Source organism: Gadus macrocephalus, chromosome 15 (assembly GCF_031168955.1).
Source record: "Gadus macrocephalus chromosome 15, ASM3116895v1".
Lineage (NCBI taxonomy): Eukaryota > Metazoa > Chordata > Actinopteri > Gadiformes > Gadidae > Gadus > Gadus macrocephalus.
The window spans coordinates 10,728,610-10,931,109 of record NC_082396.1 but is presented as its reverse complement, the minus strand read 5'-3'; the positions used below and the strand labels follow the sequence as shown (position 1 = coordinate 10,931,109).

Here is a 202,500-nt window from a genome sequence, read left to right as displayed (position 1 = left end):
AGCATCTGTCTGCGTCACACAAATACCCGGCGCATTTACTGACGCAAATGACGTTTAGAAATGTTCAGCATAGAGTCCGAATTCTCGTTTGTTCGTTCCCTATGTAGTGCACTATATCATGAACACTATAGGGAATAGTGAGTGAGTGAATAGGGAACGATTTCGAACACAGCTCATGTACCACAGCTGTGACCCGAAAATGGTGCAGCCGGGTGTGATGTGTGATGTAATTTCGCCGTGCGAGCAGACCGGTAGGTTTCGAGCCCCTCCCCTCTCCTCTCGCAGCAGTGAGTGAATACGGCAGGTCAGCGCTACATCATATGTTTTCCACCTGTGGCAGTTAATTTCAATTTGCGGGGCTTTTTAAGTTGTAAAAATAGCTACCACAGCTTTTCAAAAAATAAAATTAAATAAAATAATTATTATTAAAAAGAAATTATCGCCTTTTTATCGGCAACTTCAGACGATGGAATCCATCTATCGGCAATAGTCGATAGAATCGACTATCGGCCCATCCCTAGGGCAAGTATTATACTAAAGAAGACATGAATCACAAAATAACAGTTGCGGTGTCTCCTTTTGATAAGGTATATGGCCCTGGCTATGACCCAGAAGGCCAAACAAATGGAGGATTGTTTGAAATAACACCTTGTATCAGTTGGAAAGGCACTGGCCTTTCCAACTGCATTAAGGTCGTGTTATGCATTCATAACACTATGAATGTGAACACAGAGAGACACTAGAATACACCAACATTCTACATTAGTTATACTAGTATTTAGTACTTCTTACAAGACCCTTTGTTTGATAAACTGTTGCATTGCAGAATAAATGTTAAACTTTATTATCATGTCTACCATGATTCTTTGCAGTAGAGCGAGATCAAATGTGTAACTTCTACAAACAGAGAGGCATGGAGGTGCCAAAACCAGGTAATACAAACTTTGCACTTTTATGACCTGACAAACCTTACTAAGTGTTTATGCAGACTAACTTTTACTTTGTCCATCCTGTTTCATGTCTTCTGTTTCTTTCCCTCTCCCTCCTCCTCTGCTTTTTATCCCCTCCTTCTCCTTCATTTTCTTCTTTCTCCTTCTTCCGTCTCCTTCTGCTCCTCCTCATCTTTATTTTCTTCTCTTCTCCTTTCTCTTCCTCCTACTCCTCATCTTTATCTCCTCTTCTTGATCTTCCTCTACTCCTTTCTCCTCCACCTCATCTTCTTCAGTGGTGCTGTCCCCCCCGACTCCCACTGTTGCACGTAAGCCCAAGAAGGACACGTCCACCCACTCCGTGTTCACCATCCCCCCAGAGTTGGACGTGTCTCTGCTGCTGCAGTTTGTAGGGTGAGCCTCTGCTAGACTGAAGGGGTCTCAACCTGGAGGACAGCATCCATTAGTGGGTCACAGCAGGGGACAAGTTGACTGTGGGATTTGAATTTTTCCTACATATATATACTAGGGCTGTAACGAAACGCGTATCGAAACCGCGACACTCAAAGCCACGAACCTGTCTCGCGGTGTGAGAAGGCAGAAGCGCGATACGTCCGGTCAAATTGTCTAAATAATAGTCTGCTGACACCGCCCCCTCTTATCGATGCCGTAAGTATGCGACGAGATGCCCTCTCTGTGATGACAGCTCTCCGTGGCTACGGAGGATTGCATTTCTCCACAGCCGCATCTGCGATATGAGCAACATTTCACGCATGCCAAGCGTGAAAAAAATTGCCTGTGTGATCCCTGTCTCTATTGTTTTGTATGATTTGACCGGCAGTTTGTCTGCTTATAGGTCGGAATGAAGCGGCCACCGATTATTGACAGGATGGATACTTTATTCTACCGGACTCGTTCGCTTCTTCACTAGACACACACGCTACCGCTCGCTCTCCTCGCTTGTCCACTCACTCGCTGACGTCACTCACGCACACACGTACGTACACTGCCTTTCTCGCGCACACGCATACGCTAATCGTGACACATGCCTCGTTATTGCGACGTTCATGACGTTCATGTTTTTTTCCATCTATTGAAAGTTAGGCTATTAAACATGTTGCACTCTATACGGCCTGATGATGTCATTATTTAAGCTATAGCCTAATAAGAAGCACTAATAGGATATTTGACTAAACCAACCAAACTAGTTGAGGGTTTTTGCCTACCTGCAAGCATCCTCTAACTGCAATCTTTGGTTATTTATTTATTAATTTAGCTATACTTTAATAGTATTCTTTCTTTTCAAATCTGTTCAGTGTTCCAAATAATTTTATTAAATGTTACATTAAGTTAATTGTTAGATAAGTGTTGTTTAAATAAAATGCTTTTTAAATTGTTAAAAATCGTGGGATGTATTGAACCGTGGGTCAAAAATCGTGATACAAACCGGATCGTGAGTTGGTGTATCGTTACAGCCCTAATATATACGGTATATACAATTTATTTTGAAGAATGTTTGCATCTTTTACTGCACAAAACAATGTATTTGGCTTGTCATTCCATTTGTTGCCAGATAGTGTCTCTCTTGTGTTGCTGCTCCATGCAAAAAAGCAACTAGACTTAACTTTAGCTATAACGTGGCCATTGCCCTATATGAATGACTGCGTTATTACCGAGATCGAGATGTAACGAGAATCTAATTATTTCATTGTTTTGCCTAAAAAGAACATGCATAGTTATTTTTGTAGCTTATGCTGAAACAGCCACTTTCACGCATCACAATTTTATTATAGGAAATACAACTTTACTACATGAAATAAGCATTGACACATTGAATCATCAAATAAACATAAAAATATAAATATAAATAACTAAAAAGTACAACTGACTTAAATTGGGGTCAAGACAAGCACTGCATTATATTGGAGGTGTGCTATCAATGCGTATTATTGTGAAGGTAAAGTGTAATACTAAACATTTTATTTTGTTTTTTCCCCCAGTGCTGAGGATGGTATCAAAAACTACAAGGTAATAATTAATTTAAGGTCTTGTATTTATGTGGAACAATTAAACCTGATCCTATCCTGTCAAAACAAAGTGGTAAGACAGAGATACCAGAGTTAACCTGATGATGACAAAGTATACCGCTACAATGAAATGCGACCGAATTAGTAGGAATCAAAGCAGGTTGATAATTTCTGATAACTTCATAATTAGTTCAGTTGAACTGCAAAAGGGTCCAGAGGCAAAAAAATATATAAATTTTGAGCGATCCCATTGGTAAAAAAAAAACTATTTATTTCGCTTCTTATTCCCTTATCCTTATTTCGAAAATTGAAAATGCTGTCTTGATATCAGACTAAAGCTTAACTCAACCGAATCATAACGTTTAAATCGATGCATCAACCGATTCTCGGTCATTTTAAATCGATTCAGGGGCCCACGTATCAATGTAGTCGCATCTGTGTTAATCCAACCGGTTACCGTTTTGTATCGGTGAACCGTTACACCCCTAATAAATATAAGATCGTGTAAAATTAAATTTCGAATGTTTTTCCAGTCTATTGTAGAATAAGGTAACCTTAACGCTTATGGCTGAAGGTTTCGCCAAAGAGAACGGAACTTAAATCTGTGAGTTTGCCACTTTCAGAGGTGAAAGTATAAGTCCCAAATAACTGACTTGGCATTGTCTCGTCCCCCAGCCGCTGGAGAGGCGCTACGTTCGGGTGTCTGGAGAAGCCACGGTGCGCCACGTGGAGCTCTTCATCAGGAGGAAGATGGAGCTCAGCCCCACCTGCCAGGTCAGTGTTTACAGGTCTCTTAAGACAATAGTGTTTGTGTGTGTTTGTGAAGAGTCGTACGCCTGACAATGGAATATGAATAGACTTATTAGGGAACAATTATAAAAAAAGAAATTACCGTATGTCAGAGTTTTATATTTGGCACAATGCTTAATGATACAATTATCTGTCCTATTTAATCATTTAGCCGATCTCAAGCAGCCAAGCTTTGGATACTAGATAGTATCTAAAAATAGTAGTATCCCTGGCAGTGCACAAATCTAGGTAATGCGGAGCAACATTACTCTGATAGATGGAGATGTTAATACATTTAATGCATTTATTACAAGGTCTGAGATTGCATTATTGATTGGCACAGCAATCAGCTTCCATTTTCGATGATGGTATATTTTAGTGTTATAATATAGGTCTACCGTTCAGCTCTGCTAAGGATTCCAAGCCGGGCTGGGCCTCCGGGTATTAGGGGCTGCAGGTTTACATGGATCAGATTAAGAGCTCAGGGTCAGGACCAAACATAGAGCAGAACAGGAAGTGGGCAAAGGACAGGAAGAGGACAGGAGCATGATCAGCTGGCATTCAGACTCTTAATGCTATTAGAAGTCTTTGGTTTTTCTCAGTTCCCGCTTGGGAACCGGGAACCGCTGGGATTATCTATTTATTTTTATTTTCAGTAATTGTCCCCATTGCTAATTGCCAACTCTTAAATCTGTCCTTGATTCAAAATACATGCTCACGGTATATCTTACTGTTTTGTTGACCCTCAGCAAATTATTTCAATATACCTATATTTTAAAAGGTTCTCCAGGTCTTGCATATACAGCTGCCTTATGATTCGTCGCCCAAAGTAAGTGTAGTGTGTGAGGTTGTGGTGTGAGATGTGCTTGTGCTCCCCCAGGTGGACATGGTGTGTGGAGATCATCTCCTGGACCACGACCAGTCCCTCAAACAAATCCAGAACACCATGGGAGAGGAGGCTGTCCAGGTATGTACACTTGGTTTCTCAATCACACTGTCTCACAAGTTGGTCCACAAGCCGTAGAGACAAAGGAGAAGACTTAAAGGCACCCAGTGCAACTTTATGTAAACATTCAATGAAAAATAAACATTCAATTTCTAGTCTTTTTTACACGTAGTAAGTTTCAATAACTCCATACCATTACATATCGACATTCAAGGAGCAAAGATGAGACGTCGTTGTGTGGTGAGAACTGATAGAAAATCGTAAACAACAACAATCGCCAGTGGGGAGAAGCCATTTTTCCATTGACTGGAAGCCTGCTTTATTTATTGTAGGTTACAAAAAATAAAGAAAATGCCGGCATTGTTGTTGTTATCGATTTTTTGTATCAGTTCTCACCACACAACGACGTCTCATCTTTGCTGCTTAAATGTCGGTATGTAATGGTATGGAGTTATTGAAACTTACTACGTGTAAAAAAGACTAGAAATTGAATGTTTATTTTTAAGCCTCGAAAGTTGCACTGGGTGCCTTTTAAAAAATAATATCAATATAGACACTCTGATAACTATCTGTATCCCAGAACGGTGTGTAGGAAGTGTTACAACTATTTTTAAATCAATGCTCTCCCCCCTGTAGGATGGCCTCTTGGTGCTCCACTTTGGCCTCGTTCTACCAAACGAGTCCTGAGCACGAGACCCTCCTACGGACATACACTCAGTGGGTGTGTCTGCTCATCTCAGGCTCCCGGCACCGCCACCTACTGGGCAGACTGGGTCCTGCTGGGACTAGTGAGGTAGTGTTTTTTTGGGGGGACAAATGTATTGGAGACATTTGCGAGAGAGGTAGGAAACCTGCCCTCCAAATAAGTAACGTCGGAGGGAGAAACGGACAAACCAACATAAATGCCTTCCTAGGAGAGGTTGTCGTAGGAGCGCACCACTACTCAGGAAGTTCTTGCACCCAACCCCATCCCTGTTCCCAAGGGATCGACCGTCTGGACCATCACCCCATGCCTGTTGATTGCCATGGAAATGGCTTTATTTCCTCCACCAATGGTCATGCTGATGAGGTCGTATGTTGGGACAAAGCACAGCGACTTTGTAATAATTGTATGCGTTTGTTTTGCGTTTACGTTGTGGGATGGAGAATTGATTATTTAAAAGAAAAAAAAAAAAGGGCTCCAAATGCAATTACCTCTTACTAGCGCAGTTACCAAATTTATTTTTAATTTATTAGGATTGAACTTACTTGTACATTATCTTCTGAATCAATTGCTTCCACGTTGAGTGACGCACGTCATCTCCCAGCTTCTCACTTCCGTACAAGCTTTTTTTTGTTACTGTTTTGAGACCTGTAGGGAACTGTTTTTGAAAGTACTTATTTGCGTGTTTAATAAATATTAGTGTGAAACTGAGCTCCTTTTTAATTCAGTGTTTATTCATGGCATTTAACAGTCGTAAAGGATCAACTCTTAATCATTACATTTATTAATCATTCACCTTAATCCTGGTATATTTTATAAACAGGGATTTGAGGCGGCCTCGTCACAAGACAAGGCTTTTCTTGTTTCTATTCGCGATATCCATAAACATGTTTACAAACACAGGAATAACCATAAATGAACTATTCTATATTCCGGTATCAACAGATTAATATGTATAAGTACATAATTAAGTAAGTTGCATAAGTACTTTATTTTCAGTAAGTAGATTTAGTAATTGTCTCGATTGAGAAGGAGGTAGACAAATTCTCCCACTGCCCATTCTCCCACTAGACAAGCATATACTCGTCTTGTATATGCTCTACTAGACGAGTAGAGCCTAGCTTATTGATAATAAACAGCATAGTTAAATAAACCTGAACACTCCTGCCAAACATTTTAAAATATCTTGTATAACTGTTAAAGATGCAACCGGAACAGAATAGATCAGACCCAAAGTCGAGTCACGCTAAGTATTCTCTTTGGGTTTGTTTAGCTGTTGGAGTTGACGTCTGCGTCATCATCGTTCTTCATCTCCCCGGGCTCTTTAGCAGTGTTCCCCTCTGGGGAGGCTTGTTTCTCTCTGCGACTGCTCCCGGTGGAGCTCAGAGAGGAGCGGGGCAGGGGGAAGCCGTAGCCGCCGCCCACGGTACTGTGGTTGGACACGCCAAACGAGACGCCCGAACTGAAGTGGCTCTCCTCCCCTTCCAGCAGTTTTCTTTTGGACCAAGAGGGAAAGATATTAATATTCAGGAGATGTAATGACTTACTCTGACAGGAATAGAGACGACAGTTGGTGTGGCGGAAAGGTTGACCTCTCTATTCTTTTCATTTTCCGTCTTCGTTAATAGTACAGTAAATTTGTTCTGTCATGTTTTAGAACTAGCACCATGGCTCTAGTGTTGTCTAGTGGCTGCCCACCGGTTTTGGCCTGTGGCCTCATTTTTATTAGAAAATGTATTGCTATCACAACTTGCATCTGCTTCAAACACATCTTTTTTTTTTTATTCTTTACTCTTAACAACATCAAATCACAATACGTTTTTAGTTTGCTTTGGGATACAAGTCATGTATATACCTTGAGGTATCAGGAATGCATCATCAAACAGGTAACTTATTAGTTACTTATTAAAGACCACAAAGTTGAGGACACATTCTGTTCTATATGTTCGTCAGCCATTTAGTATTCATCTCGATAAAAGGATTGTAACGATGGGGGCTGCCAAGCTGCTAATTGGTTGGTCTGCTAGCTGGTACCTGTATGCAGCGATCTCCATGTCCAGTGCCATCTTGATGTTGAGCAGCTCCTGGTATTCCCTCATGTGCTGCGCTGTCTCACTCTTCATGTTGCGCAGTTCACTGTCCAAGTGGCCAATAGTGTCCTGGAACATGCAGAAAGAGAGGCTGAGTGGGTGAACGCCAACCCTCATCTCAAGGCTAACACTTTACTGTAATATAATATAATATACAAACATACAATTGTGTTATTCAAGTAGGCTACCTTTTCAACTTTGTTTACATATTTTCTGATTGATATTGCATTAAACTTTTACATTATCACTTTTCTTTTTCTATTCAAATGTCATCTTTTGTAATCTTATTTTAGAAAAAGATAGAGCGAGTGGGTGAATGAAAGTGAGAAAATTGCCCTATTATACCACTAGCTGTGACAAAAACTAATGAGACGAATGACTGATAGATCACTCAATCAGGCCCTTCGAACAAGTACACTTTAGCCTTATGACTCAGACTCAACACCTTCCATTAAGAAGGATTAACGTGCCATCTTTAAGGCCACCACCTTCTGATCCAATAAGGGTCCAGGGTGGCGGTTGAGGTGGTTGATGAACCGAGATAAGTGAATTAAAGGTGAATCGTTTGGACACCGTTTGGGTTAGTAGTTGATATAGTAGCCTACGTTTTCTGCGTTATTGTGTAATTAGAATGGACGTTAAAGCGATGTGCAATCGATCTCCAGTAAAAGTCAAACCTGAAATCCTAATCTATTCAAACGTTCCACAAAATAAAAGCAATAATCAATGTTATCATTGTTCCTGGTGTCTGCTCTTGCCTGCATGGCGGCTATCTCCGCACTGTGTGTGTCCTCCGCCTCCCTCATCTGTCTCTCCAGAGACTCGTTGGCCCCTCGCAGCGTCTCAAGCTCCAGGGTCTTGGACTGCAGCTGCCTCCGGAACTCGTTGATCTCCTCCTTGCTGGCGCGCATCGCCTCGGTGCCCCGGATCGCCTGTTCGTTCAGGTTGGCGAACTTGGACTTGTACCACTCCTCGGAGGACTGGAGGTTCTTTGACGCCACTGCCTCGTACTGGTTCCGTATCTCCTTCAGAGCCAACGTGAGGTCGGGCTTGGGCATCGCCACGTCCACGGACGCCCCCTGCGCCGCGGCGTGCATCATCGCGCTCAGCTCGTGCATCTCCTCGCCGTGCACCTTCCTCAGGAAGGAAATCTCCTCCGACAGCGAGTCCACTTTGCGCTCGAGGTCCAGGCGTGCGAGGGTCGCGTCGTCGACGTCTTTCCGATACGACTTGAGGGTCTGCTCGACCTCCTTTCGCGCCCTGACCTCGTCTTCATATTTGGCGAGGAGCTTTTGGTGCTCTTCCTCCAAGTTATCCCGCTCGATGAGCACTTGGTTCTTCTCGGCGTTAAGCTCCTCCACCTGGGCGCGCAGGTTGCGCAGCTCCTCCTGGTAAAGCTCAGCGACGCGCGACGGTTCTTGTTGTTTGCGTTGCAGCGTGACCAGCTCGCTCTCCAGGGCACTATTCTGCTGCTCCAGGTGCCGGACCTTGTCGATAAAAGTGGCAAAACGGTCGTTCAGCCCCTGCAGCTGCTCCTTCTCGCTGGTCCGAACCAGTTTGAACTCGCTGTTGACCGCGGAGACCTGGGTTGAATCCACAAAGTCCCCGGCACCCGGGGTCCTCCTATAGTAACCGAAGGATGACGCGGACGCGGTGTTGCGAGACGACGACCCCTGCAGAGATCTCAGGGATCTGGTGTCAGCTGAGCCGCGAGACACACTTCCAGCGCTTCTCCCGCGCGAGGAGGAGGAGGTGGATGTGTTCGAAAAACGCGGGGAATCCCCGAAAATCTTTCGATAGGATGAAGAAGAATAGTGTTGGTCTCCATAGTTCGTCATTGCGGCGAGACGACAACGTAGAGGGGGAAGGCGACAGACTGATTTACTTAAGAGCTTTAGTGGAGCTTATAAAGGACTGCGGTCACGCAATCTACACTTCGGAGTAGCGCGCCCTCGCCGTCTAAACTTAAAGGATCGATTGCGCATCTAGGTTGTCTTTTACGGTAAAACGCCGACAGGGTGCAATGAAGTTCACCTCATTAAGTGAGAAACAGAATGGCCACGAAAGTGGTTCAAAAGGGAATTTAACATTTAGAAAAATTAGGTGTAGAAAAATGGAAAATACAAATTATATATAGAAGGAGGTCTATGGAGAGAATACAAATTATATAGAAAAATTACCTAATTTTTTCTCTGCTTTTGATTCCCCATCGTGTGAATGCTGTATCAGCATTCACTCTAAATATTCAAATCTTTATCATTATTCTTCCGCCCCTATGTTTGGTCTACTCCTGCATACTTTCAGCTACTGAAACCATTCAACTATCAAAATGTGCACCGCTTTAACGACATAATTGCATCATTTATACTTTTTTCCAGAATCAGTTTAATTTCATACCGGCTGCGTATATTTTTTGGCACATGATAAGCTCCTCTAAGATGTTTGGGAGACCTGTGGCTTAATTATGATCTGCCATAATAAATAAAGGGCGCCATGTAATTCTGGCTGAGTTATGGTTTATGTCTGGTTAACCAGCCGACAGGATGATGAGCGGGACTGCATCTCATGACTTCGGGTGCGCTTATGGTTAACCAGCCGACAAGGTGATCTGCGGGACGGCATCTATCCGGCTAGCCATAAGGCTGCGCCAAGACCGGGAATTTTGAAGATTCATGCCCAGAGAAGAGCTCTCCAACAACAGTTTGCCGGCGTGATAACTTAAGGTAAGTTGCATAGCCTACATTTATTCTCTTTCTAAAAAAAGGTATTGTTATTACTCACATTAAGTTACTCATAGTCGTTTTATCGGTTTAAAACGCCCTAGTCATGCGCTCCACAACGTTACATTTAATAGCTTATCCTCCGTTAAGCGTTTGCTAAATGACTGAATGTATATGGTTGGATATAGAGCAGGCAATTGCAGCGAGCCGATCAAAAATTCCTTTCTAGCTAGAATATATTCTAGCCTATTTCTTGTGGATAATACGCCTTGCATTTAACGTGTATAAAGGTATTTTAGATAAGGCTATGGTAAATCCTGAATCTATCCGCGCTACCTTGAAACCTATGTCGAATGAAGTCGAGCAGGCTAGGCTAATAAGCGAGTAGGCTACGCGCTATACCGGTGGGACCGTGGGAAATATGCAGAGACAGTGAAAATAAATATGTGAATCACAGATAACCCCCAGCTTTAAACTTGCAAATCCGTTGGCCCAACTTGGCCAAAAAATGAAGAGGGCCAATCGAGACACACACACACACACACACACACACACACACACACACACACACACACACACACACACACACACACACACACACACACACACACACACACACACCAAACCCTGCGTTTATTGATTTGTCAATATGTTCAGTTATTTTTTAATTGTCCTTGTTGTTAAATGTAGGTTTGGCAAGCAAGGCAGTAGGGTTAAACTGGGCAGTTTGATTTTTGTTTTCATGCAGAAGACCAGCTACTATGTATTCCGTTGTCTGCTTTGACAATTCCGAGGAGGTGGAGGTTGTGCCCACGCAATGGTACAATAGTGGGGCATGCAGGTGGCCCCCCCACAAGGCTGAGGGAGTCAATCGGGCCATAAGGCAGCTGGAAGAGCCCCAGCATACCTGGCGTCCATTCGACAATGCCAGGTTATTTTTTTCTTCAGGTATGTATCCTTAAATAATTACCTGATCAGTCATGATATCAATAAATACAATCCTAAATTCAAGTTCTGTTCAACAGATAACTATCTGGATTGTCGCCAGAAGCTGCCACAGGCTCAAAACCAGACTGATTTGGTATCAGAGGCCGAAGACCCGACAACAGACCGCAGACCCAAAAGAAAAATCAAGTATGACTTTTATGCATCTCAAAATGCCTCTTTTTATTTGTGCAAAGCCAGTCTCTTTATGAACTCATATATTTGTCTTTTGTTTTGTTTGTCTCTAATAAAGGCCAAGTAGACACGTCCGACTGGACTTTGAAAGTCAAGACCCCAGTCCTCCAAAGAAACAAGCCTTCCAAAATCTCCCTAAGACCCCTGATGTCTCTGGACCGTCCAACATCAGCCGCTGTAATTAAAGTCTTTAGTTTTAAATACATGTAATTTAAAAGTTGCTTTTTTTAGTGGAGATGATAGATGAAAAAATATGTAAAGTCGGCAGGGGCATCATGCTATCAGAGGCTGTGATCAAATGTGTGGAAGTAAGAATTAATGTGTTACACTCCTCCAGCCGTCACTTGATATGAGTGATATATTCACTCTATATATATATATGGGTATATATCCTTGGAATATAATAGATAAATAGATAGATGGATAGGTAGCTGGGCAAATTAATAGATTAATAAATAAATAAAAATGAATGTACAGACAAAAATGCATGCGTTGAAGATTTAAAACTGCCTTTTTATAAGCCTACTAAATGTTGCTTTTTTTATTTTACAGCTCTTCTGCGTGACCTGTTGGTTAACCAACAAATCCTGATGGACCAGCAAAAGACCATGATACGCATGATCCAAGACCTCCACAGATCTATCCAGGGAGGTCAGAAGATGTCCACCACCTCCAGCCATACTGCCTATTTTCCGCTAGGGGATAAACTGGCTCTGGAGGCCCTGGAGGGCGACCTGGCAAGCCAGCGGGACCTTCGTCAGGAATTGGTGAGCTGCTTTTGATTTTCTTTGTTTCCCATACATAGCGCAGCGCCACAGAATCAACACTGAGCGCTAAATTTATTCTGCTTTTTTTTTCTTTTCTTTTTTTTATGTTTAGTATGATATAGGCTACCATGCTGAAACACACCTGGCCAAAATTATTGTTAATTCAAAATTATTGTTAACTAAAACGATGTGATTAATATGAAAAACGGCCGTCAGAACCCCGTTTCTGGGAGACAACACACAGCCCACACAGCCACAGAGCATGCACCTATCTCCCGTGATAAGTTATTTTGGCAATGCTTACAGTTTGAACTTTGCGGGAAGAAGATTGTAGCATGCATTGCAGTATTGCTGTTTAAATCCAGTTATATTTGTTCAAATCACTGACACAAACTTTCTTTGTGTGCGTCTTCAATTTCAGATGCAGTGAGGCGCAATCCATCCTGTTCAATCGCAAACGGATGTGCAAATTTGCGGATGCCATTAAACAATGGTTTTACTGGGCTGGGGATAGGGAGGGAGGAAGGAAAAAACACCAGCCGGCTCCAAACCAGGAGCAAACTGATTAAATCGAATAAAAGATACTACTTTAAAATATTTTGTTTAATTATTTGTGCATTATACACATAGAAAATAAATTAACAATGTAACTTATGAGGTTTGGGTCAGTTATTGGGATCACTTTGGGTCAGTTATGGCTTCTTTTTGGCAATGGTCTGGGGATTTTGGCCACTCTTAGGGATACTTCTGGCTACATTTTGGTATTCCAAAATTGGTTTTGGCTGGGTTTTGGCCTTTTGGCACAAATTTGGGCCGTACATCATTCCAAAGCATTGCAAAAATGGCATGCCAGTTTTGGGCCATAAGATTTTTGCTATATGGTTAGAGGCTAGGTGCTTGCTAGGTGTATTAATTTCAAAAATAACTGTTGCTCAGCAATGATGGGAAATACTATCAAATGTATTATTTATACCAGCATGAATTTTACCGTACATGCAGGCCTATAAACACACCTTGCCCACTGCATCCGTCCGTTGACGGATCTCATTGACTTTGCATTGGGCGATCCTGAAATGGATTGTGGGTCCGTCCGTTCCATCGGCTCCATCTCTTGCGTTCAGAAGTTGAGAAAATTTCAACTTTTCGGGCTGCAACGAATCCGTCAGCCAATCAGATCGTGGCTCCGTCGGGAAATACCACTCCCCCATCCGTCAGACACGCCTTCCGTCGTCCATTGCGTCTGCCGTGTATTCCCGCCGATGTGGCAATGCTGTATGGTTATGCTATTGAGAGCCTAAATAAATGGACTACAAGTTAATTACGAACGATTATTTAAGTTTAACATTTTGTTCAGCAAATTTGACAACTGACTGAATTTCAGGTTGTACTTTTTTCAGTGTTACCCCTTATGTTTCATTTGATAAAAACGACGGTGTTACTCCCTATGTTTTAATGGATAAATATCGACAGTGAAACCCCTTATGTTTTTTTCATGACGACCGATGAAAAACGACAGTGTTACACCTTATGTTTCATTTGATAAAAACGACAGTGTTACCCCTCATGTTTCATTTGATAAAAACGACAGTGTTTCCCCTTATGTTTATTTCATAATGGCCGAACCTGAGATGTTTAGAGTGTTAACCTCCGAACTTATCAATGCACCATCACGACACCGAATGAAGTCATCACAATGGTTATACTTGACTTTATAATTCGCATGAAATAGAAATAAGAGTGTTCCAAAAGAGGACATCAACCAGACTTGAACCCCGGTCTCCAGGGGGTTAGGCAGAGAGCACTCCACTGCACCACTGAGGCGATGACAAAACACAATAATCAATCATCAATAAAGAGGATACACCTAACATTAAAATGTATGTGTGTATTTCTATTATTTCCCTTATGTTTTTTTTCATGACGACCAATAAAAAACGACAGTGTTACCCCTTATATTTTATTTGACAAAGACAACAGTGTTACCCTTTATGTTTTTTTTCATGACGACCAGTAAAAAACAACAGTGTTACCCCTTCTGTTTTTTTTCATGACGACCAATAAATAAACAACAGTGTTACCCCTTCTGTTTTTTTTCATGACGACCAATAAAAAACAACAGTGTTACCCCTTATGTTTTTTTTCATGACGACCAATAAAAAACAACAGTGCTACCCCGTATGTTTTTTTTCATGACGACCAAAGAAAAACGACAGTGTCACCCCTCATGTTTCATTTGATAAAAACGACAGTGTTACTCCCTATGTTTTAATGGATAAATATCGACAGTGTTACCCCTTATGTCTTTTTCATGACGACCGATAAAAAACGACAGTGTTACCCCTTATGTTTCATTTGATAAAAACGACAGTGTTACCCCTCATGTTATATTTGATAAATATCGACAGTGTTACCCCTTATGTTTATTTTCATGACGGCCGATAAAAACAACAGTGTTACACCTCATGTTTTTTCCATGTTGACCAATAAAAAATGACAGTGGTACCCCAGTCAACATTTTTGCAGGGAACCGAACCTGAGCTGTTTAGAGTGTTAACCACCAAACTTATCAATGCACCACTAAGACACAGAATAAAGTCATCACAATGGTTATACTTGACTTTATAATCCGCATGAAATAGAAATACGAGTCATCCAACAGAGTCCATCAACCTGACTTGAACCCCGGTCTCCAGGGGGTTAGGCAGAGTGCAATCCACTGCACCACTGAGGCGATGACAGAACACAAAAATCAATCATCAATAAAGAGGATATACATGACATTAAAATGTATGTGTGTATTTCTATTATTTCCCTTATGGTTTTTTTCATGACGACCAATAAAAAACAACAGTGTTACCCCTTATGTTTTTTTTCATGACGACCAATAAAAAACAACAGTGTTATCCCTTATGTTTTTTTTCATGACGACCAATAAAAAACAACAGTGTTACCCCTTATGTTTTTTTTCATGACGACCAATAAAAAACAACAGTGTTACCCCTTATGTTTTTTTTCATGACGACCAATAAAAAACAACAGTGTTACCCCTTATGTTTTTTTTCATGACGACCAATAAAAAACAACAGTGTCACCCCTCATGTTTCCTTTGATAAAAACGACAGTGTTACTCCCTATTTTTTAATGGATAAATATCGACAGTGTTACCCCTTATGTCTTTTTCATGACGACCGATAAAAAACGACAGTGTTCCCCCTAATGTTTCATTTGATAAAAACGACAGTGTTACCCCTCATGTTTTATTTGATAAATATCGACAGTGTTACCCCTTATGTTTATTTTCATGACGGCCGATAAAAACAACAGTGTTACCCCTTATGTTTTTTTTCATGACGACCAATAAAAAACAACAGTGTTACCCCTTATGTTTTTTTTCATGACGACCAATAAAAAACAACAGTGTTACCCCGCATGTTTTTTTTCATGACGACCAATAAAAAACAACAGTGTCACCCCTCATGTTTCCTTTGATAAAAACGACAGTGTTACTCACTATGTTTTAATGGATAAATATCGACAGTGTTACCCCTTATGTCTTTTTCATGACGACCGATAAAAAACGACAGTGTTCCCCCAAATGTTTCATTTGATAAAAACGACAGTGTTACCCCTCATGTTTTATCTGATAAATATCGACAGTGTTACCCCTTATGTTTATTTTCATGACGGCCGATAAAAACAACAGTGTTACCCCTTATGTTTTTTTTCATGACGACCAATAAAAAACAACAGTGTTACCCCTTATGTTTTTTTTCATGACGACCAATAAAAAACAACAGTGTTACCCCGTATGTTTTTTTTCATGACGACCAATAAAAAACAACAGTGTTACCCCTTATGTTTTTTTTCATTAAAACGACCAATTAAAAACAACAGTGTTACCCCTTATGTTTTTTTTCATGACGACCAATAAAAAACAACAGTGTTACCCCTTATGTTTTTTTTCATGACGACCAATAAAAAACAACAGTGTTACCCCTTATGTTTTTTTCCTGACGACCAAAGAAAAACGACAGTGTCACCCCTCATGTTTCATTTGATAAAAACGACAGTGTTACTCCCTATGTTTTAATGGATAAATATCGACAGTGTTACCCCTTATGTCTTTTTCATGACGACTGATAAAAAACGACAGTGTTACCCCTTATGTTTAATTTGATAAAAACGACAGTGTTACCCCTCATGTTTTATTTGATAAATATCGACAGTGTTACCCCTTATGTTTATTTTCATGACGGCCGATAAAAACAACAGTGTTACACCTCATGTTTTTTCCATGTTGACCAATAAAAAATGACAGTGGTACCCCAGTCAACATTTTTGCAGGGATCCGAACCTGAGCTGTTTAGAGTGTTAACCACCAAACTTATCAATGCACCACTAAGACACAGAATAAAGTCATCACAATGGTTATACTTGACTTTATAATCCGCATGAAATAGAAATACGAGTCATCCAACAGAGGCCATCAACCTGACTTGAACCCCGGTCTCCAGGGGGTTAGGCAGAGTGCACTCCACTGCACCACTGAGGCGATGACAGAACACATAAATCAATCATCAATAAAGAGGATATACATGACATTAAAATGTATGTGTGTATTTCTATTATTTCCCTTATGTTTTTTTTCATGACGACCAATAAAAAACAACAGTGTTACCCCTTATGTTTTTTTTCATGACGACCAATAAAAAACAACAGTGTTACCCCGTATGTTTTTTTTCATGATGACCAATAAAAAACAACAGTGTCACCCCTCATGTTTCCTTTGATAAAAACGACAGTGTTACTCCCTATGTTTTAATGGATAAATATCGACAGTGTTACCCCTTATGTCTTTTTCATGACGACCGATAAAAAACGACAGTGTTCCCCCTAATGTTTCATTTGATAAAAACGACAGTGTTACCCCTCATGTTTCATTTGATAAAAACGACAGTGTTTCCCCTTATGTTTATTTCATAATGGCCGAACCTGAGATGTTTAGAGTGTTAACCTCCGAACTTATCAATGCACCATCACGACACCGAATGAAGTCATCACAATGGTTATACTTGACTTTATAATTCGCATGAAATAGAAATAAGAGTGTTCCAAAAGAGGACATCAACCAGACTTGAACCCCGGACTCCAGGGGGTTAGGCAGAGAGCACTCCACTGCACCACTGAGGCGATGACAAAACACAATAATCAATCATCAATAAAGAGGATACACCTAACATTAAAATGTATGTGTGTATTTCTATTATTTCCCTTATGTTTTTTTTCATGACGACCAGTAAAGAACGACAGTGTTACCCCTTATGTTTTTTTTCATGACGACCAATAAATAAACAACAGTGTTACCCCTTCTGTTTTTTTTCATGACGACCAATAAAAAACAACAGTGTTACCCCTTATGTTTTTTTTCATGACGACCAATAAAAAACAACAGTGTTACCCCTTATGTTTTTTTTCATGACGACCAATAAAAAACAACAGTGTTACCCCTTATGTTTTTTTTCATGACGACCAATAAAAAACAACAGTGTCACCCCTCATGTTTCCTTTGATAAAAACGACAGTGTTACTCCCTATGTTTTAATGGATAAATATCGACAGTGTTACCCCTTATGTCTTTTTCATGACGACCGATAAAAAACGACAGTGTTCCCCCTAATGTTTCATTTGATAAAAACGACAGTGTTACCCCTCATGTTTTATTTGATAAATATCGACAGTGTTACCCCTTATGTTTATTTTCATGACGGCCGATAAAAACAACAGTGTTACCCCTTCTGTTTTTTTTCATGACGACCAATAAAAAACAACAGTGTTACCCCTTCTGTTTTTTTTCATGACGACCAATAAAAAACAACAGTGTTACCCCTTATGTTTTTTTTCATGACGACCAATAAAAAACAACAGTGCTACCCCGTATGTTTTTTTTCATGACGACCAAAGAAAAACGACAGTGTCACCCCTCATGTTTCATTTGATAAAAACGACAGTGTTACTCCCTATGTTTTAATGGATAAATATCGACAGTGTTACCCCTTATGTCTTTTTCATGACGACCGATAAAAAACGACAGTGTTACCCCTTATGTTTCATTTGATAAAAACGACAGTGTTACCCCTCATGTTATATTTGATAAATATCGACAGTGTTACCCCTTATGTTTATTTTCATGACGGCCGATAAAAACAACAGTGTTACACCTCATGTTTTTTCCATGTTGACCAATAAAAAATGACAGTGGTACCCCAGTCAACATTTTTGCAGGGAACCGAACCTGAGCTGTGTAGAGTGTTAACCACCAAACTTATCAATGCACCACTAAGACACAGAATAAAGTCATCACAATGGTTATACTTGACTTTATAATCCGCATGAAATAGAAATACGAGTCATCCAACAGAGTCCATCAACCTGACTTGAACCCCGGTCTCCAGGGGGTTAGGCAGAGTGCAATCCACTGCACCACTGAGGCGATGACAGAACACAAAAATCAATCATCAATAAAGAGGATATACATGACATTAAAATGTATGTGTGTATTTCTATTATTTCCCTTATGGTTTTTTTCATGACGACCAATAAAAAACAACAGTGTTACCCCTTATGTTTTTTTTCATGACGACCAATAAAAAACAACAGTGTTATCCCTTATGTTTTTTTTCATGACGACCAATAAAAAACAACAGTGTTACCCCTTATGTTTTTTTTCATGACGACCAATAAAAAACAACAGTGTTACCCCTTATGTTTTTTTTCATGACGACCAATAAAAAACAACAGTGTTACCCCTTATGTTTTTTTTCATGACGACCAATAAAAAACAACAGTGTTACCCCTTATGTTTTTTTTCATGACGACCAATAAAAAACAACAGTGTCACCCCTCATGTTTCCTTTGATAAAAACGACAGTGTTACTCCCTATTTTTTAATGGATAAATATCGACAGTGTTACCCCTTATGTCTTTTTCATGACGACCGATAAAAAACGACAGTGTTCCCCCTAATGTTTCATTTGATAAAAACGACAGTGTTACCCCTCATGTTTTATTTGATAAATATCGACAGTGTTACCCCTTATGTTTATTTTCATGACGGCCGATAAAAACAACAGTGTTACCCCTTATGTTTTTTTTCATGACGACCAATAAAAAACAACAGTGTTACCCCTTATGTTTTTTTTCATGACGACCAATAAAAAACAACAGTGTTACCCCGCATGTTTTTTTTCATGACGACCAATAAAAAACAACAGTGTCACCCCTCATGTTTCCTTTGATAAAAACAACAGTGTTACTCACTATGTTTTAATGGATAAATATCGACAGTGTTACCCCTTATGTCTTTTTCATGACGACCGATAAAAAACGACAGTGTTCCCCCAAATGTTTCATTTGATAAAAACGACAGTGTTACCCCTCATGTTTTATCTGATAAATATCGACAGTGTTACCCCTTATGTTTATTTTCATGACGGCCGATAAAAACAACAGTGTTACCCCTTATGTTTTTTTTCATGACGACCAATAAAAAACAACAGTGTTACCCCGTATGTTTTTTTTCATGACGACCAATAAAAAACAACAGTGTTACCCCTTATGTTTTTTTTCATTAAAACGACCAATTAAAAACAACAGTGTTACCCCTTATGTTTTTTTTCATGACGACCAATAAAAAACAACAGTGTTACCCCTTTTGTTTTTTTTCATGACGACCAATAAAAAACAACAGTGTTACCCCTTATGTTTTTTTCCTGACGACCAAAGAAAAACGACAGTGTCACCCCTCATGTTTCATTTGATAAAAACGACAGTGTTACTCCCTATGTTTTAATGGATAAATATCGACAGTGTTACCCCTTATGTCTTTTTCATGACGACTGATAAAAAACGACAGTGTTACCCCTTATGTTTAATTTGATAAAAACGACAGTGTTACCCCTCATGTTTTATTTGATAAATATCGACAGTGTTACCCCTTATGTTTATTTTCATGACGGCCGATAAAAATAACAGTGTTACACCTCATGTTTTTTCCATGTTGACCAATAAAAAATGACAGTGGTACCCCAGTCAACATTTTTGCAGGGATCCGAACCTGAGCTGTTTAGAGTGTTAACCACCAAACTTATCAATGCACCACTAAGACACAGAATAAAGTCATCACAATGGTTATACTTGACTTTATAATCCGCATGAAATAGAAATACGAGTCATCCAACAGAGGCCATCAACCTGACTTGAACCCCGGTCTCCAGGGGGTTAGGCAGAGTGCACTCCACTGCACCACTGAGGCGATGACAGAACACATAAATCAATCATCAATAAAGAGGATATACATGACATTAAAATGTATGTGTGTATTTCTATTATTTCCCTTATGTTTTTTTTCATGACGACCAATAAAAAACAACAGTGTTACCCCTTATGTTTTTTTTCATGACGACCAATAAAAAACAACAGTGTTACCCCGTATGTTTTTTTTCATGATGACCAATAAAAAACAACAGTGTCACCCCTCATGTTTCCTTTGATAAAAACGACAGTGTTACTCCCTATGTTTTAATGGATAAATATCGACAGTGTTACCCCTTATGTCTTTTTCATGACGACCGATAAAAAACGACAGTGTTCCCCCTAATGTTTCATTTGATAAAAACGACAGTGTTACCCCTCATGTTTCATTTGATAAAAACGACAGTGTTTCCCCTTATGTTTATTTCATAATGGCCGAACCTGAGATGTTTAGAGTGTTAACCTCCGAACTTATCAATGCACCATCACAACACCGAATGAAGTCATCACAATGGTTATACTTGACTTTATAATTCGCATGAAATAGAAATAAGAGTGTTCCAAAAGAGGACATCAACCAGACTTGAACCCCGGACTCCAGGGGGTTAGGCAGAGAGCACTCCACTGCACCACTGAGGCGATGACAAAACACAATAATCAATCATCAATAAAGAGGATACACCTAACATTAAAATGTATGTGTGTATTTCTATTATTTCCCTTATGTTTTTTTTCATGACGACCAGTAAAGAACGACAGTGTTACCCCTTATGTTTTTTTTCATGACGACCAATAAATAAACAACAGTGTTACCCCTTCTGTTTTTTTTCATGACGACCAATAAAAAACAACAGTGTTACCCCTTATGTTTTTTTTCATGACGACCAATAAAAAACAACAGTGCTACCCCGTATGTTTTTTTTCATGACGACCAAAGAAAAACGACAGTGTCACCCCTCATGTTTCATTTGATAAAAACGACAGTGTTACTCCCTATGTTTTAATGGATAAATATCGACAGTGTTACCCCTTATGTCTTTTTCATGACGACCGATAAAAAACGACAGTGTTACCCCTTATGTTTAATTTGATAAAAACGACAGTGTTACCCCTCATGTTTTATTTGATAAATATCGACAGTGTTACCCCTTATGTTTATTTTCATGACGGCCGATAAAAACAACAGTGTTACACCTCATGTTTTTTCCATGTTGACCAATAAAAAATGACAGTGGTACCCCAGTCAACATTTTTGCAGGGAACCGAACCTGAGCTGTTTAGAGTGTTAACCACCAAACTTATCAATGCACCACTAAGACACAGAATAAAGTCATCACAATGGTTATACTTGACTTTATAATCCGCATGAAATAGAAATACAAGTCATCCAACAGAGTCCATCAACCTGACTTGAACCCCGGTCTCCAGGGGGTTAGGCAGAGTGCACTCCACTGCACCACTGAGGCGATGACAGAACACAAAAATCAATCATCAATAAAGAGGATATACATGACATTAAAATGTATGTGTGTATTTCTATTATTTCCCTTATGTTTTTTTTCATGACGACCAATAAAAAACAACAGTGTTACCCCTTATGTTTTTTTTCATGACGACCAATAAAAAACAACAGTGTTATCCCTTATGTTTTTTTTCATGACGACCAATAAAAAACAACAGTGTTACCCCTTATGTTTTTTTTCATGACGACCAATAAAAAACAACAGTGTTACCCCTTATGTTTTTTTTCATGACGACCAATAAAAAACAACAGTGTTACCCCTTATGTTTTTTTTCATGACGACCAATAAAAAACAACAGTGTTACCCCTTATGTTTTTTTTCATGACGACCAATAAAAAACAACAGTGTCACCCCTCATGTTTCCTTTGATAAAAACGACAGTGTTACTCCCTATGTTTTAATGGATAAATATCGACAGTGTTACCCCTTATGTCTTTTTCATGACGACCGATAAAAAACGACAGTGTTCCCCCTAATGTTTCATTTGATAAAAACGACAGTGTTACCCCTCATGTTTTATTTGATAAATATCGACAGTGTTACCCCTTATGTTTATTTTCATGACGGCCGATAAAAACAACAGTGTTACCCCTTATGTTTTTTTTCATGACGACCAATAAAAAACAACAGTGTTACCCCTTATGTTTTTTTTCATGACGACCAATAAAAAACAACAGTGTTACCCCGCATGTTTTTTTTCATGACGACCAATAAAAAACAACAGTGTCACCCCTCATGTTTCCTTTGATAAAAACGACAGTGTTACTCACTATGTTTTAATGGATAAATATCGACAGTGTTACCCCTTATGTCTTTTTCATGACGACCGATAAAAAACGACAGTGTTCCCCCAAATGTTTCATTTGATAAAAACGACAGTGTTACCCCTCATGTTTTATCTGATAAATATCGACAGTGTTACCCCTTATGTTTATTTTCATGACGGCCGATAAAAACAACAGTGTTACCCCTTATGTTTTTTTTCATGACGACCAATAAAAAACAACAGTGTTACCCCTTATGTTTTTTTTCATGACGACCAATAAAAAACAACAGTGTTACCCCGTATGTTTTTTTTCATGACGACCAATAAAAAACAACAGTGTTACCCCGTATGTTTTTTTTCATGACGACCAATAAAAAACAACAGTGTTACCCCTTATGTTTTTTTTCATTAAAACGACCAATTAAAAACAACAGTGTTACCCCTTATGTTTTTTTTCATGACGACCAATAAAAAACAACAGTGTTACCCCTTATGTTTTTTTTCATGACGACCAATAAAAAACAACAGTGTTACCCCTTATGTTTTTTTCCTGACGACCAAAGAAAAACGACAGTGTCACCCCTCATGTTTCATTTGATAAAAACGACAGTGTTACTCCCTATGTTTTAATGGATAAATATCGACAGTGTTACCCCTTATGTCTTTTTCATGACGACTGATAAAAAACGACAGTGTTACCCCTTATGTTTAATTTGATAAAAACGACAGTGTTACCCCTCATGTTTTATTTGATAAATATCGACAGTGTTACCCCTTATGTTTATTTTCATGACGGCCGATAAAAATAACAGTGTTACACCTCATGTTTTTTCCATGTTGACCAATAAAAAATGACAGTGGTACCCCAGTCAACATTTTTGCAGGGATCCGAACCTGAGCTGTTTAGAGTGTTAACCACCAAACTTATCAATGCACCACTAAGACACAGAATAAAGTCATCACAATGGTTATACTTGACTTTATAATCCGCATGAAATAGAAATACGAGTCATCCAACAGAGGCCATCAACCTGACTTGAACCCCGGTCTCCAGGGGGTTAGGCAGAGTGCACTCCACTGCACCACTGAGGCGATGACAGAACACATAAATCAATCATCAATAAAGAGGATATACATGACATTAAAATGTATGTGTGTATTTCTATTATTTCCCTTATGTTTTTTTTCATGACGACCAATAAAAAACAACAGTGTTACCCCTTATGTTTTTTTTCATGACGACCAATAAAAAACAACAGTGTTACCCCGTATGTTTTTTTTCATGATGACCAATAAAAAACAACAGTGTCACCCCTCATGTTTCCTTTGATAAAAACGACAGTGTTACTCCCTATGTTTTAATGGATAAATATCGACAGTGTTACCCCTTATGTCTTTTTCATGACGACCGATAAAAAACGACAGTGTTCCCCCTAATGTTTCATTTGATAAAAACGACAGTGTTACCCCTCATGTTTCATTTGATAAAAACGACAGTGTTTCCCCTTATGTTTATTTCATAATGGCCGAACCTGAGATGTTTAGAGTGTTAACCTCCGAACTTATCAATGCACCATCACGACACCGAATGAAGTCATCACAATGGTTATACTTGACTTTATAATTCGCATGAAATAGAAATAAGAGTGTTCCAAAAGAGGACATCAACCAGACTTGAACCCCGGACTCCAGGGGGTTAGGCAGAGAGCACTCCACTGCACCACTGAGGCGATGACAAAACACAATAATCAATCATCAATAAAGAGGATACACCTAACATTAAAATGTATGTGTGTATTTCTATTATTTCCCTTATGTTTTTTTTCATGACGACCAGTAAAGAACGACAGTGTTACCCCTTATGTTTTTTTTCATGACGACCAATAAATAAACAACAGTGTTACCCCTTCTGTTTTTTTTCATGACGACCAATAAAAAACAACAGTGTTACCCCTTATGTTTTTTTTCATGACGACCAATAAAAAACAACAGTGCTACCCCGTATGTTTTTTTTCATGACGACCAAAGAAAAACGACAGTGTCACCCCTCATGTTTCATTTGATAAAAACGACAGTGTTACTCCCTATGTTTTAATGGATAAATATCGACAGTGTTACCCCTTATGTCTTTTTCATGACGACCGATAAAAAACGACAGTGTTACCCCTTATGTTTAATTTGATAAAAACGACAGTGTTACCCCTCATGTTTTATTTGATAAATATCGACAGTGTTACCCCTTATGTTTATTTTCATGACGGCCGATAAAAACAACAGTGTTACACCTCATGTTTTTTCCATGTTGACCAATAAAAAATGACAGTGGTACCCCAGTCAACATTTTTGCAGGGAACCGAACCTGAGCTGTTTAGAGTGTTAACCACCAAACTTATCAATGCACCACTAAGACACAGAATAAAGTCATCACAATGGTTATACTTGACTTTATAATCCGCATGAAATAGAAATACAAGTCATCCAACAGAGTCCATCAACCTGACTTGAACCCCGGTCTCCAGGGGGTTAGGCAGAGTGCACTCCACTGCACCACTGAGGCGATGACAGAACACAAAAATCAATCATCAATAAAGAGGATATACATGACATTAAAATGTATGTGTGTATTTCTATTATTTCCCTTATGTTTTTTTTCATGACGACCAATAAAAAACAACAGTGTTACCCCTTATGTTTTTTTTCATGACGACCAATAAAAAACAACAGTGTTATCCCTTATGTTTTTTTTCATGACGACCAATAAAAAACAACAGTGTTACCCCTTATGTTTTTTTTCATGACGACCAATAAAAAACAACAGTGTTACCCCTTATGTTTTTTTTCATGACGACCAATAAAAAACAACAGTGTTACCCCTTATGTTTTTTTTCATGACGACCAATAAAAAACAACAGTGTTACCCCTTATGTTTTTTTTCATGACGACCAATAAAAAACAACAGTGTCACCCCTCATGTTTCCTTTGATAAAAACGACAGTGTTACTCCCTATGTTTTAATGGATAAATATCGACAGTGTTACCCCTTATGTCTTTTTCATGACGACCGATAAAAAACGACAGTGTTCCCCCTAATGTTTCATTTGATAAAAACGACAGTGTTACCCCTCATGTTTTATTTGATAAATATCGACAGTGTTACCCCTTATGTTTATTTTCATGACGGCCGATAAAAACAACAGTGTTACCCCTTATGTTTTTTTTCATGACGACCAATAAAAAACAACAGTGTTACCCCTTATGTTTTTTTTCATGACGACCAATAAAAAACAACAGTGTTACCCCGTATGTTTTTTTTCATGACGACCAATAAAAAACAACAGTGTCACCCCTCATGTTTCCTTTGATAAAAACGACAGTGTTACTCCCTATGTTTTAATGGATAAATATCGACAGTGTTACCCCTTATGTCTTTTTCATGACGACCGATAAAAAACGACAGTGTTCCCCCAAATGTTTCATTTGATAAAAACGACAGTGTTACCCCTCATGTTTTATTTGATAAATATCGACAGTGTTACCCCTTATGTTTATTTTCATGACGGCCGATAAAAACAACAGTGTTACCCCTTATGTTTTTTTTCATGACGACCAATAAAAAACAACAGTGTTACCCCTTATGTTTTTTTTCATGACGACCAATAAAAAACAACAGTGTTACCCCGTATGTTTTTTTTCATGACGACCAATAAAAAACAACAGTGTTACCCCTTATGTTTTTTTTCATTAAAATGACCAATTAAAAACAACAGTGTTACCCCTTATGTTTTTTTTCATGACGACCAATAAAAAACAACAGTGTTACCCCTTATGTTTTTTTTCATGACGACCAATAAAAAACAACAGTGTTACCCCTTATGTTTTTTTTCATGACGACCAATTAAAAACGACAGTGTCACCCCTCATGTTTCCTTTGATAAAAACGACAGTGTTACTCCCTATGATTTAATGGATAAATATCGACAGTGTTACCCCTTATGTCTTTTTCATGACGACCGTTAAAAAACGACAGTGTTACCCCTTATGTTTCATTTGATAAAATTTATAATCCGCATGAAATAGAAATACGAGTCATCCAACAGAGGCCATCAACCTGACTTGAACCCCGGTCTCCAGGGGGTTAGGCAGAGTGCACTCCACTGCACCACTGAGGCGATGACAGAACACATAAATCAATCATCAATAAAGAGGATATACATGACATTAAAATGTATGTGTGTATTTCTATTATTTCCCTTATGTTTTTTTTCATGACGACCAATAAAAAACAAGTGTTACCCCTTATGTTTTTTTTCATGACGACCAATAAAAAACAACAGTGTTACCCCTTATGTTTTTTTTCATGACGACCAATAAAAAACAACAGTGTCACCCCTCATGTTTCCTTTGATAAAAACGACAGTGTTACTCCCTATGTTTTAATGGATAAATATCGACAGTGTTACCCCTAATGTTTCATTTGATAAAAACGACAGTGTTACCCCTCATGTTTTATTTGATAAATATCGACAGTGTTACCCCTTATGTTTTTTTTCATGACGACCAATAAAAAACAACAGTGTTACCCCTTATGTTTTTTTTCATGACGACCAATTAAAAACAACAGTGTTACCCTTTATGTTTTTTTTCATGACGACCAATAAAAAACAACAGTGTTACCCCGTATGTTTTTTTTCATGACGACCAATAAAAAACAACAGTGTTACCCCTTATGTTTTTTTTCATGACGACCAATTAAAAACAACAGTGTTACCCCTTATGTTTTTTTTCATGACGACCAATAAAAAACAACAGTGTTACCCCTTATGTTTTTTTCCTGACGACCAAAGAAAAACGACAGTGTCACCCCTCATGTTTCATTTGATAAAAACGACAGTGTTACTCCCTATGTTTTTTTTCATGACGACCAATAAAAAACAACAGTGTTAAGGCCGATTTAGGGTTGTTTTAGACGCAGAGACGTAAGCACGTAATTTACACAAGGAACTTGTTTTAGACAAGTTTTGATTTACGGTTCATTTAAGGTTCCTTAAGGATTCCGCGTGTTGCAAGGGGATTCTCCGCCAGAACAGTAGGGGGAGCAACGAACGAATCTGTGGGCGTGGAAGTGGAAATCGCTGGCTTGTTTATATTTATGCACTTCCAGTATTTTCGACGAGAGTAGCAGTAGCTAAGTTTAGGTTAGCGGTCTTTTTCCACACTCTGAACAACCGGAAATGTGAGACTCCTGAAAGGATGTGGTTAGCTGGCCAATCACAGTCTTTCCGAGCTGCGTGTTTTAGTCGCATAGTCAGGAATTTTGGGCGACGCACTTAAGCACGTAAGGGGGGATATTTTACCGCGCAAGGGGGGGTTATGTATCTTACGTGCTTACGCCTTACGTCTAAAACAGAGCATATATCGGCCTTTACCCCTTATGTTTTTTTTCATGACGACCAATTAAAAACGACAGTGTCACCCCTCATGTTTCCTTTGATAAAAACGACAGTGTTACTCCCTATGATTTAATGGATAAATATCGACAGTGTTACCCCTTATGTCTTTTTCATGACGACTGATAAAAAACGACAGTGTTACCCCTTATGTTTAATTTGATAAAAACGACAGTGTTACCCCTCATGTTTTATTTGATAAATATCGACAGTGTTACCCCTTATGTTTATTTTCATGACGGCCGATAAAAACAACAGTGTTACACCTCATGTTTTTTTCATGTTGACCAATAAAAAATGACAGTGGTACCCCAGTCAACATTTTTGCAGGGATCCGAACCTGAGCTGTTTAGAGTGTTAACCACCAAACTTATCAATGCACCACTAAGACACTGAATAAAGTCATCACAATGGTTATACTTGACTTTATAATCCGCATGAAATAGAAATACGAGTCATCCAACAGAGGCCATCAACCTGACTTGAACCCCGGTCTCCAGGGGGTTAGGCAGAGTGCACTCCACTGCACCACTGAGGCGATGACAGAACACATAAATCAATCATCAATAAAGAGGATATACATGACATTAAAATGTATGTGTGTATTTCTATTATTTCCCTTATGTTTTTTTTCATGACGACCAATAAAAAACGTCAGTGTTACCCCGCGATTGCTGCAGTTTGCTGCTGATGCTCGTGAGCGCACCAGCAGTGGCTACCCAAATAGAGTTTTCAAACGAGCAAAAACTGCTGAAACTATGACATTTTGTTCTAATCACTCACTTGATTTAAGCTATTCAACATTTCTACTGCCAACTGCTCCTCCTACAATTACTTCTTACATTACGCTATACCACTACTACCTCCTTTTCCTCAAAATTGTATTCTCTCCGTCACTTTTTTATCCTTCCATCTTTTTCATATTGATATATTTATTCCTGCAAAACTTAAGTAGAAAACACTGGTCGATGAATATATAATTACTCATAAAGTTATCAACAGGCAGTTCAAGTTAAAAATAACAAATCTGATCTGATTTCAAAGTGCCCCAATGGTTTTGAGCTAAGATGTTTTGGATGATTGAATCCAATACTACGGTATATTATAAATACAATGCTATTTCATTCATGAAATAGTTCAGTTTATCAAAAAAATCGTTCGATCAATGGAAATACTGTTAATACTTTGTGCTTTGCATTGAGCGCTTTAGGACATCTCCAGGAGGTAAAAGGACACACACATCAGTCTTACAAAACAAAGCTTTAATTATAACTCATTAGAAACATTTAGGATTGGACCTGAATAGAAAAGATCTCAATAGGCATGGTGCTCAGCTGCACTCTTCCTCTCTACAGGCCATAGTCGTAGTCGGCTTTCCCCGCGATGTAGGACGTGTAGAAGCCTATGTGTGTGTCCGGAGCGTGCATGGTTTCTTTAACAGCAGGGTCCTCGAGCATGCGCTCAATCCACTTCTTAAGCTCTGGGGTTCCATCCAGGAAGCTAGGGGAAAAAACACAATTGTATTTAACTTATTTTCTTAAAGGGCCCCTATTTTGGTGTTCAAATAGGGGCCTGTTAAGACAATACCAAACTTAATTTGGCTTGTGAACCCAACTTCTTACATTTTTCCAACCTTCTTTCCAATACATCGTTTTAATCCCATCTGTGACATTGATAATATTAACATCAACATCTGGAATATCGATGTCCCAGTGAATGTATGCAAATCACCAAAACAAATAAGTTAAATAATTTCATCATTGCATTATCAAATATCTATAGTTTATGACAATCCCCTGCAAACCCCCATGCATACCAGGCCAACCCCGTCGTTATGCGTCACCTGAGAATACATGAGCCATGTTTTTCTGCACAATACTTACTGTTTCAGCTGCATGCCTTCCATCCTCTCAAACCAAGGCCACATCATGTAATCGATCATTGTGATTGAGTCACCAGCCATGTAGTTGCTCTTTTTAGTCTTAAGATGCTGAAATGAAACAATGTTAAATATTTTGTTATCAACACTGGCACACTGATGTTCAATATAATTTGGTTTTGGAAATAGAAAAAAAAAGAAGCTAGAAACGGTGACAACACAGGTATTTTTTGCTTAGCGGCAAAAAACATTGACTTGCCTCATTTAATTTGGCTAACTTCTCTTTCAGTTCCCCCTCGAGGGCAGACACATCCTCGCCGCTCCTTTTGCCCATGGGGATCTTGTAGAAGTATGGTACAACCTAGGGAAAAATAACGAGTGGGTTTTAATATCCATACATGATGGCAGAGAAGAGTACAGCATTTTTTTAAAGGTCATAAAAACAATGATACACTCTCTATTAAAGGCAAATTATCTATTTTCATTTCTTTAATAATTTAATGATTATCAGAATGTTATCAAATATATTTTATATTAGGGTTAGTGAGCAAGGGCATTTACTGATATGCACAGAAAGAAAATACAGGTAGCTTTTGTAGGCCTACCTTGGAATAACATTCCAACATCATCTTCTGCTGAGCTTTCTCAAACGGATCTGACGGAAGCAGTTTGTTGTCGGGGTAAACCTCGTCCAGGTACTCGCAGGTGATCGGGGACTCGTATATCACCTGGCCGCTAGGGGTCTCCAAAGTCGGCACCAACCCAAGAGGATTCTTCTCCAAGAACCAGTCGGGTTTCTCCTTTAAGTTGATGTTGACAACGTCATGCCTGGGGAGGCATATATTATTTTAAATATCGTAAGGCTTAAAGAACAGTGGGTTCCGACAGTCGATTGATCCAGGTCTATGTAATTGACTTACTTGATGCCTTTTGCTTGAAGTACTAATCTGGCTCTCTGGGCAAATGGACAGAATCTCATGCTGTACAGTCTGATAGTGCCTTCAGGCACTGGACCAGGCGCAGTGCTGCCTGAAATTCATCAAAAGAATGATGATGATAACATTATCATATTCACAAAGGTCTTGATAGTGAAACAATTAATTGTCAACACAGCACCGTAGCCAACTACAGTATCCAGGTTTCCTTGATCAAATAAAACAACTCGTGATTGCACTGGGAAGACGACAAACCATGACTTTGCATAATTTATATTCTTGCCTATCGATGTGGATTTTAATGAATAAACACTGGATGTGTACAGTATGCCTTCAGTGCTTATAGTCCTACCAGATAACAGATATCATATTTTATAAGAACATATTTTAAAGCATTTCAACCTCTTTCTAATCTAATATTTTTGGTATCTAAACCATACAGTTTTTCCAAAAAATATTTTGCAATGACATGCATAGCATATCCTGTTTATTCAGTATTGCGTCAAGTTCAATAGATCATAATTACCTTTGGCGAAAGACTTTTGAGTAGACATTATTTCAGCCGGGGGGACAATGATACAAATCGAAGGTGTACGAATGACCAAGACGCAATTTAGGACAACAGTCGGCCCTTCTATTATATAAACGCTCTGAACTTCCTGAATGGGATCGTCTCAGCTCAGCGCGTCATCATGGGGGTGTGTCTAAGTCTCAGCGCGTCATCATGGGGGTGTGTCTAAATCTTTCGCGTCATCTTGTGGCATTCCGTTTGTTATTTACTGGTTGTCAAGGATACCAAATTACTCTCTCGCTGCATACAGAAAACGTCATTTTCATTTTCAGTTGAAATGGATGAGATTGGGAGTCTAGAAGTCAGGTACATTGAAAGATTGACTGTTCAAATTATTATTTGTGAATGTATGGGTAATGTAGCCTTGTCATTATAAAGGAATAGCTACTTTGTCATCATTGATAATATTCGTAGTAGGCCTACTAGTTATTTTGTCTCTCAAAAGGAACTTCATTAAAGTACATGAGCAATGACTTCATTTGGGTTGTTTTCTCTCCCCAGGTGGGCACAGGGTTTTGCAAAGCAAAGAGTGGTGTTTATTGACACGATAACAGCATGTTATACGTGTGGAAACCACATAGTTTTCCTTAACATTGACTCCAAAAAGAGAACTGTCCTCCAAAGCCCTGGCAAAGGCATCGGTGCATTCACAGCCAGTGGGACTTCTAGGGTTTTGGCTGTCTCTGAGCAGAGGCTGAACCCTTCAATATTCGTGCTCAGCTATCCTGAACTCAAGTTAAAACATGAGCTGAAAGGTAGTAGCATTATTTATAAATCAGTAATGAACAACTCAATATTGTACCTCAACTCTCACAACGTTAGGCCATAACGTTAAATTATTCTTTATCAATTCTAGGCCTGTCTATTTTTGATCTTTATCTAATTATTGTTATACATATTTCTAGTAATCTTGGAAGTGTATTGTGATATATTTTTAGTTTAATCTCTTTTTAAATCATTATACCGTCCTGCCTACTTCCTCAGTAACTTCCAATCTGTGATTTAGGAAGTACATCTGTCTGTCTGTTCAATGCAATCTCATTGATTATAAAAATACTTTTCTGATTTTACCATCAGGCACAGCAACGCTTGACTATACTTCTCTGGCGTTGAGCGATGTCGGTCCATACTTATGCTGCTATTCCTCTCTGCCAGATCATACCATCACAGTGTGGTAAATTATGAACATTAATATTTATTCCACAGAATAATAAGATCAGAAATATAATCTGTACTAAATCTTATTGACAACTCTTCTGCAGGAACTGGGAAAACGCAGAGATAATCTGTACTCAACCACAAGCTGGAAAATATGTAATTTCTTTGGTTTTCAACCCAATGAATTGGCAGCAGATATGTGCTCTGGGTTCAAAAACCCTCACAGTGTGGAACATCGAGAAGAGCGATACACATCACATCCTGATGAAAAGGTAGGTATGTTTAGTGGGAGGATAGGGGATGGTTTAGTGGCTATATTTGACTGCTGTTCTAAGGCTACTTGGTCTAATCTCCAAGGTTCACAGCCAACCTGTAGACTAACTAGAGCATGAGGCCCTGGCCCCCACTGCAGTTGCTTGGTGCCCCTAGGTTTAATAATAAATGATATTCATAATAATTCATAATTCATATGTGTAAGGGCTGGGGACAACTCTAGCAAGTTGTCTCAATTTCCACAACAGCTGGTAGAAAACAAGAGTAGTCTTTACTTGAGAAAAGTGATGTTTAAAGGCCGGTTTATTGAAAAGGTTTGAAAATCAGACATGGCCTGCTGTCGTTGCCATCGGGGAGAACTCTTCTAGTATGTGGAGTGGGCTGGTTTAATTCCCTCCAAATTATTTTTACATCAGTACCACAGGGTTATCATACCTAAAAATAAAAGCTCCCTACACCCTCCACTGTGACCCGCCAACCCAACCACCCCCTCCTTCCTGGAGACTGGAGGCCTGGGATGCCACCTTGCCTTGCTGAAGGTTCAACGGACGAGGGGGTGGCAGGGCTGTCTTGACGGGCTGGGTCAAAGTTCAGCTGGGCTAGAGTGGTAGATCCTCAGAGGGCCCGGACACAGCCTGTGGTAGGGCCACCCTCTACCCCATCTCCCTCATGGAGCATGGGGCCTTCTTTGGATACTGTCCTGGCTGACAGAGGTGTGGACTGCTTCAGGCTGACTCCAGGGAAGGCTATCCACAGACATTTGCCTGTGGTCGCTGTGCTTCCTCCCCCAACCTCTTCTGGGCTCCACTGCGCTGTTGGGGAAAAAGGGAAGCTGCTGTGTGTCCCTGAAGAGCCGTTCTGGGTCCCCAGCAGTCTGGAGAGGCCCCAAATTGGACACCAGTGTATCAAAGTCTTTGCTACACACCGCCTAGGTGACTTCTATTGGGCTCCTCCAGACAATGGATGCAGGTTGGGGGTGATAAAAGACCGGTTTATTGTAAAAGTTTGATCATGATACATAGCTTGTTGCCATCTCAGAGAATTGCTTGAGTGCATGTGGCGATGGCTGGTTTAACCTCTGGCTGGTTTAACAGGTGTGCAGCCGCACCCAGCCCCAGAGTCCTATCCAACTGGGCCAGAGGCTGCCTAAACCGGCCATCATCCACCCACTCCCACAGACGGGGAATCATTCAGGCGATCAGGCAAACAAATCCAGCATGAGAAGACAAAGGTGTAATCAGGAAAACTAGCAGGGATATAAAAACAACAGGAACACTAAACTCTAGAAGAAAAAAAGATGGGACATTTGACATGAGGAACAAAGGCGAACTGTCACTTGGAGGGAAACATGCAGACTAGGCTGGTGTAAAAACTGGCAAAAGGACTCAATTGCAGCTGGTAGAAAACAGGAGTAGTTTGTGACGTGAAGTCCCGGCTGCACACCACCAAGTTGACCTTTATTGGGCTCCTTTAGACAAAGGGCAAAGGGTGGTGATGAAAGAATGGTTCATTGTTACTGTTTGATTATTATATGGCCTGGGCCCTGGGGTGGTTGCCAGCTAGGAGAACTCCTCTAGTGCGTGTGGAGATAGCTGGTTGAACCTCATACACTGATTACTCAATGTAATTGAGCAGAGAGTTATCCCTACTCTGCTCAATGTCCATTTGGTTATCAGAGTAATAGGTTGTGCAGCCAATGACTAGGCTCATACTAACAAATGGCATGCTCCCCTATACCCCCAACACCGAATCCGAGGTTGGGGGTAATCCCCAGCCGAAGCCAACTCCCCCCAATCCCCCCCCCCCCCCCCCCCCCGGACAGGTTTAACAGGTGAAACTAACCACAGCATTGGTGGACAATCGCAGAGGGGGCAAAAAACAAGGGCAGGAAGTGAAGTATCTAAATCGAGAGATGTGAGAACCACAAAGTATAACAGGAAGCGATGAAAGAAACAATCAAATACATAACTCAAGGAGCCGGTTGAGATGTGACAACATGAACAGAGTCATAACCCTCAAATGTTGCAGTTTAACGGTGTTGCTAGAGCTTTGGCAGTATAGCCGTTGGATTGTGAAAGATTAACTATTATCATTAAACTTTGTTTGGTTGTCTTCCAGAGAACTTCATCTCCCAGCAGCCGATGGCTCCCTGATCGAGAGAGAAGGCCCGCCCTCACACATTGTGAACGGCAGGCTCACCTACTGGGGCCCTCAGATGCCAGAGTCTGCTATAGCCGGCCTAAAAGGAGTCAGGGCAGACGGCTTTCTGGTAGCTCGCTCGTCGCTCTGAACCCTAGTAATAGATTATATGGATAATAAAGGGAAAATAATGATTCATTTTGATGTTGTTGTTGTTGTTGTGGTTTCAATCCAATTTTGAGGCCTTCCAATATTTTTGCCTTTTGTGTAAAAGTCAATATTATTTGAAGGTTACTTAAATGTAATCAGCTTGTTTCGTTTGAGAATTTTGCCGTTTGTTGTCATCGTCCAGGGTTTTCGGTGATGAGTGACGAGGCTATTTGTTCGTTTATTTGCCTATGCCACAGGAGCGTAGGACCCCCAGAATGACCCCACTGGCCGCATGCTGGACCCCCGCCGCTGAGCTCTACGTAGGCTGTCAGGAGGGGTACTTGCTGCTGGCCGACCCGGACGCCCCTTCTGTCCGCATCCTGTACAACCCCACAGGTACCCCCCGCCCCTGGAAATAAGTCTGTGTTCATAGCAGGCCTATTGGTTGGTCGGGTGGGAAACCTTCTATAATCTTTACGGGAAAACATGGCGACTCAATGGAAATGCATTGTAAATGCTACCTGGGTGCTAACTAATGGATTGAGTTGTCATGTTTTCCACAGTTTCTAGAAGGTTTATTCACCCAACTAACCAATAAGGCGATAACGTTGATCAGGTGCATCTATACACCTGCTGTTGAAGAACACAGTCATGTTTTATTTTTATGTTGTTACTTCAGCTCCTGATGCAAACCCTGAACTCAAAGATGGTGGGTTCCAGAGTTTGGCTCTTCACAGTGATGGCTTGTATGTTGCAGGAAAGGTAATTAATAGTATTTCCCTTTCCCATTTCTGAACAATATAGTATAGTTCGCCATGTCAATTTAAATTGACTATACTATGTCCTGTGTTTTGGGATTGAAGATCCTATTTGCAATAGAATGCCTCGGAAAATACATTGAGGGGTAGGAAAGGTGTAGTGGTAAGGGTGCTCGACTCCCAGCCAAAAGATAATGATGTCCACAAACCTAATTTAGGAATCTTTAGGCAAGACGGCCCTCACCCTCTACCTACTTCCCAATACTTGTATCTGAATTCACTGTAAGTCACTTTGAATGAAATAGTGGGCTCCTGAGTGCATTGATGTCACCAGTGCTTTGTCTATTTCAGGATCGTCTCCTGCACTGCTTGAAGGTAAACGGGACCAGAGTTGAGATCTCCCAGACGCTTGAAGTGGAGGAGGCCATCAGGACCGTTGTCTTTTCCCCTGACTACAATTCCTTACTATTGGTCTCAAGCTCGGTAAGCTTGAGACCGGTTGGTTGTCATCAAAAATGTGTTTTCTGTAACATAGTTATTCATAATGTTTAACCAAATAAATGATTTCCATCAATACAAATATAAATGAATATCTTAATTTAAGTATATACAATTTGTATTTGTTTAAATACAAATACAAATTTCAGGATTTTTTGGTTTGTTTTGTCAAACGTTAACATTGATTAACCTCCTCCAGGGGCAGATCTACAGACACCAACCGCACAAGCCTGGTTCGATGGAAAACATCCTGGATGTCCTCACTGGAGGCTTTGTAGCTGCAGCTTCCATGGGCCAGGATACGTTTGTGGTGAGAGAGTTCAATAAGAGAACAAGCAAAATGTGTCCTGGTAATTTATTGACTAAAACATGCTTTTAGATTCTGTTCATCTAATTGATCCCATACATTGTTTAAATTATAACAATTGAATGTCTAGAAAGGACAATATATATATGATGAAACAAACTTCATTAATAATATAATACCCAAAAGTAGAGCAAGGCAATAAAAAACCTAGAAAGATATAGATATGCAGAGAAATATACATACTGTATTTATATGCAGTCCTGTAGTATGTTGATGTGTGTGTGTGATCATGGCGTCTGCAGTCAGTGAGGGAGTGTGGTGAACTGCAGCAGTGGTCCTCTGAGGGCGATCTGACAGGGTCACTATCCCTTCGAACCCAGGTCTGATTCATCACGTCCCTACATTTTGGCCAATTCCGTTTAGAGACTTGACAGAGGGTTTGATTATTGTGACAGAGTCGTATATGTCGTCATGGACAGAATCACAATAACCAAACCCGTGCACTTCTTTCTTCATTCATTAAGTCATCTTTCTTCATAGTATTCATCATTCCCTCCCCTCGTTTTTGTTGTGCGTACATGTCTGAGATATGTCTCGGTTTAGTCACACTGTGCACACAACAAAACTTAATTCTAAACAAATAACCTTCAAATAACTTATCTTTAACCTTTATTTATTTATTGTGTTAAGCGAAACGGCCTCACTTGCACATAGCCTAGCTATACATATGATGCCCTGTGTGTGTGTGTGTGTGTGTGTGTGTGTGTGTGTGTGTGTGTGTGTGTGTGTGTGTGTGTGTGTGTGTGTTTAGGTCTCCTGTCTAGCCTGTTGTCCTGCTTCCCACTACGCTGCGATTGGAACCCTCTCAGGCCACCTGTTGTTTGTTGATCTGAGCAGCGCGGGGCGACCGCGCCTCGTCCTAAAGATCCATCTGTACCGCAGGCCCGTGGACTGCCTGGTGTACATACCGCTCCATCACGCACACACAGACACACACTTGCATTCACACACGGTCTGAGGTTTCACACATGTGTTCATGTCCTCTCATGGGCGAATGGAGTACAGATGTGTAGCTGTTAGATGTTATATGTTCACTTTTGTTAAGTTAAGAAATGTAAGATGTACTGGTAAGGAAATGTGCCTTACGTTACCGCAACACAGTTATAAAACATTTTAAAAGTGATGGACATTCAAAAATGTGTATAAAACAAACATATAAAACCTATCAATAATCGAATAGATATATACAATACATCAGTACATATGTTGGTGTGATATGATTGTGTGTTTGTGTTCCTATTGCTTTGTGTAACAGTTTTGACGAAGGAGGAAACATTCTTGTCTGTGCGTCCGATTCCCACATCTTCCTACTGGACGCCAAACCGTCGAAAACATTTGCGGTCATAGGATACACAGGTAGAGGCCATACACGGGGACACTAACAAATTTCCTCTTATTTTCTTTGTCTGGTCTGTTACCAATATAAATGACCCAGACATAGACGAAATGATGGGTCTAGCTCCCTCTTTGGTAACCCTTTTAAGTTGTCTTCCATGTCACTGAGCGATTTTATTTCAATTTGCAGTTAGGGGGTAAGGGTACCCTGCTCAGTGCTTACAGGTATGGATGTATACATATGGTACAAGACCGTGGGAGTCAAAAACCCTGACCCTCGATTCCATTCCCACCAGCATTGTTAACACAGTTTACTTCCCCTGCTGTTTCAGTCGCTCCCGGCAGGCCCGTTCTATCCCTGTCCACCCAACGCAAGAGAGGTTCTGAGCGGGTGCAGGTTCTAGCGCTGTGCCCCGGACCCAAGGACCCCAAGAACGGAGGGGGAGGAGGAGGAGGAGGAGGAGGAGGAGGAGGAGGAGGAGGAGGAGGAGGAGGAGGAGGAGGAGGAGGAAGTCTTTTCCACCTGCTCTCTCTCTCTCTGAAGGAGCTTTCAGGTATTCCACCTGAGGACACCAGCCCACCTCTCTGTCTATCGTTACTTACGTTACTGCATTTGGTATCACTACTCGGCTCAATGTCTATTTGGTTATCAGAGTAATAGGTTGTGCTGCCGATGACTAGGCTCATACTAACAAATGGCATGCTCGATCATAATCATCGGACAACTGAATGGAAATGTTGTTGACACAATCACACGTGAAGGATCTTTCTTTGTCCCTCCAACAAAAGATAAATGCCGGTTTAGTTGTGCTAAAGGTCGGGCTGGTGAATGAGAGGCACAAAAGAAGAGTTGGAACGGGTTTGCATTTTTGACCAGCGAGTTGTCCACGTTGTGCTCCTGTTCCCAAACGGCAGGTCCAAGTTGCGCGGACGCACACGGCCGTCTATCGGCAAACACTTTCCAGGCGAGCACGTATGAGGCGCCACGTGCACTCCAGTCATGCGTGCTGGGCGTCGGGGAGATCTTTGCGTGCTGCGAGGAGCTCAAGTCTTTGCAGAGATTTAAAGTGCCCCAGGTGGGGTTTTACAACAACACGCCCCTCTGTTGCCACATGATAGCCGTTGGTCTCTGTGGTTTGCCGTCGTTTGTGTTTGAGGCGCTGCGGCTTCTCTCATGACTGATGTGTCGTCGCTTTATTAGTTTCACTGAGGCATGAAAAGAGACAAGAGTAGAATGCATGGGAGTATTTACAGGAGGATAATATTTATTTAGGAGTTATAAGTTGTTGTACTAAGGTTGGTTTATTGATTATAATTTGGATTGTTTATGTTTCTGGTGCACGCTTTCTTGTAATTATTGGAAAGCTTTAAACAGTTGGGAACATTTAGAGGGTAATCTGACCGAATATCATTATTTATAAAAGCGCCAGGCTGCACTTTGTACATGTTTTTCAATGTATCTACCTCACACTAAGCATAAGTGTGTTGTTAAAGTTGAGGTGGTAGGGGAAATCCGGGCCGATAATGTAAAAAACAACAACACAGAATCAAAAGGAGATTCTCTAAGTCAAAGCCTTGGCTCTGGGTACCCAAGGGACGACCCGTTGGCAAACAGTACATAGGCGCTTGGCAAAACCGTCTTGATTAAAATCTGGCGTGCCGCTGATGTGGTAACCTCAATCCCATTGGCTGCTCCTTATCTGGCAGGATGCAGGCGGCGTTCCCGGGCCAACGGTGTGCCAGCTGGGGCCGGAGGAGGAAGTGGAGGGTCATCCTCTGGGGCCCAGCCTCCTGGCCCTGTCCCCTCATGGCTCCTGGCTGGCGTCGGTGGGAAGGGACGGCCTGCTGCGACTGCGCACCACCGCCGCTCTGGTAGGGACAGGTTGATGACTTTCCTGTTGTCTGGACACACTCCTGTGTGGAAGCAGACAAACTGCCATGTTGGTGCCGTTATGAATCACTCCGCTGCTTTATATAATGGTCTTTTGTGATTTAATCTATCATTTTTAAATGGGAGCAGTGGCTGCTGTTATGCAAAGTGTCCTCAAATGACCAGTTTGCATACATTGTTTGCATGGGTAGGGCAGCCCTTACCCTAGCAGTTTTGAAGTCTTGCCCCACCAGTTCAACTGTCAGTGACCGACTTGTGAATATAATAAATGTGACAGTGTGTGTCAGCAGGGTGTGTTTCATATTAATGTATGTGTTTGCAAAGCTGGTTTATTTCTGGTCTTCTAAACAGGATAGGTACGCTGAGATAGAGTGTCACTCGTGTCGCCTGGGAGGCGCTGGTGGCCTCTCCTTCTCTGCCGACGGCCAGACGCTAGTCACTGCAGGCTTGGGGGACGGTTCCCTTGTCTGCACTAGGCTGAGGTGAGGAGATTGATTTTATTTTAAGAGTTGAGCAGATGCTATACCGCACCTCACCAGCAGAGGGTGCAGGCACACCCATGACAATGTCGGGCAAAGTCAGCGCAGACTCTCATCATGTAGATGGCCTTTCACATGAAATCCATGAAAGTCTTTTATTATGATATTTGATCCCCAAAATAGTGTAAACTTTATTGGAAACTCCAGCAGTTTTTAGTGTGTCCAATTGTTTTTAAACTTCTGAATGAGAAGTTTCATCAGCGATTCAAGGTTCCAATTTTGCAAAGTATTTTCAATGGAATGTAAAAATCCACAAAGGAAATCCAATGCACTGTAGCAGCAGGAATGAAAACACACCATATAATCATGGATTAGTTCACCACAAGGGTGGCTTCTAGGGTGGGCTCTCTGTGTGTTTAAAGAAAATACTTTAATTGTTTTGGATACATGCCAAAATAATGAAATAGTATCTTATATAATAAAAACATCATACATATCAATGACTTAAAATACTGCAGGCAGGAATAGTAGCAATCAATAAAAACATACAATTATACAATTAATTATATTTATTGCTACTACTATTGTAGTGACTAAAACATGCTTGAAGAATAAAGTGAAATGTATACGTTGTCACCGGATGCAATGTATTTTTGTATTTCAGAACTGAAACGTCTGGCAGCTTAGAGGCCGGAGAAGCCACATATTACTGCCAAAGTGCCGCTCGGCAATTGGAGAACGTCCTGAAAGTAGAGAATGCCGCGCTGGGGGCCATGACTGAGGGCCCCCAAGGGTCCTTGCCTCCTTTAGGCTCCCCACGCCCAGGGACAGAGGAGGTAACCATTCAATGCCACCGCAAAGTCAGCTGTTAATGTCTGTAAACCTATGTAGATGAATCCCTTAGTATACAAGCATCTGCATTAATAAGTACATTCTCAAAAAAGTATAAATGCATATATGCATTTATTCACTGTGTGTCATTGATGTCAGGTTATCATGCATCACATTCATACTCTACGAATTAATCAGTGAAATGTTATCTCCTTGTGCTCAACACTGTGCCAAGACTAGGGTGAAGTCAAGCAAACACTAGACATGACCACGGCCCTGCCTTAAGCAATCCCAACTATATGACGGTAATCCAGGTTTCTGAGTGTGTATATACTTCACCAAAACACTGTGTCTTGTCCTGTTGAACCACTTGGAGCAGCCATCTAATTATATTCATAATACTGTAGTAAAGTCTGGAACATTCAAACCTCCTCCCTCCTCTTCTCGCACCGTCCCTAGAAATATGTTTCGGATTTCATGCAGAGCCTCCACCTGTTCAACAGCTGTGTGTGTGTGTGTGTGTGTGTGTGTGTGTGTGTGTGTGTGTGTGTGTGTGTGTGTGTGTGTGTGTGTGTGTGTGTGTGTGTGTGTGTGTGTGTGTGTGTGTGTGTGTGTGATTGTGTGTGTGTGTGTGGTTGTGTGTGTCTAAGTACAATTTACATTGTAATTCATCGTATTCATACTGTCTTGTCTAACTCCAAGTGGCTCCTGTTTTTTCTAGGTCAGTGAGGTCAGTGGCGCCACGGAGATGTCACCAGAGCTGGACGAGGGGGACCCCAATTTGACCTCCGACCCCACCTGGCTGGAAACCAGAGAAGAGGCGGTGAGTGTTAAAAACATATAAACGGTTGTGGTATTTATGAGGACCGGGTGGAATGTCCCCACGATTATCAGATACATGTGTGTGTTTGTATGTGTGTGTCTCTCTGATGATTCTTGCAATTTCTGGGTTGTATCTTCATGGTCAAATGCACTTGTGCGTGTCTGTCTGTGAGTTTGTATGTTTGTGTGAGTGAGTGAATGTGAGAGTATGTACACGTATGAGTGTTGATCCACGCTTGGGCACACACATTTGAGCCGAAAAATACGAGCTGTTTCGCTGTGGGCGCATTCCTTCGATGATGTGCAATACTTTGATATCTCCCGAGATCATGAATCGGTCATCAATCAAGTAGAAAACACAGCGGCACGGCGAATGCCTACGGATCAAGATGAAAATCTGGAAACTCACTGCTGTGCAACAATCAGTTCTGATAACAATACACAGAGGTGACACTCCCCATGTAGTGGGTTTCCTACATGTTGGTTAGCACCCACATGGGAAACAAGCAGTCTGTTTAATCACCCTCCTGTGCCACTACACGCCTTCCAGCTGGGCGCTAATCGTTTGTCTACATTTCTGTGCTGTAGGAGCTCCGCGTGTGTGTAGCGCACAGGTGTGTTTGCCTACCGCGCGTATCTCTGTGCAGGGAGTGATGATAGATAAGACGTTTGATTTATACCATCTAGACTAGGCTACTGTATGGAGTTTCTAAACTATAAGCGTGGATGTTTCTGTTGGAGTCTCATAGGTTTTGGAGGCGGAGCAGCAACGGTATTCCGAGAAAAAGGAAGAAATAAGAAAAGGCATAAAACAATTGCTTGACACTGTGAGTGGATTGAATTAGAGATTTTTGTTTGATGTTCAGTTAAAACGCTTAGAAACTTCAAATGAGGGCAGCGGTCTCATCACAATAGTGAACCATACACGCAGCTCCAACCCAACCCATAACACATGAATACAAAGGGTTAGATTTAGACTCACAGCTTTTTCCAACACATTCCTTAGCACCTCACAAACAGCGTTCAAATTAAAAACAGAAGGTAAATTGTTTGTGGCTGCAAAGTTATTTGCACAGCTTCGTGCTGAGTCACCTTGAAGGTTCATCATAGTTCACCTACTGTTCTCTCATTTCCTGAAATATGAATGTTATAAGAACCATGCAGGCCTTATAGTTATAACTATAAAGGCAGACTAAAAACATACATTAGGTGTTGCTTTCACCGATCCCTACGTGGATAAGCGTCTCTCAAAGCTTTTTTGGTCGTGTTCCGTGATTAATCATCTTCCGACGAAGTGGAGTAACGGTAGTCTGGACTGACCTCTGTCCAGAGTGGGGAGAGGATGCGGGCGAACGAGGAGCTCCCAGATATCTGGCGTCTGGACGGGCACGAGTTCAACTTGGACGTGGGCGAGCAGAGGAGGTTAGAGGTCGACGGAGAGCGGGAGGTCGCCACGGTAACGCCACACAACAGACGTCTATGAGTCATGCGCTTACTCACCATGTGGGCTTCTGTGTGTGTCCGTGTGTGTCTGTGTGCTTCCTTGTGTGTCTGTGTGCTTCTGTTTGCTTCTGTGTGTGTGTGTCTTTGTGTGTAGAGGGGGATATGGGAAGCTGTTATGTCGTACTGTTATGTTGTTATTTTTCCAATTTCCCGTCTGTGATTAAAAGATAAGAGTACGAACTTAACTTATTTTGACTTGATATAAGGTGACTAATGAAATCGAGGCCCGGAGCCCAGCCTTGTACTCATGCCACACCTAGTCACCCTTTTGTTGTGTGTGTGTAGAGATGGGAAGAGTAATCTCTATGTTGGTGTGTTTCCCGGTATTTAAGGTGAGGGAAGAGATAGAGATGGGGAACCTGGCCAAAAGCTACCTGCGTGAACTCCTCAAAAGAGACTGCTGGGACTCCATGAAGGTGAAAGGAAAGGCCATCAAGGTAGGAGGTGCCAAGTCGTTAACCGATCATAACGTGCCTACCAATTAAAGTAGAAAATTAAATAAGAGTGTTTGTATTATAATTATTAATATAGGACCCCAATATTTTATCACCATGTGGGATATTGATCAACAATTACAAGCCATTTAATAAATCTACCCTCCAGCTACATCACAAGGGGGATTGTCAACCCAGATGTATGATGTATGGATCAGCCTACCAGTTGGTACAGCCAACCGGCCAGGCTGGGTTATAGGCTGATTTATCCATCATATTAAAGGTTTTTAAAGAAATGCAATTCACTACCACAGGGCTTCCATTCTGACCTTGAAGTGAAGAACTATCCGATGAAGGAGCGAACAGAGAAAGAACTGGACGATCTCCTCAGGGTGGAAAGTATCAGAGCCATAGAGACGGCCAACCGCATTGTAAGCAGCGTGCGCACGCACATGCAAACGCACACACACACACACACACGCACACACACACACACACACACACACACACACACACACACACACACACACACACACACACACACACACACACACACACACACACACACACACACACACACACACACACACACACACACACACACACACACACACACACACACACACACACACACACACACACACACACACACACACACACACACACACACACACACACACACACACACACACACACACACACACACACACACACACACACACACACACACACACACACACACACACACAGTTTCAGTTTAACAAGAACACAGAGTCTGAGGGTTTGGATGCCAGCAAATGCTCCATAGCCACATGTGCTGATTTGGTAGAAATTAATCCAGATGTTTGCTGTTTTTATATGCAATGCAGAATGGCAGCCTGTGTTGATCCATGGCAGTGCCCTGGTATGACCAACATACAGCCTCAGCAATAGTTTGGCTTGTGTTTGTTTTCTGCATAGACGCAACGCAAAAGGCAAAGGCAATTACATTTGATGTCTCCGGTTGTTCCACTTTAATCACTTGGATGTGAGTTTCGTGGCTAAGCCAATCAAGATGTCATAAACAACTTTATGAACGGAATGTTGTGTAAAACTTTAAAAACAAACATTGGGTCTGAACCTATGACCTATGAAAGGCCACAACGTTTTAAATGCTTGAGAAAGGCCAAGAGCTATTTGGGCCCAGTACACCATCTCTTTGGCCTCCAAAGACAAGAGGCTTACCATTGACCCTGCATTGCACTGCAATTACTTCTATATTTAAAGCCACAGGGTCGTTTTTCCAAATACTCGTTCCAATTCCAATCATTCAAGACAGTCTTCTCTCACCCTCCCCCTGAAACCTACAGACCCAGCAGGACGTCCCGCACAGGAGGCCCAGCGGAGGAGAGGAGGGAGAGGAGGGAGAGGAGGGAGAGGGGGGGGGATCCGACGTCCAGGCCGCAGCTCTGACCGGGAGTTTCGCGGGCCAGCTCGGCTGCTCGAACCCCCACCTCTACGATCAGTTCAACCTGCACGTCACAGAGCAGAAGATCAACCAGATAACTCTGCTCCAGGTCTGGGAGCCTTGGTACACTTTCTAGATCCATCCCACCGGTTCTTAGGTGTAATAAAACGATGTTAGGATTGATTTACTGCTTATTGTTTAGTTGGATGCCGGCATCACACAAGAAAAACATTGGATATAATAGTAAGCATCCACTGAAGTGAACAGATAATTAAAAACATACATGGTTAGTATTTTATACTGTTGCCTATGTTTTATGAGCTGACATTGTAGAGCCTTGGCGAGCAGTCGAGAAGTGGTTAGGGTAAATAAAACAATATTAGATATTCCGTACATGTCCTGCCTTTTAACCATTTAATTCAGGCAGGATCTAGCAGTTAGGCTACCAGAAGGTTCTCGGTTCAATCCCTAATGTCTGCAGTCTACCTGTAGACATCTTTGAGCCAGATGCTTGAACCTCTACCAGCTCCTTAATGACAATTATCTGAATCCACCCTGGTTGCTTTGTTTTGAAGCGACTTTAAGACTAAAGTAGTTAAACGTAATCATTCATTCCCTGGAAGAAGGGATGCCACTTCTGTGTTCCCTCTCACGGTTTCCTCCCTCTGGGTTTGGGGGGACGTTTTCCTTGAAGCCCTGTAGAGAACTGAAATAAGGGCTTTCTAAATGAAAAGTGACCTGACTTCCCCTTAGGATGTGATCTGCAAAGTCAAGAAGGCGTTCAACGGCGAGTTTGACGGCGTGCGCAAGCAAAAGGAGCAGGAGATGAGCCGTGTCCGGGAGAAGAACTGGCGCATGGCGGAGATCATGGGGGATTTGGAGGCCAACCGGGAGCTGTGGGAGCCAACCCTTGGGGACAGCGAGCAGCCAGAGAGGGCCCTCACTGTGGAGGACTCAGAGGTAGGCCGCCCCTCCACTGGAGCTCCAGGGACACTCCATCATGGAGATAGTGTCTCATTAGAGGCCTTGTTAGGAATGGAGACAACTCATGAAACTTGACTTCACTGTTCTGTTTATTCTATTGAGGGGCTGTTATATAAACAGTAGTGTGGGTGGGCGGGTGAGTGAATGAGTGTGATCTTTTTTTAAAAAGCTAATGCGATCGATGCTATGCCATAGCATCAAGCTAAAACAAACCAAACTGATATGCACCATATTGATAACCTCACACCCTCCCTCCCCCACCTCAGATAACAGTAGAAAAGTACCTCACCCCGCAGCAAAAGAAGATTGAGGAGGAGAAGAAAAAACTGGAGGAACAAATGCTTTTGGCTGCCAAGGTATGCAGCACTAAATGTGGTCTTACTTTCATTCCTGCCACCCAATCTTTTATATATTTATCCCCCCCCCACCTTTGAATTCCTGCTCTGCAGTAATTACGACGGCTGCTTTTTCATTTTATCGTGTTTTGTGGGTTGCCATGATGCCTGAGTTTGCTTACTTATAAGCTATAGATATTTGACAATGTATGTTTTTAAATGTAAAAGGTGGGAAAGTGTTAAAAAGTCTAAAGCCCGGCAAATGATTAGTGGCAGAAGATGACTTGGTGGGACCCATGTCCCAGTAAGTCATCTTCTGCCACTGCATAACAACTTTACAGACTGGTGTTGCAACCATTTTCAGATGTAACATTTGCACGAGTGTATTTGATGGGTGACATGATGGATGGATTGTTGTCCTCCCAGGGAGATAACTCCAGAGACAGAGCGCTGGGGGACATGATGGGAGGGGCCATTCAAGTCAAGAAAGAAGACATCTTGAAGAAGGTTGGTAAAATTCCATCCAACATTGGTTTCATGATGTTGTTCTACTTTTTTTAAATTAGTTTTGCACTTTTAGTGTTTTTGCTTACTTTTGTTTAATGGTTTTACTTCATAGATGACCATTCTTATCTGGCTATTAGACTAACTAACTCTGCATTGCAAAAAATGAGAAAATAAAAATGTTTTAGAAAAAATGTACACATTTCCGGAAGCAAATAAAAAAGACAATACATTTTACACTTCCCTTCAGAGCTCGCTCAACAAAACAAACCTTCACGTCCTAATGAAGATTTTAGTCAAAAATGACCGCTTGACAGAGAGAACCAGAGCAAACAGAGCAAATCCCAGTCCTTTAATATTCCCCACACCTGTAGGAAGTTATTCAGCCTGAGTTTGCTGTGAGCAAACCGGAGCTGCAGTGGAGCGACGAGGAGAAGAAGATCTACAAAGACTATGAGAAGAAGGCCAAGGATCTCAGTGAGGAGCAGGACAAATACAAGAAGGTATTTCATACATTCACACATGGTCCTATCAACCTATTATCAGAACTGCTGGCTCCGGCCACTTCAATGAGACATTTCATCTATGTTTCCATATCATCACAGACACTGGAAAGTGAAATGAAAAAAATGCAGGCGTCCATATTGGAGTCAACACAAGGGTTTGATGAAGTCTTGGCCAAACTGTTCGAGAGGAAATTGAAATCAGAGACGGTTATATACCAGGTGAGATAACTTTTACACAAGGCATAGGTAGAGCAAGGCATTAACAGTGCCAGGGTTAGGGGGTTTATTCCCAATGGGGCCACCAACGGTTTTGTAAGACGGTTTGGATCAAAGCATCTACGTTTGAAATGGTTTTATTAGGAGGAGCTGAAGATAGCCCACCTGGTGTACTCCATGTTGATAGAGGAGGAGATAAGGAACCGGGAGAGAGAGCTGGTGCTCAGCATGGAGAGGAGGAGGGCAGACAAGGTAAGGCTGTTTATATAACCCTAATAATGCTGCCTATCACAGTCATGCCGCGTCACAAAACGTATTTACGACCGCTTCTCACAGATCCGATTTTTAATTGGGTAGGATCTTCCAACAAAGTCCTATAAAAGGCTTGCTCACATCTCAAGGGAAAGAACAAATTTGGCGTGGCACGCCAAACCTTCACCTTTTATCATTGCAATTAGCACTCTCTCTCATTCAACTTTCACTGGAGGTCTAAGAGCTGCTTATTCCCATGTGCAGAACGCAATCGTGGAGGAACTGAGGAATGTGAGCGAGGGTGTGGAGCTCTGTCGAAAGGCCTATGACAACGTGGTGGCTGAGGACAGAGTGAGTGGCGTCAGAGAACCCCAAGAAATGCACATAAAAATTCATATCGTAAATGTATTTTGGTTAAGCATGGGTGAGTAATCTGTTGACGTCTCCGATAAGCTTCTGGACAAAGGGTTTAGGAAGCAGTTCTTCGATGTTCAAGCACATGTTGTGGATCATCTCTATAAGCTGTTCAAGCACAGACCAAGGTTAGTCATGCTCAGTCACTTGTTAGTCAATTATTAACAATCCACAGTGTCGGTTGGATATTGCCAAAAATGAGAAGAAAATAATGTATTTTCACTAAATATATTGTCTTTTGGATTAAGGAGGGGACATGAATGACAATGTTTCATTTGTATTAATCATATTCATATTTTAATCAGTTATATAAACCCAGAGGTGCCCAGCTATAGAGGCAGATTCAGTGAGATCCGGCTCTAGTCTCGTCACGTTTCCCTCCCCCCTCCAGAGTCCAGAGGATGAGGGACCAAGCGGACAACAAGCCTTTTAAGAAGCGCTTCTCGCTGGGCGGGGCGGCCAGCGACGGCCTGGGCCAGATGCTGCAGGCCATGGAGGAGCTGGACTCCCCGGAGAACACCCCCGCAGGCCTGGAGCCGAGCGTCTGGGAGCGCTTCTGTCTGGTCCGCAGGGCCAAGGTGGAGGGCGAACAACAGGTAGTTTTTTGCCGTTCGATTTTACAGTCACTTTCATCTCGCATGGTGTGCATTTGGGAAAAGCAGGTGTTATATAAGAATGTTTATTGCAGGTATACAATTTCAGCTTATTGATACTAAATATTTACAGCACTTCAATCTTTTTCTGGGTAATTTGGGGCTTCTGGGGTTTTAAAATGAAAGGTCTGCTGTTTAAAGGGTGATATAAAAATAAATCATTCGTTCTATTCGTGGAACTGCGGTGTAATGGAATAAGACAAAAATGTGTTAAATTCGAGTCCTAGCCAACAATAAACAACCCAGATGAATCTGTACTTGCTGAAGTGATGGGACAATGATAGGAGCTGGCCAAGCTAGAGATACCACCTCAATGTGTCTGACCCCAGGTGAAGGTGAAGGCCCTGACCCTGGCCGAGATGCAGGCCTTTCTCCAGAAGCGGACTGATGAAGAAGAGACAGCAAAACATGAGATCAAAACTCTCAAGGATGAAATCAACGGGTATGATTATGTGTTATTGATAAAACACGGACTCCATCAAGGTGTTCCAGTATCTAAATAAAGTGGAATAGGAATATAAATGGGATAAAAAATACATGTGTTTGAAAATCCTCTTACCACTGTGCAAGATGTAAATAAGTAAGTAAGTACAATTTATTTATAAGGCACATTTAAAACCAGTTTTCACTGGCCAAAGTGCCGTACATGGTGCAAAAAGGCATATAAAAGAACACGTACCACATACATAGACAGTACATGAAAAAACATATAAATAAACAACATATCACAAAAGGGGAGGAAAGGAGCGTCTCTAATTGAAGGCGGCAGTTCGTTCCAAAGGCGGGTGGGCAGCCACAGCAAAAGCCCTGTCGTCCCTCCGTTTTAATCTAGTGTGTGGAACGTGCAGGAGGCCCATACTACATGATCTAAGGGACCTGGGAGCTGAGTGGCGGTGGATGAGCTCTGTGATATAGGGCGGGGCCAGGCCATTTAGGGCAGTAGGGTAGGGTAGGGTTTTAAAATGAATTCTGTGCTAGATGGGCAACCAGTGGAGGGATGCTAGGAGGGGGGTTATATGATCCCGCTTTTTGGATCCAGTCAGCAGCCTTGCTGCGGAGTTCTGGACCAGCTGAAGGCGAGAGAGGAGTGATTGAGGGAGTCCTAGGTAAAGGGAGTTGCAGTAATCCAGCCGTGGTGTAATGAGGGCGTGCATTACTTTTTCCAGATTGTGAAATGATAAATGATAAGCTGTGTATTTAAAGCAAACTGCATGAAGCATGATTCCCAAACACGTACAGAACCATGTAAAAATGCATTTTACTATAAATTGGTTAAGGTGTTCGACTCCCAGCTGAAAGGTTCTGTGATCAAACCCCAATCCCCACAGTCTCCCTCTAGGCGTCCTTGAGCCTTAATGCCAACCGGCTCCTTTATGTCATGTATTAAATAAAACGTACCTAGTATTTAGTAATGTTAAGTTAATTCGCGAGTGCTATTTTGTTGCACTATGCGATGTCTTTCCCTTAGCATCGTGTGAATGAGACGCAGCAGCTCTCCCCTTCCTCCTCAGCCTGCGGGAGCAGAAGGTGCGCTTCCAGCTGGACCTCCTGGTGCAGGTGCTGCTGCGGCAGGGCCAGGTGGAGGTGGAGGTCAGCCCTGCCCTCGGCATCCCCGACCACAGGGACTCTGTGATGCACCACCGCAGCGTGGTGGAGGACCTCAGCGCCAACATCAAGGTCTGCACACACCACAGGGTCACATGACAACGCTGAGGCACATGACTCACCGTTGAGTCATCCTGAGAGGAAGTGCACACTCGCACACGGACACAATCACGCGTGCACACACACACACACACACACACACACACACACACACACACACACACACACACACACACACACACACACACACACACACACACACAGACACACACAAACGCACAGCCTTATAAGTGTATTGGAAGAGGTGACTGGAAAGAGAAACAAAACAAGGATGCTGCATAACTAACACAGAGACACACACACAGACACACACACAAATACCCCTCCGATGCAGTTGGTAGATAATACAGATTTATTGCAAGGCAAATGTCGTGTTTATTTTTAGATAAACATATTACTCAATTGGCGTATCAAGAGGTATCTTCTCAGTGTACGAAGCGTAGACAACGAATGAACGGTTAAACGTCTGGCCATTGTCTCTGTAGCAACGGCCCAGACTGAATCCACACGTATTTCCAGCAAACGAAAGACCGTTAATTTTTTAAATGACGCATCGATGGCTTGAAAACATATCCTAATAAGGCTGTTTTTTGGCTGACGTTCAGCCAAAGGTTCCGGGATATAGCCCCACCGTAGCCAGTCTAACTTGTAGGTACTTGTAGGCTTGATCAAAAGGCCCTACCTGCTCTCTAATGGCATGTATCAATTCAGTGTCCTCCAGTTGAATGTGAATCCCTCCCGGACCCTCAGACGCTGGGGGGGCAGAAGATCGCCACCATGGTGGAGTGCAAGGACTTCCGGAAGGGCATCATCCAGCTGGAGTGGGAGCAGCGGAGGATCCAGATGCAGACGGAGCACTACGATATGCAGACCAGGGACATCCAGAAGCTGCACCTGTCCAAGGAACAGCAGGAGGTCACTTCAGATGGGATTCATAGACATGAAAGATATGCATCTATGCATCCTTTTTTAATCATGCATGTTTTATTGTACTCATATTCTTTTGGCAGAATAGTCGGTCTCCAGTTGAAAAAAAAGGCCATGTTAAAAATAGTAGAGGTACAGGCCGAATAAAGGTGTGTATTTTCTCCCCACAGTATTTAAACCAGATGGATCTTGAAATGGTGGACCAGGGTTCTAGTCTGGAGAAGCACACCGCCTTTGATGACAAGGTAACAAGACATAATATGTTACCTTGATATGTGGTGAAATCTTCCCAAACCAAATCTGGTTATACATATATATATTGTTTCAGGTATCAGCATGTTTCATAACAGAATGTTATTAATGTCTTTCGACAGAGTCCTCAGGAGAAGATCAGACAGGTGTCCATGCGGGCAGCGATCAAAGCGGAGCAGATTGCTGTGTTGGACCAGGAGTTGGCAGAGATGGAGGTGGCTGTATCTGAGAGGAGCCATATTTATGACTCCACAGGTACAGTATCAACCAATCAGCGTTATTATTAGAGCTCTTAACAAGGGAAGCCACACTACAATTCAATCAAGTAAAATATTTAAGAATTTATGTACTTTGTTTTTCAATTTCTATCATCATGAGCAGAGAGAAATGATACACCACAGCAGGGGTCACCAACAGTGCCCGCGGGCACCAGAGCAACCACAAGGACCACATGAGGCGCCCGCAGGCCTGTTCTGAAAATAGCACAACTCATTCTTGAACAACTCTTTCCCAACTTTTTTAAGTCATTGTTGATAATTATTGTGAGAAATCATTAACATGATCAGTGTCTTCACATAGATGATTATCATTAATCAATATTAATAATATATAACTAAAGGCAAACTGAGCAAATTTGTTATCTCAGAAGAGTGTATCAAACTGGGTGCCCTTCGTATGACTCAGTACCCATGAAGTAGTTTCAGGTTCAAAAGGGTTGGTGACCCCTGCACCACAGGATCAATCAAGTCATTCAGTGATTAATAAATTAGTTAAGTAGTAAGTAAATGAAGTAATAATGGGGTTCAATTAGATGTTTTATTTAGTTTGAACCATTCACAGTTGATGGTGACTGCTCCACACACTAAAGCTGTTGTCCTGAGTTCTCAATAACTTCAACATTAATATACTTCAGGACACATGGCACCTGTGTTCTTGTTATGCATAATATAAGATGCAATTACGTTTTTTTCAAATACACTGCAGTTTCCTCTCCATTATTCATATCTTCAGTTTCAGAGGATACACCTAATGATATTCAACAGATCTTGATGTGACTTGAACATTCACACTTAATACTACTTGTACACACATTTCCTGCATACCATTGCTTTTAGTGCCCCTGTGGCTGCTTCAATGACAAAACCAAAGCGGATCAAATGTGCCGGCTCTGGTCTGGTGAATAATGAACCCTCTGTGTTGTGTCTGTAGCCGTGGAGGCCGACCAGGGCGTGGAGCGGGAGGCAGAGCTCTACCAAGAGATCGTTCAGCTGAAGAACTTGAAGCACCTTGCCAGAACCCAGGCCCAGGAACTGGCCCTGCTTCGGGAACAGCTGGAGGTCTCCAGGATGAAGAACTTTCCCACGCTCAATTAGTTTCAGAACACACACAATGAAAACACAGGATGCATGACACATGGTAGAATTGGGAAAATAATTTATTAATACAGACAAAACGAAACAGTTAAAGCAACCGGTTCCCGAAACTGTCAAGTTGTATTGGTTTGGATTTTAATAATAAATATATATAAGCATGTTTAATCTGTAAATTCGTCTTCTAAGCGGTCAAAGTGCAGTATCTTGTCCTCCAGACCAAAGAGGTCTATGAGCTGAGCCAGGCTGGCTTTACGTCCGTCTAGAGGCAGGTCTGTCTGGAGCTGGTACAGTGCAGCCTGGGAACATCCACGCCACTTATCGATCAACGCCTGGAGATGGGCCAAGTCGTTCTGTAAAGCGTCAAGACGCAAACAACTTCATAAACCGCATTTGTAGTAAGTCTTTTAGCAGACAATAATATCATAAGTGACTTACAGTGAATTCAGATTCATGTCATTAAAGGACGGGTAAGGGTTAGGGAATCTGGCTCGAGGATAAGATAGGTTGGGCTGTGGATACTGGTAGTACAACACCATAGACTATGCTAACTAAACTGTCCTGCCCAACAATAACAAATTAGTGTGTTATAAGATTAGGGGCAGGATAGTGTCATGGTTAAAACAGTCAACTGGTTCACGGTTCCTTCCTAAACCAATTTGATCATCCGCAAGCTACAAGCATCCTTGAGCAATATGAGTCGCTTTGGCTGAAAGAAAACAAATAATTGTAATTGTATAATGGAGCTGGAGCACGGGGTCTACCTTGCTTCTGTACACCTTCACCATGTTCAGTCTGCGCAGGTCGTCCATCTTCACCCTCAGCTCTCTCCTGAGCCGCTCTTTCAGGGTCTGCCGGCCTGCTGGCAAGGGTGGCGCCAACTCGGCTTCAGAAAGACCACCCGAGGTCCGTGACTGAACTTGAATCTTCTTTTCGGCAACATACCGGTGTCCCGGTGTTTTGGTTACGATCACACTGGGATCTGCCACGACTTGCAGTCCATCATTCTCCTCACCCTCATCGTCAACGTCAACACAAAGCCGTTTGGCCACAGAGGAGGGTGTGGTGAATGAGCGCCTCGATCTACTCAGTCTAGCCTTCAGTGATGCACTGAGATTTTGACGGGGCTGTTGACCATGCCAGAATATCTTAGTTAGAACAGGGTGTACCAAATGAGGGTAACATAAATAAGACAAAGACATTCCGGTGTGACAGCAGCAAAAAAGGACAGTGTAAATCAAACATAGGAGTGACGTTATACAAAAAAACATTTTAATAAGCACGGCACAAATGACTACAGTAAATACATATTTTGAAAAAAAACAACACACAATATAATCCAAAACAATATATTGTGATCTAACAATATAGATCAACAGTTATTAGATGGAGGGAGATTTTTGTTTGCAAAGCAAAATCATAGACGGTTTTGCTTCGTAACGTCACGTAACAATTGGCGGAAGATTATTTGCAGACATAAAAACATAGAATTAGTATAACACATGGCTGACAGGTCACTAAATTGTCCGATTGCTTACCTTTTCACTTGTGACTTCAGTTGGGGTTGATTTAGTTGAATGTAAAGGTGTGAGCGACACCGTCCTGTCTGCTTTAGGAGTGACGTTACCTTCCATTTGGTACACCTTGTCTACACCAGGTCGTCTGATAAAGTTAACACTATTGTTAACAAACCAAGCAGTTTAAGTTGACAGTGAACCTCGTCTCGTCTTTAGACATATTAGAGCACATTGATACAACTCATTAAACTATCATTTGAGAGTTGTGCTGTCGTTGTTGTTGTTGTTGATTATAACTCACATTATTTCACTAGTTCCTCATTTCTTCGGTTCAAGAAACCCGCGGAAATTACAATCGCAACATCCGGGGATTGGGCATTGTGGGTGTTGTAGTTCGGTGGTTTGTAGTACATTGGCATTTTAGGTTTAATGCGTAAACTAATTGTATACCGCCTATGGAGACTTATAGTCTATGCATGTAAACTATAAAATATATAAAAATAAACCTTAAGCTAATTTTTATCATATAAAAAAGTCAAAAAAATAGAAATGTAGATCAATTATTAAATTATTTTTAATTATTAACTGATGATGGAACAATGAACATTTGTCTGATGATGATTCATCGCTGCGAAACAACACCTTGATTCAAACGTTTAAAAAATGATTAAAAATGCTGACGTTGCTCCACTGCACTCTATTCAGTCTTTGTTTTGGATTATAGTTCCTCTTCATTCGTTTCTTTGGCCTTCAGCGGGAAGGTAAGGCATCTTGCTGGGACTTGAACAGACCAGTGGACCTGCTCGATGTCTGCTTTTGCACCACCCCAGGGAAAGCGGAATTTAACATTGTATAATGATGAATCTCATAAGCCTGTAGGGGAAGGGTAATTACTGCTCATGAGTTTGTGACTCATTTTCTTCCATGCTTTTTACAGCTCATGAGCTTTAAAAAGAAATCTGAGATATGATACTTGAAGCACTCACAAAAAATGTTATGGTTTAAATTTAAACACACTGCTCTCCTGGTGTTGCTACCTTGTTAGGAAACTCACAAGCTTTTGTCAAACCTTTTGATCATCAAGGCTATTGATTTTCTTGATTTGTACCATTTAACTAGAGCATGGGATTTTATTCAATACAGTTTATAAAATAATCCCTTAAAGTGAAATTGGATGCCACCACATTAACCAAACAGCCTGGTAGTTGACCCTCACAATCCAGAGCAAAAATAAGCACAACTATTGCACACAATAAATTGATGGGTGAATCGATACTTCAGACAGACAGACAAACAGACAGATAGAACGACAGACAGAGAGGTAGATAGATATAGAGATATATGGGCATACTCAAAGATGGATAGATATATAGACAGACAGACAAACAGACAGATAGACAGAGAGATACATGCTTAAAGATAGATTGACAGACAGACAGACAGACAGACAGACAGACAGACAGACAGACAGAGACATTTTTGGGAAATGAATAAATAAGAGATTCATTGCACCAGAGGGAGGAGGGTCAATACTGTGTCATATATTCTCGGTCTGTCAGCCATGTAATGCAGCTGGAATGCCGTTTCCTGGATCTCCCTGAGGACAAGTCACAGTGACCTGATAACACTATTATGGATCTCAAACGACTGCGTCAGGTTCTCCGACGTCTCTGGTTCTTCCACGTCCACATTAATCTGAAGTAGACTGAACGACGACATGTAGGAGAAAGGGAATGTTGCCCGCGATTGTTGACCTGCGATTTTCTCCCGCCGGAGCTTCGACGCCTCCTGCAGCGGGCAGCGGGCAACGCCGAGGCTGTGGTCCCTCGGCAGCGGGCAGCGGGAAGCGGGGATCAGGTGGGAGACAATCTCGGTCAACAATCCCTTTCTCCTCTATGTCGTGGTTCATGTAGCCTACTTCAGGGAGTCAAAGCCAAAGTTCCTTTCCCCCAATACCTTCTCAACCATGGCTGAGATAACCCCCACTACGAGTCTCATTGTGGAAATACCAGAGGCGAGAGTCCGACGCGTTATGCGCCATAACACCAACAGCAGAACGGTTATCCAAATAAAGAAGTGTAGGCCTATAACACTTGCGTTACAGTCCTGGAGCTCTATATATAAATAATATCAGTTTGCCTAATAGGCCTACATATCATATAATACATAATATCACGACCAAAAGCTTTGTGAGCCTCCAGACGATATTATGAATCAGAAACGACTGCGTCAGGTTCTCCGACGTCTCTGGTTCTTCCACTTCCACATCAATCTGATGTAGCCGGCAGCCGGCTGCCCGCTGCCGGGCGGTGGTGCTTTGCGGTGGGGAGCCTTGCGGCAGTGGGCGGCAGGCAGCGGGGCTCAAAGATGGCTGAGAAAACCCCAACTACAGCTTCGTTGTGGAAATACCAGCGATGACAAAGAACCAACGTGTTATGCACCCTAACACCAACAGCAGAACGGTTATCCAAATAACAAAGAGGTGTACAACACTTGCGTTACAGTCCTCGAGCTCTATATGTAAAAAATATCATATAATACATATCATATAATACACATTATCACGGCCAAAAGCTGTGTGCGCCTCCAGACGATATTATGGATCACAAACGACTGCGTCGGGTTCTCAGATGTCTCTGGTTCTTCAACTTCCACATCAATCTGAAGTAGACTGAACCGCACGCTGCCGGCTAGCGGCTGCCGATTGGCGGGCAGCGGGGCTCAACGATGGCTGAGATAACCCCCACTACATGTGGCGCTCGCCAGGCCAAATTCTCTGGGCGGGCAAGGCAGAGAAAGGGGAGGCAGCTTGGCCCCTTATGACGACATATGGGGCCACATTCCAAATCAGCGCGCTTGAGCTTCAATTTTTTCAAAGGCGAGCAGAACACCTAGCGCTCGTTTTACACCGAAAATTAACGTTAGAAAACCTCATAAAGTGAGATTTTCATGCCATGGGACCTTTGAGATCAGTGGGAGGGATCCTCATTGGTCACGTTAAATGGTCTGACCCGGGGCTTTGCAAGCTGGGGGTCACAACCTCAACAGCGGGGCGCCAAGTGGATTGATGTATGGCCAATCATTCAAAAAAATGTAATAATAAATATCCATGTCTTGTATTCTTAATTTGATAATTGAAGAAGACTGAAAAGGGATACAACCCCATTGAAGAATGATGTGTTGGCATATGTAGTAGATGCAACATATCTCAACATAGCCTATTTGGAACATTTATGACGATTTATTACTCATTTTAATGCAGCCTGCACCACGGCATCAAGTTTTGGGTATGGCTTATCTAAACTCTGATGGTTTAATAGTCTTCCTTTTCCAAGCCTATAGCATTATTCTCTGGGTGGTTGGATACTCTACACTATGGTGCACCCTCTATCATTTTAGGAATTCCCCTATACGCCCTTCCTAATTGAATTACAGACTTGCCATTTTCTATTAACAGAATCGAGCTCTCTGAAAAGGAGAACATCAACAAGTCTATCCAAATCCTAGCTTTACCAAGTGCTGAGCTTCACACATATGCAGTTCCCGGTTTTTTTTTATAGCCTACCATTGTGAATTGTTCACTTTACACGTTTCCCCTCGAAACGGACTGGCACTGCCCATGCACGCACAATCGCACAGCAACAATTTATTTTCCATCTTCTCGGGTTGGAGCGGAGCTCAGTGTGTGTGAGTCACGGGTGGGTGTTTCCTTGGGGTGGGGTGTGGTGTGGGCGAGGGTTTGGCACTTTCTCCCGTGCATGTAGCTCGCGGCCAGTGGGGGAAAAGCAGCTATTGACTCAAATGACAGAGAGAACAACATGCATTTAGCTTTTTCTGTCTGCGAATTCAACGGCGGTGGCACATTGTTCAATGATGATACTTTTGAAATATAAATGAGTGCATCGGTATGAATATGTCTGGCAGAGAGAGAGAGAGAGAGAGAGAGAGAGAGAGAGAGAGAGAGAGAGAGAGAGAGAGAGAGAGAGAGAGAGAGAGAGAGAGAGAGAGAGAGAGAGAGAGAGAGACACACACAGAGAGACACACACAGAGAGAGAGAGAGAGAGAGAGAGAGAGAGAGAGAGAGAGAGAGACAGAGGGAGCGAAAATCCAGTGCATACGCACACAAATAAAAAATATGCATACAAATCATAATGCACGGTATGAATTGTGAGCCGGTGACCCACACACAAGTGTGTGGTTCAGAGCAGATGATTTATGAATTATTTTCCCCTCACTCCTCCAATGTGTGCGCCAGATGTGAAGCGAAGCTACAGTCGAGGTCTTTTTCGAATGCATTCGATCAGCGGCTTCAGAAAATCAGTTTCCTTATTTCTGAAAGAAAACGTTGAGTTGGTTTATCTGAATTGTTTGGGCAGAATTACAGTCTACGGTGTGCTGGTTCATGCGCCCAGACGTATGGAAAGTCTGACAAAAAGTACATAAAAAAGCGCATCGATTTCTGACCTTAAATCCCCCAAAAACATCAGTTGACTACGCCAGTCTCTCGTGGGTTAAATCTTATTCATCGCCCCCCCTGGCTATGCTTTTCCCCAGCTTTGTGTGCAGGCCTGCTACCTGTCTGCCAAGATCCGATGGGCGCGGCTGGGAGCTGAGCCCACTTCTCTGTTATGACTTGCATGAGAAAGTTAAGCGAGTGGACTGAGAGTGACACGCCAGAACATCCCACCACCAGCGCCGGGCTGGACTTCTTATATACTTTCTGCGCTGCTTCACCCAAATCAGTTGGCATACATCTTGGCAAGCTGGATTTTAACACGTCGTCTCTGTAAAAAGTGACGTGAAGTGTTTTTTTGTAATCGACTTCGCTCAAGGTATGGATTTCCCTATTTTTGGATAACATTTTGATTGATCTATAGATGCATGAATTGTGTATTTTTTCTGCTCTGATGGCGTTCTGTTGTGTTTGTTCACATGCGCTCCGCTATTTTTTTTTCTGGATTGTAAATACTTTTTTGGTCGACTATTGGATTGCAAAGTGGACTTTACTGAGTGGTCTCCTGCGGAGCTCGATCACTTTCGAGCCTCAACGAAACTTTATCATTGATGATGGAACGAGTCAAATCTGCATTGCGTTTACTCGTCTGGGTTTGTTGGGATTGTTATGAAAACTTTGATGAAAAGTAGAAGGAAAGTCTGATAAGAAGATAAAATGATACCTTTGAATTTCGGCCACAATTAAAGATCAAGGAGGAGACATGTTCAAGGAAATTTGGCAAAAAGGGTGTGGTGATAAAGAGGTCTTTTGTGCCCTCAGAATTCACTGGCTTCTGTTCTTTTGTTGTCATGACGTTAAAAGAGACAGAAAGTTAACCCCAAGCCTATTGAAATCCTCTCTCCCTTTCATGATGGATCATGAATCATTATTACCCCATGTCCCTATCTTTATCTGATCTGGTGGTGTTATTTAACATGAGCCATAGACAAGATGTATTCATTTAGATGTGTTTGATTTATAAAAGCAAGTGAGCTTATCTATTATAGTTGGTCAGAATTTGGTTAATGCTGTAAGCGTGGCACATTTCGCACAGCACACTAATGAGAATAAAGTAGTGTTGGTGTGTTTTTGCTGAGAGGCACAATGTCAGAAAAAGACAACAATGTCTTGAAATGTGGAATTTTATCATACAATTTGCAACAGCAGCCTTGCTGTGTAATACCCACCTCTTGACAGCTTGTATTAGAGAGAATTTATATTTCTAATTTGTAGGTTCAAGTTTGCAGCGCTATTGATTAGAATAAAAACAAACAAAGACTTTTCATCATTAGTGCTTGGTCTAAGCTTGAACCCAATCAGCAGGACTAATCATTGCAGTATCATATTATATTCTCATTTTAACCATCATCACCTCTCCAGATAACGTTGGATGGACGATCTAACAACAAGACAGAGAAACTTCTCAGACATATCGGGAGAAAATGGTGAGATTCTTGCACTCACTCATCCGTACAAGTGTCCTTCAACAAAGCCAATCATTTTATTTGTGGACGAGTCAGACACTAAAGAGGCCATATTTATTAACCGTAGGCTACAAGTGCATCAGCTGCCCCTATATTTATTTAAACTTATCTGTGAAATATGACATGCACCCCACCTACACCACACAGCTATAGAATCAAAGTGTGTTTACGTTTAAACGGATAGGGTATTTATAAGGGCTACAAGTGGTGGAGAAAGTGAAGTGATTGTTCTCCTCATTGCCTTGTATGGCTTTGGTTCACTGCTTAAAATGCCACCGAAGTCAACGGACAAAGTAGGCCTACTGCTAGAGTTGATGTTGTGGACAACAAGTGGCTAACGGTGTTTCATTAAGAACCTCTGCCAATCTTCTGTTGGGTATCCAATGTGTGTGTTTTACATGAATTTACTTATCTACCACTGTCAATATTGGCACTCTAAGCGATCTGTTAAGTACACTTATTAAGGTACACTTTAAGCGCAGTTTGACTCAGAACTAGTTTATAACCCTGTGTAATACTTGTCCTCGAAGAGCTTTGTTTGAATCAGAAGTAGTGGTAACTATACTGTAACTAAACCTGTGTATATTTGCACTAAGTGCTCTGTTTGAATCAGAACTAGTTAGTATTAACTGTTACTATAACATTTTGTGTTTTTGTCATTTACAAGAAATATAACCGGTGTGTATTTGCACTCTCATACAAGTTCTGCTTAAATAAGAACTAATTATTATATATTATAACTAACCCTGTGCATATTTGCGCTCTGAGTGGGCTGTGCGAATCAGAATAAGTTATAATTAGTAGTCTCAGCCTCCACCAACATGTGGAATAAAGGTTTATAAGAAAAGGCTTATTTGGCATAATTACTGTGACACATGGGTGGATGGAGAGGTCAAAGAGAGAGATGATTATACACGCCTGACACCAACACAGACAAACATATATAATCAGAGCTTATTCTGCCTTAGTCAGCGCTCTCTCACATCAAATGTTAGATCTCAAGATTAGAAGAAGTTGGAAGTTCCTCTTAAAATACAGTAAATGATCTCCAACCCCGTTCTGGAAAAGAGGTGTTTCCCTCCAAGTGTTTGCATTATGTTGCTAGGATAAACTTCCCGGCAATTAGTAGAGTTATCCTTATTTGATATCATTAGCGGCATTATTATTCCGTTATGAAATTCACTCTGTAAAATTCCCATTGGATCTGATTCACCTAGCAGCCGTACTGATTAGTTTGGTGGGTAAACCTTCTCGAATCTTTGGGGGAACCATGACAACCCAGTTTAAATGCATTCTAAGTGCTACTCTGGTGGGGAAACAGAATGCAGAACTGAAAATAATGCATTGATTCGTCATGATTTCCAAAGATTCTGGAAGGTTTCCCCACCCGACTAATAGGGTCTATGAAGCTGAAGGTCTGAATCTTGGTACGCAATGTATTCCGCTGGGTCGCACTGTGGTGAATGTGTGTTTATATTGCTTATAAGCTTTGGTTCTGACAAACAAAGGTTGCAATTAATCATTTAAGGCGGCTCAAGTTACAGATGCATGTTAAACCAACAAACTAAGAGACAAACATCTAAGAAACCAGAAAGAAAAGAAAAGTATATATATCTCAAAGTCTGGAGTGAGTGACTCATTCTCTCTTTTTTTTGTGTCTTTTTTAAATCTATCAGTCTTGACAGAAACTATAATTTCCTCGAGCAGACTGGCTTCCCTGCCTCCAAGTGAGTTCCTTCATCCCTTTTCTATTTATTTTCAGTCCGTTTTAAATATAAACCGACTACTGTGGGGATGTCGGGGGGGTGGGGAGGTGGAGCGGTGTTTGTAATAACGCGCCGGCGTTCCCTCTTTGTTTGGTTGTGTGTGTCTCTGTTGCTAGAGGGAACCAGTGGATCAAATCACAGGAACATGTCCAGTGGTGGAGGAGGAGGAGGAGGAGGAGGAGGAGGAGGCGGAGGGCTGGAGAAGAATGTCTTAACCCAGAACAGCGGTGGAAGTTTTTTCTCTTCAAGTGAGCAAGGAGCCCTATAAATCATGAGCTGTGTGCGGGAGGCTGTGTGCCTCCTTCGGTGACGCTGCTCAGCGCCAGTCAGGGGGATGCCGGTTGTTTCATTGTTTAAAAATGTGCTGCTCATGCCGTGAAGGGGAGTAGAGTTGAGTGTCGATGTTTGGTTGCCAAGATCAACATTTAGAATGTGATCATATGAAACATTTAAACCAGTCACCCTCCTTCAGGGTGACAACATCCCACATATCTGTAGAGTATCAATAACAGTCTCGTTAAGATGATCTTTCAATGACATGTGGACGACGTACACATGTGTGTGTTTTACTAAAGGAATCCCCCAAGAACAAAAAAAAAATGAAAGGGAAAAGCGGTTGAACCTAAAGTTACAGTAAACCCCCGTTAAAAGGTTCCAGCTGTCGCGTGGTCTAGTGCACTGACCGGAATTAACCTCCCTCCCCCAGCCTCCGTGGGCGTGAACGCCAGCAGCAACTACAGCTCCTCTTCGGGGGTCTACCTCGGGGGGGACTCCTCCGGCGGCGGAAGCGGTAGTCGCGGCGTGGGAGGCGGTCGCTACGGCGACCTGGACGGCTACGGCAGCGGCGGGAACAGCAGCGGCGGCGGCTACGTGGTGACCTCCGTGTCCAAGGTCAGGTCCAGCTCCTCCGGGGGCGGCGGCACCGGGAGCGGGCGGAGGCTGCAGAGCGCCGGCCTGGCGGGGGGGCCGTCGCCGTCGTTCCGTGACAGGAAGAACGTGGCGAGCCGCTCCGGGGGCTACGAGGGTGAGGAGGCCTGGGAGCCGTGGGATGGATGCCTAGTTGGCGTCCGGCCTGGCACATTCTGGGAAGGAGAGGGAGGGAGAGAGAAAGATAAACACAAGCATGAGTCCAATAATACAGGGGGGGTCAGCGCAGGTCACAGGAGCGCAGTTCGCACCTCTCCTTCTGTGGGTTGTTTCAATTTCTCTTTCGTCTACTAGGAAGTTCCAGCGGCAACTCCTCACCAGAATTGTCCCGCAAGGACTATGGAAACTATTGTGAGTGAGGATAGGAAACAACAGCGATTCACTCCTGTCTTTACGTTGTGGCAACTTGTGGATCAACGCTGACGATACTCTGTCTGTCTGTTTGTCTGCCTTCCTGTCTGTTTGTCTGCCTGTCTGCCTGTCTGTCTGTCTGTCTGTCTGTCTGTCTGTCTGTCTGTCTGTCTGTCTGTCTGTCTGTCTGTCTGTCTGTCTGTCTGTCTGTCTGTCTGTCTGTCTGTCTGTCTGTCTGCCTGTCTGTCTGTTTATCTGCCTTCCTGCCTGAGTGTCTGTCTGTCCGTCTGTGTATTTGTGTGTGTGTGTGTGTGTGTGTATAGATATGCTAGATACATCTGTGTACGTACATGAATATACAGTACATCATGTGTGTGAATTTGTATGAGCGTGGGCTAACGTGTGTTTATTTTTTCACAGGTGCCAATGGCCCAAGAGGGCGGAGCCAGAGCCGAGGTGAAGTTCGATTCCCTTCATCAAACACACTCTCTATCATCAAACGCACTCTCTTTCCTTCCTCTGTGGACATGATTAAGAGCTGAACAAATAAAACAGACTCTGCTCTCCCCCCATTGTTTTTATCGCTGACCACTCCTCCGCTTTTAGAATGTGGTGGGAGGGGTTTACAAGTATTATACATCTGGATGTCTTTTAATTCTGTCCATCTCATCATGATTTTTTTCTCTCTCTTTTTCCCCTCTCTTTTGGTTTATAGAGAGTGAGATCAGAGCCCGCCTCCAGAGTGCCTCTCCCACTGCCTGCCGATGTGAGCCAATCATCCATCTGCCAGTTTTTGTTTTGTAATGTTTCACACACACACACTAAAGCCATGCTTTAGGGACATACCTCAGTGTTGACTCTATGGGAGTGTTGCTAGTAATAAAATGCTTTAGCTCCATCTTTTATCAATCTCTTCATGAGATCCAGCTGCTTGAGTGAATTTATGAATAAGAGATGGAGACAATCCCTTTGTTAAACAAATTCACACGGGTCCCATTCAGTATTGTTGTACATTTGTATTGGTTCCCACCAAAATATTTCCAATAACAAAAAGCTTTATTTAAGTAATTACAGGTTAAAGATTTGCTCTCTTCTTTATCTGCCTAGTCGTGTTAACCCATCAAGATTGTAGATCAACCAAAAACCAAGAACCTCTACCTTATTCAAACTCATGGGCGTTGCATGTAGTTAGGAGTTCATTCATCACACACTTTAGAATAGAAGGTGGTTTGCGGGGCCGTGAGTCAGCTCGGTGCGGTCCTCACTAGGCTAATGACCCGGTGGTTTCCAGGGACGGAGCTGGATGATGTGAAGAGGCTGCTGAATGCTGGGAGGTCCAGCAGCGTGAGCCCCACCCGTTCCTCCACCCACTCCACCACCCTGCCTGTCCCCAGGAAGGCCACGGCCGAGGCCCGGGTCAGCAGCGAGTCCTCACAGACGGGTAGCTAGACACACTCACACTATCAGAACCAGTCGGCCGTATTTATAGTCTGAGATACTCAGAACCGAGAACCAGTCTTATGTATTTATAGTCTTGATCTACTCACTCACTAAGAGGACCTTATCCGCTACACCATGCACGCACCTATTCAAATAAACACATTCAGACAAGGACACATGCAAACACACACACATACAACTACACAAATTGATACACGAACCGCAACAAACATACGCCTACGCAAGTGAAGTCTCGGACACAACCTCTTAGCTAATCTCCTTCTTGTTATTCTTTCCGCTGCAGTTTCGACCCACTTTGAGAACAAACCCAGATCCGGCACGTTTCCCATCGGCTTCACCAACGGCCATCACGACATGGCCGTGCAGACGAGCCAGTCCACCCAGTCCGCCGCCCAGTACGGCTCCGATGGGCTGAAGGTCTCCCAGTTCGACAGCGGTTTGAAAACCAACCACTACGACATGAACGGGAAACTGGGCCAATACGACAGTTTGAAGTCCGGCATGTACGACTCCACCGTGACGTCCGACCACTACGACTCGGGTATCATCCCCGGTATATTCGTGGGCACCGCCAAAGCCGGCCAGTACAACGGCGGCACCAAGTCCAGCCAGCAGCAGTACGAGATGACCACCATCAGGTCCTCCGTGGGCCAGGACTCCAGCGCCCGGTCGGGCTACGGCTACGACGGCACCGCCCGCTCGGGTCAGTACGAAACGGCCACGCTGGACGCCAGCGCCCTGCCGCTCTTCAACTGGTCCACCAACGCCCTCCTCACCTCCCCCACCACCGCCGTCACCTCCCACGCCGCAGCCAACGTGGCCGCCGGCGCCGCCGCGGGCAGCACCAGCAGCTACGTCTACCAGAGCAGCACCAACAACATGGGGGGCACCGGCCCCATCATCGGCACCACCCCGTCCTCCCTCTCTGGTGAGAGCGTGCACACGTGTACACGTGTCACGTGCACAAGCAGCCATTTTTCAGACCCGCGTGGACGTGTATTAGCACGCTGGGCGGGTTAACGACGCCATTCGATAGGCCGTAAATACAAAGTATCGGATCTCCTTCATCATAGCTGAATAGTAGTAATAACATACATAGCTGAATAGTAGTAATAACATACATTTAGAACGGTTCATCCTGTTTTCTCATCCCTTTTTGATGTTATTTGATCATATTATATTACAAATTACCAATCACATGATCCCCGGGTTTTTGATTTCCCAACGACTTGACAATAAAAGCCCTTACAGTGACATTTCAGGTTACGTAAGTGCAGAGACGCTTATGTTATTTTAATCTGTGTGTCTCTGTTTACAGTCTACGGCTTCCAGAACAATCTGGGACCTACTTCGAGCACTGTGCTTACTACCAGCGGTGCTAACGTCACTGCCGGCACAGGGGGTAAGCTTAACTAAGCTGTCCTTTGTACAATGCTATTTGTTGCTAATTTACCAAAAAGGATAACAAATGCTTATCTTATTTATTCCCTGTATGTGACATTAAAATACTGTGTGTGTGTGTGTGTGTGTGTGTGTGTGTGTGTGTGTGTGTGTGTGTGTGTGTGTGTGTGTGTGTGTGTGTGTGATCAGGTTATGGAGTACAGAAGAATGTCTCCAGCGGTGGTCTCCTCAGCACTGGAGTCTCTGGAAGTACGTTTAACGGACCCCAATTACTTTATAGAGTACTCAAGATAAATTACTACTGGTTACACTTTACATAAGGGCACATTAATCAACCATTAATTAACATACGTTAATGCAGTAATAAGCATTAACTAACAGTTAATTAACAGTTAACTAATGTTCTAGTAATCATGCAATAATGGTGTTCATTTTTGCTAATGGTGATCAAGATAACTAAGATAATAGTATTGATATTGGCTAAGTTATTTATCTATACATTATTTAATATGATTTAACCTAAGACTATCCCCTATGCTAATACTATATAATAATGTTTATTGTTGCATAACCAATGCATAAACAACCAACTAATTGTGAAGTGCTACCCTTCTAATACAATTAGGCTTTATAATCATGATGTTAATCATAATGCGAACATCGATCATAAGACCAAACATAATTCAGCAGAACAAGTTTCGACACAATTTATTAGTCCTTCCATCACACCTGTTCACCTCATTTCACCTTCACTTTCTTCTTTTATTTATAATAAATGTTTAGCCTTTCTTGATATGATTTGTTTTTTGTTTTGCCCTTCAGCCACAAGAGGTCAGACAGAAGATTCGTACAAGAAGGACTTCAAATACGTGATCTTTGACAAGGAGAACGTTGTAGCCAATAAGGACACAGAGGTGTTGATCCTCGCCAAGGACAGCGGCAAGCAGTTCACCAGCAGCGGCATTCATCTAGGAAGCGGTCAGTCACTTGCTGCCCCCCTGTGGACAGATTTGAAATAGTATTATATATGTTTTATTATAAACAATACTTTTTAATCTTGTTTGAATAACTGTTTGTTTTAATGATTATCTTACAAAATTGTAATATTCATTAGAAATAGGTCCCATTGCTTAATTAAAGCAAAGCACTATTATATAAGAGAAAGGATTTGGAAAATGCAGATTTAATTAGTTTAATTTAATTATTTAACTTATTGCAACTTTTACACATTTTTGACTTTGCGTTTGAATCATCTGATTTGCCTTTATAGGCTCTCTTTCCGGTGACTCCATGAAAAAGGAGAAGATGGTTTCCAGCTATACTGAAGGAGCTCAGATGAAACAAGCCGGCGGCAATTACTGTAAGGAAAATTAAGCGGTGTTGAAAACAATGTCAATTGATTAGAGTATAAAAGCTGAACAACAAATCGTTCTGACAGATGGATCGTCTGGAGTTCTCATGAAAGACAAGGCAACGTATGCAGGTAGGTCGATATATTATTTGGCTTCAATCATGCATATAGCATGCATTATACTTTTGTTTTTCCATAATAATAATAATAATGATAATAATAATCTTTTTATTATTATCTTTTCTATTTTGTAAATCATCTTATTATTCATATATTGTTTTCTTACCTTTGTATATTTTTCCGCGTTAAATATTTGTGTGATTCTCTATGTCTCACTTTGTGCCTATGGTCTACACAGCAGGCTGACAGGCTCACATTGCACCTGTTACACCTGTGTGTATGGGACCCCTTAAGTTACTGCGTGGCTGCTGACCATTGAGGCCAGCGTGCTGATGACTCTAATGACCCCCTGAGCAGAGATCCGGGAGGACGACGGCTGTGGGGGAGGAGGAGGGGCCTTCTGCTGCTGCGCCGACTCCTGCTGCTCCTGGTGGAAGTGGCTGCTGGGCCTCCTGCTGCTCGCCCTGCTCCTCCTCGGACTCCTCTTTGGACTCCTGGCCATGGGTGAGTCCGGGGGCAGTGGCGGGGCGAGGTGGCTAATGAGTTTGTTTGGTGGTTAGTTGTAGCTGGCGGGTCGTTTGTTTTATTTGGGCTTTTTAGTCAGTGGGTTAGTTGTTTGATCTCAGTAAGTGCCCTGAATTTCCCACCTTAGATGTTATCTTAGTGAGTTAATTAGTCAGCTAGTTAGTTAGTAAGTAAGCAGATTGTTTATTAATTTAGGTGGCGGTTTTAGGTGAGGGTTGTGAAACATTTGTACTTCTGAGCAAGTCTGCTCTGGAAAAAAGGAAATGAACCAAGACGGTTATTAAAAACAAACGAGTTAGTGTCTGGACCTCGGTCCTACCCTCGTGGAACGCTTGCTCTCACTGGAACGGACCGGGGAGGACAGATTCACATGACGGTAACAGCTTTAACACCAGGAAATGTAGACCTAATCAAAGCCGACACCGGGCGGGGTCACAGGACCTCCGGGACCACAGACACGTCTGGTTCCCATTGTCCGTTGGACCTGTTCCAGATAACAACATTGCAACAGTCTCTCTCTCTCTCTCTCTCTCTCTCTCTCTCTCTCTCTCTCTCTCTCTCTCTCTCTCTCTCTCTCTCTCTCTCTCTCTCTCTCTCTCTCTCTCTCTCTCTCTCTCTCTCTCTCTCTCTCTCTCTCTCTCTCTCTCTCTTGCTGACATAGAGACAAATTCAGATGTAACATATTTATGTTAAAGTCATTCTTCAATTTTAGAACCGTTAACTGTCTTGGTCGTGGTCGTGTGTATTTTAAGATGCACAAGTTGCCACAAAGTTGGTGAATGTTTAGTCAACTCAAAACATTTTCAGGTCATGTCAAGTCAGTTGTCTGAAGGGCTCCTCAGCCCCAGTCCCACACTCCCAAACGCCCCCTAGTTAATGCAAGCCGCTAGTTTAGTTAATGGTATTAATTAGGTATCATTTATAATTGAACAGGCATCAGTGCTATCAGAATTAGTTGAAATGAGTTATCTATTTAGGCATTAGGTATCTATGTCTTTTTCCAATTCATAGGTCCATTCAGTCCATTCATTACGGAATATGTTTGATTGAATATTACTTTGATAATTTTAAAAGTCAATCTAATGACAAATAGGTTCACCCTGTTCTCTTACTTACATTAGAAAAGTAGGCTAGAAAAAAAAAAAAAATATATAACGTTAATGAATGATTTTTCATTTCAAAGTAATTCAATTACTTGACAGACACATAGCTCTTACACTATAGGACGAGCACTGCAGATACAACCATGCTACTCGGCTATGCGTGTTGACTAACCTTCCCTGCCGCCTGCTCCCCAGCTGAGGACGTGAGGAGGCTGAAGAACCGCGTCTCGGCCCTGGAGGCGGAGTCCTCGGTGGCGTCCGTGCGCTCCAGTCGTCTCTCGGCCTCAGACAACCAGATCCACCTGATCAACGCCGGTGGTGCCGGGGCTGGTACCGCTGGTGGTGCCGCCGCCGCCGCTGGTGCTGGTGGAGGTGTAGCTGCAGGCCATGGTGGTGCAGGTGGTGGTGCAGGTGGTGGTGCAGGCGCTGGTCATGCAGGTGGTGTTATAGGGGCGGGTGGTGTTGGTGGAGGAGGAACAGGCACCCACTTAAACAACGACATCACGCTGCACACGGGTGGAGGAACTCACGCCGGCACTGGGGTTGGAGTCAGCACTGGCTTCGCTGGTGGGGCTGGTTCTGTTGCTGGTGCTGGCGCTGGTGGTACTGGTCATGCTGGTGGTGCTGGTTCTGTTGCTGGCGCGGGAGCTGGTCATGCTGGTGGTACTGGCGGAGGCGGTGGTAACACTAATATCTACATTGGTGGTGGTTATGGTGGTTATGGTGGTGGTCATGCTGGCGGCACTGGTTCTGTTGCTGGTGGTTACGGAGGAGGTGCTGGTCATGCTGGCGGTACTGGTTCTGTTGGTGGTGGTCGCTATGGTGTTGGTACTGGTGTTAGTGGTGGTACTGCATATGGTGGTGGTACTAGTTTTGGTGGCACATCTGGCACATCTGTCGGCAGCGGAACTGCTTATGGCGATGGTGGTAGCGCTACCAGGATCGGTGTCGGTACGGGTGTTAATGTAGGTGCCGCTGGAGGCACTGGTGGCGTCAGTGGTGGAAGTGGTGGAGTTGGCGTTGGCATGGGAACGGGATATGTTGACAGTCAAGTCCTTCAGCAGACCATCCAGCAGATGCTGCAAACTGAAATGCAGTCGCACTCCTTCAGAGGTGAGCCATAAATACAGTCCTCAAAAACACAGTCCTCACAAACATCACAAACACAGTCCTCACAAACACTTCAAACACAGTCCTCACAAACACAGTCCTCACAAACATCACAAGCACAGTCCTCACAAACACCACAAACACAGTCCTCACAAACACAGTCCTCACAAACACTTCAAACACAGTCCTCACAAACACAGTCCTCACAAACATCACAAACACAGTCCTCACAAACACAGTCCTCACAAACACTTCAAACACAGTCCTCACAAACACAGTCCTCACAAACATCACAAACACAGTCCTCACAAACACAGTCCTCACAAACATCACAAACACAGTCCTCACAAACACAGTCCTCACAAACACTTCAAACACAGTCCTCACAAACACAGTCCTCACAAACATCACAAACACAGTCCTCACAAACACAAACTACGCATACAGCATATGGTTTAAATAACCTTGTCCAATGTTTCCAGCTCTGATAATGGCCTCGTCTAGAGGAGAGAGAGGGGAGCCGGGGGCTAAAGGTAAACAGTATCACAACACCTGTTAATGATATCTAAGCACTCCTCATTCAGCCAACTATTAACCTGGGTCATGTAATGTCCATCATCAGGAGATTCAGGAAGCCCAGGATTGAAAGGTCAGTCCTCGAATACAAACCAATTCAATACCATTTCTTCATAATACTGTTAATATATCAATATTTTGAATTATCAAAATGTTCTTTACAGGTGATACTGGATTTTCAGGAACCCCAGGTAAATAGAACACTATCAACATGGCATGATGTGCATGATGACATTACGCTTTAAAAACATAGTACCGGCTCACAATGCATCATTGACCTTTAAACTTTGACCTTAGGTTCTCCAGGTCATGCCGGCCCCGAGGGGCCAAAAGGACAAAAAGGAAGTGAAGGTAACGAAATCCATCTCGAACCGGATGTGAAGCAACTGCTCTACACGGACATCGCTTCTAATTCTGTGGCACATTTGGTTGTGTGGGTGCATGTGTTTTTGTGGGTGCATGTGTTTGTGAACGTGTGTGTGTCTGTGTCTGTGTGTGTGTGTGTGTCTGTGTGCGTGCGTGCGTGCATGTGTGCGTGTGTGTGCGTGTGTGTGTGTGTGTGTGTGCGTGTGTGTGTGTCTGCGTGCGCATGCTTAAGCAAGCGCTTGCACTTGTGTGTGTGTGCATGCTGATGTGTTTAATGTGTCTCAAACAGGGGAGCATGGGTCAGAGGGGCCCCAGGGCATCAGGGGCCGTGACGGGGCCACCGGCCCCAGGGGAGAACCAGGGGTCTCTGGCTTTGGAGAGAAGGGGGAGAGAGGTGGGTGTGGATCTCACTGCAGTGTCAGCTTTTATTTGTACGGCCCTCATTCACAAGGGACAGTCTCAAAGGGCTTCACAGCCCCCACTTTACCTAAGACACACCCCTAACTCTAAAGCTTAAATGAACCGCTCCCCACGCCCAGACGGAAGAAGGCCTTTGAGAAGTAACACAGGTGAGGGGCCCCAGCTTCCAGGGACGGAAGCTAGACAAAGCCGAAACGATAGTCAGGATTAAGTTATTATTAAAGTGAAGGTAGATATAGAAGTGAGGAAAACCATCAATCATGACTGTGAGGGCAGGTCTGTTTGATGTGCCACAGTGGAAGAGGTATCCAAAATAAGTAAACGAGTAATGCCTGTGATGTAAGGCTCCTATTACTTACTTACTTACTTATTCCTCTTAAATCTTAGGGGACATACGGCTGCTAAGCAAATGTCATGACTATTTATTTGGATACAGTATATATAAGATTGGCGTTCCCTAAAGGTCATTAGGTGCATCAGAGGGGAGAGCGCAAACCCCTTCAAGGAGAGGATTGGATTAATTCATTTAAACCTTTATGTTTGCGTGTAACAGGTTCTCCAGGAACCAGCGGTGGCGCTAGCTCCACGGGCCCGCCTGGGCCTAAAGGTGAGACCTCTACCTGATAACCATGATCATCACACTAGATCAGGGGTCACCAACCTTTTTTAACCTGAGAGCTACTTCATGGGCACTGAGTCATACGAAGGGCACCCAGTTCTATACACTCTTCTGAAATAACAAATTTGCTCAGTTTGCCTTTAGTTACTATTAATGATTAATGATACTCATCTATGTGAAGACATGTTAATTAATTAAGTCATGTTAATGATTTCTCACAATAATTATCAACAATGACTTAAAAAAGGTGGGAAAGAGTTGTTCGAGAATGAGTAGTGCTATTTTTAGAACAGGCCTGCGGGCGCCTCATGTGGTCCTTGCGGGCGCCATGGTGCCCGCAAGGACTGTGTTGGTGACCCCTACACTAGATGAACAGATAGTAGAGGTTTTGTTAATGAGCATAATCAATGTATTCTATTGTAAGTGCGCTGTGAGTCAACACTTACCATGATGACAATTCTGTTTTCTTCCATTTAAAATGTTTATCTTTGTTTTGCATTATATGATCATTGTATCTAACATTTAATGCACAAGGCTTGCTGTTAATACCAATGCGATATTGTACTATTTAAAAAATATCTATAGATATACGTTATGCAAAAAGAGGGTTCTAATAAATAATTCTCCTCTGTGTTCCAGGTTCTTCTGGCACACCTGGGATACCAGGTGAGTTTATTTTATTTTAGATCAACATCTCTTCAACATCAAACGCCGTCTGTTACTTGCTCAGATGTGTTTACGTATGTTTTACGATAACTTGTCGCTTCCAGGCCAACCCGGTTCTAACGGCTACCGAGGAGAGGCGGGACCACCCGGGCTTAAAGGTACGATATTTCAAAAAACATGTATAAATGATCCGACCAATCAGCATGTCTCGATTGCTTAATACCAAGTTGATTGGTTAATCATTGGTACTGTATTCTATTCATTTTGCCACAATAATGGTTCTCATTGACTCTTTAGGGGACAGAGGGAGTGGATCTCCAGGAATCAAAGGTTGGTCGTACGGCTACTATTAATATAGGATAAATGTTTATGCACCTAAATATGAAACATGAATTAGACATAGAATATGGCTGCAGTTTTTGGGGCTTACAAAGCAATTTGTCTTTGTTGTGTTTAGGGGACCGAGGTGAAAAGGGACAAGGAGGTAAGATAAAATGCGGCCACTGATTTTGAGTAGTGTGATCATGTAGACTAGCGTGTCACCTCACTGTGTCCCACTGTGTCCTGTAGGTAATACTGGTTTATCAGGACTTCCGGGACTGGACGGACCGAAAGGATCTAGAGGTGAGTGTGCGTGGGTTAGAGAGGGAGTGACCAGTCCTTAACTGTTCCTCAAACGTTGAATTACTGAGAAGAGAGGGTCTTATTGGGTCCCAAATGTCCCCCAAGTAGTTAAACTTGAAGTAGCCATCTTGGAGCCACCCTCTACCTTTTCCTTAATGGCATGTATCTGAGTCACTCTAAAATTACTTCTAAAAAGTGGAATAGCATTAAAAAGTTAGACAGTAGGATCTGATCCAATATATGACCTTCTGTTGTTCACATTGTCTCCATGAATGTGATATAACTATCAATATAATATGAGATATACCTGTGTGTGTCAAGTGATCATTTTCTTGGTTGGTATTGGCGATGTAGGGAACTATTTATTCCACCAGGGGAGCCAGAGAAGGCCTGACTCAGGCAGGTCAGATATAGGCATTAGTGTTGCAGAGAGGGACTATTGTTTTGATTTACTGGCCTAGTAGAAACCCGCCTGTACAAATACATCAAAAGGACTAAACTTAATTATCTGAATTTTAATTGACACATTTAGTATTTCCCCATAAACCTCACTCACTGTTTCTTGATATAGGTGTTGCTGGAATTGATGGACAGAGAGGACCCGCAGGTATACACATTATTTAATTATTTAAATTATGAACTAATAATGCTTTCCTTCTATGAACAGGCTACTACGTTGTTAGGTGAATTATGTTCAGCACGTATTCAGCTAATGTTGATGCCTCTTCGTTTAAAGCCCGGTTACCTAATGCCTTGCTCACCTGTGTATTGCTTTTACCTGCTATGCAACCTCATTTAAATAAAGTAAATCAGGGTTAGGCCTATGTTTTAGATTGATCATTCTGTTAAAATGATGTTTGATTCCATGTTATTGGTAGTGTAGGCTAGGGCTAGGTTTCTTTTCTTTATTTATATTGTGTATGATTGACAGGTGGGCAAGGAGCTTCCGGCCCACCTGGAATCAGAGGACCCACAGGACCACCTGGAGATGCTGGTAACACAGGTAACACATTACGGCCTATACAACACACTGTTTCTCTCACAGTGAAGACACCTAGAAACACACCCTAAAGAACACACTCTTGATGAGGCCCCGTCTATATTCCTTTGATAAGGTTCAGGAATATAGTATTTTGGATTCATTACGAAACCACATCGAGCTGTAGAAACACTTTAGTACACTTTGCAGGCCCTTAGGGGGCGCTGCTTCTGCTACAGAAGTCCAGCAAAAAAATGAAGAAGAAGAGGCGAGCATGCGCGTAAAGCCTGCGCGCTGTTTACAAGCAGAGGGCCCTATTTTAAGAGTCTGAAATGGAAGTGAGAAGCGCCAAACGCAAGTAGCTTTGTGGGCGGTTCTATGGCAACGTTGCTATTATACTGGCGGATAAATTACTCTTGCGCCTGACGCAAATCTAAAAAGGGTTTCCCTGAAGTAGCCTAATTACCCGTAGGTGTGGTTTGGGTGTAACATGTTACATGTAAGATGTAAACGCATGTCTACAACGACATGCGTCGTTGTAGAAAGTCAATTGCGCTGGATGCAAGATAGGGCCCACACAGTCCGAGAGGAACAAGTAACATGGCGAAAACGATCTTTTGCCTTCCGTTTTCCTTTGACGCGTTTCAGGAATATCTCCATAAAGACGGACTCATTGCGAAAAAGTATTGAGCTGTAGATACGCTGTAGTACATACATTCAGCCGAGGAGGTGATGGCAGTTGTTAAACCTTTTAAATTGAGCAAAAAAAATTAATTTCATTTACCAAGGGGCTGTATTTAAAGCTATAAAAAAACCTACACAACTCTAACGTCGCCCAGCGGGTGGGGGGGCGATGACGTCATCGTTTGCGTTTCAGGTGTACACACGACTCCTAACACGAAACCGCATAGGTCCTGTTTTATTTGAAACCACCCTGGGACATAGTTTCAGAAAAGTGTGTTTTCGGACACTGGATTCAAATAATCCAGTCATTTACTGACGCAAATGACATTTAAAAATGTTTAGTGTAGTGTCCGAATTCTTGTTTGTTTGTTCCCTGAATAGTTCACTATATCATCACTATATAGGGAATAGTGAGTGATTTCTAACTTATGTTTGGAAGCAGAAGTTCAGCAGCAGAAGCAGCGGCCCGTATGGGCCCTACTACAGCGTTTCAACAGCTCGATGCAGTTTCGCAATGATTCCGTCTTTACGAAGATATTCTTGAACCGCATAAAACAATTGTTTTCGCCCGTGTGGACGGGGCCTGAATCACACCCAACCGAACACACTCTGGCCTCACAGTGGAGACACATAGAATCACACCCTACAGAACACACTTTATAGCCTCACAGTGGAGACACATAGAATCACACCCTACAGAACACACTCTAGTCTCAGAGTAAAGACACATAGAATCACACCCTACAGAACACACTCTAGTCTCAGAGTAAAGACACATAGAATCACACCCTACTGAACACACTCTAGTCTCAGAGTAAAGACACATACAGGTAAGTATAGGGCATTGAAGAGCAGGTCGTTCATTTGCATACCATTCTTCTATTTTAGACACTGCATCTGTATGTTGTTTGTGTTCATGACTGTAGATTATATTGTCACGTTTATTTAGTATTGAATGTATATGAAATATATTGCTTATTCCTCATGTATATATATATATATCCTATTCTTTATTATATTATATATCTCTTATATTATTTGGTTTCTGTTAAATTAATTTCAATGTGATTTCCCTGGGCATTATACTAAATACATAATGAATACACACACACACACACACACACACACACACACACACACACACACACACACACACACACACACACACACACACACACACACACACACACACACACACACACACACACACACACACACACACACACACACACACACAGTGATGGTAGTGCAGCACTGGTAGTGTGGTCCAACCACCACCTTCTAGGCTCTGGGTTGATGAGGATTAATCAAACATCTTTCCTACTTCCCTAAAGGCACCCCAGGGCTACAGGGACCACCAGGTATGTGTTTTTTACCCCCTGATACTAAACCTAAAAACTAGTTTCAATGGGTCATTTAGCACTTTAAGAGTCTGTCTGTCATAGCTCTTGTTTGTTTGTTCGCTAAAACACGATCCATATTGACGTAGGTATACCAGGGACTCCGGGACACCCAGGATCTAGGGGTAAGACATTTATTATTGTCCGCTTCAGACAACAACATCTACTGTATACTATTTATTCAGTTGTTTTAGGAACGATGAATCTTTTGTAACGGCTCCAATATTGATTGCATGCTTTGATTGTTCTCAGCCTCACGTGTGTGAATTGCTTCTGCTCAAGACTCAATGTAATGCGATTATAGAGATCTTATAATATCATATTGGGTATACAGATGGACAGGGTGTGAATCCTTACCCTGTGTGTTTGTTTCAGGTCAAACTGGTGAACCAGGAAGAGTCCTCAATGCAGGTAAAACGAGAGCTGAGGAATATGATCAGATTTAGAAAGACTTTATAATGGTTATAGAGGGGAAGGAAAGCAGGATGGTCTTCTAATGGTTCTGGTTCTGAACGACAATGACGAAAGTCTAACCAGTCTGTGACTTAATAACGCCTGGAACATTCAGTGTAATCCAGTGCTTTGGATAAAGCGCTTCTTTTTACCTTCGATGTTTTGGTGTTCCTCATGTTCGCTGTGATGTTGTCCCCAGCTGGCTCCAGTTCTGTGGGCATCCCAGGCCCCCCCGGTTCTTCTGGACCCCCCGGACCTGCCGGATCCCCTGGACTATCAGGTCTCTGCTCTGACCTCTGGTACCGATCCTCTCGTGCTGGTCCCGGATCCAGAACCAGGGATATCACTGAACACATAACACTCTAACTCAAAAACCACCTGCATCCCCAATCCATCGACCAAACTACATCAAACAACCATTCAAACAATTAAATCAAACACATTAAACAGCACTCCTCTATCCGTTAAGATATATCATTGTTATTAACTATACATATTGATCATGATACAAAAGTGTCTAAAGTGTCCATCACTTACAACCTTGATCAAACCCAAACACAAACCATAACGTGTAGCACTCCTTCATATATTATACATTGCGTAGAATCAATCAATTTTAATGCATTTGTTTTTGTTTTTTAGGTCCCATTGGCCCTGCTGGTCTTCCTGGCCCAGCTGGTATGTCGTCTCATATTGATTAATCTTAATTGGAATCCCTAACCCCTTTTTATAAACCCTAAACCAATTGGAAGTGCAGTGTTGCTTAGCAACCAGGCCAACAGCTACCAGCTAGACATCTGAACCATAAATAAAATACACAGGCAGAAATGTAATTGATATATCTTTATGTTACCTATAAACATATCTAAAATTGTATGAATGCACAACATAGTTACACTATACAACCGTAAAAATATATACCAATACAATATTACATCATCTTATTAAGGCTACTGGGATATGTCTCTGGGGGGGGGGGGGGGGGGGGGGGGGGTCGATTGCAGTACCTACTCTCCACCACTAGGTGGAGCCACAGAAAAGCTGGCGTGGCTGAGACTGATGCATAGTCATGATCTACATCAGGGGCGACCCTGAATGTGTTGCATGCTACTTATGTGTTCATGTCCTAAAGGTCCTAGAGGTGCCAAGGGAGACGCAGGAATATCAGTGAGAACTACAGAGACCGTGAGCTCATCCAGAGCTGAAAGTGAGTCCTACACACACACACACACACACACACACACACACACACACACACACACACACACACACACACACACACACACACACACACACACACACACACACACACACACACACACACACACACACACACACACACACACCTATTCGGAATCTCTTTGAGGGCACCTTCTGGAAGACATGGGGTCCCGCCAGCATGCAAAAAGCTATGCTGCATCATGTATGATGAAATAGTCTTCATCATTGGGGGGGGGGCCAGAGTCATGAATTTCGTCGGTGGGCCGGCATTAAGAGGGATTGAGAAATGCTTTCATGTTGTAATGCAAAGCTCAATTTAAGATCAACATTATTTGTTCCTGATTAAAAGCATAACCACACCTCTGCGATGCGATAAAGAACACACAGGGAACTATAAGCCATTTAATCTTATCTTAAGGGTTTGGCGGCAACCCTCATTAAGATACGTTATCGTACTTTCTTGCCTCAGCGGGAACATGGTGATCATTGACCGCACAAGGGGCCCTCTTCTCCTGCTGTAACGTGTTCCTCTGTGTGTCTGTGATATCAGGACAGTTTGGGTCCTCTGCTGCTGGGGTCCCCGGCCCCCCTGGTCCCCCGGGACAGCCTGGGATACCGGGACGTCCAGGTAACCAAACATGACCCACGCGATAAGACGCCAATGGCACGGGCCCCATACCGAGTTCATGGCATCCACATGGAGTCACAATGCTAGGGGTCACCCTCATACATTAGCCGTCCCTTTATTTATTTATTTTCTTTTAATGTTTTGTTTTAATCAGACATTTTATTCTATTTTTTTCTTTATTGCCATTGTGTCTTTGACAACGTTCACAAGTGTCTTTGAGTGTCTAGTGAAGCGCTATATAAATATAATCCATCACAATTATTATTAACTTGGCAGTGCCTGTGTTCTTTAAAATGTATCTAATGTCTGTGTTTATTTCCCCAGGGGATTCGATATCAGGACCCCAGGGACCCCCCGGCCGCCCTGGAGTGTCAGGTGAGTGTGAAGCCAACGCCGCGTGCAACGCCCCGTCTCCTGGTACAGATCCTGCACTGGGCCTTAGTCACCGAGCGGCCCAATTGGTGCCATCCTGGTTAGTTTAGAACCGAGATGGAATCAATATGGCCGCTTGGTGAATAAGGCCCTTACATTCCTGAAATCTGAAATACTGCATTGTTCTCCTTTATTGGTAACCAATAATATACAATATCCAAAGGAGACGCATAAGGCTAATAATGGGGTTTAGGTTGTACAACAGGTCGGAGCTACGCAGTACCAGGTTTGGTTTTTAATACAACATTCTATTGATGATATATTAGGTTTTGGAAAACAAGGTCCTAAAGGAGAGAGAGGAGAACCCGGCGGCAGCGCTGTGTCCAGCTCAGGTACAGATCAATAATAAATCTTTCAATCATTGTGATCGGCCTTCAATCACCAAAAAAGATCAACCCTCATCAACCTGGATTACATACTGTGTAGGCGAGCACCATTTGCAGAGAACAGATTTCAATAATTGTTTGCTGTACATTGCATCGTGTGTGACACGGGGCCACGGCTGACGGCTGGTTTCATTGCAGGAACATACTTCACTGGACCCCCAGGAACCCCAGGGCCTCCGGGACCCAAGGGGTCCTCAGGTGAGGGGTCTACTTTAGACGTCAAAGGGGTCATCCGAGAAATTACAAATATCCCCTCTGATCATTGATTCGTAGCTAGGGGTTTGTGCTAGTTGTTCGGTGACGTGTTCATTGTTCAATATACTGCGGGTCCCACAACAAGATTTTGATGGACAAGTTTAAATCCTTTGAATTGTCAGATTTAGTCAGACTGGCACTTGTGGTGGCCAATAAAATTGTAGAAGATGGCATTCACCTTCTCAGGCCCCCCACAGTAGACACACCCCTTAGTGTGCCCAGTACGTCTCATAACAGTGATGATCTTCTTCTGTCCCAGTATCACTCAGTCACCACATGTACTTGTGTTTTGAATTTCAGGTTCTCCTGGACCAATGGGATACCAAGGTGAACATCTTATTCTTGTAATATAATTATTAAAAGAAAGATTTGTAGTCGTGTTAGACCCTGAATTCAGTTTACTTATTCAACAAGCAAAAAGATAGACAAAAACAGATAAAACATTGGTTATACCAACTTAACAGTGATATCTTACAGTTTAACGGTTTAACTGATGTGTTTCTGTCTATAGGTGAAAAGGGAGAGCAAGGAACGCCCGGAAGATCAGGAAGCTCAGACAGAGGTACAGTCATTCATTCACCCATTCATTCATTCATTCATGTAGTCTCAAAAATCTACAAATGAATAATACTAGTAGAAACCCAGAACCACACACACACACACACACACACACACACACACACACACACACACACACACACACACACACACACACACACACACACGCACACACACACAGAGTTTACTTCTGTATGGTAAGCATTAGTAGACTGTAGTTGGTGTAGTTTGAGCCGCGGTCCACACCACCACATATGCCCTTGTGATCTGATGCTGTACTAACAAGCTGTTGGGGTCCTCCACAGTGGTGTCCTACGGTGCCGGTCAGGGGCTCCCAGGACCCCCCGGGCCCCCAGGCCCTCAGGGACCAATGGGATACAAAGGTAATCCTGAAGACAAACCCATGAGCTCACAAAGACAAGATGCAGCAACGCACACCTCAGCAGGATTTAATTCTAATGGATAAATCGCTTTTTATGTCACGTTATTACCTTCAGTTATATAATGTGTCCCATTGATCACTCGCAATGTGCCTTTGCGCTGCGCGTCTGTACTTTACAAATCATAAATGATCATTGTTCATATTATTCATATCATATAAACTGTACAGGTTACAAATACTATAATATGTATTTGTCTTTAGATACATTTATTGTATGCTGCTGTTTCAACCAAATGTTCCCTTTGGGATGAATAGAGTACTCATCGGTCGGTCTGTCTGTCTGTCTGTCTGTCTGTCTGTCTGTCTGTCTGTCTGTCTGTCTGTATGTCTCGCTCTGTCTGTCTGTCTGTCTGTCTGTCTGTCTGTCTGTCTGTCTGTCTGTCTGTCTGTCTGTATGTCTCGCTCTGTCTGTCTGTCTGTCTGTCTGTCTGTCTGTCTGTCTGTCTGTCTGTCTGTCTCTGTCTGATTGTCTAACAAAGGGGACACTGGATCACCTGGTGTTCCTGGTATCGCCGGCTCCTCAAGAGGTAACAGCTAACTAGCTCATAACACACAGCACTAGTAGTACCCACGTCCCGCCTGCTTGATTTATTCATTTTTATTCTTTACTCTCAGGCACCTACTCGGCCACCTCTGGGCCCCCAGGACCCCCCGGTCCCCCGGGCGCTCCTGGCCACCCTGGATCCTTCTCCTCCTCCGTCGAGATGCGGCAGTACATCGGCGAATACCTCAGTAAGAACCGGCCCCTGGAGCCCCCAGAGCCCCCCTCTTGAGGCCCCAATGTGTCGTATGACTCTCTGGGTTCTCTGTCACTGGGCCCCCATTAAAAACACGAGGTAGAACTGCTCATTCCATGTTCTCGATATGTCCGAATCTGGGTTCGTTAGTCTTCAAAATAGCTAGCAGTTAAAAAAAATAATCGTACACCCAATGGCTGTTTTGTGGGTTCAAGCGTTAGCTTCACCCCTCTATGTATATTTATAACAGAATCAGTCGTATGCCGTAGGGCTGAGAGTACAATGTTCGGGTCACAACTGGAACCACTGGCACGTGCAGATTCAATGCATCGTGGTGAGGCAACGACACCCACGGGAGCTGTAGATGATGCACTGTAACGCGGCATCCACTCATCTTCCACAGGCAGGAGCAGACAGTCCAGCATCCCCGGCCCCCCAGGCCCTCCAGGGTCCCCGGGAATACCGGGAACCTACTCCGGGTCCCTGGAGGATTTGTCCTCTCGCATCATTGTCTACTTGCAGCGTGAGCAAATTGTTCTTTCCCTATTTACCAGCAGGGGTCACGTCAAGTCACGTTGAAAACCCACCCAGATGTAGGCTTGTACCGACTGGTTGTTGTGGTAGGGGGATGGACCATCTACCCATCATGCATCTGGGTTGGGCTTACCAGGCTTGTAATGGATCATCAAACTCACAGCTGTTTGTGGTTTCAAATAGGCCGAGCCCTTTATTAATGTTACGCTTATAATGAAGAAGAATAGTAGGATGAAGAAAGAAGTACTAACAACGGTTCTCTTTCAGGTTCTGGGTCTGGTTTCAGCGTAGGGGCCCAGGGCCCCCCCGGACCACCCGGCCCGCCAGGATCAGGATCACTCACCCTCAACGCTCTCATCGCTATGCTACAGAGTAAGACCCACCACATCAGAACCTTCAACTGAACATTAGCATCTTCTGAGGGCTGTTAATGATGCTAACAATGAACGCCTGATGGATACTATCAGAACAAACCAGAACACAGACACAGCACTATGGTCAGCAAAGCAAGCAAAGCATTTAGCCTAGCTTGCCACCTGCGTTATTACTGTAGATGCTCGTAAGGTGACTCGCGGAGGGCCTTCAGAGGAACATGTCTTAGTGTGTCACCGTGTTTCTAACTGTGTCGGGCTTCAGGGGACGACGTCAGAAGGTACATGACAGGCCCACAAGGACCTCAAGGGACCCCCGGCCTCCCAGGCACGCCGGGGACATCGGCAGGAGGCGTGGCCAACTATAACGTCCAGGAGATAGCCACCTACGTCTTCAGAATCATGAGCGGTAAGGCGGGACACCTCCTCCTCCCTCAAAGCCAAGGTTGATAGTTCATCGTCTTTGGAGATACATATGAAGTATTTGATCCTCTCTGTAGACCCCATACGTGGATATATTTGTGTTTTCCCAACCGTTTCTGTTGTGTGTACCCCCACAGTACTGTTGAAGTACCCCCTTCATCAACACCTTCAGATCACAAATATTTGAATCTGAACTCATGTTACATTATTCTATTTTAATAATTATTGATAGGATAGTGAACTAGGTTGTTACAATGGAACAAGCTGAAGCAAGCGTTTTTGCAATGTTCTTGCTTCATACCTAGTAAGTAGATGTCCCCCCCCCCCTTCTCCTCAGAATGGTATTGCTCAGAACCAGCCTGTGTTTTATTTTTGTGGGTAAAAGCCTCCCGCCGTCCTGACCCCCTGTGTGTTTCAGAGAGAGGGATGACCAACGGGGGACAGCCCGGCCCCCAGGGGCCCCGCGGCCTCCCCGGGCCCCCAGGTCCAGGCCATGGAACCACGACCGCCACCATTGACTACAACACTCTCACCAGAAGTAAGACGGGTCTGCCCTGACCATTTGGGTTCTCCACACACGACACCATCACTGCTGTCACACGCTCCACCAGTAGCGCTTCTACGTTCTACGTGGAGCCCCCCCCCCCCCCCCCCCCCGTAATTTGGCACCCCCCACAAATATGGTGCCTAAAACCGGCACTGCGCTCCACACAGGCTTTTGTGAATCGTCATACTGTATATTTTAACACTTTACACTAATTATCAACTAATGGTTGATAATGCTGCTAAACAAGGATATGTAGTTGAGATAGTTGATATGTAAATGTACTATAATTTAGATTTGATATAGATATATTTGATACATGATTTTGTTTGAATTGAGATATAATTGAGATTTAATTAAGACGTAGGAAATAATATTTAAATTAGACGGGGATATGTCAACTAGAATGAGATGCTATTTAGCTTCCGTGAACAACATGTACATTTTATGTGCCAATGAGACAATTTAGTAGTAATTATGCTGCGATACAAGATAATCAAGATGTGATTTAAATGTAAATGAGATGTAAGTGGAGTAAGCAGCCGACGACGTCCACTCTGGTCCCTCACCCGGCCGCCGTCACGTCCTCATCCCTGCCGTGGCGTCTCCTTCCTCCTCAGACTCAGAGTTCAGGGCGCTGGTGGCCCGCGCCACGGAGCGGCCCGGCCTGCCCGGCCCCCCAGGGTTCCCAGGAGGCCCCGGCCCCCAGGGGCCACCGGGGCCCCCGGGTCTCTCCTCCACCTCCACCGTTTACGGGTCCTCGGGTCAGGGCGGCTACAGGATGGAGGACATCCAGAAGTACCTGCAGAGTGAGTGTGGAGGCCGGGAGGAGTTTGGAGGAAACTTCATTAGTCCCAGATGGGAACGTTCAGGAGTTACAACAGAAGGCCCCGGACGCAAGAGATCCACAATTATACTAAATCTATAGAGAAGATATATCTATAAAAAATGGAATGGTAGTCATTTTAAAGCAATAAATAAAGGATAAAATATAAATGTATGTATAGATTGTTACATATGATGCCGTGTATGTATTTAGTTCAAAATTATTTTGCTCATTAACATGAACATTAACATGAGGCTTTTATCCAAAGCAACATCCAGTTAAGACCCAAAAAGAATGTCTCCCGATTGATTAAATAGTTTACGAACTAAAACATTGCAGTAATAAAGTATTTTTGATTCTGGTTTTGATTGCATGACCCAATACATGTGACTCACCCTCTCTCTCTCTCTCAGGCTCCGGGTTCAGAGGGCTCCAGGGGCCTCCCGGTCCTCCCGGCCCCCAGGGGCCCCCAGGGCAGTCCTCGGGCGTAGTGACCTACAGTGGAACCCAGCAGCCCAGAGAAATCATCCGACTAGAGCTCCAGGAGTACCTCAGCAGTGAGTCCTTCACACTCTCTCACACTCCGCTTGATGCAGTGACCTCGAGGCTCATCGTCTAATCCTCCGTTTGTGTGTGAAGACTTCAAAATAGGTTTAGTTTTGAAAATAAGCGTGCTGTATAAGCTATGCTATGCTATCAAATGTATGATTTGAAGAGAAGGTAGGTATTAGGGCATCTCAGTCAAAGATGACTATAGGTTGACATTTCACAAGTAGATTTAATAAATCAATATTTAAGATTTCTATATTATTTTCTATTTTCTTCTTCATATATTTTATCTTCAAATGTTTTATATTTCCATATTTAGATTATAATTTTTACCAGTTTCCTTACCCCGACAAAAATGATATTCTATACACCAGAGGCTTTTCCAACACGGCCAGCCCACAGTCTCATGCTACCAGCTGAACTACGTCTCTTACCAACCATTTCATCCCCTCTTCCAGGCGACAACGTGCGGAGGGCCATCCAGGGCCCACCGGGGCCCCCGGGCACGCAGGGCCCCAGGGGCTACCAGGGAGAACGCGGGCCCCCGGGGCCGGTCCAGGGCTTCCTCCAGAGCCAGAGCTTCTCCCAGGGAGCCTCCAACCGCGACTCCGAGGGCCGCGTGACCATCGACGTCAGCACCCTGGCGGAGAACCTCGACTACTCCAGAGTGGCCTCCAGAGTGTCCGACTACATCAGGGGTGAGTCGCGGGACACGAGGAGGCCTCTCCTGGTCACTCTTCTGTCACATACGCAGCCTCCCACCAACCGCTCAACCGTCAAACTGCTAGCTTGTAGATTTGAGTTTATCGAGAGTGTTGTAGAGTGACGGACTACGTCAGGAGAGTCGTTTGTAGATCGTTCACTGGTGATAACCCCTCATAACTCCCCGATCACACTCCACGACACGCAATCATTCAACCGACAAGTAGTAGTTTAAAGAGTTAAGAAGTATCATCGAGGGTTAAGCACTACATCGCTTTTTGCGTGGTTGAGTCATAACTCCTTAGTCCCACAACTAGCCAACCAAACAATAGTCTAGTAGAAAGAGCTCGACCCACACTGTGGTGAGGGATGAATCCTCAAATTATAGACCATGGGATGACGAGCTGGCCATGTTGGTCAGAGGTCCGGGTATTGGCTAAGGAATTTGTCTGGGACACCGGGGTAAGCGCTGCGTTGGGATCTTTAGCGACCGCAGGACCTCGGTTTAACGTCTCATCCGAAAGACAATGCTCTTCGACAGATCAGAGACCTGGTCTCCATCCTGGGGCATTTGGGTGGCTATATTACCCAGGCCAAAGGGATGAGCGACCCCTATTGGCCCTCCAACATCAACCGGTCTGCCATCAGAGGATGGACCAGGCCAGTCCTGCCTAGCATCCAGATAAACCAGCAGTGTTGGGCAGATCATTCACTGTCTCCAATGCCTCTACAGACCAAGGCCTACTGCAGGACTATGTCAGGGAGGGGGCCGTGAGGACGACAGTCAGGGCCGTCCAAGGGCCTCCTGGGCCACCCGGTCCCCCCGGACCTATTGGCTACAGCCGGGTGATCGGGGCCTACGGCAACGTCACCGCTGACCTCATGGATTTCTTCAGGAGTAAGGACACTTTTTTTATTTTTTATCAAAGTCATATAATCATATTCTTACGTATTTATTTTGTTTAATTACTTCATTTTACTGTATGTTTGCGTTAGCTTTCTGCTAAATCTTAAATACATTGCACTTTCTACATTCTGCATTTTTAACATAAATTTGATGATTTTTCTATGTAAAGCACTTTGAGTCTGCCTCGTGTATGAAAAGTGCTACATAAATAAAGTTGCCTTGAACTGATAATAAAATGGTGTTAAATCAGGGGTACAAAATCGGCTGAGCACCTCACGGTCGATCTCTTTTTACGAAGAAAAAGTAACTGTGAAAATACCATGAGGGTTCTGACTGATGTTCCCCCTGCAGCATACGGTACCGTCCCGGGCCCAATGGGGGGACCTGGTCCCAAGGGAGACAGAGGATACCCAGGACCCACTGGAGAAAAAGGTACACTGGAAGATAACTATGAATGCTTACTGCTCGAGGGGCAAATACATTTTTTGTGTGGGGGGGGGGGGGGGGGGCCATGTGCCACCCTGGCTGGCCCCCCTGTCGACTCGGCCCTGGACTCTATAACCTCTCTCATGCTCCACTGTCGACTTGTTGCTAGTCCTGTGTCCAGTCAAACTGGAGCACTGGATGGAAGACTGAGGGGTTGATGGTGTGTTTGTTTTCACAGGAGAGACCGGGAAGACAGGGGCCCCGGGACTACCAGGGCTCCACACCATCCACACCCAGCACCGCGTGGAGAAGAGAGACGCAGGTGCGCTCACTGACTAGTAGTGACCTAGAGCACACAGGGCAGTCACAACTGTTCACGTGGGGGCTGATAAAACAGACCTGCACTGCGTCTCATGTCACTGACACCACTGTCTGTGGTTACCAGGGCAACTGTGTATGAGTGTGCGAGTGGTAACCATGCCAACAGTGTGCGGGTGTACTCACCTCGGAAGATCTCAACCCAGACAGAGCAGTTGGCTAATTCTTTAGCTTGATGCTAAATCCAACCATTAATACAATTTGAAAAAAAAAATACATACCCAGCAACTGAACTGACGTTCTCCACTCCTCCCCAGATGAAGCCCGGGAGGTTCGTCGACAGCGCCGGCGCCGGTCCACTGGAGTCTAGCATCTCATAGGGATATGATATTTACACATGCGTCTTTACACAATTATACACACAGGACATACAGTACCAGTGGCTCATGCTAGGCTTCCTCCGCTTGCCTTGTGTAGTGAAGTCCAGTGGTGAGATACAGAGAATAGATTGCTATGGCATAGAGAAAAAAAAAAAGCAGTTTATATCAAATGGCTTGAATTTAGGCAGTGTTGCAGGTGCTTTTAAGGTCTGTGTTCTTTAAGGTCCAGGTCATTTTTATAAAAGTATTTTTAGTGTTACGTTTGTTGTATTTTCACTTTTTTATCTGGTGATAAGGCTTTGAGTAGGGATTGTTTTTTGCAGATAACCGTAGTTCTTCAGGCAATAATAAGCATATGATATTTTGCACTACGTTAGTCTTTCTTCCTGTGTTGACGATTTTATTTTTTAGTTAAGGCTCAATTCAGTATTTCGTTTATAAGATGTGTATGTTTTAACCTTGGGTGTCCATAATACTTAAAAAGAACTACAACATTTTTTATTCAAGATAGTTAGGAATATTTCCAGACATAACATTAAACCAAGCAAAATGTCCAAGCCTCCTATTCCCTTGAAGGCAAAGCACTTTGTTACATACAGTAGGAGAAAGCAAAGCATTCCTGGTGTAAAGCTGGGTTTAAAATGTGCTTTATTTTGGCCTCAGAGGAATAAGGGTGGCTTCAGGTATCCGTGAAGGAAATTAACACCGATCAACTATCCCCTTGTAAGTTGAATGCATGCCATGCATTTGTATTGGTTGCAATCACGAGAAGGGCTAGTAGTTTTTAATGGTAGCAGTTTCAGGAAAGCTGCTACCAAAGAAAACACAATTCCCTTCCCGTTTGAAGATGAACGCGAAGGTCCATATCAGCGCTATATAACTAGCATTCCAGCAAAGTGTTGTTAGCCAGTAAATCCTCCCCCTCCATCTAGTTTTAGATGTTGTTTTTAAATCATGATTTTTTGTCAGTTTAAAAAAATGGTAAAAATAATTCACACTTCAGAAGATACTTGCAATGCTAGGGCCTTATCATTACTGATTGGAATGTATATTTTTTGTATGAGAGATGAAATTGTATTTAAGTGACAGGAAAACAGTTCTAAGTTATAAAAAAAATTAAATATGGAAGCAATTTTTCCCAGGTTATATTTTGAAAGGATTATGGTGTTTTGGTAACATTTGCAAACATGATCCAATTTCTAAGACACTTAAATAAATCTATTTTTGGAATTGTGAGTCGTGATATATAATTGATATTGTGTAAAATACTTTTTCATGAGAGGAAAGTGTTCATAGATAAATATTTACAAGATCCGGTCGATATTTTATTTACAACAAAATGTCCATTTATAAAGACCCCTTAAATACATTTGATCAGACCTTCAAAAAAAGCATTCCGATTATTCAGCGGTAGGAAGGAACACCATCAAATCATCAAAACGGTTCCACACACATAATAAAATAAAAGATTTGCTTCTGAAATATATGAAGGCGATGGAGTGTTTCCCAATAAAAGTCCAGCATTCAAAAAACATTTCTAATAAACCAATAAAACAAACGGCATTCTAGCAGTCGTTTTCAGTATTCTTAAGAGCCTGGCATACTTAAGGTGTGCACTGTGTATAAAACAAAAATAAAATAAAACTATAATAACATTTCTGCCGGGATCTTTGTTTGGAGGCATTTAGTGGTCACTTAAAAATTACAGAGTTGACACACACTCTGGACCTGATACACACATACACAGACGGTACAGAGACAACATAATGCTGACGTTGACATTGCCAGCTTCACAAAACGCAGTACACAGGGACGGCTGATGAGGTTTGGAGCTAGAAATGGCTTCGGAAGGGGGGGGGGGGAGAAGGGCAAAGCTTTTTGGGCAGTTAGCGTCCAAAAAATAAAATTATATATATATATATATATACTGCGTACATACGACAGCATTGCATATTCTTTTAGCTCAAGGCTAGTCAACAGTGCAAATAAACAGCTTTACAATCCTTCAGTATAAGGTTGTTTTGCACCCCAAATGTGAAACAATCTCAAAGTACAGAACTTTGCAAGAATGTCTAACTTGTACCTGATAACTCCAGAATACAAATATGGTGATTATGATATGCAATATGTGGGTTAGCAAAAATTAAGTATGCATTAAATTGGCCTTTTTGGTAAAACAAAGCCCCTATTTAAAGATAGGGCAGGCAATTTGGAGAAAACATCCAGCGTAAGCTAGATTTTGAAAGTATCCAACAACAAAAGACCCCTCCCTTCAAAGCCACTCACAACACACAAGACATGCTAGCTTTAGCGATAGGTCTGCCTATCATGCACAGAGAGCCCGTAGCCGGGAAGGTAAGTAGACAGACAGGTCGGCCATCCAATCATTTCATTCCGGCCAAATGCAAGTAATATAGTCCCGTGACAATCACAGATATCATATCTTTTAATTTTTTTTTGTCAGAGCATTTGATTTATTGAATGCTGGCGGGATGCAGAGATGTGAACTAAGCCCAAAAACACAATTGCCTACCCTCGCTTTAACACAGCGAAACATCATTACTGGGGGGGGTTTGTGGGTGGAATGTTCCTCAATGTACGCACATTACCACAGCACCACACTGGCCTCCACATGCACACGTCAGACAACGCTGGAGCACACACTACCTCCCACATAACACAGAACTCTGGCGTGCCTTTCCCAAGACAACATCAACGGCCCTCCCCTTCACAGACCAACTAACAACCAACATGATATTTCCTAAACGCAGCACACCAAATAAATAGTATGTGAAAAAATAAAAAAGTCTGGATTATCACTTCCTCTGCTTCACTAGTGGATTCGCCCCTGCCCCCCCCCCCCCCCCCCCCCCCCAACACCAGAACAGTGGATTCCCAGATTGAAAGAAACATACGGTTGGAATAAGGCTTCATCCTCATCTTCAAACCGCTTATCCAGGGTTGGGTCGTGGGTGCCCAAGCTTCCCTTTCCCAGGCCACATACGGTTGGAATAAGGCATGATACATTATCCCTACATATGGAGATGTTTGTTGTAAATCAACATTTACATACACGGTAGGCACTGCAAGACCTGCCAGACATTCAGCATGTAACCTTGAGAGGGGAAGAGCCTAAACAAAACCTAAATAATAGTTTGTAACTTATCAGGCACTGAAGATTATCAATACAATAAGAGGCTGTGCTTACAAATCATTAGAACAATGCGATTTGTCTTCTTCCATCAAGCTATCAGAAAGCAAGGATTGTCCTTTGTACAACATTTCCCAATGCCAGGAAACCAGTGGCACAATGTGTGTGTGCGTGTGATTGAATATGTGCACGTGTGTGTTGTAATGTGTGTGTGTGTGTTTATACGTGTGTATGTGTGTGAAAGTCTGTGTGGTCAGGCATGTCACAATTGCAAATGGTGGAGAAAAAAAATTAAAGAGTGCAGTGTAGTAATCACATACCATTTCATCAGTAACGGTCAGAAAATAATAAAATGGGGTCCGGCACCACTAGAAGGAGCCTGTGAGCACAGCCACAGTGGTTGAGTAGCTAGACATGCCGTTTGTCTCGTGGACTATGAGCCAGAGTTATGCATGTTGGGGATGGGGTAGAACTTGGAAACCCGGCTCTGGGTGGAGGGGTTAAGGCATTCAGACTCTCCGCTCATCCTGAAGAACACCTCCTGCTCTTGCAGCTTGCGGGTGAACTCCTCTTCCAGTGCCTGCAGGGGGCAGCAGAAACGAGACAAAGAGGCCATTAGTTGGTGGATAGATAACATCATGTTGCAGGAACTTTGGTGATTTGGAGCCTATTTCTTTGTTGCAGTAATTAATTAGAGACAACCTCTGTTCTGGATCGAAACTTTTATACTGAAGATAAATATTGTCTGAGGAATACGTTACACTTTATGCATGGGCGATGCATGGGACAGAATAAGGGCGTTGGTGATTAGACATTGCTACCTGGCTTGCCATACAATATTTTATAATGGAACTCATATCCACTGGATAAAATACAGTAGGGAGGATTGAAATATTGCACTAGAAACAATATGGTGCGGTGAACTACATTTGTAGTTCTAGAAAGCCACTGACTGGAGTGATGGAGTCGCCCTCTACTACAGTACCTTCTTCCTGGGCCTCAGCCTCTCCCGCCACTCCCTGATCTCCTGGACGTGCTCCTCGTCCAGCTCCTTCAGCTTCTGGGTCTCGTGCTCGATCAGCAGGTGACACTTCTCGTTCTGGCAGAGAGACGTCACAAAACCACATGTTTACGTCTCCTTTAATCCTCCTTTATACAAAGATCTAGCTAAATGTCTATATCTAGTTATCCAAACGCACACACACACACACACACACACACACAGTTATTTTGTCTGTGCATTATAATAATTCACAAAAAACGTTATGGCAAGGCTTAGATGCAGGATCCCATAACATGTGACTCATGGAAAAGAAGCAATAATGATGACAGGAGAACAATGCCTCGTGAGGATACGTGGGCTTGTTTCATGCGAGATCCAACGAGACAAACACATAATAAACAAGCTTGTGCTGCAACGGCGACCCAACCATCTGGACCGTTATTGTCAAAAGATCTGTTGGAGCTCTGCATGTTAGCTTAGCTCAGTCTTGTTTTGTATGCAACCGTAATGTAAGACAGAAAATAGGTTTACACAACAAAACACAAAGAAATCGATTGAACTGTCAAATCCGAGGCAACTTGGAGTCGGGAACAGCCCTGGAAATATCAAGATTATACAAGCGTTTATGAATTTAGATTGTATCTAGATTAAAAAAATGATATGTTCACCCTCACAACCGTCCTAACCGGTTTAGACGCAGGGCCAGTTTAAGAGAGAACCATGCTTGACCTGCGCACGCACACACAGGCTTCAGGTATGTACCACATCCATGGTTTCCACCATCTCGCAGAAGGGTTGGAGACAACGCGACTGCGGTCAACCCTGTGCGTGCGTGCGTGCGTGCGTGCGTGCGTGCGTGCGTGCGTGCGTGCGTGCGTGCGTGCGTGCGTGCGTGCGTGCGTGCGTGCGTGCGTGCGTGCGTGCGGCAGGCTGACCTGTAGCTGCTGCAGCTCCCTGATGTTGCAGTCACACTGCAATTGGAGGTCCCTCATCTGGTTCTCGTGTTTCTGGTGCTGGTTCATCTTCTCGCTCTTCTGCCTCTTCTCCTCCTGAGCCGCAAACTGGAAGAAGAGAAGTGCTGAGCTCAGGGCTAGAGCTAACTTAGCGAGCTAGAATAGCTGTTACCGGCCGTGGCCACACCAGCTCTAGGTAAACACACTACTGCTAAGAAGGGCTGCTTGATTATGGCAAAAAATCTTATCACGATTATTTTGGTTAATATTGAAATCCCGAATAATCAACGATCATTTGTGAGTTTGAAAACATGATGCAATATTCAGCATCTCTCCAAAAACACTTTGTAACTGAGAACTTTAAATTTCGCCTTAAGAAAATACACGAAAATAATGTACACATAAAAAAAGAAAAGAAAAAAAAACGTTCCAACTCGATTGATAGTTTTGTGATCGTTTGACGCTTAAATCGAAATCGCAATCAAAATTCGATTAATCGCCCAGCCCTACTGCAATGTACCAACAGCTCAGAAAACCCCAAGGCGGTCCACACTGTGGGCGTGGGAGGGCGGCTCCCCTAACAAAGGGCCTCACCTGTTTGATGCGCTCTCGCTCCTGCTCCGGGGGCCCGGCGCTGGCCGTGATGCGCAGGCTCTTCTTGAACATGGCCATGCGCGTCTTGGCCTCGCTGCGCTGGATCTTGGGCAGGCGGCCGCGCTCCTGCGTCTGCCGGTTCTTCATCTCCTCGATCAGCCGCTGGTTGTAGCGAAGCATCTGCTCCATCTCCTGTGAGAGACACATGGGAAGGACGCAGCAAGGTTGGGTTGGTTGATGCGGTGCCCTTCAGACATGTTAAAGGGCCTTATTCACGCAGCGGCCATCCTGGTTGAAAATGCTAGCTGGGTGTGGGGGCTGAATGGGGAATCCAGGTTGAGTTTAGCACCAGCTAGCATTTGATGACGGTCCAACATCTCATCCATTTTTTTTTACCGAGGAGGGAGTGGATGTGGCAGACTCCAATATTTTCACACTTTAATAAAATAACTCTTATACAAGAAAATAGCAGAGCATTGCACGTCCTCTTAGATAACATATAAAGAACAATCTTTAAAAGAGAGTAAAGGACTATCAATCAGAAAACATATGAAATAAAAGTATATGATTGGAAAATAAGAAAAAATAGTCATACTTTACATTTAAATAAAAAAAAAAAATCACTTTTCCCTGACTGGAATCTAGAATAAATACAGTAAAGGAATCGAAACCAGGTCTTGGATAGCAGCAGAGACAACATGTAAGCTGTTCGAATTACGATGAAATAATAATAACCTGAGGTGCCAAAAATCACAAAAATGGCATCAGGTTCCATCAAATCAATAAGACATTGATCTACCATATCAAGTTGCAAGATTCAGGGGTTTACGTTGTCACATACACAGTAACCCAATTATAACCGGGATGTGCTCCATCTCCTGTGAGAGACACCAGAGGAAGGAAGCAGCAAGGTTGGGTTGGTTGATGTGGTACCCTTCAGACACGGTACAGGGCCTTAAAACGCAGAGGCCCTCTGGGTTAAAAACGCTAGCTGGGTGCCGGTGGGAGGCGGGGGCTGAATGGGGAATCCAGGTTGAGTTTAGCACCAGCTAGCAATTGATGACAACGGTCCAACATCTCAAAATAAATCAGGGAGGGAGTGGATGTGGCAGACTCCATATACTTACATACTCTTGCATAAGAAAATAGCCAAGCATTGCACGTCCTCTTTGATTAACATTTAAAGGGCAAACTTTAAAAGAGGGTAAAGGACTATCATTCAGAAAACATATGAAATAAAAGTATACAATTGGAAAATAAGAAAAAATTGTGCAGACAAACATTTAATTAAAAATGTATGCATTTTCCATGACTCAAATCTCTAACAATAGAATAAATACAGTAAAGGTATCTCGACCAGGTCTTGGATAGCAACAGAGACAACATGTACGGATCCTGTTGAAATAATCACACCCTGAAGTGCCAAAAATCACAAAATTGCATCATTTCATTAGACATCTTCCTACCGTATCAAGTTTCAGGATTCAAGAGATAATTTTTTTCACATACACAGTCACCCATTTATAACCGGGATGTGAGAAAGGGAAACGGCGAATAAACATGAGTGCATCTTGTTGCCTGCTGACCTTCTCGTGTCGCCTCAGCAGCTGGTGTCTCTGCATGAAGTACTGGTCCTTCAGCTGCTGCTTGAGCTGCTGGTGTTTCTCCTGGAGTTGCCGCTCTTCCAGCTCCCACATGGCCGCCTCCCGAGCTGCAGGAGAAGAAGAAGAAGAGGTCAGAAAACAGGCACACATACAGAATGTAGCCAATAAACACGCCACTTCTGGGGTGATAGCATAGAGATCCAGAAGGACATTTGTGCTCACAATTTAGTCATTGTGTCATCAATTAAAGCGAGGGTAGGACATTTATTTAACAAGCGTCTTCAGTCATAGTTTCATATTGTTGAAATCCTCTTTACGTCCCGATGCCAATCAATAAATCAAATGCTCTGACCTTAAACGGGAAGAATAAGGTATCTGTTGCTGTAACAGGCCTGTAATTAGCCTGTCCCAATTATTTCATTCATACCAAGTTCAATAAATGGATGACTAACCCGTCAGTCCATCTACCTTCTACCTGCACCTACTCTGCCCATATAATCATTGTGCATGACTAAAGTATTCCACAAGGCTAGGCAGAACCATGACTAAAGCTAGCGAGCTAGGGTCGTGTTTTGGGGGAGCGGCATCCGGGGAGGCCTGAAGAGTGGGGGTGGTCTTTTTTTTCGGTTGGATACTTTTAAAATCTAGTTTATTCAGGCGGGTTCCTCCAAATTGCCTACCCTAACTTTAACATAAGAATTTAAGGAATAAGTACTATAAAGTCATTTAGCAGATGTTTTTACCCCAGTGACTATCCATGCCTACAAGTAGACTTGGGTGATTAAAACCTAGAACCGGATGTTCTACCACCCATAGCCACTAGACTACACCACCACTCTGACACTTGAGTCTACTCTGATGATGAGTAGACAGACAGTGACATCAGCCTGTGGGCAGACCCACGTCTACCCACAAGCACCCTCTCAGGTTTCTGACTCGGCTCCATGTCACATAGTAAGCTCTCTGATACACTCCTCTCATCACAGTCTCCATGTCTCCATAGTAGGCATCTCTGATACACTCGACAGCCTCTGGGTCCCAAAGTAAATACACAATCATCTCAGCTCTCCCCAACAGTCACCATGTCGCACACTATTTACTACTCAATGATTCAGCAGACGCTTTAATATGACAGGACTTGCATTGAATTCAACGCATGTGATTAAGGAGCAGGTAGGGGGGTTAGGGGCGTCTTACTCAAGGATTGACTGCAGACTTTGGAGATTGAACCCAGAGCCGTTTGTCTTGGAGCCAAACATCCTTCTCGACCACAGCTGCAGTAAAGCACTCAACGTTTTCCTTAATCGTCTAGTGTTGCGAGTCAGAATGCACTGTCGCAACTTTTCTTTCTACTATAAAAAGATTGCCTGCCAGCTTCGATCAACCTTGCGTGCTGATTCCTATATCTAATCTGCACTCGATGGTGTGTGGCCCCACTTCCAGGGCGAATAAAAGCATTGGTCGTTAAAGGAGGTCATCACTGTCACATCCTTCTGCACAGATTTGGTTGGGGGTGAGGGTCGGGGGTGGGAGTACTTCCTTCCTGTACCTCTCATGAGCTGCTGCTTGTGGTTGAGGCAGTCTCGCTCGATGGTGGCGATCTCCATCTTGTGCTGCTGGATGATCTTCTTCAGCGCTCCGTCCAACTCCTGCTGCTGCTTCTGGAGGAACTCCTGCTCCTGCAGGAGCCACGGGGAGTGAGAGGAGAGGAGAGGTAGTGAAGGAACGAAGGGGAGCTCAAAAACAGGGCAATTCAAAAAGAGGAGACAACAGAAAAGGTATAGACGGAGAGCAAAATGAAACAAGGGCCATCTTGTTCCAGAGAGACAGACGGACAGAGAGGGAGAAGAAGAGGAGGTGAAGGTACGAAAGGTTTTCAAACAAACAATTTCAAACAGAGGAACGCCAAGACATCGGTATGTCCAGATGGAGAGAGAACGGAAGGTAAGAAGACGCTCCAAACATACTTTCACAACTTTATAAAAGGGAGCTACAACAGACAGCTCCAGACAGAGAGAAGAGGGAGTTAAGGAACACAAGGTTGAAAGAGTTCTACCATCTTTTTCAAGAATAAGACTAAACAGAGAGAGGTACACACAGAAGAGGTCAAGGATTGAGAGATGCTCAAACATACTTCATTCACACACTTCAGACATTAAAAGAGGAGTTACAACAGCCAGAGCTAAAGGACGAAGAAGTGACAGAATTATCTAAAGAGTCTGATCAGAGAGAGGTGTGGTGAGGGAATGAAAGGAGTTCCAACATTATTTCATATTATTTCAAAGAGAGAGATAGACGGAGAGAGAAGATGGACTCAAGGAATAATGAAGTTAAACTCAACAAGACAGGCATTGGAACAGACAGATAAAGCGAAAACATTTTACACAAATACAATTAATACATTTCTATCGCTTTTAAAGAAACTCAGACATCTTACATGGAAAAATGTGGACATTACAACAATATATATTTCTTATGTCGGTTTGCGTGATACACCACACACACACACACACACACACACACACACACACACACACACACACACACACACACACACACACACACACACACACACACACACACACACACACACACACACACACACACACACACACACACACACGGTGCATCACGCAAACGGTCTATGAATGGGTTCTAAATGGTAGCCGTGGGCAGGTGTCATAGCAACCACAATCTTTTGAGTTGGAGTCACAAAACTGAACAGAGCACTGCACTACAGAAATATAACAGCATCACTTCATTGGAACCAGAGAAGAAGAGAAATAGCGGGGTCATGGGGGAGATAAAATGGATCCATAATGGAGAAGAGACACAGAGAGTTTAAAGAGCTGAGATTTATAGATAATAACACATCTAAAAAGTGTTCAAATGATCTGGCCTTTCGATAATTGCCATTAGTGAGAAAAATTCGATACAAAGTAGAAGCTCAACTAAAAGCATTGCATTTATGAATGATGTTTGATCATGAAATATTACAATTATTGTAGTGCAACCTGAAGGGTAGATTCATTGATTTACCACCATCATAAAGGAAATAGGTTTGTGATGTTTGTGGATACAAATATCGTCAGTGGATTTACTCAGGATTGTACTCCACACAGTGGTGTTGTGTGTAGAAGGGCAATTAGGAATCCACTATGTTCTTAGGGAACGGAGTCATTTTCTTTATGGAGAGGACGCCACAGGAATTATATGACAAGGTCCATAACTAATTCCATCAATGTGGGGGGGGGGGAAATGGATATGGTCCCTGTGTCACCTGAACATCTACCTACTCTACTGTCCAAGGACAACACCGTGTATACACTAACACATACTGTACATATATAACAGCACGGCTGATGATCTGGTGGTCGAGCGATACAGGGAGAGAACAGAGAGAGAGCGAGTTGGGAGAGAGTAAGTGAGAGATAGAAAGAGAGAACGAGAGAGAGAGACACTGTAGCGACGAGGACACTGCAAAACAAAACCTGACAACACCACGCCCATGCTTACATGTGTCCCCCTTGACCTCTGACCTGAGGAAACTGAGCACATTTAAGTATGGAATGAGGCGGCGAGAGAGGAAAGGGGGGAGGGAGAGGGAGTGAGGGGAGGGAGGGGGTGACTTACATCCTGCATCTGAGCGTTGAAGAGTGCGCAAGAGGACAACTGAAAAGACTGAATCATAACCTGGGCCACTGCCTGCGGAGGGGGAAGACACACACAGCGCACTGACCCTCAGCAGGGTAGCACACACACACCTCCCCACTGGAGCCCACCTGTGCACGCACACACACACACACAAACTCACAGGAGCCCACCTGCGCACGCACGCACACATGAGCCCGTCTGTGAGCGTACACACAAACACAGGATCTCAGCCTACCTGCACACACACACACACACACACACACACACACGCACACACACCTAACTGACAATAAAGCTACACAACAAACCCCACCCCCCACCCCTAATAACTAATAACAACTGGTCTACACACTGGCCTGTTACTATGGGAGTATTGGTGAGTAGAAGCAGGGTGGCGCCCTACAAGGAGACCATGATGATGGATTGATGGAATGAATGAGTTGTTATTTCCTATTATACTGAGGTTCTCTGAAACCAAGCCTAAAGGCTGGGCCGCGAGCTCATTCCTAGTGGCATGCTGCCTTCAATTAAAGAGAAGGAGGGGGAGATAAAGAAAGACTAGGGAAGTGAGGGAATAAAAGAGATGAAGTTAGAAATAAATACATGAATAAAACAAAAAGAAGAATGAAAGAAGCTTTATATTGGAGTATGAATAAGTCTTGACTTTATTCTTGATGATTAAAGTCTTCTTCCTCCGATGTTATGGAGCACAGGTGACCAGAGCGGGAATGCAATGGGAAAAAAATTGGTTATGATGGACGAATGGAGTAGATGGAGGGAGGAGGAGAAAGGGGAAGAGAAGGAGAAGGAGAGTTGTGGTGAGTGGGTTTACCTCTGCGCTTTTAACCAGCGACAGGTCCTCCTTTAAGCGTCTCATAAGCTCTTTTCTCAAGTGTTTGGGCGACTGGCCCACTTCCTGCTTCACCTACAGTTTGCATGTTTGATAGGTTTGGACGTTTTAATTTAGCCAACAAAATGTAAAGACGGGCAGGGCCGCGTTTTAGATACGGAAAATCCGAAGCCACCATTTTTGATCAAATGTGAGACGGGAAACCCGATTTCATCCCAGAGTTTGTGATGAGATGGACAAATGCACTTTCCCCTGATTTGTAGCCCTCTACCGCATGGATCCACCGGTTAAAAAGAGTAGAGAATATCGATCGATTTGAAGAAAGAGGTCGATCTTGTTGTAGGTAGCAGAAGATGTTAGTTTCATTCCAGAATGTCCTAGCCTTACCGTGCCAAGAGTTAAACCCCCAGTGATTTACAAAGGCCTTGTGAGAAACTGAGGAATAATCAGACTGGTAAATGGACAACTTAGGCCCCCTTAGTTGGCTCTCAGGCTGCCTGAAAGCATCTTCTTGTTAAGTAGAGTCTATTAAGTAGACCCTAACCCTTTTTCATCGGGCTCAAGAATGTCTAAAAGGTTAGGCTATGGACATTGAGGGATCGAACCCAGTACCTTTCAGCAAGGGAGTCGAACACTCTAGCCTCTGCACTTAATGCCAGTCCCACAATATAGACTATATAGCCAAATTATTCCATTGCAGTTACTCCATAAGGCCATTACTGTAACCTACTCCCTGGACCCACAAAACAACAATATCAATCTCCCAAGTTTGCGTTCCCATCACCAGCACCAAAAGCCACCACACACATCCGCATACAGGAGACAAAGTGAGTTAGTGACAATGACGGTTTCAAACAAAAACAGTTCAAAAAACAAATATTATTCACATACAATTATTAAAAGTGATGCACAACTTTTTATTCTAACAAGTCTGTTGAATGCTACAAGTCTATGTATTTCAATGGATAACCAATACATAACATTCTGTAGCATTCATTCAGAAGCCCAGCAACATGTGGAAGCAAGCCTGCACAGTCGATAATAGCTTGCGGAGATATTGACGAGACCATGCACTTAACCGACAAGTACATGGAGCTAGACAGAAAGCTAGAGCTGCAGCTCACAATTATTTTCATAGTGGATCAATCTATTGATATCCTACGATTAATCAAGCACACAATTAAGTCTATGAAATGCCATAAATAATGGCAAATCTCGTAGCCGCACAAGTTAACGTGCGCCCAAGTTTGCATTTGTAGAGCTATCCACGTCTTTGTAAATGACTGAAACGATCAATTGAATCGATGAATCGCTGCAGCTCTACAGAAAACAAACCTCCTGCTCCCTAGCGTCCCCACAGTACCCCGTACGGCTCCAATGAAGCCTATAAAGGATGACACCTTTCATTGGCAGGCTACCATCCCACATCAAGCCAGTATAAAAGGCTTAAAAACCGGCGCAGCAGATGTCTCGAGAAATCGTTCCCAGTATGACAGTAATCAACGAGGCAGAGCACAAACACACCACACATCCCAGGCTCTGCGCTCCCCTCTAGTGAAGCACCCTGCGTCTATACACCATTGTGTTGACCATTTAGCCATGGTCCATGCTTAGATGCTACACCATACTATAGATCCACTCTTTGGTCACTTATGAGCAGGCAGGGGCTTAGGGTGAGCTCCTCAAGGATGCCTACAGGTAGACTGCAGATATTGGACTTACAACCCAGTATCCTTCGGCTGGGGGTCGAACCCATAACCCACAAGAATATCCTTCCCAGCCTCCCCTATAACTACAAATAGAATCCCTTAACAATAATGATATGAGCCATGTATAAATAGAGTAGATGTGCAATAGCTGTTGCACTGGCATGCGGTGTTGCAGTAGGAAGCACAGATAAGCGGGCCTGGGGGGACCGTGCATGGTGAATGATGAATCCATCCACATGGAGCTCTCTGCAGCCCGAGCCATCGAGCACAGCCTGCCACTTAGCGTTCTTTAGATATCTGTCAGGCAGCGCAGCGACAGAACGTAAACCACAGCTGGCTGCTGGAGCCAATGACTTGCGGCAGAGCCAAAGAAAGCAAGCGTCCTGAGGCCATTATAAAGAAAACTTCTGCATCGAACAGCTAGCACTTTAGGGAGACCTGTGGCTACGTAACCGGCGTAGCCAACAGAGGTTGTCGCTGAAAGCAGTGACACGGTCTTAAGAATTTTTTTGAATGACATTTACTACATGATTTCCCTGCTACACTTTCTGGTTAAAATGTGATCGTCGTGTTGAGGAGGATCACATACACCTTGATTCGTATAACGCGGTGTACCTACGATGTCACCATTCGACACAGAAGTATGCTTTGGACCTTAAGTGTGTGCTTTCTACTTGCTGCGCCACTCCCAGCACAACGACTGCCCGCTCGATGTCCCAGTCCAAGCCATGCAGAGACCCCACTGGCGTTGGCGACGGACGGCTGCGTACCTCCTTCTTGCGGTTCTTCATCATGTTCTGGAACTTGGACAGCTCCTTGTCCTGGTCGGCCTTGATGCGCCGGGCCTCGTCCCGGAGCCGGTTGGTGTGGTCCTGCTCCAGCCGCTCGATCGTCTGCTTCTGCTTCCTCTCCAGGTTCTCCAGCTCCTGGTCGTACTGCCGCTTCTTACCCTGTGGGGGGACAGGGGAGAGGGAGTGGTTACAGGAGAGAGGGAGTGGTCACAGGAGAGAGGAGAGTGGTCACAGGAGAGGGGAGTGGTCAGAGGAGAGAGGTCAGAGGAGAGAGGGGAGTGGTCACAGGAGAGGGGAGTGGTCAGAGGAGAGAGGTCAGAGGAGAGAGGGGAGTGGTCACAGGAGAGGGGAGTGGTCACAGGAGAGGGGAGTGGTCGCAGGAGAGAGGGGAGTGGTCACAGGAGAGAGGGGTGTGGTCGCAGGAGAGAGGGGAGTGGTCACAGGAGAGAGGGGTGTGGTCGCAGGAGAGAGGGGAGTGGTCACAGGAGAGAGGGGTGTGGTCGCAGGAGAGAGGGGAGTGGTCGCAGGAGAGAGGGAGCGGTCACAGGAGAGAGGGGAGTGGTCACAGGAGAGAGGGGAGTGGTCACAGGAGAGAGAGGAGAGTGGTCACAGGAGAGAGGGGAGTGGTCACAGGAGAGAGGGGAGTGGTCACAGGAGAGAGAGGAGAGTGGTCACAGGAGAGAGAGGGGAGTGGTCACAGGAGAGGGGAGTGGTCGCAGGAGAGAGGGAGCGGTCACAGGAGAGAGGGGAGTGGTCACAGGAGAGAGGGGAGTGGTCACAGGAGAGAGGGGAGTGGTCACAGGAGAGAGAGGAGAGTGGTTAGAGGAGAGTAGGGAGTGGTTAGAGGAGAGAGGGGAGTGGCTAATGGAGAGAGGGGAGTGGTTAAAGGAGAGAGAGGGGAGTGGTCACATGAGATAGGGGAGTGGTTAAAGGAAAGAGGGGCGTGGTTAAAGGAGAGAGGGAAGTTATTACAGGAGAGGGTGGAGTTGTTACAGGAGACGAAGGCAGAGAGGAGAGGAGGATAGAGGAGAGGGACATCAGGGTATATTGGATCACTGATATTAAATGAAAATAATATTCTTATCTGATCTTATTAGCATATACAGCAAACACTGTCTAGATGTCAGGAGAATGTGAATATTAGCCTCTTCTCCATCACATTGAAAACAAACGCCAGTGAGTCGTCATCCCTTTCAAAATAAGAGCGGTGGGTGTGACTCACGGTGGTCTCCTGCTCGAAGCGGCGGTGGATCTGCTCCCTCTGCTGCTGCAGCTTGTTGGTGAGCTGCAGCTGGGCCCGCTTCTCCTCCTTCTGCAGCAGTCGCAGCTCCCGCAGCTCCTGGCGCCTGGACGCCACACAAATGCATTTAAAACACTTCAAAATAAAATGACCTCCAGGATCAATACCCAGGAATGACACAACGCACTTCAAATATTTTTCAAAGTAAAAGTATCCATCAGTGATGAACGATAATGATATTTAAAAATGTTCAATGATTTGTGCTTTGTTCCTGAGTGATGTGAAGTGTTTAGCGCCCGAGTAATTCAATTATCAACGTGCATGAGTGGAAGGCATGAAATGGTAAATATGAATTGTTCTGTTGATGATGGACGACGAAAAAAAAAATCCTCCTTACAGCAGCAATATTACTCTGAAAGCCTGTTTATGAATCCATACTACATTAGTATTCAGTAGTCAAATGCATTTTGAATATGCAACCTACTGGAGGTTTTATCAAGTCGCTTTTGAAACTGCAAGCAAATCCAATCTTCAGTTTGACTCTTGAGCATTCTTTCCTCTCCGCATTAGAATTATATAAAGCTACCCCCACACTTAAATTAGAGACAACTCTGTCCCTCCATCTGTGTTTCTGGATCATTGCATGTCGAAATCTGAATATTTTCAGCAACACGTGTTCATGCATACTAATTCAGTCATTTTAAGAATGGGGAATTGGAAAAAAAACAGGGAGATAAGTGCAGCATCCATAAAAGCATTTAACCTATGTGCCATTTGTTAGCTGTGGGAACCCAGTGTGAGAACCACATCTATTCCTGGGCTTATTGGATACGAAATAGGCCGTGCTCCACATTTAAATCCTACAGCTAGCAGACTAAGAGCTGATCTGGGATCCAGCAGTCCTACTATGCAGATGAGCTCCTGTAGGGGGAGAAGGCTCTGAGTGTGACAAACTCAAAGGGGTATGTTTCCAGTTTTGTTGGCCGGAGATATTCTATCAAGGAGATATATGATTGCGAGAGGGAAGACGGAACGGATTTGATTACGTGTCTGGTCGAGTTTGTGTTCCCTGTTACACAATAACGCGCTTACAGATCCCTGCCTCTGCAACATGACGGGTCGAAACAAATGAAGTGAAAGGAAGCGAAACGCCCCGTTCCTCCAGTCTGTTCGGATCATACATCCAAGATTTGATCTGGGAGACCAGCTCCCGAGCGTACCTGAGGAACCGCATCTCCTCGCTCTTGGCGTCGTTGTCCGTGACGATCTTGGACGTGGTCACGCTCACCTCCACGCCGTCCACCATGAACCTACGCGTCTTCTTCATCGTCTTGTTCTGCCGCTTCGAGTCCTGAAGAAACAAGTATTGACATTACGGTGAACTGGACAGTAACAACATTTATCAACATTTTTATATTTCACTTTTGCAGTCACTGATATTTTATGACTGAAGTGCACCCGAATTTATAGTGATAAGCTCAGACATTTCTCATGACCCCAACTTCTCATATGTTGTGCATCTGCTACAAAGCATGGTGAATTCCAACTACTATGCAGCTTTGCCAGAATTAGCAATTCAGTTTGACTTTAAAAAATGTAATCAATACACAACATTGCATCATGATAAAGCATTCTGATGGTACTCAAAAATTGTTGACTGTCTAATGAGCTGGGGTCGAGTTAGTTAGTTCTTAGACCAATCATGTTCAAAGCGGTACTGCTGCTTTAAAAAAGCTTTAAAAAAGGTGGGTTCCTGAGGCTCCAGGTTTACCTGTATAGAGATGGAGCCTCCCTCTTTGCTCTTGGACAGGAAGCTGGAGATGGACAGGTTGATGTCCATGCTGCTGCTGTCCGCCGCCGAGCTGCTCCCAGAGTCAGAGTCCTTCCCCGCGTCCGTCCGGATCGACGGGCTGCCCTGCTCCGACCGCTTGCTCTCCGACTCGGCCTCGCTGTCCGGTACGGAGACGACGCCTTCTCCTCCTCTTTCTTCTTCGTTGGTGGACGCCGCCGTCCCTTCCCCGCCCAGGACGGCCGGTACCGGCATCGAGGCGTACGAAGGCTCGGGGCCGTTCGGGGTGGATTTGGCTTCTTCATTGATTTGGCTTTTAGACTCTTCTGCTTCCGGTGCGTTCTCCTCTTTGGTCTGAGTCTCCTCTGCTGCCTCAACAGACAAAACCTCGTCCGTGCTGAGCTTCACTTCGGCGGCGGCGCCGTTTCCGTCCTCGGCGATAACGCTCGACTCTCGGTTTGGTTCTTCGTTTTCCTGTTTGTCGCCCTCGTCGGCTCGGTGCGGTTTTCTCTCCTCTTCTGCTTCCTGTCGCAGCACTTCCTCTGCAGGGCTTTTGTTCTCTTCCTCTAACACAAGAGCTGGTTGTTCTGGTTTCCCTGCAGACTCTGTGGTTACTGCAGGCAGAGGGCCAGCATTTGGTACTCCGTCTTGTTCTTTCACCTCGCTGGTCGCTTCGCTGATTGGCTGCCCCTCGGCCTCCTTCTCTTGTGGCTCCCTCTCTTCCTCCCCGGTTTCTTGGCTCACAGTCACCGGTTCCTGTCCTTCGCCTTCTGTTGTTGATGTTGTTGTGTCCGACGACTCTTGGGGTAGGGTCACAGCGCCCTGGTCTGACCCGGCCTCCGGGAGCTCCGTTGAGACCGGGACCTTCTCGACGGGGGCGTCTCCCCGGCTCGCGTCCGACGCCTCGGGGGGTTTCTGCTCCTCTTCCTCGTCCTTGTCGAACTTGCTGGTGCCCAGCCCCTCGTCGGAGAGCTTCCCGCTGCCGCCGTCGTCGCCGTCGTCGTCGTCCGCGGCGACGGCGGAGGGCGGGGCCTCGGCCCGCTCGGCCACAGGCTCCAGTACGGAGACGGCCGGCGGAGGAACCTTCTCGTCCTCCGAGCTGGCGGCGCTGACATCCGACGGCTGCCGCTTGTGCCCAGCGTCCTGCTGGATAGAGAGGAGACGGGTGGTTGGATTATGTGAACGCACAGAACGTGGACAGTTCGGTTGTTACGCAGCAGAACGTACAGGACACTGATCACCATTCAAAGGATTCTACATTTACAATATGTGCAAAGTGTAAAAAAATTACGTAAACATTGACGTAACTTCATCCGTTTACTTTTTGCATTAAAAACATATGCATGGTCTGGTATATTGACTTTTTGACCTTTTTATACTTAAATTTTACATTTGAATGTCTTTAAAATGTGATTCCTGACTATGCAAAGCACTTGGCATGAATGGCCTCTCTGTTCCATGGGTCCAGAATCAATACACAGGCTTGCCAATCTTGCAGGTTCAGATGTGCACATCTCGACCTGCAAACCATTTCAGAGAGTGGATGCTCAAACCATACGTACTGGAGGGACCTCTGCCTCTTCTTCATCCTCCTCTTCTTTCGCCTCCTCAATCTCCTCGTAGACTTCAGCTTTGGCCTCGGCAACGAGCTCTCTTAAAGGCCGGTTTTCCGCTACGCTAGACACAAAAGGGTGCTGCAGACAGACAGACAGACAGACAGACAGACAGACAGACAGACAGACAGACAGACAGATCGTTGGTTGCCAAACTCACCGAGCACCACACAAGTTTGAAGTGGAATGCTTTGATTCCAGCACATACACACGGGACGTTACATATTAATCTCCCTGTGTGAGATAAGGGGACCGGTGAGAGGGAGTGAAGGGAGAGAACGACAGAGAGAACAGAGAGAATGAGGGGCGAGAGAGAGAGAGAGCCTGCCAACTCACCTGCAGCAGCTGGGCTGTGCCCCACCTTTGGTCAACGTTCTTATCCAACGCCTTCCTCAGAAAGTCACGGAACTCTGGAGACCTGCCGGGTCGACAAGAACAACGTTGATATGAGGAAGTAGAACAAAAAAATACTTGATGACCCCGGGGTTTCAAATAAATACAAACTAATAAAAATAATAATGATATGTAAAAAAATAATTTACATATCATTAACCTTCACAGGTATTTTCTTTTCATTAAATACAAAAACTCATCTTGTTTAATTCAATAAAGCGAAACTAGATTAATGATTTGTGTGCCACCATTATCCCCCTATCCCTGTACTCCAACGAACAGATCAACCAAAAACATCCCAGAAGCATTAAAGTGCATCCTCCACCACCACCACCCCCCACCAGGGGCCCAGTGAATGTTCTTTACCACCAACGCCACCCCCGACAGGGGCCCAGTGTGCGTTCTCCACCACCAACACCACCCCCGACAGGGGCCCAGTGTGTGTTCTCCACCACCGTCCCCAGAGTGCGGGTGCACCACCTCACCATCGAGAGGGCTGCATGAGGGTCGGGGGCTCAGACTTGGCTATCTTCAGCAGGACCCTCATGGGGTTCATCTCGTGGTTGGGGGGCTCGATCTGCGCCAGCTCTATCAGCGTCACCCCCAGGGACCAGATGTCGGCCTTGAAGTCGTAGGGCCGGTCCTTGGAGGTCTCGCACATCACCACCTCGGGGGCCATCCTACCCAGAGCAAGGGGGGGGAGAGGTGGAACAGGTCGATGAGGAAATGTGAGTGTAGGAATGCACATGTATTTAACCAATCTTTAACCTGGCAAGTTAATTGAGAAAAGAAGAGGTCAAACAAAGCAAAAACACAATTAAATAGTGCTGATATTCAGTATAGCATCACACCCGCTTAAGTGATATTGTTTGAATACAATATTTAAGCATCAACTGCAGAAGGCTAAAGATAATTAGGTCTGGCAATTCATGCCTCCGTCAGCTTTGGGGCGGTGTGGGGGGGCGTCTCAGTTAATGAGACATTCTTTATGCGTATTACGTAATGAGGGAATCATGTATCTTTTCTGGGAGACGAGGGTTAGGGTCAAGGATCAGGCTACAACCTGGGGGGCCTGAGCAGGACAGGAAGCTTCCCCTGTTGCTCATACGTGGCCGCGAGTCAGAAATCACCCCCCGGCTAAGACATATAATGCGATCACTTCCGTCTGGTTGGGGTTGGGGGAGGGGGAGGGGGAGGGGGGGGGGTTGGAGCAGGGGGATAAATCATTAACACTGAGAAGAAAGTGCTCTTTGTCAAGGGTGGCATGACTCACCAATAGGGCGTCCCGATGAATGAATCTCTCCTCTGAAACGTCTTGGTATTTTTAGCCGAAACTCCGAAGTCAGCTAAAGATACAATAAAAAGTAGGACAGAAAGTTCCTCATTCCGTTCATTTCATCAACCACTTCTGACTATTCCACTTTCCAAAGTGGCAGGTTGTAACCTTGGAACAGGTTGGAAAGAGCTGTTTCTTAAATTCAAAGTCAAAGGTTGGATCAACTCACACTCCATGCTAAATGCCAATGCAAACAATGCATTGCATTCAGTTTGCACAATTAATACCTGCTCCCACCAACTAATGGTGGATAATATCAACGACTAAATGGTAAATGGTGAATCTATCGTACCCAGCTTCACATCGCCGGAGGCGGAGAGGAGGATGTTGCCGGCCTTCAGGTCCCGGTGGATGACCTTGTTGTCGTGGAGGTAAGCCAGGGCCTCCAGTGTCTGCCGGCACACCACCCGGATCTGGGGCTCCGTCAGGGGCCTCTCCAGCTCTGTCGGCCCATGTGCGCAACAGAGTCAGAGCCCCCCTCGTTTATTTTTGAATGAGCATTGTGCCGCAAATGGCATTCTTGAGACAGCTCATGCCACTGCTTAACAGTTTATCCTTAAGAAATGTTACACCTATGGCAGAAATAATAAAGAAATTATAATAATATAACATAAACGATACATTATTATAATTTAGGTGCCAATATTGGAGGAATAAATTAGTAAAGAGTTCATGAATAAAAATCGCTTTCTGAAACAAAATAGTGGCAGTTGGCGGCACATTTTCTTTTGTAGTACATTTCAAAGTTAATCTTTTGTTTGACTGTAAAGCAACACCGGCAACTCAGGCACAATAACATAAATAGTTGTTCTGATGGTCACCCGTAGCAACAAGGAGGAAGCACTCCTCCCCGGGTTTTAGTCAGCCTGGATGAATGAACTTGAGTGGGTTTGAGTGTGTGTGGAGGGGTTTGTGTGTGTGGAGGGGTTTGTGTGTGTGTGTGTGTGTGTGTGTGTGTGTGTGTGTGTGTGTGTGTGTGTGTGTGTGTGTGTGTGTGTGTGTGTGTGTGTGTGTGTGTGTGTGTGATTAAGTGAGCGAGTGTGTGGAGGTATTTTTAATTTGTGTGGTTGAGGGAGAGATGTGTGTGTGCGTGAGTCAGTGTGTGTGAGTCAGTGTGCGTGAGGGTGTCAAGTATGATTATGTCACAAAACCGGAGAAAACTATCCCCAGAACATTCTCCCAAAATCTCTCTTATCAAAGCCCCAGATTTCGAAACCTCCCGTTGAACGAGCGTTAATCACAGTGTGCCATTAAGTCGGGGGGGAGATCTCCAGATCCTGAGTATTCACCGCAGCATGACGTTAGTCCGTCTCACATAAAGAAGGTGTTCTCTTTGTGCGATCAAAATTGATAAGAGGTAGAAAAAGTCATGTGGACCAACCGCTTATTTGAAATCTGAGCGGGGATGATAATTGCGCACTTGGGCCGGTCCTCCCCACTCTGTGGAGGGCGATGGGAAACAATGTCCCACTGCGAGTGGTTTTTGCGATGGAAAGAAAGTGAAGGACACCACAGTGAAAAAGGAGCGACGGAAACAAAAACACTGCCCTAAAATAAACTGTGACTTACCGAGCATAATGGCATCCACTGCACCGCCCGCACAGAACTCGATCAGAATCTGCAGCAGAGGAGGACAGGCGGAACACAGGACATGGGGTCACAGCCCTGATTCAGGTTCAGGTTCAGCACAGCTGAACGGCTCACCACTAAAGTCAAAACACCTTCTTCCATCCAGATGATACCCATAATGCACAGCACTTTATGTAGTAACATTTGAGGTTGTGTTGGGTTGAGTTGTATGTTGTCTTCCACTGTTCTGTTACGCTGTCTAGTTTTTAATCGAATGCACCAGCCTTTTCAGCGTGGGCATCAACTTAAAAATAAAAAATATATATATTTCAGCCAATTTTTTTGTATTCATGGAAAGGAGAGAGAGAGGGAATGACTTGTAGCATAGGACCATGGGTTGTGGGTAGTGGGATAAGCCACCAAGCCAGAGTTTGGTTTTAGAAAAGACAACCTCAATCCTGAGGTATCTTGAGGTTATCGAGATACAGAGCATTTATTTAATCTATTCCTGCTGAACAAAGTGTATGCAACTCAAGCAGGTGTTGTTCTTTGGGGTATGACCGGTTGACATGCAGAAGACCGGTTTCACTAATAATGGAAATGGATTGTGTTTCTGGAACAAGCAGAAGTTGTGTATTGAGTCAGAAAGGTTATTTCATCCTATTTTCTAGTTAAAACTACTTCCTTGTTTCAGTATCACCACATACTCTTTAATATAGTTACATAGCTCTGAACTCGGTATCCAGGTAAACCTTTGCCTGCGATATACACTGTTTTGATCTTCATATTTCCACTTCAAAACAGTGAAGAATTACTATTTCTAACTTAATTGTTCAAATCTAGCAAAAAACGTTGAAGTACAGGAAATTGTTAAAGGGAGCCGGACATCATATGTGAATCAGTTCGTCACTAACTTGGCAACTTACAACACAACCTCAAAATGACTTGAATAACTAAGACCGAACTGATTATGTAAGATGCACAGTTTGATGCACAAGCAAAGAGACTGTGTGCTAGCATGATTGCCTTTGCTTATTAATTACCATAACACTTTACATAAATCTGCCAAGTCTTACACGAAGGGAGGCAGCCTATCTTTGTCTAGCAGACCTCCATCGATCCAGCTAAACACCGATGGACCTAGCTCCGCAGCGAATCACATTATCATAATGCAATCTCACTAACACGGTTAGTGGGACCATAAACCTGACCAATGGCCGACGTTGGGGGTAATGGTCCCCTGCCGTGTACCTGACCACCATCTCTTTTAGTCTATTAGCGTCTGTAGCGCATCAGCGGACAGCCGGAGGTAATCGATTGGGCGAATGGGACGATATCAATCATAACTCTGCAACAGGCAAACAACAGGCAAACATTCACAACCGAGAATCACCACAAAAGTAGCTCCGGATTCTTTAAGGTCCTTCCATGTTCCAAATACTACAAAAAAAATGACAATGCAATAATAACAACAGGGTGGCCAATTCTCATGCTTTAGGCATCTGACACACTCTTTCACCTTCAGCCTCATGCTTTAACACTGCCCGAACAATTCTCCCGCCAAAACACAGAGACAGCAACAGAGATTAACATGCAAACGTATTATGGTCAAATCTTAATGGTTAAACCAACGTCCAACGACTTTGACTCTAAAAGATAGCAAAGTATTCGAACACCTGGTGTTTCATATGGAGTTTCCATGTAATGGTCTCTTTAATTATCCCAGATTGGTGTGCGATGCTTATCTCAGGCCCCGTCCACAGAGCCGAAACGGGCGAAAACTATCCGGTTTTGTTTTATGCGGTTCAAGAATATCTCGTTAACGACGGATTCATTGCGAAACCGCATCGAGCTGTAGAAACGCTGTGGTACACATTCCAGGCCCATAAGGGCCGCTGCTTCTGCTAAAGCACTCCAGGAGAAAACTGGAGTGCATCAAGCCTGCGCGCATACAGCCTGCGTGCTGTATAAAAACGTTCAGTCACGAGTAGATTCAACCTTTTAAATAGAGCAGAAAAACTTTTTAATGTACAGTTATTCATACAATTTATCAAGGGGCTGTATTTAAAGCTTTTTTTATTAAAAAAATTATATATATACGTATATATTTTAAAATTAAAATAAAGTTAGCAACTCTGACGTCGCTCAGCTGGTGGGGGGCTAATGACGGCATCGTTTGCGTTTCAGGCGCCCACACGAATCCTTACATGAAACCGCATGGGTCCGGATAGATTTGAAACCACCCTGGGACATGGTTTCAGAAATGTGCGATTTCAGGCACCGGATTCACCGGCCGAAACGCGGAAGCCTTATGTGGTTTCACCAAAAAATCGGCTCCGTGAGGACAGGGCCTCAGTGTTTATTGGACCACTGGTCGAGTTCACAGCCAGGAGTCAACAAGGCGTTCAATCAAGCTTTTTATATGGGAATTAAACAAAACGTCTTTCCCTTACATTAGTGTACAAACCCGTATGCCCTTTATTGGGCGAGGGTATGTATGATATTGTGAAATTGGGAGTGCCTTCCTGGGTGGAGAAGGTCAGAGAGCAGGTGTAGTCAGTCAGGCTTATCCTCAAATCGTACACCTAGGTTCCCGTTCCCACCACATGTGTAAGTGGACTATGTTTTTAAACCCTGATGGTTAATTGGGTCCACGTAATTGAGTGCACGTGATTAAGTGTGTGCGAGTATGTTTACACGTGATTAAGGCCATGGCATCAGAATCTCACTCCAGCCAGATACGGTACCCAAGGTTGGCAATCCCGATATAATAATGACCAAAACGAAATGAAACAGCAATCTTCATCATTAAAGCAAAGGTAAGTGTAACATCTCCAATTACAAAAATGGCACACCATTATTTATTTATTTTTGCCAGAAAAAAAAGAAAACACCCGGACCAACACATTCAGATGGGGGCAGTCAGTTACACATCTGCCGGGCCCCTTGCTGAAAGAGACCCGAGGGAATGACCTCATGCGGATCTGAATTATTCACAGGCACTTTCTCTGGCCACCTCTCCTGGTTCCATTATCTTTCTCCATGGATATGAGGGACAGCTACATGACACCCCCTGAGAGCTAGCTGTCTCGTTTCTCTGGGCCCGGTCTCAGAGACACACTGAATGGGCCCTGACTGGCATTGTGTTGTTTAAGCCTAACAAAAATGTCTCATCTTATCGCTTTCCTGAAGGCTTTGCAGGGGTTACCTCCCCTGGTTTGGAGGAAAAAATGGAGGGAGGAGTCATGTGAATTTCTGGTAGGATAAGTGGATGATTATCTTATCTCCTGTAGAGCGATGGACTGGGCATCAAATACAAAAAATGCCATTCATGTCAACACATTTAAACACATCATTATAATTAATACACATCTAATTAACCTAATTTCCTGTCAGCTGAAATTGGTTTCGGTGTCTGGTGACAACTAGTCCATACATCAGGCTTGACATTTACATTAACCCAACATGTTACCACACCCCAATTATACTGCATGGAACAAGCCAACACACCGGGCCGCATGGTGGAGCAGAGCCTAGCCAAAGGGTACAACGTTTGAACCACATGTTTGCTGCCTACCAGTAGAAATCCATCAGCAAAGATGGCATTTCCTCTTAACTGATCCGTAAAGACGCATCTGAATTAAGAGGATTTGGATAGAAGCATCGGAATTAAAAATTATAAAAAAGTTAAAAAAAACGCCACATTCAATCCTGAAGGATTCTGTCCTGCACTAACAACCAGTTTTTTTGGAAAATGTATTATATTATGGAGGTTATCTGTTATAAATATATATATATATAACAATTGAAAGGTTTTGAAGATTTGAGGGGGAAAATAAGCTAGGTAGACCAACTCAAATATGTGCAACAGGGTTATAGTGACCATGCACATCATTCATAAAGAGAGTACTGTACGGTGATAACTACAGGCGCAGGAAGAGGACAGTGACATAAAAAACTTTTGACACAGAAATATTGCATCACCTTTTTAAGCAACTCCAAGCTCTTAAATGCACTACCCGGCCAAACTCCAACTATTTTACATTTTTGTATATTCCTTGAATAATTGCCAATAATTACAGCCTTTTTATTTCCTGGTTTTGCTTTCAAGAAAGAATTAGCAACAGTTCAAAACAGTCAAGAATACAATAAATAAAGGGCATTTCGATTGCACAGTTGGACAAAACTAAACAACCTGCTCATCATCACATATAATTTAATCATCTTGCTCTGTTCGTTGTTCAACTGTTTTATGGCAGCATTGTGCATACAACAATACTATCATATTTCACTCTTCCATCATGAAGTCATGCACCTATAAATACTCAAAACGTGTGTAAGTAAGCGTTAGCAGGGCAGAGGGTTCTTACCCATAGCTTCCCTTCAAAGAAGAAGGCGTCCAGCAGTTTAACGATGTAGTGGTGGTCGCAGGAGGCCAGGATGTCGATCTCCACCATGTAATCTTCCAACTCCTCTTCTGATTTGGTGTCGATCACCTTGGCTGCTGCCAGGGTCCCGTTCAGCTTGTTCTGGGCCTGGAGAAGTACATCAACAAAGATAGAAGTACATTTTGGATCAATTGTTTGCCTGTGACTTTGACTGATGGCATCCCCACAACCTCAACTAACACATTTTTTGCGGGAAACCCTGTTTAGGTATAGCAAAACTGCAGGATACAAGCCTTCTTTTGAATGATAACAGACCTTCATAACAGCCAGTTGAGCCACTGCCACTACAGGCTTTGAAAATGGTAGCCTCACAATAAGCGATTTATGTCAAAAAGGCATGCAGCATTTCAGAGCTAACAGCAAAAAGCACAGGAGTGCTCCATTGGATGTGCAGCTCAAAATAAGCATTTAAAAAATGTCAGTTCTCTGCAAAGGTTTATTATATCATAAGATTATGTACTAAGATGGGGTTGGTTTCACGTTTGACATTTCCTTCTGAGAATTAAAACCAAACACTCAAAAACGTGTGCTGACCTACAAACTGTATTGCATGGAAAAAGCGAGTGTTGGCATTAGAGCAAGTGACTATAATACCACAACTCTTTACATTTCATTTCATCTCTTGCTCTCTCGTTCCGTCTGATCTTGAGAAGTACTTTTTTTTATAGATTATTAAAACACAAACACAAATAACACCACCTACAACGTCAACATAATCGGGTAAGGTTAGTCAAACACATAGTATTGACAATATGGCTCAATTAATCTGGTAGTTACAGCCCAAAGATTCACATGACAAAGCATAGGCTGAGGCATTTCTGTCTCTTAATCTGTGTATTCAGCAGCCCCATCCAGCTATGTGAACTAGCTGGTTCTGCGAACAGGGCCAAATTGTTACTTGATTATGTTGGCAATGGCATGAACCGTCTCCTATGGTTTGGCGTGGCCATGCCTCACACCCACTTCAACGGCAACATCCCAACGCCCATGCCAAGACATGTGAGGACGTTGGCTGTTGCTTTGTGAGGACGTAATGAAGTAGGCCAGGGAGTTGCCCATTCCCAACTCGAAAGGCTGATTCATGCACGGTTAACAATACCACTTTAAAAACACGTGTCATTATCCTACTTCAAATCTAATAATAGCAAAACTGGATAAAGGCTAACTCGTATGCACACACACACACACACACACACACACACACACACACACACACACACACACACACACACACACACACACACACACACACACACACACACACACACACACACACACACTATTCTATTTTGAAAAAGAACGTGCTCTATTTTTCCTCATGGCAATCAGGCTCAGCAAATATAACCTAGCTAATTATTAATGCTAGCAAAAAGGAGCCTTTATTAATCAATTTAGTGGTTGGGGTTAATCGTCATTGTATATCACCTACAGCTACCGATTCAGCTGTTCAGATACAAACAGCAACATAAAGCAATGGTAAACATAACGTTTGTGCAGTTTACTCTACGATTATTTGACTTGGCTCTATTTACATAGAGCCCTTTGGCAGACGCTTTTAAACAAATTGACTAACAGGTTGGAAGGCTGAGAACGACCAAAAATTACAATCGATCCCCGACCCACCAAGTCTCGATCTTCTGGTTGTAGTCTGGTATAAAACAGTCTAACATCCTGACCAATCGTGGTTGTGTAAACAAAACACTGGTGTGCAAAATGTCCCGATCCACCCAACTGTTGCAACGACACATTGATAACGAGCTCTTCAGTTGGTGACATGTAACTACCCCTTCATAACACTTGAGATCCTACTAACGTGTCCAGTCTGAGTTGGCTTGAAACCATGAACTCGAGGGGTATTTACCTCACAGCTCAGCCACTGCTGGCGGTGGAAGTGGAGCCACACCTTTCAACTGTTGAATATCGAACCAGGGCCAACTTTTACCTCAATGTCACAGCAAAGTCATATTACCAGCTAACATGACAACGAAGACCTCTAAGACAAATGAATTACCTAATGCCACTAATCAATACTGATATTGATCATGTTTCCTGCAGAGATAGTAAGTCTTACATGACAGAGAGCGGATCTGTTCGTTACACTTGGAATATAATGGAGGTGCGTTGAAAAAGCACGTGTGTCTCACTGACTAGGGATCGTGGTGTTGAGCTCATCAGTAAATGTGAACTGGTCTTATCAACAGATAGTGACCAGACACACAATAAGGAAACGGAGAGGAGAGAAGAGATGGAGGCCATCATTGTCACACACTTACCTTGAACACTTTCCCAAACGCCCCATCTCCCAGTTCCCCGATGATCTCCCAGATCTCCTCCGGGTCCTCGTCTCTGTGCACATGTTCATACTGCTTCTTCTTTTTGTCCGGCCCCAATTTAAAGATCTTCCGAAAATTGAAAAACGACATTTTTTTTGGCCGGATAACTAGATGCGGTTATTTCCGCCGTGAAAATGTACCCCACACGTATTGGTATCCAAAGCGATGTACTTCAAATAACAGTAATAGGTTCCATTCAGATATATATCAATACATCCGAGTTTTCATATCGTTTCTTCCTTTATACCGTTGAACTCGTAACATCGTAGCGCGGCACTCGTCGGTCAAATAACACAAACTAACCGATCATTGACTAACGTTAGCGGTCCAGTTTGAACGATTACAGGAGTTAAAACAATATCCACCACCACCAACTCCTTTACATCGTTGATGGGAAACGGGAAGAGGTTCCCGAACGATTGGGTAACGAAAGTCCCTTGCTCTTGGTGTCTTGGTGGGTTGATCTTAGAAGTTAGCGGTATTCTGTATCCTGCAACTCTTCTTCCAAGACGTGCTGCTCGTTGCTCAGCCCATTGGCGCTTCTGCGCATGCGTTGCTTCGCTTCCTGTCGTCACGATCAGCAAAAAATGGGTGAAGTTTTCCATATGCACCCTTTAGACTTAATGAATAATAACGAATAGCTATTTGAAAATGTTATTCATTAAAAAATATAGGTATGTATTCTTGCATCGTATTTCGCACTACTATGCCTATTATAACCTGGGCATGTTAGGCTTTTAGGCGACACGTGGCTTTTAGAATTAAGACTTTCAACTGCTCCAATATGTTTGGATTCAATGATATTAAAACATAATTTTGTGAAACGAATTCCCTTTTAAAGAAATGTTAAATTAAACCCACATTGACATTGTTAAAGAAGACGCTATAATTTAGGGAAACATGGGGTTAAACGCCCCCATGTGGTAAATGTACAGCATGACCGTCAGCATCATTTTAGTACATTTGCTGAACAATAACGTAGGCCATATCCCCTGTAGCAAGTCAGTATTATTATTACAATAATAATATTATTGTTATGTAATCAGTATTTGTGTGTGTGTGTGTGTGTGTGTGTGTGTGTGTGTGTGTGTGTGTGTGTGTGTGTGTGTGTGTGTGTGTGTGTGTGTGTGTGTGTGTGTGTGTGTGTGTGTGTGTTCGTGTGTGTGTGTGTGTGTGTGTGTGCGTGTGTGTCCATTCTATTCTTATTTTGTTTCTATTAGAAGAGAGACCTCGGATCACGCTCCATATAACTGGCTTATGTGACATTATGAAACTTCAAGATTATAACTGCAGTCACCGTGGATAAACGCGTATGTGGTAAATTACTAAATGTAAATTATTTGACCAATGCACAGCTGAGATACCACTTTGTCTCCTGGGATACACAATGCCGAGCCAAAGCCTGCTGGGGAATCGTCACTAAGTTTTACAGGCGTCACCAAAGAGAACGGAAAACTACGATGCGCTATTAATTCACTAGTTACTCATAACTGTGGCAATTTCCAAATATTTTATATTCCTATAACCTCCACCAGGTGGAGACAATACCATCAGGTTTGGTCGTACTGTATTTTCATTGTTCGGCTAAAATCAATGCCTATACGCCCTCTAGGCAAACCAAAAATAAAACGAAACAAAATAAAAACGACCGCATGTGTATAGGCTCTATCATTAAACTTTTGTTGTCTTTCATTAATCTATGCCCACCCCCCCAAACCCATTCCTCAAAAAGCGTGAATACATGCATGGGTGGGAGACGGACGGGACATACAATCCCTTGAACGGAGGTCATACAGATCTCAAATATAACATTACAACAGTTACCACTACTGTCTCTATAGTCACTTTCTAGGACCGCCCATGTCAATGGTCAAACGAGCGTCAGCAACTCTCTTGGCCATGCTGTCTTCATAATGGTCCAGCCCCTCTCTGGGACAAGACGATTCTCTAACAGCAAGGGACGGCTTTCCAGATTGTCCTATCGCGTGTTGCAGCCTTGACAACTTTCGCATATTACAATTAAGGAAGGGCATAAGCAACTGTGGGGAACGCTTCGTTTCGCGTCTTGTTGCTACTTGTTTTATTTTTTCGTCTACTTGCGTGTTTTTCCCGGACTGACTAATTCCAGGGGTTTAAATGTCCATGACTTTTCCAGCGCGCTAAAAGAGTCTTGATTGAGCTGTCAGGATGCATCTACGAACAGTCGCTGAAGTTAAAGTTGTGGATGTGCAGAAGAGAAGAAACCCGTCCAAACACTATGTAAGTTGATTTATTTATTTGTATCTCGGGACCGTTCTTAGGACGGGTCAACACTTCGTTGTCAACTATGCTGTTTCAAGTGTAGGCTATACGGATCCAAACACAAACATAGTTGTTTAAGGAAAAAAATAACATCACATGATAGGCTACTTGTGTCCTTTTTCCAGAGATGCCATGGCGTTTCATGACATTTCCTACAAGTTAGGGTCCCTAGGTCCCTGAGGAAATCAATTTGCCCATCAGTGGCGATGGGATTCATTATCTTAAGAGTTAGGATCAATTCAATTTCTCTCTCGCTTGGTGAACGGTATTCCCCCAGGGCCCCGTAGCCTCTCCCCTTGGGATCGTACCCTTAATGGCAAGATCGTGTTGTATCGTGTTCTCTGCAAGAAGGAAGATCTCTTTATCTACGAGCTAAGCCACTGGAAATGCCTCAGCAGACTACCCAGAGGAATGAAGTCATTGTCCTTTGTCTCAAGTCGCGCTTCCTTTCGGGGGACAGCCACTTCAGAGAGCTGTGCGTCCCAGACTGTAGGCTACCTGCTGGCGACTCATCTGTTTACAAAAAGACTTACTACCACCGGCAATCATGCCATGAGCTCATCCAAATAGTGTATCATTTCGCGTTTCCTTTTCCTAAATGCTTGATGATATAGGGCCTAAAGACTTACCTCATCGTTTGTGTTCAAGACATAAATAAAAAAAACTGCCACCCCAAAATGTACTGTCACTCTTTGCATGGCATTTAAAGGGGCTGTGGAGGTGTGCCTCCAGTAAAGGAAGCCTCGGGCCAACTCCAAGCAAAGTGGCCTATTTCACAAAATAAACATATGTAATTACTCTGCTACTGACTATATCAACGCGTGATAGGATATGTGCACTACACACATAAACACACATTGGTTCTACTATTCAGCAAATATATATATATATTTTTGTAATGCCTTTGCTGATCGACTGTATCAAACAAGCAACCTTGGGACGCGTGATTCTGACTAGATAGGTGCATTATTGAGCAGCTATGAAATATAGATTTTGTTTTGAAAAGGTAAATAAAAGCTCTCCAGATTGTCCCCATGTGTTAATGTTTTCCTTTGTACACTCAAATGCCATCAGGTTAAAAGCACAGGTTGGGTCCCATTGCCCGTGGGTTTGTTTACTTGATTGCAGGTTTTACTCTCTGATTTCCGTGTTCGTTTTTTAACGAACACGAACACTAACCCTAACCCTTTAACTCAGCTGACTGTGTTTTCTGTAGAAAATATCTTCCACTCAGATTCTTTTTTAGATTTAAGAATGTGTTAGATTTGCTTCCTTAGACAAAAATAACTGAAAGAAAACTGAAATCAATTTACCTATAATTGTAAATAAATAAAGAAATATGCGTTTGGGTGCAAGTGGTTGCTGAGCCGAGCACAAGATGTGGTGCTACAGGAATGCAGTGTCCTTTCCTTTCCTTTGTTGATGACAACTCATCTCGGAAAGGTGACATGTCTGTGAATCAGAGTTGTTACCAGCAAGTATGAATGTGTGGATGTTCCCCGTCCCTTCATTTACCATGAAGGAGGTTAGGAATAGACCCTGAGTGGTTTATTCTGCTTATACAACAATTCCCAACAATAATTGGATACAAGTTACAGTTCAACAACCATCAAATCAAATGTCAATTGCGATTTGTTACAAGCTTTGAGCATATTGTCTTTTTTGCGTCGGCAAGGTAAGATGTTGTCGATAGGTGTATTTGATTGTTGTTTTAATGTTTTATTTGTAGCAAATGTATTTGAAACCTTTAAAAGGCAGAGGTGTCCCGTTATTGAAAGATAATGCATTCTTGGAACGTTGTTGACCAATCAGAATCAAGTATTCAACCATGCTGTGGTATGATAGTAAAAAAAACGTAGAGAGTATTTTGTGACAGCTTCTTGATGAGGTGGGGTTGCATGACGTGCAGGCATGACGATTGTATTTGACCCCTGGTGACCCCCGTCGAGTTGAGTTAGGAGTGACTCCAGTCCGGGTCATTAGGGTGTGGATGGAGTTCGGGGGAGTCGGGGTTTGCTGCTGATCGTTCAGAGGGCTCTTTACCACACCCCAATGAATCTGGTTGGATTGTTTGTTTTCTCTCTCTCTCTCTCTCTCTAGGTGTACCTTATCAATGTCACTTACTCGGACTCTACTTCCCATATCATCTACAGACGCTACAGCAAGTTCTTCGACCTGCAGGTAAAGTTATTTTACACTTTCATTGTCTTTCAATGTTTTCTTTTAGGTTTGCACATTTGGCTTCAGTTGTCGGTTATATATGATGACGCACAAAATATACAGACAACCAAACCACCATGCAATGGACTTTGGAAGCAGTTTGTGGGAACAAAGTGGCCAAAATCCCCCCTCTGCTTTTTCATCAGACAATTCTTGGCTGTATGAGGTCAGTTTGACCTTTCGGTCTCAAGCGTGTGGTCGGGGCGCCTGTGCTCCGCTCGTCTCAATGTGCCCAGTGTGTGCCCGTAGGCGATGATGTCATCCCAGATGGCACCCCCCCCCCCCATGCCCACCCTAGCCCCGTGGTTGGAGGGCTGGCATTGAAAGTTCAAAGTTCAGCAGAGTTTGAGCTTTCATGGGCTGCTTCCGCACGACTAAAAAGTATTCAATGATGCCTTTGAGAAAAATTACTACCGGGGTGCAACAACATACACATATATTACTAACAACACATTCATGATTAATATTAGCTGAAAACTAATTTTAAGTGGTGGATGGATAGCCATGAAATGCAAACATCCACTCAGCGAAAACAGTTAAAAATGTATAAGGATATGAAGTTTAAAAAATCGGCCAGGAATAAAAACATTTTGTTTTTGATTCCTATAACTTTAAAATGTCCACTTATTTCAATAGCCAATGGGTTGGACGGTTTGCAATGTTATTTTGTATTCATCATATGGATATTATGCTATATCCATACATATAACCTGGTCTAAACACAGGGCAGTTGGATTGTCCAATGTCATCTGTGAAATATATCCTCAACATTCAGCCAAGCCCAGGGTTAATCACCCGTCAATATGGCTCAATATCTCTGTAACCTTATCTTGATGGATAGTGACCATGTAAACACACTCATTCCCTGCCTGAGTAATACATGGTACTTGGGAAGATAACGTGTGCGTGGGTGTGTATGTGTGTGGCTGAGAGTGTGGGTGTGTGTACACATTTGTGTATATGTATGTCTGTGGGAGCATGTATGAGAGCGCCTGTTAGTGTTTTTGTGTTTTTTCTGTATTGTCTGTGTGTAACAACGTGTATCTGCTTGTGTGTCTGTGTATGTGTGCGAGTGTCTATGTATGTCTGTGTGTGTTGTATATATATGAGTGTGTGTGTGTGTGTGTGTGTGTGTTCCTACGTGCATGTGTGTATGTGTATGTTAGGGTGAGTCTATTTGTGAGAGTGCGTGTATATGCTTGTGTGTGTGAGTGTCCAAGTGCATGTCCATGAGAATGTGAGTGAGTGCATGTGCATAAGGTTGTGTGGGCGTGTGAACAGTATGTACGTGTGAACGTGCATTTCTTATACAAGCGAAGAGGATCGGCTCCTCTCAGATAACGGCCCACAGCCCAGCGCAGCGCTGAACGGAGGAGCCAGGTCGGGCTGGCCGCTGTGGGAGCCAGCGGAGGAGGAAACTCTTTGTTCCAGGGCCTCTTGCTAATAGCCAGGAAAATCCTGCTGCCCCGTGCGGCTCCAAGGCAGCTCTCCTGTCTCTGTAAACACCAGCCCTCTCACTCTGGCCCTCTCCTATCCTCAATGCATTCACTCCTTTTTATTCTGGTGGCGGTGTCAGATAAGTACATGTAGTACTTGTACTTATCCCCAGAGTTTCTGTGCTTAAACTTGCCAGCTGTTAGGTTGAACTAGTGGGTGATTTAGACGTAGCAGTTAATTGTATTTTTGGCCACTAGAATAGCATTGATAGACTATGTCTATCAATTTATTTATTGTATTTAACCAGTCTGATAGAATCATTGAGTCCAATATACATATTATTGTGTAGCCATTTATATATTTTTTTATTATACTATCAAGTTAATGTTTTATTGAGGCAAAAGTTTCCAAGCATGAGCATGCTAACCTGAGTGCTTTGGTGGTAAGTGTGTGTTCTAATCTTCCGGTAGTCCAACCAGCCATTGTTAATTAGCTAGATTGGTTGGAGCTGGCAGACCAGTTCCAGAATAATCTGAATGGAAATAAGGAGGAAGTTGTGACCTGGAAGAGGTGGTCAGTACACACACACACACACACACACACACACACACACACACACACACACACACACACACACACACACACACACACACACACACACACACACACACACACACACACACACACACACACACACACACACACACACGATAAGTGCTGCTCCAGGAACCTGCAAGTGCACTCCTAAATGAACCATGGCCCTTTGATGTTAATTCCATCAAGTACTCCACTCAGTTGATTCTTTGAAACACAAGGGAGTTTGTCTCTTAAGCAGTGAAACCCAAAACAATGGGCTCCAGTTCACAGTGGCCTGTCGTGTCCTATGAACTGATCGACTGACTGACGTCATTCATTAACGCTAAATTACTTTTATCCAAGATTACTTACAAGTGAGGCCGAAAACGTCAAAGTCGTACAATCGGAACTGTAGTATCGCACACGTTTTTTGCACAAACAAGTTGAGCTGCTGCCAGTGTTGCCAAAAAAAAAACATGATAAACATGATGAACATGAATCCACACAAAGCCCTTTATTGTTCATCTGCCAGCCGACACCTCCAGTCCCAACCAGACTCTGCAGCCTTTGTCTGCACACCCATGCCCCACACACCTAGCGACGAGCGGCAGAAGTGCAGCTCAGGCCGGCCGTGTGACCTGAGATGCCATGACCTTATCATGGCCACTTAACAACTAAACACATCACAACAAAATCCCAGCTCCCATGTTGCTTGAGGATAATGTACCTGAACCTGAGCCAACGCAGGCACCCAGCTGTCAAATACTGTCTTGGCTCCGCTCTTAAACCCTCCTCTTGTTGTTGTCAAGCAGATGATCTCAATCCACTAATAGTGGGGTGCACCAACAGTGATGTATATCTGCTGTGATGATACATCACTCTGCAATGGCCTGAGGTCCTAAACCCAACCTTCTAGCTCAATTGATAACTACGCTCTATTCCACTCCATTATTATTATTATCTATTTTTAAACAGATGCTTCTATCCAAAGCAAACTGAATGCAGATACAGGTTATTAAGGAACAGGTGTGATTAATCATCTTTTTGAAGGATGCCTACAGGTTAGGCTTTGGACGACTGGAGCCCGAATCCAATGCTTCAGTTGGCAGTGGAACACCCACACCCCTATACCACACTATGTACATGAGCTGTGTGCAAGTTGCCCCAATTGAGAAACTCCTGCAGTGTTCACCAAGTCATTATTCTCTGGATAAGAAGGCCGAACTCCAGCCCGTCTCTTTCCCTCCCTGTCTGCTCTGTAATTTGTCTGGCCTACATTCCTGTAATAAGCCTGCTCTGTGACACAGCCATTCCTCCTGCACTCAAAGTTAAAACCTGAAGCACTTTGCAGGCTCAGGAGAATAGAGGAACTAATAATACATAACAGCGATATGAATGAATCGGCCAACTGAATTAATAGGCTGGGGGAAATGTGTGTAAGCAAAGGAGCAACAGATGAAATTGCAATGAGTTTCTTTGTAAGTACGTCGTCGTCCAATAAAGGTAAACGGAAAAATCCTTGGTATAATTTAGCAAATTGGATGGTTGTGCATCGTGTTTTGAGATGCACAAACAGAGTTGCAGCCAAAAATGAGGAGCAAATACTGAGAGGAAAGGTGGTTAAACATAATCTCAGAGCAGTTAACAGCATGCAGGATTTCAAATCCGGGCCGAGGGATAGAATCTTCCCACTGTAGCATTCCTGTACTCTCTCTTTCTCTTGGTGATATGAAGAGCTTTCTCTCTCTCTCTCTCTCTCTCTCTCTCTCTCTCTCTCTCTCTCTCTCTCTCTCTCTCTCTCTCTCTCTCTCTCTCTCTCTCTCTGATTTGTAGCACTCTCTCCCTTTTTCTCTTTATGTGGCAGTGTCTCTCACTCCCTGGATGATTTGTGGTACGCTCTCTCTCTCTCTCTCTAGGTGATATGTTGCAATCTCTTTCTCTCTGGATGATGTGCTTCACACTCTCTCTCTCTCTCTGTCTGTTGCACTCTCTCTGTGAGATTTGTGTAACTCTCTCTCTCTGGCTGATATGTAGCACGCTTTCTCTCTGGGTGATATGTGGCGCTCACCCTCTGGGTGATTTGTGTCACTCTCCTTCACTCTGTGATATCTGGCACTCACTCTCTCTGGGTGATATGTGGCACTCTCTCTCTCTCTCTCTCTCTCTCTCTCTCTCTCTCTCTCTCTCTCTCTCTCTCTGGGTGACATATGGCACTCTCTCTATGGGTGATATGTGTCACTCTCTTTCTGGGTGATATGTGGCAATCACTCTCTTTGGGTGACATATGGCACTCTCTCTATGGGTGATATGTGTCACTCTCTTTCTGGGTGATATGTGGCACTCACTCTCTCTGGGTGATATGTGGCACTCACTCTCTCTGGGTGATATGTGGCACTCACTCTCTCTGGGTGAATCAGGCACTCTCTCTCTCTGGGTGACACGTGGCACTCACTCTCTCTGGGTGATATGTGGCACTCACTCTCTCTGGGTGAAATGTGGCAAGCACTCTCTCTGTGGCACTCACTCTCTCTTTCTGGCTGATATGTGGCACTTACTCTCTCTCTCTCTCTCTCTCTCTCTCTATGTGATATGTGGCACTTTCTCTCTCTCTTTCTCTCTCTCTCTCTCTCTCTCTCTCTCTCTCTCTCTCTCTCTCTCTCTCTCTCTCTCTCTCTCTCTCTCTCTCTCTCTCTCTCTCTCTCTCTCTCTCTCTCTCTCTCTCTCTCTCTCTCTCTCTCTCTCTATGTGATATGTGGCACTTTCTTCTACTCTTTCTCCCTCTATCCCTCTCTCTCAAACTCCCTCTGGTCTCTCTTTTGATCCAGCTCTCTATTTTTCGATATCCGTCACTCTTGCTCTCTTTTTGTCTGGGTTTCTGTCCCTTTACCTCTCTACTTCTCAACATCTCTCTCACCTCTCTCCATCACCCTTTTGTGAAAAGGTCACTCTTATTACCTATTACCATTACACAGGAGCTGCTGTCTGGTTTCAGATGTTCAACCATGGCAGAAACAGAGGTGAATGATTGCAAACCCATTTAACAATCTGCACTCCCTGTGACTCCCTCTCCACTCTTCTCTTCACACGTTTATTCGCTTTGCTTGCTTGATGACGCAAACTGAAAAGCCGCAGTGAAAGAAAACCCTGTGTCTATATTATAACACCTGTTGCTACATGCTACATAATTGTTTTTCCCAAGTGGGCACGAACTTGGCTGACACTGCAACTTATAGGTGGTAGTTATATGTGCCGACGAGATACTCAGCCCATATTTCTCGCTTGCACTGTGTGCGTCCGTGGTGCGTATGTGTGTGTGTGTGTGTGTGTGTGTGTGTGTGTGTGTGTGTGTGTGTGTGTGTGTGTGTGTGTGTGTGTGTGTGTGTGTGTGTGTGTGTGTGTGTGTGTGTGTGTGTGTGTGTGTGTGTGTGTGTGTGTGTGTGTGTGCGCGCACATGATTGTGTGTGGGTGTGGCTTATATGATATAATATGGCATGTGCACAGGCTTGTGTTTATGTTTTTTTTATATATATTTATATATACATACTGTATATTATTTATATATATATATATACATATGTAAGAATTGACGACGCTGTCAATTCTTATTGACAGTGGCGGCCTATGCATTTTTCTGTGTGTATGCTCATTCCTTTTTGGGTGTGCCTCAAAATAGGGTCCAATCCCTATCTTGGGGCCCATTCATCATCATCTTGGCGAGTTCTGAATGACAGCTGTCTGTTACCCAGGGATTCTATGTTATGATGTGACTGACAATATAATTCTCATAAGCTAGTATGGAGGGAGTGTGCACTTGTTATTCAGACAGGCCGTTGGGCGTGTATTTGGATGTGTCGGATAGCTATTCTTTTCATATCCCGAAGGATGTATTAAGGTTTATGTTGCTGTGCATTCTGCGCAATAACATTCAACAAAACCCTTGTTAAAAGTTGTAGGGTTATTTCGCCGCTAATTGCCATACAAGAGCTTAAAACCAAGTTTTATTCTGGTTGTTATTTTCGTTTAAAGAAGAAAAAGCCATATCGTGGAAACCTCAAAACACATGGCGATGCATTTGTGCCTATTAAGAGGTTTTGTTAAACCCGAAGAGATTCCTTGTATTCATCATCTGAACTCAAAACACAAAAAAGCCGGCTGCTCTCCTCAAAGGAAACCACTCCTTATTTTCTGTCTATATTTATTTGAGGAGGGGGGTTGCCAGAATACCACTAAAAGCCACCGCAAAGGGAAATGAAAAAGTACAAAAGTAGTCCAAAAAGTTACCACAAGGAGAGAAAAGCCAACTGCAGCTCTGTTAAAAAGCAAGTGACCCAGAAGGCAGCATGGGAGCAGACAGTGTGGACTCAACCCTACACCTCCACTGGACCCTGTCCTGTGTTGTTCCACCTGGATCTCTTTGGCCCGGCGCCGCACCCGGCCCTGTCCCGGCTGGACTCAGATGTTTGTGTTTCAGCTCCAGAGGTTCACAGACCTCTGGCGGCCAGAGGAGAACATCTGGAATGAAACAAGGCGGGAGCTTCGGCAGTATTGTGGCAGACGTTACTGTAGTGGTGGTTTTTAATGAGGCTTCCACACACACACACACACACACACACACATACACACACACACACACACACACACACACACACACACACACACACACACACACACACACACACACACACACACACACACACACACACACACACACACACACACACACACACAAACACACGAAGTAACAATGAGCATTTAATAAAGATAAAATAGACTACACACCGAAACCTGTGGCAAGTGTGGATCATGTACTGTACACACCATACCTTCCCACTCATTTACTCAAAAAAAGATGCTTCCGCTAATAAAATTGTCTGTTAGATATGGTTGGAACTGCGTCCATAGCAACGGTCTGTTATACATAGCAGCGGTCTGCTATACAAAAACTACGTTGAATGCCTGGATGTGTCCCTGACCATCCTGCTCTGAGATCACAGGGAGTCTCTTTCCAGTGACATCACAAAATAGTCTGTCAGCGCCGATGTGTTAACACCCTGTGTTTCCTGCCGAGTAACAGGAAGTTCATCCGCTGCCACCGAGCGTGTGACCCCCGGTCACAAAAGATCCCCCTATTTTTAAATTCCATCTCTGGTTCATTGATAGATAAGACAACATGGTGGTTTAGGTCAATAAGTAACTGACCATTACCGATATTAGTTATTATGTATATATTGTGTAAATATGAATGCAGATAATTTCATTCCAATTAATTGTATATATTCTTCACTGTTCTTATCATTATTAGGATCTGTCTTGTTATATTGGTTCTGTGCTGCTGTCACAAAGAAATTTCCAAATGGGAATCAATAAAGTACCAATCTTATCTAATTTGATAACGACCCATCATTAAGTTTGAGTTACTCAATTGTAAGGAATGCTTTGCCTTTAGCAGAACTGGATGTGAAACTCTTTTACAGAATAATCTTTTGATGTTTTGGACTTATTCATTTTTCACGATTTGTTTTTGTTTCAGATGCGGATACTTGATAAATTCCCGATTGATGGCGGCCAGAAAGACCCCAAAAAGAGGATCATTCCATTTCTGCCTGGTAAAAAAAAAAAAAACACATCCATACTGTCACTTATCCATGTCCCGCAAATTTGGTAATGCGTCCTCATTTAAACTGAAAAGTGTAACTATGTCAGCAAAGTCACTCAATGGCAGAGTGACATTTCCCTCCACAAGAGAGATTTGTCTCTGCGCCTACACGCCCCATAGCAAGGCCTACCAACACTGCATTGTGGGCATTCTGTCCTTCAGCAATCTCCCCGAGCAGTTAGTGGTCTGGTATGGCAGTAGGAGGCCGGACAGACGGAGAGAGAGCGAGAGAGAGATTCATCTAATCTGATAAACCCCGGCCCGGGGCAGGGGAGAGAAGTGAAGAGACTCCTTGTTAGCCAAGGCCGCCCAGCTCTAGAGTCTCGACTTGTGCTGCTGTTTGGATGCTGCTGCGAGGAACCCACCGCCACAGAGATAAATATCAGAATAAGTGGTCTCTGCGCATTTACAAAAACAGAGAGGTTAGTGGTCACTTTACGCCTTATCTTATGAACCGAGATACGCAGGGGTTCTTTAAGAGCAACTACCGTTAATAGCTATGCTCAGCAGTTGTTTGAAATGTTTGCTATTAGGCGTTTAGGTTGTAGCCAATCTATTTTGTATGACAGTGCTCTTATTTTGAAAGGGTGACCGCTATAATGGGGTCTAATGGGTTTGAAAGAAGAGAGAAACAGTGGAGAACCGTTTTGTGACCTCAGGGTCTAAGCACTTAAAGTAGGCCCCCTAATGCTCTCGGAGGTCACTTAAGAGTCATTTGTGATGCAGCTAAACACACTAAATGTATCGTTCAAATATTGCACACAGACTAGGGGAAATAGATAAGCAAAGATCCCTCCACAGAACGTCAACCATAATATTCTCTTTTCTCTATTGTCACATTCAAGTGGTTACTTCTATAACGATGTAAGACCTTTTTCTCCTAATATTTTTTATTGATTCTTTGTATAGCATTACATGTAAACAAGTATGCGTACATGCAATATATAATTAAAGTTTGTAAGAATGATGATTGTAAAGTAGCCATGCATTGTATAATACAATACCATTATTTTGACGGTTGGAGAGAAAAAAAACGATACAATATGGATTGTTTTGACCCATTTCTATTTTCCAGGTAAGGTGTTGTTTCGGCGAAGCCACATCAGAGACGTGGCCGTTCGACGCCTGAAGCACCTGGACAACTACTGCAAAGTAAGAAATAATCCCTCAGCCGCATCACCGCAGTGTCCTGACAGTAAACTTGCACTATATAACAATAACCAAGGTCAATTCCTTAACTGCTACGCTCTACCATTAACTGCTTCTGCAGGCAGTAAGCAACGTGGATGCAATTATCTCCAAGACCATTTGTCTTAGCATGCAGCGCTCGTGCAACAACAGAGCCCCCCCCCCCCTACATCTATCTTCCTTACAAGCCTCTACAGCAGGAAAACAAGTAGCTCTATCTTGCCCGGTCATTTCCTTTCACCAGTGTAAATAGGCAGCGTACGAAGGAAACAGCGGGTGGCGGAGCGAGGGAGAGAGGGAGACGGAGCAGCGGGTGAGGTGGGGGTGAGGGTGTGTGAGTGACGAGGGTGAGTCAGCAGATCCGAGGCGTGGGAGTAAACACAGCTGGCTGTACCTGACCTTGTTCTGGCCAATCACAACGTCAGGGGGACTGTGAGTCAGGTGATCGCAGCCGTGGCAACGTGAGCAGCTCTTGCAACACCCTATCCATTCAGAGAGACACAGGCCCTAGCGTGAACTCCTTAAAGGATAATTGCAGTTTTAGATCCAAAGGGCCTATTCAGAATGGCTAGCGTGATTGTAGAATGTACTCACCCTTATTCCACTTCCAAGTGCTTCAGTGTTTTTTGGCTGCTCCCTTTAGCATCTGGGCAACAATGTAAGACAAGCTGGTCAGAAAATATACAATAATTCAAATTAGGCGCTAGTTGCATGATCTCTCTAACATAGGGTCCTCCCTATGTTCAGACTACACCCTTCTATACCCCAAACTCTCCCTCTTTATATAGGGAGGACCCCGTATTCAGAGTTGGAGCTAGGTGGTGGACTTTCTTTGAACCCCAACAAGGGGATACTTTATGAACTGTAGGACCAATAAGCAGCTGTCAGGTATCAACGTCTCAATGACAAACAGGTGAGAATGTGAGTCGTTTACGGCACGGAGAAAAGGTGCAACAGTTCCCAGTTAGGACCCAATGAGTGGAGGCTGGTTGAGGTTTGATCAAAGGATGTTTTTAGATCTAGAAAAGGTTTGCAGAGCAAAACAGAAGAGGCAATCCACGATGTGGCCCCAACACTACCACAGAAAAAGGAAACTGAGCAAACATAACCAAGCCAAACTGATGACTTAAATACACATTTTAAAAACAATTATTAATGAAAGGGCTTAAACAAGAATAACTGAGGTCATTTCGTAGACTAAATAAAAACGACTATTCTGGGTTTCATACTATGTGTGAAACAAAATACTAATTATATCCATGTGTTGCTTCTTTATTTCCACCGCGACCTCTGTCATTCTTTTTATTCTCCCAGTTATCCCTCCCAGAAAGGTGTGTCTGGCGTAGCGTTGGCTGAGGGTTCAAGGCCCCTCTTCCTTCCCCTCCACATCCTCCCGCTGCCCCACAGCATTGTCTCGTTTCACTGTTCATACAATGACTGCTGCTGCACGCCATGGTCTACCGCTCCCACCCCGACCCCGCCCCTCGTCTCCTCGTCACCTCTCTGCTCCGGGTTGTGCCGCTATTATACGACTGCCCGTTGGGCGTCGATTGCACGCCTTACTGTCCTTCTGGGATCCCTCTTCTGTGGTCCTTCTCAAGGTTTCCTCCCCTCGGTGTTTGCATAGTTTTACCTCGTCCTTTAGTTAAACTGGGATTCAGGGCTGGACATTGTCTTGACTTATTTGTGTCATTGATTTAGAAATCTGTGATTATGGAACATGGCCATTGAACTCCTCCTCCTCCTCTCCTCCTCCTCCCCACAGGCCCTGTTGAAGCTCCCCTCCCACATCTCCCAGAGTGAGGAGGTGCTTGGGTTCTTCGAAACCAACGCAGAGGACATCAACCCTCCCAAAGAGTGAGTGTCCCTGACTGCTAGCGTTCGCTCCGGACCACACAAGACACAATGGATGTCATTGAGTTTTAGTTTGTTCGCGACCATAGCCGTCTCAGAAGTCGTTAAACACTGCCCTCTGGTGGCGTGTAAGGGTGTGTGTGTCTCTCTGTTTGTGTGTGTGTGTGTGTGTGTGTGTGTGTGTGTGTGTGTGTGTGTGTGTGTGTGTGTGTGTGTGTGTGTGTGTGTGTGTGTGTGTGTGTGTGTGTGTGTGTGTGTGTGTGTGTGTGTGTGTGTGCATGCATATGATTATGGGGTTGTGTTCAGTGTGCATGTATGATTATGTGTGTTGATGTTTGTGCATGCATGTGATTGTTTGAGTGTGTTGACGTGTGTGTGCATGCCTGATTGTGTGAGTGTGTTGACGTGTTTGATGCACATAAACGTGTTTTTGGGGTGATCCCATGTGTGTGTGTATGCATGTGATTGTTTAAGGGTGTGCACATGATTTTGTATGCTTGTTTGTGCTGCATGCACATAATTATGTGTGTTCAGATAAAGCTGAGATTCTTTAGATTTGTTTGATTAATTAGAATTTGTGCTTTCCAGCGACTTGTGAAATGGCTTAAACTAAGAAACAAGACTTATAAAGTTCGAGACTACGCAGATTTGCTCAACCTAAAGGGCAAGTTAAGCCACTGTTTCAGCTGGGATTTGAACACTATTTAAAGATGAGTGGAGAGCTCTGAGAAGGAGGCGGCGCGCTACGACCAGTGCCAACTTTGTGATACTGAGAAGCTAAACTCCTCACTCAGACTTGGACATCAAAATAAAGCGCTGTTCAGATGGAGCTCCTCAAATCCACCCCCATCGCAGTCTGGACTCCCTCTCAGACACACGATCATCAACATCAACGGCTGTCCCTCCAGCTCCACGCATCACACACACCGTCGCATTATACTATAACGACATATCCGAGAGGCTTCTCCCGCTCTCGGACGCCGCATTGAACCGGTGCCCAGGCAAAGCGCTACACGTCCACACACGCCTCGCCTCGGGCGTCCCTTTGTCGTGACGTCACAGAGTATACTGACGACAAGACCGTTACCGGTGTTCGAGGCAGAGCGGAACGCTCACATAGAGTGGAATCAATAACTGTGTTGAGTGTTGACGATCATATAAGACATATTACCATGTGTTTGGGGAACAAAACCATGTGTTTGCAGCCACAAAGTGCCTGCAAGAAAGCTGGTAACCTTGGCAGCAATACTGTCAACATCATGTCATTCCTTGTGACAAGACAGGGCCCTGGTGGCAGGCCATCAAAGATGCGCTGTCATATTAAATCGCAATAGATATAGTCCCCATATATACAGTAGTTGAAAAGATGTAGACGTTGCAAATGATGGACCCTATATTTTGGTATTTTTTAGTTTGTTTAGAGAAAAACTGATCAAAATCTAGCTTTGAATCCAAACTTGTTCATTAGCTGGTTTTTACTTTATTTGCAGGCCAAATTGCCCAGCCCTATGTTCACAAAACATGTGGGTGTGTTTGCAATGCATGCATACGATTGTGTGTGTGCACACATAATTTCCCACGGTGGGTGCCTGTGTGTCCATAATTGTGTGTGTGTTTACCTACATGCATGTGCACATGATGGTATATATAATACATGTGCCTGTGTGTGTGTATGTGTGTACTGCGTGCAGTCATGTGTGGGGTGTGTGGGTCATGCCTATTAAATTAGGCAGCTGTACCGGAGGTCTGATCCATGTTAATCCATCCATCAGGGATGATGGATGGTGAAGGGTGAGGGGTCACTAGCCCTCATAATGATGATGTGTAGATGGGACAGCTGATACCAGCAGCTCCATATCCCAGGAGGTGGACAAAGGAGGAGCAAGGGTTCAGGGCACAGCAGGGCTTTTAGATTATGAATGGCTTTGGGGAATAAATCATAAATTAGAATGCAGCCAGTTGTGCTATTGGCTATTGTATATAGGGCCATCTTATCCAATGAGCCTCTGCTTTGGTTGCCACAAGGTGGCGCCATACATCAGCCGATGTCAATGCTGTTGAAAGTTCAGTACTTTGAATTGGTTTCATGTTAAGTCCCTCAACCATATATTGCTGTTGCAGCAGGCAGCTACTCCTGATGGCAGTTTAATTGATTTGTTTCCATGTGGGAGAGAATCTTCAGCCACTGAATTTCATTTTGAGTGATGGTTGGTGAGATTAGATTGGTGAAAACTCTCCAACTAAAAGAGGGTAGGGGGAATGGCAGAGACATGAATTAGCAATATTCACCTTGATAATCTAAAATAGCACACAATTAAATGACCAGGTTTAACTTTCTTTTAAGAAATTCAGGTATAATTCCCAGAAAAATATGTTCTATTTGATGCAGTTCTGCTTTGTTTGCAAGGCTGAAATCTGAGTTGATGAGCAGCTGATGGTATCAATCAAGCAAATAAACGACATGCCTGCATTTAAAAAGAAAGCTGTTCTATTGCCAGAAAGACATGTTTTTCTGTTTAATAATTCCTTTCATTATACTTGTTGGTTCACTTGTCTATTGTTTCAAGATCTGAAGATCCCTTCCCTAGGTCACACAGCATTCTCCCTCTCCCTTCCTCCCTCTCTTGCCATCTTCTCTCCACCCCTCTGCCTCACTCTCCCTCCCCTATCTTCCTCCCCACCCCCATCCCCCCCTTCTTCACACACACACGCACACACAAATTACGGCCCGTTCGTGATCTTGAGTGATTTGACGGCCTTGTGACCTAATTTTGAACAACGGTGTTGGCCACAAGCAGAGCTATTAGTGGCTCAAACTCCCTCACACTTACAATCCTCTCCAATGACATCATCCTTCACTGATGATCTCGCCTTACTGGGGATTTTAAGGGTGTGTTTGTGTGTGTGTGTGTGTGTGTTTGAGTATGCATGAGTGCATCAAAGAGAATGCTGGTGCTGGTTGTGATGTGTGGTGTGAAGGAAAACGTTTTTACTTAAGGATCTGCATGCTCACACTGCAAGTCTCTGCACAAAGGCACTTCCGTACATGATCGTAATTATTTTGTACTTATTATGGTTGACCCCCGCAACCTTTGAGGCGGAGGTCGTGACGCTCAGATGAGTGTGATTGTACGCAAAGCAGACACTCTGTTTCCATTCGGCCAGACTACAAAGACCAAGTTAGAATGTGCTAGCAGATGGCACGTTTTAGCTCAATCTAAGCAGTTAACGATCTGAACTAATCTTTCCTCTGTGCTTGTTGCACACGTTGTGAATCAGAATGCAGCTGAAGCTAAACTGTGCCATAAGTGGTTTATCCCTTCAGTTAGAAAAAAACAAAAACGGCAAAAATTCACCTCGGAAAAACAACATATGCACAGAGTCTTAAACATTTTAATAGCGCTTGGACATGTTTTCTCGCCCCTGAACCTGCCCAACATTTATTCGTTTTTACTGGTGTTCAGAGGAGAGCGGTCAGTGCCAGAATTGTGTGCTCATTTCTTTTTCTGGGAAGAATATTGTAGAAGTGCTGGTTGCTGTAGATTGTTCTCTCGTAGCAGGGCCTGGGAAGAAAGCCCTTTGCAGCCATGGTATATCCTTCTTAATACATACATGGTTTATTAAGGCATGTATTGTGCACCAGATGAGCACATTCTTTTCAAATGAATGACTGGATATTTTTGTTTACCGCAATACAGATTTTATTATTACGGATTTATTGCACAGATGGGATGGGGGGGCGAACTTTGTTAGCACTCAGGTTAAGAGACAGGTTAAGAGACTGCTGTTGTGACGCCTGTATAGTGTGTAGAGTGTGAGGATGTGTTATTTCTACGGTGGCTCCTTTGATGGATTAACAGTTGAGCTAACAAAAAATAAAAGGGTTACTGGGTTTAAAAGCAAAATTGACTCTTTCTGTGTGCAGCTTCCATAAACCCCTGGTTTTAGAAATCATGTGAGGATGCCTCTTCTTTTATTAATTGAGGTACCATCATCCGAAGTGACTTACAGTGAATTGGGTTACATGTCATTAAGGAGCGGGTAGGGGTAAGTGCATCTTGCTGTAGGCCACAGGTAGACTGTGGACCATCTGATGTGGAGGTAGTTTACCTGGGGGGAAGAAATACACAAAGCTTTATTGGGATTTTAAAATGGTTGACGTAAGTACACACTGTCCCACAGCAGGTAAAAGCACCTTCTGTTGTTTTCATGTTCAGTGTTATTAGTGTTCATCAATTACACTAGGTCCAAGTAGAGCAGCATGTGGTTTCGTAAGTACTGTTTTTTCTCTCTCGGTTAACCGTGAACCATTTCAAACCACAGGTCGGCAAACAGTCCTTGGTGAATGTTTGACAGGGGCTATCCAGTTTGTCCATGTTGTCTCATCCATAGCCACTGCCAGCCTTGACCTTACCCTTACTACCTGCTGTCCTCATACCGACCAATAGTCTCATTTCAATTCAGTCATTCAGATCGGGACCTGGGAAATAAAGTAATTCCCACAAGCAACAGTTCAAACAGATACTTGTCCTTAAAAACAAATACTTTGAAGAGACTGTGTTTGATATCTTTCTGTAGGTATCCTTGGGCAAGTTGCCCTTACCACTACTTGCTCATTAATGAGTGATGTATATAAAATAAAAGTAACAGACACTGTAAATTGATTTGGGGAAGTGCCTTCTAAGTATGTGTTTCAGCTTGGATACAGACTGCAGCAGTATAATTAACCCAAAAAGCACCCACTCCTCCTTCCCTCGGTGAATCAGCGTGGACCCTCCCCACCCCACACACACTAGCACACACACACACACACACACACACACACTTGGCGTGCATTCTTAACAAGGGTTTGGCGAATAGTTTGGACGTCATCGAGCTATTGGATGGCCACTATTCAGAGCGGGGATATTTTAATAGAAGTGAATTGGCAGCGTCTCGCACTGTAACCAGTTGCTGCTGGTGTGGGAGACCAGCACATTTACTGGTCACTCTAATCTCTACCCCACACACACACACACACACACACACACACACACACACACACACACACACACACACACACACACACACACACACACACACACACACACTTATATACACACAAATATCTATACACACACACTTTGACCATGGCTTTCTGGTGTTGTTTGTTTTTCAGAGATCTCGGAGGCTCCTGTAAACGTAAAGGTAAGCTGAAGCATATTGACCTGCTTTAAACGTATTGTTGTAACTCCACCTGTTGCCCCACCAGCCCAGCTCCCCCTCGTTGACTGCTTGCTGCAGGATGTGATTCGTTTTTTGGGGATTCTAATGTTTTGAGTATTGTGCTTAATGACGTACAGGTGGGAGTTTGTTGTGAATTCACACCATTGTGTTGATACTCAAGGGCAGCAAACTATGAACGAGAAATAATATGGAGAACTTATGTCATACATTTTAACAGTTGGCAAGCTCAGCCTAACCAATCATAGCCTTATTTAGATTGCAGGGTTTAAAGGCAACCATAAATTAAAATGAAGCATGTCTTACTTCCGTTATATAAATACATACGTTTAGGTACAACTGGATTAGCATGTGGCTAAATAGAGGGTTTTTGTTGGATTGTGAGAAAAATACAAAACACCAGAACCACCGCCAGCTAGCCAGCTGTGTGCTAGCCAAATGTGTGCTATCCAGCTGTTTGTTAGCCAGCTGTTTGTCAGCCAGCTGTGTGCTAGCCCATTGTTGGCGTCATACAAGGGGGGGAGGGGGGCTATTGTCAAGGCCAGTGCCGACAGAGTAACGTCATCGCTACATCTTTACAGTTGTCCAAGAATTATGTTATTTATGACATTTTCAATGTCAAATAACTAATAAATATTTGGTATAATAAATGAATGACATGACTGTGGAAATGTTCTGACACAATGATGTAGTCTGGGGCCGGGCGTTCGAGCCGTGGGTATAATTGAGGGAGTGTGTCTTGGAGAGATTTATATGATGCAGTACAGGACTTGCATGCATGTGGCTTGATTAACAGCTGTACATTTGTTATTTGCACAGCTGTGCATAATCAAAATGTTTTGTATTTTCGATCTGTCTCTTGATATGCATGAGTTCTCTGAATATTTTCATGCAATTCTAAATTTGTTATTAATCTTGCAAGCAGATGTTTATTCCCCCTTTCTGCTGGCTTTTCACACTGAATTATGAAATGAGCAGAAGAACCACCATACATAACCATCAATTACTTTTCCCCTCTGTTGACCTACTGTATTGTAAGCTGACAGCCAATAAAATGCAAGACAAATTTAAGCTAATTTCTTTATACGGTCGATGCTATCGGTACTTTATGCAACTCGGAATTCCTGTGTCATAGTGAAATGGAAAGATTTCCTAATTTCAGCCATATGTGTGTGTGTGTGTGTGTGTGTGTGTGTATGAGTATGCGTGTGTGTTTGTGTGTGTGTGTGTGTGTCTGTGTGTGCGTCTTTCGTGCTTGCAGCCGGCGATGAGTCTTCACCAGTTATTAATTTAGTTTCCATATTGACTGCCCTGGAAAATTGCTTATGCTGAGAATGTAATATGCACTGATAATGTATTTTATTTGAATCTATTTTTAAATCAAAACACGTATCGTTGGTTTGAAAAATGAAAAAACAGGCCTATTCTCCATATGATCATACCTAACGTGTGGTTCTTGTCATCGTTGTCGGCCATAGTTAGCCTTCATTCCTTGTGTTAGTCAATGCCAGGACCGCCTGTCTGGACTTGGGGGTTAACACTACAACCGCAGCTTGACTAGCGTTGTTTTAGTTCTATTCTCTGCACCAGAGGATACCAGAGAAAGTGTGCCTGGTCTGTGGTGAATTTGTGCTGTTGCTGCATCTTATGGTCACCATAATAACATGGGGTGGCCTGGCCCAAGCGCACAGTAAGCCCTGACCCTACTGGGGAGAGAGACTGCATGCGGTCGGGGTGGTTGGTGGCGGGGAGAACTGTTTACCTGGCGTGGCTAAAGGACCCATGAACTCCCAGGCTATCTCTCAGCAGCTTAGGTTAAACAGCTACCAGGTCCCGACTGCCACCGTTTAAATACCCCTTTCTCTGTCATTCTGTCCAGCAAGGTTGATCAAAAAGGATGTATTGCACTGAACCAGGTACTATGTAAATATGAGAGAGAGAGAGAGAGAGAGAGAGAGAGAGAGAGAGAGAGAGAGAGAGAGAGAGAGAGAGAGAGAGAGAGAGAGAGAGAGAGAGAGAGAGAGAGAGAGAGAGAGCTCAGTGTTAGTGTTCATGTGGACAGCAGACTGAGTTTGTAGTGTGTGTAGTGGAGGTTTCCGTGGCCAGTGGAAAGCATGTGAGTGAACTGAGTCAGGGAGTGTGTTTATGTGCTGCTGCCGCCTCCTCACTGTCTTCACTTCAGCTGCAAGCTCAGGGGGCCATATAGGGAATGGACTGGGCTTGTGTGCGTGTGTTTGAGTAGGTCTGTTGTGGAAGGCTTGTGCTTGTTGTTTGTTTTGGGGTTTTGGGGTTTTGGGGTTTTGGGGTTTTGGGGTTTTGCGTGCAAAATTCATCTGACTGTGCTGTGTTCGTACCGTTTGTGTTTGTGTGTGTGTGTGTGTGTGTGTGTGTGTGTGTGTGTGTGTGTGTGTGTGTGTGTGTGTGTGTGTGTGTGTGTGTGTGTGTGTGTGTGTGTGTGTGTGCGTGCGTGCGTGCGCGCGTTTGTGCTTTATGTTTTTTAACAATCCAATCAGCGCTGAGTTTGCAATATAAAACTGACAACGAGTTGAAATCAATGTTGTTATTTGTTGTAGTCTATACTTTACTGATTGCATTCATGCTTCAAAAACCTTGAAACTCTAGAGATGTTTTCCTATTCACACATTCAGCTACGTTCTGGAATAATTCTGTCTTGCCCCCTTTCACACATAGCATACCGGAATAGATGGGCCAGGGGATACTCCAGCAGGTGGCGGTAGTGCAACATCGTCATAAAACTGATGGAAGTGGATGCCAGTCACCATAAAACGGTCCAATTTCCAGTCATTCTTTAAAAAGAGGGCTTCTATGCAAACGAAAGAAGCAGAATTTACATTGATATTGAATCCTCCGAAAAGCATTGGTGCGTCACGATAAATAGTTGCGGACTCTACTACATCATCAGTCTATTGGGTTTTTAGAGTGTCTTACATACGACAGACATCATTCTTTTCGTGCCTCTTCCGGCAATGTTACTGCTTTCATTTACAATACAGCCTTACCGGCAGTTATACGGAAAAGTAACTTGGTCCTGAGCAGGCAAATCTACACCGTAGATTTCCTGGAATAGCAATCCATGTTCACATTCACATATGACCCCATGCAGGAATTGTTCAGAAACATTGCAGGGAAAGACTGCATGTTTGAAAGGGGATTTATCCCTAAAGCCCTATTGGTCATGGTCACACTTCTTGGTTGCCCAAATTCGTCAGCCTTGTCCGTCTAAAAAAATATGAATAAATGTCATCCCTGGGTCCCTCGAAAATCGAAGTTCATCAACAGCGTTATTCATTTGTCATGATTATCCATTGTCCATTTGAAACTCCATTTAGAGTTACAAAAAGAAAAACACTTGCATGTCCGTTTCCCCTTCATTACACACCCTTGTCTATGCTTCAACAAACAGAAAATCACTACAGAGACATAATAAACATAAAGGATGCATACTATACAGGTTGCAGAAAATGTTGGTGTGAGCAGTCTGATCAATTGTGTGTACATGGCTTTAATAAGAATGACGAGAATGAGACCTGAGGAATGAAAAATTAGAACATGTCAGGTGCTGTGTGACGACAAGAACTTCGCCCTCAACAATTGCAAGTGTGACCACACCTTTTGTATTGGATGCAATATCGCATTTCCCAGATAGTTGTGTGAATGCTCCAAAGTGGGCGGGGGCTCGCAGGGGCGGGAAAAAAGTTGAACTTCAGTTAACTTTATGCAAATGTGCGCCGAGTGAGCGGTTACCATTCGGTGTCATGATGTGCCAATCGACATTCAGTGAGTCCTAGAACCATATGAACTCCTTTTGAATTACATTTCCTGGCTTTAAGCACTTTAATCATCAACTTTGCAAAGCTGCAACGAGAGAGAGGGCGCGGGGCCGTGCTTTGCGATGTCTACATCTGGTGGGGCCGTGCAGCGGGCCCTTGTTGCACAGCGACTATGACATTTGCCACTTTGGGGCACACGCGTGGGCAGTCGTTCATGTACAGCTCTTTTGTGCAACACGTTTCTCCTTGTTAGTTTTTATACAGTGTGCGATTTGGATTTCCCGCTCACTGAAATGCATCAATTATCCCCTCCATTCCATCTCCCTGCAGTTCCCATGCACCTCCCATGGGAGGCGTGTGTTTGTGTGTGCGTGTGTGTGTGTGTACATTTCAGTGTGTGCTGCTTGTGCGTTTATATGCAAGATAGCCATACTGGAAAGGCCAATGAATGCATTCATAGGGTCGGCCTCACCCAAAGAAGAGTTAACCCATCAAGAGCCAAACATACAAAGTTTGTGTGTGCCAGGCATGCAAAGGAGATTTATCCACGGCAGGAAGTAATTATGATAAATGGTCGTTCTCTAATTGCCGGGTTAATAAAGATGAACTGTTTGGGCAGCGAGCTGCTCCCTGTCGATATTAAATGGCTGAATAAAGAGCTCCTTTAAAGGATAGCTCAAAGCTACACTTTAATCTAAGTCAACAGACATTTAACGCCTTATTGACTGAGTAGAGTCCACTCCACTGTTATGTGCAATCTTTCATTGGATTTCCGTGCATGCTTTTTGGGAGAGGTTTAAAAGATCCATGATGTTAAAAACCAGGGGAAAGCCATTATGAACCGTGCACCCTATGAGAGCGCCTCCTCTTCAATCCTGGGGGCCTGCGTTATTGGCAGAAACAAGAGGATAGTGCTAGAATAGAGCAAGGGCAGGCCAAATAGTACTGGGTTTGATCCCCGGTATCTGCAGCCTAAGTCATAGGCATCATTGAGCAAGATGGCCAAGCCCCCTAACTGCTCTAAGGCGTGATGGAAGTGTGTTTGAAATCTTCAAGTTGCTAAGAACGCATCTGCTAAATAACAAAAGTTTGAAAAAAACACAAAGAATAGCAACACACATTAAAGAGTTGCATGATCGTGCCTTAATGTTAAATGCAAGCTCGTATTGCTGTTGTGTCACCGTTGCATTACTGTTGTGCTTGTTTGGACACACTTCCTGTGCCTGCTCCAGTCTTCCTCTCGGGGGGCCACATACTCACTCAGTGACATGATTGCATCTGTGTTACATTGAGAGCAGCAGAGCCGGGGTCCTCTCCTCCTCATCTCCAACTTCCCCTTCTGCAGCTGCCGGGGCTAACAAATAGCTCTAGTCTAGTCCATCTGCAACGTCTTTGACACACAACTCTGCGCCCCCCCCCCCCCCCCCCCTCCAACCATGCTCCTGTTAACCGTATTCCACTGTCAAACGCTGTCTGTTATATAAATCGACAAATTCCAATATCTGGCTGCCATCGCTACAAAAGGCTAAAACATTGGCAGCAGAAAAGACTCCCGAAGCTTCCCTTATCGCAGACTTCCAAACTGTCATGGAGGTTTTTCTTTTCTGGATAGATCTTGATGATGGTGAGGGGCGGGACAGAGGTTTATGGGGAGTGAAGGTGTCTCAGAGTACGAGGTCGGGAGGATGGGCGGGAGGGGGGAAGGAAGTGGGTGTAGAAATCGGAGTCAGGAGAAACGTAAACAGAATGAGTGGGTAATCTGATGGCGACACCCCTCCCAACTATACCCCAACCCAAGAGGAGAATGCTTTCTTTTCAGAGCTCATAAATACTGCCTGGATTACGCTGTATAGACGGGCCTGAGGTCCATATTACACTCTATAAGGCACCTCTTCCCTTCCAACACACACACACAACCTCACACACGAATGCAGACACACGAATGGAGTACAAGTTATCAACACACATAGACACGCACACAATGCACTTTTGAGAGACGCAAGTCAACCAAGGTAGTGATTAATATGAGCTGAAGGACGTATTCAGGCATCTTTAAAAAACTTGATCTGTAGGATTATTTTCCACAACATTTTGAGCTTGGCTTTTTCCATCAAACTGCTGCGTTTCTTATTCTGGCCATGTGTTCTTGTTGAGGTGAACATTTCATATGCTGAGGTTGTAATGTTAGCTCTGCTGTTCAGCCGCTCACTTTTCACACATGCTCTGTTTTCAGCAAACCAGGTCGCTGAAAACAGTGCATGTTTAATAATAACAATAGTTAAACAGAAAAGTATGTTTAAAAATTGTTATGAGCCATTATTCAGTTTCGTACTCTTTGGAGGTATTTTTTTTTTACCAGAGATACAAACAAGTGTCACCACACTGTTTTTAACATTCCTCATACTACAAATTGCAAGTACTTTCATTAGTGGGCCATGGGCAGACATTTATTTCCATGGAAATCTTCAAGGTAAAAATAGAAATACCTTAAATTGTGAAGTACAATTTACTTGCTAAATCAATTCACCCAAACGTGTTATGAACATATGGTTTTGAGGAAAATAGCTGAAATGCTTGAGGAATTACAACCTAATACTTATCTTCTTGGACTGTTATTTCCTCTTGGAGGACACCAAGTGAGGAGATAATCCTTATTTGGATAAAGGAAAAAATGAGTTCCTGGTCTGTCATAAGGTAGTAGTCACTGTCTTTAACTGACCACATAATGATATTAATCTCAAACACTTATCTCGAAGCCTCACATTCCATCGATTGGATAAGCAGTTTGATATCATTCATCTTGAAGGTGTTCTAGTTCCTAGACACTTTCTTGAAAACGTCAGACACAAATTGAGATATTGTATTTCTTCTGGCACGTTCTGTGGCAATGATGAGAGAATGAAGCATTCTACTTGAAATGCTAGAGGTTCAATACAAGAAGCATAATGAAGAACACAATTGATTTAAATGAATGCCCACTCATACATACAGTTTGTTGGACAAGATTAGTTTGAATTTGTTCATAAGCTTATGCCGATGTGTGAATTACATCAGAGCTGTGGCTTGTTGAACAGCAGCTGCCACTTAGTTAGTTTTGCTCCAACATTTGATTTTCTTTGTGCATTTTCTTTTTCAGGCATGCTTTGTTTATGGTATCTCTAGATTTAAACCTCAAGTGTGTGTTGCTTGAGATTGGATGTGTACCTTAACTATTCGCATGCTATACACGCCTTCTATTTTCGCCATTGTTTTGGTGGTTACCGCGGCGATTTGTCCCTGGTCAATAAGTCAAAGGATGAAGATTCAGTTACTAAGTTGACATCAAACTTAACTGAATGAGATAATAAACGATCAGCTCATGAAAGAGGTGTCATAATATTACAATTAGTTCACTGCTGGTTCTCATAAAGTCAACTCGAAAAAGTCGGACAGAAAAAAAAGAACGCTAGGAGGATTCCTGTTGGTTGGTGAGAGAAAAAAAGAATGAGCAGAGAAGGATTGTCATTGGCTGGTGTGCATGCTTTAGTCTGAGCTCTAGTGTTTCATAGAGGTAGAGGGCGGGCCTGCTGAGCTCCGCTCCCGCCTCCTTCATCTGGTTCTATTTAAGGCCTCCAGTGTCGACTTGTATGATTGGCGTACGTTACTCCCCGCCCCCCCACTCCTCTTTCTCCAACTCCGGCCCCCCCGACCAGAGAGAAGGAGGCTTTTCAGCAGACTGTTTATTTTCCAGAGGAAACTGTTTCTCTTTGCCTCTGCACTGTCCAGTCCACAACTGGGTCACTAGTTCCACTCCTCCTCTTCCATATCATCCGCTCGCTTTCCTTCTTTCCTTTCCTCTCCCTCCTCTTTCTGTTCTTATGTTCACTGTCCTCTTGTCCACTTCTTTCTCTTTTATTGACTTCGCCTTCTCCTCGTCGCAACTGTTGTTGGACTATATACGGACGTAGGGGCCCCTCGACATTACCAGATGGGATCTTCTTCCGAGCCAAGCGCCTGATGCATTGCGTTGTGGAGAGAGGCCTTTTCTCTTCCTCCTCCTCCTCCTCCTCCTCCTCCTCAGGTCCCTGGGTCTCCCTGGTCGCCCCTTGATGTTGGGCTGGAGATAGGGAGGAGGGACACCTCTCTGGGGCCAGACGGGACTCGGCGGGCGGAGATGTGCTGAGTGCCTCTCTGTCACTGGCCAAGGAGCCCCCCGTGGTCGACAGGGCCGATGGCACAGCGGCCGGCGCCCGTCGCGGGCCGCCCTCGGGGGTCCGTGTCCGGCAGCTGGCTGACGGCGTGCTTCTTTCCGTCCACGCCAGGTCTGGACGCGTCCGACCCCATGCTGCTGGAGCAGTACGTGGTGGTGGCCGGCTACGAGAAGCAGGAGCCGGCCGAGATCAGCCTGCAGGCCGGGGAGGTGGTGGACGTCATCGAGAAGAGCGAGAGTGGTAAGTGACGGCGATGACGACAACACACCCACACACACACACACACACACACAGTCACACACACACACACACACACACACACACACACACACACACACACACACACACACACACACACACACACACACACACACACACACACACACACACATACACACACACACACACACACACACACACACACACACACAGACGTTTACTGCATACAGTTAGGGGCACAAACGACATGTGGTGCGCAAATGACAAATCCTCACGTGCACACGCGCATACACATTCATACAACAACAAATGCACAAAAAAAAAACCTGCAGGTTGGCCTGTTTGCCAGCTGTTATCCAGGCCCTCTACGGAACACGTTCAAGCACTTTTGTTTAAACAGTGTTTGATTCCATTCCCTGATGCAGCCCCTCCCCTGTTCTCCTTATCTCACCCTTCCTCTCCCACTCTCTTGCTCCCTCTCTCTCTTTCTCTCTCTAGTCCTCTTGCCTCTCTTGCTCCCCCCTTTTTCTCTCCCTCACCCCTTCTTTGTCTGCAGACCCTCTCTTGCTCGTGTCTTATCCCCGGGTTTGCGCCATGCTTCGGTCAGCAGTCAGGCCCCCCCCCGCCACCGTTGTTGGTTTAGGCTGGGGTCCAAGCTGTTGCCTTTAGCGGGAGGAATGTCCTCTAGGCTTATTCTAATTATTTTGCTTTACTTTAATGGAAAGCGGGGAAGACATAGAGGGGGCTTTACAGATGCCAGCTGCAGAGAGGCCTGACTCAGCTGGTTTCGTAAGACATGAGTAGAAACACATTGGGAGGACGTTGATGTCGTCAAGTTTAGGAACACAATCGTCTTTGCACAAAGCACATAGCATAAGCACTAATGGTTGTTTTATTTTGATAACGTTTTTTTGTTACTACAATTGTTTGGTTTGACGGTGGTATGAATTTAAAGAAATAAAATTAAAACACGTTGCTATTATTGATGTTGGGCCAAATCGGTTTATTATCTAACACCATATGGTATGAGGCATGCTAAGGAGTTTTTTTAATACTATTGACTTCCTGGATAGAACACAGCTCAATCGTTGATCATTCCCAGTGTTTCAATACTATAGCCAGAAAAGGAAAAACCTTTTCCGACGTTTCCCTTTTCGGAACATTTATCATCTGAAACGGTAGAGTGACCTTATAGTGGTGGGATCCGCCAAGGAGGACTGAAAAACAATCTCTTCAACGGCATGCTCCGAACGTAAAGAAAAAATATGAATCGAAGTCAGAGGGCTTCTGGGAGAGATATAAATTGCAGGGGAAAAGTGGAAATGGCGATCGGAGGCGGCTGGGATGGGTTAATCTCAGCGTGACTGAAACCCCATGGCCTCCTCGGGAGGCCTTAAGGGAGAGGTAATGGAGTGGTTTCTGCTTTGAAGTTTTACATGGCCGGCCGGCCCCCAGTTTGCAAGTTTGTTTTCCCTTCCTGGACCTAAGAAGGACCCAATCCCCTCCGCGGGCGGTGGTGGTGGGCGGGGGGGGACCACGCTTCAGGTTGATATTCAAACACCTTGAAGTCTGTCTTTTCTATACAAGACCTCCCCTACAGGATGTGTTTGAATGTGGAAACTGTGACCCCTTGTGCGTTCAAGCAGAGTGTGCGGCAAACTGTATGTTTTAGCTTTTGATCGCCCTGCAACTCAAGCACTCACTTTTTGAGGATCTTGCTCGGGTTATGATCCGTGCACAGTAGGAAAGTTTCAGTGGCTCTACAACCGATTTATTACCCAAACCGTTCCCGGTCAGTTTCTTTTTTGTTTCCATGGAGGAAAATTGTGTTTTCATACCATATCTCTTTCCACTTCCTTAAGCTATCTTGCTATTAATTAATAATTGCCTATTTATTTATTTGAGTAACTTGCCAGGTTTCCTAAACTATTGGTTTGTAACTATCTGTTAAAACTGCAGTTAAAACCAAAAGATCCAATGTAAATCCATCTTAAAATTCATCTTAAACACCTTTGACATATTTACGAGGCACCAATGGACAATTTCAGTGTTTGAAGTTACAGTAAATACAACCCCCGCCCTCTTACATCTTGCTGCAGGGGTTGCTTCCAAGAGCAATGAACTCAGGGCTGAACGTCACTCTGGAGATGAAGGCAGGCCTAAAGCTGGATTGGTGACACCGATCAAACTCAAGCCAAAGCAGCAAACACTAACAATTCCAGGTGCAAAGCCATCAGGTTTAGCATCCGTTCTTCTTGGCAAGATCAACCGCTGTGCATTGAAAATCCTTTCCGACACTCTTACAGATGTAATCAGTTAAAGTAGGGGAATCATAAAAAAGAAAAGACCTTTGAATTACCTTCCATTGCTTTCTTGATTACTAGAGGGTGGATTCGTTTCCGAGGAATCACAGAGCTGTGCTGAAGCAGGCATTTAGTTATCAATAGATTCATCCATTCATGACAGTGCACTAGACTGTACTGTATTCACCACAACACAATCACTTTGTTTGGAAAACGTCCAAGATAGAAATAAAACATTGAAACACCAATGCACATTTTTACTTCAGTGAGTTATCCCGAGCCAAAGGTTGCCTCACCTTTCAGTGAAGCTGCTATATACAGAATGTACACCATGCTGTGCCTGTGATTGTTTAGTGTGGTCATAGATTTTCCCTTACCTTAGATTAGATAATATATGCCTTTGACAGGGCACTGAATCTAGGTCAGGGCTTTAAGCAAGCTCAGCTTTCTCTCTTTTCCAGCTTTCAGACCCCGGCCAAGGCAGGACTTTCCATTGCGCTAGTCTGATGAGGACGTTTTTTTGTTTGGGTTCTTGGCCTATTCTGCATTAGTTGCTTTAGTGTTTTTATATTGTAATGATTCAATGTGTTCATTTGTGGATACAACGTTTTTCAATACAGTCCACTGTTGATTCTAGATGCAGTGCTATTGCTGCCAAGTTCTGGGACCTAGTATGCAATTTTTCAAATTATGTATGTTTGCATACTTTTTTGTTTGAGACATACTCTATAGTTGGTATTTTATGGAATATAAATTGATATTATACCTATTGAAACCAAATCAGCCAAACATCCCTCATGACTCCATAAAGCATGTTGCCTAAAGCTTCCTCCCGTTCCTCCTAGTTGGATCTTTCTTGTCCATTTTCCCAAGTTTGCCAGGAGAGAGCGAGGCGCTTACTAGAGAGCAGAGAGAGTGCTGGGTCAAACTCGAAGGGAATATGGAAAAATCCATTTCCTGCCAAACGTAGCGCTTCATGGAGGTTTATTCATTACAATGGTTTAATGTATCCTCCAGGATGCCTCCAGGGCTTACGTTATATGGGACTAAACGCGCACCGTTGTTAAACTGTAGTACTTAGCACCTGGCTATCAGGTCAGTTGAAAAATAATTGCGGATAATCGCAACTTTCAATTCAATTTAGAGTTCATGTTATTTTGCAGGCTATCCCTTTCGCCTTTGGTCCATATTCAGAGAGAACCCCTTTTGAATGAAGTCATGAAGTCGTCTGAATCCGAATATGCCAAATGATCTTATGGAATGTCTGTGTTGGAGAAGACAGCCCTGATCGCTCAGACCCTCAGGCATCCCCCGAGCCGCCCTCAGCCAGCCCTCCAGTACCACCCGGTGTATCTGCGGTAATTGGGGATGTTTGAAATCCATCCGGAAATCCTTTTAGTGGGGTAGGGTAGTTTAGTGGAAAGGCTACGGTGTTCCACTCCTTACTCAAAGGTACTGGGATCAATCCCACATTTCCACAACATACTATCCTTGGGCAGGATGCCCTCAACCCTGTAGTGGCTCCTGAAGGGCACATTTCTTCATGCAATACAGTCTCGTCTTTTTGGTCTGATGATGAATTCAATCCATCACACCCACACATAGGATTCGACCATGAAGGTAAACCCACTCTCTACGGTTCGAGGGTGTGCAGGCGAAGCCAAGGATTTCTGTGTCTCCGATTCGCAGAAGCACATAAAAAAAAAGAGCGAGGGAGAGAGAAAGAGAGATTGCCATGAGGGGGTTCATTCAGAAGCTAAGAAGGAGGCGAGAAGGAGGTGAGGTTGTTCCTTAGGTCAACATCAGCCCTTGAATATTCTTGAACAGTCCTTTTTGTGCCGTCGTTCACTTCCCCCAGTGTAGAGGAGCGACCCAGGTAATGGAGTACTCTGGTGTGTCAGGAAACACAGTGGAACAGTGTGTATGTTTGTAGCTAGATATATATCCCACCTTCACTCTGATAACAGATACTCTGTTAATAAATAGAAGAAGCTGGGGATCAATGGGTTTGTTTTTTCCCTTCCTGCAATGCGCTCTACTCCTGACAGCGGTGTTACATATCTGCTGACAAACTGAACCACTGCATTCCTTATCACTGAAGAACCTGACCTACAAGATAGAATAGAGCACACAACACTGACTGATGCTACTTAAAGTAAAGCTGTGATTTATCCTGCAAATGCACACTAAAATCAATAGACACCTAAACAATTAAACTACAACTTTGGTTTGTTGTTTCCGCTATGGAGTGTAATGCAGGCAATCTGCAATTCTAGTCATTCATAATTATGGATAAAGCCTGACAATATGTATCAGACAGATATTGCTATTTATTAATCCTATTGGTTGATTCATTGACCAGGAGGAAATGGAGAATCTGGAGTTCTGCTCACTCTTTCTGGCTCAGCTGTAAATCTGTTGTTGATTACAGTAAAAAATGGCGGCCGGGGTCTTTAACTTGATAGAGTTTCCAGATGGCAGGTACCGTATGGTAGACAAATGAGACTAAAAGGCTCCTCTATGTCTCTATGTCTCTCTCTCTCTCTCTCTCTCTCTCTCTCTCTCTCTCTCTCTCTCTCTCTCTCTCTCTCTCTCTCTCTCTCTCTCTCTCTCTCTCTCTCTCTCTCTCTCTCTCTCTCTCTCTCTCTCTCTCTCTCTCTCTCTCTCTCTCTCTCTCTCTCTCTCTCTCTCTCTCTCTCTCTCTCTCTCTCTCTCTCCTATCTCTGTCCTCTAACTAGATGTGCAGAATGTAGGCTAAATAACCGTAAGCAGACAGTTTTATCGCTTGAACGTCTCGGGCTCGGCATAGGCTGACGTCACCCCAGTTTCCCCCCGTCCAGAATATCCAGCCAGTTATTCCACCCTTCACAGCTGTATAACTGTAACACACGTTACTCCATACTTATTAACAGTAAGCTCACAATCACACATTCAAACAGGAATTCAGGGCTAAAGTGGATTATTATATGTTTGGTTATTATACCGAGCAAGAGTTTCTTGCTCTCTTGCTCTCAAGTGACAGGAAGAGCTGTCTTTGTATTCACTGTTGTTATTTACACATTATCCCCTGGTTGATACACTTTTGTTGATGGTCTTGTTGATTTCTGTTTAAGGCTGTACCTAAACCAAGACAAAGTCCTGCATGTCTCGTCGTATAATCAGCCGTTGTGACCTTTAACCTGCTGTGTCTCCCCCACATCAATCTGTAGTGCGCTGTGGTCGCTCTCTCTCTCATGTCAGACCCGATGGCGTTTTCTTCTCTGTCTGAAGTTGTGAACATTTTAGTTTCATGTGTGTGGTTAGGATCTCAACATTCTGATGTTTATGATGTATATGAAATCACTTTGGGGGGAAGAATCATATTGTTGTATTCAAGCCATGATCACGTCAGGAGGAGAGTTAAAAGGCAAAAACAATAATGCTGATCTCAGAACCACAAGCTGTTGTGGTTCTACCCTCGCAGGGAAGTAAATTCATTGCAAAGAAGCTGCCCAATGGTATTTCTCATAATACCAAGGGTTCAAAAAAGTCAGAATGTGCAATGTTGTAATGTAAACATCGGTCTGGCTGCATTACTTTTTTTTTTTGCATATCTTGATACAGAACAGACAGAAAGCAGAAAACCTCCCACCAAGACAATATCTCCCTTCTGGGGGTGTTAACATTGAGTGGAGACACACACACACACACACACACACACACACACACACACACACACACACACACACACACACACACACACACACACACACACACACACACACACACACACACACACACACACACACACACACACACACACACACACACACACACACTCCCCTGTACATTCACTTATCCATGTGCACCTACATGAACGCAAGCTAACACGCACACAGAAAATATTCCTCTTCAATCTTATTCCTCCCATAGCTGAACATCCCTACTACCCAGAAAAACGTATGTTAGAGACAGTGCATACTTCTGCTGAGGTCATCTTTCCCATTCCCGTAGATCTGCGCATGATCTGCCTCAATACTTTTTGGCTCTCAAAATGTAGCATAAATAAGTCCCAATGCTATTGGGTCTAATCTAATTGCTTGTTTGAATTAAGGCTTATAATGAAAGACATATAGCAGACCCTGTGTTGAATCGTTTTTTCTTTTAATTGCTCTGATTCCCACCTGCCCAATATAAGACTGAGCCAGGAAGTCATCAGGGTTGTAATGGGGCGTGCCAGCTTTTTGCTCTGCGTTCTTTTATGGTCTCTTTTAAAGGTTGAGTGAACTCAGCCCAAGCACCTGCCGATAGGGGGGCAGGAAAAAATAAAACCGTGGCGGTCCAAGCCATCAATAACATCGCATGTTTACTCAGCACTGTCCAGGTGACCCCGTGAATTTGCGCTGTATTCTCATTCAGAAGTTTGAGCTGAATGCTTTCAATTTAGTGGAGAGGGTGTTTGCTTACATTTGAACCAGTGTCAGTACCAGTTTGTAAAACGTATGTTGAAGGGGAACTGCTTTTCCCATGATGCCATGGTAGTGTGAGAATTGGATTTTGCAGCATAGCTAGAAATGTTTATTGGCTTTGGACAAGACGCATTGGCTTTGGAAGAGACTTTCCACTTTTTTATTCCCTAAGGGTAATTATCTGTAATTTACAAACGTGTTTTTCTTGATTTCCTGCCTTTAAAAGGATGCTCTTTGTTTGTGTCAAGTATAATCGACAGCAGTCACATTACATGAATGTAACTTTTTTGGTGATGGATTTTAGATTGTTGAATCTTTAAGCTAATGTTTTTCCCTCAAAGTAGAAGAAAATATTTAGTAAAAGGGTACAGTCAGTAGTAACAAACTGGTCAAAATTCTGGGGGTTCCGAGATTTCTGAGACCAGTGATGGAGTATTAAAGTTGAGCAGCACATTACACGGCCTGTTATGTTCTTGATTCCTGGCCAACACGGGGCTCAGTTTCAGACACAGCGCAGGTATTCTCGCTCCCCTACCCACACTAAACCCCCTAAACCTGAGTGCATGAGTAGAGTGCAGTAATAGAGTGCAACTTCACAACTGATGGTGGAGCTATCCCCCGTTGTAGCCAAGCCCTTTTTGTCAGTGTCAAGTTCGGTGGTGTTCAATGACAGCAAGACATTTGTTCTCAAACCCCAATAAATTGGTGAGATTTTAGTGAAAGAAGAGCCCATTGAAATCTCCCTTTTTTGTTTCATTACTTTCCATAAAAAGTAGATGCCAATTAAACCCAGTTCTTTGTTTGTTAGTTTATTAGGGCCTAAAGAATATGCCATTGCGTCAGACATCCCACTTGGACCATGGATGGACATATTTGATGGCCCTTAACCCATTGTAAAACATTTATTCTTTAAAAGGCAGAATTAGCATGTGCAATGCAGCATCTAACATCTACTCTTGAGAGTTGTTGAGAGAGCTGCATGCCTTATTGTTTTGTGTTACCACTACAAACGATTTGTATGCGGTGTCTGTTTGTCACAGTCAAGAGTATCACACAAGTGTGTGAGGTTGAAGGGAGACTTTAATGGACTTGATCTGCTTCGGTCTTAGCATTTTTTGTTTCACAATACATTTTCGAAATGTCCACCGATTTTGTTTGGAGGGAATTGCTGTCCTCAGGCCTAGCACAATAAAAACTAAATTATGAAATTATGTCTTTAATGAAACAGTGCTGTTGTGTGTATGTTTTAAGTCATTTATCAGTGTATCCCTGGCGCCAATGTTCAACATATGATACCACTCCAAACCAAACAATAAGACAATTGCAAAATACCAATTTGGGGCCAGTTTTATCAGCCCAGTTGGTCACACCCATTGATTCATGATTGATACTGATGGAAAGCAGGTTCCTAGAATGCTGTTGCTTTATAAGATACCACAATTGTCTTCCCCTCTGATGTTTTTGGCTCTGCAGCCGAAGACTATCAGTCCGACTCAATTCAAGTTCTCTACATGTCCTTTGCTAATTAATTTCACTGCTCCAGAAAGATGTTTCCAATGATCTGCCCAGAGACCAACACAGTGGGCACAGGCTCAAATGATGACTCAGTGGGTTGAGAGAGATACATAATTGGATCAGCACCGTGCTCATCTTCCAAGTGTAGCTGCGGTTTTACAGATATCAAACTGCAGATAAATGAATTTAATAGATAGTGTACGAATTTATCTAGAAGACATCATTGATTAATTCATGTGCAAGATGAGCTCATGCCTTGAAGTTACAGTTTAACTTGCGTAACCGTGTTTAGTTTTTATCATATGGTTTGTCTGTAGACGCATGAGTCACTAGATATGCGCTGGCTAAGTTAGCCCTGATAGCAAAGCTTAGCGGGGAGTTTGTGTGTGTGATTCACATGACATGCTACATTAGCTCTATCATAGAAAGCTAACATGCAGCATGTCCTAGGTCTTATCTGTCCGCAGATATATGTGACGATACAATAGCCTGCTAGGTTAGCTTGCTAGATTAACTTGCTAGGTTAGCTTGCTAAATTGTGTGTGTCTGTGTGTGTCTCCATTAGGTTGGTGGTTTGTGAGCACCGCAGAGGAGCAGGGCTGGGTCCCCGCCACGTATCTGAACTCCCACAGCGGAACCCGAGACGACCTCGACCTAGGGGCCTCCAAGGCTGGGGAAGGTAAGACACTTAAGTGTTACGAGAAAGAAACACACACACACACACACACACACACACATGCACGCACGCGCACACACACACACACACACACACACACACACACACACACACACACACACACACACACACACACACACACACACACACACACACACACACACACACACACACACACACACACACACACACACAAGCACAGCTTATCATGGTTAAAAATACTTGCACACACACACATATTTCCATCTCGGACAAAATACAACAGAACCACCCAAGGGCTACCACACTATCTGTCTGTTAGCTGTGGCTAGGCCCACTCCCCTGCCCGACTCTCCGGTGAACAGCCTACTGATTCAGACGAGCTTAAGTCAATACAGACAGGAAGAGGGCCAGGAGCCATGGGGGCCACAGACGTCCACAGAGGTGTGTTTAGCAGAACGGGGCTCTACAGTGAAGGCACTGTACGCCGCCGAGATTGGACCCTCCGCAATGGATGAAACATAAAGCCAAACACACACATACACACACACACCTATCATTGAAGCACACACTGACACCTATTGTGGGCTGTCACCTGTCAACAGCAGAGAGTTATTAACACAATGGTGTTTAATCACTGTGGCATCACTTTGGATCAATCAGCAATTACAGGAGCTTTGAAATAGCAGATTAAAGGCTCTGGCAGAGTTACGCCATTCATTCACCATTCAGAAGAGGATTCAACCAGTCAAAAATTGACTGAACGTCTATAAAACAAAGTCACACATTGATGAGCGGCTAGGGGTTAGACAGCTTGCCACGCGATTACCCAGCCCCTTATTAACAATACCTTTCCGATGAAAAAATATCCTTTGTTATGTTGTTTATGTTATCTTGGAATCAGAGCAAGTCTGCAAGTCCCCAAATCCCATACAGGAAACGCCTTATACATAAATGATGAATATTCCAATAAATGCTCACATAGGTCACACAAGCGTCAAGATTTCCCCCAGGTGGCCGGGTGTCATCGTGCTTGAACCCATTTCACATTCCCTCCGTATTATTGCACAATTAACGTTGACGGATTCTTAACGCACACAGGCAAACTACATCGCATCATAAATTCACACAAACAGCCGGAATCGTTGTTCGATGTTTACTGCTGCGAGTTAGTCCTATTTCAGTTTTGACAGGTTAGTGCTTTAAGTGCGACAGCATACACATTCAGACACGAAATGTAGGCGCCACGCTTGTTAACTGGTGCAAAAGCGATGATGTTGCACATCGCTAATGAATGTAATTTACAATCACTTCAGTCAGAGAGACAACTTTACGCTGTTGCGCTTTCTGCACTTGGTTAAAGGGGAGCCCACATCTCTTTTAGTATTGTATATCTTCAGGGCGGGAAAGTGCAGCGGAATACATTACTGTAATGGCTTGACAGTTTTACAATGCGATGAATACCTTTCACCCACCCTGTTTGGACTTCCAAAACCCTTATTAACTACTTGAATATTTCTTAATGCATGCCTACCAAATATGCACTTGCATACCGCAGAGGCCACACAAATATGCTCACGTGTACAAAACCATGTGTGTGTGCACACGCACACAAAGTGGTGCATTTTTCGCAGACACAGATAGCTGGCAGATGGTTGTCGTAGAGACAACCAGTCAGTGTACATAGTGTTTATTGGCCCGGTCAGGCTATAGAATGTCTCACCACCAATCAGTGCATTGCTGTCAATTCCACAGCCTCTAGCAGTCAACTCACTAACTCTGTTGCAGAGAAATTAGATATAGAGATATTGGGATATTGGGATGTAACTGTAATGTCACTATATATTATATATTTGGTGCTTTCTAAAGGATGGTTTGACTGGTTCTTGAATGAAAAGTGCTCTTAAGTTGAATGTATAAAGTTAAATGTGTATCCCTATAGTGCATTGATATTTTTAGGAGAGTGGATTAAAACAGTGTTTTGTCTCCCCTGGTTTGGTTGGTTGGGTCTAAATTATTAAAAATGATTTGGCATTTTGATTTAGAGTTAAACTTGTTTCTTCCATGTCTGCTTTTTGACAGCTAGTATCCACCAGTCAATGTTTTTTATAATAACCAGGTTTTATTTTTTATTTTAAACCCATTTGGAAGCATATTTCCTAGAGTTAGTACAAATCTCAGATGTTTCTAGATTGTTGCCAATTTCTCATTTCTCATTTTGAGACCATGTCAAGATCCAGCAAATAACACACACACACACAACACTCACACACACACACACACACACACACACACACACACACACACACACACACACACACACACACACACACACAACACTCACACACACACACACACACACACACACACACACACACACACACACACACACACACACACACACACACACACACACACACACACACACACACACACACACACACACACACACACACACACACACACACACAGGACTGAACTCTTAAGCCGTCTCGAGCTGCAATGTGCGCCCCAGATGTTGGTAAACAACAATGCTAATTATATGCCATGGAGAGAGAAGGAGGCTCAGGTTGTTTCAACACTTCCTTCCTGGTATCATCCAACCATTCATCTCATCTGTCCTCACTCACCGTCACCTTGTGGTCTTTTTAGATGTTCCCACATGTCACTAATAACACCCTTTAACAGTTCCATCCATGTTTTGTGTTTGCAAATGTTTGTTTTTTGCTTCCCAACCCCCAACCCATGTTCGTACCCCATGGTGTGCTCTATGTGTTTGTGTGTCTAAATAACACCTCACTCATCCCTCTGTCAGTTACTAAGCGACGCAAGTCTCACCTTAAGAGGCTGGACCGGCGCTGGACTTTGGGTGGTGTCATCAGCAGGCAGCAAAGTCGAGGTGACACCAGACTTGATTCTGCACCTCCTCCTCCCTCTCTTCACCCATTCCACCTTATCTACCCTTCCCTCCCCCGGCCTAGCTGCCTTCCTTATCTTACCTCCATCCTTCCCTCCCGCTCCCCTTCTTCCTTCGTACTACCTCCCTATTCTCCTCCTCTAATCCCCTCCCTGCCTCCATCTCCCCTTCCACCTCTTCTCTCCCTTCCTCCATCTCCGATCTCATCCCTCTCCCTCTCTTCCTCACCTTCCTCCCTCCATGACCCTTTACCTCCTCCCCCTCCATCTCCCCTTCTCTTCCTCATCACCCCCTCCCCAACATAAAAACCTCCCCTCTCCATCATGCAGTGTGGTCTCCCACATCATACGCCTGATGTGGCTACATTATGTTGTTTGGTCCTGTTCTCCATGCTGTCTTTAAGTCACGCTGTTATCACGACCCGCAACCCACTACTCACAATAATAACCACTAACTGACACTAAAGTAATTTGAAAGTGAAAGCGAAACTCAATGCTACAATTATGTAAATCGACCTCACATTAAATCAGAAGATTTCCATATGCAAGTACTGCATCTTATTATAATTGAGTATAATTTGCCTGGACCGATATTTTCCAAATTATTTAAGGAATGGATCTCAACCGCCCATCAGAAGTTGTGCAGTAATAGGGCTTGGAATAGTGAATGGTATATTTAGCAACTTTGCTTTGCTTCTAAGGGGCAACTGTAAATGTGGGTACCTTTCTCTATTCTATGACGTTGCCATATGAGTCGGTTTGTAAACAACAAAGAAACAACTTTTTACCCATAATTCTTCTAAATCATACTTTTTCTTTTTTATAACAATATTTCAGTTGGACAGCAGTCAGAGGAATGAGCACTAGGGCTGTTTAAGTTTAGTTTGTGCTTTGAGACACTTTCCACCAAGCAGCTCTGGGAGGCCTTTTTTCCACACGAGGAACATAATCCTGCTTCACAAAAAATAAAAATGACCAACATCGTGCTGGCTCATCAAAATAAATCAGCTCACAGTAAAAAGTACACAATGGGTTTTGGGGAAAATATCTTGATTTAGAAATGCCATGTCTACCACTGTCATTGTGGTTGTTGAAAATAGGTTCAGGACAGCTTGCTCAGTAAAAGGAAATGCTCCAAACAAGCGTCCAGAAGCCTCAGAGCATTCAGAGACAGAAACCTAAACAAACAGGAAATGTCCTCATGCACTCATTTGTTTACAGGACCATATGTACATATTGGAACTGGTGCAAAATAAATGTAGTTCTCTCTCCTATAACAATCCAAAGTATCAGTTCAGTATACTACATTGATATACAATGCCAAAGGAAAGAAAAGGTATTTTTAAATTACAGTATTGATTTCTGCTGCTCAGCCCAGTGGCTAGTTGTGTACAGTTCAGTTTCTTCTCCAATTTCTTCAAACAGACTGCAGAATGTCTGTTTATGTTGAGACCCCTGCTCTAAAATGGCAGGAAACTGTCTCCAAATGTGCCCCATGGCCTCTTGGGAAGTCACAAATAAACATGGGGTTTAGGGTCCATTTTACCTTATCCCAAGGGGTCTTGCTTGCTGTGCACACAGCACAGAAATTAAGAAAGAAATACATATTTTATCGTAGGAAATTACAATTTTAACTTAACATTATTGACATGACGATAAATTTAGGAGATTATTATCAGGTTTTTCCATTATTGGGCGCATAATCATAATGTCGACACCAAAGAGACAGTTAATAAAGAAAGCATAAAATAAAGTAATCTTTGAAGGAATTGATTTTGGATGCAATATGGTCCCTTGGCCAGCGGATGGCGGTACGTTGTATGCTTACTAGAAGCCAACCAATCAGACCCATTGATAAGAATGGTCTTTGGCTGGCTAGCACAGACGAAGAACGTCCTGACAAATCGTGTTATGTAATCTCCACATTGGACCTGCTGGTTGTTATACATTCAATTGACCAGTCTGTCTCGTACTGCCGAGACGACTGGTGGTGAGAAAACAAGTGGATCTGGTTTCCTTTTGCGGCCAAGCGTAAAATCCCAAAGCCTAAACTACATCCCAGCCCACTTTATTTTTAAAGGATGTCTACAAGAATTCCAAAAAAAGAAGAAAGCTTGACAAACAATATAGAATCACAACATATAAAACCTACCAACAACTAAGCCATTGCGTAAACCGTTGCTATAAACGCATAATTAACCACACAAGTATCCTCGATAATGTGCCTAGATAGATCTCGTGAGCAAACAGAATAGGTGAGCAAACAGAATATAATCTGCGGGCATTAGACCTTTACATTTTCTATTTTTCAAAGCATAAATTAGATAGAGAGACAAGAGGTGAATGATGGAGAAGGGGAGGAAGTGAGGGCGGGTTCAGATAGCATTCCTTTGTGTTCAGAGTCACTTTTGTGTTTGTGCTTTAAAGAAGAAAAAAAAGTTTCAATGACTTCAGATTCTTAAACACCTGACCCATGAGTAGCTATTACAGATTTATATTGGCTTTTATAATTTAGTTAGTTTGGGACCAGGAACCTGATCAGAATTGATCAGTCAAGTACCACTGCAATTGCCTGGTCCTTCCAATGTTGTAATACAATATTTATTTTCTTTACCAGTTTTGTTAATGGGGTTTATTTATTTAAGCGTAATACATATTTGTGTTTATCAAATGCTTATAAATAACCAGAAAATTCATAGATATCTGTCAAATAAGGTAAAACAGACATTGCCTTTACTTTACGAAGACAAATCATGTGTAGTCACCCCGGCAAAGGCCCAATCTGAGCCAGGCAAAACCCTGATTAAATATACTACATATGTATGTTTTCTTCTTTATGAATACGTTTCTTCCTGCCTGCGAGCTGTGTCCTAACATCCCTTGTCTCTTCCCCTCTGGACTGCCATCAGAGGAGAGCTATGTCACAGTACAGCCCTACACCAGCGAGGGCAAGGACGAGATCGCCTTCGAGAAGGGAGTGATCGTGGAGGTCATCCAGAAGAACCTGGAGGGATGGTGGTTTATCAGGTAACCTTCAGGCACTCAAGACATCTGAGGCCTGGAAAATGTCTCCCTTATCCACCATCCACAGACTTCATTCATTACCGGTGTGTAGCACCCACCTTGGGGTTGCACACCAGCTAATTTGCACCATACTGCATACCACAAATACTGGCCATTCCAGTTGAGAAATTAAGAATAAAACGATCCAATAAGAGACCATGGGTAGGGTCTTGTGGTGCTGATTAGTGCCATGGGATCTTTTGTGACCAGAGGAATCAATCAGGACGTTGGTTTAAAGTCGGTTTAAAGTCTCATCCAACAAGAGTCCCGTCTCTGTCCTGGGGCTTCGGGGATATAACATAAGCCAGAGGGATAAGCACCCAATGACTCAGTCGGTCTCTCTCCCTCCTCAAGGTACCAGGATAAGGAAGGCTGGGCCCCGGCCTCCTACCTGAAAAAGGTGAAGGAAGACTTCACCTCTCAGCGCAAGAAGTCGACGGCGAGCCCCGTCGAGATCATCGGCAACATCATGGAGATCAGCAACCTGCTGAACAACAAGAAGCCGCTGAGCGAGAAGGACAGCGTGCCGCCGCCCTCCCTCCCTGAGGAGAGCCCCATGTTGGCGCGGAGGCAGATCAGCCTGCCACTGCCCTGCACGGAGCCCATGACAAATGTGACAGGTGTCACCGCCACCACCGCATGCCCCACCATGCCACCCCCGCCGTTGCTGGAGGCTAAAAGCAAGGCGGAGCCGTCCTCGCCCCCTCAACCCGCCTCACCGGCCGTCGCGCGCGTCGCCCCTCATCGGGTGGAGATTGGTACGTCCTTAACACTTTTGATACAATTGTTTTTTTGTTTTTTTATCATGGATTTTATTTACCTCAATAAAAAGGTTCTGGGTTCAAACTGCAGTGTCTGCAGCTCACCTGTAGGCATGAGACCTAACCTCCACCTGCGACTTAATGACATGTATCTGAAGTCACTGTAGGTTATTTTGGATAAAGGCTCTGCTAAAAAGGACTTTGTAGGATGATTAGATATTGTATCGTAGGATGGGCTGCAGGGTTGTTTCAGGACTTGAAATCTGTACTCATGCCAATGTCATTTGTTCCGCTTTGATTATTCCTCAGTTTTACATCAAAGCCTCTTTGCATAATAGTGTCTGCTAAATGCCAACACGTTAATTTAATGTAAATTCATTCAAATTCCACAAAATGTGTCTGATCCTTTTTGTGTTTTTGTTTATAAGGATCTCCAGTTCTGAGGCAAAAACCTCCTCCTCGAAGAGACACAACTCTGGTAAATGTTTATATTTCCACTTATACTAACTCACTTATCCTACCACATTTCCGCACAAAAGTATGTCTAAAGTCCCACATTTTTGTGTACACAGGGATTTCAATTGCCATGCCCTCCAGAGCCCCCTACAGTCGAAGCCGAGTACTATACCATTGCGGAATTCCAGTCATGTATATCAGATGGTATAAGCTTCAATGGGGGACAGAAAGCAGAGGTAAGATACTCTAGTATTAAAAAATACACTTAAAAAATGTAATGCATTCATATATTTGTAGTTCTGGTGCACCTGTGACTGGCTGAACATGAATCTTTGTTTTGATTTGGAACTGAAGACACATAAATAAATGTACTTAAGTTTATTTTACATACCTGTAACGTTATTGTCTATGAAAATACATAGCAGAAGCGAAGTCAACAGGTTTCCCAACGAATCTCTCCTATCACAAAGGCAAAAACATTGTGAACATCCATTAGTTCAGTATCTCATACTGACAAAAATTTGCTTCGAACCTCAGCGCTAGAAGAGGTAGACAAAAGCAATAGATCCGAGAACAAGGAAAGTAATGAAGGATTTTGATGAAATACAGTTATTCATTTGGCGTTTTGTCAATTTATCCAAAGAAGTACAAGTTAGGCTGCTGACAAGAATCATAGCAGATATAAATTGAACGTTTGCATTTTGTAAAATACACAACAATAAAAACGAATTGGCATGTCATTTTTAAATTTGCTCCATATAGGCAAAATCATTTACCCCTAATGGCTCGTAAGAAAATAATGCAGAAACATTATAATAATCTATTGCCTACTTTTGCCTACTCCAGGTTATTGAGAAGAACTCTGGTGGGTGGTGGTATGTGCAGATAGGAGAGCGTGAAGGCTGGGCGCCTTGCTCCTACATCGACAAGCGCAAGAAGCCTAACCTGAACCGCCGCACCAGCACACTGACCCGGCCCAAAGTCCCGCCCCCGGCCCCGCCCGTTAAGAAGCAGGACTCTGTGGAGACCCCCGGCAGCCCTGGGTCGGAGGCCCCAGAGTCCCCGGTCTCGGCTGGACGGCCCGTCTACGAAGAGCCAGAATACGACGTCCCCGCCATCGGCGACCTGGACATGGAGTCTGAGTTTGAGTTCCTGCGGGGCGGTGGGTCGCTGGTGGACTGTAAGAGCGAGGACCTGAACCAGTCGTCTTCCAAACCCAGTCCGGCGTCCTCGCCGCACAGCTCCTCGTCCAAGCTGGGCGAGTCTTTTGAGGACTGTAACGACGGCGACGGCGACGGAGAGTGCATCTACGAGAACGAGGGCTTCAGGCCGTTCCGGAGAGAGACCCCGGAGAGACAGTGCAGCAGGGAGCCCGCAAAGAGCCCTCCGCCCGTCGTCGCCGTGGACACTGCCCGATCGGCGTGCTCCAGCAAACCCCCGGGCAAGGCCCCCCCCACCGTGAACAAGCTAAAGATCGACCTGAACAACAGCCTCTCATTTTCAGCCAAAGCCGAGGAGTCACCCAGCAGCCCTAAATCCCCTTCCTCCGGATCCACCCCAGACCTCTCCCAGCAGTCCAGACCCCCGAGAGACCAGGAGGACCAGAGTAAGTCCGGTTCCTCCGGCAAGTGGGCCTGCAAACCAAAGCCGGTGGTGAGGCCTAAACCTCACCTCGCCAAGGCCTCCAGCGCCGACAAGATGGACATCAGCACCCTGAGGAGACAGCTGCGCCCCACGGGGCAGCTCAAGAATGGCTGCAAGGCCTCCAAGGGAGAGGACTCCGAGACGGCGTCGGTCATCTCCTCCGAGGACTCCTTCTCCTCCCAGAGCACCTCGGACCTCTCGTCCACCCACTCCAAGAGCAGCCGCGGGGGGGACTTCGAGCCGGAGGGCTGCTCCGCCAGCGGCAGCCGGTACCGCACCACCGACCCGTACGAGAAGGTCCAGGACACGGAGATCAGCTTCCCGGCCGGGGCGGAGGTGGAGGTGGTGGAGAAGCAGGAGAGCGGCTGGTGGTACGTCCGCTTGGGCGACGCCGAGGGCTGGGCGCCCACCTACTACCTGGAGCCCGTCGGGGCGCAGGACGACGCGGCCGGCTCCGAGTCGGACGGCGGCCCGTCCACCAAGTCCCCGGGGAGCGTCAGCAAGTCCAACAGCCTGGAGAAGAACGAGCAGCGCGTGCAGGCACTCAACAACATCAACCAGAGCCTCAAGCGCGCCACCCCCCCCATCCCCAGCAAGCCCCCCGGCGGCTTCTCCAAGCCCGGCGGCTTCTTCAACGGCTTCTCTGCTTTCAAGCACCAGAGCGGCGGAGGCGGCACCAAGCAGCAGCAGGTGGTACGGCCTCAGTCCGTCTACATCTCGGCGCCCATGGCCCTTTTAACGGACGTGCCGGGCGGCGCCCACCTCTCGGGCAGCCCGCGACTGCGCCGCAACGAGTCCCTCAGCGCGGCCGACCCGCCGCGCTCCAGCCCGACGGTGAGGCGCCACGCCTCCTTCGGACCCGTGCCGACACACAGCGCCAGTTCCGTGGCAAAGACGACCATGCCCGGCAGGAACCGATCGGGCACGGGCAGCGCCGAGTCCCTGGGCCAGAAGAACGCGACGTCGTCCCCCTCCACCATCCCCGTGTCCACGGTGAGACCCAAGCCCCACATCATCCACAACAACCTGCAGCGGGAGTTGTACCTCTCCATCGCCGATTACCACGGTGACGAGGAGACCATGGGCTTCCCGGAGGGCACCAGTCTGGAGGTGTTGGAGCGGAACCCCAACGGGTGGTGGTACTGCAAGGTGCTGGACAGTGGGCGACCCCGGAAAGGGTGGGTGCCTTCCAATTACCTCGAGAAAAAACACTAGTTTCCCCCCCCCCCCCCCCCCTTCTCACAGTGTGGAGAGATGGCGACACATCTGTACATGCTTGTAAAAAAACGTTTACACAGAGACTTTATTTTGTCAGTTATAAAGAACTGAACATCTGCCGAGATTTGGAAACTTAACAGGTACATCCTCTCATCAGGCTTTAAGACCAAATCATGACAAGAAATCATGATCAAGACTTCTTCAAAAAAAACAAGCATTGGCTTTACTTTGCTCTTCTGCAGTTGTTACATGCAACATGAAAGACTGAATGTAAATTCATGTGTTCAATTTATTAACATTTTGGTTAATATTGTTTTATATTTTTACATTTTCAAGCATATAAAGTTATGCATGTTTAAAATGCTTTCAGTATATTGACAATGCCAAAGGCTGGTAAGCTTTTCTACTTTTCGATTGATGAAGAAAACAACTAAAAACGATGTTTGCGAACCCTCTGTCATCATCGTATTGTTTTGTTGCATGGCTTGTTTCTTCTTTTGATATTTTACCCATTTCATGCTCTTAAAGTATTACTTTGTCTAATAAGAAAAAAGTATTGTCTTTCTTATTTAAACATGTACCACCAAATCTCTGATGCAATCCAAATAACCCCTCGTTAATAATTTCATTTTTATGGTGCGATTCCAGCAATTAATGACATTTTTAAACAGCTGACAATATTTATGAACACTTTGTAAAATAAACAATAAAGAAAAAGGATTTTAGTGGTATGAACAACTACCTTGTGCCGGGATAGGAGTCTCATTATTTTATTTAGTCATTTGAGGCCAAATTGTAAATTAAAAAAATAATGAATCAAGCATAATCTCGATTGCCTTTTCAGTTTCTGCTGGGCAGTAAAATTGACTTCAGCTTTAAGTTACAGACGCTCATTATTGTTTTATAATAACTGTGTGAACGATGATAACCGTGCCAAATTAAGTAAATAAATGCACTTCAATGCACATAATCATTGGCTCAGTCTTAATTATTATAAGTTGTATCTTCGTTCTTTCTATTGTTTTCCTCTCGTGTCATCAGTGAGATTTATTGTGCTTCAGAACAATTTTCTATGAAAACGTTCTCATTCAGAAATTAGGTAGTTATTATTATAACTTGAAACCCTCATATGCCATTTGTCTAAGTAAGTACTAAATAATACGTAGCCTACCTATAACATTGCCACCAGGCCAGCAATATATTGAAACTGTCCGGCTAACAAGTAGGCCTACTTCTTATAGCCTCTGGAGGGCAGCATTACTTAGCACTTTAACAGCCTAATCATAGCTTTGGAATAACGTTAATTATCGCTTTTATTTTACTATTTTGCAATTGATCAGACAATTTTTATGAGATTTACAGTGAAGAACATGTCCAGTGAATATCTAGAAAACAGATATTTGGTTTTTGAGATGTAGGCTATTGAAGTGTCCAAACCATGTATCTGTATTCTGACATATTGTCAGAAATGGATCCGATACAGCAGGGGTCTCAAACTCAACTTACCTGGGGGCCGCTGGAGGTAGAGTCTGGGTCAGTCTGGGCCGCATCAAGTATTCAACAGAAAAAAGGGGCACAACTGACCCAATCTAAGTTAATGATCGGGCTATAATTAGATAACTTTGGCTATGTAATCGCTGACAAAAGGGGAAAATTCATAGTCGTTGGTGGAAACCAGGACATTTTAGCGTCCATTGGCTTTTGTCGGGACATCTGGTCACCCTACCACAAGTGATAAAAAAGCGTGGCAAGCGACTCAGCAGAAATGTGCGTTCGACAACAACGTGAGGGCCGCACTAACGCTAAATTTTGATGTCAAGTAGAGGGCCAAAAAATATCATCCCGCGGGCCTCAATTGGCCCCCGGGCCGCGAGTTTGAGACCCCTGCGATACAGGTCATTGAGGAGCATTTCCTGCAGGACATCAGGAAACGATTCGTTGTCGGATGCCTACTTAGGTATGTTTGTAACTTGTAGACATTCAACCCAGTACATTTTGCCTGGGAGGCCCTGGAACATCCTGGCTACTACACTTCACCCGGCCACCATTTATTTTTTCCCTCTAAGATTCAAAGAAGGACAGGTTCACTGCAAGGTCTCAATGGAAAGTCTGTGTGTACACGCACACACGCACACCAACTACATTCGCGCCCCGCTTAACATCCACAACCCTCCCCCTTACCCGACGCCTGTTTCATGTCTGCGTGTCACACACACCCTGCGGGTCCAATCTGTGTGGAGCGGCGTCTAAAAAACGTTAAGGAGAGTCAGTGTGTCGGCGATCCATGGGTAGTAAATAACAGACGCTAACCGCAGCCAGGTCTGCATAGCTCGTCTCTAAACAGCTCCTCCGTGAGTTATGGCTGTTTACTAAAAGCCCTTGTCTCTTGTTATTCATAGACAAAGGATGTTACACAAGACTGGGCCCACTACTGGGATTAATGGCGGCAGCATAGGAATGAGCGGGAGAATCTGAGACATGGAAGTGGATGGCTGCAGTCAGTGGAGCCCAATTATAACTGGGTCATGAGGATTGAAGAGGATATCAGTTATGTCACCCTAAGAGATCCAGTGAAAAATGTTGGCTGGATAGTGAAAATAATCTATAACTATTTGAAATCCAGCTATGGATAAGATTAGTTTGGACTAGATGCAAAGGCTGTAATCCAATATACAGCCTAAGTATACTGAAGTAAGCCTTTTCATCAAGCAGAAAAACACACTATCCAAAAGCTTATCAGACTTTATTTTGAAATGTGTTGGTTGTGTTTGAATTATACACGTTTTTTGGTTTCTCATGATTAGAATTGAGAATCGGTTACAGATGATGAGAGACAAAACAGCTAGATATTTGTTGCCCTCTCGTGGGTTATTTTAGCCTGATCGTTACATATTTGGTCACATTAAATAAATAATCAAATAGGTTGTCATGATTAAAAGTGTATTGGCACCGTCCATGTCTGTTTGAAAACCACCCTGTGCAAAAGCAGAAACGCCAACACCATCAATTGCCCAACGAAGGGAAGAGATACTGACAACAGAAAACAGAAGTAATACCATCTTTTATATGCTAGAGAAGGTAAGCTACAGAAAATAGTGTTGCTAACATTTGTTCTACAATAAAATACATTTCAAATAAACAGTGATAATCTGTAACACCAAAGACAAAATAAATAAATCGAAAAATGTACAGAATAATGTTCTTTTTTATCATTAGTATTTCTTTCAGTAAAATATTTCAGAACAATCTATTTAGTTGAATGTTCAAATTTGGTCAACTGAAAAAAAGCGGGAAAGTAGAAGCTTGGCAAACAACACAATTCCAGTATTATGTATGTATTACATATATAAACGGATATATTCAGATATTTATAAAAATATATTCACAGCACCCAGTCGCTTAAACACTGATATTAAGCACACAGATATTAAGTCTGAACGTTCTGCCTCAGAAAAGTCACAAGATTGCATTTAGTACTCATAGTTGTGTTGTTGTGGCTTTAGGCCATAGACGTTATGGCAGAGTGACACTGAATTACAGTGAACCTGAATATTCCTCCTAATACACAATCGGTTTCCACAGTGTTGAAACTGTGCAATGTCTGCTCAGACTCCCCTGTTTTGTTTTTAAAAGGCACACAAGACTCCTGCTAAATCAATAGTGCTGTATTCATCATAATGATAGGTTGAATACCATGAATAAACAACACCACCGGCGTTAAAGGACTTTCGAATTCATGAGTAAAAATGATTAAGGAGAAGCAAAATATTAAACAATCCTGACTTTTCTTTGTTGTTTTGTTTTTGAAGCGAGCATCAACTTATCTAAACAAACGGAAAGCAGCATCTACATAACTGATATGCAAATATCCAACACGGTATTCAAAACTAAAATGGCCTTGGCCTAACACGCCTTACCACCGACTTAACATGTGCGAATAAAATACAGCCTTTAGTTGTTTTTTTGTCAATTGTAAACAGACATGTTTCACTCATGATTGACATTATAGTGAATGGCATCATTTATGAATAATAATTCACTCAAACTCTTGAAAACTGTCACTTGAAGTGAGAGGACAGAGGAGGTGAGAGAATCAAACTGAATCCTTTGCTGCCGTATTGCAACATAACCCTGGGAAAAAATACTAGCCCGCTGTTCACTGCTGGTTCCGTTTTTTTATTCTTTTTGTTTTTTGACGAATTACTCTTTCTCCAATCCCAGCGCAGCCAGTGATGCCATGGCAACAGGACTGGATTTGCAAGACATGAGTCACATTTAATAATAATAGATACAAAAATGTTTTTATATCCGTGGTGAAACTCGAGCAGTTGCGGACTTCGCTCCAAGGTGCCTTCCTCCTCTTCCTCCACCACAGTGTCTCTTCTCTCTCCCTTGGATTGGACATCCTCTTTTATCTGTCTTTTCTCCCTTCTCCTCCTCTTGACTTTCCTCCACTGATTTACATCATCATCGCCTATGAGACCTTCTGCAGCGAGACTGTCTGCACATTTACCCCTTCACGCAATCTATTGGTTAAAGGACAACAGAGCCATCATCATGCATCTCGGTTTTTACTCTTCCCTTGCTCAAAACTCTGTCTTCCCTGCATTTTTTTTTTTAACAATTTCACCTTTGTGCTTTGAGGAGAAGATTCTGTGCGCATTTCCCGATAAAAAGAGGAGCACTTTTGCAGATTTAATTTATTTTGAAAACTGATCATTTTGAGAGGTAATTGACCATTTTACCCAGTAATTGTACCAAATGCCGCTCAGTTCGGTCTGACATTGATTCCTCACCTCGAGTCCCTCTCTCTCTTTCTCTCTACCTCACACAGCTTCAGGTAAATCAAGTGAGACGGCTGCTGATGAAATTACAGTCCAGCCTCTCCTTTCCCCTTTCTCTCTTTATTTCCTTCATTCTTTCCTACCCTTCTGGACAGCTTCACCTCTCTGAAATTGCCTTACAGTGATTGAATCATCATCATCGCTCATGCTCAATTCTCCCGCAGCTATTGAGACTTCTTCCTTCTCCTTTTTCTCTTCGGATTGCGAGAGAGAGAGTGAGATTAGCACGTATGACAGGATCATGAGGATTTACCGGAGGAGAAATACCTCTCGCACTGGTGCATCAAATAATCCTTTATCTCACGCTTAGTGTTTTCAGCCCTCAGAGCATATTTGGATTGGTTGTCATAAGTTACACAATAAAACCTAATAAAATACTTGTTTTTTTCCCGAGCAGGTCGCGTCATGGCAAATTTCCTAAAGAGATGATATATAATAATAATAATAATAATAATAATAATAATTACATGTAATTTATTGTCCTCTTTCATCATATCCTGCTGTAGGGTACCTGAGCACAGATTTCACATCCAACAAAAACAATATCCCATACCTTGTGCCAACCTTTCCCATGCATGTTCTCACGTGAAACAAGCTAATATAAGCCCGGTTCTCACCGCCCAACACGCGCCGTGTCTGAACAACCCCCGAGTCTGATCTCTGAACAGATAATTTTTTATGGCTTTTAACAAACTCCAGCTTGAGTTTGAAGTTCAAGAATTGCAACCCTTGACGCAGTTTCACGTCCAGTACGCCTGCTCCTACTCCTTTGTACTTCAATGGGTCGGGATGGGCCTCCTGCAGATGGAGCAATGCACACCACCCCAAGGCTGATCTCTGACTGATCATTTCTTTTTTCTATGTTTTTTTTTAACAATTTGAGGTCAACTTCAAATTAAAAACCGCAAACCTTTGGCACAGTCCCAAACGCCATTTCCCCAACACTACAACGTTGTTGTCCTCAGTGGGCCCTTGGCGTCTGGTTTATGGACAATCATTTGTATGGCTTTTCCCCAAAATTGAGTTCCGAGTTCAAGAGCCAGGTCCATTGACACGCCACAACACCCCCTCCCCACCTCTTCAAATCCTACACACTTCAGTAGGTCCCTTGATGAAGATTTCAATGTTCCTTCCAAGGCTAAATTCGGGTCACAATCACTGTCACCACGTCTGCACACATTTTTCCCCTTGAATTTGAGTTCACGCACAGGGCCTGTGACACACGTCGCCATTTCACGCCCTTATGTAGCGCTTGATGGTCTCGATTTGAGGTCAAATTCGAGTTCAAGATTCAGGGGTCGAATCCGAGTTCAAGCAAAGGCCTTTCACACCGTCGCGCCACCGCCCCTCCCACCCTTCTCCCACCTACGTGCTCCGGTAGGTCTTGATGATGTCTTTGATGGCGCGCCTGCAGATGGGACAGCATGCGTTGTTCATCTTCTTCAGCTTGAGGCCGCAGGCGTAGCAGAGGCACATGTGGCCACAGGCGTACAGCACCGTGTCCACCGCGTTCTCGTAGCAGATGGTGCACTCTGTGTCGCACCACCGCGGCGCCGGCGGTAGCGCTGGCACCCCAGTGCATGCTGGGAAGAAGAAGGTGGGGGACTCCGGGCAGCCGAAGGAGGAGGAGCTTTTGGCGGAGCCCGGGGTTGATCCTTTAGGATAGAGAGAGAGAAAAAGAGAGAGAGTGAGAAAGTGAGAACGTCAGATTGAGAGTGAGAGCGAGAGCATATTAAGCAGATGCATCAAAAGCGTCTTACAGGGAATGTTAGCTGCATATAATTAGGAACCAGGTAGGGGGTGTCTTAGTCAAGGTTGCCTTTAAATCGTCTACAGACGTTAGGGAGTGGAACCTTTCCGCTTGAAGGCCAGCACCCCAACACAAGATTAAACTATCCTGGCCCACATTTAAGCTGACAAAAGTAGCAAGCAGAATGACAAATAACACCTCCTGCACTCTCACTCCCAACTGCCCCGGAAGGAGGGATCTCTGCTGGGCTCCGTCTCAAGGCTGCTTCCCTCTAATTTTTTTTTATTTAAGCTCTTTAGAGGGCTTAGGGTCAGGGGCTGTCAGAAAATGCGGGGCCTGTGAACTCCTTTGAGGCAATACAAGAATGTACCTGACTTGACATTAATAAGATAGTACTTTCTTCATTTATTAATCCGGGTGTCACAGCAGAGTGTAATAAGTACAGGAGAGTAATGGCAATCTGAAAAGATAGACATCCTATTCACATTGGCTCCAGGTCGACTCGATTCAAGAGGGAAAGTAAGCAGTGAGACCAACCTGTGGAGGAGGCGAAGGCGTTCTGGTAGCTGGTGTTGGGGCTCTTGTTGTGGGGGTTGTTCAGGTGGGGGTCGGAGCCTCCATGGCAGTGCGGGATCGGGGTGCCTGGGGCTGAGGACGGGGAGCCGGGGGCTGACGGCCCTCTGGGGCCCGTATGAAGCGAGGAGCCTGGATTCGCAGTGGAGGAAAACACAACTGTTTCACATTGAGGCACCTCTGTTGCCTGGAGGGCGGATCGAGGTGGTGTGTTTAGAGATGTTTATCCATGTGGTAAAACAAATTTGTTCTAAACGTCACGGCCTCGTAGTTCTGTTGTCGGGAGGAAATGGAGCAAATGCCTCCGTGCGTCTCCACCCAATCTATTTCTCCCTCGTTTGCGCACAGGCACGCACAAGAAGACACACGCACGCACACACACAGACACACGCGCACACACACACAGACACATGCGCACACACACACAGACACACGCGCACAGCACACACACACAGACACACGCACACACACACAGACACAGGCCCGCAAAGATAGACACACGCGCACACACACACGCACAGACACAAACAACACACAAACACATGCACAACACACACACACACGCACACACATACACCCACACACACTATCACACCTACACACAACTACTCATGCACACACGCACGTTTCTGAAACCCCTGCAGAAGTCTTGATTACGTAGGTTTTTTTATGCGCGCGTGGTCGCGCGTGCATGAGTGTGTCTGCGTAATAAATAACAGGCAGTTTGTGAGTTAGTGCAACCAGTGTTACACTCCCCCCGCCTCCGTCTGTGTCCGTGTGATAATAGACGGGGGCTGTGAGTTAGTGCTGTCTTGCCAGTGATGCCAACCCTCCTTTCTTCCTCCCCTCCCTTCCACCCTCCCTCCCCCCCTCCCTCCCTCCCTCCCTCCCTCCCTCCCTCCCTCCCTTGCTCCCCCATGATCCACTGACTCTGTCCTACGCAATCAATCCTCCAGTGTCTGTCTCCCTAATACTCCCTAAGTATTCAACATGGGGCATACTGTGGCGAGTCATGCGTTCTCGTATTGGCAGCACAGCTCAATTTCTGTCTGTTTTCTAAGCGAGGGGAGAGGCACGGCCATTTATAAATACACCAACAGCGTCTGACCTAGTATGTCTGGGCAGGCAGCTCCGATGCATTGTTGTTTACACATTGTCCTTCAGCTGCTCACGACAGAATTATTGCTTTAATTCCCCCCCCGGGGCTCAGCTCATCGGGGGGTTTGTGGACGCCTGCACGGACGGTTCCCCCCATGAGTCGAATTACTGTTATCAGTTTATACAAACACCCCCTTCCAATGTCATTCTGGGACGCTTAACTAATTATTCCTCTGAATATTGATGGATGAAATCGGAAAAGGATGACAACTTTTTTTATGATAGGGAGTGGTTACAATGTGTGTCGGACCTACGAGGAAAATGGACCAAACTACGATAACTAATATGAAGACAACGATAATAAATAAATAATGACGAGCAGAATTAACAAACGACCATCTGTGAGTCTAGAAGCTAGACAAGTTGTAGCGTGCCAAACGGCAAAAGTTTGGACTGAGCTACACGTGGTCGATTTTCCCCAGATGCCTGGAAGGGTCCGGGTGGAGACCACCCAGATGTCTGAGCCCCGAGCTGGCATAAACACACCTTGTTAGATGCTGCGTACACACACACACACACACACACACACACACACACACACACACACACACACACACACACACACACACACACACACACACACACACACACACACACACACACACACACACACACACACACACACACACACACACACACACACTGGTCAAATGGCACAGTTGACAGTAAGACCACAACACTGGAGGGTTTAAGGATGACCAGTCCTCCTCACTCTCTTGTTGTTGTAATGCGTGAGAGTTGAAGAGAGGATAACACTGTTGTATAATATGATGTCTGTGCTGGTGTGTGCCCTTGTGTAACAGTCATCGTCTATATTGTATACAATGTGATAATGTGCACGTGTGCTTTTCATAATTTTTTTAACCGACATTGCATCCATGCATCAATGGGGGCCCTCTGCTAAGAATAGTCCATGCAGTGAGAATATGGGGTCATCTTGGGGTTGGCAAATCAAATGTCATTTCTATATTTCATGGCATTATAAATTGCATTTGCATGGTAAGCAGACACAATGTTGCTTACTTATGCCAAGCAATGAATTTCTGTTTGAATAACAAGTCACGGTAATATTAATGTGTAGACTAAATTAACAATTAACAAGTAAATATAATTTAAATATTATATCATTATTATATTTCCCAGATTTATTTCCCAAAAAATGAAGGGCATTGTTTTTTTTCATTTCACAATGATAAATTATAATCTCAAAGCCTTTGAACCGCAACCCTGACATTAACTTAATCAAGGAGGACTACATCATGTGACCACCTGCCTCACATGACTGAGCAGCTGTTTAAAAGGCAACCTCTATTGAGGCGTAACCGATAACCTTCCTGTCTCTTCCCACACGCCTTCACTCATACTGTTGGGGTATGCAGTCTGCAGTAGAACTCAAATACATGTGGACCTAAATAAACCCATGACACATAGATCAGATGCTCTACCCCACCACACGCCTAATATATAAAGGCGGCACAATACGGATGTCTATGAATTCTATGTGTCAAGTTCTGTGTCATTATAGCTCACTTGTATAACAGTCTATGTAATTCTGTGTGATTCTAATGTATTCTGTGTATTCTATTCCACTCTGTGTCAAGCTATGTCAATCTATGTCAATCTCAATCAGTCAGTTGTGAAATCCCTATTTCATGCATCTTATATCATTCTTAAATAATCGTATGATTATTATTTTATAATTAGTAATTGTATGTCACAAATGTGCAACAGATGACAGGATTAATTCTGCCAAATCTATGTCATTCTATGTCACTCTTATTCTTCTATGTATTTACATGTAATTTTTCGTCATTCTACGTATTCTGTGGAGATGATGTAAGTCACATGGTTTACCAAAGAAGGAGCACAAGAAAAGACACACAACCACCCTGGTGTGTCAGGGCAGGAGGTAAGTAGGCCATTATTGATTCTGCAATCAAACACTTGAGCACCAGGATCCCAGCCGGCCTTGATGGGATATGAGAGAGAGAGAGAGAGAGAGAGAGAGAGAGAGAGAGAGAGAGAGAGAGAGAGAGAGAGAGAGAGAGAGAGAGAGAGAGAGAGAGAGAGAGAGAGAGAGAGAGAGAGAGAGAGAGAGAGAGAGAGAGAGAGAGATAGAGAGAGAGAGAGAGAGAGAGAGAGAGAGAGAGAGAGAAATTAGAGAAAAGGAGAGAGACAGAAAGAGAGAGATCGGAAAGAGAGTTGAGAGACAGAGACAAACAGAGCAGAGACAGAGACAAACAGAAACAGAGCAGAGACAGAGCAGAGACAGAGAGGGAGATGGAGAGAAAAGAGAAAAGAAAATTGAACCCAAACTTTTCCACTTCCCACACTCCAATAACACCCATTCACAAAAAAACACAAAGCGTTGCCCCCTGTTAGGTATGGCTAAGCGTATCCGTGGCAACGCTGGCGTGGGTGGGCGACGTGGCATGAAGTGAAAAAAAAAAAAAAACACTTCCTGTTTCGCTGAGTGGGTGGCGATGACTCAACATGCAATCTACTGAGTGAGAGGGTGGGAGATACATGGGGGGCCGGGGAGAAGGGGTGGGGGGGGTGAGGAGAGCTAAAGTGGATGCCATGTGGGCAGCGAAACTAACAGGCTCGAAACATCGGTGCGACTCAATTGTATGATGGATGTATGCAAAAGGCTCCGTCATGTCTGCCCACGTAGGACACAAATAAACTCACCTTGTTTTGACATGAGAGAGGAGGGGAGACGAGAAGAGAAGAGGGGAGGAGAGGAGAGGAGAGGCGAAGACAAGAGATCGGAGAGGAAAGGAGAGGGTGGGAAGAGAGGGCCGGGAGGAGGGTAGAAGAGGAGAGGAACAGAGAGCAGAGGACATGAGAGACGGAAGGAGAGAGTGGAGTGGAGGAGAGAGGAGTAGGAGAGGGGATATGAGGGTAGAAGAGAGCGGTGTGGAGAAGAGGAGAGGAGTGGAAGAAAGCGGAGAAAGTAGAGGAGAATAGAGGAGAGTTAAGTGAGATGTGAGGAATAGAAGTGGGAGGAAATGAGAGAAGAGGAGATGAGGATATGGAGAGAAGAAGGGAATGGAGAGGGAAGGAAAGGTGAGAGGAGAAAATGAGAGGAGAAGAGAAGAGTGGAGAGAAGAGAAGAAGAGAAGAGAGGAGAGGAGGGAAGATGAGAGGAAAGTAGGAGCGGAAAGGAGATGGGAGGAGTGAAGATAAAGGGAAAATAAGAGAGGACAGGAGATGAGAGGGAAGGGAAGGTGAGAGAGGACTTCATCGATCCTTTCAATTACACCTAACATCTTCAAACGATGATCAGAAACACTTTGATCAGCAATGAAAACAGAACGGGTTCACCGGGAGACAAATGATAGCACCTGCTCAATGAGATCAACGATTATGATTTATTTAGATCATCTTTTATTAAAGATGCTAGTTCAACTTAAAATGTTACAAATTGATCTTTCCCTGAGCCAAAAAAGACAAACTATAAAAGCAGAAGTGGGCAGACGCCTGGTCTTTGCTAAGCAGGATGGGACTATTCCCAGGCTAAAGAACACTATTAGTATTAGTATAAGTTTAACACTGTATTAGAGGCAAAGCATATGGCGTTATGTACTGCACAATAAACCAACTAAAACAGTGTGTCCCTTTGTCAAACATCATCCAAAGTGTTTAAAGTTCCAATGTGACTAATGTTTTACGATACGATTAATTATATTGGAGTAAAAATACAATAACCACCCAAAGTGTTTAATGTTATGTTTTCTTCTGTGGTGATTTATTATTGTTTACTGTGTGTATTTGTTGTGGTTGCTACCCGCCTACCCCAAGATTTCAGCGGTTGTTTCTGCTGTCTTGACCGGATCTCACTCGCGACCATGAGGCTAAACTTTGGTTAAATAAAAACTAGTTCCATTATAGTTCTATTGTTTTCAAACCATTTGTCAACTTCTGACATGAAGTGATTTTAGATATGACGATGCCGGCTGGCTGGTTGATGAACCAGAACAATATGTTCAGTTCCAAAACTACCCATCTCTCCCCATCTCTCTTTGACTCTCTCTCATTCTCCCTCCCCCTCTCCTCAAGAGAGAGAGTAAAAGAGAGATGGGGATAGAGAGTCTGTCTGTCTGTCTGTGTGTCTGTGTGTCTGTGTGTCTGTCTGTGTGTCTGTGTGTCTGTCTGTGTGTCTGTGTGTCTGTGTGTCTGTGTGTCTGTCTGTCTGTGTGTCTGTCTGTCTGTCTGTCTGTCTGTCTGTCTGTCTGTCTGTCTGTCTGTCTGTCTGTCTGTCTGTCTGTCTGTGTGTCTGTGTGTCTGTCTGTCTGTCTGTCTGTCTGTCTGTCTGTCTGTCTGTCTGTCTGTCTGTCTGTCTGTCTGTCTGTCTGTCTGTCTGTTTGTGTGATCAAAGATTGAAGCGAGAGAGATTGGCTGAGATAGGCCGAGGGGGAATTTTAGAGAACAAGAGAAAGAGAAAGAGAGTTGACGAGAGAGACACAGAGAGCGGTGAGCAGAGCGATGACGACAGACACGAGGAGCGACGAGCCGAGAACGAAGGGATCCTCACCTAAGATCCGGAGTTGCGTGACGTTGCCGTGGAGACCGTAGAACATCCAGAGCGGGCGGGAGTTGTCCACGCAGAGCCGCGCGCCGGCGCTGGCGCCGTTGCGGCTCATGGTCAGCTCCCCGTCGCCGCTCACCGAGAAGCCCAGCACGTCGCCGCTGTGCAGGGGCGCGCCCACGCGGCCCACCGCCCAGAACTCCTTCCGGTCCACCAGCGCCTCGGGGCCGGGGGGGAGGTCGCAGGGCCGCAGCGTGGCCGGGTCACATGACGTCACGCCGTAGGAGAGCGGCGTGGCGCCGCCGGGGGGAGAGTGCCCCGACCGCGTCACCCTCACCAGGACCGTCTCCGAGCAGCGCAGCGGTCGGCTTGTGAACACCAGAGTCCTCTTCTCCTCCCCTCCCCCACCTCCTCCTCCTCCTCCTCCTCCTCCTGCTCCCCCCCGATGGGCCACTACTGTCTGCTCGTCCGGCGCGGCGACGTCACTCCCATGCACGGCGTGGAAGCGGAGCTCGCCGGCGTCCTGCAGGGCGCACCGTTGGGAATTCTGGGAGTTTTGCGGACCGTGGCAGGAGATCGAGCGGGCGAAGGAGTCGGACGGCGGCCGCGGGCTCATCTGTTGCTGCTCCTCCTCTTCTTCCTGCTGCTGCTGCCGCTGCTCCTGCTCCTCCTCTTCGTTTTCCCGCTGCTGCCGGAGGCTGAGGTCGCACAGGCTGACGGAGGAGGAGGAGGAGGTGGTGGTGCGGGCGTCGTGGACGGAGGGCCGGTCGAAGGAGCGGGGCCGTAGGCAGTCCAGCGGAACCATCCGGCTGTCTGCGGAGGGGGGGGGGGGGGGGGGGCAGAGGGGAGACCGTCGTCACACACGGGTCCCAACGCTGCTTAGGGTACACACAGGTTAATGCTGATCCAAAAGGGCTTTGGTCATAGCGGAGGAGGCCGGTTTGACTAGACGATGCTAGATGTAGAGGGAAGAGGTCTTAGATGAAAGGAGCTAAGAGAAGAGATGAGGAGAAGAAAGGAAAGGAGAACTTAAGAAAAAAGGGAGGAGAGAGGAAAGGGAGTGAGATGAGCGGGGGAAGATGAGAGGAGAGGAGGAGAGAGGAGAAGAAAGGAGAGGAGAGGAGGGGAGGGTGGGATTTTGAAGTGGAGAAAGAAGATGAGAGGAGAGCGAATTGATCCTGTAGATGATAATTATGTTTTCAGACAATTAATGATTTTGATGGAGAATAAAGACAGGACGTGTTTACGCTGAGACGAATAATAGCACCTGCTGAACGATTATGATTAATCCAGATGAAATTCAGATAAAGTTACTGAAATTAACTTTTTCCTCAGACAAACCAAACAGTGCCTGCCCAAGTAAAGGAAATGAAATTGACAGAGTAGAAATCAAAAAATTCCATCATAGTATGTGAGCCAACTAAAGTGTTAGAGAGACTGACAATAAATAAAGATATGTAGAATAATAATAAAATGTAAGAAATACAAATCATTTTCTCCCTGTGATAACACATTAAAATAAAGAGATCAAGATGTTTCTTGTAAGTGTGGACATTGCCAGTGGCTGTAAAAGCCTTGATAACCCTTAGAAAGGGAAGAAGAACTAATAGCTTTATGTAACACAGAAAAGAGCAGTCGGGGCCCCGGCCCCTATATTAAGTCTCAGCTGGATTGAGGGCCCTTCAGATGTAACGAGCACAATGTGAAAGCCATTACAGCTGTACCACACACTAGACGCTGTACAGGACACTGGTGCAAATGGGATCCCGTCTCTACAGCCGTCTATTATATAACCTTGTTCCACTTTCTCTGCTGCAGCGGCAGCATTGTGTTCTGCCTGGCTTGTCATCCTTGTTCGCTTGTAGCGCTAAAGTACAGCGCGTGTTTCTGATTCTGACACGGATAATACGGTTGTGGATTATATCTATTTTTATTAACATCGGGTTTTGCATGGAAATATATGCTTTATTTTTTTTACATTTCATAGTGTACAGAAAGAAAACTAAACTTTCCATCCCTTTAAATAATAGATGGACACTTGGGGACCGAATAGTTAGAAGAGGGAGTAGCAAAGAGATGAAGAGACAGACAGACAAGGCCAGACACAAAAACAGACCGAGAAAGTGACAGGCCGACAGAGAGGGGCGAGAAAGAAAGAGAGACAGAGCGATAGACAAGAGAACCAGGAATCAGTCTGTTATCCCCCAGAGGACAGAACTTCTCCGGCTAGCATCTGATAAACTGCTTGACCTGAATGACTTCCTGGGTCAAGAGAGCGGAGCCCCAACCCAGCGTAAGGGCCCCTATTAATAGACTGCTTATCGTCAAGACCTCCAAAGTCCCCACAACACTGTGCACGTCTCCTCCATCCGCGACTATTATAGCCTCACACACTGCTCCTACATTGACTCAACATGGGACTCAATATGGAAGTTGAGTTCTTCTTTCATCTGTATTAAGATTAGATACACTTCATGTATCCCCAAGCAGAGAGGCTGGGTTAGTCACGCATGCACACACCCTCACATGGAGAATACACAAGAGACAATGCATCCCATTCCAAGAGCGCATAACCATATTGAGTACACAATATGGAAAGGTTAAAACGCTGTGCTACTAGAATTACATAATGAAGTAAACTATTGATACTGAACACAATTCCTTAATTGAATTGAACATTGAATTGGTTATGGAAGTTATTGATTTGAATCTTTACTGCCAGACAAATTTGCTACATTGATTCAACAGGAAAACATGAAGTCGATTTTGGCATCCGATGTACTTTAGGTGTCGTGGGAAGAGCAGCATGAGAAAAACTGTAACGCAGGAACTTTAAGCAGGTTGGGACAGGACATCACTGGTTACCTGAAGAGGTTTCTACTGGGGTATTTATATTTGGATCACTTGATCAGATAATCGGTGGAGTTAGAACGTCTGCTCAACAACATGTAAATGTAACCTAGATCCGTGTTTGGATGGCTGGTGCATGCAAATATGGATCCAACGGCTCTTCAAGGTGTAAATACCCCACTCTGGCTTTTCCCCACACTTTGTTGCAACCACTGTTGCAACCACTGCTCCGACTCCTTCCGAATGTTCTATTGAAAGGTTATTTTGAAGCAACCCGACTCAAGTCTTCCCTTCATTCATAAAAAACACTGATTATGGGAACGTGATTGAAGTAGTTTCCTGCTCTAAATTAGTTTGCTTTGTTCTTTTTTGTATCCCTTCACCCGACACATAGCCAACGGCAATTTTTCGGGTAACCGAAAAAGTTGAGAACAGGATTCTCTGAAGCGTTGAAGCCAGTGTTGTTCCCTGGCACTCATTAAAACGTCAATCACACACACTGACACACACACACACACACACACACACACACACACACACACACACACACACACACACACACACACACACACACATACATGCATACACACACATACACAGAGAGACAGGTGCAGGCTTGCACCTATTGTCCTCACTGGGCCGTTTGAAAGCACTCTGCCAGAAAATTAATTCTGGCATTTATAGACCTTCAAATGTGGCCTAACCCAACCCGCTCCTTTCCCAACCCCTACTCCCCCCCCCACATTTTCTTTAAGCCGCTCGAATTGGGTGCTGGCCAGAAGTTCCCATTATAAAAGTATATTAGACCATAATGATGCAGATGTAATAATGCTCTAGAAAATGAGGTTGCCAAAGTTGACTTTTTGAAAAGAGAGATCAAATAGGGAGGCGTTTTTTCTTTTCGACCTTAATCGACTGAAAGCTTAATCGACTAGAGGCCTTTGTAGAATAAGAAGGGCTTTTGTAGTTTCCTCCGGTTTTCTGGCGGAATATCAACAAACTGTGGGAATAAAAAAGACAAGGGAGTGATTCAACTGGCATGTAGCCATGGCTACCAAAAAAGGAGTTTGGTTGCATTGGGTTCTCTGAGGGGTCAGGTAGGAGCTGAAGGTATGTGAACCTTAGGCCAGGGTATAGACCAAGTGGATCACGAAACGTGATCTCTCCTCAGGTGAGACCCGGAGAGAGGGGAAGAGATCTCGTCAAACCAGTTGCTGGAAGGTGGAACAGACCAGGGAGTTTCAGAATTATCTTTTTTCACGGGCCGATCTCAAATGCAATCATCTCATGAACTTCATACTAAAATCGTAAAATGGGAAATATGAGAAAAATACATAAACATAAATAAATAAGTCACTTGAAATCAACAGAATGTTATTCTTTTCAAGGGTCTTTTCGAGTCTTGGCCGGTAAAAGGGAAGGCTCTGGTCATTTCCTATTGGCTCTTGGGGGGAAAAGGATTATCAGACTTTTTGGTTTTCTGTGGGCTGGCAGAAACCTCTATACAAGGTCATCTTGCGAGAGGAGTGTGTGTGTGTGTGTGTGTGTGTGTGTGTGTGTGTGTGTGTGTGTGTGTGTGTGTGTGTGTGTGTGTGTGTGTGTGTGTGTGTGTGTGTGTGTGTTGAGCGTGTTGTCATTAGGTGTGTCTGTGTGTGCGTGTGCGTGCGTGCGTGCGTGCGTGCGTGCGTGCGTGCGTGTGCGTGTGTGTGTGTGTGTGTGTGTGTGTGTGTGTGTGTGTGTGTGTGTGTGTGTGTGTGTGCGTGCGTGCGTGCGTGCGTGCGTGCGTGCGTGTGTGTGTTTGTGTGTGTGTGTGTGTGTGTGTGTGTGTGTGTGTGTGTGTGTGTGTGTGTTTGTTTGCATGCAATTGAAGGGGGAATTGCATGCCTGGGGGGGGGGGGCTCCAGGGGGTCTGTCTACAATGAGTGAAGTCATCTGTCATCAGAGGGACGGAGGGGAGGTGGGACGGAGGTCGGAGGTGGGCTGAGGGCAGAGCAGTCTGGAGAATCTGGTGGCGTGTGTCCGATACCAAAGGGACCTCCGGGTGGCCTTTTGATGGTGGACCGAAACCGGAGCTATCCGCTCCCAATGTTTCAGAGGGAGGCCGCAGCAGAATGCTCAGGCTCAGGGCCAGATGTTTAGGATTTTTTTGGCGCTCCATTGTGGAAACATAAGGGATTAGAGACGAGGGTTCAGATGAAAAAAATAAATAGACAATGGTTAACATTGAGATGTTATTAAATGTCTCAACTCTGGCACACGGTCGTTTTGAGACAGGCCTCAACTTTAGAGACCGCGTCAACAGTGGTTGTGATTGTCCACTAGGTTTTGGTCAAATACCTCACTTTTTATATTGGATACAAAGCAGTGTAGCAATTTCTCCCTTGCAATATGTTTCGGGGGAATTTTGTATCATTCCGAGGGAATTTGATACAATTTTGGGAAATATTGACATTATCTTTATTTTACTGTGGCATTTAAAAGCCCATCTACACACAACTACGAGGGCTTACCCTTTCAATTTTGGCGAGCTGATTTCATTGCCGACCCCGATACATAGTAGTTGAAATGTTGGATGTCACCGCATAAGCAATGTTTCAAAGGTGCTTCATTATTTTCTTGGGAAGGTGTGTATTTTCCTAGAAAGTGCCATTGGTTGTTCCAACAAATGAATAGTACCTTTCTATAATTACATAATTACACTTCACACCCATTCAATACAAATGAATGGGTGTGAAGTGAACTACTAACACGAAACAATGGCCTGCTGAAAAGGATCACTCTTCCTCCCGCACTTCGCCCAGAGCAATCGTCTTCAAAGGGTGTACAGTTGCAACTTATATTTTCCTTTCTACCCTAATGTTTTAGTTTCCAACTCGCTTCATCAACACTGACAACAACAGCCTGTCCAGCCACAGTTAGTCAGGTCTCGGTAAAAATGTAACTAACTCCAAAGGATGAGATAATTTCAATCTCGAGGAGGCATCACATTACTTACATCCCACATGCCTGTTCATATTGATGAGTTTCAGATCAAAAGTCTGAAACGCAACAACATGAATCTAACGATGGAAATTCAACATTTGGACTTTTTCCAAACCTCACATTGTAGAAAATAACAGACCTTTGACGTAGTCTTATTTCCTACATTTTGATTATTTTATCTACTGGTATAATAATAATGTATTCTTCTTATGCTAGGCAATGTCATCCATCCCAAAATACATGTTTTCATATGAGGTGTGCCTTCCGAACACTGAAACGTCTCCTAATTGACTCCCTGACATGGACATTTCTCAGAACAAACTGACGGTTTCAGTGATTTCCAGACTTGTGGAACTTGGACGCATGTGAAAACCTTAATGCGGCTTTAATCAGGTCTACACATCCAATCACTGCCGACAGCCAGGGTTTTCCCATGATTTATTAGGGCGAGAGACAGACCCTCACAAGGAATGTTAGCCTGTTAGTGAGAGAGAGACAGAGAGATGGAAAGAGAGGACAGACAGAGGGAGTGCAAGAGAGATAGAGTGAGAAAGGGGTGAAAGCAGAGAGAGCGAGAGAAACAGAAAGAGAGAGAGACAGAGAGAGAGCAAGTGTTAGAGAGATAGACACAGAGACATAGAGCAAGAAACAGAGAGAGAGAGTGAGTGAGAGAGAGCAAGAGAGCAAGGGAGTGCAAATGCGAGAGAGAGATGTATTTAGCCTAATTCTGCCAAGAAACAATTCGGTGGACATTGCTAAATATTTACAATAACCACACATTGAGCATCTCTCTTTGCCTCCTTCCTGCTCTCCAGTCCACTGTTGCTTACTTTTTAACTTTATATAGCAGAACAGTATTGAAGCAGCTCCAGTGTCTTCATTCATTACGACAGAACAACTTTGCTTGGAAGTAGCTGGTAGCTGGGTTGCACGATAGGCTGTAACCACTTCATCCATAGATCCATTCTGTGTAAATAGCTTTGGTGACGACAGGCTCAACAATTAGGCACGTTATTCATATTCATATATCTGTCTGTGTCTGTGTCTGCATGTGTTTGTGTGTGTGTGTGTTTGTGTGTGTTCCCATGTGTGTGGTCATGTGTCTGTATCAGGGTGTGGGCACACATGTGAATGCGTGAGCACCCAGACAGAAATAGCCACAAAGACAGGAAACAACCTTGCAATCAAGTATAAGCAGGTTGTGTTTTTGTGCAACTTGGACTTATTTAATCTTGGTTTACTGGAATGTCCAAACGAAAGATAAAGAGAAAAATGCTTTTGTTCAGCGTTTAAAAAGAGAGAAGAATTCCCTGAAGACATACAAGGTCATGCGATTAAAATACAAAACCAAAATGTGGCATTGATTTTTTCCTCCGACGTCAACACAGTAAAGTGAAGTGTTACTGATGAGATTCTCCCACAATGCCTTGCACCACATATGATGGATTTAGGCAGCCTCGTAACCAAGATAGTCGGATCGGTCTCCAGACCCCATTTTGGATCTGTGTCTAATGACCGACATAGACACACAGAATGTGTGTGTGTTGGTGCGTGTGCGTGTGCGAGGTGTCGCGGATCGCCGGCGTTCTGTCAGTGATTAAGTGACTCATCTACCCCTAGTAAACAAACTTAGCAGAGTGCCTCTAATCCATCAAAACACGCCTCCGCCTCAACCCCCGCCTCCTCCTACTCCCACTCGTCCCCCTTCTCGTCCCCCTCCTCCTCCTCCTCCCCCTCCTCCTCCCCCCCTTCTCATCCCCCTCCTCCTCCTCCTCCTCCCCTCCCCCTCCTCCTCCTCACTGTGCTTATCGTGCCCGTGGAGGTAATCTATCACACCTGTATGAGGGGAGTAGGGTGGCAGCAGCGCGATTCCCCAGGAATTCTTCTTCGTAAACAAACATTCTGTCAGCGTTACAGCGTGTGTGAAGTGCACGACCCGATCTGTCATTATTTTATGCTTTTTATTTCGAAAGGGGGAAGCGGGAGGATGGGGGAGATGGGGGAGGGAGGAGCGTATGCAATGGTCCGTATCTATTTTAGTTTGTGCTACTGGGAACTGGAGGAGGACAACTGAATTAAAAATAAAACATTTCCTTTTTCTCATTGATCTGTGTGTGTGTGCGTGCCTCTGTGTGTATCTGTGTGAATCTAGTAATGTTGCGTACTAATGTTGGTTTTTCTTTTCATGTTATCTCAAACTAAAGCAGATTCGATCCCTAGGTAACGTTACAGAGATGTGTTATGCTGACGCTGTACAACAATCATATGGGCAACACAACAGCGTTCTGCCTATAATATCCCCTTCAGTATAACAATGCTTTGCTCAATTAAAAAAATAAAAATAACCGTATAATATGGCCACCTTTAAACCTCAGGATAAGAAGACACCAGTCTTTCTCAAGGGATAGTATTATCATGACTAGAGTGTTCTGCTCCCAGACGAAAGGTCCCGGGTTTGATCCCCTATGTCCATTGATGCCTTCCTGCCGGCATACTTGAGCAAGAGGCCTTAACCCCTAACTCAAACTGGATGACATGTATCAGAATTCCCCGTCTTGCTTTGAATGAAAGCATCTGCTTAATGACAAAATAGTAAATTGCTACATGATGCATCAGCGTATCAATATTTAATCGAGTTATCAATATTCACATCCTCATTTATTTCTCCTTACTCATCATTCATTCATTATTTCGAGAAAGACTACACGCACATAAAACGAATTTATAAATACAAATACGAGTGGTTCAGTCTTTCTGGTTCTCAGCCTTTTTAGTCGGCGACGAGCAAAACATTTTTATGCAGGGGTTCGTGGCCCCGTCCTCCTGGAGCCACCCTTAAAACACACTGAGGTGACCCCGCCTCACCCGGACCCGCAGGCGCGGCTAGTTACACACGCCTCGGTGCGGCGCCGAGCACGACGCGGATCTGTCTCCCCTGCGCACGGGAGGCCCGACTACACAAAGGTGGAAGGTGGAGTGACCCTCCGCTGCTGACGCACGCTGCTCTGCTGCAAATACACGCCGTTCTGCTCCCTGGCGGTCCCGGGGCTTACCATCACACATGACAGCTAACCATGATACACTCACGTAGAACAGTGCAATTTGGCACATATTAAAGTTTCGAAATCTATTCAGGTTCCCGAAAGCACCACTCATTGTGAAGGCGGGCACATGACTGCTTTACAGCCTGAATAATGGAAACAGGCTTGAACTAGGGGCCAATACATTCTCATCTCCTTATTATTAGCTGGGCCAGCAGTACGGCTGTACCCGCTGTCTGTGCCACCACCCAAGCTGGAGAAGAATCCTTCTTGGCACCCTCCTCACCCACCCACTCATTTCACCCACTCACTCAAATAAGTTTTATAATGACTACTTTATTCCATCGCTATTGGAGCGTAAATGGAAAAATCATAAATGTATATCTATTTTTTACCACCGTCCAGCAACCCCCACTGCAGTTTGTCCTTGGCCGGATGTCAAAGCGTTGAACAACAGCATTGTCTATACACTACATCTGCAACAGTAGCTGCATGCATGAACAGTGCGCAAGAATGAGGTAAGAGATAAGACTATGGCGGTGATGTAACATAGTGTAATTAATTTCCACGGTGAACCATTGTTTTTACAAACACACAACCACACACACACACGCACGCGCGCGCACGCACGCACGCACGCACGCACGCACGCACGCACGCACGCACGCACGCACACACACACATGTCCACATAGATACAAAGGATTATAGCAGTACCTCCTCCATAAAGAGCGACTGCGATGGATGTTGAGCAGTAGTTAACAACCTGCTCGGCTTTCGTCTTTGACAGATCTATCATCTGAAGGCCCCTCACTACCAGCTTTTCCTCAGTTACGCAACTCACCTCCACCTGGGTTTCCATCAAGCAGCTGGCCTATCTGTTCTTGGGGTTCACCTTTGACAACTCTTGCGGGGGCGACTAGCAACCTTTTGCAATGGAAATAGCCATAAGACAGGATTTTCGAAAGACACTCAAGGCCACGCTTATTGTCCTCTGGGTGGGATGGGGGGGAACTAAGACAGCCGTGGTTGATTTACAGCTATACCATGAGCTACATCCTGGGATGGCCAAGGGAGTAGTGGCATCCTTATTTGCAGGGGGTTTCCCTGCTTTAATACTGCAGTAGGCCCATTGTTCGGGGCTCAGTACATCGCTTCAACCTAATGCTTGTCATGCTGAGTGGCCTTTCTGCGCTGATACAACTTGTATTTTGTACTATGTACCCTTTTTTCAATAAACTCTACGTTTATTCTGAGGTACGTTGTCAATAAAGTTCAAAGAATTCCCACCAGTTTTCCTGCTTAACAAGGAGGCTGGGTAGCTTAGCGAGGAAGCTAGCTAGCTTATCCATAGCTTATACGTAAAGCAATGCTTCTCCTCTATTTTCACATGCAATAACACAAACATGACACAAATGTTAAGTTTCAGGTCGAGTGTCAAATCTCAGAAGTAGATTATCATTTTGTGACACGTAGATATTTAGTAAGTATTATAAGTATATTTTATGTATATTTTTGTGTATATTTACATTTTTCTCTATTCAATGTTAATTCCTAACTCTATTCATTTATGTTTATTTTTGTGATTTCAATATTTTATATAAATTTCATGATTATATTTGTAACTACATTTTATTTCTAATCTATTATTACATTTCCAATTATTTGCGGAGCCAATGTGGCAAAATTTTTCCTTTTGTATAAAAAAAATATGCATATTGTTCCGATTATTATTTATCGCTCCTTTTAGATAAGTCAGAACATATATTTTCTAGATGCTAGGTCAATTACGTAATTATTAAATGATCTGATTGACAATCAGGCCATTCCAAAGTTCTAACACTATTACGATGCACTTGGTTGTACTAAGTAGGCATCAGTTATCAGTTGGTTGAAAACAGGTTACATGTAAAAGTAAATAGTATTTTTCCGTTGGAAACAAGGTAAAGTTTAATTCTCAGTAAACTCAACTGTTCAACCAGTATTTCTTGAAATGGAAGACAACATCAGAGCCATTTTAACTCTGGTGGTCGTGTTGTGTGTGGGGAAGTCCCCTGAACGGGCACAACTGTAGTGCATTTAACATTAGGGCTGTCCCTGTCCTCTGATGGCTGTATTGTTCAGAAGAACAGCTACATACGCAGGGACATTTGGAACAATCAAATAGGAGTCAGTGGCTGAGAAAGAGGATAACAAGCATTTAGGGGATTAATCTGCTGGACTTTACTACACCCTGAGGTACACTCGAGGTTCCCAAGTATCGACTCGTTTATAGAAGTCAGTATTCAGAGGAAAGTAAATGGAAAAGAGTATATTTACGTCCCATTTAGCTGACATTTCTGTTATCCAAAGTGACTGAAAGGTTAGCTGTAAAATATTCAGCTTGGGTGCTTTTCTGTAATTATTTAGGCTGATCTTGAGCTGATGTGTTACGTCTGACTGAGCCGCCAACCACAGAAACAGTACATCTGAATGTAACGCGGGCACGGTTGTTTCTCATTTGCAATTCAAGGGGGCCACATCGAGGCCACCTAACCCAGACCGTGCAGAATGCAACGGCCGCCTATCTCCAATTCCCGCCTGGGTTGGACCAGGCCGCCGTGTGATGAAGTTTGGAAACAACAGGTGAAATTGGTCTGGAATGCCTCAGCTGGGGCAGCATTGACGTTCAGCGCGCTGTGTGTGCGTGTGTGTGTGTGCGTGCGTGCATGCGTGTGTGTGTGTGTGTGTGTGTGTGTGTGTGTGTGTGTGTGTGTGTGTGTGTGTGTATTTGTAAGCATCATTAAAGCGTGAAAAAGCAGCCCCACTATTGGAAAGGAAAACAACGGCAATGTGTGTTGCCAGTGCAGCAAACCGTGCTTTGATGTTGGCACCCATGTTTGAAGGAGCGAGGTAGACTTGTTGATCTGCAGCAGAGAGAGCCGGGGGTGGGTGGGTTGGTGGGTGGGTGGGGGGGTGTGGGGGGGGTCCTTGAGATACCCCACGCTCCTGAGCGGTGACGTTGGCGTGTAGAAGAGGAGCTGATTGTGAAGTGACACTCAGGCTGACGGGTCGAGGGAGACCGAGGCCCTCGCTTTCATCATCTTTGAGTTTATACTCAAGAGCCGAAATTACGGCAAAGGAGGAAAAGTAAGGAGCAGAGCCGTGGAGAGGCTGAAGGAGAAGTACTGCTGCTTTGTGCTTGCCATACAACCGAAAATCCCGTCATGATAGAAACACAGAACTACAAAAGCCATAGGCTTTTCTCTCTGTCGTTATCGTGACTTGAATTTCAAAATGAAAGCGCCGGTCTTTCGCGGGAGATTGTCGTGACTTGAATCTGAAAAATAAAAGCGCTCCAGTATTTCTCAGTCATGTCTGTGACTTGCATTTCAAAATAACAGAAGCACAGCGGTTCTAAGTCATCGCCATGCCTTGCATTTCAAAATAGATATTCGTATATCTTCACCGGAATTCAACACAAACGGTGCGTGAACGGTGTGTGAGTCGGGCGTGTAAAGCACAGGCAGTCACGGCGGCGCGACAGGTTTGCCCGCATGATGAAATGGCTCCCGGCAGTTCATCCATCATCGCGTCAGGAGATGACGGAGGGAAGTGACAGCCGTGTGCTGGCTGCCATCATGGCTCGCCGAAGCGAAGCCACTGAACCCAGATAGTCTCGGGCTCTGGCGCGGGACACTGAACAGCAACCTAACCAGATAGCGCCGCCATTTGTTGTCAGCTAGCGCCGCAAGAAATTAGGTTAAACGGCAACGGCGCTATCTTCTGCCACAATGCCGGAGCCTCTTCTATTTTTATTTAACAGCGATGACAGCTTCCATTCCGGGGAGAAAGAGGTAATGTAGTTCCTGGAAATGAATGTTCATGTACTGGGGGGTGGGGGGGGGGGGGGGGATGACCTTGGGTGTTTTGAAAGGCGCCTCTAAATTAAATGTATTATTACATGGTGGAAAGATTCATGTAACTTATGTATTTGCATTGAAAGCAAAACAACTCTGTTTGATAAAAATACATTTGAGTGTTTATACACAACCAAATAGTTATACACAACACCCGGAGCGTTGTGCTACGTTTATTTTCCCTAAGAAATATACGTTTTGGGCCAAAAGGTAGGAAAACAGCTGAATGCTTGAGGAGGTCACCTCCTCAAGCATTCGATCTAATGTCTTATCAAACGTGACGGGGAACGTTAGAAAACCGTTTGAAACTAAATGACTCTGCTAATCTTCCGCCATCTTTTTTCCATTGCTTGATTGGGTTAGTGGGGGCGAGAAGGGGGGGGTAGTTCGTACATACCAGTGGTTAAATCGCAATCATTTACACTTGAAACGTGATCAACTCAAAACATTTCCAACCGGCAATGTTCTTTCGAGGAACTCTCTCTCAGTTCAGCTAATGAGACTTTAATTAAGCCGGGATGAGTTGGGCTTTCCAGTCTGACTCATTCGACTGATGCACGTGTAAACCTTGAGGATGTGATAGCTAGAAGGGTGCTATAGCCATAGGATGAGGGCCAGAAGAGAAACAGAGAGAAGAGGGGAAAAGAGTCAAACATTTGATTTGCCACTAAATTATTCTTCATTGATTTAGCGTTTCTCAGTAACGCGTCAATGAAGATAACCGATGGGATTCAAACCTCTAACCCTAGCAATGTTTACACCACGCTCTCTAATTTGAGCTAGACCGAGCATAAGAGGACCAGTCTCATGAAAGGGAATGAAACCCCTAACCTCAGGCAATTGAACCCCCTGACCCTGGCAGTATTGCTAGCTAAACTGAGTGGAGTCTACTCAGCTGAGACAGGACTACCACAAGACCCACTTTCAAGGACAACTCACCCAGTAGCTGCACTCCCCTGGTGAGGCCGTAGACATCGATGAGAGCCCAGAGAGGCTCGGAGGCGTGGACCCCGCTGAAGAACAGCATGGGGCTGGAGTTGTTCATGCGGTAAAACACCCGGCCCTTCTTGTCCACCCAGAAGGAGACAACGTTGCCCTCGTTGGACAGGTCCTCCGGCAGGGCCTTGGCCCAGAAGCCGCTCTGGGACACCAGGTCGGGGCAGGCGTACTTGGGCAGGCTGTCTGGATTGATCCTGGACGGGTCCTTGCAGGTGAAGCCCAGCCGGAGAGCTCCGCTCCAACAAGACTGCTTCTTGGTGATCTGTTTGGAGAGTTGAAAAGGTTGAATGGATCTTTAAGCTCCTAGGCCTGACACTGACTTCCCCTGCTCCTTCTCCCCTCCCCATCCACTGAAGGCAGGACAGTCTAGTGATTTAGGCTCACGGCTTACTGTTCGTCTCCCAGCCGAATGGTACTGGGGTCCATTTTGCTAAAGGATGCTTAACAAAGGTACGCAGCCTACCTGCAGACCTCCTTAAGAATATGCCCTAACTCCTAGGAGACCACTTTTGATTGATGCGAATGCTAAGAAGCAATCTGCTACTCAATGATGGATCTTTTTACTCTGCCATCTCTACCCTAGCACACACATATTCTCGCCTCTCCTATTAACCGAACGAGTGATTTATATTGAATGCTCCAACACTCTTGTCTATACTGACGTCTGCAGCTAATTACACTTTTCATGTTGAGACGTGAAGAAGATTTGTGTCACCTAAATGCATTTATTCCAATAAATTACTGAATGAAGTACAACGTCCCCCCCCCCCCCCGTGCACTTGACACATCTGTGGAAAAGCAACAAATACAGATAAGGCTTTCTGGCATTTTTATGGCCTGTGAAGTAGCTATTCTCATCAAATTCAGATCATCTTAGTTACATTTGGTTTACTGTGCGAGATAACAGTGTTCCTCACATGGAAGTGCTTGTCCTACTGGCTTTCAAGACACAGATTTTCCCGATTGTCTCGAGTGGAAACTCTAAGCTGCTGCTGCTGCTGCCGTCGCTCCGGCCCACACAGGAGCCAGGAGAAATCATTTGAGAATCAGATCACAGGAAGATTTAGAACCCACAGTCAACCTGTGGGCATCCTTCAGCAAGATGGCTAACCGCTCCATAATGACATGTATCCAAAATAATTCACACCTTGTTAAAGGTTTCTGCCAAAAGTCTAGATACTAATAGTAAACAGTCAACTGAGAGAATAGAAAAGAGAAAAGGTCTAGCTAATGTGACCAACAGCTGGTGTTTTTATGTGTGCCATGAGCTTTACCTTCAGTCGCACTTGCTCGTAGAGAGCTATAGGTCTGTTGCTGAAGGTGATGCCGTTACAGAAGCTGGCCTGCCTTTTGACCGTCCTCTGGGACATGTCCATGACGATCTGGGACCCCTTAGCACTGGGGTGGAACAGGAGGGGGAAGGAGGAGAGGCCAACACTGCACTGCTGGATGGGCAGGCAGCGCTTTGGCTTGTGCTGGCAGCGTTGGGAAGTGGCCGGAAAAGTGCCGCCTAAAGAATCTTAAGACAAAGACACAAGGAGATTTCGGAGAAAGTCAAAATCAAAGCGACATAGGCCTTTCTCAGTATTCGCCGTGACATCATAGTATTTCACAGTCATCAGCGTGACTTGAATTTTATCATAATAGCACCATAGTCCTACTCGGTTATAATCAGGACTTTTAGAAAAGAAGGTTAGGGAAATTGTGTAAGGACTGGGAGAATGTTGGTGGAAGTTTGGAAGGTAAAAACTGCAAAGGCAGACAGAAAGTAACCAACAGGGAACTGTTCAGACTGTACTGTGTTCTAACTTGCAGTACACCATAATATTTTATGGTGTACTGCTTTGTCTGTCCACTGTTTCCCACTGCCCATGGCCTTCTTTATTAATAAATGTGTAAAAATGGGGTGCTAGCACTCTTTGCTCAGCCACTGCATGTGTATTTATTTGCTTTTTACCGTTTGCATATGAGGAGGTCTGCAAAAGGTCTTACTGACATTTAATGGAACACCTAAAGTCAAAAGGTGGGAACAACTGGTCTATCTTATCCACAGATTCTCGTGTATCCTTGCCAAGCACACACATTGCTGATTCTGGATATTAGAGGATGGAACAAATTATTTGAATAGTTTACCGCCGGTAATATCTATAGGAAATACTGGATATTGGAGCTAGAAAGCTAATAGTAACAAATTAAGAAAACAAAGAGTGAAATACTGTGAAATATGAATTTAATAATCTTGACCAAACATGATTATAAGTACTTCATCTGTGGTAGTATGGTTACCTAAATCATGGACCTTTCCATTAATCATGGAACGGACTGCACAGAAACAACATGTATGGCTTATGTTATAATTCAGCTCCCGTTGATATTAGGTACTGTTACTGTAGCTGACATAAACTTATTCGCAAACTCAAGGTTTTTTTTCTCAAAATGATATCATATACAAAGCTACCAAATTAGCTTATAGGAAACTAATACTTGGGCTGTGGAAAATTCTAAATGCACGTCATAATTTTCTGTTTTCTCCAACACCTTGTGATTAATATGACTCATGGAAAATGTTCCTGCTAACTGCTTCTTAACTATATTTTCACATGTGGATAGGCTATATTTCCTTTTTTGGAACAGATAATCCCAGTCAGAGTAACATAAAACGTTCAGTAGAATTCATTCTTTCCAAGAACTCAATCCAACATGGAAATTATTAATAGTTTATGTTGTATTTGTGTAAATCTTGGACTAAAGCTAATGTGACATTAGCATGAAGGTAAATTAGCATGTGATATATAGACAGACATATATGTCATTACATAGAACTGAATCGCTACACTACAGTAAAATAAACCCGTTCTTCAACAGTGTCAAGCGTTCACTGTTGCCACAAACCGGCTTGTTTCAGGTGCACTTCAACCATCAGAAATATTAACAGATTCTCCTTCAACACCTAGGCTACATTTTGTTTATCGGATAGTTTTACAGCACAAACACCAGGATATTCTCCCTCTTACACACTGGTGCAGTGTCATATCATCCAGCTAAACCCAGTACTCTCCATGCTTTAGAAAGACCCAAGTTGTATGAGCACAAGACAGCCTAACAATGAACAGCAGCATCTGCCAGAAGATGTCCATATATGCCCTTTCTCTCCACCTTGCTCCCTCTCTTTCTCTCTAAACCAGGCTATTTCAGGCCCAATTCCCGTCTGACCTTGGAAGGTCAAGAGCTCCTCAGCCTCTCCCGGGAGACGGATCAATTAAGGCTCTCCTTGGGTGACGGGATTGGTCACCTCTGATCAGGTGACCCGGCCAACCATTTGATGGCAGGGCAGTGGTTTGCAGAGTTTAGGCACGGAGCTTATTGCACAAAAATGCTTTTTAGATCATTTTATTGATTTTTGTGTTAGGAATTTCCTTAGTCATTCTATTATATTATAACTAGAGCTTCCTTTTATGTGATATCAATAGATATTATATTACTTTTTCTCTATGTAAAAACTTTTGGCCTGTTTTGTGTTTTCTGCGTCTGATAACAGGAACTGCCTTGTTTTGGTAAACACTAGTACAGCTGTGTGTTGTGGTATTATGTAAACAGATGCTGAATGAAGCTCTATGGAAAACAAAGGTCCTTAATGAAGTGATCAAACACACTCAACGCATTTGTCACGACTGACGTAATGACGCTGACCCGACATGTAATGTCTACGAGAGAACAGTGAGTCAGTGTATTATTGTTATAAAACAACTAAATGGAAAAATGTATTAGCTTAATACAAATGTTTTTCATGAGGCCAAGACCTGGTGTAAATACATTTAAGGTCGATACCAATCGCATTTTGTAGCTATATGTTTGAATTATTACTGCAGTCATGCACAAATAGAAGTGCAGGTTAAGGAAAATCTAATCACACTATGTAATTGTTTTGGCGTTCTGGCCTTCATTTGAATGCAGAACAAGAGAAAAGTCAGGCCCTGGAAGCAGACTCACTTGACAACTTTAGCCTCCCTGACGCTTCATCGAACTGAGTCTTCCGACGCGTTGTGACGTCATTGTCAGTAGACGCACGGGAATTTATGCGTATATGCGCCTTCGTTCGTGCGTGGCAAGTAAACGCGCACCAATAACAAAAAGTTACCTTTATGGTTATCCAGCTATCCATCTATCTATTATATATATATATAAACACATCTAGCCTAAATGTATACACACAAACACACTTTATTTTTGGACGACTGTGCTTGTAAAGTTGGTAGGGCTAGGCCTACTATATTTAAATGTAAAGAATGAAGGCAACCATAGGGTTAAATATTTGAAAGTAGCCTACTCATTTAGAGATGACAAACCCGTCCATAGTAGGGTGGTTTTGCTTTAGGGGACTATTACCTAAGACCACGTGATGATATAGCCTATACCTCAAAGGATATATAATTCAATAAAGAAAATTGCAAGTAAACACTACATACATATCTTTTGAAAAGTCATAACAGTTGCAATTCATAAAATGTAGCAGACTTCCAACACATTAATCGCATAGGATAAGCATAACTAATATATAACTAATATATAGCATAACTCACATAATACAGACACATGCCATGCGTCAGTATAGCAGCCTACACATTCGCTTAGCAACCAGCTCCTCACTGGAGACCTGCATTAATGCATGGTTCTTTCTTTTCATGACAGCAACTTTAGGCAAGTAGCCGGGCATGTTGAACCTGGACGCACAGCTCTTCATGAAGGAAAAATGTCTTGTTAAATACAATAACTATAGGCCTTTATACAAAGATCACTAAATTGGAAATTAAAAACGACCTAAACATTTAGTGAAACATGCTTTCTTATTCAGCCTACCGTAAAAGGTGTTTCTCGTTATCTGCCCACCCATGGTTGCATGAAACACGCGTTTTCCTCTCACTTCAGCGGGTCCAAAACGATCTCAGGAAACTGTGCGTCTCCGATGTAAACATGATCACTCGCCTCTTAGGTATTAGGTTATCTCCGTTGATAACAATCACAAACAAAACCCTCTACTAAAGCGTCACGAATCGAACGACTACCCCGGGTTACGAACGTCCACCGACTCGACGACATCGGGGAGCAGTGTGCAGAAACGCGGACACGCAGCGAGCGACTCCTCCACGCCACCGCCAAGCACCGCACGATTCAATTGAACTCATCATAAAAGGTAGTCGTGTGGGAGGGCGTGACTGGGACTCGAGACAGAGGTGGTACTGATGGGGATGGGGGTTGGGGTTGGGGGGGGGGGGGGGGGTTCTGCCGGTGGTGGGCTATACTAGATACAAGACTGTTTTGCATGCATTGCCGGAAAGGCTCAGGTGTTTCGCGCGGTAAAAGCGGCGGGTGTGTGTGTGTGTGCGGGGGAGTTTTTTTTTTTGCTTTCTATGGTCTAAATAAATAATAAATAGATCATGATTTAGTTATTCTACCCACTCATCTCCCTCTAAACATGTCTAGTCAAAACATACACTTTGATTACATAAGGGTGTCAACTTCGTCTGGGAGATATATTCGATCTGTAACTGTTGCAGAACCAGGCCTAAACTATTTGTAGTAGGCTAGTGGCTCTTAAATGGGTAAAGTTGCCAAGATGATCCTGAAAGTCAGCTCTCGCTCGTTCACCATTCACGCACACATTCACACACCGACGGCGGAGTCATCCATGCAAGCGACGGCTGTCGGTGGCAGTTAGGGTTAGGTGCCTTTCTAAAGGAAACCTCAAACCTCACAGCTAGGAGGAGCCGGGGATCAAACCAGCAACCTACAGGTTACCAGTCAACAAGCTCTACCTCCTGAGCTACTGCCGCCCGTATAAGTGATTTATATTCTATAATAGATCGGTTATATGGTATGAGGCCTATAACTACGCTATAAATGTGCCAGTAACCGACAGCTGGTCCTGGGTGCCGGCACCCAAGGCCTGGTCCCTCTAAGAAGTTTACATAATCCCCCCGGGCAGCCAGGGCTGTAAAGTAACGTATTAGGCTTGGCGACGCGGCACTATTCTCACGCTGTTTATATAAAGCTCTCCCATTTTGTATAGAGTGGCCCAAGCAGCTGGTAAACTTTAGTCCGATAAACGCATGATATTTCCTTTTCTATTTGTCACTATGCATTTTGGAGTGTTGTTTTGGTTCGTACTAACATCCCCTACTGCCCTGTTTTTCAGAGAACTGAGCACTGTACAAATAACAAGTAGGCCCATTATTCTACATATAATCACTTATTTCCTCTGTGTGCGTTGGGACAGTTTGTAGCTCAATGATGAAGAGAAGACCCTGAACCTCCCCCAAATAACTGTTATTACCATTATTTTGAGGAAGCTGAAATGTTTGTTTGCCCTAGGTCCAGAGGGGTCAGACTAGGTTGTGGTCCACCACCATCTCACAGAGGCGATCAACATGCCCTTCCACCACCAGAGACGGTTAGCAGACTGAGGCCGGCATCAAACCTGCACACATGGCTTTTTCCTCCACCGCGAGTCAACCGCCTCTTACGCTTCGTGTTTACTTCCTCAATCCGTGGAGGACAACGATCTGTGGCAAACAAAAACAAGCATTCAATGGAAATGCTTTCACTCTTCCCCCCCCCCCCCCCCCCCATCTACATTCATCTGCCCTTCTACCTTGGGCTCCATGTGCTGAAGAACTCAAAGACAACACAAGAGGGTCATGGGACTGTTTTGGGCCAACAGTGGAGACACAGCCATGTTCATTTAAGTGATGTGGGGGGGTGAGGGAGGGGGGGGGGGGGGAGGGATGGGGGTCAGTGGGTGTTTGACAGTAGCATTAGTCTCATGATCCTTGGACTGGGATCACCCAGGGATGAAGGGGTGGTGGGGTGGGGGATGGGGGTGTTATTGACAGATTTCCAAGGGCGGGATGGTAATTTAAGCGTGCTTTATTTAATATGGATTACTATTTGCTATTCAGTGACGGTGGTTCTCAACCTTTTTTTGGGCCCATGACCCAATTCCCTTCTTCAGGATGCCTAAATTCGAGGCTGCAGGCTTGGGGGATTGACGTAGAACCTTTGACCTGGCAGTCCAACAGCCTATCCCAAAGATCTCCATCATAAAACAATCAATGCATTCTCTTATTTAAAAAAATAGGGCCAGGAATATAATTTACATTATATAGTAACTACTACTAAATAAACTACTACTTTGAGCATTTAGAAAAGCGGTATAAAAAAATTATCAATTATTATTATTACTTTCCTACTTAGTTATCCACATACGACTAATATTTCATAGCAATTGACTGAGCATACTATCATAAGTGATTGTGTTTTAAACCTACCTTGAAGCTCTGTTTAGACCTAATTAAATGTGGCCTCCAATGCTTGGTGCTACACTTCAGAGAATGCTGATCGAAGGCCCATCTCTTTAATTACGTATGGATTAATACATTTAGGGACTATGCAGTGACTAATTTAGCATCCATCTATTGTTCAATCCCACTGGAACTCATCCAACAACCAAGGATCCAAGTTTGGTGAGGGACACAAACAACCTGACAGCCGGAATGCAAACCTGAAGGTTAAATCCTTGGTTTGCAATGGTTAAGCTGACCACTTTGACTTACCACAGCGTCGAACAGAGCAAGCCAGCCCTCTCTCTTTAGGCTAACTCCCACGCTATGCTCCAGGTGACACATGGCTATGATGGATAAACGCGCCTGACAAACAGTGGCTTGGCTCTGTGTCTCGGCCTGAGAGCAAACGCCTTCCATGTAGGGTAACCCGGAGCCGGGACTAGATGTAGGTTGTGCTGTCAAAATATTTAGAATGAATAGATTGAGTTGTACCGGCTACTTATGACTCGGCCAAGGTTAATGCAGAGCCACGTATAATTTTTTGAGTTTAGAACTGTTGACATCGTTCTCGTCATATACTTGTTTAAATTAATGTGTTTGTCATGTATGAATGTTCTTAAACTGATGTTTTTACCTGACAATTATGTATTTATTTTCAGGAATTGTTGAAAAAGTGACTATTAGTCAAAAAGTAGTTGCTTTCATCAAATAATTTACATGATAGACATTTCGAAGTACAGGATCAAAATTGGAGTAGCTAGAATTAATCCAATTAACATTATTATTATTATTTTATAAATCTTCTGTACAACCGGAAGTTATACTGTTGTTTGTTCAGGACTGTTTGATACATTCACAAAAAAGAGCAAAAAAAAAGGAGCAAAAGAGCAACAGATAATCGTCAAATAGATATTTTGCCTCCAAGTGCTACAACTGTTTCTTTCTAATGAGCCCCCTTCCACCAGGAGATTCATGTTTTTCACTAAATGTATTGTGTGTCTCGTTGAAAATATAATCCTCCTCCCTCTATTATGCAGGAAAACAAAGTCTTTTGGAATGGTATTTATATATTAAACAAAAAGAATAAGCATATTCAACCCATAAATAAATCGATATGAATCAATAATACATTCAGGTTGATTTGATACGTTGATTCTAGATTGTTTAATTTCAGAGTTCATGCTAAGTGGGATTCGTTCTGGAATTATAATGCAAAACGTCCAAGAAACTGTCAGCCAGACCTTGATTACACTCAGGAGGAAATAAACAAGATTACATCATTTCCATTGCTCTGAAGCAAAACATTTCAGTTTAAGACCATATATAGGCTCTACTACAATCGAAGATTGCTCACTCATTAAAAGTCTGCAGAAAACTGTTGAACAATGCAGGATAAAGAACAAAAGTTAATCAAAAATGAATCAGCCATGAACTGAATTAGCCATTAACACTTCTTGAAAATGGCTATTATCTTAGAGCCATTTACAGTAAGAATAAACTTGTGACGTTACTCAATGTGCACAGTTGGCACTTTCATGCTGGCGGGATCCACAAACACCGTTGTCTTTTTATTTTTACATCGATTGATGGATTAGTCATGTTAGTAGCTGACCTCAAAAAGCTGGTCTCTGTGCCGTATCTCAGCAGAAGAGAAAAAAAAAATGAAAAAAATCACCAAGGGCCTTGTTGGCAGAGATGAAGCACCTCAGTGACAGCTTTCCCACCCCCCTGAACTGCTTCCCCACCCCCATGAACCGCATCCACCCCCCCCTGAACCACATCCAGCCCCCCTCCACCAACCACTGCTCACCTGAGGCGAGCCCCACTCCGCTCCAGCACGCCCCACCTTGCAGCCCCAGAGGTCTCTGTGGACGGCCCAGAGGAGACGGGACAGACCGGGGGAAGGAGGAGTGGTGGGAAGACAAATTGTGAGAGGCACAGAGTAATTCATCAGATGGCGGCAGGGTTAGGGGAGGTGGGGGCGTCCCAACGGTACACTACAGAGCTAGGGGTTCCCAAACTTTTCTAACGCCGTGACCCACCTTTGGGGGTACGTTTGCTCCCTAGGACCCCCAGAATATTTTGTGCAGTAAAATATAGCAATACATTCTCCGTGTCAAGCAGTGGGCTATTTCTCTATAATCTATGTATACAACACAGTTTGCTCTTCAATGCAGCATCCCCCTGTAAAGTCTTTGATTGAAACAGACAAGGCGTATCTTTTTAAAGCAAATGTTTACTGTGGCTATTAGACAATGTCGATGCTAATAGGGTGATTAGGTTTTACGTTTATTGTCCACAACAGGACTTTATTGATAGTCAGACGGCAGTGGAATGAGTTTAAAGTGGTGTGGTTGGACTGCAACACAAAGTCAACACAGATATAAACATCATCATTTCGGCATCAATTCTAACGCACACAAAACAGCACTTTGCTTTGGGCTTTACAGAACAAAGGAACAACTAGGATTCAAGATGAGATAGCAACGCATTGTTGTTTTATGTTACGCATACAACAACAATGCATATACACAGTCATTGTCCTTCTGTGAAGACTGAATGTTAAGTGATTGACTTAAAGCCCCTTAATTGTTGAAATAGTAATATTTAAGTAAATTGAGCAATAGTCTAGCCATGACCTCATCCAGAGTGAGTTCCTCCGTGCCATAGAAGGTATGACCTAAGTACAGAAATGCGTATAAAGTTCAAGACCACAAACCAGTATCACATTCAGTTCGGAGACTCTGATTCAAGAGGATTCAAGAAGCTGCATGCCTGGGGAACGGAAAAGGCAAACAAAAATCACATGAAACATAAGCCATGACTAAAGTGCCTTGGAGAGAAAGAGAACCTCATCTATCCATAAGTGGCAGATACTTCAGACTTCACTTTTCACAAATACCACGGGAGGCTGGAACATAAGACCTGCAGGCGGAGGCCAGAGATCATTAAGGGTCAGTTTGCCAGTTGACACATTGAGCACTAAGGTGCGGTAGTGGGAAAGAGTTTTTAAGTAATCTAGCTTCATGTTGCAATATATTCCACTTACAATGGGTGCCACCAATGACACATTTTGATTAAGTTTGCTA

The 202,500-nt window shown here is 43.9% G+C and overlaps 9 protein-coding genes and 2 long non-coding RNA genes across 21 annotated transcripts in view; 6 read left to right on the top strand and 5 right to left on the bottom strand.

Moving 5' to 3' along the window:
- pcgf6 (polycomb group ring finger 6) overlaps nt 1-6,106 on the top strand; it is a 10,671-nt gene extending 4,565 nt beyond the window's left edge. For both annotated transcript variants that reach the window (XM_060072544.1, XM_060072545.1), the window contains 6 exons: nt 873-932; nt 1,226-1,343; nt 2,930-2,957; nt 3,632-3,730; nt 4,626-4,712; nt 5,328-6,106. In XM_060072544.1, the coding sequence (XP_059928527.1) occupies nt 873-932; nt 1,226-1,343; nt 2,930-2,957; nt 3,632-3,730; nt 4,626-4,712; nt 5,328-5,378 (443 nt within the window). In that variant the 3' untranslated portion in view covers nt 5,379-6,106. The remainder of the gene's footprint in view (nt 1-872; nt 933-1,225; nt 1,344-2,929; nt 2,958-3,631; nt 3,731-4,625; nt 4,713-5,327) is intronic.
- Nucleotide 6,107: 1 nt separating this feature from the next.
- LOC132472775 (alpha-internexin-like) lies at nt 6,108-9,381 on the bottom strand. The gene is made up of 3 exons (XM_060072542.1): nt 8,243-9,381; nt 7,429-7,553; nt 6,108-6,889 (listed from the first exon to the last, which is right to left on the bottom strand). The coding sequence occupies exons 1-3, from the start codon at nt 9,320-9,322 to the stop codon at nt 6,664-6,666; spliced, it is 1,431 nt and encodes a 476-aa protein (XP_059928525.1). The 5' UTR covers nt 9,323-9,381; the 3' UTR covers nt 6,108-6,663.
- A 720-nt stretch (nt 9,382-10,101) lies between these two features.
- On the top strand, nt 10,102-13,470 carry LOC132473416 (uncharacterized). The gene is made up of 4 exons (XR_009529370.1): nt 10,102-10,207; nt 11,442-11,560; nt 11,936-12,150; nt 12,572-13,470. It is a non-coding gene; the product is annotated as an uncharacterized LOC132473416 (long non-coding RNA).
- Nucleotides 13,471-29,447: 15,977 nt separating this feature from the next.
- Nucleotides 29,448-31,721, bottom strand: LOC132472993 (glutathione S-transferase omega-1-like). The gene is made up of 6 exons (XM_060072900.1): nt 31,537-31,721; nt 30,996-31,104; nt 30,681-30,903; nt 30,335-30,436; nt 30,080-30,186; nt 29,448-29,696 (listed from the first exon to the last, which is right to left on the bottom strand). Exons 1-6 carry the CDS (start codon nt 31,562-31,564, stop codon nt 29,546-29,548), a joined length of 720 nt encoding a protein of 239 aa, XP_059928883.1. The 5' UTR covers nt 31,565-31,721; the 3' UTR covers nt 29,448-29,545.
- A 31-nt stretch (nt 31,722-31,752) lies between these two features.
- Nucleotides 31,753-53,907, top strand: cfap43 (cilia and flagella associated protein 43). The gene is made up of 38 exons (XM_060072905.1): nt 31,753-31,887; nt 32,083-32,336; nt 32,659-32,755; nt 32,844-33,011; nt 35,131-35,281; nt 35,559-35,697; nt 35,981-36,063; nt 36,411-36,542; nt 36,757-36,867; nt 37,167-37,244; nt 37,676-37,824; nt 38,180-38,280; nt 38,592-38,813; nt 39,175-39,335; nt 39,967-40,131; nt 40,502-40,632; nt 41,294-41,465; nt 42,182-42,283; nt 43,032-43,109; nt 43,613-43,738; nt 44,118-44,222; nt 44,534-44,650; nt 45,569-45,775; nt 46,420-46,626; nt 46,917-47,006; nt 47,412-47,492; nt 47,864-47,992; nt 48,095-48,214; nt 48,356-48,463; nt 48,728-48,814; nt 48,917-49,005; nt 49,269-49,473; nt 49,860-49,972; nt 51,042-51,207; nt 51,946-52,110; nt 52,293-52,367; nt 52,497-52,629; nt 53,584-53,907. Exons 1-38 carry the CDS (start codon nt 31,859-31,861, stop codon nt 53,745-53,747), a joined length of 5,010 nt encoding a protein of 1,669 aa, XP_059928888.1. The 5' UTR covers nt 31,753-31,858; the 3' UTR covers nt 53,748-53,907.
- Nucleotides 53,787-55,718, bottom strand: sfr1 (SWI5-dependent homologous recombination repair protein 1). 3 transcript variants are annotated; one of them, XM_060072902.1, is made up of 4 exons: nt 55,563-55,718; nt 55,283-55,406; nt 54,509-54,871; nt 53,787-54,097 (listed from the first exon to the last, which is right to left on the bottom strand). In XM_060072902.1, exons 2-4 carry the CDS (start codon nt 55,376-55,378, stop codon nt 53,909-53,911), a joined length of 648 nt encoding a protein of 215 aa, XP_059928885.1. In that variant the 5' UTR covers nt 55,379-55,406; nt 55,563-55,718; the 3' UTR covers nt 53,787-53,908. The 3 variants fall into 3 exon arrangements, with proteins under 3 accessions (XP_059928885.1, XP_059928886.1, XP_059928884.1); XM_060072903.1 differs by having other exon boundaries at nt 54,524-54,871; nt 55,283-55,630; XM_060072901.1 differs by having other exon boundaries at nt 55,283-55,629.
- Nucleotides 55,719-59,833: 4,115 nt separating this feature from the next.
- LOC132473170 (collagen alpha-1(XVII) chain-like) lies at nt 59,834-90,017 on the top strand. Of its 2 annotated transcripts, XM_060073168.1 has the most exons (56): nt 59,834-60,093; nt 61,137-61,201; nt 62,917-62,967; nt 63,123-63,254; nt 63,713-64,030; nt 64,228-64,284; nt 64,705-64,740; nt 65,000-65,050; nt 65,576-65,725; nt 66,029-66,673; nt 67,064-67,147; nt 67,336-67,395; nt 67,969-68,124; nt 68,417-68,506; nt 68,585-68,629; nt 68,975-69,121; nt 70,441-71,358; nt 71,838-71,888; nt 71,978-72,004; nt 72,096-72,122; nt 72,229-72,282; nt 72,587-72,691; nt 73,271-73,324; nt 73,976-74,002; nt 74,107-74,160; nt 74,300-74,332; nt 74,460-74,486; nt 74,573-74,626; nt 75,198-75,233; nt 75,558-75,629; nt 77,624-77,650; nt 77,779-77,814; nt 78,065-78,100; nt 78,342-78,422; nt 78,785-78,820; nt 79,275-79,349; nt 79,914-79,991; nt 80,316-80,366; nt 80,690-80,755; nt 80,948-81,007; nt 81,365-81,391; nt 81,576-81,626; nt 81,928-82,005; nt 82,544-82,591; nt 82,680-82,796; nt 83,205-83,324; nt 83,603-83,707; nt 83,972-84,115; nt 84,548-84,667; nt 85,294-85,482; nt 85,913-86,056; nt 86,507-86,746; nt 87,484-87,648; nt 88,009-88,089; nt 88,322-88,405; nt 88,719-90,017. In XM_060073168.1, exons 2-56 carry the CDS (start codon nt 61,147-61,149, stop codon nt 88,769-88,771), a joined length of 5,928 nt encoding a protein of 1,975 aa, XP_059929151.1. In that variant the 5' UTR covers nt 59,834-60,093; nt 61,137-61,146; the 3' UTR covers nt 88,772-90,017. The 2 variants fall into 2 exon arrangements, with proteins under 2 accessions (XP_059929151.1, XP_059929152.1); XM_060073169.1 differs by lacking the exon at nt 72,587-72,691.
- On the top strand, nt 75,636-77,527 carry LOC132473173 (uncharacterized). The gene is made up of 2 exons (XR_009529263.1): nt 75,636-76,632; nt 76,701-77,527. It is a non-coding gene; the product is annotated as an uncharacterized LOC132473173 (long non-coding RNA).
- A 76-nt stretch (nt 90,018-90,093) lies between the features above and the next one.
- Nucleotides 90,094-118,359, bottom strand: slka (STE20-like kinase a). 6 transcript variants are annotated; one of them, XM_060073170.1, is made up of 20 exons: nt 117,752-118,357; nt 115,401-115,565; nt 111,031-111,079; nt 109,754-109,903; nt 109,399-109,471; nt 108,611-108,805; nt 108,069-108,150; nt 107,682-107,813; nt 106,102-107,265; nt 105,551-105,681; nt 104,313-104,436; nt 103,070-103,249; nt 100,573-100,665; nt 99,720-99,791; nt 97,636-97,765; nt 96,069-96,193; nt 94,483-94,674; nt 93,871-93,996; nt 92,918-93,031; nt 90,094-92,512 (listed from the first exon to the last, which is right to left on the bottom strand). In XM_060073170.1, the coding sequence occupies exons 1-20, from the start codon at nt 117,899-117,901 to the stop codon at nt 92,366-92,368; spliced, it is 3,594 nt and encodes a 1,197-aa protein (XP_059929153.1). In that variant the 5' UTR covers nt 117,902-118,357; the 3' UTR covers nt 90,094-92,365. The 6 variants fall into 6 exon arrangements, with proteins under 6 accessions (XP_059929153.1, XP_059929154.1, XP_059929155.1 ...); XM_060073171.1 differs by having other exon boundaries at nt 106,102-107,262; XM_060073172.1 differs by lacking the exon at nt 99,720-99,791 and having other exon boundaries at nt 117,752-118,356.
- A 1,368-nt stretch (nt 118,360-119,727) lies between these two features.
- LOC132473444 (SH3 and PX domain-containing protein 2A-like) lies at nt 119,728-166,415 on the top strand. 2 transcript variants are annotated; one of them, XM_060073583.1, is made up of 14 exons: nt 119,728-120,070; nt 122,213-122,293; nt 129,876-129,951; nt 131,077-131,153; nt 132,955-133,046; nt 138,202-138,230; nt 146,359-146,487; nt 155,298-155,411; nt 158,203-158,286; nt 161,213-161,330; nt 161,721-162,124; nt 162,556-162,605; nt 162,700-162,819; nt 163,430-166,415. In XM_060073583.1, the coding sequence occupies exons 1-14, from the start codon at nt 119,999-120,001 to the stop codon at nt 165,440-165,442; spliced, it is 3,459 nt and encodes a 1,152-aa protein (XP_059929566.1). In that variant the 5' UTR covers nt 119,728-119,998; the 3' UTR covers nt 165,443-166,415. The 2 variants fall into 2 exon arrangements, with proteins under 2 accessions (XP_059929566.1, XP_059929567.1); XM_060073584.1 differs by lacking the exon at nt 158,203-158,286.
- Nucleotides 166,416-168,171: 1,756 nt separating this feature from the next.
- LOC132473445 (E3 ubiquitin-protein ligase NEURL1-like) lies at nt 168,172-197,295 on the bottom strand. Its single transcript, XM_060073585.1, has 6 exons — nt 196,929-197,295; nt 193,346-193,590; nt 192,012-192,333; nt 178,308-179,114; nt 172,577-172,744; nt 168,172-171,944 (listed from the first exon to the last, which is right to left on the bottom strand). The coding sequence occupies exons 1-6, from the start codon at nt 196,960-196,962 to the stop codon at nt 171,655-171,657; spliced, it is 1,866 nt and encodes a 621-aa protein (XP_059929568.1). The 5' UTR covers nt 196,963-197,295; the 3' UTR covers nt 168,172-171,654.
- Between the last annotated feature and the right edge of the window lie 5,205 nt (nt 197,296-202,500).

Excerpts from the sequence above, each read along its gene's own strand:
- LOC132472775 (XM_060072542.1), bottom strand. The coding sequence starts at position 9,322 with ATGACGAACTATGGAGACCAACACTATTCTTCTTCATCCTATCGAAAG. Across the intron at positions 7,554-8,242 it reads CGGAGATAGCCGCCATGCAG|GACACTATTGGCCACTTGGA; the intron begins GCAAGAGCAGAC and ends TGCATGTTCCAG. Across the intron at positions 6,890-7,428 it reads ATGGAGATCGCTGCATACAG|AAAACTGCTGGAAGGGGAGG; the intron begins GTACCAGCTAGC and ends TTGGTCCAAAAG.
- LOC132472993 (XM_060072900.1), bottom strand. The coding sequence starts at position 31,564 with ATGTCTACTCAAAAGTCTTTCGCCAAAG. Across the intron at positions 30,437-30,680 it reads TGTTGGAATGTTATTCCAAG|GTTGTACCATACTTCTACAA; the intron begins GTAGGCCTACAA and ends ATTTTTCCCTAG. Across the intron at positions 29,697-30,079 it reads GAAGGCATGCAGCTGAAACA|CTTCCTGGATGGAACCCCAG; the intron begins GTAAGTATTGTG and ends TTTTTCCCCTAG.
- cfap43 (XM_060072905.1), top strand. The coding sequence starts at position 31,859 with ATGGATGAGATTGGGAGTCTAGAAGTCAG. Across the intron at positions 36,064-36,410 it reads GCTTGTATGTTGCAGGAAAG|GATCGTCTCCTGCACTGCTT; the intron begins GTAATTAATAGT and ends TGTCTATTTCAG. Across the intron at positions 38,281-38,591 it reads TGCGGTCATAGGATACACAG|TCGCTCCCGGCAGGCCCGTT; the intron begins GTAGAGGCCATA and ends CTGCTGTTTCAG.
- sfr1 (XM_060072902.1), bottom strand. The coding sequence starts at position 55,378 with ATGGAAGGTAACGTCACTCCTAAAGCAGACAGGACGGTGTCGCTCACA. Across the intron at positions 54,872-55,282 it reads CTGAAGTCACAAGTGAAAAG|CCCCGTCAAAATCTCAGTGC; the intron begins GTAAGCAATCGG and ends CATGGTCAACAG. Across the intron at positions 54,098-54,508 it reads TGAAGGTGTACAGAAGCAAG|AACGACTTGGCCCATCTCCA; the intron begins GTAGACCCCGTG and ends GACGCTTTACAG.
- LOC132473170 (XM_060073168.1), top strand. The coding sequence starts at position 61,147 with ATGGACGATCTAACAACAAGACAGAGAAACTTCTCAGACATATCGGGA. Across the intron at positions 80,367-80,689 it reads CGGCCGCCCTGGAGTGTCAG|GTTTTGGAAAACAAGGTCCT; the intron begins GTGAGTGTGAAG and ends ATGATATATTAG. Across the intron at positions 82,006-82,543 it reads GGGACCAATGGGATACAAAG|GGGACACTGGATCACCTGGT; the intron begins GTAATCCTGAAG and ends TGTCTAACAAAG.
- slka (XM_060073170.1), bottom strand. The coding sequence starts at position 117,901 with ATGTCGTTTTTCAATTTTCGGAAGATCTTTAAATTGGGGCCGGACAAA. Across the intron at positions 115,566-117,751 it reads CGTTTGGGAAAGTGTTCAAG|GCCCAGAACAAGCTGAACGG; the intron begins GTAAGTGTGTGA and ends GTACTTCTCCAG. Across the intron at positions 105,682-106,101 it reads GAGGCTCCATCTCTATACAG|GACTCGAAGCGGCAGAACAA; the intron begins GTAAACCTGGAG and ends TTGTTTCTTCAG.
- LOC132473444 (XM_060073583.1), top strand. The coding sequence starts at position 119,999 with ATGCATCTACGAACAGTCGCTGAAGTTAAAGTTGTGGATGTGCAGAAG. Across the intron at positions 122,294-129,875 it reads GCAAGTTCTTCGACCTGCAG|ATGCGGATACTTGATAAATT; the intron begins GTAAAGTTATTT and ends TTTTTGTTTCAG. Across the intron at positions 158,287-161,212 it reads CAGCAGGCAGCAAAGTCGAG|AGGAGAGCTATGTCACAGTA; the intron begins GTGACACCAGAC and ends GACTGCCATCAG.
- LOC132473445 (XM_060073585.1), bottom strand. The coding sequence starts at position 196,962 with ATGGGTGGGCAGATAACGAGAAACACCTTTTACG. Across the intron at positions 192,334-193,345 it reads ACGAGCAAGTGCGACTGAAG|ATCACCAAGAAGCAGTCTTG; the intron begins GTAAAGCTCATG and ends CTCTCCAAACAG. Across the intron at positions 172,745-178,307 it reads CACGCAACTCCGGATCTTAG|GCTCCTCGCTTCATACGGGC; the intron begins GTGAGGATCCCT and ends CTGCGAATCCAG.